The sequence below is a fragment of the Pelodiscus sinensis genome, chromosome 24, assembly GCF_052426305.1.
Source record: "Pelodiscus sinensis isolate ZL-2025 chromosome 24, ASM5242630v1, whole genome shotgun sequence".
NCBI classification, from domain to species: domain Eukaryota; kingdom Metazoa; phylum Chordata; order Testudines; family Trionychidae; genus Pelodiscus; species Pelodiscus sinensis.
Window position 1 is genome coordinate 8,794,984 of NC_143075.1, and position 239,326 is coordinate 9,034,309.

Below are 239,326 nucleotides of genomic sequence, written 5' to 3' on the forward strand. Positions count from 1 at the left end.
TCGGACGGCAACGGCGATGGTGGGGAGTGATTGATCGCTCACTGATCCATCTGGCCTCAGATTCGCTGTCGGATAGAACATATCGTTTTCACAAAGCACCATTAGCTCATAACTCACACTATTTCATGGATGGGAGATAACCTTTGCCAGGAAATGCCATCCCATCCCTGCCCAGAGCATTACAAATTGCCATCTCCCCAGGGGCATCGTTTAGTCACTGGATTGACAGCTAACTAAACTTAATTATGAAGCAGATTAAGGCCGGGGAAGTTGTCAGACTCTGCCTTTAAATCTGATGAGCTTGGAGGCTGGAAGCAGGCAGGCACCCCTTTTCCTCTTTGCATTGGGGGATGATTAACAACAATGGTGGCAGCAACTGGCACAGCGATTCAGCAAGCAGCAGGGCATGAAATCGCATCTCCTGGAGGCGGGGAGCCAAGCACATGGGCAAAAGGAGGAGGAATGCCTTCTAAAAGGCAGGCCCTACAGGGCCGGTGGGCACACGTTCAGGTTTTAATCTCCTTTGCTGCGGAGGTCAGTTTCAGCTTTTGGCTGGTGCAATCCAAGGGGATGCTCTGTGAAGTGGGGGGCAGAAGCGTAACACCCCCAAGGTGGAGCTCAAATCCTGAGCTGGTACCAATGATACTAGCCAGGCGGCGGGGGTGGGGTGAGGTCGGAGGGGTAGGTGGAAGAACCTTTCAGCTTTGCAAGCAGGAGGCCACTTCTGACTGTGGAAGGTTACATTCATCATGTGGCTAGACACAAAGAGCACGTCTACACGTACAGGGCTGCTGGGCCACCGCTGCAGCGCATCTGGGGACGGGAGAGCTCTCCCATCGGCACAAACCCGCCTCGAGTGGCGGTAGTTATGTGGGGACGCGCGCCTGCCAGCCCAGCACTGTGCACGCTGGTGCTTACGTCAGTGTCATTTGTCATTCGGGGACGGTGTTTTCACCCCCTGAACGGCCCACTATGCCGACATCAGCTGTCAGGTAGACTCAGTGGAGACACCGGATAAGTCTCATTATAAGCCGCTGTAATCCACTACCCCTTCTTTGCCCTACGACTGCAGGGGTCGTAATTGTCCATTTTGCCTTATATGGTCTCTTGCAACAAGTGTCAACTTCTTGTGCTTAACAATCCCACCTGGTACTTGACTGTGATGCTTTGAGCATCCTTCCCAGATGGAGCGCCAAGAAGTTCATCTCTCTCACCAACAGAAGTTGGCCCAGCAATTATTGCCCACCTTGTGTGTCTCATATCCTGGGACCAAGATGGCTACAGAAACACTGCAAAAGCTTTTTTTAGTTGGGATTTTTCTGGGTGAGGCTAAAAAGTCACCGAGCCACGGGCTACGTCAGGCTATTGATACTGTTTTTGATCTACCACCTAACCATGGCAGGGAGGGAGGGAAGTGGACAAGAGACCCAAGCGTGACGCTCCAGAGATCTCAGAAACCCAAGGCACAGTCACGAGCAGCTGGCTAACAAGGCCTGCAAAGCCCAGATGTGCACAGCTACAATGAAGTTAACTGCTGCATGTGGGGATGGCGCAGGTGAGGTTTGGAGCTAGGAATGTTGCAGAGCTGTGCAGGGTGCAGCCCCAGAGAAGACAGAATTCCTGTGCTTCAGTGTAAGCCACATGGATCTGAACACGTACCACCCACAGGCCTGGTTACAGCAGGGGACGGGGAGGCAGGACTGAGGGGTTCTCTTTCCAGTCTGGGAATAAAAAAATAGTACTATGTAGCACTTTAAAGACTAACAAGATGGTTATTGGTTTATTAGAGATGATATCATTAGCTCAGACATTCACCTCCACCCCCATCCTTCTTCTGTTCTGAAATTTGATTTGTCTTTTTCATATGTGTTCATTTTTTTTTATTGTATCCTTTGGTATATATGGTCATGCCAATTTTTTTCCACTATTTGATCAGAGGAAGTGGGTCTGGCCCACGAAAGCTCATCACCTAATAAACCATCTTGTTAGTCTTTAAAGTGCTACATAGTCCTGTTTTTTGTTTCAGCAAGACCAGACTAACACGGCTCCATTTCTATCACAGTCTGGGAATACACCTTCACTGCAGGGAAGCAGCAGTATTACACCCCCACCACCACCACATCCAGATATCAGTCTCAATGTAAAATCTAGCAGAGGTGAACCTGTTTTCACCCCAGATAGCTAGTCAAGGTCAACCCCAGGTGGGCGGTATGAAGTTGACATAAGCTTTCTACATGGAGGTAAAAGCCGCCAGCGCCCGGTCTCCATTAGGCCTTTACCTCAAGAGCGCTGGGTGCAAGCAATGCACCCACCCGTGTAGTGGAAACCAACCCACTGGTACTCCTGGGTTCAGTGCCTGGTGGAAGCCACCTCGCTTTACTGGGTGCAAAGCGATTTCAGAGGGAGAAAAAAAATGACTTCATTAGCGAAGGGCAAAGAATCGCTGATCCCCCCCCCCCCATAAAAAGAAACAAAAGGTTACTACCATCAGCCTCTCTTCGGTTTCGCTGGCGAGCCGCCCGTCCCCACCCCCCACATGCACACAACCAGGTGCAGGGTCCCGCAGAAGGCAGAGAGCCACTGACTACAGAGTCAAATTTCACATTGTTTTATTAGAACAAAAACCATTGGCTCTATCTTGACAGACGTTTGCCCCGCCCCTTTCCTGCTCTTCTCAGATGCTCCATTTCCAGTTCAATTATTTGGGCAATTTACAAAAATAATGATCACAAGACCTAAAAGTTAGACACGGAGCCTGGAGTCCCACTTAACTCCCCAGACCGCCCACAGAGAAGCCACTGGAGCCCAGTGGCTGTAGCACATGGCAGGAAATACAGTTAGTGAGGGCACTAATGGAGACCGCTGCTTACGCCCCAGAGACACTGCAGCGATTCAAGTAGCAACCGGCTGCTTTCCAGGGCATGGAACCTTTGTCACTCAGGTGGAAATTCTGTGCAGCAGAACCCCAGGGGAAAGCTACGGACGCCTCCAATTAATAGCAGTCACTTAAAGGCCGTTTCTAAGTCCACTCATTTGGCAGCAAAGAACTAATAATTGGGGCAAAGCCTCACCTAAACTGGCTGTCAGCACCAGCGAGCAGCTGGGCCTGGGATGCCACCAGTCCTCCAAATCCACTCCCCCCAATCTAACTGCTTTTAACTGGGCTCCACCTCTCCCTGCAAAATGACCAGTTGGGGTGGGGGCGGGGGGAATGTAACCGTCACCAGTTTTGGCTCCACTAGGAAGTAACAGAGGGTGGCCAGTGGGGGGAGCCGCATGGAACACACGGTTTCACGCAGTTACGTGGCGCGCTCTATTTATTGGTGTCAGCGGAAAACAAGAAAGGCTAGAAAGGGATGAACGGACGGAGAGCACGGTAGGAAGCACAGCACTTCTAGGAACCACGGGCTCCATCTCTGCCATAGCAGGCCAAGCGGTGAACTACCCAGCTGTGCCCCAGCCCTTCCCTCTCTCAGCCTATGGAAGAAAAATGTGATGAGGAAAAACTAGAGTGGGAAGAGACTAGTGAGCTGGTGCTGCCCGAATACATCCACAGCTTGTAGGGACTGAGCAGTCCCCGTGCGGAAAGAGAACGATGGGCCGTGTTTGTTTCTAGGGATGCCAAAGGAAGTGGGCTCCGTTGACAAGGGAAAAGGCGGATCCCCCCCCCCATGCTGCCAGGGCTGTAACACCTGAAAGGCACGCAGTGGCTGTTCACATTGTTAAAGGGTCAAAGGTTAAGACAACGGTGCTGAGGCAGAGTGGGATCCAGACTAGGGATATGAAGGAGTCGTTGACTAGTTGATTAACCGATAAGCCTGGACTTATTGGTTAATCTAGTCGACCACTCACACTCCCCCCTTGCTGCATTAAAAGACAGCTCTCCTCAGCACCGGCTCCGTGGCGCTGTCTGCCGCTCCCCGCACGGCTGCCACTACTGTAGGGGAGGGGGAAAGGGGAGGCTGACGGGAAACAGCCTCAGCCTGTGCTGAACCCTGGCTCACCACGGGCAAAGGCTGCTTTGCAGGCGCGGCCGCGTCCGTGGTGGGTCCCACCTCACTGTGGTCAGGGGCTACTGCCACCCTGCGCTGCTGCCTCTGTATCCGCGAGAGGAGCTTCCCTCACGTACCGGCTCGGAGAGAGAGGCAGCAGCAGCGCAGGGTGGCAGGGGGCTCCCCAGAGTGGGGCCGGAGTGCGCTGGCTGCCAGCCCTGCCCCAAGGACGATCGACTAATGGCTAAGAATTCAGGCGGTTAGCCGACTATTCAGTTAACCGACAGCTAATAACACCCCTTGGGGCCTTTCCGCAAGGGAGGCAGGTCACAGCTGGTGCATTCCCCATCAGTAGATCTCAAAGCACTCTCCAAAGCAGGGTGAGGACCATTCCCTGCACCACTCCCATTGCACAGTCAGGGAGGCCAGAGACAGGAAGTCTGATTTTCGGAGAAGCCGAGCATGCCCAGTGAGAGCTGCACGACTTCCGACCGCCGGGACCCCCGGGCATGTGGAATTTGCCTGTGATCTCAGCAGGGCAGGTGGAGAGCCTGGACTAGCACCTACATCACCCCACACCCAGCCTCACGTGCAGCCCAGCAGCCCCGACTCAGACACACTGCGGGGGGGGGGGGGTAGTAAGGGTAGGGGTAGGAATGTCGAGTAACAAGATGCCACAGTCAGTATTCCCCGTCTGACCTCTGGTATCAGCTCTACCCCTTGGGCAGCTCAGTCTCTACTCTGCCCTCCCTACACCCTGAGCTTGGCCCTGCAGGGCACCTTGGGACCACCCCTGCCAACCTCAACCGCAGGGCATGTAATAAAACCGGCCCCTTGCCAAGGCAAAAGGAGCTGCCCCCTTCTTGGGTAATTACACCGGTCGCAGGGCTAGCGCTGCACGAGGGAGAGGCCTTCAGCTTCCCTGGCGCCCAAAACTGACAAAGCCACGTCCCCACCGGTGTTTGGCCCCATGATCAAAGCGCCAGGACCCTGCCGGAGATGCAGGAGAGGACACTTTGTAAGCACACACAGCACAACACAGTCCGGCACCTACTCCTCCCTCCCCCCTGCCCCAGCCGCCATCACCTCCCTTCCCAAGGCAGCAATGAGACCGGACGGACGGCGCTTGCCCACTTCATTCTCAGCCTGAAATGTGTCAGCTGTTCCAGCAGGGGCACCCCTTTAAGGGGGACAAAGCCCATTGGCCAGAGGAGCATGGGGCGCGCAGGCCCTATGCTCCCCTGGCCAGAGCTGTGTGAACTCCCTCACTCCTCGGCACAAAGCAGCACCTGCCCGCTAGCCCACAGCACCGGCAGCCTTGCAACAGGCAACTTGTGTCCCAGAGGACTTGCTGGGCAGCTGCTGGGGGAGCAGCGGGGAAGCTGCCTGCAGAAGCACTGACAGGCACCTCCCGGGAGAGACGCTGCCAGGCCAGCTGGCTCTCTGCCCGGACCTTAGCAAGAGGAGCCACGTACTGCTGCACGGGACCCTGCAGCTGCACCGGCCTCCCACAAACAGCCGTGCCTGAAGCTGGGCTTTTCCCAGGCAGACAGTCTCTCACGCCAGACCTGGGATCTAGGGTCTCGGGGCAGCTGTCGCGAGTGCGAGGATGGCTCAAGCCGAGAGGATCTGCAGCCACGAAGGCTGGTGCCTTCATGTTGCCATGAGCTGCCTGTTTCAAGTCCCCACGAGGCCAGTCTCGGCGGCGTCAGCCCAGTCGCCTCATCCCTGCCACTCACACGTATTTCTCATGCCCGCAGCGAGAGGGACCGGCGGAGCGCTGTCTGGTCCTCAGCAAGGCGCTCCAGGGCACAGGAGGCGTCAGGCCAACACTGCCGTGCGATGCCAGCATGGAGGGGAACCTGGAGTTCAAACCCAGGTCAGCTCCAAACCAGAGGCTGTGTCTGGCCAGCCTGCCCTCTCACTCCCAATCAGGGAGCTTGGCTCCCTGGCCCCGTCACAGGCATGCTTGTCAAATGGCAGCCTGGCAACTCCCATTGCTGCCCACGCCATGAAAAGGCACGAGAGCTGCCATGGCATACGTGTACCTAGTGAACAGCACTGGGACGGGGCCAGAGGGCAGACATCCCCAGAGCACGGAGAGCAACCAGGCCAGCTAACCCCCATGCCTGGAGAGCAAGCCAGGCCTGGAAGGTGGGCTGCTGTAGGGTACAAGTTCTGTCTAATCCTTTGCCAGTGGAGCTGGTGCTTTTTATGCCCCGGCCACCTGTCTGCTAGGACCCACTGACTCCGAGAGTCCTCTGTGGACAGAATCATGTGGAAGCAAAATCCATATATAAGCCTTTACTGCTCCCTGACCGGCCAGGGTAGCAAGAGGCTGGATGGGCACCGCAAACCTGGCATCTCCTGGGACACGTCCTGTGCAACACGAACGTAGCCCCGGTCGCGGGGAAACAGTCAACCCTATAGCATGAGGATTCTGGCCGAGGCAGAAGGCTGGGGCTGCTCCACTCGCTGGAAACCACAAGCCAGCAATGCTCTGGGACAGGCAGCAGCCCCGCAGCTGTGTCCAGCCACCAGCGGCGAGACACCTGGCCTGGAGCCCAGGCAGAACGGGAGGGAAGCCACCAGCATCAGTGACTTCTCCCTTCCCTGGTGGAGAGCCGGGGCTTCCCTCACACTGAGCACAAGTAACGGGGGAAGCCCCCAAGGAGGGATTCATTTTCCCTGCAAACATCACAGCCCCTGCGGAGGCCTGTCTGTTACCCCACCCAGCCCAGCAGGGCAGGCAGCAAAACCGCAGCACTCTCAGCTGCGGGCGTTTCTCCCAGAGACAGGGCCCAAGCACCAGCAGGAGCCTGCTTGGACCTGTCCCAGCCTCACCCCACGCAGCCAGGGGGCCAGGAGAGGATGGGGAGTCTGGGGGCATTCGCAGCAGAGGATGCTGGGGCAAGACCTGGAGGTGGCAGGGATGTCAAATCCTGTTTAATCAGGGAACAGGTTAAATGTAACTGATTAAGCAGGACTCCATGGGGAGGGGGCCACTCAGTAGCCTCTCACCCTCCTGCCAGGGTGATGCTTCCTGTGTAACCAGTAACCCATTCACATCCCTAGAAGGTGGTGAGTGAATGAAACACCCCCCCGCCCTCAGCAGGCATGGCTAGTGCCAGGCATCCTCATAGCCTGGCTGCTGGCTGGCACAAGGGGTCTAGTGGCACCCAGAGGGGGCTGACTTGGATGCTCTCTGGGGACAAGCCAGAGGCTAGCTGCGAGGTAGGAGGCTCCTTCAGTGGGGCAGCTTCACTCTGCTTTAAAAGACATTTATTTCCGGTGCTCCCTAAAAGTATAAAATTGAGAGGGCAGGGCAGGGCCGGGGCAGCTCCTGCCTCTGCTCGGCTGGCACCGTTGGGCACCCATCTCCATCACATGATTCCACCAACCCGGCCGGCCAACACGTGCGCCCGGCTGAGCCCAGGGGCAGCATCTCAGACGGCTGGCCCCACGGGGAGAGGCATCCGGCGGCTCTTGCCCGCCTCCTGGCTCGCTTCCTTGCCCTCGGTCTTCAGCCACTCCATCTTCTGCTGGTGCTGCTGCACGGCATCCGTCACACGGGCGTCGATCATGGCCTCGGTGAGGATGCCGTCCGAGGACGCATAGGCGGCAGCCTATCGGGGGAAGAGAAGGCCAATGGGTTAGGAATGGAAGGCCCTTGGCGGCACTGGGGTGACCTCCTCCTGCCCCCCGGAGCCACGCAAGAGCTGCCAGAGCGTCTGTTCCCTGGGTTCCTGAGCCCCCTGGCACAGGGCCTTGTCTATCTTGCTAGCCAGTAGGGCAAACCAGCTGAGCTGCTCTCAGCGTGAGTACCTGGAAGCACAGTAAGATTCCCAAGGGCTAAAAGCATGTTTATCTGCCTGCACCCGGGGGCAGAAATCAAAGAAAATCCACCCCAGGGACTAGGCTGGGCTGATTTCAATTTTTTTCCACCTTAGACAGATCAGAGGCAGCCTCCCTGGTCTCAGCCCTCACCCAAAGGGCTGGCATCTCTTGCACAGAGATCTTCCTGCCTGTCTGGCAGGGGTTTGAGTGAAATCACGGTTAACATACATCCCAGCCCCCTCTCTGCCTCCAGCATTGGAGCAGCCGACTTCAAAAAAAATCGCTTTATAATGGCTCAGGTTTCACTTGCTTCACACTGGTGATGCTGTAACCCCAATGGCTCTCCAGTTACGCACAGAATCTCCCTGAAAAACGGAGTCTAGACCAAAGCCCCGATCTTCTAGAGAAGCAATCACGAAGCGCAACCTGACCTGAGCTTTGTGGTGGTAAAAGGAAAAACTCTTCCAGGGCTTCTCTCCGCATCCCAGAGCGGCAGGGAACGAGACAGACACTATTTCACTCGCAGATGCCTCCCTTCGCTTTTAAAAAAGGTGCTTCCACCTGGGAATCACTGCCATGGACAAACAATCTAAAAGCGCTGGGCCGCGGAGAGGGGAAGCCCGCTGAACGCGCACACGTGCACACCCCTTTGATTTAGATATTGGCATAGAAAGTACGCTTAAGTTTGCAGATGATACGAAGCTGGGAGGGGTTGCGACTGCTCTGGAGAATAGGGTCATAATTCAAAATGATCGGGACAAATTGGAGAAATGGTCTGAGGTAAACAGGATGAAGTCTATTAAAGTGCTCCACTTAGGAAGGAACAATCAGTTTCACACATACAGAATGGGAAGCGACCGTCTAGGAAGGAGTACTGCAGAAAGGGATCTAGGGGTTATAGTGGACCACAAGCTGAATGAGTCAAGAGTGTGATGCTGTAGCAAAAAAAGCAAACATGACTCTGGGACGCATTAACAGGAGTGTTGAGAGCAAGACACGAGAAGTCATTCTTCCGCTCTACTCTGCGCTGGTTAAGCCTCAGTTGGAGTATTGTGTCCAGTTCTGGGCACTGCATTTCAAGAAAGATGTGGAGAAATTGGAGAGTGTCCAGAGAAGAGTAACAAGAATGATGAAAGGTCTAGAGAACATGACCTATGAAGGAAGGATGAAAGAAGTGGGCATGTTTAGTTTGGAAAAGAAGATTGAGGGGGGACATGATAGCAGTTTTCAGGTATCTAAAAGGGTGTCATAAGGAGGAGGGAGAAAACTTGTTTATCTTGGCCTCTGAGGATAGAACAAGCAGCAACGGGCTTAAACTACAGCAAGGGAGGTTTAGGTTGGACATTAGGAAAAAGTTCCTACCTATCAGGGTGGTTAAACACTGGAATAAATTGCCCAGGGAGGTTGTGGAATCCCCATCTCTGGAGATATTTAAGAGCAGGTTAGATAAATGTCTGTCAGGGATGGTCTAGACAGTATTTGGTCCTGCCATGGGGGCAGGGGACTGGACTCGATGACCTCTCAAGGTCCCTTCCAGTCCTAGTATTCTATGATTCTACGATTCTAAAATGCTACAGCTGCAAAAACCTAAGACCCATAAAAGAATTTAAGCCTGATTATAAACCCACATTGCTCTCCCCACCCAGGGTGGGACAGAGGGCTCCAGATGGCTTGTGCCTCAGAATTGAGAGGCTTAAGGCATCCCAAGGCAATGGCCACCCCTCGTCTCCTGCTAATGAAAGGTGCTAGACCAGGGAGGGCAACAAAAATGAAGGCAGTTTGCCAGGGTTAGCTCCTGGCAGGTCACTGGTGCAGGACACCACTTTCTGCAGCTCTCATTGGCCGGGAACAGCGAGCTGTGGACAATGGGAGCTGCGAGCAGGTAAATACACCAGTGGTGGCCCAGCAGGGGTGCACCCTGGCAAACAGCATCCAGCCTGCCGGCGGGTATTTCCCAATACTGAGCTAGACAGACCGCCCTAGAGACTGCCAACTTGTGCGCCCACAGATCAGGTGCAGCGTGGTAAGGCAAGCCCCCCGCCTGGCTATTGTGCTCTCAGTGCCGAGCAGAGAACCTCAGGTGGGAGCTGCCTGATGGGACGTCAGGGGGAGACGCTCCCCTTGAGTGGGCAAGTTCCAGGCAAATTGTTTTTTGAGTGTGAAGAGAGCACTGCCAGAGCCATCAGCAGCTACACAAGGGTTGCAGGCTGCTGGTGGCAGGCGCTGGAGCAGCTGCTGGTGTATTCAAGATGGGATCACCTCCTAGTGCTTTTAAAACCCTTCCTCCTTGAAAAGAAAGGAGTGAAAGAAACAGGAGTGGAAGTCACGGGGCGGAAGAAAGAGCTGAAGGAGCAAATGGAGTTCAAGAGGAGAGGAGAGATTCTAGCCCCTCATCCAGACAAAGGACTGACTAAAGGTTAGTGCAGTGAACTGGAAGCTCAGGTCCCCCGGGTGCCCTTAGTAGCTCTATCACCGACTCACTATGCGGACTAGGCAAATTGCCGCCTCTTTGTACCTCAGTGTTCCCATCTGTAAAATGGGGTAAGTCCATGTGCCTGATGCGGCCTTCTGGAGATCAATGCTTCTGTGGCACTGATGGCATTCCACTAGCGCTAAGCCTTACTGCAGCCTTTCAGAAGAGCCAACAGAGGGGTCAGCCAATGTTCACGCCAATCTTTTCCATCCCTGTGCGGAATACATTTTATGCGCACTGAGGTATGTGTGACTGTGCACCCTCGGAACAAACACAAACCTAGCGGTGAGCTCTTTACTAATCAGCTGGTGCCCATTCGACTTTCTCCTGCACAGCCACACAAGCACTCAGATTACAGGGAACTAAGTGTCCGCCTGTCCTGGCCTCCTTTCAATGAACAACTGACCTCAAGTGAAAGATCCCCCTTTCCCTGCATCCCCACCGGAGTGAGCTCCTATGCTGAGCAGTCACCCACGAGCCTGCTTCCTCTGTGGCCTCAAGCCACGCACATACTAATTCCTGCCCAGCTCATAAAAGTGCGGCGGGTCACCAAGCCGTACGCCCCCCTGCGGGTTTTATCAGATTTGAATACAAATCTGATAAAACTGTTCTGTGCTGGAAGGAGCGTAATGCACTTCCTAGTCATTAGTGACTTCAAAAGCAACCAGCAGCAGACTGGGACGGGGCGCACAGATCAACCGTTTGGGGGGATGCAGGACCCAAGAGGAATGGTCCCACCAGAAGTGCTGCCCAGCTGTCCTTTGTGGTAAGGGCGGTCATACTGGTTTCTCACACCAGACTCTAGTTCCTCGCCTTCCACGCTAACTGCAAACGTGTCTCGACCTCCACCGCTGCGCTTCTTTGCTCCCCTCTCCCATCTGCAAAACCTGGACAGCACTTTCTGCTCTGAGCATGGCACTGGGAGTGAGCATCATGCTCAGCACCATGCAGGATGGGCCCCCTATTGGCACCCAGTACTCCCCCCATGCCGAGAAGAGTCCTTGACTCCTTGGCCAGCACATGCCAACGCCATCTCCCCAGCAGCCTGGTGGCACGGCTTCCCCATGAAGCCGACGCGTCTGGCTGAATTACAGGAGAAGCTTTTCAAGGCGGAGCCCACATCTTGCATCCATAAAGCACTGGGCACAAGCACCTGGCTCCATAAATCATTAATGAGAGTCCACTGCTGAGGCTGCCAGGCGGGTTCGCAGCTGTGAAATGTAACGTAATGGCTTCTTGCTCCCCCAGGTCCTTATGCAGACAGACAGCAAACCAGACCGAGAGGGGGAGGCCACATGGCGCCATAGCAGCAGAGTAAGGGGACGGCCGACAGAGGGAGGCTTCACATGTTCATCTGATCTACGCTTCCTCATAGCAGGACCAGAAAGCCGGTCTCTCCTAGTTGTGAGGTGCAAGGTTCCCAACTGGGTCCTGGCCCCCCTCCCGCCCATGCTTGGTCCCCCCTTCTTCCTCAGACAGCTGGCCAGCTAGCAAGGGGAGGAAGGGCTCTCTGGCCACAGCATGGCCCTCCCCTGGACATGCAGACAGTAGTGTCTGAATCCAAAGGGGCAGCGTGCTCAGGCCACCACAAGGGGAGTCACTGAGGCACAACCTTGCAAATTTCTGCACTTGCCCCCAGGCAAAGATTGTGTGGCAAAAGAGGGCAGTCAGAGTGGAGGTGTATTGCCTTTTGGCTGCAATGGGCATCTGAATACAGCTTCTCCTCTCAAAGCCACGGGGACATCTGGGCTCGGGCCTCCCTCCTCAAAGGCACAGACCCGGGAAGGGAAACTGATGTCAGTGAGGTCAGGACACCTGCTCCCCCAGCCTATCTTCCTCCATCAGAGGAGCTGCTTGATTCCTTTGCAGCCCAGCTCTCAAGCCCAAGCTGTAACTGCTTTAAAGCCTCCTAGAGAGAGATCGGCCACAGCAGGCAAGAGGGCTCACTGCTTGCAGTGCGTGTAAGAGCCCCAGCGGGCCCTGGCAGAGCAGTTCTGCTCCATCCCTGGTCACCTCTTTGGACTTTAGGAAGCCTGGAAGGAAGATTCCTGCCTCCAGAAGGCGCTGGTGGTGGTTGCCTAGGAGATGAGGCCTGCTCCATTCTATTACCACCGTGGTCACTGATGCACCTGGGCTAACCCTGTCCAGCCTCCCTGCCTCACTTGCCCACCTTGGAACGGGGTAAATTCCCCTCTCACGGGGGCGCTTGTGCACCTTCACATTAACAAACAGCCTCACGACGCTTGGCTGAGAAGTGCCCAAGGAAGAAGTCATGAAAGGACAGCGTCTCGGGCCTGCCCTGCATTTACTCTCCTAAGTCAAGCATTTCCATCGGGCGGGAGGCTCCGTGCTGCACACCGACACTGCAGGCCTCATTCTGCAACACACTGGCAAGGGAGCCCAGGCATTCCTCAATCACCAGCCAGCCCCTCACGAATACTCACGAGCAGCCTGGGTGGTGAAAAAGCTGCAGGGTGAGTTTGAACATCCCTTTTTCCACAGGTGGGTAACCCTGCCAGCGCCGTGCCCCCAAACCTGCTGGTTTTCTCAGGGGGCAGCCCTGCAGTTGGGACGATGCAGCAGTTTAAAATGGGGGCAAGCGCTTCCCTGTGACGTGCATGCCCCCCATGATGAACAGACAGGAGGCATTCGCTCCTTCCCTGCCCCTGCACAGCCCATCCGTCCCATTGTGAAAGCTTCAGCAATGCTGTGCAGTTCACGCTCCACTGATTTTCTCAATGACTTTCTATAAATAGAAAGCCCAGGGCTGTAGCTATCAAGGAAGCAAATAGGGAAGCGGCTATCCCTTCTGGGAGCAGCTTGGATGGTAAAAGCTGTGCCGTGCGTCATTTATATTCATACTTTGCTCTTCTGTGCGGACATATTTTAACCCAATTTTCTCTAACGCGACTTTGCAAGCTTGGGAACGTGGACCCAGACGTGGAACAATTTGGAGGCAAAGTGAAATTGTTGGGGAGCTTGGTTAGGAGGCAGAGCATAAACCCCTTACGAATTACCTAACCAATTCTCCCCAACCCCCTTCTTCGAGCAGGGGAAAGACTGGTAAGCTCAGCTGACAAGCTCTGATCTGGATGCGTTTACTAGAGATGGTGCGGTGTAGGACAGCCTGCCTGGTAACAAATCTCACCTCAAACACCCTTCAGCTCAAATCACTTCCCAAACATGAATTCTCATGACACACTGCGAGGCAGGCATTCTGCAGATGAGATGCAGACTGGGTAAGGTCACACAAGTCTTTGGCAAAGAAGGGAACACATAGATTCTCTATTTCTAACTGTTAGGCAACTTTAGCAATGGGACAGAATCCGCACTGTGGGAATTCTCTCTCAGTGAGGTTCTGGGAATCTCCCCTAGGTTAGAGGATGGGAGCTGGATCAATAAAAACTCATTTGCTAATATTCCAGAGCAGCAACATGTCAATAAGCTGCAATTCAAGATGCAGAAATCAGAAGTTTGCAGAGTACTGGAAATATCTTGGAAGGAAAGACTCACTAGGGGAAGTGAATTTAATCTTCTGCCGTAGCCATAAGGGTCAGTTAGGTAGAAGAAAAAGCCATCTGGGACTCGGGGAAGCCAGTGATGATTATCTGTAAAAGAGGGCCTATGCCCATATGGGTTTCTAGCATGCAGGCTGTTACAGGCAAATTGCACAGAGATGTAGTTTCCCAGTGCGAGACACTGGACATGCTGGCTTTTTTGCACCTTAATGTTTGCGTGAGGAAAACAGGTCTTGGCAAGTGAGCCAAAGTAAAAGTAACTGACCATGACCCACAAGTCAGTTTATGAGAGAATCAACTTAAAATCCTGTTTACGATGGGATTAAAACCGTACTCGCGGCAACGGCTATCCTGATGTAGGCAGGAAGTTAGGGTCGGGGGGCAATGTTGTTTCCACAGCACACGAATGCACACTGATGCGAGTTACTGCAGGCTAAGCGACACAGTGGATCCGTGCCCCTGCCTTTCACTGCAAACCGTCATTCACCTCCCTACTAGGACAGGAGCAAACTAAGTTGGATAGTTTCTTATCCCAGCCCTGGCCGGACGTTCATGCCCGTCTCAGAACCACCAGAGTTGGGTAGGACTGGTAGCCCCAAGGCTCGATGTTTATTAGGCTAACGAGCACTAGTGATGGGTCAGGACCTAGATAAGCAGGTGAGAGGGGGTGGCTGCTGGCTAAGATCAAGATGCAGCAGCAGAGCGGAGGGACCTGTGGCCCGGGGAACAGCAGGCAGCTCTGCAGCTCATGCAGGACATGCGCTGACACCACAGTGCACGTAGAGATGAAGGAGAGCACATGCATGGAGGAAGAGCATGGGCTGGGGCCATTTATGCTGCTGCAGCACAAAGCCTGCACTGCATAGCACCCACCAGCAGTACCCTGACAATTCGCGAACACCAATTTCACCCAAAGCCCAATGCCTTTTTGAGAGCTTGGTAATAGATGTGTTCTCTGCCTGCATTTCTCCCAGGGCGGCTGCTGATTTGGGGAGGCAGTGGGGAGGTGGAGAACAGAATCAGACAGCAGATAGTGCCGTGTCTGGTGTTTCATGGCTGATTTGTTCAGGTACAACTAGGGGGGAAATTAGTATGGAAATCAGATGCAATGTGGGCCTGGCCTGCTCGGAGCAGCGAGAGGACAGACCTCACGGAACGCAGCAGCATTTTGTGTGGCTCCAGCCTGCCATTTCATGCCTGCAGCATTCGCTGCTCCGGCCAGACACTACGCATGGTTTTGTTCAGTTTGAGACACATGGAAGGAGGTTTAATGATTACAGACAGCAACACTGCAAACGACTGGTGGAGAAAAAAGCTAATTAAAGAAAATAGATACATGAATCTGAGACAAATTAAGTGACAGGCATGTTGCAATTAAGCCCGCTCTTTGGGGATTAACTTAGAGTCACGTTGAGGGCAGAATGCAAAATAGCCCAAAACAAAAGACAGATGAAATGCAGCCAGTGAGCATTTTGTTCTAGCATTCAGAACTGACAATTTTCACTGGGGCTCTACGCTAAAATCTTCATTGCAATAGGTCAATTTCCCTCTTAAATTAATCGAGTCTGCAGGCATATTAGATTCTAGGAGCTGTTCTGACGAGCCCAACTTGAGAAGACTTGGAAGCTTAAATACCTCAAGCGATAATTGCTGCAAGGCTGCTTTGAGGATGCTGAAAGAGCACCAGCCTCGCGGCGTCTGCTGGTTACCAGCTTTAAGGCACAGCTATGACTAGAAAGCCAGGAGATAGACACGACACCCTGGCATTACAACATTACCACCCCCCCATCACAGCTGCTCTGCTCAGAAATTAGGAAGAAAATCCAAGTTTTCCCTAACGATCAGCACTGTGACCACAAAAAAATACTACTTTGAGAGAGCTGGAGGGGACCTGGAACTGAACGATCATCCATACAGCCCCAATTCTGAAGATTTTGGATCCTCACCATAATAATTCTGCAGCATGAAGCAGCTGGCTGCTTTCTGGCTATTCTACTACTGCAGGACCCATAGGCATCTCAGGCCGGGGAGTTAAAGATTATGTTCCCTCAGCTTCCAGAGTAAAGCTAATCACAGGTGAATAAAATAAAGACTTGTTGGTGTTCAAAAAGACAATAACCGCTCCCCCCAAAAAAACACCAGGTAGCCACATTTTTGTTCTTTGTTTTAGGTGTTATAGGTTCAGCATCTCTCCCTTGGCTTTGTGTATTTATAACAAAGAATTCAGGATTCGTATGAGCAACTGTGCCGAGTGTATGATGGGCTGTAACCAATATTCCTGCTAATTTTTTCCATCCACGTGAAGAATAAATGTTATGTGCATGTGCAGAGGTGCATCACCAGTTGAAGCCACATGCTGGCTGTGAGTGCTCTGCTAATCAGCTGGGCAGTATTGGAATCTCTCCTGGGCAACCCCCCAAGCATTCCACTTAGAGAACACTGGTTGCAATATGGGGAAAAAGCAGCAATATCTCCCTGTACTAGAGACCTCCCTAAATGGTCTGGATTAAGGGTGTTTAGTTTCTACTAACTTATGTAGAACCACAAGGGAAAGGGAAGTGCAATCAAGAAACAAGCTGCTTGCCCACAAAAGGCAGGCAAGACAAAGTTTGTGACCTGACATCTTACCTAGATGCCATGGTTTGGGTTAGGACAGTGGTCCCCAACGCAGTGCCCGCGGGCGCCATGGCGCCTGCTGGGCCATTTATGTGCGCCCGTGCAGCAATCTGGACTGGCGCCGCCCCTGGGCGCGCTGCAGGTGCCAGCCCCAGGCACATAGGCAGCCCCTGCCCCGGGGTCGCAGCACATGCCGGTGCTGGCCCTGACCCCAGGTGCGCAGCACATGCTGGTGCCGGCCCTGGGCGTGCGGCACCTGGGCGGTCCCTGCCCGGCGTCGCAGCACATGCTGGTGCCGGCCCTGGGTGCACGGTGCATGCTTGGCCCCGCCCCCAGGCACGTGGCCCATGAGCGGCCCCGCCCCTGGACACACGGCGTGTGAGCGGCCCTGCCCCCAGGCGCCTGGCAGCCCCAAAACATTGGGGACCACTGAGTTAGGACATATTTTCTGCAGGACTGAAACTTGATTTATTACTATGTGTCAATACACAAAGCAAAATCCTTCACTTCTGGGAAACGGTATTTTCCCAGCCACAAAGGGAGTCCATCGCAAACTCCACTTAAGGAATAAAGGATGGAAGGGGACGTCATTCCTGGGAATTAATGAAGCCTGGACGAGTTGGTGGCTTGATGAACTGCATTAGCTGCCTGGTACCAACGTACTTCACCTGCATCTACAGTGCAGAGAAAGTTGACTTGAGCAGGTTGTAACTGGCTTATAGGATTCAGGGCATTAGGAGCTGTGGTCCAATCCTGGAGCAACATGCTAGGTGCTGTATAAATAGTTGGGAAGTTGACACTACTTGCTTTCTTCTTAATGTTATGCAAGAAATCTAGTAACAGTACTCTTACCAAGCACTCTGGCAAAACAGGGTAACAAAAAGCTCTGAACACTCACAACCAGCACAGTGACTATTTAATTCTTCCTCAGCACACACGTGTGTGGAAGAAAACAAGTTTCCTTTTTTTAACTTTAGGTCATAGTGTAGGGGAGACTTTTAGTACTTTTGAAGAGGCTGAAATCCCTGTCTAGACAGCGTAATGTGAGGCTGTGTAAGTGCCCCTTCATCCAACCAGATGCAATGCTCCAGGTATTTGCTTCGGCCAACTAGTGCTCTAAGGACACGAATGATGAGTAGTGCCAATTCTGTGGAAGGATTTCTGAAACACAAGGGATCTCCACTAGGATTAGCTCATTTCAGCTACATCTCCCACATCCAGTGTGGATGGGGTTCTGTTCCAGGTAGGAACTGCTCATTCTGTTGTTCCTCCTCTACCTGCATAAACAATGCTTTGCAGAAGGAACCAGGTTTGGGAGGATTTATCAGCAAAATAGCAAATGGACTTGTTAGCTCTTCCCCTGTGACAAACTAGTACAGAAACTACCCCCCAATTCCAGCTCAAACTCTCTCCCTTTTCACCAAACACTCGGCTGGCTTGTAAAAATTCAAATATCCCAGGGCCGCAGCAGCTTTGCAAAATTTAACTCCTAGGCCAAGCAAGCACTTGCGAGGTGAAAAAAACACCGTTCGCTCCTTCATTATGCAAAGGGCAAGCGAGTACACGGCATGCTCAGGCTGAGACGTTCATGGGACGCTTGCGAGATTGCTCTGCAAATGTGTCTAAGAGGAGCGCAGGCAGCCCTTCTAAAACGACCTTGAATTCACTTGGCTGGGGGGAGGGGATGGGGGAAGAGGAGGTGAAATTCAACGTGAGGAGCTGCTTTCCAGCCGAGGGGGCAAGGGGAAAGGAGAAGGATGTTGCTGTGGCTGCTAGATTTCAGCCTTCAACCTCGGAAAGGAAACCTAACTGAGGCACTGTGTAAAGCTTCCTAAAGAGCTCCTAAGAGCAAGCTGCACATGACAAAGAGCCCCCCAGTCCTTTTTAATGGAATGACCAGCATAGTTCCCACTAAGGTGCGTAGCTGTGCACAAAAAGTTCTTCCCTGTCCACTTCCTCTGGATAGCCGCACGGCAGGAGGCTGCTCCAGCCTGGTGAGGGAGCTGCTGTGGCGGGGAGCCAAGACTTGGCGCAGCTGTGCGGTGGGGGAGAGAAGGCAGCCTACCCTGTTCTGGTGGCCGGGACTGCCATGTGGCAAGGGGGGCCAGGAATGGGACCTGCCGCATGGTGGGGGGTTGTGTGTTCATGTCCGCTCCAGAGGCCAGGAACAGGACATGCTGCATGATTGGGGGGAAGGTGGGGATGTCTGCTCCATGCTGCATGGCAGGGGAATGGGAGAAGTTCTGCTCCAGCAGCTGGGGAGAGGGGGGGGGGAAGAGGGAGGGGAGGGAGTGTGTGTGTGTGTGAGAGTGAGAATTGGGTGCCACGGCAGCATGCATCCAAACCAGCACACATGACCTCAATATTGGTGCACAAGCCTAAGCTCACTCTGCTCATGGTTGGAAAATCTTAGAGGGAACACTGATGACCAGCCATAGTACTGATCACTCATTTTTCAGGGGTGGAGGGGAAGGGAAAGAATTCTTCAGTAATTTAGATGTTACTGGGTAGAATGAAAGCTCCTGGCAGCTAGTGAAGTAATGCCAGCACCCAGCTTCCACATATCATTTAGCGCTACGACTGATCGGAAGCCGATTGCCGAAACGGTGCAGTTGTGGTGATGGGCAGGAAAGCCATGGTGTTCTCAGTTACCCCTTTCCCTACATGGCTGGCTGAGGATCATCTGAGGCAATACACAGGAAAGAATCCAAGCCTTACTGCTCTACAGCCATCTGGGTTCTCTCTGAAAAGCATTTTCTGTCTCTCCACTGCTGACTGGTCCTTGACCAGGGCTCTATGGACTCTGCAGTGTGAGGGCCCTAGAGTTGGCTGCTGAATCAACCCATTGCTGCAGAACTGTGCTTCACAATTTGTTTTATTTTTTAAAGCATTTCAAGCCAGCCCAAACAACCACGACAAAAAACTCTAGATATCCTGAAACAGGTCGGGGAGATGTGAACTGCCCCGTTCATATCCATAGGATTTTACTTCTGAAGTCTTGCAATGATGTTACCACTGCAGAAATATTGAGCTGATGTGCTGGTCCTATAAGGCTGGATCAACTCCCAGGCCTTTCTGAGTGCCCAAAGTCTCAACCTATCTCCTGCCCAATTGCCAAACCAATTCTAGCTTTCTCTCCGTTTCCAATTCAGACTTCTCCAGCGCCATTCTGCATCAACTGGACAAAAGTCTCCAGGGAGATCAAAACTGCAAGTGCAGAGACAGCAATAAATAAATAAATTTACTATCACATGGGACACTGCTCTGGTGGTATTGATCACCACACTTGGGGCCTTCAAAATCTCAATCTCTCATTCAAACGTAGCAGACATGGGTTCAGCTTGCTGCAACGTGCTGCAAAAGCCAAGGTCCTTGCCACAAAACTTGGGGCCTTATTTTGCTGTGATCTGGGCCCTTCTCCAAAAATGCCAGCAAGCGAGACAAGAGTCAAATTCTTTGGCAGAATAAACCATGTCTTTCCGCTGCCCCTGTCTCTCACGCAGACCTATTCTGCTAAGCAAGGCAACTGACAAACTAGATTTGATCTGGTTTTGCAACACTTGGCTGGATTTTTAAAACCGGTCGCTGAGTTACAAGATCATTCTGGAAACTCACCTCCTCTTTATGGGAAACCGAGCAGATGACCGGTCAGAAAAGACGCTTTTAAAACTCAAAGCTGCACTTTCCAGTCCTAGACACGAATGTCTAGAAGAATTGTTTATATGAGAACTGACTACCAAAGGGATTTTTTAAAAAATTTCTTCTGGTCTGTTCAATGCATGAATACTCTGAGGAAAACATACACAACATTCCATGGCTTAAACTCAGAGAAATCACATTCTGCTGTACTTTATACATGCTACAAAAGCCAAGAGCTCTGGCCTTGAAATAAGTTCAGTTTTGGTGTACAATATTTTGGAGTCTAAGTCACACAGACTCTTGATGGAAAGTGTTAAGTTTATATCACTAACGGTTTAAATCGCATTGGTTAGACCTGTGAATTTCCCACTATTCCAGTTCATTATTCAGGAGAGAATTTGTGGCAGGTACAGCATTAAATTCTTCTTCTCACATCTTGTGAAATTATAGTTTAGGCAGGTCACAAAGTAAAGGCAAAAATTCTACTGGCCTGTCTTTTGATGTAGGTTAGATGTAAAAATCAGACATAAGCTTCCAATGACCTGCTCAACTAGCAAATGTATAAACACGTGGAGGTTGATTTTCAAAGCTGCATGCACAATTGCTAGTTACAATACTGCATCTGCTGCCAAAAACTGGGTAACTGGGCATGCGGATGGACTGCAGCTGTGCATGTGAATATGCAATTTATATGTACAACTGTAGGAATTTCAAGCGCCATTCTAAACATGCAATTATGTGCACTTCTGAAAAATCAGGCACCACGTCTCTGCCACCATGGTCATTAGCACGAAGTTGTAACACACACAGTTAAACAGGCTGGCTAATTCCTAAGGAACACGCTGCTGAAAGGAAAGTGACTTCAATGTCTGACTTCATATTTAAACGACCAGCTGTTTCCTGATCGCGTCCATAGCGTGTAACAAGATTGTATACAACACGTCTTCTGGAAACAATTCCATGGTGCAATTGCAGCAGAGCTCGGATATGGAGAAGATACTTGGTCTGATATTTTAAAAGATTAAGCAGCAGAAGAGAGTAAGCAGCATCCCAAACAGAAAACAGTCTGTAACGGCTCTGGTGGCTGCAGAACAGAAGGCAGGACTTGGGAGCATGCGGAAATCTACAGCTGTAGGAAGGTTATAGGAGCAGAGAGGAAACACCTCAGGCGAACACCATTAAGATTAGTTACATTGGCATGCACTAGAAGCCAAGCATTATCCCAATTGAAGGGAAAACTTTGCAATTGCTTTATTCCTGCACGGCGATGTGAAACTGTAGCAGCAGCCGCCGCCAACTACTGTTGAATTAGCCTCATAACACCGACTTGCAGCTCCCAAAGCCATCCAATCAGCTAGATTCGGGAACTGCCCTCTCTGGGGATTTCCAAAGAGAATGACATAGGGCCAGGGAGGCTAGAGCTCACGGCTTGTAACAGTCAGCCACCATGCGTCCCAATCCAGACACTGGGGGCTGATTTGGGAGCGAAAATAGCTTCAATTGGAATAGCAGCATCAGGTCAATCAGCAGGCTCCACACTCCAAGCGTATTAAGCAAATTGCCAGTTTACTGCAAATTGTTATTCACTCAGTAGAAAGGATCACGTTGCCATTTCTGCACAAAGTCATTGTTGGTAATTTGCGATGGAGTGAGGCAATGCTAATTGACTCCCATGTTTAGAGGGAGATGGGTGTTGTCCCTTTCAAATGCAGCATCCGCAGCCTGCACCTTTGCTTGCCTCCCCAGAAGCAGGAGGGCGGCAGATTTTAGATTTTGCAGCACAAGAAGCGAGAGCGAATAGGCTCACCTTTGTGCACTCATGCCAGTAACAGGCAACACAGCAGAGCCAGAAGTAAGAAACCATGGGCCCATGAAAATGTAAAATACAGGCAGTCCCCGGGTTACGTACAAGATAGGGACTGTAGGTTTGTTCTTAAGTTGAATCTGTATGTAAGTCGGAACTGGCGTCCAGATTCAGCCGCTGCTGAAACTGATCAGTTTCAACAGCGGCTGAATCTGGACGCCAGTTCTGACTTACATACAGATTCAACTTAAGAACCCCAGGCATCCCCAAGTCAGCTGCTGCTGAAACTGATCAGCGGCTGATTCCAGGAAGCCCGGGGCACGGGCTTCCTGTAGTCAGCCACTGGTCAGTTTCAGCAGCGGCTGACTTGGGGACGCCTGGGGCAGAACAGCTGGGGTGCTGCTGGGTTGGTCCAGTAGCGCCACCGCTCCTCGGCGCTACTGGACCAACCCAGCAGCACCCAAGCTGCTCTGCCCCAGGCGTCCTGATTCAGCCGCTGCTGAAACTGACCAGCAGCGGCTGAATCAGGACGCCTGGGGCAGAGCAGCTGGGGTGCTGCCGGGTTGGTCCAGTAGCGCCCAGAGCGGCGCTACGGGACCAACCGGCAGCGCCCCAGCTGCTGTACCACAGGTGTCCGGAGCAAAGCCGCGGAGCACGGGGGCAGCGGGACAGCCCAGATGCGCCGTGGCTGTCCTGCTGCCTGCGTGCTCCGCCACTTTGCTCTGCTTTGCTCCCCGTCCCCCTGGTCTGCAGACCAGGGGGACGGGGAGAAAAGCGGCGGAGCACGCGGGCAGCGGACAGCCCAGACGCGTCTGGGCTGTCCTCTGCCCGCGTGTTCCGCCGCTTTGCTTCCTCTCCCTGGTCTGCTGGAGACCAGGGAGAGGGAGGGCGCCGTTCGTAACTGCGGATCCAACGTAAGTCAGATCCGCATAACTTGGGGACTGCCTGTACTGCTATGGAAAGGAGTGCCCTAAGTTATACTGGCCACTAGCTATCCTATGGGTTCTCTTGTGGCCTTCTAAACTCCTGGGCATCTGAACATACATACTTAAACCTTTATTTCTGATGCAATGCTCAGTGGTACCCTTTTCCTCACCTACAGCACATGCCTTTGAATTTCCATCATTAATACCACAGTACAACTCACGAAGTGAAGTATCTGAGCAACCCTGCATTATCCCGAGAGCTTTCTGTATGAATTATTTCACAAGGCAGGAGGCTGAACAGATGCCCTGGGCATTAAATAAAAGTCAAGGGACAGAATGGTGTAGCTCCATTGAAGTTAAATAGATTTACATCAGGTGAGAATCTGGCTCATTCCACATCTACCTTATTTCCTTTTAAAATAAAACCCATTAGACGAAGTTGTGAAAAGGGAAGAAGGTGTTCATTTCAGCTGCTTTTTTGCCAAGCTATTAGAAAAGCAGTTTTTGAAACATGAGCTTTTGCAGACAGGCAGCCTCATCTACCTGTGAACTTCAGCAAGTCTGAAATTCTGACATGCAATTAATATAGCAGGAAGCTCCTGATAAATTACCAGTTTGGGGAGGCAGAGAATTCTGGGAAGATTTCCCAGGAGATGGTCAAAAGCCCAATAGGTTGAGCAAAGGTTCAAGTTCTGCAGAGATGCAGGAGAACGCAGTATGAGGCTTGCTGGATACAGACTGAGCAAAGGATGGAATCAGGGGTCAAGGGAAAGAAGAGATTTATTTCCCAACTTCCAAGATTAGAATAGCCGTAGGGTGTCAGACCAATGGTCTGTCTAGCCCAAGATCCTATTTTCTGACAGTGGCCAATGCCAGGTGCCCTAGAGGAAACGAACAGAACAGGGAATCAAGTGATCCCTCCTTGGTCATCCATTCCCAGCTTCAGGCTAACAAAAGCTAGGAATACCATAACTGCCCATCCTGGCTAACAGCCAATGATGGACTTATCCTCACTGAACTTTCCTAGTTTTTTTTTTTTTAAACTACATGTAATTTCAGAGTTGTAGACTCTTCTTTAGTAACTTTAAATCTGTACCTGGCATATTGACTTTTAAAGGGTCCATCTCTGCTCTTGGCCATAACATCGTAAATTCTGAGTACTCCATCGAAGTCGTAATGGATTCACACTTCAGCTACTGTGCAGAATTTAGCTAGAGGAGTCTGCTCAATCATCTATGCCTCAGCGCATCTAACCAAGCCCAAGATGTCACAGGCTTATTATTGGTAACAGCAATTGCGTTACAGACCATCAGCCAGAGACCAACGCTGCACAAGAAAATACACAGTTCCAACCCTGATTTTCAGCAACTCGGTAACGTTTATTTACGTGCAAACCAACAGGTGTGAATTCTGCGCTCTGCTTTGGGGCACTTGCTGTAAAAAAGCAACAGACTTTCTGCTCTGACCACTGTAATGTACAACCCAACAGAAGGTGACAGGAGCTGCATTCAGAGCACTTATGGGCAACAGGCTCTCTGCCATCACCCCGGCATATGCCAGTGTGGCTGCTGAAGAATTAAGCTTTAATGAGAGAAACAATTCGGCAAGGCCTCCTTTCGTGCACGCAAAGCGAGAAGAGGGAATCAAGCTGAAGTCAAACCACTGTGGGGTTGTTCTTTTCATCAGCCACAAATGTAATCCGTGTCGTAGCTACGTATGCCCAAGCATGTGTGAACGTGCACCCCTCACAGAAACAGGGCGCTCTGCTAATAAGCTGGGCAGCATTTAAATCACTCCTGAGCACACAGATTACAGGGAACCCTGGTTCTAAGGGAAGTGCTGTCATCCACAAAGCATTTTGCTATCTTTGTGAGCCACCAAAAACTGACAGCAAAGCTACTTTTCACATCTCACAACCCCAGAGGCCCCCTGCCCTTACTACCTGAGCCCTCACAGCCTGAGGCAGCAATGCCAGAACAAGACACCATCACTTGCCCGATAGCGACTGACATTTTCAGATTTTTAACGACTTAGAAATCCACTAGCAGAGCCCAAAGCTGGCTCCCTATTACATGTCTTCAAGAAGTAAGACACCCCCAAATCCTAGATCACAACCACTCCCTCCATACCGCGTCACAACATTCTAGTATTTGGGGCCGAAGCTGCTTGAATTGTGCAGTATTCACTTTGCTTTCTGAATAGCCACCAAACATTAGGCTTGCAGTCTCTGCCTGGGAACCTGTTTTCTGACTGGTGTGTACGACAGAATGAAACTCAGACCTGACATAAGGTTGTAATTACAGTCAAGTCTCAGCATCTGCTTCCACCAGGTCTGACTCTGGCTCATCACTGTTTGGGCCATTTGTCATGCCTGGCAATCCTCCCCCTCCCCACCTCACACAGTGCAGTCTATTGAAGCCAGTGTCTGGCCAGCTCTGCACTTCTGGGCCCTGGCCCTGCTCTGTCTGGAGACTGGCTTGCTTTGTCCCTTGCCTTTTTGCCCACAACGAAGCATGAACAAGACTGGTTACCGCTCCCATCAGCTCACTGACCATTTTCCACCAGGCTCTGGTAGCCCTCCTTTCGGAATCATTGTTCTCCAAGTCAAGCATTGAAAGGCCAACTGCGGGTCACCCAGAGCACAGCAAGAGGGATTAAAACGCCACGTGGAAAAGCAAAAGCTGACTATCGAGGTGGGCATGGCTGATTGTAAGTGTTCCTTCTGCTCTTATAAAAGAAAAGCCACCCACGAACGCCAGTCGTCAGCTTACCTGCCACGCCACAGCTAGCTGGGAGATCTCTCGGCCAGACATGCCCTCTGTCAGCTTGGCAATCTCAGAACACTTTTTCCCGTAGTCAAACTGGGCCAGCTTTAGACGCCTACAAGCAGAAGCACAAGGATCAGTTTCCATTCAGGAACATCGCGAGACAAAAACAGGAATGTGAGATTTTGAGAAGTGCTCTGGCCTCCATTTAGGTGGATGGAAACAAAGTGAGGCCAACGCAGGTGCCATACGTTCGCATGCTCTCAAGGGAGCATTTACATACAGGCGCCAGGAGCTGGAATAGCACACGGACCACAGCTAGGCACAGCTATCTGTGGTGGGCTCCTAAAGGTTCCTGACCAGATTTAGACTCCTGCTGAGAAGGTTAATTAGGCCCCTGGCATCTCGAATGGAGGCAGAGGCGTCCCGCCACAAAGGTGCCGGGAACTGGTTGAAAATAATGGAGAAGTATGGCTGCTACGCTGGTTAACCATCACTATTCAAGCAATTTTATCTGCCAGCAGCAGTTCGCTTTTGGAAATTAGGAAACAAAGGATCAAACTGGCCCCCCAGTGTAATCTTGATGGTCACAGCTGGTTGTCAGCTCTTCTCTCATTAATTCGTGCCCCCCCTCTAGCTGGTGAAATTTCCACTTCTCTTCATGAGGTCTATGCCAAATGTTCCAGAGTTTCATAAGCACTAAGAAAAAAAAAGAGGGATTTGTCAGGAGGCTGCATCTCTATCCCATTTGTGGCCTGGGGACCTGAAGGACAAGACAGCGGAAGGCAAAGCTCACAGCTTACACGTAGCCCGAGCAGAGGGCTGGGAATCAAGAGACCGGGATTCTACCCCCAGCTCTGCTGACGGCATCCCGTGTGAGGGACTCCCTCTGAGCCCCAATATATCCCACTCTGCAGCATGTTGGCTCCCACCCCCACGCTGGTGGTAAGAAGGACAAAGGGGGAGATTCTGAGATAAGCTGTCAAGAGTAAGGCAGCGTGAAACTCTGAATGAGACTGAATGAGGAGTGTTCTGGAAGCAAGTTGTTGTTTGGCTCTTAGGTATTCTAGGGGCATGGCATGCAAACCACAATGTGGGTTTTTCACACAAGGGAGTCTGGACTTCGTGAGTCCCCCAGCAACTGAGAAGTGGTCAAACCCACAAAAGCCACAGTTTCATGAGGTATAAATATTTGGCTAGCAAATGAGGACTGGGATAAGCTTCCTAAAGGGGCACACACTTGAAACTGTAAGCAATCAGGAAATTTCTCTGCCTTCACTTTTGCCTCATCTCCCTTCTTTAATAGTCTCCTGACTGTTCCCCCTCCTCCCAGAGATGCTTATTCTGGGGGGCGGGGGAGAAGAAACAGGGAGAACCACTGACAGACTGGGATATGTCCCAAGCTGACCGAAACATGAATCCATTATCACCACAGCACTTACAACCCAGTGACGAACCCCAATATACTAGGTGCTGCACAAACAAAACAAAGGTCACTGCCCCAAGGAGCTTACAATCTAAATAGAAGACATGACAGATGGCCACAGACTCTGGCCACAGGCTCAGGCCATGTCTCCACTTACCGGAGGATGGACACTCCGGCGATTGATCTTTCAAGGTTTTTTTTATTTAGCAGGTCTAATAACGACCCAGTAAATCGAATGCTATGATGCCCCCATTGACTGTAGTACTACTTGCTGTCATGAGAAGAATTTCTCCTGTTGGCCTCCTGTGGGGGCCTCCCCCAGAAAAAAAAAAAAAAAAAAAAAAAAAAAAAAAAAAAAAAACAATGCAAGGTACATCGACTTCAGCCATGCAATTCACGTAGCTGGAGTTGTGCATGTTGCATCAATTTTCTCCACCAGGGTAGACCTGGCTTGACAGACAGTGGAGTACGAGGAAATTCCTTCCCCAGTGGCCTAATTACTGCCAAGAGTCCAGTCACCAAGGTATTGGGGGCCCAGTTATCACCTTCCCCAAATTCTACTCAAGAGCAGGGGATGCTCTTGAATGACGAAGAAGAAAAGCTCAGAGTCACTCTGCAGCAAACGTTCTCCTGAAGCCCTGAGAAATCCACCTTCTGATCACAAGGCGCAACTGGCTGTGAGGGCAACTTTGGCCTCCCCAGTGATGATAATCAACAAAGAGCTTTTCTCTGACTCGGGGACCAAACCCTCAGTGACCCCACTGCTCTGAGATGGGATACTTACTGTTTCCCCTCTGTGGCAGGCTTCAAGACGTGCTTATCAAAATACATCCTAACCAGTCGCTCCCGCTCTTCTAGCTGCGGTAGGTCAAAGTTCACCATTTCATCGATTCGGTCGTTGATGGCCCAATCAAACTGCTCTGGCTGGTTACTTGCTAAAACAAGCATAAACCTGGTGAGAAGAGAAGAAGGGAGAGTAGTGAGAAAGACCCCCATGGGTGTGGCTGCAATACGCCGACTCATGACTGCTGTGGCCTGGAGATCTGCACACTGCAGAGTCCACATGATGCTTGGTCCTACAATTCCTCATGTAACTTTGCAGTCGTAGCAACATGTACCCAGATCCTATTGCAGCATGACATAGTACATGGGTTAGAATGTGCAACATGCACATGTTACACAAGACATTCATCTTTTCCCACTTTCTAATCCTCCAGCGAAGGCCTGCTCGGTGTGGCCATTGCTTCGACTGCGACAGATGTGGGCTGGAAAGAGGCTTGGAACACCAGCACAGAAGCAGCTGGCTAGAGCGTGAGAGCCAACAAATAGACCAGCACCGATATCACCCATACTAGCTGAAGAGACTGGCCCAGAGGCTGGCAAGAGGACAGATTCTCTCACACCTCAAGGTCACTGGTTCACACTCACTCCAGAGAGCTGGATGAAAGCTCTTACCCTCTAGCAGCAGTCTGGTATCTTAAATGAAACAAGATTGGGGGGAGGGAGAAAAGAGGCTCACAAAAAACTTGCTGCACAGAGAGAACCTTTGCTGGCTCTTTCAGTGGAAACACCAAAGACTGGTCAGAACCATCTTCCTTTAGGATAGCAATAGGCAACGTAAGCTAGTGAGTGGGCTGCATGACTGACCCTCCATCTCAGGGGGCTTCAAAATTGTCATAACCAAGGCAGTGTCCTGGAACAGGGTCATTTTGCTCACTGTGCTTGCGTGCCTAGAATTTGCAGGGGGTGCCGATGGAACCGTAGCAGCGCTTTGACTGGATGCAGAGGGAGCGCCCAGCTCTCACAGTCAATGCTATGTACAGAACCTCACTTCATGTACCCTGGCTTTACGTGTGCATCACTTCAGTAATGCTGATAGGGGGAAAAACCAAACAGTCCAAAATCAGTGGAATTTAGTAACCCTGCATGTGGGCACCAGTAAACAAAAGTTTTCACGAGCCACATATACAACCCATGCTACATATACAAGCCATATACAAGCCAGCCCCATGCTCGGAGGAGACTCCCCAGTGATGGCACAGTTGTGGCTGCACCCGCTTTGTGACAGGACTATTTGGGTCCCTGCGGTTCAGAAGCAGCTGTTTGCAGGCACATTAATTCCTCTGGAAAGATGGAAACATTTAGCAGCAGGGAGCCTGCAAGTGGCAGGGAAATTGCTTTTGATTTAAACCTGGATAACACCAGGCATTTCCTTCAGCGCGAACATGCAGGGAGAGCCCAGCCTTTGAAGCACACTGGCAAGCGCACCTAAGAGAAGGTGGTGTTCAAGATCGGGCAGGCCAAGGGAAGCCGACCTGACCTCCCATTGCTCCAGCAGCTACCCACCCCTGCCCTCTCGCTCCCTGCCTGGTGTCTTCCCAATTTGCATTTTGAAACCGCCTGCTTTTTCGCTTTGTAACGATGCACTCTCCGCATGCCAATTTTACTTTAATGAAATTAATTGATGTGACTGGCTTAATGGTGCTGGTTAATTTGAAATGGGCTTGTAACAGCAGCTTTCGGAATATCAACACTCTTTGCCATTTGTTTAAATCCAGGCCTGCCAGAGGCCATGTTCTTTGCATTTATTTGCAACGATAGCTTGTCTGGCCCCAAAGTTGCACTGGCATGAACCTATTTCATCTGCTGAGCCATGGGGGACACACAGACGGGCTTTCCTAGACAGAGGGCTTTCCTCGGGCAGGGGAAAGATTAAGTGAGACACCTTGATAGAAGGGATCTGAGAAAGTCTCTTGGAGATGTTGGGCACCTGTTATTAACACTCTGATTTCCTGGTACATCCTCTGGGGAAGCTAAGGTCAGTTGTATAAAACTGAACACTCAGAGGCAGTTCCTGCTAAGTAACAGAACTCTCCGGGTCCCACTGATGCTGGTTTCTTTACATGGACCATCAGAGTCACATCCCAAAATTCCCATCTATGGCTAGCATGGAGGATTTGACAACTAAAAAAGCTGCACTGAGAATCTCTCAATTAAGCCATGTACAAAATCCAGGAAGGGTTGGTTAGTTTTCCTAGAATGGCTCACTGCAGGAGTCATGGGCAAGTTACGTACCCATCAAAATGAAGAACTGATCATTTGGATTGGAGCACGGGACCAGCAAACCCAGGAACAAGCTTCTCCAGAGCTCTGCCCAATGCACCTCAAAAAGGGAGCTCAAGCGCCCAGGCTGTTTCCGGATCGCTGTGTGACTGACTCTGCCCACTTCTATATTTACCCACACATCGAGGCTCTGGGATCTTCTGGCTTCCGATTTAGCAGGTCTAGTAAGGACCTGCTAAATCGAATGCTGAGGGTGCCCCCCTTTGGGCACGGATACTCCTACTCCTCATGAGGTATAAGAGAATTGACGGGAGCGGTTCTCCCATCAACCTCCAGTTGTGGGCATGGTGTCAAAGTTTGAAACAAGGTACGTTGACTCCAGCTACACAATTAACACAGCTGGATTTGCACATCTTAATTCAAAGTTATCTTCTAGTGTAGACCTGGCCTGTGATGCTAGGCTTCAGTTTACCCTTGAAATATAGAGCCATAAGGTTTACTCCTTGGGAGGAAAGACAGAAAATAATTGCAATAAACCTTGAGCTGCAACACACTATTATTCCTGAGTCCTGGGGCTTCTTCTGGACAAAACTCCCTAGCTGCTGCTCTATTGTTTTGGCAAGACATAGGGCAAACAACAGCCTTTAAGATACCTGATGATTAGACATTATACAGCTTTACCCTTTAAATCTTTGCTGTGTTGTCTTAACACACCACAACGCTCACTCAGAACGTGTAGCATTTGTTCTACACCGCTGGGAAATACTGAAGTAGCACTGCTTAATTCTTAGCATTGCTAGAACTTTTCCAAGTGCTTCAGAAAATGAGACCAAGAATCCCCATCCCCATTGTACTGCAGGGGAAACCAAGGCACAGGAATTCAGCGTGCCAGGAAGAGACTCCAGAATGTGTGTCTCACGTTTCAGTGCCCCCTATGTAGTTGGCCACATTCCCACCCTATTAAAACACCTGAAAAGTTTAAGGGGGATCAATGTACCTAAACCATACACTTTGCAGGCTATAGCTCTCATCCCTGCTAAGGAGAGTCCAGTGGGTGCCTCGGAGGAAAATCCCTTAGCTAACTGTCCTGAGCAGTCAGACTATTACCATGACAATGTGCACTGTCTATGTCCTTCATTACATTTTAATCACTGGGCAGCTGACCTCCTGGCACTCTCAAAGGAGATGGCTATTTTTGATTTGGCTCATGTATAAAAGGAGAAATTTAATTATCAAGCAGATTTGGCAAAGAACCAAGTAATACGACTAAGGGAGGAAAAATCACCTTTATGTGACCATTATGATCAGCGGGAAATGAATCCCATTAGGTGAAAGAGTGCTCTCCAAATGGGAAATGCTGACTGTACAGAAGCAGGGCAGAAGGTGAAAGACAGCCAGTCTAATTCACATGCACGCATCTTTGACAAGAACACCCCACAATAACCTGCATTTGGGGACACACGTGACTGGCTCAGAGAATAGCTCTAAGTGTATTTACAATAGAGAGGACAAATATATGCAATCCACTTGACAGCTTGTTCACAAGTGAGACCAGGGCCAGCTTTAGGCACGAGAGATGGCTCGCTCTGAGGCACATGGTCAGAGGGGACACTAGAACAGGATGAGAGCTGCAAGTCAGATGCCAGGATGTCCTGTCAAAAGGGTTCAAACTAGGGATGTTAAATATTGACTAACTGACTAATCAAATAGTCAATGCAAAATTCATCTACTATTCAATTAGTCGATAGGGCACCTCCGCCTCTGAAGTGTAACAGCCACCCAAAGCCTGTTGCTATACTTCAAAGGTGTGAAAGTCACATGGAGCACAGGGTCAGCTGGGGACTCCCCCGCTGACTCTGGGCTCCGTGCAGCACTGCTGCTTTGAAACACCGCGAGGAGCCTGACCCCAGGCTCCCCATGGCACTTCAAAGAGATAGTGCTGCATGGAGCCCGGGGTCAACGGGGGAGTCCCTGGCTGATCCCGGGCTCCATGCAGTGCTGCTGCTTTGAAATGGCATGTGCAACCTGGGGACACCCCAGCTGGCCCCGTGTTCCTTGAGACATTTCAAAGCGGCAGTGCTGCTTGGAGCCCACGGTCTGGCCCCAGGCTTCATGCAGTGCCGCCGCTTTGAAGTACCCCATCCTCTTTCCCCTCCTCCTTGTGATGCAGGCAGCAAGGTGGGGAGAGAGGGGGGAGACTAGTTGACTAGCCTCCTGACTATCTGATAAGCATTTGCTTATCGGATAGCTGACTAGTCCTTCACATCCCTAGTTCAAACACACATCTGAGTGCCACTCAACCTCATGGTGAGCCTACCACTTTAAGTAACACTGATGTCCAAGAAGTCAGACTCCGCTGGCTTAGCAGAAATGCTAACTGCTCAAGGAGAAAGTTTGTGTTTATGCTTCCTTCAAGGCGATCTACAGACCCATATACCACCTCTAACTAAGGATTTTAAGATGCGGGTAATTGGGTAATCGTGTAGTCAATACAATTTGACTAGGCTTATCGGGTAGTAGACTATTTGATTACTCTTTTATATCCCTACCCATATCAATTAAGGTCGTACAACGCACCTCAAACACTAGAATAGAGCTATATGCCGTATCTGCATGTATAAGGACTACTAGATCTGTTGTACCACATATTCGAACGAGATCTGTACAAGCTCCCTTCAAACACTTTCTGGGGCACCCAAAGAGCCTCCAAGTTTGACAATTTGGAGTCTCCACCCTGCACGACACTTAGGAGCTTATTTTCTGGCTTCAAGGAAAGAGAAGCAGGTGACCACATTTACATATTACTTTTAAGAAGTCAGTCACTCAGTTTGCTCATCAGACTTTTGTATTTGATGGAAGAGCTCAAAGGTCTAACTCCCAATGACCCTCTTCACTTGCATACCCTTTCACCAGGCAAAAAAGGACGTAGTGACTTTTGCCTGCTTTTTGCAGCACTGGAGTTGCTGTACTCCAGAGAATGGGTTCTTACTTGTTGCTGTGCTGTCCTGTCCTGTGCAGAAATGCGTTCAGTGTCGCTCTCAGGTCTTCACTGATTTTCTCCTGCAGAGATACATTTCAGAGACTGGTCAGTCACCCTTGGGCTGCAACCTTTCCAAATACTAATAGTCATTTTTGTGTTTGTATGGTAGTTGCCTAGAGACCTTGCACAAAGCCAGGGCCCCTTAGATGAGGCACTGTGTACACACTAAGTGTGCCTGCTCTGAAGAGCTTGCAAGCTACATATTCAAGAGAGTGGGAAGGGAAAAAACACAGAAGTGAAAGTTACCAAGCACACCAGTGGCAAAGGCAGGAAAAGAACCCAGCTCTCTTGGCTCCCAGTACAGTGCGCTAGCCACTGGATCATGCTGCCTCTGGCTATCTAATGTACTTAAGGGAAGCTGTCATTTTCTATCTAGGTACTTGAAAGGAAGGGGAATAAATAGCTGCAGTAAGCAAAGGATTCCCTTGCATTGTATGAACATGATTTCTCCAGAGCTGGTTATAAAAAAACCTTTAACTGGTTCACTTGGATGCTGAGTGCTGGGCCTCAGAGCAATGCGCAGCATGGGAATTTGTTCAACAGGCAAAAAGAAATTTGTGGCTTTTTTGGTGAAACTTTGTTACTGCTGTGGAAAGCAACTCAGATTTTACAGAAGCCCAAGCCAGCCACTGGCCAGGGTAACACACACCTGCAGGGGCACGGCAGTGAAATGTGGGATCATGTTTCCTCTGCCTCCTGTTATTTTAATTACTTATTTTCTTTCCTATCCCCAGCCACCTACAAGACTTCCAATACACAGTTCATGCTACCCCTCCATTTCCCATGTCAATTTCGAGTGAGGTTGCACCAGGCAGTTGCAAGAGGGCAATTTCTCCTCTTCAAGTCACTAGATTACATAAAGAGTAGGGCACCTGGCAGTATTAATCATTTTTGCCTGGTGAAACTAACTAATCCGGTTAATCATGAAGGCTGCTTGCTGAGTGACTGACCCCCACCACACACAGATGGAGCTGCATGGAAAGTACTCACTGTCGCCCTCTTCCGTAGGAAGGCGTCTGCTTCATCCACAAACAGCAAGAGGCTGTGAAGGGAAAAAAAGCTAAAACAAGCAGAAACACAGGGAAACAAATACAAGGCAAGAGGGCCAATGACCTACAGTCCCCTAACTGGCTAAGGATACCTCCCCCTTAGACCTGATCAGCTGAGGTGTCTAAGTGGACACTCCACTGGTGTATATGGGGAGTGGCTGCTGGTGGGGTCCCACAGACTTGGAAATTGTAGCCCAATGGTCAGAAATCACCTTAATTGGGAACTTTCAGGGCACAGGGCAAAGCTCTTCTCTTTTCTCCAGCTGTCTGAAACAGGAGGGAGCATGGAATAGCTACAGGGAGTCTGAGGCTTTGAATTGCATGGTTTAATGGAAGTGGATAATCCTAAATTGTACTGCTGCACTTGAGTTATGTTCAAGTAATTAAGTAGGGTAGGTGCTCCTAGCGTTTGTATACATCTAAGTAAACGAACAGCTCGAGGTACTAGGCAGACATCCAAGAACCCAACAGGCTGCGGCTGCTGTTATTTCACCAATGTGATTTTCAGATCACTGCCATGGAATGAAAATTTCCCCCACTAACTGGTGGTATTTTCCCCATATCTTCTCTTTGTTAGCTTAATTGTTTTTGAATACACAGATGGAAATAATGGTTTTATTACTTATGTATTTGTTTCTCCAGGTAAAGTCAATGAATAATTCAGAAAATAAATGCTTTGGTAACACAAAGTTTCTGGTCCCTGCAGGAGACAGAGGGTAAAGAGAGGAGACCAGTATATTATATTCCTATCTAACACAGAGAATAGATGTTGTTTCAAGTGATCCAAGTGCCTTATTTAAAAAAACCCTTTTACTGAACTCCAGCGCTCCTGAAAATATTCTCAGCTACTCCTTCCCAATGGCACAGTTTGAGTTGCCTTTGCCCCTGCCTCCAAATATTGGCAACTTAACTGCTCAATGTCAACTCTGAAAGACAATACGTCCTTGATGGAAGCAGGTTAGAAGCTTGCGCACACTGCTCCTAGAACGTGAATGTATATACCCATGGCCTTTGCCGTTTACTATTTCTGGGATGGAGCCTTGAGATGTAGCAAGTGTGTATGTTCAAATTCCAAACCAACCAGTGCTGTGAAGTGTGGCAGTCTGCTGGGGAGTCTGGTTTAGAGGAGGGAACCTCACCTCTCTTTCCCTTGCCCTCCCCAACAACCTGCCCAGAAAAGAGCCTGCCTACTGAGGACACCCTGTCTGGAGTAGGAAAGTGATCCAAACCAACGGAAAGCAGGCTGGGGTTCCTCCAGCACACCCTCAGGTGGCCATTTTCTGGCACATCTAATGCTAGTCCCTTTCCCTACAAACTGCATGCCCTCCCCTTTACAGCCTCCATTCAGGGAAGTTTATTTTGCTAGCTTTAAATATCGACTTTGGGGGGGAAATTAAAACATTTTGGTGAGGAACACAGCAGAGTATCAGTATGGACATGGCACGAAAGTGTCTGTCTGAACCAATCGCAGTGCACATCAGTCACCAATTAGCTTTCTCCACGCAAGGCTTACACTCTGCAAAATAGCACAGCAGCAAAATAAGACTGCTCCCAGGCCGCGATTGGATTTTAATATGCCGGGAGAGGGCATAGGTGCACAGAGGGATAGCGGCTTCATGCCTGGCTGCCACTCGCACAAAGCAATGCACATCCCCGCAGACAGACTGGCAAGGTGCGCTCTCAAGACTCAAAAGTGGGGATTTAGCATCAATGAAAGAACCACTCCAGACTATTTGTTGTAAAAGGGATTTTGGAAAGACAGACTGTGACACAAACTGATCAAGAAGGCACCATGTGGTGAAATGGATTTCCCTCCTTCCTCCTCTCCTTGTTACAAATATCAGGAACAGAATTCCCTGTTTTTGATGGAAGCTCATTGGCAAAAGAACCAGACAAGCAGGGAGATCATGACACCACAACAGCCTGTAACTTGATAAACAGAAAGGGGAGGGAATTACTAGATTCTCTAACAGAGGTGGGGACCACTGACCCACAGGGGAAAAAAAATTTAATCTGGGGCCACATGCAAGTGAGAAGCAAAACATAACCCTCAGTGACTTGGCCTCCTCAAGTGAGAAAGAGAAAAAACCCCTAAGAAACAGGAAAAAAATAAATTCCCTTTACACCCATCAAGCTCCAGTCCCAGGGGTAGAGGAGGAGGCATCAAGGCTCAGGGTTTATGGCCTACAGCTGGATTAACTCTTCTGGTGGCTTGAGGCTAGTAGATCATGGGGCCCCCAGGCCAAAAACAAGGAGTAGAGGGTGCAGGAGGGGACTGCCCAGGAGTGGTTCGGGGGGAGGGTGTGGGGTCTGGGCAGGAGGGAGGGTGCAGGAATGGGCTGAGGGTGAGGGATCTAGGCGGGAGTGGTGCACAGGTAGCTCCACGCAGTTTTGCGGGATCCAGGGGAGTGATGATTAGCCAATGGGAGTGATGGGGGCAGTGCCTGCAGGGAGCGCTTCCCTACATTGTGCAGAAGGGATGCCAATTAGACAATTAACCGATAAGCCTAGGCTAATCTGTTGACTAGTCACATTACCCTCTGCATCAGAGTCAGCAAGGGGGGGGGGAGCAGGAGCCAGCGCTGGGGGGAGCCATCTTAAAGCAGATTCCCCCAGCACTGGCTCCGCAGTGCCAGCTGCCCTCCACCTTCCAAGCTGCTGCCTCTATCAGAGTCAGCAGCAGCAGGACGGGGGAAGTAGAAGCCTCCATGAAACAGCCCCTGTCTGTGGGGGGGGTCCGAGCTTCCCGCAGACAGAGGCTGCTCTGCATCTCCTCTGTCAGCAGCAAGCTCAGGACCCCACAGACAAGGGCTGCATGTTGCTACCTATCAGAGGCAGCAGGGCGGCAGGCAGATGGTCTATATGGGGAGCTGTTTTTTAAACTGGCTCCCCTCGCAGACTGGCTCCTGCTTGCAACCCCGCAGCATGGTGTGGCAGAGGGCTCCCCGGGAGTGGTGGCAGAGTGCATTGGCTGCCAGCCCCGCCCTTGGGAACTACAGAATAGTCAAGCAACCAATAAGAATTCATGGAGTTACTCAACTATCCTATTACTTGACATCTACCATCCCTAGCGTGCAGGGCCACTTCCTCCCCCTCCCGGCAGAGTCCACAGGCCAGATGCTGCCCATGGCTTGCCTTGATTGGGCCTGAGGCTCTAGCAACGGCGCCAGTTCACCCCTCTGTGGTAGGGGAAGCTCTGCGGGCCGTAGGTTCCCCACCCCTGCTCTAAAACCTGGACATGGCTCAATTTTTGTTAACATTTAATTGCAACCACTGACACTCTTAGGAGAAAAGCTCTTGGATTCACCCCTCCCACTTCTTCACCCAGGAACAGAGGTCTCAGTCCAGTTCTCTGTTCCTCTAGGAAGACTGTCCAGATAGGCCTGGCATCCCGGAGAAGCCTCAGGTAACAAGCAAACTGAATATTATTCTTTCTGACTGAGGGGGTCGGGAGGGGAGGGCTCCTTTAGCCCTTTATACCTCGTTAAGCAGCAGCAGGGGGCTCCTCCGTGCAGGTCACTATTAAAAGGTACGATTTGGGACGGCTGAAGGAACACCTGGTCCGTTAAGAGTTTCCACTCAGTCCCAGAAGCACCTGTAGGTACCTAAGTGACCTGGGATCCTGTGCTCACTGAAGCTACTGCTGCCTCAGCTTTGCTGGAAGTAGGGCCCAAGCCAGTCAGCCTAAAGCTTATGAGGGTACATCCACTGAGACTGAAGTACAGACATACTGTTGCTAAAGGCTTGGGCACTACACACTCCCATTCCACTAGGTCCCCCGTGCAAGATAAAGGATCTAGGCAAAGCTCAGATGCCAGTGGCATTCCTACTTACCCTCTCCTACTCGTGTTAGCCCAGTCAAAGACCTTGTGCATGGCAGTAACTCCTTCCCGCCCCATGGGGGCGACATCGCCACCTGTCATGATGGCATAATCCATGCCGGAATGCATGGCTAATTTCTGGAAAACAGAAAGAAGGAAGAGCAAAGAGGTTGTGAGTGGTGATTGAAATGTTCTCTCTCTACTGCATAGTACAGAGCAAGGCGGCGCAAGAGTGTTAAATTACTGACATCATCCATGGCTTGGGACATGTCAGAGCCTCTCCACCTCATTTGCCCACCTGTGAAATTCTGGGAATACCTTCCTCAACTGGGTAAAGGGAATATTAATGCTAGTAAATTGCTCTGCTGATCAAAAAGGAAAGTCCGAGTAGTACTAAACGCTGCTCTCAATCACAGGGGGCACGAGCAGAGTATTTTCAGGAAAAGGACGGAAGGCAGAATGGATAGCCATGAGGGCAGACTTAGGAGATCCAAATTCACACATTTTAAAACACAGAAGGGACTAATTCTAATCCTAAAGTCTGACTTCCTACACAGCACAGGCCAGAGATCACCTAGTCACTTCTGCATTAAGTCCAGACCTTCTGCTTCAGCTGGAGCACATATCTTAGAAAGACATCCCATCTTGATTTAAAGCCCATGTGAGTTCCAATGGTTATTACCCTGCCTGTTAAAATGTTCACTTGACTTGTAGCCTAAATATATCTAGCTTCAGCCGCCAAACCAGGGATCTTGTTGTACCTTTGCCTGCTAGATCAGAGCCATAAAACACATCTTCTCACTTAGTATTTGCACATCTTGGTCAAGTCATCTCTCTCTCTCAGTGAAACTACAGTTGTAAAGAAGCTTTTCCAAAAGTCAAATAATTCTCAGAGCAATTCTGAATCCTTTCCAATCTGATATCCTCTTCCCGTCCCCCCGTTTGTTTGTTTTTTAAGAACCGGACACCAGAAGGTCAATGTCAGGCAACTCATTTAACCTTTCTATGCCTCAGTTCCCCACCTTCTCATTGCCTTTTGTGTCCCCTTCTCTGCATTGTTTGTTTAGACTGTAAAGGCTTCAGGGCAGAGACTCTTCCTTTCCTGCCTGGGCAACATAATGGAGCCCTAATTTCAACTAGTTCTTTTGGGGTTAGAGTGATATAATCCATGAGGGATGAAGCTCTGCACTTCTCTGTTTGCTGGTGGAGTTATAAACCTGGATTACTGACGACTATTTAATTTAGTCTGAAGGCTAAAGAAGTTATGGAACTTTCCTTTCCCTTTTGTAGGCTGTCTTCAATGCCTGACAAGTCCCTCGCCTGGTGTCATGAAGAAACCTTTGGAGTGGGTCAGGAATTTATGCCACAAGCCTGGAAGTGAGGGGAAAATCTGCGGTGGTTTTGCTAAATCACAGAATGCTAGCCCAACCCCCAGGCAGGCTGGAAGCCTGTGTTGATGGAGCAGGTCGGAAGTGACATGGAACCAGAGAACCAGGAGAGTCTCCCTTCACCCCCCAAGCTTTGGAGCTGTAGGCTAAGAGCAGAAGGGGCCATCATGACCCTCTAAACCCGACCTGCATATTGCAGGCCAGAGAACCTCGCTCATCCACACCTGAGGTAAACCCCTAAGCTCTGGCTGAGTTACTGAAGGGCTCAACCCATGATTTCAAGACCATGACATTAATTCCCAAATTTCCTCAATACGGGAGGCTGATAGGGGATTAGCCTGCAACTGCCCATGCCCAAAAGCAACAGAGGGGCTTAGTCAATTGTTCAGTCTGTCCCCAACACACAAGGACTCTGTCACAAGATACATGCACATGTGACCACCCGTTCCACACAGACCCTCTGGGTTCAGCTGAGTGTAGGGAAAGAGCATACCAGGACAGCGCCTCTCCCTCCCCCACGCCCCATATCAGGAGGTGGTGGCAAAGAGCAGCTTGAGGGAGCCCAGCCTGGAGCAGGCTGAATTAAGGAAAGAGCTCAAATAGCCAGCCCAGTTCTTTGCCACCCCGTTCTGCTGAGTCAGCCGAAGGAAGTTACCTGAAGGAGCAAGTGAACAAGGCAGCTCATGCAGGGAAGTGACAGCCACAGCCACCGACACCATTAACACCTTCCCATCTCCAGTGAAACAGGCTTAGCTGTACCGGCCAATTAATTGCTGGGCAGCAGGAAGCAGGGGAAAAAAGCTTTGCTTTGTCCATTAAAATCACCCAGCTCCCGCTGCTAATATTGAAAGTGTTCTGAATCAGGTTGACAGTGCTGGGAGCTCAGAGCCACATCTGCGGCATTGACATCCTGCCACCCCACACAGCTACTTAGCAGATTGTTGACCCACAGAGCCCTACATTGCATGAGGCAGAAAATCCAGTCACGTTGCTCCGTGCTGCCATCTTTTGTTGTTTGCGGAAGAGTGAGCTCGTGGAACTGCTGTGTTCTGGTAAAACCGGTCTGAACACTGATGCTGGGATACAAGTCAGTGGTTTCCAACCTCTTTCCCAGCGGATGGGTGGCCACATGACAAAAGCCACCCACAACCGGCCAATGATCAGACGGGCTAGGGAAACACACACAGTGGCCCCTAGAGGACAGGACTGAAGAAGATCAATGGAGCAGCATGAGCAAGAGTTCATAGCTGCTGCTTCAGCTTTACCTGTTCTGTGGAGAGTGGACATCCACGTCCAGGGCTAATACCTCACGCTTCACCTCGGAAAGGATAGCCAACTTCACTGACAAGTACTATGCCATTCTTGTTGGGAAGAAATGACCCAAATTACAGGACACAACTAGAAGACTGATTTCATACCTTAAGAATTGTATCCAAAGAGGAGAAAAACCCTGGACATTTCAAGAAAGCACAAGGGGGGCTCCGAATTCCCAGGATGGTGTCTCCCAGCGTAGAAGTGCTACCCGAAAGAGCACCGTACACACTTGCTCAGAGGAGGGGGACAGGAGGGCATAATGGAGATGTGAACATCAAGATGGTGCAGATTTCTCTCCCCAACTCCCATTCATGGGACCATAGGAGTGTAGTAAGATGAGGGCCTGAATCAGAAGCCCACATATTACAGGCCAGATATGAGGCTAATACGAAGCGGAGTGAAGCTGTGAGCAAGAGGCAGGTCCTGCTCACAGAAGTTGGCAAGAACACGGCCAACATTACAGAAACACTCAGACCTCAGAGATACTAGGCACAGGCCTTCAGCACATTCCAGAAGGGTCATAACAGAACACCTAGTAAAGGAATATCTTGCTACTACCACACTCCCCACAGAGAACAGGAACGTACTGACCCAGGTTCAGGACAGGGTCCAAGCTGACAGCACGACAGACAGGGATCAAACCCCTGTGTACAAAGTAATGGGTGTATCTTGGTAACGTAAGAGAGTGGCAACCTGATACATGAGGAGTGATGTGTAACTTGTTTGTGCCTGTGTATAAAAATGTACCCCAAAGAGTTGTCTTTGTCCAACTGAAGGGGCAGTGTCACATTCCTGGCACTGGGTTGGGCCACTGTCAGAGGGTACATATGCGCAGTGGTTCAGTGGAGTCTACTGACAACTATTATTGTACTTCCTTTGACAATAAACCTGGCCTGGTGCCATTGATCCGTATCTGATTTTGTAAGTTTTGGGGGCTCTCACAGAGTCTGCTGTGTTGACCTGCGCAAAGTCAACACGACATACAAGAGGTGCACACACGCACACAGACGGTTTTCATAACTGATGGAGCAGGAGACCTGTTAGGACCCCCTGACTACCACGAGGAGCTTGAGATGGCAAGAGATCTACAAGAACAGGGCTTATTTCCTTAGAGGAGATCACAACTGATGCTTTCCCTCCCATCGAGTTGTTAAATAACATGCTGGTAGGCCTATGTCCCCTTATACTAGAGGTGTGTTTGGTCCACACTTGTTCTGAGAGATTCTGACGGCTGATCCATCGCTAGACTTTACAACCAATGAAGTTGAGATAAGCAGATGAATTCTAACAGCAGCTAGTTTCCTACGGCACTGGCAGCATCTCCTTTTGTTATTTGGGAAGGTTTATAACTCCCATGCTGCAGCTCCACTGCTCAGCAGTTATTCGCCCATATTTTAGTTATAGCACCCATGTGCCCAATGCTACCGCCTAAAGACAAAAGAACAAGTCTAAGCACGCAGGGTCTTTGGATCCAGGTGCTGGGGAATTCTGGCTGGCAGCAAGGTGTGGATTCAGTGCCACACAACCCCACCACGGTTAATCACGAGTGACAGTCAATCCAAACAGTCATAATGGACTATCTGGTGGTGTCACAGGCTAAGGAAAAGAAGGCTCCTGCTGTGATAATGTCGTCTTTCACTACAACTAAATGTAATGTTTGTGAAATGTATTCTCTCAGGAACACTCGAAAGCTTTTATTTTTACAGACACCCGTTCGGCAATGGTGGAGACAGTCAAGCCCTAGCAGTGTATCAACTCCAAACCTGAGAGCTCATCTCAAGAGATAAGATGCTAGTTCAGTCTCCGACTCATACAACTGGCTTGGTGACTGGATGCTCTAAATGCAAGAATTTAGGAACAGTCAATGAAACACAAAGGTGACAAAAAACTGAAAAGGAATGACATTTCCACAGCATGAAGCACCTGTGGAACTCACTGGCACAAGAGCGTAGCAGGATTCAGAAAGGACTGGATGTTTATATGCAGGGCTCACCAAGCTGCCGTGAGGTTCTGTACACTGCGCATGCACAGACCGCGCTGCGCAGCTGTGCCGGCTTGTAATCTACTCGCCATGGGAGAGTAGATTATATTAATTGTCGAGCCCTGTTTATATGGATATGAATATCCTGATCTAGAACATTTAAAAAAGAGTTTGGAAGGGATCTAAACCCTCCTGCATCAGGGAGACCAAAATGAGGAGGATGCTGGAGCACATGACTTATGAGGAGAGGCTGAGGGATTTGGGCTTATTTAGACTGCAGAAGAGTGAGGGGAGATTTGATAGCAGCCTTCAACTATCTGAAGGGGGGTTCCAAGAGGATGGAGAGAGGCTGTTCTCAGTGGTGACAAATGACAGAACGAGGAGCAATGGTCTTTAGTTGCAGTGGGGGAGGTTTAGGTTGCATATTAGGAAAAACTATTTCACTGTGAGGGTGGTGAAACACTGGGATGGGTTACCTTGCGAGGTGGTGGAATCTCCATCCCTAGAGGTTTTTAAGTCCCGGCTTCACAAAGCCCGGATTGGGATGCCTTAGTTGGGACTGGTCCTGCTTTTAGCAGAGGTTTGGATTAGATGATCTTCTGAGGTCTCTTCCAACCCTATGATTCAATAAGTTTATAAGCCAACAACTACCAGGGTTGGGAGAAAGATTTCCCTGGGGCTTTGAGAGCAAAAGTGAAATCCATTATCTAAATTAAAGAGGCCTTTCCACCTATCAGAGCTGCTGTGAGATAGCTGGGTGCTGTTTGGTGTGAAGGTCAAGAATAACAGGGTTCCCGCAAAAACAAACAAACAAACAAACAAAAAAAAAACCCAAATCTCCCACCCACCACACTAGATGAGATAATAAGATAGGTAGATGGAAGATAAGTTCATCAATGGCTATTAGCCAGAATGGGCAGGGATGGCGTCCCTCATCTGTCAGAGCCTGGGAATGACAAACAGAGAACGGATCACTGGATTTTCCTGTTCTGTTCATACCCCCAGGGGCACTGCCATTGGCCACTGTTGGCAGACAGGATACTGGGCTAGACAGACCTTTGGTCTGACCCACTATGGCCATTTTTATGTGCATTAGAATAAACGCCGGACAAAATGAAACACATTGACAGGGCAGACAGAACAATTTCTACTTATCCAGCCCTCCTGCTCCCAACCCCATGAGTTAATAAGCAACAGGATAGCCCCGATGATGAGTCAAACATGATTAACAGAGGTGGAAATGAGAAACCAGGGCTGGCATTGGCATTTCACAAGTCATGCCTGCCAAGTGGCACGCACAGACTGTTTCATGCTATCAGCCAATCCAGAGGGAACAGTTTCTCTCTCTATGCTGAACTCTAGAATCCAAATCATTGGACTGTCTAACCCGGAGCAGAAAGTCAAGTGCTGTAAAGTGAATGTCCCTTCTTCCTCCTTCAGTGTCCCAGTCCCCTACTACACACACACACCCCTCAAAGCGTGGCAAAACTACAGCAGTTGCTTGCAGGCCAGAGAGGCATAGTTATAACACTGTAGGATATACCTTAAAAATCCACAACAGCTGGGCTGTTAGAATCTTGGCAGAGTCTTACCTTCGCAAAGAGTGTCTTCCCAGTACCTGGGGGGCCGTACATAAGGATATTCCTGTACAAACTTTTGTTCTTTTTTGTATTTCTTGTTGCTATGGCGATGTCTCTCACACGTTCCTCCAGCTTGGGCTGCAAGAGGAGAAAAGTTGAGGTTGAGAAATCAGATACTCAGAACTGTACACATCGCATAATGGTATAAGCAGATGGCCATAGGGCTGTATGCAAAGACCAGGGTTGGAGTCTTAGGTATGATGAGTTTTTAGCCTGAATTCCTGCAGCTTATTGGCTTGGACTTAAGTAGTTTCTCTTCCTGCTTTAGGATTTATTGTATTTCAAAGTTCTAATTACTTCAAACTCAAGCCACAGCCAATAAGCAAAGCTTTAGCTAATAAGGATACTTTCTTGCATGGATAATGGACATGAACCTTTCAGAATCCAGGCTACTATGACATGTAGAACTCAGACCAAATATACTGTCACATTAACATGTTGACTAAGGAGAAAATCATATTGACAGAAGTGCTGACCCAAGACTTCCAACTGCTCCGTACAGAGGGATCAAAGGTTAGCAAGGTGTTTAATGTGGCCCATGCTGAACACAGAAGCTTCTTTACATCTGGGTTGCCCCAAGAGTGCTATGTTTCCTGTACTACTGAACTCTAACAATTTAAAATAAAAGCCAGGAGGGAACCTTTGATAGTTAGACACCAAGAAAGTCACTTAAGATTCTGTGCAGACAGATAGCAAAAGCCAATACTCACACTGAGAACCACTCCTTCAAGGGCATCTTGAGCCTTGCTGGTAAGACGCTTGCCAACCTGAGAAAGAGAAGATTAGTTACCAATTCAGCCACCTGCCCGAAGAATCCAGTCACAGTGCAAAAGCAAGCTAGCTTAGATCATGATAAAAATAATAGGCAGAGAGATGTCAGTATGTCTAAGCAGTCCAGTTGCTTATCACTCCCCAGAGAATGGACTGGAAACTGTCAACTGAGACAGCATCCCCTGTCCTGTTTATCTGATAAAAAAATTATGCAAATATAAGCATTCCCAGTGAGTGTGGGGTTACCAGCCTCACACTGCCAGACCTTGATGGTATTTACCGTGATGGGATGCTTGAGTGCTTCTAGCACAGTAATGCGCGAAGTCTCTCTCACCAGGGAGGGCTTGCCCAGACGAGCTTCTATATACCGCCCTGCAACTCCTGTAGCATTCTTGGCAGTGTAAATCCCCACTGCTAGCAGGGTCAGACCAGCCACCTGAGAAGAGAGGAGGATTCTGATCAATCTCCTTTGCAAACCATGCTAGAAGAATGACAATCTGGAGTCTGCAGCCATCTCCTATTGGCAGGTCATAGTCGAGGCTTTAGGGAGGCCTTGTCTACCTACATGCTGGTCAAAGGGTGTTAAAGCACAGATCTGTCCAACTCACACTGTAAACTGAACAGCGTTATAATGGAGGAAGAGACAAAATGTATTTTATTTCCTAGTTGGTTAATTACATTTTTGAACAATGAAACTGACAGTCAAATGTATTTTCAAGCTGCATTAATTGCTAAATCTGTTTATCTTTGTATATTCTCTGAATGGTACCGGGGTGATTTGATTTATATTTACATGCTAGTGTACAGCAAGTAACGTGTGCCTCTAATAACTACCAATATAAAGAAGGGACTTTTCAGTGGAAATGTACTTTTACTGTTCCCTCCTTTCAGTTAATGGACAAAGCATCCTCCACCATCAGAAGATCGCCAGTTACCAAACTATGTCAAATCTTGTCATGTAGTTTTAACTGAAAAACAAGCACCCAAAAGAGAAAACAAAATAGTTTCCATAAAGGGTGCGGTGATGTTCTCAGACCACCAGTAGGGTTTGCAGACAGCGCAGCAGTGTTAGAAACACTCAAGAGAAGAAACAGACCTGTCCTCTTTCATTGTCCAAAGCCAGTGAACGTGCCCTTCATTTCTTGCATGCAACACCTAACATGCTTCTGAGAATGGTACAGCACCCAGTTTTAATGATTCCGAATGTTACTTGCAATGCATGAGTATTTAAAAAAATTTGAGCATGTTCCTTTAAATATTTAGAAGGATTTCCATATACAAGCAACTCTAAGCATAGCTGTGAAATTCAGAGTAAATTCGAGAACGATGGGAGACTCAAGCTGGCAGTAACTTTCCAGGCCAAAGGAGCAGTCAAGGCCAGGTGCAAAGCTCTGCTCTTTCGCAGAGGGCTTCTCAGGAAAAGGGACCTACAGTAGAAAGTTTGGTTAAAAGAAACAAAACATGGTTAAAGAGAAGAGAATATGTGCTAGTGGCGTGAGGGCACCTTGGTCAGCTGGAAAACACCACAACGCACAGCCAGCCTGTGGGACTCCTTGCCAGAGGATGTTTTGAAGGCCAGGACTATAACAGGACTCAAAAAAACCCTAGATAAATTCATGTAAAGTAGGTCCATCAATGGCTATTAGCCTGTTTGTCAGAAGCTGGGAATAGGCGACAGGAGATGGATTATTTGAGGATTCCTTGTTCTGTTCATTCCCACTGGGCACCTAGCATTGGCCACTGTCAGAAGACAGGAGACTGGGCTAGGTGGACCTTTGGTCTGACCCAGTGTGGCTATTCTTATGTTCCTAAAAAGCCTCGATTTGTGTTAAGGTGCTTTAATATTTCAGCACTTTAGCTAAAATGCCACTGGATACACACTCCAAAGAATCCGAAGGAGGCCAGGTCACATCAGCACACCACACTCTGCTGTTGGTCTGACTGGCACTGCTTTGCTGGCAACTGCAGAGCACTATGGGCGAAGAGGACAGTTTCCGGAAGCTCAGACTGAGTTTTCCAAAAGTACATTAGAACTAAAGCCACCGATTTTCTAGTTCAGAAAAGTCCCATTTAAGGAAACACAGGGGAAAAGGCTAAGTGCCCCCCAATCTTCTCTGCTGCTTAGCAACCCCCAGCCACACCTGGGCCATCAAGCACCATGCTGGTCCCTCATGTGAACAGGATTACCAAGAGTGGCTGCCAAGAGAAAACCTGCCAGGGAAGGAAGCAGATACAGCTTGAAATCACACCACCAGCAGGTAAGCATGAACCTGCCAAATTTACTGTCACTTTGCCACAATTCTAAATCATTGCATGCTGAACTAGGGATGTTAAATTTAGTTTCATCAACTAGTCGATAAGCGGGGCAGCCACAGCACGGTTAGCTCCCAGCCCCCAGGAGCTAACCCCACTGTGGCTCTGCCTTTTAAATGTATTGAGAGTCAGCAAGCTCTTAATACATTTAAAAAGCAGAGAGGCAGCATCCTGGGACTGGGTGCAACCTGGGAATCAGCTGATTCCCAGCTCACATCTGGTCCCCCCTATCCCTCTGCCTCCCACAGAGAGGGTGCTGGAAAGAACGGGCTTTTAATCTGGCTCCCTCCAGCACGGGCTCCTGCTCCTCCCCCTCTGCCTCTGATAGAGGCAACAAGAGGGGGAGCGATTAGTCGAGGGACTAGCCGCTTACATCCCTATGCTGAACCAAGTCCTGGCTATGGTTGCAGGCTTAGCTTGTGCTCCTCTCCTTTGTGACCCCCTACTAAATGATTTTGGGATGGTCACCAAAATATCCTTCCCTTCCCCTCCTTCCACTCCCTTCCTTTCAAGGGTGAGGCGGGGGAAGTCTCCTTATACTTAGATGCAGAGGTACTCTGCTTTAGCAATCAAGCTGCTAGAGTTTGCTGTGCACATTTTTAACCCCCATCTTTGTAATGACCAGCAAACTACTGTGATAGTGAGAGCGCAGGAGGCTCTGCATTTTACCTTTAATCCCAATCCCTGTTGGCAGCAGTACAGGGAGGCATGAGGGGGCCCAACAGGATGGAGATGTGGTGCCTGCTTCACCCTCCCCACCTGTCAACCAGTTCCTCTTCCAACCAAAGTGAGCTTTATTTGCTCTAAATGAAACTAGGTTTAATTTGGATTAAACTGCCCCCACCAGAAATGCTGCCAGAAAGAAATCTGCACTCAGTAAGGTGAGCTATCCATAGGCCATTTAAACACCATCCGCACTTGCTTTGATAAGCAGCCTGTAAATAAGCTTCCTGCAACAGCCTTTTCCGTGTCCAGCTGAACTCCTCAAACCATTAACTGCCACATGGATTGAGCGCAGAGAAACCCCCCACTAGTCACAGTGCAGCAGAATGCTTTGAACAGGAACAAACACCACATTCCAAACACCACAGGAGCCAATATAGGGAGAGGCAGGAGGTTGGGGGCTGTGTGGCAGAAAGCGAATCCTATTTTTAGCTTTTAAAGTGTCCTTAAATTATTCACTTATGGAACAATCTGGGGAAGAGTGTCACAACCCCGGAGTGTGCCCGGAGCATTCATGCACAAGGGAACAATGATCTTCTAGCCAGCAGAATCCTGCGCTGTTTTAACAAACTACGGTTCTAAGCTTTTGTATGAGCCTCTTTAAAAAGGCCTGACTTTCAGGAAATGCTGAGCCATGGGCAGTCTGAAAATCTGGCCCCTTTAAAATGACGCAAGTCAGGCACCCAAAATAAAGCCGCTTGTGTGTCTGTGGGTCAAGATTTTCAAATCACTTTGCCCACCACTGATATGCAGCTACCTCGAGGTGGAGCCTGGCAGGTATACATCAGTGTACGGTAACATGAAACAAGAGTGTAGGAGGTGAACAACGTATCCAACCAAAACTGCATGGGAATTTCAGGAAGGCAGAAATAGCTGCCATGAAATAACCACAAGACTAATAATCCTTCTGCCCGCCAATAATTTCAGGGCTGAACCTTTTCAAACCAACCCATATCAAACGGAGCATTTCCCCTAGGGCAAACTTTGGCTCAGAGCCCTCTAGATTATGGAAGCATTATTATACCATTGGGGTGAGTTATTTTTAAGCCTCTTCTGTACAAGCATTTAACCTTGTGCTCTATGGGTGGTTCCCCTGCCCCAAAGACAGTCCTTGTTGGGACAAAGATGCTCAGACAAATGTCTGAATTCTGCTTGCTAGTGAGGGCTAAGGGCAGATGAAAATACACAAGAAATTCACCACCTGTCAAAACAAGGGCAGAGATAGCAATAAACTATGGCAGGAGATACCACCAGTTCAGAAAAAAAGGCTCTTGCTACAACTTTTACACTAAGTGGCCCATAAATGCCACAAGTAAATAACTTTGAGGATTTACAATCAATGGTGTCTCAGAGCCCTTCTGGTATCGAATCAGATTATTAAGGGCATCTGAGCAGACTGGCCAATAAAGAGGGTTATAAAAACAGAGACACAGAGTTCATCAGGGAGATGGTAAAAATTATGTCCTGACATGGACAGGTGTGTTGTGCGCGGCATCCCTTTGGAGAGAACCACAAGATTTTGCTCAGAGGCTACTGAAGTAGATAAAGAGGGAGGAGGGGCTTGGAGGAACCTCATTTTGCACTGTTGTTCTTCTGTTGGCCCAATGATCAGAGAACTTTTTAGGCCCAAAACATAAGCTCTGTGGCTACCTGACTACATGGATTCATTCACTGACAGCCCTTTAGATTTGCACTCTAGTCCTATCACAATCAACATAGCAGAGCTCCCAATATAAAGTGCAAGGCACACTCATCTACTGTTCAGTAGCATGGACCTACATCCACATCAATATGTAGTACTGCACATCCGTGAGCTGCGAATATACTTGCCACCAGCACAGTTCAGTCTAATGAACCCTTATAAACATACTCCGTCACACACACAGTACTGTAATACCATGCACTAGGAAGCAGTATTAGCATCTCACTATTCAAACAGAATACTGTAACATTTCTTGGAAGGGGTAATATATACATGAAGAGGGCTGAAAACCAATACAGTATCACCGTGGTTATCCAACAGTGTGTGGGGGAGGAGGGACCGAATTGCCTGTGTGGCTTTAGAGAATCATGACAGTTTCTACTGTGATTAACAGGCATTGGGAACTCTTGGTATTACAGGGTTGTTCACCTAGGACTCCAATGCTGCTCTTAGTGAAAAGGACAGGAAGCTCTGAATATTATTCCTAGCTGACTAAGTGCCTATTCACTTTTTCATATCAAAGACTGTAAAATGAATAATAAATGGAGCTTGGCTACACTCCATTTATCTTTGGTATCGAGGATTTCTGTGAAAATGCATCCAAAATGAATGTGAGAGACCTCCTAGGGTGATTCACAGCAGCACTACCTCTCATGACCCAAGGGCACCTGCCCATTACAGTCTCACCAGGACACTTTTCAGAAGTACAGGGATATGGGGATGGCTAGTCTGAGGGAAGGTCTACACCAAGTTACGCAACTGCAGCTACGTGAATAGCATAGCTGAAGTTAATGCATTTAGACCCATGTACCAACAGGAGACAGTCTCACATTGACTCCCCTTGCACGTCTCTGAGGTGGTGTACCAGACTCGATGGGAGAGTGATTGATGGTCTATTTTTTATGTCTATATTAGACTCCATAAATCGACTGCTGCTGGATGGATCGCTGGCCCAGTGGTGAAGACAAGCCCTGAGTGTGTTCCAGCAGAAGCATTACACCCAGAGAAACTCTGGTTCAGGCTGCGGTACAGTGCCTCTGAGCTCTGTTTCACCAGCATCCAAGGGCTGCACTCATTCCCTCTGCAAGTGTCAGTCTAGATCAAAGAATATCTCCCCTCATTCTAGACAGGAGAGACATGCCCACAACTAACACTGCTCCTCTGAGGAACTGTCTGTAAATATCGGGTGTGCTCTCAACACTGAAAACTCAGGGGCCCTGCAGCTCAATTCATTGGATTCTGCTAAAATGCCAGTGGAAGACAGTTCACAGTGGTGGTTCATCCGCAAGTCCCCACTAACAGCCCTACAATAGCTGAAATTGAAATTTTCACTGGCATTCTAAGCATCAGATTCATTTCAGCCTGACCAGCCCAGTTTGCACTGAGACCAATTCGAGTTAGCTGCCTGTTGTTGCTGGGACATTCACCTCGCTGACTTCAGTGGTAGTTTGGCTGAAATAAAAAGGCTGAGGTGAAGCTGAGACTGAACAGAATGTAGCTCTACATTCGACCTCCACAGACCCTTACTAGAATGGGGCCATTACGGCATTTACGGCAGGCGGCAGTGGTAGGGGGAATAACTGTCCTTGGTCATGAATGTGGAGAAGTTAAAATTCTCCTTCTGCGGGCTATTCCCATATTTAATTTAAGCAGCCAATTAAAAAGAACAGGCTTGATCAAAGCAGGCATGGAAATAGGAGGGAGATTTATTGCCTGATAATAGTTCAAATAAATCCCCTCCCACCTTCCCTGAAAAGAACATGAAACAGGCAAATATGATCAGCTGAAGCAGTGCATGGAATTAGAGAATGCATCATCATAATGCATATGGAGACAACCATTTCAGAGCGCACAGTACCCGAGCATGGACATGTTACAGCCAGGCATGAGTAGGTAGGGCTAACGGTAAAGGTGGCCCTGGGAATTGCAACCATCAGCCTGGGGTCCCGCAGAGGTGGGGTGTGAGCTGCATTTTAAAAAGGAATAATGAACAGAAGATGAGCAGATAGCTGATAGGATGGCAGTAACGGCTCAGCCTCCAGCTGCTAACAGGGACTGGCAGTGACTACACCTGGCTGCAGGTGGGGGATGAACAGAGCGAGATCAAGCACAGCAGCAAGAAAACAGCCACCCAAAACTAGCTTTAACACTGTACCAACCTTTGAAATTATCTTCCCAATGTTAAAAACTACAGTTCTCAGAAAGCATTGGGCACAGAATATCCCCATCAATAAGTTGAGCAGAAAGACCTGAAACTTCCCCTCTGGTTACAGCTGGTGTCCAATTCAACAACCCTGCAGTAAACTTGTACTAAACTAAGCAACCCTGCTGGCAGCTTCTTTGCATTAGCTGCCTGTCAGACAGAGTAAGGCAAGCTGCCTTTCTGACAACACGAAAGGCATTCTGGGAATTTGCTAAGACTAATGCTTCAAAGTGGGAAGGATTAGAACAGCAGGACTTCAAACAAGTCTTCAATGTGAATGGGCACTACATCTCCAGGAGCAAGGGGGAGAGTGCTTGACTTCCAAAACTCTCGATTAGGGCCACGCTGTTTGGCACATTCCCTTGTCATGTAAGACCCAACACTTGCTCTGCCCCCAAACTCCATCTGCCAAGACAAAATCATGGGGAAGATCTTGCCCACTGAAAATCATATTCCCTGTTCATTACAACATCTGGAAATCCTACCACCTTATACACTTTGGGTACATCTAGACTACATGCCTCTGGCGACAGAGGCATGTAGATTAGGCTACCCGGCATAGGAAAATGAAGCGGCAATTTAAATAATCGCCGCTTCATTTAAATTTAAATGGCTGCCACGCTGAGCCGATCAGCTGTTTGTCGGCTCAGCGTGGTAGTCTGGACACTTTGCAGTCGACATCTAAGGAATTTGTCAACCTCCCAGGTAAACCTCATCCCAGGAGACATACCTGAGAGATTGACAAATGCCTTTGATGTCGACCGCAGAGCGTCCAGACTACTGCGCTGAGACGACAAACAGCTGATCGGCTCAACGCAACAGCCATTTAAATTTAATGAAGCAGCGATTATTTAAATCGCCGCTTCATTTTCCTATGCCGGGTAGCCTAATCTACATGCCTCTGTCGCCAGAGGCATGTAGTCTAGACGTACCCTTTGGGCCGCCAATGCTGAGCCTTGAAAAGGGATCACTCCAAGGCATCTAAAGGCTGCCAATTTAAGAGTTAAACTTTAATTAAGAATTCTGAACCAGATTATGTGTTTTAGCACTCCTATCCCCGTCAGACCTCAAAGACCTCTGCACAGATAGATACTGTCCCTATTTAATGGAAACAGACGTTGTAGTCGGAAGAGCACCTGAATTATAACCCCTTGTATTAAGAGGCCTGGAATGAGGCAGGAGCTGCTCAGACTCTGGGAGGAACAGGGCTCAAATTGCAGAATACACACTCCTAAGTGCTCATCTCAGAGCACTCACGCAAACACATCCCAATATCAAATAATACAAGCACATCCTGACCTCAAGGACAGTGCAAACATTCCCCCAAGTATAAGAGGAGCACACTGAGACAGTCAGGATGATGTAATAGAGGTGAATTTTGATTGAACCAAAATGACCAATGTGATCAGTGATAACTAGCCACGTCAGGGGGCTGTAACTATGTCAGAGGGCAGTACTAACTTGTTTGTATCCGGGTATAAAGGTATCTCTCTGCCTAGCCTAGAAAGGAATGGAAAGTCCCACTGGTCCATTGTTTTGGGCATACATATGTTAGTGGTCCAGCACAGTCTGCGGGATACTAGTACCGTGCTTTGTCAACAATAAACCTGGCCGGATGCCTCTGCCCCTTAACGAAACTTGTGGTCATTGGGCAGTTCACACAAGGCCTGCCGTGCCAGCTGTCTGCGCTGGGCTGGGGTGACACACAGAGGGAACCTACACACAGAGCCAAACATCTCTCAACACCCAACCACAGACATTAACATGGACTCAGTGGCAGAAATAGAAACTAGGTCTCAAGAGTTTCCTGATCTATGCACTAGGCAACAATGTGGCGCTACACGTTGGATCTGCCTTTTTCTTTCTAAACTACTACAGTGCACTCCTAGTTAAGAGAGACTTTGAAGGCTCATCTCTCCAGAGGGCTGGCTGCTCTTCATCCGGCTGAGGTAGTAAAGTTAGTGCCATTGAGAAGAGGAAGAGGGAGAAAGCATGCTCATACATGGAGAGACAGTAATGGCTCCATGAGATTTTTTGTAAAGGCTGAGGTTTGTTCCTGGTGACAATTCCCTTCCCTAGTAATATATTTAACTAGGGGTTGTCACCTGCCTATGCATATAATCTGTGAAGTACTTGGGGATAGAAGGTATTATGCAGGCAAATTAATCACCACTACATTACATACTTTAAGAACAGCTGACTTTAATGTAAAGGCACACAAACTAACAGCAAATGTTTTAAAAGTTATATCAGAAGCAGAAAACCTGCCAAACAAGGAGTGGGGTTGCTGAAGAAGCAGTCAGTTAATGAAAACAAGGCTGCTGCAGAAAACCTGACGGATGCAAAGAATTCATTTTTCACTGCAGTGGATGTGAGGGAGATTCCTGCACCTGTTTCATTCTCTTTAGGTGACAAATCTGAGGAACTGTTCCAGACCAAGGCATTAGAGGAGTATTTGGGATAAAATGAACAGTAACAAGTCACCAAGACCAGAAGATACTCAGCCCCCCAGTTTGGGAACCGATGCTCTGAACCATCTGGCACTGGCCACTATTGGAAGACTGGGTGCTAGGCAAGGTGATCTGACCCAGGACAGCCATTCTGATGTTCTTAAAAGTTTGCAAAGAAAGATTTTTGGGGAAGAGGCCAGTTTTGCAACACTCCAGAAAGACTTGAACTCTGTGCCCCAGAACCTAACAGCACAGTTTTACAGAAGGGATGTGAAGGTTTAAAGGTTAACCCTCATGCTTAATGGGTGAGGCTTACCAGTTATGGTTAACCAGTGGGGGCTGGAGCAGCTTCCCACCTGCTGCAGGAAGGGGACTGTTCCAGCCTTATAGGGCTCACCACAGACAGGGGCTGCTGGAGCAGTCTGTCTGTGGTGGGCCTGGGCACCACACTGGCAGGGGCTGCTCCCATCAGGACATCAGAGCAGCCCCTGCCTATAGGGTGTCCTGGACAGCTGGAGCAGCCCCTATCCATGGTGAGCCTGGGCGCTCTGCCTGCGGGCGGGGAGGGGGAGGAGAAGGAAGCTACTCCAACCCCCCCCCCCCCTCGCTACTCACCTCCCTTTAATCGGTTAACTGGTTAGCCAATTAAATGGGATTTTACATCCCTAGTTTACAGAGTCATTAGCTTAATGTTTAATTTACAGCCCGATGCTGGCGATTCAAACCAAAGCAGCTCCAGTTAGAGGGGGCAAAGAGCAGGATGCAGCAATTGCTTTTAGAGCCAGCAAACTGAGTATTTCTCTCAAAGTGAATGACAAGGTCAAACCAAGGGCTCAAGGGCAAATAGAATATGAACATCATTTAATTTTAGTCACTCTAAGTGTGCAGTAACAGGCCTGGAGGGCTCAAAATAACCTCAGATTCATAAAATAGCAGGAAGGCCTCAGCATTCAATTCATCTCAATTTACAGATATGTTGGAAGGAATCCACAAGGGAAGACAAAAAAAATCCCTTCCCTTTTCCAGCAGCCCCTCTGTAAAGAGACTACCCACAATCAATATCCAGCCCATAACATGCTATCTCAGGCAAAGACCTTCTGCTTTGATACATGGCAATTAAGAACTGGGTCAAGCCACTATTCTAGGCTGCAAAAATTAAAAAAGGATCTGCCAGAGAGCTATTAGACTTGCATTTTACTAATATACACTTGCAGGTTATGGAAAAGCCATGAAAAAAACAAGGAGTCCTGTGGCACCTTAAAGACTAACAGAGTGATTGGGGATCAGCTTTCATGGGTAGAGACCCACGCTGTCTGATGTAGAGACAGACTAGCACGGCTACCCCTCTGATATTCATCCCCATGGTATCCAAAGCTTCACAAAGGCCCGAGTAAGTGACAACCCCAAAACAAATCTTGCTCTTTTGAACCTGCAGGGAAAATGATCACTCTGAAAATACCCTGCATCAATCGAGTAGAACTACTGGGATTACACATAAGGAGGGGGAGGTGACCAGTAGGCCTCAGAACACAGGGCTAAGTTATGGGAAACCCTGAGACAGAAAATAGGCTGGGTTAAAAGAAACAATTAGACTGACTCCCCAAATCTTGCCACCAAAGATTTTCACATGGCAGAAAATCCAGGTGAGAGCTTGGGAGGGAATAAAAAGTTTAGCTTAAAACTCCCAAGTTCACAACAAAAGAGCATGTTATCTTGCACAAAGGCTGCAATAAAGCAGAGATCTCTGGATCAGGAATTTGTGGAGCTAAAAGCACCAGACAGCAAGTTTCAAAATGATCTGGCGGCTCCCGAGGTCTCCGGTGCGGCCCACATTCTACAAAAGGATTCACTCAAAGCATGTCTTGCTGTCACTGTAAAGGCTGCACAATATGCTCTTTTTACCAGCCCACATAGGAGCCTCAGTGTGTAAAACTGGAGGGTGGAGCAGACGGTGGAAATGGCTTTCAAGCAAGGTATCCATTTTAACAAGCTGGGCTTCTAAAAATATCTCCTCAAAAAACTATGAAATCGGGAGGTGTTGCTGAGTTGGTAAGATTCTAAGAGGAAAACTTCCAGCAACACAAACAGGCTGGCCTGCGTTCATGCTGCGTGACTGACACTGTGAAGCTTTGAGCCACAATTTATTTCAGCAAATGAACTGGGACTTCAAGCACATGTCAGGCTTGCTGCTCTGGGAGGGAAAGGAAAATATGGACTCAAGAAGTTTTTGTAAAGCTTCATTCAAGAGGTGATAAATTAAGTAGGAATGTCTGCAACAGGTGACTCCACTAATTTTGTTTCAAGGTCAACTTTAGCATGAGCAAAATCCTTAGCATACACAGGGGGGCACTCTGAACAGAAGAGCCCAGGGACTTGAGTCCTTCCAGACTCCCCCCACCAGTTCCCACATGAAAAGTGCCCCATAAGTATCACCCCACCCTCCACCTCAATGGTTTTGTGCTAAAACTGTTCAGCACATGTATACAATGTGATGGAGTGAGGATTGGATTCAATGAGTTCACTTCATGATGCTGCATATGAGTTCTACTGTCCTGTGGTAACCATGTATATGTGCCTCAGTTTCCCTGGGCACTGTACTAATACGCAGAAAGGGATAGAAATTCCCAATGAGAGAGGCTGCCCCAGCCCCAGCACGGACGCAATGGCAAGGCTTTCTGCAACCTGAGGCTCAGAGGGGTGTGTGACCAGGTGACTCCTTCTGCCCAGGAAGCTGGACAAAGGTCGGAGCTGGAGGTGGAGCTGCCTGCAGGTGGAGATGGGCTACTAGGCAGGGGAGTGGATCTGGCTGGCTGGGGGAGCAGAGATGGGAAGGCAGGGCCCTTGGCTCTGAACCCCCTCTCCCCAAGATGACTTGTACTGACTTTCTGGTTCTAGTGCTAACAAGTCTGTTCTATGCTGTATCTTTGTGAACTAATAAACCTTCTGTTCTACCTGCAGGCTGAGAGCCACATCTGACTGCGGATGGGGGTGCAGGGCCTGTTGGCTCCCCCACTCCATGGGGACATCCTATGCTGCTACTTTCTGGGGAGAAAGTCAAATGGTTGTGCATCCTTCAGCGTAGCCATACAGGACAAAAAGCAGGGCCTTCCTGACCTAGCCTTGCCGTTGCATTTACTTAGGCAGCAGAAAGATTGTGACATCAGTACACCGGGAAGCTCACTGTCGAGACTATCTTCCGACATGGTGAAAGCCATGACTCGCTTCCAGGCCTCGTGGGGTCCTCTACAGCAACCTCACTGGACAGTTTAACTGTGGCACTGATGACAGCCCTCTCCAGTCCTCTTCAGCAGAAAGAAGCATGGCAGACAGGCAAGATCTTGATAGCAAGGAGGAGGAGTAAGTCGTGTAAGGCAAGCTGGACGTCAGAGTGAGGGAGAATGAAGAATGTCTTGCAGCGGCCTTAAAAACCTGTAGCTTAAAATAGCAAATTGAAACCAGCTTTTGTGCTGTATCTCCCATTATTCCCAAAGATGCCGAGTCTCCCCGTAGGAGGTTCCCAAAAAGAAACTGGAAGGGAGGCAGCATCTTCAGCAAGCAGACTTGGTGCTCCTGAGCTAGTGATGAGCTAGGCAGCAAAGTGCATGACTGATGTCTTCTCAGTTTGTTATGGAACTAGGTCAGTGACTCAACTCACTCACGAGGTACTTGGAGAACTGACTAACCCAACAGATTTGCACTTTGGAGGAAGGAGGGAGAAAGAAAGAATGAAGAGCCTTTGAGTCTGGAACTCAGCGTACAGAGGCAGATCTCAATGATCATTAGGGTAGGTCTGCCCGTTAGAGAGAGCATGGCAAATATCCCACTACCGCTCTTCCCCTCATCACCAACCAAAATCAAACCACCCCTCTGATCCCATGCCACAGCTTTCATGCAGATGATGAGAACAGCTGCAGAAGATGGTCTGAAACCCGGGCAGCTGCTGACGTACCAAACTAGGGATGTAAGCGGCTAATCAAAAGCTTATCCGATAGTCGACTAGTCACCCCCACCCTTGCTGCTTCTATCAGAGGCAGCAAGGGGGGGAGAACAGGAGCCAGTGATGGGAAGCCAGCTTAAAAGCCGGTTCCCCCCAGCACCATCTCTGCGGGGGGGCAGGGGAGTAGCAGGGAACCAAGTGCAAGCCAGGAATCAGCTTTGATTCCTAGCTCATGCCCAGTCCCAGACTCTGCAGGCTCTTAATACATTTAAAAAGCAGAGACGTAGCAGGTTTAGCTATCTGGGCTGGGAGCTAAACCCCCTGCAGCTCCTCCACTTATTGACTAATCAGTGGAAAAATCCATCGACTAGTTATATTTAACATCCCTATACCAAATAAAACTTTAACCGACAATCCAAATGCGCAAGTGCCGGGCTTTTCCTCCACATGGCATTTAATGGCAGCTCCAAAATACAGCCACACCTGCTGTGGAAGATGCACATACTCGCTCCATCGATGGAAAGTCAGAAAATGATCAAACTGTGACCGTGGGGTGGTGCTAACTGTCAGGCGAGCATCATGCAACAGTGCTCAACCTAGAGGGGTCGCAGTCATTCACACGACTACCCCTTCTGTTTCAGACTGGGTAAGAGAGCTTAAGATGCAATGATTGTCACACCAATGTTGTCACCGAGGTGGGGGGAGTCACCGGGCCCTGCACACACCCCCATCCGCAGCCAAATGTGACTTAGCCAACAGGTAGGACGGAAAGTCTATTAGTCCACAGAGATACGCTGTAGAACAGGCTTGTTGGCACAGGAACCAGAAGCAGTGAGTAGAATCCATCTTGGGCCCCTCCCTGTATCCCAAGCCAGCTGAGACTCATTCACACCTCCCAGTAGTCCACCCCAGCCCTGTCTCCCAGCCATTGTCCAGCTTCATGGGCACAAGGTGCCACCTGATTGCACCCTCTCTCAGGCACAAGTTACAGAAAGCATCAGCCATCGTGCACGCGCAGGAGGCTGCCACTCTGAAATTCCCATCACCATTTAGCTATTGGTGCGATGCCCAAGGAAAATGAGGCACACACCCGGACAGTAGAAATCAGATGCAACGTGCCAAGCGAACAAAGCAAATTCCATCCCTAGTTCGTCACAATTGCCATCACTGTTCCACACGCATCATATCAAATAAAAAGGGTTTGTCTACACTGGAAGTGAAGGCTCATAGCATGGGCAGGCACACCCAGACCCATCTTCATCTAGCTTGCACTGCTAACAGTAGTGTAGATGTGGCAGCATAGGCATCAACACGGGCCAGCAAGCCACGTATGTACCCAGGCTCCTGGCTGACTTGTACGTTGCTTGCCCAGATCTGTCCCCCGGCCACAATGCTATTGTTACCTGTGTTAAACAGATGGAAGCTAGCCTGGGAACACCTATTCACACCTTGATTACACTCACTTGCAGCATCGACATGACCTTTGTTTGTCCACACGCTCTGAGGACTGTATGAAATAGAGGGATAAAGTAGAAGAGAGTTGAGGCCTACGGGCAAGGTACGGATGAGTTTTTGGATGGACAGCAGTCCTATATAACTGGTGAATGAATATAAAACTGTCCCTGTGGCTAAAGCATAACACCAGCATAATTTATAAATCTCTCTCTCTCATAAATAAGTATCACATTTTGAAAACCTACAATGAAAATGGGGAAAAAACCCACAGGTAGATAAACACATAAAGGCAAGTTTTCAGCCAAATCTAACAGGACCTCAAAAATGGTTTCTGAGGTCCAGCTACTAAATGCTGGTATCTTCCAGATCTTAGCTCATACAAAGCAATATGCATTAGAAAAGATGTTGGCAAAAGCTGAAGCTGTCCAATGTGAGCTTTTCACAAAGTTCATAATGTATTGAAGCACACAAACCAGGTTTAAAGCAATGTTTGGATAAATTTGAGACAAAATTCTAAGGTAAAGGGGTTGGGTATAGTGCACGAGACCAGATAGGCAATGAAATGCAAAGAGTAATTGTCACCATAGCAAGACACACCTAACAAGATTGCTAGTCTGAAAGGGTCATTTAAATGCTAGTGCCAACAAACTTGGAAAAGGAACTAAGTAATTAAGCACTAATCCAAACCCTAACCCTGTAGTGTCCAACATGTTAGCCACTAGCCACATGTGGCTATTTGGTCCGAGTGTGGCTAGTTCACTACTTACTGGCTTCAGAACTGGTTGAACACCACGGACCTAACCCCAGTTCCTAGCAGTTTTTTCTTGAAACTGCAAGCTCATTTAGTGAAGTTATTACATAGCATCAAGCATGCTGTAATATCTAGGCACACCAGAAAAATTGGGGAACATTAACTTAGGATTTCTTTTCTATGCAAACTACCTTTGCATGGCAGACATAAGGGCAATATTCATAGGAAAATGGCGCCACCTAGTCAGTCATTTGAGCAGATACACTCAGGATATAGCCTAGGTGTCCTTGGGAAATTAAATCCGCAGATTTCTTACACAATAAGCTGCAAATGCAGATTTCAAGGATGCAACACCAAAGGCTCAATCCTGCCTTTTGGTGCACTGCATACATCAACACTGATCTTGTAAGTCCAGTCATTGTGTGACCTGTAGATGATTTTCCAAGATAATCAGTAGCAATGTGTGACATACAAGAGGTTAGAAATGAACCCAATCTGCTTCATAAAATCCCTGTGCAGAAACATGCAGTTTCTTAAAACGTGTCTCAGCAGATTTTCAGCCCAGGATCTACCAAAAGGGTCTGCAGTGCCATGTGGGATTAGACGGAAATATATCAGAAGACAGAAATCTACTGCTCACCGGAGCATGACGCACATCCTTATGTTTTCAGCTCGACTCTTACAGCTAGATCAACAAAAGAATCAAGTGCTTCTTTTATTTTTAAAATTAAAGAATCATCTGAGTTAAAAGAACAAACACCTGAATTTTTAAATCTTTGCCCTGGGATTTAAAATTAAAATGTTTGCCCCCTGGCTAAAAGTTTATTGCCAATTTAAAACCTAGTGTTTTTCTCCTCCCAACAATCACGTAATAAAACCACTGCAATTGAACTGCGCTATAATGGAAGCTGTGACAATTTAGTATTGTTCTGCTACCAGTACCGCTGTCATAAAGCTACCTCTGGGTAAACATTACTGCATTTAGGTGGTTCTTTACCATTGCCAGTTATGCCATCTAGTGTTACAATATAGAACTAGGCCTGTGTATTGTAGGGACTGAAGTGATGTGCGATAGCCACTATGCTGTAAGCAGACGAGGCTGGAAAAATAAAAATTCAAATGTCTCTTTTGTTCAATTTTCCTTCCTCTAAATTAAGTTTTTCTGATTCTCCTTTTGCAAATCAAAGCAGGGACTTGCAGCCTGACATCAGAACTTTCATCTGTCCCAGCAAACTATTGCAGCTGACAGCAGCACAGCCGGATCCAATCAAGTTACTGTAGGAACGAATGCCGATTATATAAATCCACCAAAACCTGGCTGCACACTTCACTGTCTACGTTCCATCTTCAAGTTCTTGCTAAGAGGCTAGTTTGCTAGATACCAAGTGCACACATAAGGTGCAAGAATTCAGACAGATGGAAGAAGCCCAAGTCTTGCTAGCATCTAAGGCAGCAGAATTTGTGCATGCACTACATGATACTTCACTTGAGTCTTGCTGGATATACAGCTTGGTTTAATAGAAGAGTTTGTTTTATAGAACCAAATACAAATTGTCATGGAAAAGCCAAAAAAATCAATTCTAAAAGCTGAAGCTTCCTATGTTATTCTCCAGGGAGGGTTAGACATGTACCCTATGGGGTCTGTGAGTCCTGACCCAAAGACACAGGTTTTTGGATTAAGCCATGATTCAGTATCACACTGCATCAGATTTTATAAAACCAACAGACAGAGGTGCAGACATGAAAAACTTACAGGTCAGTGCAAAAAAATCAGTATGTATTTTTTCATGAGGAGATTGGTAGCAAAAATAATGGAGCTAAGAAAGAGAAGACACAAAGATTAACTGTTAGCAGGTATTTACCTGCATAATTCATATTTGTACTGTACAATGCACAAGAAACCCTCCCTAATAAACAGCTTATTCACCCAAAAAGCTGCATATGACTGTCACCCTCAGCTCAATAAGACAAGACCCACTGCACCTCTAGTGATCAATACTTGGCATACATATGCTGATTACCCTTCCAAAGTGCTGTATGAACCTCAATTAAGGGGAAGAAAATGAAGGACAATATATTTAGGCTGTATCAATGGTTTTGAATACAGAACTAGTTGAAAGAGGAGATGCGTCCTAAAGCTGTCAAATCACTGACAACCAGAAAGGGCAGCATTTTCTTTCCTTTGTCATTTTAGTTTTTCAAGCTAGATCCATCCTATCTTTGGACCGTTTTTAAAAACAAAACAAAAAACCCACCACCACCCACCCACCACGCCACAAGTAGAAACTCCCTTCACTCCGAAACCCCCTTTTGGATCTTTGTCCAGAGTAGAGTAAAGAGGGTATAAAGCTCAACTTGTTCCCCCTTTTGCAGGTACACAAATGCATCTTTCCTTCACACCCTCAAAGAGTCACTTCCAACGTTATTGCAGTGCCACCGTCAAGACACCAAAACAGACTCTTCCGTTTCCTAAACATGAGAACGGAAAAGGGAGAACAGGCTGGAATTCTTAAAATCAACACGTTTGTTTTCAAGCTCTCTACTGAGCAAAGGTTAAAGAGCGTGGGATTACCCCACAGGAAGACATTTCCAAGTGCATCTTCCTGAGCTCTCACGGGGTTTTTGCATTGGGTGGGAGCAGCGTACCATCCAAGGTCAGGGAGTCTGTGACCAAGGGGAAATTTAAGCAGAAACCTTTAGAGGCAAAGTGTTTGGGTTTTTTTGTTTTTGGTTTTTTTTTTTAAGTCTCTTGTGGGCCTCCAACTTCTGCACTTAAAGTGCCAGAGTGGGGAACAGCCTTGACACATGCAGAAAGTAAATAGGAAAAGTTGCCATTTGTCTCCTCTTGTAATAATTGAAACCTTACATGTTAACTGGAACAAAAAAAAAAAAAAAAAAAACAGGACTATGTAGCACTTTAAAGACTAACAAGATGTTTTTTTAGGTGATGAGCTTTCGTGGGCCAGACCCACTTCCTCAGATCAAAATAGTGGAAGAAAATTGGCACGACCATATATACCAAAGGATACAATCAAAAAAATGAACAAATATGAAAAGGACAAATCAAATTTCAGAACAGAAGGGTGATGAGGGGGGAGGTAAATGTCTGTGAATTAATGATATTAGAGGTGATAATTGGGGAAGCTATTTTTGTAATGGGTAAGATAATTAGGGTCCTTGTTAAGACCTAGGTGTAAAGTGTCAAATTAAAGCTTGAATGACAGTTCAGAGGATAGTGATAGAAATGGAGCCGTGTTAGTCTGGTGTAGCTGAAACAAAATACAGGACTCTGTAGCACTTTAAAGACTAACAAGATGGTTTATTAGGTGATGCGCTTTTGTGGGCCAAAGCTCGTGGTCTGGTGTTAAAAGGTCTTTGAAGCAGGATGCAGGTAATCAGGAGGCAGACTGGCAGACAGAAACATGGTGTTACAGACACCATCAAAGTATCTTGGAAAGTCAACTCTTTTTTTTAACATTACCATAGAAAAGGTGAAAACACACAAATTCAGGTTTGAAAATAACTGTTTATCTTCTAGAAGTTATGTCCACTGCTTACCGTGGCTGTAACTTTATCCCAGTCTGTTACAAAGGCACGAAATCCTTCTCCAAACAATGTACCTGCTGTCCTGCAGAAAGAAAGCAGCAATGTAAGCTGAGACATTAGGGTATATGGCAGGAAAGAGGGAAGGATTTTAAGTTTTAAGGACAGAATTACAAGCATTTTACAAGATTACTCCAGTTTCCCTGATTACTTTCTTAAGAACTATTCAAAACTAAAAGAGTTCATTCAGGAATCCAAACATGCAGGGCAAGTATATGTATAACAACTAGAAGATTTACCTGGCAGTGTTCCCATACGAATCGTGTGGAGGTAAGGGGAGCTTAAGGCCCTATGCCAAAGGGTGCCTGGTGGGTGGAAGGCTTGGGGCTGGTGAAGTCCCAGATGGGGAGGGCGCCCCCCGCCAGCCCCCCTTTCACTTGTCTGGTGATTCTGTCTCTTTTCTGTAGGATTTTATGAGAAGCAATCCTATTTCAGGCACATCCCATTTTCCTTGCACAACCAAACCCTACCTTTGCTTTCAGTTATGATAAAAGGAAGCTGCGTATCTAATTTGGTGGTCCTAGTTCTTAACGTTTAGGAGGAGTTCTTGAACAAACAAACATGTAGACAGACAAACAAATATGGAGCAGATTGCCTGGTGTATCTAGGATTAAATCCAGAAGAGTTTCCAGACCAAAGCTAATATGTTTATTTTTTACTCATTTCATTAGAGTTGAATGGTAATAAAATTTCATAGTTACTTTGCCATTCTTAAAAAAAAAAAAAAAAACACACCACGAGGAGTCCAGTGGCACCTTACAGACTAACATTTATTTGGGCATAAGCTTTCGTGGGCAAAAACCTACTTCTTTAGATGCACAGGACTCCTTGTCCGTTTTGCAGACACAGACTAACACCCCTCTGATATTTGCCATTCTAGACACCATCCAGCCAAGAATCTCAACGGACTTTATAAAAATCAAAACCAACACCCTCATGAGAAGTAAATTTTACTTTTGTTTTGTAGTTGGGGAAAACAGCCTCAGAAATTAGGGTGAAACCTCTTTTCAGTAGAGCCAAAGAGCATTGCCAAAGATTTCCACAGAGCCAGGATTTCACCCCAAAATGACCAGGTTAGTCATGCAGTCTGTTAGGGTATGTCTACACTACAGCGCTAATTCGAACTAACTTAGTTCGAATTAGCTTAGTTCAAATTAACTAACGGATCCAGACTAAAAAACTAGTTCGAATTAGCGTTTTGCTAATTCGAACTAGCATGTCCACACAGAGTGGACCCTAACCAGGGTTAAGGATGGCCGGAAGCAGTGCCGGCAGGGCATCAGATGAGGACTTAAGAGCGTGGAGCTGCTGCCTCAGGCTAGCCGAGGGCTGAGCTTAAAGGGACCCGACCCCCACACCGGACAGACAGTTCTCTGGGGTGTCCCGCTTGCAAAGCAGTCCTGGCTTGGAGTGCCCTGAGTGCCCACACTGGGCACATCACAGCACTCGGCCATCAGACCGGCTGCACTTGCCGCAGGCTGCCATCTGGGGAGAGGAGGCAATTGGGGGGCTGCAGGAGAGCTTCCACCCCCAGAAGCCCGCAGAGCCAGCCCAGTCCTCCCCATCGGGGGCGCGTACCCCATTCCTCCCTCACCTCCTTCCACTTACCCTTCCCTAGCCCCCATTCCTTATGTACAAAATAAAGAAAACGTGTGGTCAAAAATAGAATCTCTCTTCATTGAACAAAACTCGGGGAGACTGGGAAAAGGAGGTGGGAGAGGGGAAGAGAGAGGCTGGGAGAGGGGAGGGCAACTACAATGATCAGAGATTTGGAAGAGGTCCCATAGGAAGAGAGGCTAAAGAGACTGGGACTTTTCAGTTTAGAAAAGAGGTGACTGAGGGGAGATATGATAGAGGTCTATAAAAGCATGAGTGGGGTGGAGAGGGTGCATCAAGAAAAGTTCTTCATTAGTTCCCATAATAGGAGGACTAGAGGACACCAAAGGAAAGGAATGGGTAGCAGGCTTCAAACTAGTAACAGAAAGTTGTTCTTCACAAAGCAAAGAGTCAACCTGTGGAACTCCTTGCTGCAAGAGGCTGTGAAGGTTAGAACTAGAACAGAGTTTAAAGAGAAGTGAGAGAAAGTGATGGAGGTTGGGTCCATGGAGTGGTATTAGCCAGGGGGTAGGAGTGGTGTCCCTGCCCAAAGTTTGTGGAAGGCTGGAGAGGGATGGCACGAGCCAAATGGCTTTGTCACTGTCTTCGGTCCATCCCCTCCAGGGTTCCTAGGGTTGGCCGCTGTCGGCAGACAGGCTACTGGGCTAGACGGACCTTTGGTCTGACCCAGTACAGCCATTGTAAGCTCAGGGCTCAGGGTCGGGGGTCTCAGTGGACCACCTTGATTTTCATGCACACCTGCTCCTGGGTGGCCAGGCTGGCAGCTCTCCTGCCCTAGACAGCTCCTTTCCTGTGCCTAGTGCGGAGGTCGTGGACGAGGTCCATGATGTCCACACTAGACCAGGCGGGTGCCCGCCTCTTGTGGTCCCGGGCAAGCTCCCGGGAGCTGCCAGCCTGGTCCCGGGAAGAGGGGGAGGGCTGGGGGGCATCGGGTGGCTGGCTCGAGCCGTGCTAGGTGCAGGGTCTGCTAGCTGGGTGCTGGCAGGCTTGCACCTGGCATGGGCACCCTAGCCTGCCCGTGCCCCTTTAAGGGGTCTGGGGCCGGGAGGGGGGCAGTAGAGTTTCCCTGGTGTTGGCCAGAGTGGCCACCAGGGAAAGCTGGGGAGGGCTAGCCTCCCACTAGTTCGAATTAAGGGGCTACACACCCCTTAATTCAAACTAGTAAGTTCGAACTAGGCTTAGTCCTCATAGAATGAGGTTTACCTAGTTCGAACTAAGCGCTCCGCTAGTTCGAATTAAGTTCGAACTAGCCGAGTGCTAGTGTAGCGCCTATCAAAGTTAATTCGAACTAACGTCCCTTAGTTCTAATTAACTTTGTAGTGTAGACATACCCTCCGAGACTCAGACTAGAATGCAAGCTTCCTGGGACCCAATACATGGCTCTAATCACTAGAGAATAGTTCCCCTTTCCACTACACTATCAATCCCAAGCACACAGAGAAAGAGCAATAGCTATTTTTAATACACCATTCTGGGTGGGGAATGAGGGAATGCCAGCAATAACTCTCGTTTCCTTTAAGCTTGTGGAAAGGCACCAAAGATTTCTATAAACCCCGTTTGAGGTGGGTAGTTGGAGGCAGCAGCAAGCTGACCAACTCCCTGCAGCTGGTTTGCACGTACTTGAGGGAATCTAACACTGTCTGGCGATGCTCAGCAGCTTTCAGGCGGATCTGCTCCCGAATGAGGTCGGCATTCTCACGCTCAGCCTTTGCGCGGGCACGGACTTCCGCTTCGATACGCAGCATCTCATTCTTATGCCGCAGCTCCATCTCCCGCTCCACAGTGGCTTTAGAAGAAACAAGAGGGTCGGAAATTACTCTAGGCATTATCCCAAAACCCAGCTTTGGGGAAAGGGATAAATATCGGCTTTGCTGCACGTCAGATGGGTGCGACCTGACGCTAGGTTTCAGTGGTGACTGGCCTCCACAAGAGGAAGCAAATCAATATAACGGCTTGAAAGCCAAGCCTAAGAATCCTCCCTCTTTTGAACAAGGAGATGGTCATCTCTGTAATATTTAGGCGGGACTGTACTAAGGATCATCATTCCATTCAGGGAACATGCTACCAAGAGAACACACTAAACTCCTTTGTGGAGAGCAGAGCAACGAAAATAACGAGGGCGAACGTGGCATCAGAGAACAATAAGAAAACTCTACTTAGACTGGTGGAGTTTGGATGCCTGAGGGGGGCATCCGTTGCACAAAGGGAAGGGTGCACACGCCCAGGGTGTGCAACTAGGAATAATGGAGTGAAAGCAAAGAATCAATGTAAGCAAAAAACTTACCCAAATGCAAAAATGACTAGACTATGGACAGGGCTGGCAGAATGCCCTTTTTTCCTAATTTCAAAATTGAATATTTTATTTTTAATACTCAATTAGCTATTTTTATTTTCATAGCTATTGGAAATTAAGGGGCAAGGAAGCTAGGGCAGAGCTGACAGCAAGGCAACCGGAGTCTCCGTACACAGTAGAGAAGCCCAAGACACACATGGGAAAGGTGCAGGGAAGGCTTTGGTCCTGGCAGTGTGGAGCAAAGACCCTGTCCAGGACTGTGAGAATGACAAACCCTGGCACGGGGGAGGCCACTGTGGGGCTGAATAGCACTGGAAGCGTCTGCCTACCTGCTGTCATGGGAGTGAGGGCACAGGCAGCGCCAGTGATGGCACAGAGGGATCCCTGACCTGCTGCAGGGCTACTGACGTCCAGCCCTGTAGGTACAAGGGGGAGGCCACACACCCAACAATGGTCACCAACTGATTTTTTTTGTGTGCTGATTTCAGCATGTTACCTGAAATCAACACTGGCCAACAGTTATCCACAGGGATGTAAGCGACTAATTGACTATCCAGTAGCAAAGCTTACTGCATAGTCGACACTCTAGTCGACTAGTTGCTTCCCCCCTTGCGGCCTCTATCACAAAGAGGCAGCGGGGGGGGGGGGGGGGGGGGGGGGGAGGGAAGAGAAGCAGGTGCTGGGGGGGGGGGGGGGGGAAGGGCGGCGTTCCAACTTTGAAATCTACTCCACATGGCATTTTAAACTTTGAATGTACAAGAGTCCCCCTTGTACATTTCAAAGAGGAAGCACCCCATGGAGCCTGGAGTGAGCAGGACTCCCTGCTGGCCCAAGGCTCCATGCGGTGTTTCAATCTTTGAAATTCACAAGAGTCCCCACTGGGACTCTTGTACATTTCAAAGACGAACCCGCTAGTCCTTATCGAATAATTGAAAAGTTGATGGAAATCCCATCCACTGTTCGATTAGTTAATTCATCAAAATTTAGCATCCCTTATTTTCAATTCAAATCGAATCCTACCATCCCTAATTCTGAAACAAATCTCCTAACGAGGCCCATCGAGATACTTAAAATAGGAGACAAAACACTAGAGGATACATTAGAGGGGAGATACAGTGCTCCAGGGAAGCAAAGGGAACCGGATGACTTTACAGATCCTTTCCACCACTGATTTCTGAGAGAAAGCCAGTGCACAAGCAGGACAGGCAAACAAGATACTTAAAATCAACACTGGATTTCAAGTATTAATGCCCAGTGAAGTCCTAGCCAAACACCATATTGATCTCAATGGTTCCTGATTACATCCTGAGGATGGGAAAGCTGGTGGTGCTACAATATTACTAGAAGATTTACCCGGTTTTGCTCAGGTCCTTAATACAATTAATTTTTTTTTTTTTAAAGTAAAATGAAATCGTACATGTTTCATTTCAATCACTGCTCTGGGGTGGGGCTGGGGAGGAGGAGTTGACTAGGCAGGCTGCCCCTAGGAGAGAGGACTACCCCAGCCCTCTCACTGCAGCAGCTTGGAGCCAGGGGAGAAGCGCCTCTCTATGGCCACTGCAGCTCCAGCAGGCATGGCTGGGGGAGGGGTGTGTTCCCCCCCGACTGGGGCAGGTCCAGATTCATCTGCCCCCCGCGCTCCCCAGCCAGAGCGAGGAATGCAGCCAACTGTTCACTTTCCCTTTGCTCCCTAACGAAGGGGAAAGCCAACAATTTTCCTGCATGAATGTGGGAGACAGGGAGGAGAAAGCTTCAGACCCTTTTGCCTTCTCCTACAGGCAACTGGGGGAATGGGAGGCTCAAGCCATTTCAGACAGGTGATGGGGTCCCCCGGCCAGCTCCTTTCACCTGCCTGGTCATTTTCACTTTGCTTCTCAGAAAACCACAGAAATCTCATTCCAGGCACATCCCATTTTCCTGGTATAATCAAACACTGCCCTTGCTTTAAGTTATGGTATAAGGAAACTGTACACCGAATCTGGTGGTCCTAGTTCTTATAGTTTAGGAAGAGTTCTTGAACAAACACACAGATTCTCTCAAATACATACTAGACTAGACCAGTGTTTCTCAATCAGTGGTACGGATATCCTTAGGGGTATGCGAGACATCTAGGGGGTATGTCAACAACTGAAATTTGGAGAAAATTGAATTGGTTTTAATTTTTATAGCACTGTATTATTTTTGTACTTTTTACACCCAAAAATTTCACCACCAGCCTGGCTACAATTAAGTTGTTTAAACAAATGTGTTGCAATGGTAGGAAAAATTGTGTATGTCTGAAAACTGTAGGTACTGGGGGTATTTATAATCAGGGCTCGCCAAGTGGCGGCGAGCCCCACTCGCCAGCCACGCGGTTCTGCGTTCTGCACATGTGCAGATCGTTCTGCGCTGGCTCTTCCGGGTTGTAATCTACTCGCCATGAGCAAGTAGATTACATTATTTGTCAAGCCCTGTTTATAATTATTATTATTTTGAAAAAGGAGTACTTTATAAAAAAGGTTGAGAATCACTGTAATACACCAACCTTTCTTGGTCTAGTCCAGTGTTCAGCCACTGGAGGCCACAGTCGAGTGTTTCATTTAAACAAATGTTCTCTATAGTCAAGTTTAGCCTTTCCCAGAAAGGAGCTGCAGACACAAGTAACTCTAAGGCAGTGGTTCCCAAACTTTTCGGCATCACGCCTCCGTTTTGATCTTTGAAAAACCCTCATCCCCTCCCCCGCCTCCAAATAGCAGCAAAACTTGAGCAAAAAAAGAACTGACTGGGGCAGCAAAACTTGATTGGAGGGTGGGGAGGAGGCTGGGTCACCTTGCACCCACCCTGGAATTTCTTCACGCCCCCCCGATTTGGAAACCCATGCTCTAAGGGCTTATCTAGAGGTTTCCATAGTTCACAGCGAGGTGGGATGCAAATCTACCCTGCACTGTCTGCGCAGACACTGCCAACAAGCCTTTACAGTGCCATAAGTGCACTTTGATCTACTCTGCTTTGAAACAGGAGTGGATCAAAATGCACTAGGGAACTGTTCATGTTTGTTAGCAGGGTACACAAGGACAGTTAGCTTGCAGTAGGCTAGTGAAGGTCGAGTAACATCTCAGCTTGTTGTGAACTACACATTCATGTAGACAAACCTGAAAACTAGCCATGATCTAGCTGCTACTTACAGACACTGCATTTTGAACCTTTGGATGACATACCAGCGAGTACGTACTTGCACTCCAAATGCAGTTCAGTGTTTGCTCCGCAGAGCCAATTAAATCCCAACCCCAAAGGGAAAACTGAAATTTAACGTTACCTCGCCTCATTGCTTCCTGCTTCTGCACAGATTCTTCCTGCTTCCTCAAGTTCTCCTCATTAAGGAGTTGCTACAAAGAAGAGATCACAACAAAAGAAGATTTAGGTTGTGAGAAAAGGCAAAACAGAAAAATGGAAAACTGTTTGTAGTTTTCACACACACTAGCTGTTTTAAGGTCACCAATCAACCTAAAACACATGCAGACCAAAACATTACAAACATTCTGGGGAAAGAAAAAAAACAAAACAATCCTTAGAATTAAATATGTTCTTCCTATGAACCCACCACCCCATCACCAAGACTCATATTCAGGATCTCATGTTCTCCCAGCTATTTCTTGCTTCTTTGCGATATTTGCTGTCAGTTTCTTTTGCGTCACACTGAAGCCTGCTAGGCTGGGAATGCAAAAACCCTGAGGCTGTGCAAAAAAATGAAGCCCTCGCATCATAGTGGTGAATAGCATCAGTCACTAGGTCATGAGGATTGAGCATCATTGCTCCAGGTGAAGTTAATATGGATCATCTAGGCTCTCAGCAGTTTTATAAGACAAAATATCTTACCTGCTGTCGCAGCTGCTCTTCGTAGCGCTGTCTTGCCAGCTTGTCCTGATATTGGGCCCTCTTCAAAAAAGAAAAGAGAAAATGCACAAACATTAAGGTTATTCTTGTATCCCTGCTCAAATCAGTAACGAGGCTTGGAGAAAACAAAGTGAAGAAGATCAGCATCTGAAAAACAACACTGCCAAGGTGTGAGACAGTCAGTCCTAGACCAGTGGCAAAAAAAGCTGAAGGTGTATGGCAGCGGGGATTTGAAGTTATGATAAATGAAAATACAGGGCTAGTGACGAATGCTTCAAAGCATCTGGAAATCTTTGCTTTTCCCATGGATAAAGCACGTTCTCAGCAAATGGCAAGGATGTTGTACCTTAACGTCAGTCTGTCAGCAATAAGAATAAAAGCTGAACTGCATTTTCCCAATTGCAGCATCACATGAACGGTTATAACCCCTCATGTACCCCATCAAAAAGTACAGCAGCCAATTAATAACCCAGAATTTGATTTTTCTTTTCAAGATGGTAACTTCCTGAGTTCTTTCTACGGGGTTAAATTCCGGAAAACTTGAGAAGCAGGGAAAATTAGAGGCAACCTGAGGTGGCACTCCAAGTAACTTTGGATTCATTTCATTGTCCAGACTACAGACATGCTATATAAGCCAACAGTTTTCAATTCTTCTCTTACCATGATGTGTACATAGAATCCTAGAACTCGAAGGGACCTTGAGAGGTCATTGAGTCCAGTCTCCTGCCCTCATAAGGACCAAGCACTATCCAGATCATCCCTGATAGGTGTCTATCCAACCTCCTCTTAAATATCTCCACTGATGGAGATTCTACAATCTTCCTAGGCATTTTATTCCAGTGCTTAACCACTCTAACTGGAAGTTTCTCCTAATGTCCAACCTAAACCTCCCTTGCTGCAAGTTAAGCCCGTTGTTTTTTGTCCTGGGGTACATGCAAGCTACAATGCACCCCAGAACTTTTACACCATGTACTGCAGCACTTAAAGATGATTCAAAGGCAGAGCCTAGTAACTGGTATAATTTACTTGATTCTCCAGGATGTCTGAGAGACTGCTACAAATGGTGAGGCAAACCAGCATCAATGGAATGCCAGAACTGGGGAATGAGGCAGATTCAATTGGGGATGCACTCCCCTTAAGGACAGCAACCCCCAGGTGGAGAACAACTGTTGTAACTGCAGAAGCCTATCATGGTGTTTTGCTAGCTGGAATGGGAAACAAGCCAGCCATCAGATCTGCTGGCTTCCCCCAGTTTCCTTACCGCTTGATGCTGTCTGGTTTCTTCATTTAGCGTTTTTCTTCTCTCCTCTGCTTGTACTCGGATCTGGTCATTCTTTAGCTGCTCAATGGCCGCTTCATATTCCTATGAAAAAGACGTCAGCTGAACACAAAAGCCTCTAGAAGGCTACAAACTATGACATTCTTCAGAATAGTCCTTCTAGTAAGTTTCTGTTCCTTGGTGGGGTGATCTTTCGAAAAGAAGGATGTAGATTAGGCAGATTGAAAGTGCAAATGAATCACGGATTTAAATATTCCGTGCTTCATTTGCATATTCATGTCCGATCATTGTTTTGAAAAAGGGTATTTCAAATGTGAAACCACAGTCTAGCTGCTGTTCTTTTGAAAACAAACAAACAAACAAAAAAAAACCCCTTTTTCGAAAGATCCAGTACTCATTTTTTCAGGAGTACAGGATCTTTTGAAAAAGGGGTTTTATCCCCCCTGAAAGAACCGCATCTAGACTCTGGTTTCAATTTCGAAATACCCTTTTTCGAAACAGCGATCGGACGTGAATACGCAAACGAAGCACAGGATACTTAAATCCACGCTTCATTTGCTCTTTCGATCAGGCTCATTTACATCCCTCTTTTGAAAGAGGGATGTAGTCTAGCCGAGCCCGGAGTTAAGATGCCTGGTCTTTTCTGATTTTGCATTTTGCAAAATGTCACATGCACATGCCATATTGAGGTGACCAGATGCCCCATTTTTAAAGGGACAGTCCCATATTTAAACCCTCCTGCAAGGGACCCTTTTTCTTAAAAATGGGCAAATTGTGGGGTAGTTTGTTTCTCTTCTCCCATCAGTACTGATGGGTCCTACTGCTGAGCAGATCCTTGCTTGTCAGGCTGGCCACCCATCAACGGTGAGTTTGGGAAGGGGTGGAGAGGTGTTGAGTGGCAAGGCTGGTGGTCAGGCAAAGCTGCGACATGCATGGCCGGCGCGACTCCTTACTGGTCCGACAGTGCAGTCCCTGCTGCGAGCAGACTCTTGGCCAGAAGGCTCATGCCCACAGGCTATTTGCTTGGGTGGCTGGTTACGCGTTGCCTCAGCTGCCCACTCATCAACCCTGTACATGCTCTCCCTCTCACTGTCCCCTTCCTGATGTATCCCTCACCCATGCCCCCATACCAATGCTCCAGTGGAGTAGGTCTGCTCCCAGTGCTGCATGGTGAACCAGCCCCAGGTTGGATCATTCAAGCTCATCAACAGCCTGGGTGTCAGGCTCCCTCCTTCCCCCGCTGACTCTTGTTGGGCTGGTGCTTGGGGAAAGCTCAGCCCCTTCAGCCAGGAAGCTGGCAAAGCTCCACACAGCATTGGCACAAAAATGTCACTCTGCCGTTAGCCAAGCTCTGGAATGGCAAGAAGGAAGCCCTTTCCAGCCTATTCGCACCAAAACCCTGCATAGCAAATGCTGCATAGCACCCCCTCTGACTCTCTCCCTGCAATGATGCTTAGCACCCTCTTCACGCTCTGTCCCACCAGAGCCATCTCTCTGGCCCGGTTCGCTGAAGCCTCTGCAGTCAAGTTCCCTGGTGCACAATGCATCCTAGGGTTTATCCCCCTCCTGCCCCGCTGTAGGCAGGGGACAGGAGGCAGCTGGGTTATGTCAGTGGCCAGCAGCAGCATGGATGTATTAACCGCCTTTCTACACTGTACAAGCAGGAAGGGGAAAGACGCTTCTAGCCACAGGGAAGCAGTGAGGGAGGGTGGAGGAGGGAAAAGATGACCTCTGCAAAATACAAGCTAGGTCATCCCTACTCTCTGCCCCCCCAGGCTGGAAGCAGATCCCATCCCCTCCCTTCCACACATTTAAGTATCTGTCACATTTTGGCATGAACTCTGACAGAAATTTGAATGGGGGGAGGGCCCTGTGCGCCCCCCGTGTTACCCATGAACAGGGTTCGACAAATAATACAATCTACTCGCCACGGACGAGTAGATTGTAACCTGGAAGAGCCGGGTTCGGGCGATCTGCGCATGTGCAGATCGCCGGACAGTGCAGCTGGTGAGCAGGGCTCGCCGCTGTTCGGCGAGCCCTGCCCATGACGACCCCAGAGCCAGGTACCAGGAGAAGTGAGTCCCTCTCAGGGGTCCAGCCAGGCATGGTGGGTGGGGAGCACTGGGCGGGGGGCGGTTGGGGCAAGTCAGTCAGCCCTATCCCCATGTGAGAGGTGTAAAAGTGTGTGAGCCCACATCACCGCTGCCTGTGCAAACCTTTAAAAATAAGAAGGTAAACAAAGAGACCCAAGCGACACAGGATTTCTTTTTAATAGGGGCTCAGTCAACTTGATGTTAATTTGTGTTTGTACTGCATAGTTCTGAATGCTTGATTGCCACTGACTTGAATATGAGTAATTTTACCAGGTGTCCTGTATTCAGCATAGAGGAATATGGTTACCCTAACCATACTTGAGGCTCAGATACCACAAATGAGGCACTGAGAAAATATATGTATCTATTGCCATTGTGGCTAAATGAAACTCTGGGGACTACCACACCAGCCACAAAATACCACAAGTTCTTAACATGGACACAAACCCTGTAAAAGAGCAGAAGTTAGTCCAGCTGCAACGCTGCATTTCCAGACTCTTTTTTAAAAATAAATGATAAGTAATGAAAATGCTGGGAAAAGCAGTGTGCTAAAAGTGAATTTCTCCGTACAAGTAGTAGTGAAACGATCCTAAGCAGATTGCTAGACAATTGATGGCCAAACTCATCCAAGGATATGAGGAGAGATGTAGCAGGCATGAATCTGATCCCAAGGCTTAACGTACCTTAACTTTGGACTGCTGCTCCAGTTGCAATGTCTGTTCCTGCAGCTGAGCAAGATTAAGAGCCTCTTTTGCATGGCCTGAAATAATAATGTTGTTTAAGAACTTGTTCCTGTAGAACTTGATCCTATTTTTCTAAGCAAACAGCGCTCGTGAAAGATGTCATTTTTGGCTCTAGAAACTCAGCTCTTTACCCACAAAACTTACAGTCCAGGCACTAGTCACATGATGCCAAGTCAAAAGGGCAGTGAGTAATTGTTTGATGTAATCATGTGTAATAGCTGCCTGAAAGCAGCTAACAGATGCAACTATTTTTGAAGCACAGGCAGGGAATCTAAAGCCCAGGGATCAAATCCGGCCCTGAGGCTCCCCTCCACCATTGAGGAGCCTGCACTGGCACTCAGCCCCATGGCCCTCCTGCAACTCCCCATGTGGGGCTAGAGAGCCAGCTTCCCACTGTGGGGGAGTCCCATGCCTTGCAGGCTGGAGTTGTACTGCCTATCCCTTCCCCATGCTGGCACAGCAAAGCGCTGACTGGAGGCTTTTGCCCCTATTGCTCCAACTGCCTGTGTTTGTGGTCAATAGGAGCAGCAGGAGACAGTGCCTGTGACACAGAGCAATGTGTGTCCCCAGATAGCTGCATTGGGTAAGTACATCATCATCCAAACCCTGCACCTTCACTTACCCAGACCCCCTCATCCCCAGCCCACTCCTGCACTCTCTCTCCCACCCAGACCCCACACCCAAGAATGCTTCCTGGCAAACCCCTCCACACACTGAACCCCTCATTTTTGGCCCAGCCCCACCCTAGAGCCCATGGGCCCCCACAAAATCCATAGCCTGGGCCCCCTTAGTGGGGAATGTCTTTCTGCTTCTCAGTTGGGGGCCGCATCAATGGGTTTTTTTTTTTTTTTTGGTGTGTGCTTGCTTCTCACTTGTGTGGCCCAGGACTGATTTTTCTTGCAGTCAGTGGCCCCCTATCCAAAAACGGTTTCTGACCCCTGCTTTAAAGAAACTACCGAGAGTTTAAAGCTTTCAAGAAATGTGTTTTGTGTGTTATGTTCTTCAAAACTGTTGAGTCCCCTCACTTCAGGCCAGGAACCTTCATCACCCTCAAATACTCCCCACTCTTTTACTCCCCAAAAGAAAGGAATATTTAAGTGCTCAAAAATGTATGCATTATAATTTGGTAATTTACTCTTTATCATAATGAGACTCTGAACCAAATGTATGAATAGAAGCGGGGGGAGGGCTGGACACAGGAGACAGAGTCAGTCACTTCTAGGTCACAAATCTGAAACCGATGCAGGTCAAAGGTCGCACAAAGTTATTAGCAGCAAATGGCAGGTAGCTTGTGTAAATTCATTGGCGGGGAGGGAGAGGGGTTCAGCCCAACTTTCAATAAACCAGCTTCCATCAACAGAACTCTCGTGAACCCCAACGGTCACAAAGCACGGGCAGGGTCACCAGGACAGGGCTGCTGCCCCGTCACAGAAAAGGTCTCGCCAAGGCAAGGGGACACATGAACTGGGCGACCCTGCGAAGCGGCCAGCGCGGTGCCAGCCTCGGGCCCAGACTCAGAGGCTCCGGAGCGGCGAGTTTTAGGCTGTCGCCGGTAGCGCGCGATGGGCACCATGACGCCAAGTCACCTCGCCCCCCCCCCTCCCCGCGGCCATCAGGACCCGTGTTAATGCGGGACCAGCTGGGGCCTGGCGTTTGGGCAACTGACGTTCAGAATAAAGTCAGCTCCACGCTGCACCCGTCACCAGCACCCGCCTCAGGGCAGCAGCCTGCGGCCCAGCGCCTCCCCCCCAACCTGGCCGGGAGTCCCCAGCCGGGCGCCCGCCCCCGGGCCCAGGCATCAGCCCCCGGCCAGCGAGACCCCGGCCCTGCCATGCGGCATTACCCTGGTAACCATCAGCCCCCCCGCGCCTCAACCCCAAGTACCCCCCCCCGACTCACGGGACGCCTCCAGCTCCCGGGCCGCCTTGGCCGCCCGCTCCAGCCCGGTGGGGTCAAAGTTGCTCCATTTGTCCTTGGGCGTGTGCCGGTCCCCGGCCCCGTCGCCCGCTGCGGGGCCCCCGGCGGAGGGAGGGGGCGGCAGGGCCAGGCCTGCCCCGCCCGGCCCCGCGTCCCCCGTCGCGGGGGGAGAGCCCCGGTTCAGCCCGAACAGCCACGACATGGTGCCCGCGCCACCGCCGCCGGGAGCCAGCCACACGCGGAGCCGCCGCCGCTTCCGCCGCGCAGGCGCGGCGCCGCCCTCCCTGCGTCCATTGGAGCAGAGCAAACGGGCCGCACCACGGCGTGGAACTTCGGATTGGCTACGCTGGGAATGACCTCAGCACGTCCCTCGAGGAGGCCCCGCCTCGGTCACGGGATCCCCTTCCCGACTTCCGATTGGTTCGATGCTGGAGCGGGACGCTACGCGCCGGCTGGGAGGAGTCATCCGATTGGTTAGCGAGGTCGCCGAGGGGGCGGGACTTCGAGTTCAGGATGGGAGGGGAGAAGGGACAAACGGGAAGGAAGCAGGCCGGCGCTTCCCCCTAGCAACGAGAGTGTTGGGGGGCGTCGCTAAGGAGGGAAAGCAGCCGGTTCCGGACATGGCGGAGAAGGCGCTGGGGGTGCGGGGCCGCGGAGCCCGCATTAGGTACCGGGGCGGGGCTGAGAACTGGGGGAGTGACCTGCCGGCGGGAAGGGGTAGGAATCCCACGGGAGCGAACCCCCCGGAGGCAGGGCGAGGAGCCCCAGCGCGGGGGGAGGGGAGCAGGAGCCCTAGGGAGGGACGCCCCTCGATCAGGAACCCTGGGGAAGAGCTACCCCCCCCAAGAGATGGTGGACCCCCTCCCCCCGGGAGGCGATACTGACCTCCCAAAGAAAAGGGGCAGGAACTTCAGGGGAGAGAGCCCAGCAGGCAAAGGGGGGGGGGATCAGCCCCAAGGAAACGACCCCCAGAGGGATGAGGATATGAACCCTGTTGTGAGAGCTTCAGGGCTCTCCTGCTTTATAATGTCCTTCTCTAGCTCCTTCTAAGCCAGGTGCTCGGAGTGCTTTGCATGCATTAATGAATTCATTCTTACACATGCTTCACAGAACAAATGCTAGGTACAAATGACAAAGCTGGTGCAGAGAGGAAAGGTGATTTGGCCAAGATCACACAGCAGCTCAGTGGCACAGCATTGGATCTAGGCAGCTGGCTTTCCCACCCTCTGCTCTGATGGTTCCACACATCATATTATACCATATTCACACATTTGAGGAATTAATGAAAATTGATTTGCAGCGATTGTTTCCAGCAATGCCATTGCTTCCCAAGAGACAGTGGAGAATGTTAAATTAATTTATCCTGAAACAGTCAATCTCTTTATAAAAGAGAAATAAATGGTTCTGCAGAATGTCCGTTTATTTATGACAACAAAAGGTAAAGAGAAAGATATATGAATAATGATAAGGGTTTCTTTTGCCAGATAAACCAATGGTGGTTTTACTCCAGAAGGACTGGAAAAGACAGCCTAGATCTAGTGACCAAATGAAATGTTTCAGAGGAACGAAAAACTCACGAATAAAGCACCTGCTGATCAGCTCATACCTGTAAATATTTAGAGCATAGAAACTAAAACCATGAAGAAAAACAAACTTTCTAGGTTCAGAGTGATCCAGACTCTGCTCTCAAATAATCAGCTCTTCAACATTTCAACTCCACTGACTTATTAAATTCCTAGTAATTTACTTTGATATAAATGAAAGGAAACAATTCATGTCTGCTTCTGTCTTTCAGTTTCCACAATAACCATGTACTTCAGAGCCGAGACACCATGGGAGGCTGCTATTGCTGGAGCCTGTGTTAGACATAATTCACAGCTGAATAGAGACTATTATGCTTAGTTAGACTACAGTGGACATTTCCACCAGTTTCAAGAGTAACACAAATACATACAACACCTGTTATTCAATTTTAAAAAACCACTCAACACTAAAATGTTGTTTTTTCTTTAAAGAGAGAAGCCAAACAAATTCTTTAGCAGCACCCAGAAAACTACTGCTACTCACCACCAAAACCTGAGAGGGCTGGAAAAGAGCCAGATACTGCACAGCAACGAGGAAGAAACTTCATTATTTAAAAAACAAATTGGTAGGATATAAGATAAATCACGATAAAGTCATCTCTTTGACAGTGGGGGCTCTCTTTTTACACATTATATCTTATCTGGAAAAGACTCTGGGCCCTATTCAGGTTTCAAGTTCATGTAAATCAGTACATTGAAACCAATGGAATCAACCAGTTCCAGTGAATCACATCAGGATAAGGACCACTTTATTTAAGCTATAAAAGATTGATGTTCAAGGGATCTCTGTTGTGTTTATATGTATTTATCATAAACATACAAAATACAGATCTTTTAAATCCAAAATGAGAGCAAATATGTTTTACCAAAGGATTTAAAAATTGTGTTAAGTATTAACTCACTTAAGCCTGTTCTATATTTTATATCAAGAATAATGATGGGGCTTTTTTACAGGAAGCAGTGCTGTGGAGTGTGGTCTAAACATCAGGACTGATGAAGCTATACTGTCTAGGGCTAACAAACTTGGCTGTTTTCATAGGGTTGCCAGACGGTTTCACCAAAAGTACGGGACCCTTTCCCCTCCCACTCCACCCCCCCCCAAAAAAAAAAGGGCCGGGAACATTTTGTTGAGGGAGGAAAAAAAACCAAACATCCTGCCTAGCTGCCAAAAATGCAGTTGCAGCCCCTTTAATTGCTCCCCTGCTACTCCGTGTTTCCGTCAAGCACCAAGCCAGGAAAAGCAGAAAATACCGGATATTTTATATGTCTGGTATTTTTTCGATGTATTTACCGGACAGAAGGTGCAAATACCAGACTGTCCGGTTCAGTACCGGACACCTGGCAACCTTAGTATTTCATAGGCCCTGATCCTGCAAATACTTACTACTGGGCCTACTGCTTATACCCTAGTACTTCCCTGGAGATCATGGCACCTTTCTCAGTAGTGAACACTATAGTCAGTAGTCAGTTTTCACAGGGTTCATCCCACAGCACATGAAGTGCTCTGAGATCCTTTGGCATGAAAATCCCTAAGAGCTGTAAAGTTATTGGGCCATATTCTATGCCACAATTATAATGATATGGATAGTGCTTTAAAAGGGGGATAATCCCAAAATACCAATAGTAATCCTCAAAATGACTCTCTCATATCCAGGTTGTTCTATGGTCAGTTCTCATATTTTCAATACTTACCCTGATTGTCTTTTGTTTGCAGCACATTATACAACACCCACACCATACTAGTAGAACTGTGTACCACACAATATGTATAGTACATAGAATAATTCTATCCCTGTGGGGCTGTGAAGCTTAGTTTGTGAAGTGCTGTGAGATTCTTTGACAGAAGTACCTATACTATCACTGGAAAAACTTAAAAAACAACGAGTAGTCTGGCAGCATGTTAAAGACTAACAAAACATGTAGGTGGTATCATGAGCTTTGGTGGGCACAACCCACTTCTACTACCACTGTTATTTCTGCACTGTGCTAATATCGGCTGATAATATACAGCAATCTACTGGTATAATTAATAGCATTTCCTAAATACATATTTTTTTCCCACCTAGAAACTAGCTTGTCTCCATATATAGAGGCGAGTCCCACCATTGATGACTTAGAAGAAAGTTTGCGGAAACTTAAAGTTCAGGTGGACAGCTTAGCTTCAAGTCTGAGTTTTGACCCTGATCAAGACTATGCCATAGAGTCTGGCACAACAGTCAACTCAAGCACCTTCAATTTTATGTGGCCAAGAGTTAATAATGGGTCCTATGGAGAGGCAGACATTGGAGATTCACCGACACAATCTGCAGAGTCAGCGTGGTTTCTGAACCCAAGACATTTAGTCAAGCCACTGGGAGAATATCCGGCACTAACAAGCTTAGGCCTTCCAACATTCTCCACATCATCGGTCAACCGTGTGCCAGGGCTCCTGGGGAGTGAGATTGCAAGTCGGAACTATTTGCCATCACTGGATCTTGCACATACAGAATCTTTCCCAGTGAAGCTCGGTGCTCCTCATGTGATTGGAGTCAGGTCGTTGTTGCCCCCTAAAATCCCAGTGCGGGATCGCTCTCCTGAGAGGGTCACGTCTACCTTAGACAGAGGCAGATCCCTCTCCTTTGATCGTTCTGGGACCAACCGATCCCGTTCATTCTCTCCAGCTCCCAAAAGAACCCGCTGGCTAAGATCTCGCTCACAGTCACCTAGACCCATCTGGAGACCAAATTCTGCTAAGGCAAATGCCTGTGCCCAGCCTCCACCAAACTTTGGCAGGTCCAGATACAGCAGAAAGAAAACGGCTTCAACCAGACAATCACGATCCAGAATATACAAACCAGGAGCCCTGGCTGCCAGGTCCTGTACTCCAGCCAGGATGAATACAAGGGGAACAGTGAACTATTCTTGGAGCCCTTATAGTCTGCCCTCCACTGCCGTATCCTCACCAACAGCTCAGGAGATTAACGAAAGGTAAGAACAGGCTTGCGGGGAGATTCAAGCTTTCCATGAGTTCTTCCTGTCAGCATTAGTCTAGCACATCTTACTAGATAACTGTCAAATGTGACTTTGGTCCATATTCCACACTGGTTTGTCCAAATAGTGAACCAAACACAAGAAAATACATCTTATTCCCAGGCTACATTTTAATTTGTTACCTTAGGGCTTCATCCAGAGTCTTTCCATTAGACTTTAAATGGATTTGGACTCAGTTCCAGGAGTGTTTACTTTAAAACAAATAACCTAAGTCAGGATTTTACTGTAGCTTTTAATGTAACATTGCCTCTGTAGCCTTTTTTAATGAAAGTGAATTTAGTCATGTTGTATTACACTATTGTGGGTTTGGCTCTGGTGACTACAGTTTAAAGCTCAAAAGAGCAGAAGTCACCTCTTCTACTTGCTTTGGATTTAGTCTCTAGCTACACATAAAGGCCAAGATTAGTGACCACACATATATTCACAAGTACAAGGTCTTGTCTGTGTTACAAGTTTTATTAAAGGTACAGTTAAAGTTAGTTATCCATGTGTATAAAAATTCCATAAAAACTACGCACAAAGATAGAAACAGAATCATATTCACCTCTTGAATGATATTCTTATGGTCTGGTGGATGGCTTGCCTATGGAGCATCCATAGAGGGATGGCGCCTCCTGGAGTTTCCTTTAGGGAACTCATTTTAGCCAGTCTAGGAGTCCTAATTTATCCTGTGATTCTGACTCCACCTACACACTTTCCTTATTTGTATTGTATCCCCTAAGAATATTGAAGCACCTCATTTTTCATAGGTTGTTTGTAGCTCTTTTATTCCCATTAGCATTGATGCACAAAGTGCAGCCTGTGGTTAGGGCCTGTCTTAGAACATTGTGACTACCAGAGATCTTGTAGTTAAAAATTACTTTTACGGTTAATTTTTAACAATACCACCCATTTGTACATTTTTTTCCATAATCTTGTGGCATGAGACACTTTTTGATCATATACATTAAGCATATTTTCAGCCTAGTGTGGACTAGTGGACTAGTGTGGCTAAGCAGACACTTTACAGGCATCAGCCTATGGATCTTGCATTTCAGATTTACTTACATACCTAACGCATACTTATCATTTCTAAATACTAGGGCTGTCAATCCTTGTTCACTTATGTGATTAACTCATAAAATTAATGATTAAAAATTAAGTGGTGATTAATCACAGTTTTAATCACTATGCATTCAGTGCTGTAATTAAAATTAATATTTGAAAAAGTAAAAAATACAAAAATAAATTTCAATTAGTATTCTATTTTAACAAAGTGTATTCTGCTCACTTTACATTATTTTAGTACAAATATTTGCACTGTAAAAATGATTAATAAATAGTATTTTTCAATTCATTTCATACAAGTGCTGTAGTGCAGACTTTTTATCGTGAAAGTGCAATTTACAACTGTAGATTTTTTTTTTTGGTTACATAACTGCACTCAAAACTGAAACAATGTAAAACTTCAGCATCTACAAGTCCATTCTGTCCTACTTTTTGTTCAGCCAATTGCTAAGACAAACAAGTTTGTTTACATTTACAGGAGATAATGCTTCCTACTTCTTGTTTACAGTGTCACCTGAAAGTGAGAACCCCCAATCACATGGCACTTTTTAAGCTAGCATTCCAAGGTACAGGTTGGACCTCCAAAACATGTTTCTGGACCAGGGAGTCCTGACTGGGAGCCCCAGTGACAAAAGGGCTGGTGGCCCCGATAGCTCAGTCAGGGCTGTAGCAGCCCCGGTAGCAGCTATGGCAGCCCTAGTAGCGGAGGTGGGGCATGGACGCGGCAACTGCTTCAGTCCCAATAACGGGGCTGGGGCTGGGGATACACAGCTGTAGGAGCCCCGGTAGTGGCGGCAGGGTCGTGGATGCAGGAGCCGCTTCAGCCCAGGTAATGGGGCTAGGGCTGGGTATACACAACCATGGCAGCCCAGGTAGCGGGGCTGGGGATATGGCAGTCCGGGCTGCCGGGGCCACAGCAGCATGGCTGCCCAGCAGGGGGACATGGCCAGGGCTGGCAGTGAGTAGGGAAGGCAGGCTGGGGGGCCAGTAGTAGAGGACCTCCCCATGTCCAGCAAATTCCCTCATTCAGGATCGGTCAGGTCCTGAGGGTGCCGGATCAGAGAGGTCTAACCTGTATTTATGTGATAGACATTCTAAATTTTCATATGTTCCTTCATGTTTTAACCATGATTCTAGAAGACATACTTCCATGCTGATGATGCATTCATTAAAATTGTGACTAAATTCCATGGGGAAGAATTGTATGTCTCATGCTCGGTTTTACCTGTATTTGGCCGTATATGCTATGTTATAGCAGTCTCGGAAGATGACCCGGCCCACGTTCGTTTTAAGAATACTTTTTCACTACAGATTTTACAAAACTCAAAGAATGTACCAATGTAAGATTTCTAAAAATACCTATGGCACTTGACCGAAGATTTAAGAATCTGATGTGCCTTCCAAAGTCTGGGAGGGACGAGATGTGGAGCATGCTTTCAGAAGTCTTAAAAAGAGCAACACGCTGATGTGGAAACTACAGAATCCAAACCACCAAAAAAGAAAATCAAACTTCTGCTGGTCACATGTGACTTTGATGATGAAAATGATCTGCTTTGGATCATTATCTAGCAGAACCCATCATCAGCATGGATGCATGGCCTCTGGAATAGTGGTGGAAGCATGAAGGGACATGAATCTTTATCTCATGTGGTACATAAATATATTGCGATGCTGGCTATAACAGTGCCATGCGAATTCCTGTTCTCACTTTCAGGTGACACTAAACAAGAAGCAGGCAGCATTATCTCCTGCAAATATTTGTCTGAGCAATTGGTTGAACAAGAAGTAGGACAGAGTGGAGTTGTAGGCTGTAACATTTTACTGTGTTTTATTTTTGAATGCAGTTATTTTTGTATAATTCTACAGTTAAGTTCAACTTTCATGTTAAAGAGATTGCACTGCATTACTTGTATTAGGTGAATTGTAAAGGACTTTCTTTTGTTTTTTACAGTCCAGATATTTGTAATAAAAAAAAAAAATAGAGTGAGTGCTGTACACTTTGTATTCCATGTTGTGGCTGAAATCAATATATTTGAAAATGTAGAAAACATCCAAAAACATTTAAATAAATGGTATTCTATTCTTTAACACTGTGAGTAAATGTGTAATCAATCAAAATTAATTTTTTCATTACACAATCAATTTTTTATCATTTGACAGCTTTACTAAATACTGATCACTCTTATACATCTGTAATCCTACAATTTAAATCTGTTTAGCACAGAATGGTTTTATGTAACATGATCCTGTCACCAATGTCATTGGAGGTGCTAACTATTGTGGCAGGGTAACCCCACTTCTGGATCCCAGCACCCTACTCAGTCCTTAATCTGGCAGTCTCAGTACTACGCTATTAGCCCTTGGCAGGGTTTGAGCTCTTGTCCCTCAGCTAGAAAGGGCATTGCCCCGGGTCAGCACTGTAAAAACAGTGCTCTCCAGCTCTAAGCTGGATTCTCAGGCTGCCAGGAGAAGGGGGGCCTGAAACCAATGTTTGGAGCTCCCCCCTCTGCTGTCTCTGGCAATGTTGCGGTTACCTTTCTCAATTTGTCTGGTTCTCTCCCTGTATGCTTTGGTCTCCTCACTCTGCTTCCTCCCCCTCCTTGTGGGGGTGGGGGGTGGGGGGCTTCCTTTTAAAAGGCTCTAAGACAGCATCAAGTGAGATCACCTGGCTGTAATTGATTTACAGCAGCCCTATCTCCTCTGCTCCTGATTAATCAGGGCTGTTGCTGCCTCTTAGAGCTGCTTTTCTCTCTATCTATTGTAGTCCTCCATCCTGACCCTGTCATGCTATTGTTTTAAGAAAAGTGGGTTAACAAATGATTACCTGTGTTATAGGGCAGTCATCCTCACGTTGTCTTGTGCTTTAGAGCTGTATTAGTATACAAAGTCCTATGGTGTGTGTGAGCCAAGATTGCTTTATATATAACAGACTTTACACAGAATCCTGGAAATGAAAAGTTAAAGCTAGTGATAACATTTTTTACTTCTTCTCTCAGACACAGCTCTCTGCTTGAACTAATAGCGCACAATACAACACACCTTTAACTCTGTCCAATAGGGATGTCAGTCTTGCAGCACTCTGTTCCGCATCACCATATACAGCCAGATGTCCCCTACCACTTTATCTGGAAAATCACGTGTGTTGTGGGTGAGGGGGCTAGAACTAGAGATGTGAATATTTACCCTGTTATCCAGTAAGCCTCACCCTTAATGGTAATTACGGTTAACCGATGGGGGCTGGAGCAGGCCCCCCACCCACTGTGGATCGGGGGCTGCTCCTGCCCTGCAGAGCCTACCCGGGTGGGGCCAGCTGGTGTCACCATAAGCCCTTCAAAAATCTATTTAGGTGCTCAAAAATTGTACAACTAAACTCACTATTCACTTTGGGCCACAGTTTATAAAATGCCGTGAATTCCCCAGCCAAGAGATGTTCTAGAAATGCAAGGGCTTGCTCTTGTTGGTCAATCAGGTTTTTGCAGACTCTTGCCGAAGGTGCTGTTGGGAGGTCCCTGATCGAAATGTCCCCGTATCAGAAGGAGCTGACTCGACTCAGGCTGGAGCGCCTGCGTGTGGAGGAGGAATGGTTATTAGAACTAAAGAGGCAGCAAGAACTGGAGCGAACTCGGGGTCCAAAGCCAAAATGGTAAGTGCAAATCCTGAACCTTGTGGGTAGTCCAGATGGGTAGGCTGCCCGCTGGGGTTCTCCAAGGGAAAAAGAACCCAGGTCAGATTAAAACTCCATGGCTGCTACTGCATATACAGTGTGGTAGGGAAATAACTTCCCAATTCCCTAGAGTGCTTCAGAAATATTATCATCCCTCTCTGAAATCAAGCCAGTTTTCTCAGGACGTAGGTTTCTGACCTTTATCTCTGCAGGACCCCATATTATGAGCCAAAATGGATCTGTGCATGCACGCACATTTTGTGAGTGCAGATTGGCACTAGGCACTGAAAATGTAAGAGCTACTATTCAACCAGCAGAGGGAGCAAAAGCTAACCAACAAACTCAGAAACCTGAAAAAAATACCAAATAGTCCTGCAGCACCTTAGAGACAGCAAAAAAATGTAGATGGTGTCATGAGCTTTTGTGGGCACAGCCCACTTCTTCAGATGAAGTATTGATGATGCTAATGGAAGTAGCCGTCTCCTCTTGTGCTCCATGAGAGATGGGGCGGAGGAGAGGGGCTCATGGGAGGAGGAAATCAGCATTTGCTAAAGAGTAAAGCTGTAGTGTTAGTGTCTGTAAAGTGGGAGAGTGTTCTGTTAATGTAATGGGAAGTATAGAATCATAGAATACTAGAACTGAAAGGGACCTCGAGAGGTCATCAAGTCTAGTTCCCTGCTCTCATGGCAGAACCAAGCACTGTCTAAATCATCCCTGATAGATGTCTATCCAACCTGCTCTTAAATATCTCCAATGATGGAGATTCCACAACTTCCGTAGGCAATTTATTCCAGTGCTTAACCACCCTGAGAGTTAGGAAGTTTCTCCTAATGTCTATCTTAAACCTCCCTTGCTGCAGTTTAGAGCCCATAAACCAGTCTGTACACGCACAATTACAATTACAGAAGTACTCCAGGACCTCAGCCTTGTTAGTACGTGGACAGATAGTGAGAAATATTTTATGACTGAGTCTCTTAAAGAGCATTTCCCAGACTGAGGGTCACTTGGTCCTGTATGTCCATTAGTGACCTGTGAGGGCTCTGTACCATCCTTCTGAATTGGGCCCTACCCTGGGCAGGTAGTAGCACATTGAGGCTTCCTGTAGACTTAATGAACTTCCTTTCCTCCAGTGTCATGTACAGATCTGTCTCATCACAAGAGGATGATGGAACAGAGTACCATGTGCATCCCACCAGGAAGTCATAGGACATCCAAGAGAGAAAGGCAGGGCTCTGGAGAGGCAAGATTCTCTGCACACAGATATTTGGGGTTGAGGTTAGTTCTTTTTCAGGTCCAGGCATCCGATAGGTTTGTGTGTTGGGTGGAAATTCACAAATACAAAGGTAATGAATGCAGCTTTTTCATGGCTTCCACACTAGCCCAGCTCAGATGGGCGTTTGGAAGATTTAGAGCTCGAAGGAAGAGTCCAGAGGACAAGGGATGATTGGGGGAAAAAAACCACTGATGTGGTACCAAAGCCCTGTGCCTTTTATTGTTAGTCCCCTCTCAGGGACTGTCCAGTACTGTTGTTTCTCTTTTCCAGGTATGAGATGAAGAACTCCCAGTTTCATTATGAAGCCCACAAGAATAATGAGTTACTGAGGAGCAGCCAGGACTTGCAGTCTGTGTATAACTATAGGCAGGAACTGGCATCAGTGTCCAAGGAATTCCAACAGCATCTGAAACCTGCTCACCTGCACTCTCTCTAATAACAAAAACACATGGGAAGAGCTCGAACTAACCTGTACTGGAAGCAGATGCAAGCAGAGACTCCAGCTTGTGAATTCTGGGATGTCCATGTGCTGCGGTTAATGAACAGGAAACAAGATGGTAGAAAGGGGAATTCTTTGGATCCAGTTGCCAAAGGGCCAGTCCCACCCCGATGCATCTTCATTGCCTTCTGCACTGAATTTGGTTCATTATTGTAAATAACAAATCACAAATTCTATTCATATCTGTGCTCCAGGCCAGCAGAAAATCGTGCTGGCTCTCTGCACAGCAGGGGGCAGGGGACTTTTACCTACGAGGAATGATCCCTAATCAACTTACTTGCAGCATAAAGAGCCTTTTAATGAAGTGTTGGGAAAGGCAGAAAGGAAAAGTGAAGGGTCTCAAACCATAGAAAGGTTGGTCTATAATGAGGACATCAGACACAGACCTAAAGCCCTTGCTGTCAGATCCTGCAGCTTGGGAGGATGAAAAACACAGAATATGGCATTGATTGGCTCGGACATGTTAATAAATAACAGAATGGCATTTGTTCAGCGTTTCCACTGACTGTATCCTTTTTTTCAACACTTGCTTCCATCAAAGTGCAGTTTAAGAACGAGTCCCCGCTCTTCATTTTTTTCTTTAATCCCTTCTGTAATTAACTGCTGGCAAGTAAAGTATTCCAAAACCAGCCAGTTGCCCAGGGACAGCGGCAAACAAAAAGCGAACTGCTTCCTACAGCAACTTATAAATGTTAGCATTTTGGTGCTACTTGATCCCAAGATGCAATGGAAACAGTTCTGGAAACCAAATAAAAGGCAGGCTGGCGCGTTAGTTTGTTTTGAAGATTTTAGCCTGCAGCATCCATTAGTTACACAATTTACAAGCAACCAGTCCCGGGATGATCCGTCTCCATTCTCAAAACAGTATAATTAATTCTGCTTTAATAACTTTCTAATTAACATTTTAAATCCTCCATCAGGGGCATTAGAATATACTGATTGTTTTAATAACACTATCACCAGTTGTCATTGCAAGCAATGGGCTTGAGTATAGGCCTTGGTTTGGAGCACTTCAGCTATCCAGCATAGATAATCTATTTGCTACACTAAAGGCAAAATAGTCTGAGAGGGGAGCTGGGACTAGGGACTCATTTCACAAGTCCAGAAGGGCCCAAATAAAGAAGAAAATTAAAAATGTCTTTTCTCTCCCAGCTCATTTATGTCTGACAAACAGATTGGCATTATCCTCTACTGGAGAGATCAATAGTTGCTGTAGTTGTTTACCTCTCCTGGGGAAGCTACTGCACTAACCTGCCAGTCTCACACTGGGAGAAAGTAACAGAATTACTGAGAATATGGGTACTTCTTTAAAATCCATTCCAGTTCATTTACAGTTGTATTGATCTGCAGTGTATAGGACAGAAAGATACCATGTTAGGCAACAGATCACCCCCCCTTTTCCCATCAGTACCCTTAGATAAATTGAAATGTTTAAAATTACATTTCCTTCTCATTGTTTATACTGGCTTAGCTTTTGCATTTCGGTGCAAGCTTGAAGTGAACCCAGTCGGTTTCACTTGCTTCTCGTGTATTAGCAGGATGCTACTGTGCGTGGGTTGTAAATATCACTGGGAGGTTGGAGTTTAAATAAATAAAACTTTTAACTGAAATAAAACTCCTAACAGTTGTATTAGGTTTTATTAAATTTCCTCCTCCTCCTCCCCCCCTAAAACCACTCCAAAACCTAAACAGTGGGCTATGCTTCCTGACCCCCCCCCCCACCTCTAAAGCAGTAAGAGCTGCACTAGAAAATGAACACCCTTACATGATAGACAGTCCAGTGGCCAGAGCACAGGACTGAACATGAGTAGTGCTTGTTTCTTTTCCCAAGTCTGCTACTGACTTGTTGCGTGAACCTGGACATGTCATTTTGTCCCTCAGTTTTCTTATTTCTAAAATGGGGATCATGAGAGTTACCTTTGTAAAGTGCTTTGAGATCAGTAGATAAAGAGGACGATATAGGGCCTAGGTATTATTGCCATGTGGTTGTGCGATGAATTTGTGACTAGAATTTAAGCTATAGGGATTTGTACTATACCTATGTAAGGTTTTTCTGACTGAAAGATGGCAAAACTCCCATGACTTCAGTGGAAGCCAGGATTTCACCCTGTGTGTTGTGGTAGCATGAGCAAATGATCACTGTTAACATATTCTGCATAGTACACATAGGCCAACTCTTTTCAAATGCCTAAATAGGGATTTAGGAGTTTAACTTTAGGCAGCTGTGTTTAAAAAATGTGACTCATTATGTCTTTGTTCAGAAGTGGTTCTTTCATCTCACTAGTTTGTTCTTCCCTTTCATGTGATTGTTTTCTCTTGGGATGACTGTTGTGTAGAAATTCTGTATAAATGAGAAACCTGGATGATTAATAAACTATTGCAGACTCTACCTCATGAATAACCAACATTCCAAAGGTCTGGATTTTGCTGATTCTAGGAACATGAATGAAATGAGGCAGCAAACAGCCCATCTCACAACAACTTGGGGATTTTTAAAAGACACTAAGGGATTTGGGAATTCCACTTAGGAATGTAATAGCATAGTCGATTAACGGAGAAGCAAAAGCTTATAGACTACATGCATTGCCCTCTATTCCTACCCCCCGAACCAATACATTTTTTAGCAGGCTGGCCAACAGCCCCGCTCAGTTCTGGCTCATGCTGGGTCCAAGACCTACCCCTGCTGTGGCTCTGCGTTTAAAGTGTATTAGGAGCCGGGTGGGCAGGCAGCCCGACTTAGTTCCAGTTCGGGCTGGGTTTGGGAGTTCAGACTCCTCCCTGACGGGCTGCTGCCACCCTGCACTGCTGCCTCTTTATCAGAGGCAGCAGTATAGGGCGACAAGCAGCTGGTCTACAAGGGGAGCGGGTTTTTAAACTGGGTCCCCTCACAGACTAACTCCCACCTGGCACCCCACGCTGCTGCTGGCCCCGCCCCTGGGGACTATAGACGAGCCGACTAACTGATAAGAATTCATGAGGTTGCTCGACTATTCAACTAACCAATATTTAACATCCCTAATTCCACTCCCATTGAATTCCCATGGAATATGAGAGCTCAAATGCTCCTGAAACCTTTGCAGTCCCATCCAGCTCACATACACTGTTCTCTGTTCCAAAGAATCGTAACATTTATGGCTTACACTAAATCACCTAACGTGCAAATGTGGTCACAAGTGACCAGCAACATTCAGCTGTAGTCTACACCCATTTACCCCTGTGCATCTCCTGTAGCTGCATTCACTTAACATAGATTTTTGCCCTGTTTACTCCAAATCCAACATTCACAGCATGGAACTCAAAGCCAGAATTTTCTTCCTACCAACATGGGAAACTGAATGCAGGATTGGAAAAAATCAAGTGCTGTCCCTTCTGCTTTGTAATAAACCAGTGGTATCAGAAGGGGGACGGGTGGGCCCTTTTTAGGTAAGTGATGGTGGATTATAATTTACATGCAGAGTCAAAGGAGTACTGTATTTACTGCTAGAGAAAATGTGGTTGCAGTGTGCATTGAATTAAAGAAGATTCTCTTCTCATATGTTCAGCTGAGCCTAAGGTTCTCCCTGCAAGCTTTACGAGCCCAAGAAATTTTCTCTTCTCCTTTTCCCCTGCAGTTGCTGCTGTTGCATTGGATTGAGCCCATTTTCTCCCAGGGCTGTGCTGTCCATTTGCAAACAATGGTGTCTCCCTTCCCCCCCCCCCCCCCCATCCTCTGCAATCATGCAGTTTGGTGGTGATAAAGGAGAGGAAGCTCCCCCAAGGCAGAAGCCACTTGTTCGGCAGCACTCTCATTTTCAGGGCAACTGCAAATGTTGGTTACCTGCTGCTCTGGTTCCTCAGGAGATTTTAAAGGCTGGGATTTAATAAACTTCTTCATGGCAGAGTGCTGGAAACAAGCCATCCAGCCCCCTCTGGCTGCAGCGCAGGTAGCTGCTTCCCCATCAGCATGCAGAAACATTGACTTCAGCTTATGGCAAGGACTCGCAGTGCTGCAGGAGAGTGCACCCGGGAAAAGGGAAGCCCTGAACAAAACTCCATTGCTCTCGGGAGCCTTTCATTCCTCACGTTGTCAGAGCACTTTCCTGGCAGGCTGAATGCTTCTCCTCGGGCCTGGGGAAACTGGCCTAGCTTTTATACCCCACAGAGCCATATCCATGACAAACACCCTCCCACAGCCCCTTAAAGCGCCATTGAAGTCAAAAGTGCAATTTATCCCAGCTTAGTACTGACTTCAGTAGCCCTCTGGGCACCTGCAGCTCTGAGCAAACAGGGCCTCCCTGCTGCTTGGACCCAATTGCTCAACCACATAAGCCAGAGTGCAGCTTCATGCTGGAGTATGTTTGAGCCTGGGCTGTTGCAGAAAGAAGCTGCAAGCAGAATTCTTCACCCTGGAACAGCAGCAAGGCTTGTTATGAGTTAGGAGAACAAAACCAAACAGAGCTAAACTCTGCAGCTGGGGCCAAATACACGGGCTTTTCCAGCAGAGAACTGCTAAGGGCAGCTAGCCCAGCATAGGTAACAAGGGAACTAGATTGGAAGGGTTACACTCCCTTTCCCAATGAAGCAAGTACCTGACTGGCAGGCAATATTCTGAAGACTTACTATGCCTCCACCAAGGTAGGCTGGGGAACCTGTGCCAGGTCCCACCAGTGGTCCCAGCTAGTGCAGGCGCCAGCACCAGGGACTTCAGAGGAAGGTGGAAGGACCCCCGAATGGGCACTAGTGGACTAGCCTGCTCGTAGCAGAAGTTCCTTTCCAACCTCCTCAGAAGCTTGGCTGACACCCTAAAACCACAAGGATTTCATTCCCAAGTGTTTAAGTTTCAACTACTGCAACCCACCCAGCCTGGCTGAATGTTTGAGGTTCACAGGCACTGCTGTCACGATCCTATCTGCTAAGGCCCATTTTTTATGATTGCAAAAGGCATTTACTTTCCTGCTTTTTTTAAAGCCATGTACATTCCTGGAGGCATTATTCCAAGAACAGAACACTGGCTCATTCACATTTGCCTTTTAAATCTACACCTAAACTGTACACAGGCTGTGTCACGGAAGTTAAAATAAAGCCAAAGATGTCACAAAGGACAATGGGGAAAAAAACTTAAGACCTGTAGCGTGCTTTATAACCTACCCTTGTGGCAGTGACAGAAATAGTCAACATTATTGTGAATCTTATCTAGGTATTTCTAATACACCAGCATGCGAGAAATCCTGCTAAAAAACCATTCATCTTGGGGATATAAAACACACACAAATCCTACAATTGCAAAGGAAAGGAGCCAGATTCTTAGCTGCTATAAATCAGAAACTCCACTGATGCGATTTTGATTTACAGCAACTGAGGATTCTCAAACAACATGAGCTTGGCTATGATACATGTTGGACACATATTTTAATGGTACTTTTTATTCAGTTCTATATATTCCTTAACCAATGTATATAAAGAGAGTCTCCCTAAAACTGTACACTTTGAGTATCTCCTTCATCAATTCTTGCCACAGCCACTGACCATGGTGGCATGTGAACAATTATATAGAGTCACTTATAATTAAAACGAATACCAGGTTTTCCGCAAGCGCCTCTCATCAGAGCAAAAATTACCTTTAGCAGCTTTGCCAGCAGGAAAGAATCATTCCAACTCAACAGATCTTGTGTTGTATATTGAATTTACTGTCTTCAAAAGGACACATTACAATAGAGGGAAGGCAATCCTAATGTATAGTAAGTTATGCCAGGGAGTTATGCAGTATTAACCAATCTTCATCTTACAGCAAAAACTAGCAAGATGCTTGTATATCTTATTGTGTGAAAGATTCAGAAGGCTGCATCTTGCCCTTAATGTTAATGTTAGTCAAATACACACACACCTCCACAAAGAGAGTACAGGCTCTGGAAGCTACCTGGCAGGGGTCAAGGGATGACTGTCATCTTTGGTCATGGGGACTGCCCCATGTACGCCACCTAATCAGAGGGCCATATATTACATCCAATCAAGACAACGACAACGCTCCCGGATGGTGCAGAATCAGGCCCACGGTGAGCTTGCAGGCTTTAGCACATGGCTTCCCAGACACAGGGGATGGCTACTAAAATGCTTCACATGCAGGGTAAATAAGCAATGGACACTGAACAGAGCACACGCTTCTAGGGGAATACATGCGTGTTGGTGCTGTGCCCTCGCTCCCCGAGCAGTATGTACATTTCCTTCACTCCCATGCCCTGGCGGGGGGAACTGCACCTCCCAAATGGCATTTTCATTAGGTACTAAAAAGATCCGCAGCCTCATTTCCACATACGCACTTTCCCATCCCGAGAAGGCAGCAGGGCCCAGCCTGGGGGGGCGAGAGGACAGCTAAGCAGTGCGCCTCCCGCAGCCATCTCCTTTACATGCAGGGCAGCCGCAGTACGAAAAAGTTCTCGATGTGACTAGGATGGTGGGGGAAGGCTCCTGATGATGGTCTAGGGGAGTGCGAACAGGCAGGTTCTGAGAGGTTCCCCATATTGCTCTGCTGATGGGACTCCAACCCACTCAATGGGACGTGTCTCAGGACATGAGAGTAAATTAATCTCCCGTCTCCAGGTCATTCTGGGTCTTCCACCTGCGGAGCCCAGCTAGCCCAACCATGTTGTGTGTGTGTGTGAGAGACCGACCTGAGCTGGCCTTACTGTGCCTCTTACACACCACTTGATCCCCACAGAAGGCAGAAAAGGGTGTAACCTGGTACCAGCAGTAGGGGTGAGGGGAAGAGCAGGATTTGCTGAAATCTCTTCATTTCTGAGCAGACTTGGGGTGTGTGGGCGTGTGGGAGGGGGAGGGGGGAATTTAGTATCCCTGTAACTGACAGATTGAAGCAGTGTTGATAAGACAAGTCCTGTGCAAGCTTCCTTCACACAGTTCTGCCTGTGCACGTTCACCGTGACCTGGAACAACCCTGCCACTCCATTCCTGGGAGTTAATCAGACCAAGACTGCCAGTCTTCTGAGAGAGTCACAGCCCTAAGGTGTGACCAGGCTGTGGTTATTAAACACCCCAGGGCACTTCATTAGAGTCAGGGAGTTGACATGTCCTGGCCAAACTCTAGATGGGTTCTTGCCTCTCGTTGTCCCTCTTCTCCCCAAGCGATTCTTCTAGCTGGATTGTCCCTGCATGTTCTAAGTGCCTTTATCGTCGTCGTCGTCTTCCCACATCAGAAGGGGCTGCATTGCAGGTATGGATGACAGGAGCCCTGTTGTGAGGCTTGTTGAACATCATGGGACGTTTGGGTGGAAGGCTCTATTCGTTAGGTGAATTGACTCTTTGTAGTCATGCTAGTCCCTAAATCTGCCTCCTAGATCCACTGACTCATAGGCCACAATTCACCCTGGTCCAGTAGCTTCAGTGGAGTTATACCACAGAGCTAAGTTTGGCTCCCGGACTCTTGTGATCAGTGCAAGACCGGTGCACTTACTGTAAGGTGTCGGGAAGGGATTTATTCTCTGCAAAAGCCCCAACAAGACAGCGAATAAATAACAAAAGAGGAAGCAAACAACAGTAAAGATTTCCCACTTGGCCCTTCTGTCGCTATTTTTCAGGGGAAGGAGTACAGGAAAGGGTAACGCAGAAGGAAGCACAATTTTTAACCTGCTCCCATTGCATGGCTGGAATCCATCCGCCCGTCTTCTTGCTCCAGCCAGCCAAGCTATTTTCTAAGCTGGGGGTGGCACGTAGCAGTTCAGGAGCTTAGAGGGAATCACACACATCAAGGGGAAATGCAGGATGGGAGCCGATCTGCAAGGTCTCCCCATTCTTCCTTGTCCAGTCCTGTCCCCTCGTGTGAAAGGGAACGGCTCAGTCCAGCGTCCCTCACGCTCTCTGTCTGTGCTTGTATCCTTGTGCTTCTGTCCCTGGAAAGGGCATACAGGACAAAGGTCAGAGCGGCCTGTCTGAGCCTCTCAGGAGAGCCCTCGCCTCTCACGCCACAGCTCCACCATCACTCAGGCCTTTACCGGTGGGGGGTGGGTGGGAATTTCTTTCTACCCTCTCCCTGGCCTTGCCTAGCCGGGCAGAGTCCAAACTCTGACCTTTCCTCTGTCCACACAGCACAGCGCTTCTCCCAGCCTGCCCCTTCTCCTCTCTCAACTTCCGCCACTTCTTCCCCATCACGCCCCCACCCCCAGCCATTCAACTTGGATCCGCTTCCTTTCCTGTCACGCACAGCATCACCTCCTCTTTGAATCTCGCTGCTGCCACCAGAGGTGACTTACAGCAGCACTTGGGGGGTGCCCCCACGTGGCCCCTCCCTGCCCCTCTGGGTGGTCACGCTACAGCCCTCCCCCTGCAGGCACCAGTCTCCCCTGGCTGCTGCTCTCCCCCCTGGACCACGTCGGTTTTCACCTTCCAAGCTCCTCTCAACTCAGCCTCTCCCTGTGACTCTGCTCTGGAGAGTCGTCACCACCCATGACTTCCCCCTGGCGCCAGCTCTGCCAGCGCACCCGCTGCTTCTCCCATAGAGGCATCCCTGGACTTTCTCCCGCCCTGCTGCTGCCTCCCCGCTGGCTTCTCTTCCGTCAAGGCAGGGGGACCACAGGCAGCTGGGTGAGGTCAAAGCAGCCAATCGGATGTTCAAGCCATCCTGTCCCCCGCTCCCCGCACAAGAGCATTGTAACGGCAGTGAAAGCTGGCTCCATTGCTGACTTCAAGGGCTCTGGATGGGGCTCGCTAAGAACAGAAGGAGGATTCTGGGATCAACATGTCAGCAGCCTCCGATTTGGGCACCTCCATTTTTATGGGACTCCCCTCCTCAAAGGAGCCGGATTCTCAGAGTGAGGAGCACGCGCCTCGGAAAAGCCGGGCAAAGCCACGCTGGTTACCTCTGAAAGGCCTCAGCGCTGTCGCAGCACTCAGTGCCCACAGGCAGGGAGCCCAACGCACCGTTAAAACAGAGCTCCCCCGCCTGGGAGCCAGAGCGAATCCGCCTCCCGGCCCACAGCGCTTCTCACACGGAGTCCGGTGTAAACCGGATCGAAAGAGGAGACATCTCCCCAGGGCCCCCTCCTGCACATCCCAAGCCAGAATCCTGCCCAACCAGCCCCCTGGGATGCAGCGTCTGACTTTCACAGGTGCTGAGGTTCTGCAACGGGGCAGGATCCGAGCACCTCGAAATCAGACTACTTCTGCCCCGGGCTCCAAATACGCTGTCATGCCAGAGTAGCCAGTGCCACTAGAGGCAGGTGGGCCGGGCGTTTGGGCTTGCTCTTCCTCTTGGGTTCATTATGCAGGGGCACCAGTGGCCAGCATGGCACTTCCTCCTCCCCTCACAAAGCCCTTCCCCCCGGCACTGCCCTCTCGCCGACTCACCAGGCTGCATGTGCACCATGCGGCACAGCCCCTTCCCCGGCTGGCTCCTGTACACGGGCTTCACGCACACTTTGTTGGCAGTGCCCGAGGCCAGGTCAGTCAGCAGCACGCTGTGGATCTGCGGCGAGACGCTGAGGAGCGAGGAGGGGCCCGTCTGCCGCCGGCACCTCACTCGGTAGCCGAGGACTGGCCCGTCGGCGGAGTCCCAGGAGGCCTTCAGGGTGTTGGGGCCCATGTCCTCGAAGCGCAGATGCCTCACCCTGGAGATCTCTGGCCAGGGGGTGGGAGGAAGAGCAGGTTAGAGGAGCCCAGCCACTCAGGGTCATCCCTCCTTCCGGGCCCATTTCTGGCACCGGGAAGGGGTGGAGTTGACAGCTCTTGAGCAGTAGCTGGACTCCCTTTGCATGGCTCCCCATGCCCTGCGGGGGGGCCTCCTCCAGGCAGGAGGGGATGGTTCCCTTTCCAGGGCCCATTCAGTCCTCAGCCTCCGCTCTGACACGGACACAAAGCAGTCTGGGCAACACGGACCCCCGCCCACGCAAACCGGCCCCAAGTCAGCTCCCTGCCACTGCTCACTCCGGATCCATTTGGGGTAAATCTGGCCGGATTTCGCCAACTCTGACCAGCTACATTCCCTTTGCGGGTGCCCCCGACACAAGACACCCTCTTCATGAGCTTCCAGCCCAGTTACTCCCACCACACTGGTGTGGGAGTTTTGGCCAAGTGCCTGAGGGGGCTCATGCCCTCCATCCCTCCGGGCTCCAAGACACAGGCCACAGGGAAGGAGAGGACAACAGCATCGGCCTTGGGGTCTCTGGCATCTACCAAGCCAGTGCTGCTTGTGATGCTCCGGGGGGCTTGACTCCGTAAGGGGCCACGGGGCGATTTGTCACAAACCTACTGTTGAATTTTCACCAGTCCTATGTGCTGTCGCCCTGCCATATTCTATGGCTCTCGCTCTTCGTTCCCTGCACCGGCCCCCTGCCACACCCTACCTCAGGCCCCTGCTAGCTGGGCTGGCCGACCTGCTCTCTTGCTGGAGTCCTTTCACCGAGGCGCCCCCTTGCAGAGGGGCGTTGGCTTTGTTTGCACAGGCGATGGGTGGGAGAAGGGTTTCCCCCACAGTGTCTGCTTTGGCCAACGAGGCGGCCATGTTCTGGAGGGACCCCAGGTTGCCACTTTGATGACAGAGCGCAGGTAACACGACCAGCCTCTGTTCCGTTCAACCCCGTGCCAGGGGATGGTGGTTTGCTGCCAGAACAGGGTCCCGCTCACTTACCTGCCTGTGTACAAGCTTTGGCCGACAGGGCTTTCTCCTTCCCCGATTTGTAGATGGCTGTCACCGTCACCAAGTAGGTGGTGTTGGGCGCCAGGTTCTCCACGACCGTGCTGTTGTGTGTCCCGTCCACTTCCAGCAGCTGGGCCGAATTGCCCGGCAGTGGCCCGTACAGGACTTGGTAGCTCCCCACGCTGTCCGGCGTGGGGGCCCAGCTCACGCGGAAGCTGTGTGGCCTGGACTCCGAGATGAGAACCCGAGCCGGGCTGATTTCCTCTGCAGGGAGGAGGGGAAGGAAGGCGTAGGTTGGCGGGACTCACGGCAGCAGAGCTGTCTGCATCCAGAGCAGCTTAAATAAGTCAAGGGCCTATTTGCCGTCTTGGAGGTGGAAGCCACTAGAGTCCGGGGAGGGAGGGGCGGTTCCCTAGTCAGACACGTCAACGCAACCCAACCCTGCTCTAACTCAAAAGGCTTCCCCAGGGTATTAGCTTGCTGCATGGCCAGCCCTTCGCCCTCAAATGGGTCAGCTTCTGCTCACAGCTCCTGGACGCAAGCAGGCCTGTTGACAATGTCACCCTGTAGTGGTCACTGAGTCCACGTCACGTCACGGCTAGGGCCGCCGGTTTCAAACGTTTTTCCTCATGACCCAGTTGAAGAAAATGGTTGGTGCCGACGACCCAGTGTAATTGTGTCTTTTGACCAGAGTGAGGGCTTTGGAGTGGGACCAGGAGGGGGGTGATGAGGTGGCGGGGGGGAAGAAGGCTCCATCTGGGTGTGCAGGCTCTGGGGTGGGGTGGGGTGGGGTGGGGTAGGAGGAGGGGCATAATGGGAGGTTCCAGGCTGGGGGAAGGAAGGGTTCCGGGTGTGAGAGGAAGCTCTGGGGTGGGGGTGGGTTTCGGGGAGGGTGCAGGCTCTGGGGTGGGCTGGAGATGAGGCGTTTGGAGGGTAGGAAGGGCTCTGTGGTTGGAGAGGCTCAGGGCTGGGGCAGGAGGCTGGTGCTCAGGGTGTGGGCATGGGCTGTCCTCGGCCAGCTCCCAGGGAGCAGTGCAGCACCCTGTGGAGGATGAGAAGCCTGCTATGGCCTTAGGTCAGACACTGGAGTTTTAGATCCGGCAGGAGCGGCAATGCCAGGTTCCTTCCCCACTAACACCCTGCATCCCAGGGGGTGCTGCTACACATGCACGGGTTGTCACACTGTGAGAGCCAGAAAGTACATGCTGGGAGAGCGGGTTTATGGAGCTCTTTCCACCTGCGTGTGCTTTGCTTCTCTTGACCTTGCCGGGATCCGCCGATTGGCAGTGGTTAAGCCAGGGAGACCAAGACAAGTTCCAGTTGCCCACTAAATTCTGGGTTTTTTTCCTAGATACATAAGAACGGCCACACTGGGCCAGACCAATGGTCCATCTAGCCCAGCATTCTGTCTCCTACAGTGAACAGAACTGGATGGACGGGATCATCCTCCAATCTTCCCCTCCAAATCTGCAGAGATTTTAAGCCAGAAGACATAAGGGGGCTGCCTAATCCTGCATAATCCAGACCAGAAAATGCCACCGAGTGATTCCTGCAGATCACACCCCTGCCGCATGGCTGAGCTAGAGGGCCTCTCTCAAAGCCATGCCTCGGCTGTCAGGTCTGGGCAGAGACCTGCGCTGCCTGTCGCGTGCAGAATTGTCCTACCTTCCAGCGTGGTGACCCGGGTGGTCTGCGGAGGGATATAGTGCACGTTGGACTCTGGAATGAGCACGACCTCATAGGTGGTTTCTGGCGAGAGATTGCTCAGGAGGAGACTGGTGTGATCTCCAGACACTTGCTTCACCAACTTCCTCCCCGGGTCGTCCGTGGGGGCATATTCCAGCACGTAGTAGCCGATGTCGTTGGAGAGGAGCCTGGGCCAGGTCAGACGGAAGCTGCTGGAGGTAATGTCCACGGCACGGAGCCGCTTGGCTCGGATAACATCTGGTGGGAAAAAACAGCAAGAAGTGCTCACTGGAGGATCCTGCTGTGAGCAGAGACATCGCTATGCCCGTGAAAACAGCTCCCTCCCTTCACGTCGGCAGCAGCCGCCTCATGAGGCAGGTGAGCATTTATCACCCCCAAATAGCGGGGGTTCGCCTCTCACACAAGGAGCACTAGACACCTCAGTGCTAACTCTACACAAGGCTCAGCTCACCCCCTGTTGCAATGCAGCCACTTCTGGGGTGGAACAGGGCAGCTGTTTAGCTGCTCACAGCAACACAGTGCAGCAGGCGAGAACCAGGCTGCCATGAACCAATCCCTTTTTTAAAGATTCTGGAGCACAACAATGCCTTTCCCCCAAAGCAAGTGCAAACAGCAGGGAGGTCTGGGCATGTGGGGATGCAGGGGAAACACTGGAGAATCAAGTCTGAAGAACACCCCATTATACCCTTTGTCATCCTCAGAGCACCAGGGCCAGGCTTGTAAAGCGAGTGCATCTCTCTCCAACAACCACCAGATGGCAGCAGAAACCACACCCCAAAAACTGGCACAGGGCTCAGCTGTGGGGCCAGGCCTGCACTGAGGCCAAACGGGCACGATGGGGACACCTGTCCCACTGGGGCTGTGCTCAGAACCGCCCCCATTCCCGCCCCAAGCTCCTGACCGGAGGAGTGCGGGTCGAGGAGTTAATGGGGGAATTGGAGTGAGATGGGATCATGCTGGGGGTGGGGGGAGAGGGGGATTGGAGTAGTTTTTTTCTTCTCACTTATGCAGTTCCCCGTTGAGGCTATTGTCTACACTCGTGGATTCTTGCTCGAGTAATATGCAAATGAGGCTAAGCATGGAATATTGTCAAGCCTCATTTTTTTTCAGAAGAGGCTCTTGCGCAAGAAGGAGCATCTACACTGCCCCTTCTTGCACAAGAAAAACCCTCTTGCACAATGCCGTTCTTCCTGAAAAGTAATAGGTGTAATGGCATTGCACAAGAGGGTTTTTCTTGCGCAAGAAGGGGCAGTGTAGATGCTCCTTCTTACGCAAGAGTCTCTTCTGAAAAAATGGTGGCTCATTAGGTATGCAAATGAGGCTCAGCAATATTCCACGCTTAGCCTCATTTGCATATTACTTGTGCAAGAAGCCGCAAGTGTAGACATAGCCTGATAGTTCTCCACCCCTGCCATACATAAAGAAAACATTGAAACCTTTTGTGGGATATAAATTAATATTTGACTTCATTTAAAATAAAGTTTGATAAACTAACATAAGAAAGTTAAAACGTGTAATCTGTTTAATGATTTACCATTCTCCCTAGCTGCAGCACTAGCAAAATGGCTCAGGCATAATTATGTAATTAACAGTGAGTTTCCATTAGCAACTGGAAGTCTGCGGAAAGGTTTGCACGGAGCCAGGTGTTCCACAGACCAAAAAGTTTGAGAACCACTGCGCTAGAGAGCACAATGCTGCCCAGGCTCCGGGGGCAGCCGAGGGGAGAGGAAAATACACGTGTGGGGGGCTCCCCCTACCCCAAAGCCATGTTGGCTCCTGGCAGAAAGGTAAAGGCACCATGGACCAGATCCCCAGGGGATGCCACTCCCAGAAGGGTGGGACACCCATGAGTCACCCACCCATTCCTGCCTGGGTCATTTCCTTGAAACCCCCCAGCCACCCTGACCCCACCCCGTGCTGGCAGTCCAGCATTACGCCCCCCACAAGACTGGAGCCAATGCCAGCTTCCTGGGGGTGGGGGGGAAGCCCTGAGGCTCCATGCCACATCCAGGGAAAACGTGCACTGCTCCTCCCCTCCCCACAAGAAAAGTCAGAGCAGAGCCCAGGAAACCAAGAGCCCCCCCCCCCAAGGAGAGCAGCACAGCCCAGGGCCGGAGGGTTAAATCTCAGTGCGCCACTTCGGAAAGGTTGCCGACCCCGATCTAGCCCCTTACCTCAGAGGCCAGCCTCATCTGAAATGGCAACCCAGCATGGGGCGGGGGGGGGGGGGGGGTGGATCTGCTGTCCTCCCTGCAGCCCTAGTACTCTCAGGCATTGCGGCCTCCCCAGCTCTGCCCTGTCTCAGGAAGCCTCCAGCTTCCCTAGCAACTAGGTCCCTCCAACTCCACAGCTGGAGCAAGAATGAGTGTTCTCCTGCTGCCAGGAGCCCTCTTTTATACAGCCCCAGCTGGGACCTAATTGGCCGTATCTGCCTCAGCTGCTTCTCCACGCTCTCAGCCCTCTGCCAGGACTGGGTTTTAACCCCTATGGGGCCAGTGCGGGGCAGACGCCCCATCACAGTGTCTCATGGATCAGAACGGGGCCCGCAGTCGGGATCGGGCCCCATCATGCCAGGGCTGCACAGACGCAAGCCTCCCCAGGAAGCCAGGCTCTGTAGCAGGTTTGCCCCGTATTCTGCCTGGGTGCGTGACTCCCCTTGATTTGCTTTCCGATCCCTGTAGCTCCTATGCCACCCCCAGACAGGAGTCTGGGTTTGCCCCTGGATACCTGAAGCTGCTGTGGGCTTGGCTCAGGCCCTAGAGAAGGAGTTGAAGAATGTCAAGTCATCCTGCCCTCTTCTTAGAGCGGCTGGGGGGGCCCGCTTTCCAGAGCTAGCCTCCTTCTAAACCAGAGAGCAGTGATGCCCTTCTGCCCTGGCCACTCAGGGTTCCCCTTCTCCAGCGGGGGTTTATCTAGGCATTACAGCCAACATCCAGGAGCGGCAGTGTGGCCTGTATCACAGAGGAGCCGGCCAAAGCAGATCTTGGGTGGGAAATGGGGATTTCCATGAGTGAGAAAATACAAACTTTCCCCTGCCTAGTGGTTAGAGGAGGTGACCCCTGTGGGTTCTGTTCCCAGTGCTCAGGGGAGGATGACCTGATGGTTAGAGCAGGCGATTGGAAGCCGGGACTCCTTGGTCCAGTCTCCAGCTCCAGGGGAAAGTGACATGTACGGAGGCTGTGAGGCTTCCTTTGCCAGGGTTGGAAAGAAGAGCTCTGAGTCCCTTTGAGGGAGCTGCCAGGGAAGCAAAGGGCTCTCTTGACGCACTGCTACAGCATCTTCCATCTCCAGCTAGAAACGCTTCACACACATCCCTGTCCAACACAGACAGGTGGGGGCACTGAGGCACCAAGCAGTGACGTGACCTCCCGAAGAGCACACAGCAAATCCTCAACAGAGCTGGGAACAGTGCCCAGATCTCAGGCCCCCATGTGACCCAGAAGCCCAGCCTTACCCTCCCTTAAAGAGCTGGTATCCCAGGCCAGCTCCCATGTGCTCTAGAAAACAGCCTCAGTTTCCCCTTCCAGCTGTTTATGGGCACTCCCTGCTGGGTAGGAACATTCCACATTCCATGCCCTCACTTCCCCTCTTCAAACCAGCAGCACCCAGCGCCCCTCCCTGGTTCCCACAGTGCTGTGCAATAACTCCCCCACCCCACTGGCCCTTGCAGTGTGATTCCTAAGGGCACAAGGCACAAAGGCCCAGCTCACTTTGAAACTTGGAGGTGCTGGAATGAACGTCTACCCTGCCAAAGGCCAAACGCACCGGGAAAGGAAACAAAGCACCTCTGAGAAGAGCCCAGGGGTGTTGTGTGAGAACCGGGTGGGGCAAACTACACCCCTGCCCTGTCTTACATCAGCTGGGCATCTGGCCCGTGGAATGCTGACAATATCAAGCCCCAAGCCCTGCTGCACAGCTGGAACAGCCTTGGCCAGAAAGCACAGCCACTAAACCACAGAGAGAACATCAGAACGGCCACACTGGGTCAGAGCAAAGGTCCATCGAGCCCAGTGTCCTGTCTGCCGACAATGGCAGCTACCCCAGAAGGAATGAACAGAACAGGGAATCATTCACCCATTCCCAGCTTCTGACAAACAGAAGTTAGGGACACCAGCCCTGCCCATCCTGGCTAATAGCCATTGATGAACCTACCCTCTGTGAATTTATCTAGGGTTTTTTTTAACCCTGTTAAAGTCCTGGCCTTCACAACATCCTCTGGCAAGGAGTTCCACAGGTTGACTGTTGCTGTGTGAAGAAATACTTCATTTTGTTCATTTTAAATCTGCATCCTTACTTCCCCCGTTGCCTAGGAACCCCTCTGTCCCACCCCCAGGCTATGAGGGGGCACTCTCAGGCTGGCCAGCCTCTGAGCAGTGACCAGTTCATGGAGGTGCAAGACAGCCCCATGCGAAGGCTGCCCCTCTGCCCATGGCTGGTATCTTAGGTGCATGACTGAATAGCTGACCAAGACACTGCTTTGCCATAACCGTCACACTAGGTGTCTCATGGATCAGATCCGGACCCACAGTCAGGATTGCTATAGCCACTGGATCCCCCTTTGTCCGCATGCTTGTTGACTCCCTCAAAGAACTCGAGTAGATTGGTGAGGCATGACTTCCCTTTACAGAAACCATGGGCACTTTTCCCCAGCAAATTATGTTCATCTTTGTGTCTGACAATTCTGTTCTTTACTATAGTTTCAACCAATTTGCCCGGTACCGACGTTAGACTTGCCAGTCTGTAATTGCCAGGATCACCTCGAGAGCCCTTTTTAAATATTGGCATCACATTCGCTCCCCTCCAGTCATGAGGAACAGAAACTGATTTAAAGGATAGGTTACAAACCAATGAGGCATTCCGCAATTTCACACTTGAGTTCTTGCAGAACTCCTAGGTGAAAGCCATCTGGTCCCGGGGACTTGTTACTGTTTCATTATCAATTTGTTCCAAAACCTCCTCTAGTGACACTTCAGTCTGGGACAATTCCTCAGATTTGACCTCTAAAAAGAGCGGCACAGGTTTGTGAATCTCTTTAAATGATGATACAGGGCACGTGGCTCGTTTGATTCAGCACCACACGAGTTTCCAATCTACGACTAACGTTAGATTCGTGGGATGTTGTTCCCTAGGCATACATCATGGCTGATGCTTGCCAGTCACCAGTGATGACCACACATGCCTCCATCCAGGACCTGACTTTCTCTCTGTGTCTTTTTGCGGCTCAGGTAGGATTGGACACAGGTGAGCATCTTTCACAGCCACGGGCTTGCTGGAAATGGCTTGAATCTCAGAGAACCCAGGGCAAAGGTGGCAGGAAAGTGGCTGCTCTTTCATCTCCTGCAATGGAAATATTATTCGCAGCGCAGTCTGCTGGACTGGGGCCCAGATCTCAGTTCTGCTGCTGGCTTGTGGGCTGACCTCAGGCAAACCACTTCTCCACTCCAAGCCTCAGTTTCACCAGCCAGTAGTTGTCCATTTTACCAGACAAAAAGCCAGTTAGAACAGCCTGAATTCTGCCTCTCAAGGGTGGGGCCTCGCACCTGCCAGGCACGGTGGGTGTTATTCTTTATCAGAAGGGGCGTCATGTTCCTGGACAACACCATGTATGCAGGACGCGGACACGGAGCTTTTGCCGCAGGCTGCGGGAGCTGAGACGTGCGGCTCTCCCTGTGCTGGAACCAGATGCAGTTTCTGTTGCTACTGGGCATGTAGGATCCTGCAGCAGAGCAGGTGCCAAAGCATGTCAGTTTCGACAGAGCAGTCACCCATCAGACGTGAGCAGGGAGGGATCGCTCGCTAAGGTAGCCCTGCATGTCACCGGAAAAGAATTCTCTGATCACATCACAGGTGAAGAAAGCCAGATTCTCTTCCCCGACTCCCTTGATAATAGGTGGGTGTGTAACCCACACACCTGCTGGGTGTGGTTCCCTGTCCTGTGTAAGGCACTGAGACCATGTACAGCGAGAAAGAGAGTTTGCTCAGCAGCCTTAGCTCAGCCCCAGCTGGCTGATAGCACAAGTTGTAAAGACTCATGCACTAAACTCCCGAGATGTCAGGTTTGTTCCTGCCTGTTGGCATTACCCAGGGATTCTCACCATTTTAAGCTAACACTAGCAGCCTAATCACAGAGGTGGTGGTGTACATGGTGGTGTACAAGCAGTGTGGACGTTTTCTTTTTGCGCCAAAACCCCTTTTTCTGCCAGATCAGTATACTCGGATCTTGCGGAAAAAGGGGGTTTTGCACAAAAAGAAAATGTCCACACTGCTTGTTTTTGTGCAAAAACCCCAGCACAAAAAGAGATGGGCAGAAAATATGCAAATTAGATTGTGACTCATGCAAATGAGTCCCTCATTAGCATATTTTTTGCTGAGAAAACTCGCAGTGTAGACATAGCCGGAGAGTGACGCACTGGAAGGCAGGAAGGTTACACTCTAGGCCCAGGCATTGCGGGAGTGGACCCTGATCCAGGCGGTCCAGGCTCTTTCAATGCCACTGTCTCTAGAAGCAGCCTCATCGCCTGCGTTATGTGGCTCAGCTGTTTTCCCACAATCTTTGTTGTTGTCCCTGCACCTGTCAATTGCAGGTATTTCCCTGGTGCCGGTGGCGGGCTGTAAGGGTTCGAGCTGGCAAAAGGAGCAGGATCAATAGCCTAGCGAACTTTAACCCTTTCTATCTCAGTGGTGGAAGCACAGCATGGAAAGCATTCTGCACACTTGCTCTGTCAGCCGGAGCAGAGCATGGACAAGGGGCTGACAGATTTAGCTTGGTCAGTTCAAGCAAGAAAAGGAACATCGGTGCGAATTTACAGCAGTGAGGGGCAGTTGAGAGGGGCTGCCCAAAACCTCACCAATCCTGGAGAAGGTGGTGGGGAGGAAGTAACTCCAGGGGAAACAAAAGTTGCACTGGTCAGTCTCCTTGCACAGCCTGAGTCTCCTCTTGCTTACAGTTTTCTTTTTGCACGGGGACAACTCCGCTGACTTCAACAGGGCTACTCCTGATTGGCACCAGAGCAAGCTGGACCAGAACCAGACCCACACTCCGTGGTACCACTTGCATTCACTGACCTTCCCGGCACCCCTCACTGCAGGTCAGTTGCTATCATCATAACCATTGTATCAGTGGGGAAACTGAGGCAGAAAGCTGCTGTCACTTGGCCACTGAGAGAGACCATGGCAGAGGCAGGATTAGAAGCCAGGAAGCGGGAGCCTGCATGTGCCCCAAAGATAAATCTACTCCCTTTCTCTCGCTCCCTCGCAACAATGGCTTTCATGTTGGCTTGGATCTAAAATTCTGGCATGAATCCCAGACCAAACAGCTTACCGGGTGTATTCGTTGCCTGCTTAGATCTCGCAGCAAATCTTTAAAAACCAAGATGATGCTTCTGACGCTCATGCGTCTCGTTGCAGAGGTGTGGCCCCTTTAATTTCCTCTGGTGGTGGGTTGTTCCCATGCTCTTGTTCACACCTAAGGCCACTGAGATCCACCCTGGGGGCTATAGCAATGAGCCGGGATGATACCGAGCCCCTTCCTGGACCCGGGTGGAGGGAGGAGCCGGGCCAAGCTCATTACAAAGCTCGTTTGTCTATCTATAAAAGGCCTTTTAACTCACTATCTCGTTGCAAGAGATGAGGACAGGATACACATGATGATAATGCCAGTGCCAGGCCTTTTCCCATGCTGCCCACTGGCTTGGCACAGCCTCCGGGCACTGCATGCCAGCTGCCCTCCCTTCTCTCCTTTGGCACATGGCTTTGTGCCCGCACAGCCCGGCACCCGCTGCTCTGGGGAAGAGAATGCAAAGGGGGCTGCACTGGGCCCACCTGTCGCAAGGTTATGATGATAATTGGTCTTTTTCTTCAAGACCCAGCTCCCAGAGTCATAGGTGTCAGGGAGAATCCTGGAATCATCAAAAAGCCCTGACTGGAGCTCACAGATGCAGGCAAAGCTAGGCCTGAGTGCGGGGCAGAGGCGTACATGCCGGAGGGCAAAGGCAAAAGAACAGAGCATGTATTCTTGTTGGCAAGCTGGTGTCACGCCAGCTTGTGGAGAGGCCTGACTTAGGGATGCTTTCCGCTTGGAGCTGGGGATGACACCGCCCAGCTTCGGGGGAGCTGAAGTGGCCCATTTGCCAGCGGGACTTTGTCCAGCTCTTTGCACATTCCGGCCACTGCTGTGGTAGACATGGCACATGCTCCCCGATCCCCCACCCGGAAACCCCAGCTCGTCCCACAGCAACACTGCAGACGCGGTGGGTTTTCTGTTCTGATGTCTGAACTTGCCATCCTTAGACTATGTCTACAGTGTATCCCTCTTGCGCAAAAGCCTATGCAAATAAAGTGCGGATTAGCATATCACCACGTTTCATTTGCATAATTAATTAGGGGCCATTTTTGCGCAAGAGGCTTTTGCGCAAAAAGGAGCTGTGTAGACAGCTCTTGCGCAAGAGCTGTTCTTCCTCATTTTTTCAGGAAGAACGGTTCTTGCGCAAGAGGGGGCTTTTGCGCAAAAAGGAGACATCTGTACAGCTCCTTTTTGTGCAAGAGCCTCTTGTGCAAAAACGGCCCCATATTAATTATGCAAATGAAGCGCGGTGATATTCTACTCTGTGCTGCATTTGCATAAGCTTTTGCGGAAGAAGGGTGCAGTATAGACGTAGCCTTGGTTTTCTAACAATGGGAAAAGTGACCCAGGGTTTTGCAACGTGCTATAAGCAGACTGCCCAGGGCAAGGATGTCTAGCAGAAGGTGGCTGGCGCAGGCCTCACTGCTTTTCTTGGATGACAAAACTGCAGTGTCAATAGGAGATGGTGGAAAGGGTTAAGGATACTCAGCACCAGGCTCTAACCTGTCTCCCCACAGCAGGCGCCATGCAGGGAAGGCAAAACATCCTTTCCAAGAGAGTCCGTCCCCGCCGCTCCAGAAAGCGGACGGAACGCCGCGCAGGGCCGGAGGCACTTGCGAAGCTTTCCAAAGAAACTCTGGCATACGAGGCGCTTTGGGCAAGGGCCCAGGTTCGCAGCGGCAGGCAACACCCAGGAATGCTACTGAAGCGCTGCGTGGAGGACGAGCGCCGTAGGGAACGACGTTCAAATGAGCAGGAGACGTTCTGCTTTGCTGCCAGCAGGCTGCTTTGCTTCGGGAAGTCTGTCTCCAGCGCTGCGCCCGGGGCTTTCGGCCAACTGGTCTCTCCCCCGAGCACTTTTCAAAGTCCGGCCATGACTAACCCACCTTTGCTTTTCCACTCTTGCCAGTCCCTCCTATTCCACTGCCACAACCCGGTGGGCAGCAAACTGGCTTGCCACAGGCTAACGTGGCCTTGCCTGGCCAGGGTTTTCCTCCAAGGCCTGCACTAGCCAAACTGTGCTACACATCACTCCCCTTGGCTGCCTTCGTTCAGCACGTTACCACGCTGCACTTCAAAAGCAAAACCCCAGGTCACATTTTCCACTGCTGGAATCCTGCTCGTAACCACATTTCATAATGATTATTAAGTGCGCAGCCTGCCAGGCGGCCTCAGGGCTGGACTTTGAGCCTTCAGTGGATACGCATAGCCAGGCTAGGTTCCCATCGTGATCACGCTCCTGTGTTTCGATGGGATGCCACTGAGCCATTCGACATGTTTGTTACAAACGTCTGGAAAATGTTCACCGTCCATTTAGAGATCACATGCACCCAAGGTAATTTGCGGTTGAGTTTTACAGAATCTCTTCCTGCTTTATGGCTTCCAGCTGCTTTACAGACATCAACTAAGCAATCTCCTAAGGCAGGCCAGTGTTACCCCTGTTTTACAGCGAGAGGGAAACTAAGTCAGAGAAGTTAAGTGACTTACCCCATGTCATAGCGGGAGTCAGTGGTGGAGCTGGGCTACAACTTGGAAAATCCCAGCTCACACTAAAGCCTGCCACTCAAGAGCTTTCACCACCACCTAGCTAGATCCCATAATGCTTGTCACTACTGTAGCTTGGATAGATCATGCTTATATATTAAAGAGAAAACTGCTACATCAGGGTTACAGGGCATCTTCTTGGCAGGGATTTACTAGGGTGCCTAAGAGAATTAGGCACCAATCTCATGTTTGAAAGGGATTTGGGCACCTGCTCTGGAGAGTCCTAACCTTTATTTCCCACAGCTAAGCCTCCTGCTCTGCCGAGTTCCCTGGGTAACCATTAACCCATGGAAACAGAAGGAAAGTTCTTGGCTTGGGTGGATTTTCATGCCTGGCTTGAATTCCAGGGAGGCTACTGACCTGCCTTGGTGATGACTCATGGGTTTCAAAGGAGTCCAGACAACTCCTGTCTGAGCTCTCCTCGCTTCTTCCCTACCAACAGGTCACTGCAATACCAACGCCGCCCACTGCCACCAGCCCTCCGGAGGGCACGGACTCTGGTTTGTTTCCATTGGCGCATGCAGGGGAACGTTCCAGCTGCAAGACCTTGTGGTATCTTCTCCAAGGGGAAGGCAAGAATCTGTCTCCCCTCCACCTCCAGCGTCCTCAAGTCCTGGGGTCCCCAGGTCAATGCCCCACAAAGCCAGGCGAGGGACCCGAAAGCCAGGGAAGAATGTCAGTCTAGGAGGCTTTCCTCTCCCACCAGCTCCTCAGAGGAAGGGCCTTGCTGCCTCCATATTCAAAGCAGCCCCAAGCATGGAGGCCAGATCTCTAAAGGTCTTTAGGCACCTAAAAATGGAGGCCTGCACTTGGCGGGATTTCCACAAGAAGCAGGTTAAGCCCCTAACTCCCATTGGTTTGGTGCCTCACCAGTTTAGGCCCTTCCAAAAATTCCCCTCAGCCCCTAGCTGAACAGTGAGGTGCCGAAATGCCGTGGAAAATCTGGTCGTTGTCATGGCAACCCACTCCGCATGGCACTCTGCCTGGGAGGCCGGGCCTTATATAGAGGTCGAGGAACCTGCCACAGCCCCGACTAGCAGAGCTGGGACTTTTACCTCAGGCAGTAGAGGCCCCTGCTATAAGAGACGGAGGGCCCAGAGTCAGTCCCTGCTGCTGCTGAACCCACCCGATTGCGGCACGTTCCATCACCCCTCGACAGATATCTGCTTCGGGTACCTAGGTGGGCCATGTCAGCAAGTGAGGGCAAAATACGAGTGGACCTGCCTTTTGCCCATCCCCAAACTGAGTATTCTCAGAGGCTCTGCAAAATCTGACCACCTGCCGCATTTCGGTAAAATGGCTGAGCCCAATGGTCTCCAAACCATGGGGTGCTCCCCCAGGAGGGGTCAGAGGAATGTTTTGGGGGACATAGCTGGGAGGGAGTAGCATCCAGACCCGCTTTGTCCCCAGCTTTGCCATGGCCCCTGCTCCCAGCCTACGATCCTGAGGCTCCATTCCTAGCCCCGAACCCGCCCCACTCCTGGCCCCTGGGCTGGGGTGTGAATAAGGGTAAGGGGAGGTGTGATTGTGAAAAGTCTGGGGACCATTAGTTCAGCCCTTCACCGTTCTTTGTGGGATTGGGGGAGCGGTTCTTGTGATGCCCACCAGCAGAGAACTTGGAGGAAATACTTGGGAGTCTCATGAGATTCCCAGACCTGGCTTTGCAGGCCAGAGGCCTCCACAGAAGAAGTCCCTGAACTCTTGGGGCACCTCCCCACACTGAGGGTCTGCCTACCATCCCCCCATCCCCGCTAGCAGGGGGCATCACTAACGAACAGCTCTCCCCAGCACCCCGGCCAGCGCACCGTACCTATGATGGCGTCCCTCAGTTCCTTGGTGATGATGGGCAGGTCATCCACATCCACAAAGTGCAGGTGCTTCTCCGGAGGCTGGCTGGCCGCGGCCGAAAGCTGCAGGTAGTTCCCCCGCCCGGTACTGACGATGAAGACTGTGACCCCCATGTCCTTCAGCAGCTGCATGGGCTGGGAGATCTCATCCGTGGAGAAGCCGTCCGTCACCCACACCAGCACCTTGGGCACATCAGGCCGGGCACCAGCTTCGTCGGTGAAGAACTTCTCCTTGGCATAGGAGAGGGCTTTGCCAGTGTTGGTGTCCCCCATCAGCTGCTGCGTGTCCCGGATAGCCTGCTGCACTGCCCCAGTAGACAAATACCGGTCGAAGGGGAACTCCATGGTGGGCGTCGTGCTGATGTGGATGATGCTGGTCTGGACATCGCTGGGGCTAAAGGTGAAAGGTCGCAGGAGGTCCCTGATGAACTCCTTGACTCTAGAGAACTCGTAGTAGGAGACGCTCCCAGAGCTGTCCAGCAGGAAGAGGAGGTCCCCCTCTGAGTCTGGAATGAAGGGCTGGAGACCTGGCAACAAGAGACAGAGAGGAGGTGATGGAGGGGATGTGACCCAAGCTCATCCCCTGCCACAGGAGTCTGGTAGCAGCGCATTTGCTTATCTTCCTTGGCCACATCCTGAGGTCCCCGGGCAGGCGCTCCAAGGGGAATGAGGAGCTCAGGATCGGGCCCTTGTTTATAGGTTTTCCTCTGGTTCCCCTCTGGGCACCGCCCCTGATGCTCAGTTGCCAGCCTGGGCAGGTCATTTCACCCCTTTGCGCCTCCCTCTCCCGGCCTGCTCAGCGGCATTCGTTGTGCTTGTCTGCCCCATCCCCTGGCCGCGGAGCCGAATTTCTGCAGAGCAGGTCAAGTGCCGCGGTGGGGGGGGAAGGGGGAATGCAAAGCAGTAAGACCCACCGACCTGGGGAAAGGCCGCTTTGGCAGTTTGGACACCCTGGGTGAGAAAGGACAGGCCGAAGTGGGCAGTTCACAAACGGGAGAGGGGAGGGTTCATGACAACCAGGCTCACGCCGGAGACCCATCGCAGGGCGCTGGCACTACCCGCACAGCCCTGGGCCTGCAGCATAAGAGGTTACACTTGGGGCCTCACTGTAAGCCAGGGAGGGGGAACCTTTTTTGGGTGGGTGGGAGGCCACTGACCAACAAAAAGGTCTGTCGGGGGCCACACACAAGCGAGAAGCCAAAAAACCCACCTCACAGACTTTCCAGCAATTGGGGCAGGAAAGATAATTTATAAAACATATTTATAAATCAATATACTATACATTTTCAGTAAATTTCTACCCCTCCCCACCCCAGCCCCCGCCATTGCTTTCCTGTGTCTGTGATACATTTAATGCGCTGTGCCGATATACACCAGTTCAGAATCTGGTTCTGAATGGATAATATCGTATCTTGGCCCTGCCATGAGGGCCGGGCCTGGACTCGCTGACCTCTCAAGGTCCCTTCCAGTTCTGTGATTCTATGACATGGTCCCGACTGAGAAACAGACGGACCCTCCCCACATCCCCCTCACACAGCACAGCCTGGGGGGGGACGGACAGGAGAGTAGACTTTGTGGGGGAAACGCTTTTCTGCGCCATCCGGGGAGAGAGGGGGTGGCAGTGAGCAGAGCCACTTCCTCCCCCACCAGGCAGAGCCCATGGATGCAATCTGGCTCCGGCTTCCCTGACTCCAGCCCACGAGGCTCAGGGCTCCTCTTCCTACAACAGGAGCCCTGTGGGGAGAGCTGCGGGGGTGGGGAGGAGGTGTGGGACTGGAGCGCCAACGCAGGCTCCCCAGTGCTCGGGGGGGGAGGGGGGGAGGGGGGGGAGAAGCCCAGAGCCTTGGGGGCTGGATCCAGACAAGCTAGGGGGCCGGATCTGGCTCCCGGGCCTTAGGTTCCCCACCCCGGTCAGCGAAGGTGCGGCTCCATAGCATGCAAAAGGCTGTGCTGCAGCACCACTCCCGTGACCAGCGCCTTCTGCAGAAGGGTTAAAATCAAGCAGGCGGCTGCTGTAAATAGCATCCTGGGCCACCCAGACACAGCGCTGCCGAGCGCCTCTCGCCCGCCTGCTCCTGGCAAAGGCCCACGCGCCACTGCACCCTGGCCTGGCCTCCGGGAGCGGCGTCCTTCTACGGGCATGTTCTGCACGGCCCCCAGGGCACAGATCAGCCGGCCCCGCTAGACTCAGGCCGCCCAGTGCGGCTCCGGTGGCCAAGGAGCCAGGCTCGTGCTGCGCCGGCTGTTTCTCTGCTCCCAGAGACTCCTTGCCAAGTTCCTTTTAAAGTCACATTTTGCAAAGGAACACAGGCGAGGGGGGAGGGGGGAGAAGCCCGCTGCTCCGGGCATAACCCTGGCACCCGCTGAACGCGGTGCTGGGCAGACACACGGGCAGACACAGTCCCTACGTCAAAGAGCTCCTGGCAGTAGCCAGACAGACACGGGACGGGAGAGGAGGGAGGGCCAGAGAGCCTTGTAAACGTCTCACAGTAGGTCACTGACAGCGCCAGGAATAGAGCCCTAACCATTGGGCCACACTGCCCCCAGTGTAACAAGAAAGGGAAAAATGCTCAGCAGTCCTGTCAGATGAGCACAGGCAGCAGGCATTTGGCATGCAGGCTGTGTCTGACCTCACTGTCTGGGGCCCGGACCCCATCCTTCCCACAAGGGGGCCCAAAGCACCTGGAGATGGTGGGAGCGTTCCACCCATGCCAGTCCGGAGACAGGACCCCGTGCTGTTCTGCAGCTGCGGGACAGGGGCGTTATGGGGCTATTTCATTTAACTTTGGTTCCTCTGCATCCGGCGATCTCCAAGCACTTTGCAGATGCTCTCACCCACGCCATCCCGTGTGACTGATGGAGGCCCAGAGAGGGGCCGTGACTTGCCCAGGGTCAAGCCAGAAAGCGGTGGCAGAGCCAGAAGTCAAACCCCAGCAGCATCCTAGCTGCCGATCTCCTGCTCCCTCCCTTCGAGCTATGCAATCCGTTTGCTCCCACATTGCGCAGCAGGCTGGCCGATTCCTGGCCTGTTCTCACAGGCCTAGCCTAGCCCTCCCTGAGCTTGCTGCATTCCCCCCGCCTGGAGCTGGCACGGGGCTGGGCCCCAGGAGGCTGTGAAACAGCCATGCCAGCCAGACCTACTGTCTTAGCCTCCGGCAGAGCAAGCTCTGGAACCAGAAGCAAACAGCTGGTAAGAAACAGGCAGAGTCCCGGCTAAGGGAATGGGCCTCTGATTTCCCGGGGCGGAGGAAATAAAGCCCATCTTTCCAGGGGAGGGAGGGGGAATAGACAATGAAATAACGAGGTGGAAGACGCTGCCGCTTCTAGATCCCCAGGGGAGGCAGCTGGAGGCACTTGGCTGGGGTTCAAGGCTTGCGGTCAGGGTTGCAACCAGATTCTGTCCCCGGTGGGTGTCTGAGCACCGCGATTTGCACGGGGGATAACAGCAACGTCTGCTCCTAGTGGCAGAGACGGAGGCAGGTCTCTTTCGGTTGCAGTTCATTCTCCATAAGGTGGAGGGACTGATTCTTTCGACACCCAACTGCAATGGGCTCCAGTCCTTGCCTGCAACAGATTTAAATGCTGCCCAGCTGATTAGCAGAGCGCCCACAGCCGTCAGTGTGTGTTTCCACTGGTGGTGCACATCTGCGCATGCCTTGGTGCACATGACAAAATTTATTCTGCACAGGGATGGGGAAAATTCTGCACAAGGATGGGAACATTGTTAACAGCCCTTCCCTTGGCTCTCCCACTGTCTCCCTTTGCCTTGGGGCCAGTAAGACTTTCTGCTCCCACCCGCTCCTGCTCCCTTCACCTCGCCCTCAGTCTGGAGGACAGATCGTGCATGGCGAGATAACGGTCACAGCCCCCCCTCTGCACTTGCAATTGTATTTCTGACCCTCCCCACTACAGCCAGGGCAGTACTGCAGGCGGGAGCCAGGGGGGAGATCTGGCATTTAACGCCGCAGGAGTTGGGGTTCTCAAAAGCCAGCAGGGTGCGTGCTCCCAACTCACCGTCACCTGGGAGGATACACTCCGACTGAGCCCGCCAGGGTCCCAGGCTGATGTGTTCTCTTCCGAGACTGCAGGAGGTGCTCTGCAGATGCTCCCAAGTTTACAGACTTTAGAGATGGGTCAGCCCTCCACAGCCCCGCCCCGAGCTTTAGGGACGTGCGGATCTGGAGCCAACCTTGGTGACTTGATACAAAGCGCCTGCCAGGGCCACCAGCCCCAGAGCTTGGAGACCCTTCTTGGCTACCCTTGGGCAAAACTCAGCTCAGTGAGCCGCCCCTCCAGCCACGTCCCATCAGGTCTGAGCTCACCAGACAAAGCTAGGTTGTAAGAGGTACTGGTCATTCAATAGGTGACTCTTCCCTCTGGGGCAGTCCTGAGCCCATGGGGCCAGTGTAGCGCTGAACAGTACCTTGCAGTACGTCTTCCAGAGGAGATGTACAATGAAGATCCAGACCATTTGTGGTTGTTAACAAAACCCTGGCCCAGCTTGTGAAAGTCGGCGCATCCTCCCGAAGGAGCAAGGACCATGCAGGTGTCTCTCAGAACTATGCTCACTTCATGCCTGACTAAATCTCTCATCATCTTGGCTTGGTCCTTGCAGAATCAAGATGGCTTTGCCAAGTTCCAGCATTGTCAACCTGTGGAACTCCTTGCCAGAGGATGTTGCGAAGACTTGGGACTTTAACAGGGTTCAGAAAAGAGCTAGCTCATTCATGGAGGTTAGGTCCATCAATGGCTATTAGCCAGGATGGGTAGGAATGTTGTCCCTAGCCTGTGTTTGTCAGAGGCTAGAAATGGGTGACAGGAGAGGGAACACCTGATGATTCCCTGTTCTGTTCATTCCCTCTGGGGCACTGCCATTGGCCACTGTCGGAAGACAGGATAATGGGCAAAATGGACCTGTGGTTCTTATGTTTCTTTTTTTTCCCATCCAAGTGACCTAAATTCCCCTGACAGTTTCAGCTATGCTAGTGATTATTCACGTCTCCTACAGACTGCTGTGTGGTACCGCTGCACTCTTCACCCCAGCGGTGTCTACGTTTCGGCGCCTGATGGGCGCGCCGTGTTTCAACAGCCCCATCGCTCCGGGAGAGCCTCCAGGAAGGACGGAAGCATTGTTGCTATTCACATCAGAGTTAATCAGAGCGCTGGAGGGAAGCGGAGGAGGGAAGAGGATAGGAGGGAGAATCTGCTGCGATAACATTTCTCTCTGCCTCATTTGTGCACGGCTGCGGGGCTGGGCTCAGAACTTAATAAATTCTTCAGCCTCCTTCTTGCACAAACCGCTGAGGCTGCTGGCGGAATCCTTCGGGGACTGAAAATGCCAAGCAGGTGGAAGATGGACTGAAAAGGCTACGGCTGGGGGGTGGGGAGCTCCCCCACATTACACTGTGCTGGCCTGTCTTCTCTGGACACCCAGGCCCTCAGCTGACTGCAGGTCAGAAGAGAAATGAGGCTAGTAACCAGAGTCCAGCCCCTAGCAGCAGTGTTCCCTGTAAGCTGAGCATATGGGCGGACAGCCAGGAGAGAGTCAGGTGCCAACCAGCTGATTAGCAGAGCGCCACAGCAGGCAATATGTGTGACTACTGATGGTGCACATCTGCACATGCCTTGGTGCATGGAACAAAATTTATTCCATGCACAGATGGAAAAAAAAATTAGAGGGACACTACCTAGCAGTGCTGTGAGCCCCAAGAGTTCAAACAGCCATCGCAAGGCCTCCAAAAGCCACGCGGCTGCCTTAGTGAGCAGGAGAGGCCTTTTTTAAGTAAGAAGGTTTTAGTTCTTTTTATTGCTTTTTTGGTTTTTTGAGCCGGGGGGGCAGAGAGGAAATCACATTTTCCACTCCCCCCCATTTTTCCATGCATGAAAGTGGAGAGTCTCATGAAATCACAGGACTCCAGGAGGTGGAGCTTTAAGTATTGCCAGGTTTGGGATGAGATCCTGAACCGGGCATTGACCAGACCAATTCCTGGGGTTGCAGGGGCAGGCGGGAGAGTTCTGCGTGGCAAGGATGAGGTGCATTGCGAGCACAGCCCGGGAGCAGCAGGGCAGGGGCACTGCCAGTCTGTGGGGAGACCATGACGAGGACACCAGGGCAGGCTGCATGGCACAGGTGACTTGTGGTAGCACTTGGGGAGTGTGCCGCCTCGCTATGCCCCTGCCAACATTTGGATTGCTGCCTGGGATGCCCCTGCCCCTCTGGGCGGCTCTCCCTGCGCCCCCTCCCCTGCAGGCAAGCACCAGGTGCCCCATTGCAGAGCTGTGTGTGTAGCCAGGACTGGGACTGGAGCGGGTGCCGGGGCACAGGAGGGAGGAGACGGGGACCAGGAATAGAAAGGCAGGAAGAGGTGGGGGCCTAGTGGGAGCCCAGAACTTTGAAGTGGTGGGGGGGGAGGGAATGGATTCAGCCCAGCAACTTTCCCCCTCATTGACAGCCCTGAAACAAAGCCCGCCCAGAGGAGAAGGGGGGGTCACGGGACAGATGGGAATCCACTCCCTCGGCTTTGCTCCAAGCGCAATCGCTGACCCCGCCCAGGAGCCTGGGAAGCCCATGCACAGCACGGAGCAGTGAGCCAAAACCACCAGGCAGGAGACATGCAGGTAGGAAATGTCCCAAGAAAGAACTGTGGGAAGATGGCACGAGCACCTCCCACCCTGAGCCGGCTGCCGAGGGAGCCAGGAGCCTGCGCCGTGTGGGGACGGGACTAGCTGAAAGGGGAATCGTCGCTTAGTGTGGGTCTCTGAGAGGTGGGGGTGCAAGCCGGGAAGGTCCGGAAGCTGCACAGTTTGGGAAATGTAAAGCTGCACTAGACAATGCATTGATGGGTGTCCGTGTCCCCATCCTCCCCGCACAGAATCAGAACTACCCAACTGTGTGTCTTAGACCCCGCAACCGCTGAACCTAATGGGGATTCTCCTTTAGCCAGTGGCAGGGGATGCTTTGGAAGCAGGAGGGTCTATATTCTACCCCTCTGGCCCAATGAGTCCCAAGTGGGCCCGCTGCACGCAAAGTGGAAATACATTTGTGACCCCATACGTGTAAGTGCGCTGCCAGGGGAAAACCTGTGGGGAGCAGGCCCCCGGCCCTGGTTGGCCTTGCCCATCCTGAATGTCTCTGATGTTTTTAAAGCTCCTGGGGGGGGGTGTCAGTCTCTGCCCACGGCTGCTGGGTTAGCACCACCCTGCGCAGCCCTTTGCACCGAGATAGGCTGGCGCAGGACTAGGAGCCCTGACTGCCTATGAGGTTCCCCTGCTAGGTGCAAGCCCTTTGTTCATCGGCTTAGGTGCAGTCTGAGCCCCTAAATCCCGGCCCACCAAGGCCCACGTGCGGGATGCACCATGTGACCGAGACCCACCCACTCTGGGGGATTCTCTCCCTTCCGCACTACTAGCTCGTCCTAGCACCTCGACGTCACCGGTCTCTACACCCGCGGGAAGCACCTGGTAACAAAGCAAGGGCGAGACGCAGGAGTCTTGGGGCCAAAAACGAGGGGCAGCCGAGCAGTGTGGACACAAACCCGGGAGCCCTTTGGACCCACTTTCCCTCCTGAGCCCGGCCCTCGCTGCATCCCCTCCTGTGTTTCACTCTGGCATTGGCACGCCCCGATTCGCCTCCCCCCCGCCAGTATGCGCTGCTGCGGCTTGGCACACCTCCCAGAGTCGTTGGCGCTGCCCTGTGGGGAGGGGGTGGGGGGAGACTGCCTCTTGCCCACAGATTCTTCTTCAGGGAGCAGTCAGGTGTCTTCGCCCCCCCAGGGAACATCCCGGGCCAGGCCAAGGAGAACGAGGGACCTGAGCCCGAGTCATGAGGAGGCAGAAACTGCCCGGCACTAGCCCCAGCCATTGTGTCTGTCAAGGCCGGAGGCAGGCGTGTTGGAGCATGAGCCTGCAATGGTGGCGGGGGAGAGGGGTGGTGGTGTTCGGAGCATGTGTGTGTGTAATGGGGATGCAGAGTACGCTCCACGTCATGGGGCTCTGGTGCTCCGGGCATGTGCACAGGCCGGTAGGCACCAGCAGGCCCAGGCACGTTGGGGCCAGTGTCTTGGGAATGTCAGAACTTGTGTGAGCAGGGGGCCGGAGCCGTGCGGTGGCGGTGGGCACGTGCGAGGGTGTGTGGCATTGTGGGTGCTATTGCTGAAGTCTGGACACCAGCTGCAACCCCCCAGGGCACCCCCGGCCCTGAGTCACTGGCTCGCCTGCTGTTTGCACGGCTTCCGGGGGAAGCAGCGCCCGGTTGCACGAGGCCAGCAGCCAGCTCGCTCGTGAACCGCTCCCGTGTGTGACGGGCTGGGGAAGGGGTGGCGTAGTCGGCCCAGCACACCCTGGCCCGGCAGCAGAAGTCACCTAAATCTTCCTCATTACAATCCCGCCCAGCAAGGGGGAGCATTGAAGTCAGAGGGCGGCGACTCCATGGGAGATGCCCAGAAGAGGTGCTCCCAGAGCCTGTGTTCATCACAGCCGCCTCGGCACGACCCAGCCTGACACAGAAACACACCTGCCGGCACCGCAGCACGACCGACCCATCCACTGGGCAAACCGAAAACCTCTCCGTTGCTTTGACATTTTAACATCAAGAGAAGGGGCAGACCAGTGGCAGGGCACTAATTCAGTACAATGAGACAACGCCTCCCATCCAAGTGCTCTCCAGAAGGGGTAAGCATTATTGTCTCCATTTGACAGAGGGGGAAACTGAGGCAGTGACTTTCCTGAGGTCACCCATCAGGTCAAGGGTGAGAAGCGAGGTCTCAACTGTCTAGCCTTAGCTCAGTGGGTCAGAGTGCCTGGCCACCACATGAGTGCCCGTAACAGGCATCAGACCAAGAAATGGCATGGGGGGAGGAGGGGTCGCTATTTGTTTGCAAAACTTGCACAGCGGCAGCACAAGTGTTGATCCTGACCTCAGTTCAGAGGTTCTCCGTGACCCTGTCAAGCCATCCATGGCCAGTCTGCTGGCTAGGGGGTTGTGGCTGGCAGGTCAGGCCGAGCACTTGGCTGCACAGTTGCCATCTCCTAGCATGAAGACATCCGTCTCCCCATCTCCTCCCCTCCCCCATCCAACCCCGAGGGTATCACTTGTTTCCTGCATGTTGCAACAAACAGCTGCAAGAGCTCCTGGCTCTGTCCAGTTCTGGATGGCCTGGGACTGGGGGTGGCCAAAGGAGTCTCCTCCTCCGTGGTAAACAAGATCGTGCACAGCTGAGCTCCCTGCAGAGCGGGGAATCCACCATGAGGCAGAAGGCACCCAGGAAAAGCCCAGCCCTGCCAGCCTTACTGAGTCACCCCGCACTCAGGAACAGCCCTGACTCAAACCCCACAGAGCAGCCCCTCCCAGGAGGAAACTATCAAAGGGGGGATGTGAGCCAGCATCCCACCAAACCTCAGAGGATGCCACCCCACACTGAAAGGCCAGCTGGACCCATCCTGCCTTGCTGCAAATGGGTATGTTGATTGGCTGGCACTCTAGGAAGTCCCCTGCCCCCATGGCAGGACCAAATACTGTCTAGACCATCCCTGACAGACATTTATCTAACCTGCTCTTAAATATCTCCAGAGATGGGGATTCCACAACCTCCCTGGGCAATTTATTCCAGTGTTTGACTACCCTGACAGGTAGGAACTTTTTCCTAATGTCCAACCTAAACCTCCCTTGCTGTAGTTTAAGCCCGTTGCTGCTTGTTCTATCCTCAGAGGCCAAGATGGACAAGTTTTCTCCCTCCTCCTTATGACACCCTTTTAGATACCTGAAAACTGCTATCATGTCCCCCCTCAATCTTCTCTTTTTCCAAATTAAACAATCCCAATTCTTTCAGCCTTCCTTCATAGGTCATGTTCTCTAGACCTTTAATCATTCTTGTTGCTCTTCTCTGGATCCTCTCCAATTTCTCCACATCTTTCTTGAAATGCAGTGCCCAGAACTGGACACAATACTCCAACTGAGGCCTAACCAGCGCAGAGTAAAGCGGAAGAATGACTTCTTGTGTCTTGCTCACAACACTCCTGTTAATGCATCCCAGAATCATGTTTGCTTTTTTTTGCAACAGCATCGCACTGCTGACTCATATTCAGCTTGTGGTCCACTATAACCCCTAGATCCCTTTCTGCCGTACTCCTTCCTAGACAGTCGCTTCCCATTCCGTATGTGTGAAACTGATTGTTCCTTCCTAAGTGGAGCACTTTGCATTTGTCTTTATTAAACTTCATCCTGTTTACCTTGGACCATTTCTCCAATTTGTCCAGATCATTTTAAATTTTGACCCTATTCTCCAGAGCAGTCGCAACCCCTCCCAGCTTGGTATCATCTGCAAACTTAATAAGTGTACTTTGTATGCCAATATCTAAATCGTTGATGAAGATATTGAACAGAGCCGATCCCAAAACAGACCCCTAAGGAACCCCACTTATTATACCTTTCCAGCTAGATTGTGAACCATTAATAATCACTCTCTGAGTACACTAGGTGGTGCATATCTGCAAATGCTTCAGTGCACGTAAAATTTAATCTGCACATGTAGGGAAAAATTAAAGGGAACTAAATTAAAGGCAGGTCTTTGGAAACAAAAGACAGAGCCACTAGACCGCTGTGCCATGCACCCGTCTCGCCCTCTCGATGGCTGTTCTGCATTGCAACGCACATGCCAGCCAAGCCAGGTGCCAGCTACATGACTGGAAGCTGCTGAAATGGAGCTCACAAAGCCCACCCCCTCCCTCTTGCCCGTCACTTTTGCTTGTCTTTCTCTGGGAGAAAGTGGCCGGGCAAAGCTTTCCTCCTGCCTGAACTGAGCTCTCAAAGGGCAATGCCGGCCTACACTCCCCCGCCTCAGTCACCAGTCTCTTAATTATGCCTTGGCCTCCAGCCCTGCCTCCCCACACCCTTCACCGATTTGTTATGAGAGGGGAAAACCCGGAGTGCACAGGAGTTGCTGCAGAAAGCAGGCGTGGTGCTCAGTGCTGTCCCAGCTGGAACAGACAGAAGGGGAAGGACCCACCCTGGGGCAAAGGCATCAAACATCTCCCAAGAGGGGACATTTACCACCAACCCAGCCCAGAGGGGTTCCTCTGGAGAGCCCCACGGGCCAGAGCGAGGAGAGTCTGCGACAGGTGAGAGAAACCAGGCTGCGGGGGAGGCAGCGGGTGTAGGGCCGTGGTTCTCAAAGTCTGGTCTGTGGACCCACTACTGGTCCGTGACCGTCTTGCAGCTCGGCTGTGGGCTCGGGGCTTGCCCTAGGGAGGAGCCTGTGCTAGCGCTCCAGGGTCGTGTTCGCCCCACATGTGTGGGCCACACATGAAGTTGCAGTGACAGGCAGTGGCTCAGAGCACTGCCCCCTCCCTCCCACAGGAACCTGCCCTGGAGGCTTTCCTTGATGCTCCCATTGGCCGGAATCATGGCCAATGGGAGCAGTGGGAGTATGGCGCCTGGGGGCAGCAGGAGGCATAGAGCCACCTAAGTTCCCCCCCATCCCTCTTATGCCCTGACCCCGCACTCCCACTGCCCTTAGGCACCCTCTTTCCGAGACCCCATCCCACCCTGCTCCTGCATCTTCCCTCCTGTCCAGACCTCGCACGCTGACCCGCACCCCACCTTCCTCCCAGATCCCCCACTCCCACTCACCTCCTGCACCCTCCCTCCCACCCAGGCCTCCTACCCTCAACCAACTCCTGCACCCAAACTCCTGGCCAGACCCCCCATCCTCAACCTGCTCCTGCCCTCATTTTGTCAGCATGGGTGGTTGGCTGGTGGTCTGCAGAAAGGTCTGCACTGAGTGGGATGGGCTGTGGGCCAAAATGTTTGAGAGCCACCGGTGTAGGGGCAAAGCACAAACCTCTCCAAATGAGGGACGCTCACACAAGCCAAAGACCAAACCTGCCCTACAAGGGAAGCCAGGAGCTGTCAGTATGGACCAAATACAGGCCGCAAACTGAGAAATAGCTCTGCAGCCCAGCCGCTTTGACGGCGACAGCAGCGTGGCTGCCCCGCGTGATCGTGTGCTGATACTTGGTGCTTTGCATCAGGCCCCAGCTCCAGGAGTCCTGTGATTAGGAGAGACCCTCAGCTCCCAGTTACACTAATAATAAAAGTTTCGACCCTCACGGGAAGGGAGGAAAGCGTGAAAACGTGACCCGATGGCACCCTGTCTGGCTGGGCTTTCTCTGCATGGCAAGTCCCTTGCTGAGGCCAATGGAGCAGGAGGGACCCTGTGCAAAGCGCACATGGACAATGGCTTCCTGTGGCATAGGCCAGGTCAGTGACCTTCATTTCTCTTATCATGCCCTGCCTACTGCCCACGCTCAGGATTTGGGGGTGGCATTTAATCTGCTACAATCCCCAGGTCTCCAGTGCTAGCTGCCCCCAGAGCTAGCTGCAGCAAGCGGCCAGGTCTCTGCGCCATGACGAAGCTCCGCTTCACCGTGTCCAGGCAATACTCTCTTGGCGATGCTCCCGCCACAACACAGAGGCTGACGCGAGCAGGGCTTGCAGCAGCGGCAGTTCAGAACGTCACGGTTTTCCAACCCCATCCAAGCACCATTCTCCTCTGGGAGTTGGTGTTAAAATCACTGCTACTCCCCAGGCCCAGCCTGGTGTTGGCTGCTGTTTCCTGCCTTCCTGCACCCCGATGGAGCCATATCATCCGGGCAGCAGACAGACAGCGCCCCAAAGCCACACATGGCACTGGTGCGAATCACAATGCAGGTGCAAAATGCAACCTCTGCCCCAGGGGTTTGCGTGGGAGTAAAGGCAGCACATGGGAGAAAGCAGGGCTCTCAGGGCACGTCTACGCAGCAGGGCAAAAGTCGCATTAAGAGACGTAACTTCAGCGACGTCAATTGCATAGCTGAAGTCACAGTAGAAGTACTAGAGGACACCAAATGAAATTAATGGGTAGCAGGTTTAAAACTAATAAAAGAAAGTTCTTCTTCACACAGTGTGTAGTCAACCTGTGGAACTCCTTGCCAGAGGAGGCTGTGAAGGCTAGGACTATAACAGAGTTAAAGAGAAGCTAGATAATTTCTTGGAAGCTAGGTCCATAAAAGGCTATTAGTCAGGGGATAGAAATGGTGTCCCTGGCCTCTGTTTGTCAGAGGCTGGAGAGGGATGGCAGGAGACAAATCGCTTGATCATTGTCTTGGGTCCACCCTCTCTGGGGCACCTGGTGCTGGCCACTGTCTGCAGACAGGCTACTGGGCTAGATGGACCTTTGGTCTGACCCAGTACGGCCGTTCTTAAGTTCTTATGCTTAATTCGGCCTTTGGCAGGAAGTCAAAGGAAGAGAACTCTCCCTCCGACTGCCCTTACCCCTCGCGAAATGAGGACCACGGGAGTCGGAGTCAGAAGTCCTTCAGCTCGACAGTGTTTCCACCTAACGGGCTGGCTGCGTAGCCGTGCGCTTTGTCATTTTGAACGAACGCTGCAGTGTAGACGTGCCCTGAGTGTTCTCCTTCCTAAGGCTGGTTCGGTTGCCACTGGTGGAACTTGAGAAAAAGCAGCTCAGGTGGAACTCACGCCCACAGTAACGCGGGGGAAACGCTGGGTCGGCACGGGTGCCAAGGAGAGAAGAACCTGCCCCTAAGGACGAAGCTAGCGCTGCCTTCCTGTCTTGGCGACCGCTCTCTGAGGACGACGGCTGCTGAATTAACGCGCTGACACTGTGCTCAGAAATGCCACTGGCTACCCAGCAACGTCCTTGCAATTAACCAAGAAGCTGCACACAAGTAGCAAGTGCGAGCGCCAGGGAGAACCGGGGATGTGTGGACTCAACTTTCTTATCTCCTGCTTAGTCCGTCATCCCCGCCCACCACACGCCGTCTGCCATATACTTGAGAGAGTTTGTCTGTCTGTGGGTCTTTCTGCCTGCTGTGTGTCTGTCTGTCCCCAGGTTGCGCCTGTTGCTGCGGCCATGGAGAGGCACTTCTCACCTGGCCCCAAGTTGCTATGGGGAGAGAGGGCTGGGGTTGCCCTCCCTCTCCAGGGCAGCCTGCATCCTGGACCCCTCCTCCCCAGCCTCACCCCCAGAGCAACAATTGAAATGAAGAAAACCAAAACCAAACTGAATCTCAGCGGGGCAGCCTGTTAATCTGTAACTTTTAAAAAATGAACTGAGTTAAGGACCTGAGCAAGGGCAAGTAAATCTTCAAGTAAATCAAAATAGGCCGCACCTGAGAGCCCATCCAACACACAACCCGGTGGTTTTCTCCAGCACATTTCATGCAAAACTTTAGCGGCACCTCTGCTAAGCCCCGGCTGGGAGTCAGACAGCACCAAAGAGCGACACCGTCTGAGTAGGAAAACAATCCTACTCAGTAGGAAAACAGCCGCTGCCGGTCACTGGGGAGCTGTAAAACTAAAGCAAAGAACCTGAGATTGCGGCTTGTAAAACTTTGCTTCTTGCCTCAGCCACATTCGCGTGATAAGGCGAGGCTGGCTCCTTACATTCCCTCTTCAAGGCAACCCCTCTCTCGTAGGCCAGGCTGGAGAAGTGCCTGTCCGTTTCCAGGGCTGGTCACATGAATAAGAATAATCATTTCTGCTCAGGTGGGTATTGGAAACTGCTGGCTTAGCATCAGGTGCAATGATGCATTGATGCCTGTTGGGCACCACAAGCTAGTAAATCATGTTACTTGGGGCAGATCCCTGCCCCCTTGCACCGAGCGGTACTTCACTCTGCAATGTGTGAACAGCAAGCCTGGGCAAGTGGTGCCTGCAGGGAAAGGTGGTATAGGGTGGGCCACCCTGACAGTGTTCCCTCTAATGTTTTCCATCCATGTGTGGAATAAATTGTGTGATGTGCACTGAGGCATGTGTGGATGTGCACCACCAGGAGAAGCACATGCTTCCGGCCGTGGGTGATCTGCTAATCAGCTGGGTGGTACTTGAATCTCTCCGGGGCGGTTGTCCAAGCACTTGTCTTACGGGGAATGCTGTGCCCAGAGGGGCAGGGAGGGGCATACGGGAGCACCCCATTTAGCAATTAACATTTTGGCAGGAGAATGAAGGGGCAGGGCACCTCCCAAGTGCTGCCAGGAGTCACCTAGGGCAGCAAGGTACTAACTCAGCTTGAATAAAGGTGGCAGAATCTACCCCTTCAGGGAGGGCTGGGAACCTTTTTTGGGTTGGGGACCACTGACCCACCCAAAAATCTGTTGGGGGCCAGCTGCACACAAGTGACAAGCAAAAAAAACCCTTCACTAGATTTTGTACACGACATCCCCAAGGTGGGGCAGGAGTGCCAGCACAGGCTCCCCAATGCTGGAGAGGGGTGCGGGGGACTGAGCCTCAGGGTCTGGATCCAGGCAAGCCGGGGGGCTGGATCTGGCCCCTGGGCCTTAAGTTCCCCACCCCCTCCATAAGGCTTCTAACTATAGCTACTCAGGAATTTTCTGACTTTTTTTTTTTTGTCATAAGCTGCCAGTTCCTTAAAAACTGGAACACGTTTGTGGGCAAGGGTCAGTCCCGACACATTTATTGGTTTCAAAAACACGGAGGAAGCTATTGCAACATTGACATTTTTTCATTAAAAAAAACCCCTCAATCCTTTGGGTACAAAATGCCTCTTTGTTTCACAATATAAGCTAAATAGAGTAAAACATATAGAAAAGTCACAATCACAAGGAAACATTTCAAAACCATCCACATGAAACCTTTGGACAGAGCCAAACTGAGGGTTGGTTTTTTTCTGGACTGTGAATTCACAAAGGTGTTCAAGTTTCTTTTTCTGATTTGGGACAGGAACATTTTTAGGACCATCACATTTTCCCAGGACCAAAAAACTTTCCCACAAAACTGTCCTCTCCTCCAGTCCCTGCATGACTCCCCTGGCAGGACAGGCTGAGAATCTGTTACTTGGACAGGACTGAAAATTCACAACTCCTCTCATAACGTCTTGAGCCCCAGGTGTGGATGCTACCCTATTATGCAGTGAAAATCCTCCTGCAGCTACTGCTGTTACAACAGGCAAAGCCTAGAATTTTAATAACAGAATCACAGAACAGTAGGACTGAAAGGGACCTTGAGAGTCCGGTCCCCTGTCCTCATGGCAGGACCAAGCACCATCTACATCATCCCTGATAGGTGTCTATCTAACCTACTCTTAAATATCTCCACTGATGGAGATTCTACAACCTCCCTGGGCAATTTAGTCCAGTGTTTAACCACCCTGACAGGTAGAAAGGTTCTCCTACTGTCCGACCTAAACCTCCCTTGCTGCAGTTTAAGCCCTCAGAGGACAAGGGGAACAATTTTTCCTCCCTCCTTGTGACCCCCTTTTAGGTACTTGACAAGTGTTCTGGTCTCCCCTCTTTCCCCTACCTCGGAACACATGAAGAATAAACCAGACCCCGTCAACTTAACTATCACTCCGCCTGAAAACTTTGTTTACCCGCGCCTGGCCCAAGTTGCTACGGAGACCTCAGTGTCCCTCGGTGTTAACTCTGCGACCCCACCTCGCTTGTCAGTTTCACGCTCGCGTCCCCCAGCTGTTTACCGCGGGGTCTTTCACACCGGGGCAGGGGAAACGCGGCGCCGAAGCCCCACTCGCCAGCCGGCGGACCCAGGGCAGCGGTGGCACCTGAGCCCGCTGCTGCAGCGGAGTCGATTCTCCGGGGTGCTGGACCAAAGGACCAGACCGGACCCCCTGTCCCTGGGCCCGTGGGAGGAAGTTTGCCCCCGGCCCCCCGGAGAAGAGCGGGGGCGGGCGGCCACTCACCTTTCCCGGGGATACTCTGCTCCAGCGCCACGTGCAGCCACAGAGCCAGCGGCAGCGCCGTCCGGGCGAGCATGGCCAGCGAGCGCCCCGAACTCCCCGCGCCCGGAGCTGTGCAGGCGGCTGGGCGGCTGGGGATCGCTCATATTCCAGGGACGGACCCTGCCTCCCCGCGCCTGGCCTGGGTGCCCGGTCCAGAGAGGCTCCTGCGGACTCCGGAGACAAGGCCCCTCCCTTCCCGACTCAGAAACCCTCCCCGGCGGGAGGGGCTGGGGGAGCAGCCCGAGCCACCCCCCCGCCTCGGCTGCCGCCTCCGGAGCGGGGAGTGGGTGGCAGGCGGGGTTTGGCTGCAGCGGGGCCGATCGCACCCCCGGGGGGGTCTCGGCCCCCGGCACACCCTGGCGCCCAGCCCAGGAAGAGCCGAGCCTGCTGCCCGGAGCCGGAGAAGGGGGAACGGGCACCTATCCCCTCCCCCAGAACTCCCCCCCTCCCGCGATACTGGAGCAGGCAGGACCAAGATCCCTCCCGGGGCGCTCGGTCCCCTCTGGCCTGAACTCAGCAGCGTCCCGCAGTCCAGCGCGCCCCCTACAGGGCTTTGCAGCTGCCCCCCACGACCGTCGGGGAGCCACCTCTGGGGAGGGCAGTGGCAGCGGGCGGGCAGCGCACCAGGCTTCCCACGTGGGGCTGATCCAGCTGCTACCCCTCCCGCCGTGGAGTTGCAGGAGGGGAAAGGCTTTGCTGGGGCCGGGGCACAAAGTGTCTCCTTGAACTGCTGTGGCAAAGGGCCTGCAGGAAAGGGGGGCCCAGCAGAGGCAGCCCCGTGTTGTCCTACGGGAGGGAAGGAGAATTTTGGCCCAGGGATCTGGCTCAGGAGACCGGGTTACATTTCTGGCTCTTCCACGGATTTCCTTTGTGACCTTGGGCATGTCACATTGTCCCTCCCAGCCTCAGTTCCCCATCAGTGAAATGGAGATCAGCCTTCCTGTGTATCCATCTCCTCTAGCCGCAGTCTCTTGGGGGAAGGGTCTTCTCCCCAGGGGCCCTTTAGGGAGGGTGGGGGGCTGAAGCTCTCCCCGCCCTTAGTCCTATGGGGACATTGCTGGCTGTCCCCCTTCCTCAGGGAGCAGGGGATAGTTCAGTTTGCTGCATTCGTCCCTGGCTGGGGGGCACAGCAGGCAGACAGACCTTGACCTGCCCCAGCCCCGGCGATGCCTGCTGCAGCTGCAGTGGCCACGGAGAAACGCTTCTCACCTGGCCTCAAGCTGCGGCAGTGAGTGAGGGCTGGAGTTGCTCTCTCTCCCCAGGGCAGCCTGCCTAGCGAAGCCCTTCTTCCCAGCCCTGCCCTAGAGCAATGACTGAAATGAAGGAAAACAAAAATGAATTAAGGACCCCAACTCGGTCCTGCACCACCCCAGCTGCTCTGCTGGTTCATCCTGATGGCGCATTTTTCAGTGCAATCCAAACATAAAGCACAGGACGCAAAGCCAGGGGAGAGCTCTGTTCCACACAATTCCTCTGGCCCCCAGTGTGACCAGCACATGGCATCTGTACTGCAAGCCTGAGCCAAAAAGTTACTAATGGAGAGAAAGTGGAAAATCACACTTGATTGCTACATGCCAGCCGAGTGCCCCTCCATTTGATAAGGGGGATAATTGGAATGAGAGAGGACACAAAAATTTCAGGAGATGAAACTTTTGATGCAGGGGGCTCTCTGAAAGTTGTGAGCAAAGTTTCCCCCCGAACCAATTCTGGGACTCCCCTCCGGGGAATCTCAGGAAAGTGACAAGAGTTACAGGCTGTGCGGAGTGGAAAGAAATTTAGATTCAAACTCCTCAATGAAATGGAAAGTCAGGAGGGCCCCAGCAACTTAGGGTCAGCATGGAGACCTGTGGAGTCAAGCAGCTAGTTTTATTGTCTGGGCTTCATGGTGCAAATGTGACCCCACCTTACGCATGCCCTTGCACCAACTCAGTACCAAATTGCAGAGGGAGAGAGTTTTGCATCTGTGCTGTCCGATTCTCTGTCCCTCCTCTGGTAACACTATATCAATGAGTCAGTCTCACGCCCTGATTGATTCCCACGGGCAGGAACAGTCATTATGCCAGAGCCTGGTGAATGGGAAGGTTCCAAACCAGCTGTTCTCACTCCAGTCATCTGGCATTTGTAAGGCCCTGCCCGTAGTGGTGGCACCTGCCCTGTGGGGGGAATCATGGCCAAACCTGATTGCTGCTCACTGGTTTCCCAGCCGATGTGGGCAGGACTGTTCAATCTGAGATCACAGATCCCAGGGGCTGCTGGCCCGGATAAAGGCTGCAAGCCTGAGTCCCAGGTTAGACTATCGGCCTTATTCAATGGCCAGTGACTCCCATGTGCTTTGGATCCAGCACCATGGTGCAGAGCTGTGCTAGAGATAATCCAGAACAGCAGCTGCCTGTAACTCCCACTGACGTGAAGAGGAGCCCCTCGGAAACGCACCTCTGACAATTGGCCATCTGTCTATTACACTGTTGGGGGAGGGGAAGCTTGTCACTACAGGGGAAAATGGGGGGAGGGGATATCAGTTACTGGGATTGGTACCCAAGATGACTGTTCAAGGTGGCCAGGTTGGGGTCTATGCAAGGATGCTGAGGCAGGAGTCCCCAGGAGCACAGGTATGGGATAGGCCTGGCCCTGGGTTTACCAGTGTGGGCACTCCGTTTCCAGTGCTGCAGTTCCCAGCATTCACCTGCACGGGATGTAAACCAGCCCAGAAGTTCAAGGAGAGGGATCATTTCCTTCCATCACTCCCTCCCCACGCACGACTTCCCAGAGAACTGTTACTGCTTTTGGAGTCATTTCCTTCCAAGGGACAATGACTAGTCCCATTCAGCCCTGCACCACCCCGGCATGCAAAGGTATCAATCCATGTCTTCCCAGGAGCCCTGCTCTAGGGAAGCAGGAGAAAGCAGATTGAGAAAGTATTAAATCTTACCCTATTTTATTTTAAAATTCTGCTGGAGGGGCCAGATTCTTATCTCACCAAAACTGGTGTCGATCCAGAGTAGCTCCACTAGCCTTGAAGGAATTAGGGCCACATTCTGCTCTGAATTACTAAATCCAGAGTGACTCCATCAAAACGAGTGTAGTTACTCCGCATGTAATTAGATCAGGGTTGGGTTGTAGGTGTCTGAATATGGAACAATCCAGATCTGGAGGGTTAGTCTGAGCTTTGAGAACAGTGATAATCCTGTCTAATTCATGCCCCAATTACTGTCAGGTTCTAACTTGGGCTGCTAACTCTCTTGCACTGAAATTACAAACTCATTCAAGAAGAACTAGCCTTCTTAAAAAATGATGCTTTTTAATGGAGTGGTATTGAGTGCTGTTCGAAAGTGCTCCATCCCAGAGGCAGTTGCATTTCGGTGCTGCATGAAGCAACTCCAAAGTATGGCCATCCCAATCCTGCACACACACACGCAGGGTGCCTAATTTTGGGAACATGAGAAGTCTGCCAGCAGGATTGGGACTGTACACTGGGAAGTTCTTTAAGTTTATTTTTGTTATAATTGGTGTTTATTCTTGTAAGTCGCCTCTAGCGGAAGGATGTCAAAGCTCTTCTGTGGAGCAAGATGCAGGAAGTCCTTCCCTTGGAGAGGAAATGCAGCCACTCCTCTGCTCTGGCACCATGCTACACACCACTGGTTCATGGACACAAAACCTGGCTTCCCCATTACACAGCCGGGGCGCTTCGTTGGGCACACAGCGGGCAGTTACCCAAAGTGGCAGATGCCAGGGCCCTGGTGCTAGTTAGCCCCCTGACTCTGATGAAAGGCGCCAAGGGGTCTTTAATGGGACCACACGCTGGGGACATTGGATGGAAAGACAACAACTCAGACTGCTCACGTTGGGGCATTAATTGGACCCCATCTCAAGGGATGGTAGGAAGCAGCGACCCGTCAGCGCTGTGCACTGCAGCATCTGGGTTCTCCTGGGAGAGCTCCCAGTCAAGTGGTAACCAGACCTGCCCCTGCCCCCTGGCTTGCTGATCTGCTGGCGCTGTGCTCTTCTTAGGGTGACGCCTACTTAGTGAAAGGTCCCTGCCTGGTGGAAAGTGGCAACGCTCCATGGACATAAAAGAGCTACAGTGGATTTAGGCTGTCACGGCTCACAGGTCAAGCCCACACTTGGCCCCTCAGTCCCTGGGCAGGGACCCCTCTCTCCAGTGCGGCAGCCCCTTCTCGGGGAGCCCACTCTGGCACAGCGGCAGTGAGATGGCCCTTTCGCAGGGAGTCCACTCCAGTGCGGCGACCCTCTCTTGGGGGGCCCACTCACACCTGGGGGGTCTGCCCCTCTGCCTCCGAGACGGCGCCTCTCAGGGTCTTCCGCCCGCCTGCCTCCGCCGTGAGCCCCCTCGCGGGGTCCACTCCCTCTGGAGCCCCGGGGCCTCCACTCCCAGACGGAATAGTGCAGCCCTGTTCTCAGCCCAGAGCGACTCTCGGCCAGCACCAAACAGGAGGGTTTATTGAGCTTTGAACGCAGCAAAGGATCCCTCAGGCCGGTGGGCCTGGCCTCCCTCAGCCCCGCACGTCTGAGTCTCCCCTGCAGCCAGGTGAGCCCTGCCTGCTCTGCTCCCTGACCCGATCCCAGCAGAGCCTCCGATACCCTGAGCAACAGCCCCTCCCCTGCCCAGAGTCTTCTCTCCAGGTAGTCAGGGTCGCCCGGGCCCCTCCCTTCTCTGGCCAATGTTCTCCTCACACTGGAACCAGATGGGCCGGTCACCGAGGTCTCCCCTCTGCAGCCCATTGTCTGTCATGTGGCCGGAACCCTTGTGTCCTCTGGGCGGGGTCGGCCGGTCACCAGGGCACCAGACATCAGGGCTCCCGTTCTGTGCTGTTCTCTGCAACAACAAACTCCCTCTCCCCTGGTCACATGAAACCAGTAACATCCTGGGTACTGAGTGCCCCCCTCTGCATGCAGCCCCCCCCCCCCCGAATACCCTAAACTCCCCACTTCCTCACACATGCCTGGCCCTATGTTTCTAGCTCTCCATTAACTGCCCGGTCTAACTCATGCCATCTCAGGGCTCAAGTCAGCTCCTACTTTTCTTTGGTCCTGAATACAATGTACAAAAATAGTGACCTTGTCTCCCTTGGTTTTCCAAATGTGTCAGGCAACTGGAGCTCACACGGCGAGTGGAGGTGAAGGGAGAGAGCTCTCTGTAAGGTCACGCAGCCAGGCATGGGGCTGTCAGATGTGTAATTGGCTTTGAGTGGTGTGGCTCTGTCTGAGCAAAGCCTGCATGGGTTACGGGCCCCGTCTTCCTCCCAGCGGTTGCTTCGCCAACCCGTCTGAGCCGCCTGGATCCCAGCGCCTGCCCACCGCGGAAGCCCCAGGGGAGCCAGCTGTCATGTCGCACAGAGAAGTCAGGTGAATCATGCAAACCAAAGTGACTTGTGGATCTTGGGAGTGTGAGGAGCCTGGAAAGAAAGGAAACAACGGTCCTTTGTGTTCTCTTGGCTGGCAACAATGCTCCCCCGCGCCGGCCTGAGAGCGCACAGCATTACAATGAAGCTACAGTTCCGCCCCCCCGCCCCCGGGTGTCAGGACAGATCCGCCGGGCAAAGGGATCCACCATGGGCATCTTAGACAGAACGCAGCAGGTAAACCCTGGAGAGCCAATCCGCCTTGTGCGCAGGCCCCTCCTCCCCACCCTCACGGCCAAGGCTCTTCCAGCTGCTGCAGCCCCCAGACAGGGGTTGGGTCAGAGAAGGGGGTGGGAGGGGGGTCAGGTCTATAGGGAGTCAGGGTATCACAGTGTAAGTTAAAGCCGTCCAGAGGCTCTGCCACCGGCCAACATAGGCCATGCCAGGCACTGGAGCACAAGGACTGCCAAGGTGGCCAAAAGCCAGCATAACTCCCGCGCCAGGACCAGGCTGGAGAATTTAAGGGGCTGGGGCCTCAGTGCAGTTTTTCTGGGTAAACTCCTGGGTACCAAGACCTTCCTGCACATAGGCAGCAGGTGAAGGCACAGCTGGGGAAGGCAGCAGAAGCCCCGCCTCTTCCACCCAAAAGCCACACCCCTTCCCCGAGACCACGCCCCTTCACAACCTTTCCCATCACCCCCAACTAAGCCCCATCCAACCCCAGCTGCGGGATGGGGCTGCTGCGTGGGGCCCCAGCCCCTCCCTGGTGGCTGGACAGTGTAGGCAATTTGGGGAAGGCCTCCCGTGTTCCTTCAGTGGCTCTGCCCAGCGTGGTCAGAGGCTGGGCCCAAAGGCTGTGGTGGCGCAGGGAGCGGACGGTAACCCCGCTCGGCCGGGACATCCCTCCCCCGCTGTGTGGTCGGTCTCCACAGTGCAGCGCGTCAGTAAAGGAGGAGGAGGCTGGCTGCTCGGAGGTGCCCTCCCCACAGGGCCGGGACCCCACAGCAGGCGCTCAGCAATCGTCTCCCGTCTGGCCAGAAAATTTCAACCCGGACCCTGAGATTCCTTTCCAGCAGTGCAAAGGTTAAGCATCTGTGGCCCACTCAGAGCTGGCCTAGAGGAACGCCAGAGAGTGCCAGTCCCTGGTGTGGCCTGATGAAATCCGATGGGAAGCCAAGGCAAAGCTGATGGGTTAGCGGGAGGGGGCCGCGTCAGACGGGCAGGCTGGAGCACAGAGCGAAGGGACATGGACGGTGGAGCCGGATTTAGGATCCAATGGAAAAGTCGCTGGGGGTGTAAACCAGCATAGCTCTCTGAAGTCAGTGGGGCGGAGGAGTGGGCCGCCTGTCTCCCGAGTCTCAGGCCTGGCCTGGGTCTAACTTCATAGGCCCGTAGCGTTTTCAAGCCACATTTTGTTCTATCCTGTAAGCTCGGTTCATGTTCTAGCTCAGGCTGTGTCTACACTGGGCCACTTATTCTGGAAAAGCAGCCGCTTTTCCGGAATAAGCTGCGAGCTGGCTACACTGGCCCCTTGAATTTCCGGAAAAGCACCGACGATCTACTGTAAGAAATCAGCCGCTTTTCCGGAAAAACTATGCTGCTCCCGCTCGGGCAAAAGTCCTTTTTCTGGAAAACTGTTCCGGAAAAGGGCCAGTGTAGACAGCACAGTAGTCTTTTCCAGAAAAAAGTCCCGATCACGAAAATGACGATCAGGGCTTTTTTCCGGAAAAGTGCGTCTACATTGGCCACGGACGCTTTTCCGGAAAAAGGGCTTTTCCGGAAAAGCATCCTGCCAATGTAGACGCTCTTTTTCCGGAAATACTTATAATGGAAAACTTTTCCGTTTTAAGCATTTCTGGAAATTCATGCCAGTGTAGACGTAGCCTCAGTGTGTCTCAACCTTTTTTTGCTCATGGCCCCCTTCTGAGCCTCTGTGTCCCCCCCTCATAGCCACTGTTAGTTGGAAAAAAAGGTCCAAATTTTACCTAATGTTCTGTTTTTTCCATGTGGCCTCCTAGAGGTAGGGTGTGGCCCCTGGGGAGCCATATGGCCCACGGTTGAGAACCACTGTTCTAGCTCTCTCGGATGCCGTGGACCATGCTTGAGCTCAGCAGCTATTGCTGCCGCCATCCAGAAGAGCCTTTGCTTTGCCGGGAAGAAAAAAGCAATTTCCATCTGCGAACCTGCCCCTTCCAGGCCCTATAGAAAGAGCCTCCCTCCCACCCCAGCTAAAGAGCCGTCATATTTTCCAAAGTCATTAGGCTCAAAAGAGCATCACAGCGTGTGCTGGGAAATGTGTACGTTGGCTCAGCCGTGGGAGAGCTCGCGCCGCGCCCTCGCCAGTATAAAAGGGTGGTTGCTTGCGATCCGTGTTTTGCATGAGGTTAGATAGTTGCAGCTTGAGCTGGGACATATGAGCAAGCTACTTAGGGAGGAGGCAATGAAAGGAACCTCTGACTGCAATTGGGGTTTATGGCCAGAGCAAGTCATGTGGCTGATAAGGAGCCCAGCAAACTGTCGAGTGCCGTAAATAGCTTCCAAAAGCCAGAGTTTAACTCGTCTGCTGGAGTGCCAGCCCCTCACCCCTCCAGGCCTTCGGCTCAGCCCTCTCCTCAGGCGCCTGGATCTCTGCCTCTGGGGAAGGGCCAGGCTCCTACCCTGAAAAGGAGGGTACAGAGTGGGGCAAGGGGGCGAATAATTTTCACATGGAGGCCACTTCATGAATTTTGGTATGTGGTCACAGGCCAGCTGCCGGCCCCCTGGGAGAGGCAAGGCCTTGGGTGGAAGGAGTGGGGGTGGGGGCTACGAGTATGTGAGTGTGACAGGGAGACACTGTGTATGAGCAACACTTTGAGACACAGAGTGAGTGTGTGCGGCACAGAGACAGGCGAGTGTGTGTGACAGTGACTGTGTGTGCGGTACAGAGACAGGCGAGTATGTGTGACAGTGACTGTGTGTGCGGTACAGAGACAGGCGAGTGTGTGTGACAGTGACTGTGTGCGCGGAACAGAGACAGGCGAGTGTGTGTGACAGTGACTGTGTGTGCGGTACAGAGACAGGCGAGTGTGTGTGACAGTGACTGTGTGTACGCGGTACAGAGACAGGCGAGTGTGTGTGACAGTGACTGTGTGTGCGGTACAGAGACAGGCGAGTGTGTGTGACAGTGACTGTGTGTGCGGAACAGAGACAGGCGAGTGTGTGTGACAGTGACTGTGTGTGCGGTACAGAGACAGGCGAGTGTGTGTGACAGTGACTGTGTGTACACGGTACAGAGACAGGCGAGTGTGTGTGACAGTGACTGTGTGCGCGGAACAGAGACAGGTGAGTGTGTGTGACAGTGACTGTGGGTGGCAGCACAGGGACAGCGTGGCATAGACTGGGGGAGTGTGACGGTGACCCAGAAAGTGTGTCTGTGCTGGCTTCTGCTGGGTAGGTTTCTGAGAGGAGCCTTGCGCTGTCTCTTTAAGACAGGGAAAGCTGCCCTGCTCTGTTGTCTGTCCCTGCCCCCTGCTCTGTAGAGATGGGGTCTGGGCGGCAAAGGAGAGGGGAAGTATGTGTGTGGGAAAGAGACAGAGCCCACAAACACTGAAACTTAGGAACAGGGTGCTCCCTTTTATGACAGGCCCTCCTCTGAGTCACTCACCATCCACGCTTCAGACTGGAGCAGCTCCGCTGTGTGTCCCCCTCTCCCTGGTCCCTGCTGTGCAGAGATGGGGTGCAGGGGTAGGGGGACACCCTGACTTGAGCCCTACCCTCTCCCCTCCACCTTCCCCCACCCCTCCCTGCTCTGCACAGCTAGTAGGAGAATGCTGGGAGCAGCTGGGCTGCAGGATGGAGCATGGTGGGGGAAGGGCAGCTGAACACTGTGGGTGTGTCTAGACTACAGGGTTTTGTCGACAAAACAATACCTGCGTCTATACTGCCGCTGAGTTCTGCTGACATAACGTCGACAGAACTCAGCAGTTTTGTCGATGGCTGTAAACCTCATTCTACGAGGAATAACGCCTTTTATCGACAGACTTCTGTCGACAGAAGGCATTATTGCATCTACACTGTCCTTTGCGTCTGCACTCTCCTGTCGACAAAGCGGCTTGCTGTGTCGACAGAACTGGCTGCCGTCTAGACGCTCTTTGTCGACAGAAGCTTTGTCGACAGTATCTGTCCACAAAGCCTCTGTCGACAAAAGCCTGTCATCTAGACGTACCCTTAATGAATTTTGCTATGTGGTCACGGGGAGGGCAGGGGAGGGCCTGGAGTTGAAGGGACGGGGCTGGGGCTAGCTTCCCACCAGAGTTGTCTAGGGCTGGAGGCTTTGAATTAAAAACACAGAAAAGGGCTGCTGGCTCCTGGCCCCCCAGCCCTTCCACTACTGGATTGCCTGGGAGCTGCCTGGGGTTGCTGTGACTATTTAAAAGGCGTGCGGCTCCAGCCCTTGCCAGGGTAGTGCTGCAGCCAGGAACCATTTAAATAGCCTGAGCCACTGCCTGGAAATTCTGTGTCCCAGGCAGCAGGATGTAAATAGAAAGCGGCCAGAGGCAGTCCGGGGCCCGGATCAAAGTGTTAGATGGGCTGGATCAGGCCCCCGGGCTGCATCTTGTCCAGCCCCGGTCAAGACGGAAAGGAAAGAGGCCAGGCCAGCTGTTTAGCTGGTGTGAGCTGGCATTGTTCCATAGAAGTCAATACAACGACACCGATTTCTAGCCGCTGAGAATCTGGCTTGTGCAGTGGAACACCTGGGTCATTTGCATAATGTATCCCACTGCTTATTCCATCCTTTTGCAAACTCCCCGGCAGGAGGTGGAGTCGTCCCGACACGGACAGGCCTTGCTCAGCAAAGCCCCTGGTTTCAAATCACCGATCTACAAGCCAGGAACGTAGGCTCAGTCCTGGGAAAATCGGACCCACGTGCATAGACGGCTCCCAGGGCTCCGAGTGCAGCGCTCTGTCTCCAATCCAGACCATGCATCAGGACGGGAGACAGCAGACTGTATCGCTATGGGTCGGGGAGGGGTGAACTGTGATTTAAAGCTATAATGTCTCTATTGTGCTCAAGCTGCCTGGCCTGTTGCCACTGGTAGCCCCTGTTTTTCCTTTACATTTGCAAAAGGCATTTGCATCCCTTAAAAAGACTCCCCAGAGAGCCCTTTGGCGTGGGCTGGGACGGTGCAGCCTGGGGTTATTTATGATCCCCTGCAGCTATACATGCTTCTTTGGCTGTTGTTAAAGGCTAGTGACGTGTGATTTCACTGCAGGCGTGAAGGGACAACGGGGCCTCGTGGGCTCTCTGCGTTGGCCAACTTTATCATGTGCCTGGGTAGCTAATCAGGCCCCAGACCTGCCACTCCCTGGCGGGGACGACCGAGTCTTTAAAGACACACGGACGCACGCAGGGATTTCCCTTTCCGCCTGGGGGTTTCAAATAAAGTGCTTTAAAGCTCTCGGAGCCAATAGAGATGCTGGGAGCTGGCGAGACAGCTGCGCTCCGCCTAGCTGCCAGCTACTGACGAAGAGCTGGCTTCAAGCCACACAACGTGGCCCTGCCTACGGAGGACCCCAACGCCTGTGAGGGGCTTGAGCCCAGGTCTTGGGTCTGTCTAATTGTAAACACCACCGAGGTCAACGTTCAGGAGACTTCGGAGCCCAGGCTTGGGGGCGGGGGTGTCTCGGAGGGGACATTGCCGCTGTCGTTCCGGGGTGTGGTCGCAGCGTGTGTAGCCGTGACGGCTCCAGCTTTCCTCTGGCTAGCCCGGCGACCAGAGCTGTGACCGTACACCGGCTTCGTGGGGGGCTCGCTGCCCCAGCATGCACCTGGGTGGGCTGGCACAGCACCCAAGGCCCAAGCTGCTGCCACTTCGCGGCTCTGAGACCCGCCAGAAGTAGGGAGGAGCTAGCTCAGGTCTGGCTGCTGCGGTTGCAATGAAAACATCCCCTCTACGAGCAGGCCAGGGGCTCCCGGGCCAAGCCCCTTGTGTCTCTATTTACACCAGTGCAACGGGAGCGTTAGGTGCTCTTACTGGTGTCAGAGGGGTGACAGACTGGAAGGGGTGTGGCCTCAGGTGGAAGGGGTGGGGCCTGAGCCAGAAGGGGCAGGGCAGCCAGCCAGTAGCAGTGCCCGGAGCACAACCCCCCCCAGGCAGCCCTTGGAACTGCTTGAAGCGGGCTGCACGGCATTCTAGTGGCGATTTAACGGGCACAGGGCTCCAGCCGCCACCCCCCTTGTGGTCGTGCCCGTGGGCCCCAGCGGCAACTGCCCACCCCCCACCCCGCTGGCAGGCCTGGCTGGTGTGAGCGAGCCGGGAATTCGGAGTTGCTGGCGTTCTACCACATGCATAAATCGCTGTCCATGCTGCAAAGCTGGGGCGAGCCGGACGCAGGACAGGGTCGAATTCTCCACTTGCTTAGCCTGGTCTTCTGCGCTGGGGGCGGGGGGAGAGGAGTCCATTGACCTGTGGTTCCCAGCCGGTGGTGTAGACGCACCCTGTGTGACAGAGGCTCTCTGGCTTTTCCATGGGCACTGCGCTCCCAGTGTCACTGTGGTGCCGCCCTTCGTGCACAAGCAGGGACCGGCCTTTTGCTTCGGCGTGGGAACATCCGCTCTCTGCAGCCTGGTGGTTCTGCTGTGGGGTAGCGGCAGGGGTCAGCGTGCTCCCGAGTCCTGACGCTGCACTTCCCCTTGACCCGCAAGTGCTTGAGGGCAGGGACCAGCGTTGCTCTGGGTTTGTACAGCACAATATCCTGGCCCACGACAGCAGTGCCTGGGTGCTCCCGCCACACAACACAAACATAATCCTGCAGGGCCAGATTCTCAGCCGGTGGAAAGAGGCCGGGCTCCATGGAAGCTCGTGGACCTGCATCTCTTTGCCCCAGCAGAGCATTTGGCCCACCAGGCATGGGAATTAGCACAATGGGGCTGTTTTGCCCCATATAGGTTGCAGAGCTGGGCAGCACTGACAGGTTAGCCAGGGAGACTAACGCCACGAGTAGTCCTCGGCGGCGCCTGGCTTCTGCCTCTCCTCAGGCGGGACAGGAATAGACCCACGTCTCCCCGACCGGCGGCGCTTCCCATTAGCTCCGCTCCGGCCTCTCTGCACGCAGCAGGCTGAGTGAATAGCTGCTGTGGTGTCCCAGTGGATCAGAGCCCTCCCGTTCCCCACGGCCAATGCTAGCTGGGGGATCTGCACGGATCGGTGTAGGCCGGGGCACGCCGGCGGTCAGCCAGCCTCCGCTTCCCTGCATCAGCCCCGCTTCCTTGGCCCCACTGACGCTGGTCCTGGGGGAAGAGGAAGCCATTGTGTAAAATGACTGTCCTGTATCGATGCTGCATGGCCGTCCCCCGGTGCTGGGACCCCAGCCAGGCCCCCAAAGTCACGAGCTGGGCTCCATGCTCACCACAGCTGACAATAACAAATGAGCAGGGCTGTCCCTAGTGGGGTGAAGGCCCGGGACACCCCCCACTCCCGGCTTCACTTCTGCCCCGCCTCTTCCCACAAGTCCCCTCTCCAGGGGAGCCGAGCAGGCTGGGTCTGGGTCTCTCCACTTCCCGCTGCTGCCACTGAGTGTGGGGAAGGCCTGACCTCTGCTGCCAATCCCAGCCCCTCCCCCCCCCCCGCTAGTCTCCTGGGATGACCTGGGCCTTGAGGGGCCCCCCAAAGCATGGGGCCCGGAGGGTTGCCCCAAAGCATCCAATGGATTCTTTAAATGAAATGGGGGGGGGTCTTTTTATTTAAATTCTGGCTGTGGAACTTTCAGGGGGTCACGTTCTCCAGCTTTTTGCCTGCGGCCCCGAAGACTAGAAAGTCCCTGAATTCCCTGGGCCTAGGTCTCCCCCCAGGGAGAACGGCTCTAGCGTTTCACAAGCCGTCACCACAGGCCGGGCGGCCGTCTAGGCCCCAGCCCAACTGGGTGGAAGGCTGCGTCTTGCTGAAATAGCTTGTGTTGGCACAATGCATCCAGCCACGTGTAGGCTGGGATTAACAAGGGAGTCGGGCAGCCCACTGCTACTGCAGTCAATGGGCCCCTTGGCAAGTCTTGCCTTTCAGCTTCAGTTCCATCTCCTACAGAACCTGGGCCTTTTGGAAAGGAGGGAACCCCTTTGCTGGTCCCGGGAAATCCGGTGACCTCGCTCCCCCTCCCCCCCCCCGCTCGTTATTTCGTGCTCGGAGGCTGGTCTGAGGGCAGAAAGGGGTGACCCGCAGGGGAGAGAATCATTTTACAACCGCAGCTCTGCGCATCGGCCCGTCCCGGTCATAACTGCAGCACTGCAGGACGTCCCGTAGTCGTGTCACCCAGATGGAAGCAAACCCTTTCCCCAGCCACACAAAGGAATGGTTGCTATCGGCTTCTCCCAAGGAAGAAGGAAAATACTGTGCATGTCAGGAGTGTCTATCTTCAAAGGACCTCGGAGAATTTGATACACACTTGTTAAAATTCGATGTAGCCCCATATTATCTGCATAATGATGGGGAAACTGAGGCGTGGAAAGGGCATCCATCTGTCCTAGGACACACAGGAAAGCTGGGGCACAGGAAGGAACTGACCTCAGAAGTCCCGACTCCCCGTCCCCTAGACTAACTCACCAGGCAAAGCAACACTTCTCTCTACCATGCCACACAGCACAGGTCAAACCTCTCTAGTCCGGCACCCTTGGGATCTGACCCGTGCCAAACCAGAGAATTTGCTGGACAGGAGGTCAGTATTGTCTAGCAGCGTTACCAACACTTCTGTGGCTTCCTGGGCTGTCAGGGTGCATCTACACTTCAGGGCTTAACTCGAAATAAGCTATGCAAATTGAGCGACGGATCTTATTTCAAAATAGCTTACTTCGAAATAGGGAGCATCTACACAGCACTTATTTCAAAACAGAGCACTCTTCCTCCGACTTCTCTTACTCCTCGCACAATGAGAGCTACAGGAGTTGGAGTAAGACGTCCTCCAGTTTGACAGTATTTTGACACTATTTCGGACTAAGTTATTTCCGAATAGTATCGCAGTGTAGACGCACCCTCAAAGACCTTTAGGAGTAAATTAGAGCTAAATAACAGCACAGAACACTGAGAGCCAGGACTGGTAGCTGTAAACAAACTTATGGGACCATAGGAAACTTGGCCCCACCATGCTAAGTGGACATCCAGTACAGCCGGTCCCCAAGTTACGAACGGTCAATTTACAATCGTTCGCATTTACGACCAAACATCCCATTAAGCGGTCGTAGATGCCCCTGAGTTACAAACGCGACCCGCGCTTACGCACAGCATGGGCACAATGTAACTCAATGGGGTCCGACTTACGAACATTTCAAGTTACGGCCATTCGTAACTTGGGGACCATCTGTAATTAAAATCATGTCAAACCACGGATGTTGCCAGACAGAGAGGTTCAACGTGTAATCCAATTGCCCCACTCTTACGCACAGCAAAGAGGATAAGCCCCTGACCGTCCATACATACTGCCCACAGAAGATTTCCCCGCATATCTCACAAGCTGGCCTGCAACATGCATTGCCTTTAGTCTACAGAAGATTGGCTCTGGCTCAACAGACCTAATTCACTTTTAACTTTAATTCCCTTCCTACACAACCACAGCAGCGTGCCTTGTCAGGCACACTGGGTACCATGGTTTCGGCAAGCTTCAGCAAGCGTCGTTCCAGCGTAAGGAGTTGGAAACTGGCCCAGCCAACAAATAGTTTGGGCTGCAAAGGGAAAAGGACACAGTGCATGGCGTGTTTATCTTGAAATGTGCCCCTCTCGGCCCTTAGGAGAAGGCCAGCACAAGATCCCAGCAATTACGACTCATCCTGCAGCACTCGGTTGGGAATATTCAGAACTCCACATGCACAAGGATCCGGACTGACACTAGTTTCTCATGGTTTTACCGTTTAACTGACAGCCGCATCTGGCCCCTGGTGGTTATGGAAGGTTTCCCGTGTGAAATCAAGGTGCAGTAACATCAGTGCCAAAAATGAGCTCCTAGCCTTCATTCCCCTGGGTTTTGCAGCATTATTAAGTTTCTCAGTTAAGGCCCAGAGTCCAGATTCTGGTCTCAGTTATACCAGTGTGAATCAGGGGTAGCGCCTACAATGTTAACTGCAATCTGTGTCTGACCTCTTCCTGGTGTCAAGTGAGCATTAAATCTGAACTCTAGTCTTTACAGAGAGCTCTTCTGTGGGAAATTTGGCTTTTCCTTGCCACTTTTTTTCTGTTCTGTTGGGAAAGCCCCAAACGCAATGGCTTGGAAAGGCCAAATTAAAACACACCTCATGGGGATTTGATTTCCTGAGCAAGTCAGGGACCCGGTCACCGGAGACACAGGAATTTCCCTGTGAACAAATGAGGTCTCCCTCCGTTCAAGGTTATTCTCCTCGTGACGCACGGAGAGGAAGCGTTATTGCAAGTGGTGTCGCATGCACAAGCACGTGTGTGAGAGGAGAGGTTGTTAGTGGGAGGGGTGAGAGCACGGTGTGTGCCGAACAGTGTGTGTGTGTGTTCATGTGTGACATGCAGCTCTTTAGCAGGGAGGGAGAGATGTGTGGGTCTGTGCAACTGTGTGACATTTGCCATGTGCAGCGGGAGGGGACAGGTGTGGTTCTGTGACAGTCCTGGTCTGCTCCAAACGCACCCCCCTCCCCCGTTAGCTAAACGGCAAATGTAGCTGTGACGGGAGGGGCTACCTGGCCTGAATGCTGACCTATCCAAGATGCTAGGCAGGGACTCAGGGAGCTAGCCCTTGCCACCGTGGTTGCACTCTATTTTGTAGCATGCTAGTGCGGGTAGGTGCTTGAGCTGGAGCTTGCAACTGCCACCAAGGTTCCCTCTAATCTTTTCCACCCATGTGTGGAATGAATTTTTTATGTGCACCCAGGCATGTGGGAATGTGCACCACCAACAGGAGCACAAACCTAGCTGGGGGCTCTCTGCTAATCAGCTGTGCAGCATTTGAATCTCCCCTGAGCAGCTGCACGAGTGCCCGGCTTACAGGGAACACTGCCGGCAGCTCCAAGGGGAGACATTTGCTTAGTGGTGCGGAGCTGCTCGGTCTGTGTGTAGTGAATTGCTATGGACAGAGAGCATCCCAGCCATGCAGCGGAGCTCCTGGGTTTTGCAGAAGGCAGACAGTGTCCCATTTTGCAGGAGGCTGGATCAGCTGACCCTGGCGGTCCCCTCTAACCCCACAGTTCTTAGGCTCTCTGGTCCCTCCAGAGGCAGGCAGCCTGGGCGGGGGGCAGCAGGGATAACTAGCTATGAATCTGCTCTCTGACCCTGAAAACAAAATGCCCTTTGAAATCTCCCCCTGAAGATTTGGAACAGTCACTACTCACCCCGGAGGCCAGAAAGGGCCAGCTGGGGGCAGACCACGCAGCCTAGAACCTGCCGGCCACGCCGGCATTCCATCGGCTTGTGCTTTCTGCAAGAACAACAAAGAAGCCACCGCGCAGCCCCAGGCAGCGACCTGCCCCCGCCCCTAGCCTCGGGGCTTGGAGACAAACACAGGACACGGCTGGGGATTTCTGCGCCAAGAGCCTCCCTTTGATCCCAGCCCTGCTCCTTTGGGGGTTCCATTCTGCTTTCTTCTCCCCTGCGATGCGGCGGCTGGAGAGGCTCCAGTCTGGGCACCCGCAGGGCGATTTTGCTCTTCTGACTGCACTGGGGCTTTGTGTTTCTTGTTCCGCCCTTTGTTTTCTGGCAAGGTGGGGATGGGGAAACAGCAGGAGAGGAGGCTAGAGCGGGTCAAGGCGTGCAGCAGGTGTCCGGGATGGGGAAATGTGCAGCCTCTCGCACGGAGTTCACTGTGCATTTGCCACCACCAGGGCACTGCACAATCGGGGGAAACCAGCCTCCCCTGGAGGTTACAGTACAAAGCAGCAAGGTGAGGGCACCCTCCTCTCATGTCTGACCCTGCACCTGCCGGCTTCTGGCCTGCGGAGAAGTCGTGAGAGTCTCTAGCAAGGATTGGCTCCTTTCCTACAGCCCCTGCGGCCAGCGCAAGAGCCTTCTCCTCTGCATATCCTGCACTCGCAAGTACCTGGCAGGACTCTTTCGGCCTCATGCCAGTGTAACCCCAGCATTCAGCTGGCCTCCTGCTTCTGCTCCCGGGGCCTGCACGTTGCTGCTTCTGACTCCTCTGGCTCAGGAGGTCTCCTCCGTGCAAGGTGGTTCGCCTCACGACACGCCGAAAGGACACTGTGGTAAGTGGTCTGGGCCCGTGAGCACGAGAGGAGCGATTGTTAGGAGGGGAGAGAGCATGGTGCGTGCAGAGCAGAGTGTGTGTATGTGTGTATGTGAGATGCAATGGTTTAGCTGGGAGGCAGAGATGTGTGCGTCTGCACAATGGTGTAACATTTGCAGGGTGTGACGGGGCCCTGCAACCCCACACTAAAGCCCCCGCGGCAAGTGCCCTATTCGGGCGGCAGGGAGGCGCACACTGGCATTGTGCTGGGTGTACGCACGCCACGGACCAGCTGGTAGCCTCAGGCACGGCGGCTGCGGCACGGACACTGCGGGAGGGGCGGAGCTAGCCGATGACATCAGCATGACGTCCCCCTCCGGCGCCGGACACGGCGGGAGTTTTAAATACCGGCCCCGAGCTGTGTAGAGGAGGAGGATGTGGCGGGAAGACAAATGCCGGAGATCGGAGCCTTCGACCCTGGAGGACGGGCGAGGACACGAACTTGCGGCTGCGGGAGGCAGGACATTGCAGACACCCATGGAGCAATGGGGTCCAGAAGGCCGTCCGGAGCGACGAGCGGCTGGCCCGCGGAGGGCCGGGTAAGCCAGCAGCAGGGGAGGGGAACAGAGAGGAAGTAGCCCAGGGCGAGGTCATATAAGAACCCCGCAGATTGGCAGGTTTCAGCGGACGCCCCTGTCAGCCGGACCAGGACCAAAACCAGTCCATGTCCTTTAGGGCCCTGGGCTGGGACCTGGGAGTGAGGGTGGGCCTGGGCCCCCCTCTCCCCTCACCACCCCCTCCCACTCCCGGAGTCGCTAAGAAGGATACGCCCGAGAGAGGGACTAAGGGGCGTTTCGGACACGTGTCGCCGGGGATCGGCGGTAAAGGTGCGTCACAGGGGGTGACGATAAGGGTGCAGAACAAGAGGGCACCAGACTATTCCGTCCGCGCTCGGACGCCCCGGGGTAGAGCCCAGGCTGTGTGGGCGCTGTCGGAGGACAGCGGCCCGAATAGAACAGCGCCGCCGCCGTCGGAGCCAATTCCCCAAAATCGGCGACGGGCGACGCTGTAGGGGGAGTCCGAAGCCCTACACGGGGCAGGGAGTTACACCGCGGCGCTTCTGTGACATTCCTGATCTGCTCCAAACGTGCTCCCGTAAAGTGTTTTGAGATGGGCGGGGGCGGGGTAGTTTTCATGCCTGGGCCCCTCCATAGGGTAGGGCCAGTGGCTGGAACACAGGCCAGGGCTTGTCAGACGTGGGTGAGACCTTGAGCAAATCATTTAATCTGCCCCGGGCTTCGATAGCTGGGGACACGTCCGGGGAGGTGCCGTGAAGCTAGCACCGGGGAGGTTCCCGGCTTCTGCAGTGACAAGGCCAGCTACTTGGCCAGTCACATGCACCACTGAGGGGCCACTCCAGCATGGCAGGGGACCCTGATGTGCCAGAAAGCAGCACCCCTGAGCTGAACTGGGCCGGTCTCAGCTGCGGCTGCTCCTGGTCTCTTTCAGATGCTGCATTTTTATCGCAAGAGGGCCAGGCCCAAGTGAGTCTAGGCTGGGATTTGCACGCCAGAGACATGCACTAGGCGCCTAACTCCCTTGGCCGCCTCAGAAAAGCTCTGCTTTAATAAATGCCTCTTGGTTCTTCCTCTCCCACTCTGCATTCAGTCCTGGGGTCTAAACTGGAGTCGTAGCTCGTTCCCAGGGGGAAGCAGGAGGCACTGCGCAGCGGGAGACAAGCCCTGCTCACGAAGGAGCAGCTGGAACGGTGCCTGCCCTGCCAGGTGTGCTGGATTTTTAGACCCTCATCTAATACTTGCCCTGCTCAACTGGGCTCCTGACCCGCCGGGAGTTTGGTGTGTGAGGAAACACTGACGACTGTGCCCGGCGCGCTCATTGCACGCCCGTCCAGAGGAAACAGGAAGGAGAAATTCCAAAGCCATTCCAAACGCGTGCTCCTACCAGGCCAGGCTGGACGGTCCTGTCCTGCACTGGGCGGGTGGAGAGGTTGGACACCAGCTCCCTAGTCGTGGTCTAGATAAGTCTGGGAGCAGGATCCGCCTTTAGCCGGGTGAGTGACTGCGCTCTGCTAGTGGTCTCCCTGCTCTAGCGCAGCCTCTGGGTGGGTTCGCTCTCCCCAGGAGGGCGTGGCGAGCCGTAAAGGCAGCCCGGGACCGATGGGAACATGGCTCTGCAGCCGGTGTGGCTCAGCAAAGAGCCAGCATCTGTCAGCTGCTGAGAACCAGAGCGGGAGCAGGCTCCAAGATCGGGGTTCCCAGCACTAAGGGGCAAACCCCTGGGACATCTGGGATGGTCCTGGCCTGCTGGCAGAGTGTTCCTGGAGCACCCTGACAGGTATCCCAGGGCAGCTACCTGCAAAAGGGACAATCCCGAGGCCACCTGGCCACACGTTCCTGGCCTTTCCCCTTCTGGGTCCTCAGCCCTTGGAGCTTTCCCTTGAGTGACGGGTCCAAACGGTGCCATAACCCAAAAGCAAACTCAGCCCAAAGCTGCTGGGCTCTGCCACCTGGAGCCATAACCGGACCCCTGATCTGGGCCAGACAGGACAGGAAGCTCCCTGGAGAGCCGGGCCCCATCTCCCTGCAATCTCCATCCAGCCTCCCACGCCACCTGGGTTTCAGTTCTGGAGCAGCTTTCACGTCAGGTTCCCTCACCTGGCCCCTGTGCCCACGGAGAGACATGCTTGGGCGGGCACCGACCCCGCAGCCCAGGAACAAAGCTCTCTTTCCACTTTAATCCCAGCGCGGCGCCAGCTGGCAGCGAGTGGGAGGGAGCAGGGGAGAGGCCTCTCCGCCCCAGACAGGCTCTGTGTTATCCAGCCAAGGTCACTGTGGCCTCGCTCTGTGCATCTCCGTGGCTTGTGATCTTTTTTCTCAGGCTGATTGGGGTCGGGATCGCGGCCCTCCTCTTACGGCCTGGAGACTCGCTGGTCCATGACTCCTCCACTGGGTCACGTGCACGGAGAAGCTGCTGCTGCTAACGTGAAACATGTCCATGGCAGATCAGCAAGGCAGGGCTCCCCTACCACTCCCTGGGGTCCCGAGCTGAGCTGCGGAGCTCAGGGCAGTGGAGTGGGAATGCGGATGGAAGATAGAATCTATGGGGGAGCTGGAAAAAAATTGAGGAATGCCCTTTGGAGCTCTGTGGTCTCCTTTTCGGGATATAAGGCTTCAAGGTCAATGCTCGGTCTCAATTCCCCACTACACAGGAAATGGTAGGAACCTGACTTGCAAAGTACAGCGCTTTCATCCGCCATGCTGTCTAAACTAATGATGCTGTGCGGATTGACCCTCTCTAGTCCGGCACTCTCTGGTCCGGCAACCTCCATTGTCCAGCAAGATTTGAGTTCGCTAGATCTCTACTTATCATGGCTGTGGCCAAGTTTCCCATCAGGGGCGGATATAGGGCAGGGCGAGCGGGACGGCCGCCCTGGGCCCTGCGCTTCAAGAAGCCGCACGCATGCGCCGTGGCAAAGGGGGACCCCGCGAAATTGTGCTGCCCTGGGCCCTGCAAAATGGTCATCTGCCCCTGTTTCCCATAAAGTTTGTTTACAGCCACCAGGCCTGGCTCTCAGTGTTCTGTGCTGTTATCTAGATCTAAATTACCCCTACATGTCTTCTAACGGCCCAGTAAGCAGCGGAAGTGTTGGTCATGTTGCCAGACAATATTGACCTCCTGTGGTCCAGCAAATTCTCTGGTTGCCACCGGACAGGTCCCGAGGTTGCTGGGCTAGGGAGATTCAACCTGTATTTTTTTGTCCAGACAGACAGAATATGGGCAGAGATTGGCTTGGATCAGAATGCTAGAGCCAAACCCACCGCCTGCCCAGAACATTTGGATCAGGGCCTGGGTGGTTCCAGTCCCTCCTGGCTCATGGCTGCTAAATTCACCCCCCTTATCGATCACATGGTTCCTGGCGCTGCTGGGAGCACAGCCGAACTGGGAGGAAGGTTGTAGCTGAGGAGACAGCCAAGCTTTCAGAGCTAGGACAGGGAGGAGGGCAAAGCTTGGGGAGTCGTGTTATTCCAGGCGCACAACATTCCCCAGCCACCAGTGCAGGAGGAAGAGGCTTCCGGCTCTGGAGTGGGCATTAGGTGACGGGAGGGCCATCTGCAGTTGTCAGAGGCTCAGTGACGTTGGACAGATCGTGACTGTAGCCTATAGGGCTACCCTGCTTGCTTGCCTGTAGATATGTAAATTTGGTATTTCCTTGTGGCTTTGATTATGTGTTTATTATAATAAGTTACAGGCGGTTTAAATTGGCATTTTGGCTGTAACACAAGGGACTTACAGACCACATCCTGTATGCTGAGCGAAGTCAAAGCTATCATACACATGCCTGGGGCCTTTAACCCAGATAGTAAAGTCAATGCGCATATATTAGGGACCGTTCATCTAGGAAAAGCAGCCGTCCATGGCATAGGGGCTGCCAAGAATACCCTCAAACTTAGCAGCTCCATTGTTACTTGCAAAAACCCTGAAATAAACAGCTAAGTCCAGACTGAATAACCCAGTAGGACAGAAATAATCAGGGCTTGACAAATAATACAATCTACTCGCCACGGGCAATTAGATTGTAACCTGGAAGAGCCGGGTTCGGGCAAGCTGCACATGCGCAGATCGCCAGACAGCGTGGCTGGTGAGCGGGGCTCGCCGCGGTTCGGCGAGCCCTGGAAATAATGAATGTCATAGGCAACCACAAAAGGCCCATGGTAACCAATTCATGAACATGATGAGAAGCTGAGATCAGTGATATATTGTCCCATAGGGAAAAAGACACTGTACCATTAGCAAAGCGAGGAAATACAAATGAGGAGAAAAGGAAACATCCCTTACCGAATATGCATCAAACATAACAATATCAGCATAATGCCGCCTAGCGGTGGGCAGGCAAAGAAGCTGCCATCCTTGGGAGGTGCTCAGCGAGGGAAAGACGAAGGCGATGAAGAAGATGATGGCTAACACCTTAGGTTGTTCTAGAAGGAATGGTGTGACTATGTGGTGGGGAAATACAGATCTACTTTCCCGATCTGGCTTATGAAGCTGGGGAGTTTGTGACTGTGCTAAGTTTATTAAGAAACCACATTTGCTAATATACAGGAGTCTCGATAGCGTGCGTGTAGCAGCTGTGCAGATCAGAGTTCCCAATCACAGAAGGATTCAATACCAGGCCTGGGCTTGGGACAAAAGATCTGTCAACCCTGAAGGCGGTGCCTGGAATTAATACACAATCTAAGATCAAGCAACATGACCTCGCTGGAGAATGTCCCCCTGTGAAAGGGGAATGATCGGTCCTGCTTGCCCACCCGCCAGGACAGGAAGAAATTAAATGTTGCACCGTGCGCTGCCACATTGTATGTCTCCCTCTAGCGGCTGGCCCCACAGTTAACAAGAACCTGTTACTTTTACTAACGGCGAATGGAGTTTACTCCTTTCGCCCAGTGGTGGGCAATCTGCTGGTTTCCATCCCCGTTGTTTCTTCCCTACTGATATTACTAAAGCAACACGCTTGCAAAGCAAGGGGCAGGTGACGGGAGGTGCGGGCTGACTGCACACAGCACTGACTGGGTGAGCCGGGCGCTCCCTCTGCAGCCAATCCAAGTGTCGCTACAGATCAATCCGCATCCCCCACAAATTCTAGGTATTCAAGTGCAATTAAGCAAAACTCCCCTATCCCAGGAGACCGCTTCAGTTACAGCAATCTTGTGGCCCAGTGGGATCACGAGGGCCACTCCTGCGATCTACTCTCTAGCCACGTTGCCTATCATTGCTTTAGCCCAGCTGGTACTTGCTCTTTTGGGGCTGTAGCTTTCAGGTTTGATACACTGCTCCCCCCTCTCCTGCATGCAGATGTATGGCCGTGTCTGTTAAACTACTTAAAGCTACGGAAAGAACGTGTTATTATTGAAGCATGGTTCTTGTTATAGATGAGAATAAGCTACACAACTCAGAGCTGGATGTGGCTCCAAATTTCCTTTTGATTGGGAGGGAGGAGGCATGGGGAGTTATTTCTTCCCAAGATGGGTAGAAATGAGGCTGGGGAAGATGTTGGGGGGAGGGGAGACTTTGAGAATTTCAGGATCACGTCTAGGAAATCCTGTACAAAAACAACCTCCTGGAAGGCACGAGGAAGCCAGCAGGTTCTGCTGGGAAGCGTTATCGCTGATGGCTATCGGTTTGGCCTCCCAGTTCCCGCTAGCTTCATTCTCCCCCCACGCTGTGGTAGGGAAATAGTTGCAATTCCTACGGCCCAGAAAGAAAGTGCAGGCGTGCTGCGTAAGAAGGAACACAGAACAATTCCCGTCTCTTCTGAGAAGAAGGGACTTTTGTTCTGCAGCTTGGCCTCGCAATGTTTGGCTTTAAATGAAAAGAACGAAGACAGCACCAGCAACAAAGAAATCTCCCCCCTCCCCCCAAAGAAGTGACGCAGCGAGGGAGAAAACAGACAACAGTACACCCCGACAAATGAGCTCTTTCTGCAGAGACCCAGCAAGCTCACAGAGGTTTGCATCCTTTCGTCAAAGCATCTACAAAGCATTTGCTGCCTGCCTCAGGAGGGAGTGCAATTGGATCGCCTATGGGGTGGGGGGGCTGTTTATTTGCTGTAAATATTTATCCAAGTCCCTCTGCAAAGTGCCATGTTTTCCTGGAACCGGTTGGGGCTAACGTCTGTCATGGCTCAGCTGTCTGGGAGGCAGCCATTCGCCCTGCCAGCAGGCCGGGGAGAGGGAACGAAGGATGGTCACAAATCACAGCATAACAGGCGGGGGCAGCTTTGCAGGCCCCGGTGAAAGGGCAGAGAAGAGCTATTTATGCCTTCCCTGTTCAGCAGCTCCCGGAGCTGATGTACCCCCTGCCCTCAACCTGGCGCAGGCTAAGGCACCCCGGAGTTGTGGCCCGATTTGTGACCCTGCTTTGGAGATGCCTGACGGGCCTCTGCCCAGGTGCAGAGTTGCTCAGAGCTTAGTGTGACAAAGTCCCTCCTCTGCCTGCTTTCAGGCGGGCTGCTCACCTCACAAGCTCCCAGCAGCTCTTCTTTTAGACACTTCCTCTAGGCTAGTGGTGCTCAACCTTTTGTAATTCGCGACCCCCACGGATATTTTTGGTTGAGCAAAACAAAAAACAAAAAAACCTGGGATTTTTGTTGAGCAAAAAAACCAACCAACCAACCAACCAACCAACCAAAAAAAAAAACCCCCCATGCCAGCTGGAACATTTTGTTGTGGCCCCTTTAATTTCAAGTGCCGGTCTGCTCCCCTGTCACTCCTCGCCCCTGCTGCACACATGTCGGACGCCAGGAAGGAAAACAAAATGGCGGCCAGCCCGGTGCCGCGACCCCCCAAGAAGACAGCCGTGACCCCCTCGGGTTGCGCACCCCTGCTCTAGGGAACAAGCTTGCTGTTTGTGGCACCACCCTCGTCATTAGCCAGTGTGGGGAACTGGCGATTCCAGTGATACAGTGTCCAGGTGATTCAGGGACAGGCCAGACCCTTTTCCAAATTAGTCCTTCCCCTATGATGAGTCCCACTGTTGGGATCAACTCTCCCGGGGTGAATAGGGAGTTGGGGATGAGCCCCGGACCTGCTCTCCACTCCGGGTTCCAACCCACAGACCTTGTGACAGCAGCTGTCGGCAGGGGCGGCAGGTTTGTATATTTTTTGGTGGTACCCCATTAGCCACACGCCTTGGCACTGTTAACCACGCCCCGACCCCCATTAGCCACACCCCCTGGCCCTGTTAACCTCACCTCCTGACCCCCATAAACCAGGCCTCTGGAGGTAACACGCTCGGGGCAAGATGGACACATGACCAGAAGTAAAAGGTGTCATGTCACCCCTCTCGAAGGACTTTTCCCACCATCCTTCTACCAACAGGGATTAGTTTGGCCCCCACCAAACTCCCCTCATGCAACTATCCTGCAATTGCATTAACCCAATGTGTGTGACATTAACTCAGCCTTAGAGGGAACACTTCTCCCAGCCTCTCTGCCCCTATGTCTATACTTGCGGCTTCTTGCGCAAGTACAGCTGTTCTTGCGCAAGAACCCACAGAGCATCCACACTGCCAGCCTGCTCTTGCGCAAGGAAATGTACAGTATGGTGTGATAAGAGAGGGAGTCTTGCGCAAGAGCTACGCTCTTTTCTAACAGGTATAAGCTCTCTTGTGCAAGAGGGCAGTGTGGATGCTCGGCAGGGATTTCTTGCGCAAGAAACCCCGATGGCTAAAATGGCTATTGGAGCTTTCTTGCGCAAGAGAGCATCCACACTGCCATGGATGCTCTTGCGCAAAAGCACAGCTCGTACATGTGTACCCAAGCTCCAGGTGTCCCGATTCATCTGTCTCCCTTGATTCCGGAAGCTTTTTCATTGACTCCAGGTCTCTCAATCGGCCTGTCTGCCTAAACCGAGTCTGGCCAGTTCCTGAGTGCTCTGAATTTGCCCTTTTTACCTTACCCAGAGAAAGGAGACCTATTTAATACGTGCCGCTGATTACTGTCCTGTAGCCATCTCGCCTGACCCTGTCACAATAGGTCTGCCCTGGCCGGCCCCCTCAGATACCAGCTCTGGCCTCTCCTTCCCTGCCAGCCTGCCCTGCCAAGGCGGCTGCAGACAGCACCGATCCTCACCCTGCGGGAGGGGCATCCTGGTGACTGCCCTCTGGCCTGACTGCGGCAAAGAGGCCAGAGCACAATGAGCAAGGGCTGGGATTTTCCAGAGCTTTCGGCATCAGCCCTGTTCTGCTCCCACAGGCGTCAAGGGAAGGGGTTTTTACAGCTGACGTCAAAGGGAGCAGAGCGCGGGCAGCGTTGGAAAGCCCTGCTCCCGCTGAGAGCTCTTTGTGTTAGTGCCCTAGTAGAACTGCTCAGAACACTGTAATGGAGGGGGAGGGGTTGGTCCAACGAGCGCTGATTTGTCAAAACCAAGGTTGGGCGATATGCGGCCCATGAGCCAGATGCGGTTTGCTGGTGTTAGCTCCAGAAGGCCGCTGGCTCTATATTTACCCTCACCTCTGCAGGTACGGCCGCTCACAACTCTCATTGGCCGTGGATTGCCATTCTCAGCCAATAGGAGCTGCCGGAAGCGGGGTCCTGGTCTGTGCCACTTCCCACAGATCCCATTGGCTGGGAACGGCAATCTGCAGCCAATGGGAGCTGAGAGCAGCGGTACCTGCAGAAGCGCAGGTAAAGAACATGTTTGGCAGCCTGCCAGAACTGGGGCTAACCTGGTGAACTGTGTCCAGCTGGTGGGCTCCTTATTGCCCACCCCTGGTCAAAACCAAACCCCCCTTCCCAGTGGCTGTGGGTTGGCCCAATTGCCAAGTGGAAAAATAGAAGTGCTGAAAATTTTTTGAAATTGGCCAGTTGTTTCATTTCCAAATTTCTCAATAATAACAATTTAAAACTGTCCTGGTTTTCCAGTGGAAAGTGACTCTTCGTTTCGAAAGTTGAGCTAATTACAGTAAAACAGGTCAAAGCAAAAAGGTCAAAATCGAAATGGAACGTTCCAGTGCCAATGACAATAAATAATTAACACAGCAGGTGGCCAGGTCACAAAGAGATTCCGCATCGCCAGAGAATCGCAGCCTGGCAGCAGCGTGCGTGTGCTGCAGAGTTGGCTCAAGGGAGCCTTAGGGCTAAGCAGGGCTAAAGTCGTCAATGGCGTAGCTGAAGTCGAAGTAGCTTAACTCGGCTCAGGGGCGGACGAGAGTTTTGCGGAGCCCACGGCAGCACAAATTTGTGGGGCTCCCCATTGGAGACAAAATAGAAAAAAGGCGTCAAATGTGCAAATCGAAGGCTATTTTTCATATTAAATGTGAATTGGGTAAATTTGATAGAAACTTAATTTAGTTGGATAATATTTATTTTAATTATATTGTAATTCATTCTTAAACACAATTCTGCATTAATAATTAAACATTTTCATTTGTATTTAGGTCTACTATAGCTGTCTAGCTCTTTTGGCAGCACATTCTTCAATTATGTCTGTAAAGTCCATTTCTTTACACAGGTCGTTTTCAATCGATATAATCGAAAGACTTACAAAACGCTCCTGGCTCACAGTCGATTCTCTTTGGCTGCCCATGACTGGTATTTGCCAGGCAGCGTTGTGTGTTCCGCAGCCAGGCAGCATTGGGACTTGCGGGGGCCAGGTGGAGTGTGGGTGTTGAGACTTGGAGGGGAGCAGGGGGCGTGTGGGTGTTGGGGTTTGGGGGTAGGCAGCATTGGGTGTTGGAGCTTGGGGGGGCAGGCAGCGTTCGGTGTTGGGGAGAGGCAGCATGTGGCTGTTGGGACTTGGGGAGCCAGGCAGTATTAGGTGTTGGGATTTGGGGGGAGACAGGCACTGTGTGGGTGCTGGGAATTGCGGAGGCAGGCAGCATGTGGGTGCTGGGACTTGGGGGGGCAGGCAGCGTGTGGGTACTCAGGTTGGGGGGCAGGCAGGGTGTGGCTACGTGGAGGATGGCGCACAGATGGGCCATAGGGAGGACCAGCGGGCAGGGGTATCTGACTCATCAGACAGGCCAAAATGACCATTTCAGCCTCTCGTACAGCTCCTGGCTGGGCAGGGGCAGCTGGCAACTCCCCCTGCTCCCAGGGACGTGTGTGTGTGTGGGGGGGGGGGGCGCTGTCTGTGGAGCTGGATCGCGCTGCGCCCACGAGTGGGGGGAGGTGGGGACTGGCGAGAGGAGACGGGGTCTCCCTGGAGGGCGGGTTGCTCTGCCCCCGGGCGCGGCGGGAAAGGGTTCTGGGCTCCCCCGGGGGGAGATACCACGCCACCCCCAGCCTCTCTCTGGGCGGGGCAGGAGGGTGGAGCAGCGGGATACCCGCGTGCCATGGGCAGGTGTTGCCCTTCACCTTCATGGTAACGAGCTGCTGTCGTGCGCATGCCACGGGCTAACGGAGACACTCGTGGACTTGCAGCAAAAGGCAGCAGTGGAGGCGGCTCCTGTAGGTAAGGGCAGCAGCGGCAGATACACGGCAGGGCAAGCGGGGCTGGCGCGGGGCCTATTGAAGCGCGGGGCCCGGGGCAGCCGCCCCGCTCGCCCTGCCCTATATCCGCCGCTGACTCAGCTTTAGGCGCTGTCTACACCACAGGAAGTCGAAGGAAAGGCGCTCTCCCTTCCACTTCCCTTACTCCTCGTACGATGAGACTTACAGGAGTCGGAGTGAGAAGTCCTCCCGCTCGACATTATTTTGAAATAACGGCTTGCATTGTAGACACGCTGTTATTTCGGAATAATGTCAGCTGTGTAGATGTACCCACAGAGCTCCGTGCCGGAAGTGGCTGGTCGATACCGATCGCTGGGGAGCCGCACAGAGCGAGTGGAATGCGGTACGCTCTCCCTGGCTCTGCAGCGCCATGCACGGGGCCGAGAGGAAGGGACGGGGATGCTGGCTGGCGACAGTCTCACAAGTTGGGCTGGTAGCAAGCCAGAGAGGTCACTCTGGAAGCAACTCGCACCCTCCCCAGCTGATCATTCCTTTCTGTGGCCAGCTGTGGGTCACTGAGACTCTTTGCAGGGGACCAGGCATGAGCAGGAATCTGAACTTGTTCTTTCGAGCACAGTCAGGGTTGGGGCTTGATTGCCCTGGGCACCCGGCGACTCTGTCCCCGCTCCCAGGAATTTATCACTGGAGGCATCAACCCTGCAGTGTTACGGGCAGGCTTAACTTCAGGCTTGTCTGGCTTGTCTTCCGACCCTCAGATCCGGCACACGCTCAGGCGTGTGTGTCCTATTTGCAGGACTAGGGGGGTTGGGAGCCGAGACAGGCCTGTGATTGGCCCAGTCACATGTAGCAGATTCCTATCAGCTTGTTGCTTTTTTTCATCCCCAGCCCTAACTCTAACAGGAGTTGATTTTTAAGCCAGGTCTGTTTGTGGCGGGTGGGTTTTAACGCCTCCCACTGAGCTTTCTTTTCTAGATGCAAACCCTGCCTAGCAGGGCTGATGGGGGGTGGGGAGCTAGTGGGTGGGGTAGGGGTAGGTATGAACTGTGGTAAAGCAGGATGCTTCGCGGCTCCATCCCCTCCCAGCTACTTAGTGCAGGGGGAGAGTCCAGTGATAGGGCCAATCTCTGGGGCATTTCAAACCTCTTCCTGGGTCCGTGCAATAGCTGGAAGGGCCCCGAGCCTGTAGAGACCAAGCGGGGACCGGCGGGAGCAGACGGGTTCCATCTCTCCCCGGCAGATCTCAGCACGGGGGCAAGGAAGAGAGCGTGAGAACGGAGAGGCACAGCCGCACCGCCGCTCCAGCTGCGTTTGCACAGCTCTGGCCGGGAACCAAAGGGGCTGCTCGGCTCCCCCGGGAGAGCCATAAAAAGAGACGTTCCTCTCTTTTCGGCAAGGGGGGGCAGCCAAAAGGGCAGCCCCTTGTGGACTCGCGCACAGAGACGCTTCCCCCTGGATGCTCTTGTCGCTGACAGGAAATGGCAGAACCCACTACAAAGCTCCCGGCAGCGCCACCGAGCCAGGCCCAGGGGGATCGCTCAGCAGGTGTGCATGGAGCTACCCCCGTGTCATGGAGAGGAATCCAAGCCCTGTCCCGGGCCGAGCCAGCGCGGAGCCCAGCATGCAGGACCCTGCCCATGTGACGCCTCAGCCCCCGCCCAGTGCAAGGACCATTTGTGGCTGCATCCGGTAGGCCGGGCAGAGAGATTTTCCACACAGGCAGCAAGGATGAGCAGAGCTGAGTGAATGGGCTCATCTCCAGGGGTCAGGGTCCCTGGACCCAGGGCTGTGACGGGCGGCTGCTTTGCACCTGGGCTGTGTCTAGACTGGCCAGTTTTTCTGGAAAATCAGCCGCTTTTCCGGAAAAACTTGCCAGCTGTCTACACTGGCCGCTTGAATTTCCGCAAAAGCACTGACTTTCTACTGTAAGAAATCAGTGCTTCTTGCGGAAATACTATGCTGCTCCTGTTCGGGCAAAAGTCCCTTTTGCGCAAAACTTTTGCGCAAGAGGGCCAGTGTAGACAGCTCAGATTTGTTTTGCACAAAAAAGCCCCAATGGCGAGAATGGCGGTTGGGACTTTTTTGCGCAAAAGCGCGTCTAGATTGGCACGGACGCTCTTCCACAAAAAGTGCTTTTGCGGAAAAGCATCCTGCCAATCTAGACGCTCTTTTCCGCAAATGCTTTTAACGGAAAACTTTTCCGTTAAAAGCATTTCCGGAAAATCATGCCAGTCACGTAGCCCTGGGGAAGAAGGGCTATTGGCAGTTCCTATTGCTGGTGACGGAAGCATCCCTGCCTCCTAGTCATGGACCAGTCCGTACCCTGTTCTCCTCCCTGGGCACCTACAGCTTTAACTCTTTCAGTGCCTGACTGCTTGGCTCCCCCATGCAGCCTAAGCCTGCAATTCAGACACCGGGGGTGGGAGGTGATGGGGCTGGGTTCAGTATCTTATAAAGAGAGAGGCCCATTGTGAAATTCAGAGTTGGTGCTGGGTTGGGCTTCCAAATACCCTGCAATGGTGAGGGATGGCTGGATCTGGGGGACGAGCATTGTGAGGGGGTCAATTTGGGTCCATCTCTAAAGTCACCCCCCAAAATGTCTCACAAAACACATTCTTGCCTTGCACTGATGGGGCCAAAGGCTGGAGTCCCCCTGCACTACTGCATGGGGGACTGCTGCTATAAAGGCACCTGTTAATACAGGGGGAAACTCCCTTTGCTGCCAGGCCATGGGGGTTTTCTCCCTTCCGGGGGCTCAGAGCCACTGCCAGATCGGACGGGGACTCCAGCACGTACAGTGAGACAAGACTGAACTGCTCAGTGGGTGTTGATTAGACGCCTTCTCTTTCACCCCCCGAAAAGCACAGAGAAGCCCTGACAAAATCTTCGCTCTGCTATCAGAAGGAGCTAATTGCCATGAAACACCCACTGGCTGTTAATTACAGGGGCCTGCCCTGGTTAATTGCACTGCAGTTCTGGGGAATGCGAACCACGTTCCATCCCCAGCGAAGGTGCAGGGGAAGAAGTGACAAGTTGCACTTTGCAGCCACAGGTCCTTGGCAGAAACGTGGTGAAACGCCCCAGCTTGCGTGGGCTGTGCAGCCCAGTGCAGTCAGAGGGGAGGACGGCGACGCTGACATTTGAGGGTGTGAGCCAGAGCCAGCCGCATTCAAGTCGCAGCCCCTGCTGTTCTCAGAACCGCCCCGGGTGGCAAGGGGGCGGGGGATGCTCCACATACTCCAGAGCCAGCCCAACCCTTGGCTTTAGGAAGGACTCAGACTTGCCATGTCAGACAGTGGTGCTGGAACACTATGTGAGGTGGGGGTGCTGAGCTGTGAGATGCGCCGGTTGTCTCAAAACCATTGAATTTACCATTTAATAAAGAAAACTGGGAAGTTAGTCTCTATCAGAAGAGAAGAGCAAATTCCAAAGGCCATTAAGCCTCATCCTTAGGTCCCAATGTGGTTTGCAAGCGGGGCGGGGGGGGAGGGGGGAGGGAGAGGCATGAGTCATTATGCTCATTTCACAGATGGGGAAACCGAGGTACAGATGTGCCTGAGTTTGCAATGCTGCAGATGGGGGCTCGTGGGGCTAGCCACGTTGCTGTGATGCTGCCAGGGAAGCAGAGCAGAGGACATATATAGAGAGGCAGAAATAAACACCTCCCTCCCCGATAGAGTCAGCCCCAAAGCTTTCTATACGTTTTATGTTTTTCTGCCCAGTGAAACAGCGAAAAGCTTTTGCGAACGTCAGGCTTGTGGTAGGTGCGGAGCTGCTGGCTCTGCCTGCCCTATGATACGGCAGAGATCACACCTTCCGCTCCTCTCGCTCATCTTGTGGAGGACGTTTGACAGGCGCTGTTTAGCAGATCGCTCCCACGCAGGGGCTGTTGCTGCTTCTGCTCTCTCCTCTGCATTCGGGTGCCTGTCAAGGAGGCGGTGCGTGTGGCGTTGTGTTATTGCCACGCCGTGTGGGAGGCATGGAAGGGAAGCAATTACAGCCTCTTCTCTTTGCTGCCACGGCCCCGTGTGATTGGCAGGACTCCGCTGGCTTTTCCTTAGGTGTAGATGCCAGCAGGAAGGTGATGGAGAGGTGACACCGGGAGGCAAAGGAGAACCTAGAAAATCAGGGAGGAAACTGAGCTTTTCATTTGGGGGAGATGGAAAAAAAGAGTCTCTGTTTGCAGATGGTGCCCAAAGAATTCACCAAAACATGCATCACTGGGGATGGGTGGGTACAGGCCAAGGGGCATTTCACTCCTTGCCCAGAATTCCCAAGTGCTTGTCCAGGTTTGTCCAAGGCATAAACTTGACATTGTCCTTGCTGTCTAGTTGTAAAGCTGTTCCATCCAGATCAGATCCCAGAGTTTAGCTAGATGACAGAGACACCAGACTGTTATTACTGTAATGGTGTCTGGCACAGTCGCAATTGGTGTCTCTGTAAAGGTGTAAGGCACAGTTTCAATTGCTGTTTCCTGTAATGGTGCATGGCACAGTTGTATTTGGTGTCTCTGTAACGGCATGCGGCACAGTCGTAATCGGTGTCTCTGTAAAATAGTGTATGGCACAGTCGCAACTGGTGTCTTTGTAAGGGTGTTCAGTACAGTCGCAATGATGTGTTTCTTGTAACCATGTAAGGTCCAGGCACAAATGGTGTTCGCCTTGCAGTGGTGTCATGCACAGCTGCAATGGGTGTCTCTGATAACAGTGTACGGTACAGTTGCAGTGAGATGTGCCGTGTGATGTAATGGATGGTTGCTTGGGTTGTCCCTTCTAATGGTGCAATGCTGTGTCCCGGCTGCTGAGGACCCTAGCAACTCTGGTGGAATGGGTCAGTAGAGCACAAGCTACTGTGCTGCATGATGTGGCAGCTACAGCTTGTTTCCTAACCCAGCGCTGGACCTGCACCTGGGAGCTTGTCTGAACTGCAGTCCTGTTAGACTGTACAACCATCCAGCCTGTTCCTGGGGGTGGGACAGCAGCCACTAGGGGGGAGGGAGATTTCAGGGTGTGCTCATCTGCCAGGGATGCCTGCAGGCTCCATTCTCCAGCTACATTTAATGGGAGCGAGGTACAGCTCGGACCCTGGTGGGGGAACGATAGACCACCAGCAGGAAGCAGCCGTGTGTATGTGTTCCTGTCACACTGCGCCCTGCGCGCGGGGGATTTACAGATGGGGCCTAAGGCCAGTCAGCACCTCACACTTGGAGACCTCTCTGCCCTTCTCCAAAGGGGACGCCCGAATGGCCCCTTTCTCCAGCACTGGAATCAATTCCTCGGTCCCGCCGGTGTCCCCTCCGAGCCGCCGCACTGCCTGGGGGACGTGCCTTCTGCATTGACTTCCAATTAGCCCCTGGCTTGGGCTGGAGCGTGAGTTCCTGCTAACGACAGCCAAACCCGCTGCCGAGGCTCTCCGGTCTGCTCACCACAGGGGATGAAGAGGAGGCGGGTGCCCGCCGAGGATCATGCGCTGCACATGTTCTCTTCCCACCTGTGGGACAGCGGGCCCGATCCTCCTCTCGCCGAGGGTGCACCAGCAGGCGTAACGCCACTGGAATCAATGGCGCCCCCCCGTAGAGAACTGCTGGAGCAAGAGGAGATGCACCCACTCCAGCCATCGATAGGGTAAGAATGTAAATACAAGGAACCGCCCCCCCCAGGAGTGTATTTCGAGACGGAAAGAGGGAGTTTGCTGTAGTGTCTCACATCCGCTCCACACACGTTGGCTTGGGGTCACATCCACAGCCTGAGCGCTCCCCCCCAGCACTGCTGTTGATGGCTTGGCCTGAGGAGGGCTGTCAACGTTTGGTAGGGCACGGCAGGTGCCATCTGTCAGTGGCAGGGAGGGGCTTTGCAGACCATCCCCTGATGCTTGGCAGACGCTTTCCCGCGGCTGCCAAATGACGAGTTCCACTCTGGAGCCGGCCTCTGCCAAGAGAGATCCCAGCGAATCCAGTGCGGGGCTCCGACGATGCCGGGCAGTGACATCAGCCGGAGACTCAGCGGGACACCAGCAGCCTGCCCTCTGCCGGGCTCTAGTGGGGACCCACATTCCTAGCTTGAAGAACTGAGAGGGGCAAAGGTCAGGGGAGCTTGAGCACAAACGCCTGCGTTGGCCGGAGTGGAGAACATGCTGCCAAACGCGATGGGTGTGCACGGCCCTGTACAGACACAGAGGCCAGGTCTGGCCTGTGTATGCGGGGAAGGAGCAGGGAGGGGATCCTAGGAGAGGCAGGCGTGTCCAGAAGGGGAGCAGCTGCAGGGAGGGGTAGCAGGAAGATGGGGCCTAGCCAAAGCGGAGGTGGGGGGGGGACTCAGAATTTTTGCCTGTGGCCTGGGGCTTTAGGCCTGGAGGCTTCAGAGCTGTCTGCTCTTTGCCCACCGCCCCAACGGGAAGTATCAAACTCTGGTGGATTATGTCAGATCTTGCTGGGTTTTATGGGGATTAGGCTGCTCCTGGGAGCAAAGTAGATTTGAATGTGAAATGCCAGGACTGCCCTGGGATCGCATTGCCACCCACGCCCTCCATTCATTCCCCCTCCTCTCCAGCCTGCCACCCGTGGTCCCTGCTTTCCTCCCGCTCTACGGTGCCACCCCTCTCCCACGCTCAGCCTTGTCGCTGTTCGCCTTCCACCAGCTGAAGCCCCTCCACAGGCCCTCTTCTGTAGTGCCCCAGGGGTAACACCCCGTCGGGGGCTTCTCCCACTGCCTGCCGCAGCCTCCCCCGGCCAGCAGCAAACGCCCGTTGCGTAACCTCGGCAATTTCCTCTCCAGAGTCAGCGCCTGAAGGGACAGCTCACGGTTTTCATGTCTTTGTTTTTGATTTGGACTTTTGACCCTTGTCCCATGGGTTTCCATGTCTCCTCATGGCTGCCAGACCTTTCCTCGTGTCCCCAGCCAGCCAGCACCCTGTGTCCCTCGCTGTGACCCAGCCAAATGAGTCATCCGCAGACTCCGGGGCAGTAAACACAGAGCCTGGTGCTGTCACATGGCGCAGTCCTGCCTCGTCCCTGTTGACGGGCAGTGATTGGGAATCTAGCCTGGCTGGGGAATAAGTCCGTCCATCTCCCAAAATCAGCCCTCACAGGCTGGGTCCTGAGGCATCGCGCCAAAGTCAGACTGTGGGAGTTAGGGGCAGGTTGCGGCTCCATAGCGGGTAGGAGCTGGGGAAACTGCTGCCCACAAACAAGTCTTGGATGCCCATGATTTCTCTTGAAAATGGGGATCCCTTCCCTCACTTCTCCCCCCCCCCCCCCCCGTCCTCTTTAACCAGTGCTGGGGGAACTTCTAAGTGTTTGGGGCTCAGCTTCGGCCCAAACCCAGCTGCTGCTTCTGAGAGGCGCCTGAACCTCCCAGAGCCCCTGAACTCACGAAGACGATGGACTCGTTGGGATTCCTGCTGTTTCCTTTCAGGCTGGGAGCTGCACGCAAACATCCTGCTTCATGCTATTTTATTTAGCACCTCCATTTCCGGTTCCAGCTGGAATCCAGATGTGCGGAAGCAGCCGCAGAATCACGAAATCATGGGAACGGGGAGGGTGGTCAGTTCGGGCCTGGGTTCATGTTACGGGCAAGCATTTCATCTGACATGGCATCTCACCTGGTTCGCTTCCTGCTAGCAATAATGTGCGCTCTACAGCAACGGCTGGTGGAGAGTTTGGCTCCCCTTGTTGCAAATACTAGGGACCTAGCACCGTTTCACTGATGGATGGGGATTTTTTTGTTTGTTTCTGAGAACCACATTATTACCCTGGGTTTGGTTTTATAATATTCCTGTCACATCCCTGACTCCACCGCTCAGCCCATGCAAGCTACCTGCAGCAGTGCTCCCAGTAAACTGAGCACTTGGGCAGCCTCTCAGGACAGAGTTGAATGCTGCCCAGCTGATTAGCAGAGCATCCATACCCAGCAGCATGTGTGTCTCCTGGTGGTGCACATCTACACATGCCTCAGTGCACCTAACAAAATTTAATCCACACACGGATGGAAAAAATCTGCGGGAACACTGGTTAGCAGACTTTTTATTATAACATGGATAAGTCCTTGTTTAGCTTCTGGGTTTATCTGCTGGTGAGTTTTTCTGAGGGTTGGTCCCAGTTCCTTGATTTCCTGTTTCCCTATAATCCTTCTAAGGTAGCAATTCAGGGACACTTTGTGCATCGTAATTACTTCAGTGCTGGCGTGAAGGGTAAAATGCATCTGTGGTGCTGGACCTAGAACTTGTGTCTCCTCCCTAAAGTGCCACTGTTCAGTGGTAAGTAGACACTTCAAACATCTCGGCTAATTTTCATTGCAGCAGATGGCAGCAGGCTAAGTGCGGAGTAATAATAACAAGGGCTATTTAGCTCTGTAGCCATATGCATTTCATGCCTGGCTTGGCTGAGGCCAGCGATGACACAGAACAGGCTGCAAGCTGAAATTCATCTCTATTAACAAAGGAGGGAACGGAGTTTGTCGCCTCGGCTTCACAGGGCCACCATCCTGGATGTTCTGCCCAGAGGGAGACAGTGGCATGAAGAACTAATTAGTACTCGTTAGCTAGAAGAGCGTAGTCCAGAATTTGCACCATTTCAAAGGCGGAAAATACCCCAAAAGCCTATTCAAGGGAGTGCTTCGAGCCAGCTCGGTGGATGGTCGGAGGGCCGCCAGGAGGGATTAGTGGTTGTAAATGGCAAGGCAGCATTAAAACAGTGCGATTTGGTGGCAGAATTGGCGTTTTTGCTTCTTGAAGCCTGAATCCAAACAACGGTCAGGTCCCAAGTGAAATGAGCGAGGTGCCCTCTACCCACTCCTAACCAGCGGCTTGTGCAGAGCCGGCCCACAACATTTTGGCACCTAAGGCGGGGAGCTCAAATGATGCCCCCCTTCTTGCTTGGGCCAAAACTTTGAAAGTTCTCTTGTGCCCTCCTTCCTCCAGCACAGTGCTCCACCATCTCTGTGCATCTAGAGCAGAGAGAATAGATATGCACCAGAAGCAGACACAATTCTCTACACTCTGGGTCCTAGTGGCGCCCCCCCACCCAAAGTCTGGCACCTGTGGCGGCCACCTCAGTTCACCTCATGGTAGGGCTGGCCCTGGGCTTGTGCCCATCACCAAGACAGCCCCTCTGGTTCCCCACCGTTTGCAGTCTCGGCTCAGGAAAGGCCTAGCAGGAGGAGGGGTGCAAGATGGACTGACCGGGAGACGAACTCAGTGGCTGCCCACATTATGCTAAACCCATCTCCTGAGCCCCCAGAAAGCAAATGGCCCTTCCTCATTCCATCCATCGTCTGTTCCAATCTGCAGCCTGACACGTCCCGGCTGAACAGATGTCGAGGGGGTCATGCCCGCAGTGCCAGAAACATTCCCTGGTGCTCGGACGGGAGAATGTAGAAAGAAATTAGCTCTGAGCACTGTGCAAAGATGGGACGCTGTTCTCATCCACTGTCTGCATTCCAGAGCAGCTGCTGCTCACCACAGATGCATCCATCCGGGCTGCGGGATGTGGTCCTTCAGCAAGACATCCAACACGTCTGGAGGTTTCTTATGCTCCCAAATGGCTGCCATGGATTTCCTTGTCACGAGATGTGTCATGATGTCACTCCTGGAGCCCTTCCCGCTGCTTGGCTCGCCTATGGCCACAATAGGGAAAACAGATTCCTCGCCTCCGTGACTCTTTCTCTGAAAGTGAGTTCTCCTACAATTTTCTACAGGACAGCTGGCTGTATGCTGCCAGCTGGTCATGCCAGACCTGTTTCCTGAAGGTGTCCAGTGCTGACGATACCTCTCTGTATGTGCACGACTTAATGAGATTGATTCACTCTCTCCGGGTGGGAGACTGCATCACCAGCATATCCCATCATCCCTGACAGATGCTATGTGCATATCTCCATCTCCAGCTGCTGAACAATGCTGAATTGAGCTCTGCATTAAAAGGAGGTGTGAGGGGTGATACATAAGAACGGCCATATTGGGTCAGACCAAAGGTCCATCTAGCCCAGTCTCCTGTCTGCTGACAGTGGCCAAGGCCAGATGCCCCAGAGGGAGCAAACAGAACAGGGAATCATCTAGCAATCCCACCCCTGTTACCCATTCCCAGCTTCTGGCAAACAGTAGCTAGGGACATCGTTCCTGCCCATCCTGGGTAATAGCCATTGATGGACCTAACCTTCATGAATTTATCTAGCTCTTCTTTGAACCCTGTTAACGTCCTGGTCTTCACAACATCCTCTGGCAAGGAGTTCCACAGGTTGACTGTGCGCTGTATGAAGAAAAACTTCCTTTTGTTTGTTTTAAACCTGCTACCTATTCATTTCATTTGGTGACCACTAGTTTTTATGTTATGGGAACAAGTAAATACCTTTTTCTTATTCACATTCTCTATGCCTGATTTTATAGACCTCAGTCATGTCCTTAATATGGTACATATAAAATCCAGCCAAATATTGACGTAGGGGGAATAGCTCTACCAAAGTCAACTGTTCTTCAGCAGTCTGGCCCCTAAGGGTTGAAGTGGTTTCAGCATCCACCTTGGGACAACCATCATTTTGCAGATATCTACACCACCCCATGTCTGGTGTGTGTATGTATCGTATGTGATTAAGGAAAGCCAAAGAGAAAGTGACTAATAGGAAGATCCCAAACTGCAGGCAGCATGGTGTGGAAGCCAGCAGTGTGTGCGGATCATTAAGGGCTCTTAACTTGGCAACACACTGAATATATAGTGGCTTGGAACCATCCCTTTCACAGGCCAACGCAAGCCCAGGAAATCTCTTTAGCTGTGTCCTGGTGAATGGTGTAGACGTACATTAGAGAATGGTGTGGGTGCTTCGTGGGCCTCACACTGTTGTCACAGGGATGCAGTGTATCACCACAGATACCTCTGGGTGTACCCCTGACCGTCATTGGTGTATGTGGGGTACAGGAGAGCTGGCATCAGGCTCCGTGATGTTCAGGGGAGAACGGAAAGACGAGATGAGAGCAACCCAATAGCCTGGAGCTGTGCGGCGTCGGGGGAAGCCAGGCAGGGAAGAACACAGGATTTTGTCTTTTTCAACGGGGACGATGTTCTAATGACAAACAGCCAGGCTACAAATGGGGGCACCAGAGTGGGAGGCTGCATTAATCTGCCTCCATTCCAGCCTCACTCCTGGGAACCAGCAGAGGCCCAAGCCTCACAGCCGCGTGGGGTGTTTGACACCGAGTGTAGGGGGAAGAGCTGACCCGCGCGCTGTGTCCCTAGGGCATCAGAGAGGGGCTAGTTCCAACCTGTTCTGAGGCAGTCGCCACTCTAGTGGCTATAGCGAACTAACCACACTCAAATAGCCACATGTGGCTAGTGGCTAGTGTGTTGGACACCACGGGGCTAGACAGTCTGGGGTCTAAGCCCTGGTTCACCAGTTCTGAGCCAGCCTCTGCAGGGTGGGACGGGATCCAGGAGCAAAGAGAAGCAGGACAGAGGTTTTCCATGAGTGAGAATTACTGGAAAGGAAAAATGCCCGTTGGCTGCCAAGCCGGACTTTGTGCCAGGCGTATGGGATATTTTATAGTCCCGTCTGTTCCAGCCACCTGTCTCCATTTCCTCTCTCGCTCCGCTGATCTTCTGCCCTGTCCCCTACTAGCCTGCTACTGCCGGCCCTTTGTGCAGGACTCTGGCAAACCAGCAGGGGGCCGTTCCAGACACGCACTCGAATCTCAGATTTGGTCCCATTTTCCTGTTTATAACCAATTGCCCATGAAACGTTCCAGGTGAACGTGTGGAAAAAGCCACCGTGCCAACACTCACGGCCAAATCTGGCCTCCCTGAGACACGCCAGCCAGCTAACTGGAGAGGGCTCTCTCACAACGCGAGCGCTGCGGGCTGGGAGCAAAACTTCTGGGGTCCAGTCCCACAACAGCCTGAAAATGGGTTTTGATGGAAAAATTACCTTGTTTGGGGGTGGAGAAACAGGGTTTTTGTTTGGAAATTTCCACTCGCGCAACCAAAAAAAAAAAAACCCTGAAAAAATTAACCCCAACCCAATTGTTTAAAGTTTTGATTATTTCAGTCAGAAAAAACCCAGAATATTTCTGGAGGGGAAAAAAACCCCCTAGGATTTTGCCATGGAAAATACAGGCCATTTTTCTAACTAGACATAAAAATTACCAGTTCAGCCACTACCTCCCTCGGGTACCTTGGGAAAATCCACGTAACCTCTCTGTGCTCCACGCTTCTTACCCAGCACGGGGAATAACAGGAGTCCCAGGAGGACTCATTCCTCTGGGCAATCTGCTTTGAGATCCGTGGGTGAAAGGGGGTAGAGAAGCACAAAACACAGGCGAGGCCCTGTGTCAGCTCTTCCCTCCACCTCAGCAGACCCTCCGGCAAGTGACAGCCCTGCGCATTATACTGCTCATTCCTCACGCACATTTGCAGAACCCTGAACACATACAAAGCACTTTCCAAGGCCGTGACCGCTATTAACACAGCACGTTTGTCTTGCCACGTCTCTGCTATATCGATACCGTAGAGCTGGGCACGGGTGGCTGGTAGAAGCCCAGCTAGGGAAAGCAAGCCCCAACCCCGCCCCTTCAGCCCGAGGCCCACCCCTGGAGCCAAGCCCCGCCCACCCCCAGCCCGCTGGAGGGCTCAGGCTGCTGCGCCAAGGCCCCAGCCTTTCCAGTTGCCTGGGGGGGCCGGGCTGCCACACCACGGCCACAGCCCTCTCTGGTGGCTGGGGCGTGTAGGCAATTTTGGGAAGGCTGTGTCTTCCCTTGTCTACATTACCAGGTGCCCATGGAGCTGGGCCTGGTTCCTGGGGATGGGAACAGTGCCCCCCTGTCCCAAATATCTGGACAGATCATCTTTCCATCTCCCAAGGATGAGTGTGGCCATGTCTGTGTTGGCCAGGAAGAGCGCTGCCGAGCTCAACCAAGCGCTCTCCTCTTGTCCAAAGGGAAGAGCCCCTGGCTCTGGTCCTGCTCGCCTTAGGGCATGTCTCAGCAGGAGGTGCTGTGACACAAGTTGGGACTCTGGGGAAGACATGCTGGGTCCTCTTCGCTTGGGGCTACTCGCTCCTTTAGCGCGGCAGCCGCTTGGGAGGGGAGGGAGCAGTGCCAACAGCAGCAAGAGGCAACCTTGTTCTTTGCCTTGGGCTCTGAGTACAGGGGGTCCCTGTTATAAGTCGCCTCGATGTTCGTCGTTTCGCGTATATGTCATCAACTAATTAAGGAAACTAAAATCATTATACGTCTCACAGATCCGCACTTATGGCCTTTTTCAAGAGACCCAAAGCCAGCAATGTAGGCTGGGTGAGTTTAATTAAAAAAATGTGGCTCCTCCTGGTGCTGCTTACGGCCGGGCCGCTCAGAGCACGCACTCCAGGGCCTAGGGGGAGCAGTGTGTGGTGGTAGCGGCGGCAGCTCCGGGACCTAGGCATTAGGTCAGAGTCGGGGGGAGGCTCGGGCTGGGGGTGCCTGGCTCGAGGGGAGGGGGATTGGATAAGAGCAGGGGGGGATGCCTGGCTCTGGAGGAGGGGAGGGGGATTGAGCAGGGGGCTGGGGGTGAACTGTATGTGTTGGGAACGTATCTCAAGCTAATTACATTATTCCTCATGGGTATTAATTCCTCTTTACAAGTTGTTTCGCTGTAAATTGCATTATTTAGGAATGTAACCTGGACGTATAGCGGGGACCCCCAGTAGTGTCAATGTGTTAGGCAAAGAAGCTCTCTGGAAAGGGGGAATTGGTATCAGGCTGAGATCCTTAGAAGCAGGGGTTGCCCAGCATGCTGATTGCCCACCTCTGTTCCAGGGCACCTCATGCACGCGAATCAAATTACTCACAGAAAAACCCCACGCACCCTATCACTGGTTTCTCTTCCACGGGGAAGACAACTTACCAAGCCATGCCCATGGGCAACCCAGGGCCGCCTGGTGTGAGAATGGGCCACTGGCCCAAGCAGAGGAGGGCGGTAGCCAGTTTCAAATGCAGACACAGTGGTGCATTGGACAGCCCAGCCTTTGGGTTCCCAGCCTCTGTCTCTGCTGTTGCTCTAGGCCTCAGCCACTTTCTCCTTCAAACTTCACCCACTGCATCCATGCCACTAGTAGCCATAAGGAGACAACCAGGCCGAGCTCCCTGACAGACCGTTCAGCTGAACACGACAGACTCGGGGCAGCTGCCTTTCGAGTGGGCGGGTTGGAGCACAGGTCAATGTCGTTGGCCTTCCCTTGGGACCGGCGGCTCTCTTGGACGGTTGTGCGTTCAGCCCACGAAAGCCCCGAACCCGCACTTCGCCCAGCTTTCAGACATGAGTAGCCTGTGGGATGCAGGAGCTGGGAGAGGGTGAGGGGTCTCCACAAGCAGAGGCCAGCAGCTGTAAGACATCTGGTTTCCAGCTTTCAGACCTGGATCAAAGAAAGTAGCAGAGCAATGAGGAGATATCAGTTAGCTAGTACAGGCAGTCCCCGGGTTACGTACAAGATAGGGACTGTAGGTTTGTTCTTAAGTCGACTCTGTATGTAAGTCGGAACTGACGTCCAGATTCAGCCGGTGCTGAAACTGATCAGTTTCAACAGCGGCTGAATCTGGACGCCAGTTCTGACTTACATACAGATTCAACTTAAGAACCCCAGGCATCCCCAAGTCAGCTGCTGCTGAAACTGATCAGCGGCTGATTCCAGGAGGAATGGTCAGTTTCACTGGTCAGTTTCAGCAGCGGCTGACTTGGGGACTCCTGGGGCAGAGCAGCTGGGGTGCTGCTGGATTGGTCCAGTAGCGCCGCCGCTCCTCGGCGCTACTGGACCAACCCAGCAGCACCCAAGCTGCTCTGCCCCAGGCGTCCTGATTCCTCCGCTGCTGAAACTGACCAGCAGTGGCTGAATCAGGACGCCTGGGGCAGAGCAGCGGCGCTACGTGACCATCCGGCAGTGCCCCAGCTGCTGTACCACAGGCATCCGTAGCAAAGCCGCGGAGCACGGGGGCAGCGGGACAGCCCAGACGCGCCGTGGCTATCCTGCTGCCCTCGGGCTCCGCGGCTGTGCTCTGCTTTGCTCCCCGTCCCCCTGGTCTGCAGACCAGGGGGACGGGGAGTAAAGCGGCGGAACACGCGGGCAGCGGACAGCCCAGATGTGTCTGGGCTGTCCGCTGCCCGCATGCTCCGCCGCTTTGCTTCCTCTCCCTGGTCTGCTGGAGACCAGGGAGAGGGCCCCGTTCGTAACTGCGGATCCAACGTAAGTCGGATCCGCGTAACTCGGGGACTGCCTGTACAATGGGCCCGATTCTTTCCCGCTGTAACTCCACTCCTGCCAATGGAAATGGACTGGGAAGGTATTGGGCCCAGTACCTCTTGCAAAATGTGCCACTCCTCTCCCTTGGCCTTAGCATTAAACCTTAGTCCTTCCCATCAGCATGAGACAGCATGAGCTAGCCGGCAGGCCATGGGGCTGGGCCCGGGGAAGTCTACATTCTACTCCTGGCTCTGTCCCTGACCGGCTACAGGAGCTGAGCAAGTTGCTTTCTGCTTCTGTTCCTTCCTCCCACCCATTGTCTGTCCTGTGTATTTAGCTGGTGAGCTCTTTGGGGCAGGGACTGTCTCTCACTAGGTGTGTGCACAGGCCTAGTGCAAGGGGGCCCTGATCTCAGCAGAGGCATTCCTGGAATCCCCCTTTCGCCCCACGAGTACAGGACGCAGGTAATACAATAGCAGAGCACAGGAACGTGCCAGCCAGTGTGGGGGAGCCATTCACAAGGGGATCGGAAATGCTTCCTCTTTTGTAATTAACAAAAGGAAAAGTTGGAGTAACTGGGCAAAGGAAGGACCTCGCTTCCCCCGCTGGCAGTCCCAGACTGGGAAGGGAGGGGATGTGGGAGGATGGGCAAAGGGGCTTTCTGGCTTCCAACAGCTGCAGGCTTGCGTGTATTTCCCCCTCTTTCTATTTTTACCATGGCCTGTTTGTTCCGTGGCCAGACTTGATTTCCTTAGCTAGACAGCGTGTGCTTGGGAAACAATGTAAGTGGTGACATCTGAAAGCTGGGAGGCAAAGCCAGACTGAGTTCCCATTTCCTGTGGGCTGAGTCCATCTCTTCTGCTGCTTTTGCTTCTTATCTCATGCCCAGGTGTAGGCAGATCCCTGCCAACCTTGGCATGGCCCATCCTGCCGGCAGCTCCTCTGCCCACCCTGGCTATCCAGGCAGATTCAAGGAAGAATCTCTTTCCCCGCCCTCCCACCGCCAGTGGTGGCTAGCCCAGGCCAAAGCCTGTAGAATCACATCTACCCTGCTACTGTGCACTTAGTGCTAGCTAGTGGCAGGGGGGGACCAGTGCCTGTGTGGGGGAAGGGCAGAGTGAGGGCAGCTGGCTTCAGCAATGTTACAGAGCATGGGCGGCAGGTGTGCTAGACAGGGGAAGGCATTGCCTTTCCAAACCACCAATCAGGCCCCACCCATTCTCTGTAGGCGTACTGGGGCAGAGTGTTGCAGCCCCTGAGTCCCCGCTCTCCCTGTGCTCCGGACCGGGGAGGCTGAGGCCGTGTGCCACTGGGGAAGCCGGGGCCACGTGCTGCCCCACCTCTTGTGATAGGGGTGGAGCCTGGGCAAAAGGGGCATGGTTGGGGGGCAGGGTTGAGGCTTCCTTTCCCCAGCCCTATCTTCACCCACCACCCATTTTACAGCGCACGCTCAGTACAAGCCAAGCTGCAAATCTAGGGAGTGTGTGACCAGTGTTCCCTGGAAATCATGTGGTTGGGCAGCTGCTCAGGAGAGATTCAGATGCCACCCAGCTAATAAGCAGAGCGCCCACAGCTAGGTTTTGTGTTTCACCTGGTGGTGCACATTCACACATGCCTTGGTGCCCATAAATTTGATTCCGCACACAGATGGAAAAGATTAGAGAGAACATTGGACATGCCCTCACATGTCCCCTCCCCCAAGTCACCTCGTCCTTACAGTGTAGACATACCCAAGAGGAGATGGACAGAGCATTGCGTACAGACGTCCTCTACTAAGCGGCTGACACTGTGGGCCGAATTAACAAGGGATGTATAAGCACGTGCCAGTGTGGAGCTAGGGCTGGGTGCTGGGAGGGAACTTGTAGATACATGCAAGAGCCCCAGAGCTTCCAGCTTCTCCCTTTAAATATCTGATGCCATCAGAGCACTGTGTGAGCTGTGGTTCGAAAGCCCCCGTTTTTCCCAGCGGTAACTGGGTACTTGCTGAGACACCTTGATCCACAGGAGCAAAAAACCCTCTATCCCGCCTGCCTCCGAAAGTCACCTTCAGTGTCGTCCGAGGAAGGAGCCGGGCCGGCCAGAGCCGGTGGGAAATTCTCGACAGGCTTCACTTGTAATCAGTTCACATGGCTTCCTGCCCTGGGGAAGTGGGAGATTTGCTGAGCCACTTCACCAGGCTGCGGATATTTACCCCCCGCCCCCGTGAAATAAGAGTCTGCAGGGCCCCGTGCAGTGGAGCTGAGCGCAGCATTACACGCATTGCAGCCAGCTGAGGGACAGCATGGCCCGGCGCGTCCGCTCAGCATTTCTCCACTCATCTGGTGCCTGCGACTGGCAGGGAGCAGCAAGCATTTCTCCATGAGCGGCCCTGCTGGGCTCCACCCTTGGCCAGGAGTGGCCAATCACCAGGGCTGTTTGGTGGCCCAGGCAGAATGAGTCTGTGGTCTCCAGCCCCAGCTGGACCACCCTCCTGCAGCAGGCCACAGAGGAATGGGCATGCCTGACTCAGTTTCCCCTTTCAGATGACCCAGTAACTCTGTACAAGGCTTCTCCTCTAGTCCATCAGCAGAGTTTTTTACCAGACCATCACTCAAAGCAGAGCACACAGTAGTTCTTGACACCAGTGTTCCCTCTAATCTTTTCCATCCACGTGTGGATTTTTTTCCACCCGTGTGCAGAATAAATTTTGTTCTATGCAGGGAGGTGTGTGTGTGTGAATGTGCACCACCAGGCAAAACACAAACCGAGTGGTGGGTGCTCTTCTAGTCAGTTGGGCGACACCGGAATCTCCCCTGAGGGGCTGCCCAAGCGCACGGCTTCTGGGGAGCATGGCTTGGGACTGTTCATTTAGAGCTGGCTGGTGAACAAAGACTTCTGTGGTAAACTCTGGCATTTCAACAGCTGGTTTCATGCTCTGTCGGAGCAGAGGCCGGGGGGGATTTTTCATGGAACAACAAGAGAACTCTCCATCCCAGCACAATAGCCTAGTGGTTAGTGCTCCCAGCTGGGACATGAGAGATGCAGGATCCAGTCTTTGGTGGACACTGACAGAGCTGGCACTTGGACCTGGCTTTCCCCACTCTGGAGTGGGGGGGGGTGGGGCTCTCTTTTGTCAAAACTGAGACACTTCTGTGAAAAGTTTTAGTTTTGAGGAACTGTCATTTTTCATGGAAACCCCCCTCCCCTCCCCTCCCCTTCCCTCCCTTCCCTTCTCCTCCCTAACGCTGGTTACAAGGAACCAAACAATTCCTTTGCAGGCCTCTCCCCCCGATCCCCCGTCCAGGCTGTGCTAAGAGGCAGAAGAGAGCCCCTCCGCCCGGGAAGCTTATATTTTTCACAAGCACCTCAGTGACTTAGGAGCTTAGGTCCCACTGACTTTCAATGAGACACGGGCTCCTAAGTCACTTACCCACCTCCGTGCTGCACAGAATCCCTTAAAGGGCCCCTGTGAAGCCTTCAGCAAAGTTTTGGCTGGCAAACAAGTTACAAGACCCCGAATCCCAGGGGAGATTAACATTCCGTCCCATCTTAAGAGCTACCCAGTGCCACCAAGAGCTCGCTCTCACTGCCCGTCTGAACTGGAATGTGTATTAAACGGCTCCTTCCCAGGCCTTCGCTTGGACCAGAGCGAGTCTGCAAGGGGCAGGAATACAGAGGGCCTTGTGTCTCTACAGCTGTAGCACTGTATATCCCGAAAGGCCCACTGCAAACAGCAGAGAGCATACAGAGCAGGGGTGGGCAATAATTTTTGCAGGGGGCCACTTCACGAATTGCAGGTAGTGGTGGCGGGCTGGCTCTGCTCCTGGAAAGGCGGGGCCTCGAGCGGATGGGGCAGAGCCTTGGGCAGAAGAGGTGGCACTGAGGGCTGCCTGGGGGAGGCGTGGCCTAGCCCCACCCCCATCTCTTCCACTGAGGCCACGCCCCTTCGATCTCTGGGCCCTTTAAATCTCCACCAGAGCCACCGTGCAGTGCACTCCAGGCAGCACTGAGGGCTGCCTGGGGGAGGCGTGGCCTAGCCCCACCCCCGCCTCTTCCACTGAGGCCACGCCCCTTCTAAGGGTGTGGAGCAGGGGTCTGGCCAGGCTGTTGGCCGGGCTGGAGTCATAGCATGGCTACAGGGGTTTACACAGGAGGCTGGCAGGTGCCCACGCTTACGGAGGTCAGGGCTGGGTGGTTAGCAAGCTTCTAGAGACACGGCACGATTGGAAGTGAAGTGTTGCAAGGGACTGGACTACAACCTTAGCTGAATGTCAGCAGGGTCAATGCATTAGATGGCTGGAAGAGCACGCAGGCCGACCATGACTCAGGTGAATGAAGTAAGAGCTCATCAGCCAGCTTGCTAGGAGATTTCATCTTCATCGCCAGCACCCTCTACTGGCATGGATCCGCCCGTCTATGGCGTTTAATGGTGATCCAAGAGGATCCACTTCCAGCTGCCTCAAACTGTTGCCACCTGCACCCGAGCTTGGGTGCAGGCCAAAATGGCATGTGAACACTCTCGATAGGGAAATCAATAAAAAAACCTCGAGTGATATTTTCAGAGCAATATCTGTGCCTCCTGCTTTCTTGTGGCTCATCCAGGCCGGAGTCTAGGCCTGTTGCTGAGCATGGGTCTCTGTGAACTGGAGCGGAAGATGATTTTAGACAAGACAAAAGCATTGTCAACACAGAGAAACTGTGATCAAGGGGTTAGGCATTTCAGCCGTTCGGGGGTTCACATTGCTGGTCAAATGTCAACCTTCCTGTACGGAAGTTTGAAAGACACCGTCCTTCCCTCGTTTCCATCTGACCTAACCGAATGACATCTCTATGAAAGCTTTTCTGCTATCTGAGCACCAGAGACCCAGCTGCAACCAGAAAGTGATAACTGAATGTACTTCTGCTGCTGGCTGGAACTCAGAAGTTCAGAAGAAAAAAAAAACCAGAAGTCACCCGCAAACTAAACATGATCTAAACATTTTTGAACTTCCAGATTTGGAATCAAGTTTCGGATGAAGAGTCAGGTTGCATCTTATTTTATCTGAAGACCTTTTATCCATCCCTGCTTAAAAATTGACTAAGAAACTCTGGGAGGCATGTTCAGACGCTGTCAAAAGAGAGACAGAAAGAAAAATTATATTTTGCATGTCTGTGGCACCGTCTGTCCCAAGATCTTACGCTGATTCACCAACAATCCTTAATTTGAGCAAACACACTGAAAACCATATTCCAAGGATATTTGTGCATGTTGTGAATTAAATCTTGGATTTCCGTTGTTCTCCTGATGGGCTCATTTGATTGATGAAATTCACCCTGGTGCCTCAATATGGGGCTGACGTGGTCTTTATGACCATTATTATTATTGAATATAGTGATATTTATTTACACGGTGGTAGCACGTAGGAGTCCGAGTCATGGGATCCCATTGAGCAAGATACAAACCGAACATAATGGAGGTGAATTTCACCGAGGATGCAGAACGTGTAACTATAACCAAAAACCTGATTCTCAAAGCCACCTTTCTCCATTCGGGGAGCAGCAGCAAGAGCACGTGTCCAATCAAAGGGATTGCCTTTGGAATATCATACGCCAGCAATCGGAGGGCACCAAAGACCATTGCCTGCATCCTTTATTTGACTTTTGCGCATGACTTCGGCACTCACAAGAGGAAGAACCAGCGCCGCTGAGCCGGGCCAGGCCCAGGGCCAGGACACACTGTGCAAGCATCCTGCTGAGCTCACATTGGCCCCTACTCAGCTGCGGCCCATGTCCTTCCCCTGGCCGCCTGTCTGAGATTCCCAGCTGAGCTGCCTAGGCCAGTGGTTTTGTCTTGTGAGAGGGCAAGTTGCAAAGCTTGAGAGATTTCCCTCCTCCCCTGCCCGCCCGCCTGCTCAACTCACTGTGCTTCGAGCTGCTCAGCCTTGGTCACCCGCTGACGACTCCTTGCTGATGACCATTGCAGAAACACGCGGCCCTGTCAGGATTTGCTCCTTTCCGCTTGTCGCCGCTCAGTTCAGCCATCTCTTCCCACCGCCGCAGGGACGTTACTCGCTTCAGTGGCTCTGCTAGAATTCACGAGCCTGCCTCTCCCGGCTGCCTGACTCCGACTGCAGCAAATTGAAATGACAAACCTTGGCATCCCAAGGTTGCACCGTGCCAAGGCACCCTTGGGCTGGAGGCCGAAGCTGCTGTAGGAAAGGAGCGCCAAGGCCCTGAGAACGGAGGCAGGATCCCTGCCCACTTGTTCCGTGTTGGTGATCTTGGATAAAATCTCTGGCCTAAAAGCTCAGGCCTAATCTTTTATCCAAGATTCCATGTTGGTGATCTTGGATAAAAGTTTGGCCCATGCTCCCTCGCTTGGGCCAAAAATTTGAAAGGTCTCAATTCTCTGGGTCCTAGTGATGCGCCCCCCCCCTCCACAGTCTGGCACCTACAAAGAGGCACTCTACAACAGCCCCCACCCCTGAGCTTGTGGCTTGCAGTGTTACCTAGGGGTCAGAACAGTGACCTTGGCGTCAGACTTGCTCACCTCTATTGTTGGCTGGCTTCAGCTTTGGGCACCTCACAGCGCCGTTCCGTGCCTCGGTTTCTCCGGCAGTGAGATGATAACAATGAAGGCAACTATCGCGAGGAGTATTTGCGTTTGTATTGCTTTTGACCCTTGCACAGTCCTTCGAGGCCCTCGCTAAATGCAAGGGACTGTCACTTCAATGAGAGCGGGAAATGGCTGGCGTCCGGGGCTGTATGAATTGAAAAGCGCCCTGGGATCTCTCGCGGTTAATTGGGGAGCAGCAGAGACTGGCGACAGGGGCTCTGCTCTGCAAACCCCTGGAAGGACTCTGCTGTCAGCCCTGCAGCATCTCTTCCTCAGGCTGCACAGGTCGGAGTGGCAGGGGTGGGCAGGAGCCAGCGCCAGGATGGGACTCCCAGGGGATTCCCACCTACCTCCCCTGCCACATGAAGGCTGGGTGAGCTGGGTTTGCGAATCACCGCATGTTTCATAAAACAGCGGGGGGGGGGGCCTTGAATGGAGACCTGCCCCCCGCCTGACTTCACAGCCTCATGCGCTGCACCCGAACCAGCAGCGTTCCCTCTGGGATCGGTGAATCACAGCCCGAGCGTCTGGGCTGGTCCCGCACATTATCCTTGGTAACAGCTGCTTTGCTCTGGCTGGGAAGTCAGAGCCTGTGGCCGCATCGCCGTGGGCCAGCGTGTCCCCAGAACACCGCAGCAGCACCAGCGTGCTGGAATGACCCAGGGCCTTTGTTTCTAAGATGAGGCAGGGGGAAGGGGAGATCTAAACTGGGGGCAAAGGAGGGACCCACAGATCTTCCAGGAGAACGGAGCTTGCCAGTGTTGAAAAGCCCCTTTGGAAACCTTAGTCTACTCTCGGGACCTCTCAGAGACCCTGTTCTTAGCCTGCTGGGGAGAGCGATCATCCCCCGGAGCAAAACCACCTCCTCAGGGAACCCCTCAGACCCTCCTCGGGCCAAGCGCGCAGACCAGCTGGCGCCTGGGCTCACTAGATGGCATCCTGGGCTGCATGCCGTTCTCTGAAGTGCTGCAACACATGTTCGACAGCAGGTACATGGGGCTGCATTGATGTAGCTAATCCAGAGTCATTCATCACCCCCGGGGAGCTCTCAAAACATTACCGATAAATCCCCAACCAAACCTCCGCGGCCCCACCAGAAAATCTCTCCAAGGCGAGAGAGGCCTGGGGGTGGGCAGAGACAGAGAGATCTGGCTCTTTGGACAGTTCTTCCCCACCTGGGACATATATTTCCCCCTGGATAATTTCTCACTTTGAATGAGACGTACCAGGTCCCCCCGCCCCCAGAGTCTGCTGTGAGGCGGAGGCTGGTGAGCCTGGCCACAGATTCCCCCATCTTTGTCTCTGTTCGCAGCAGAGACCAGCTTCTGCTCCTGCAAACCACCAGCACTTGGCCCTACCTCCAGAGCTCCTGCTGGCTTTGCCTCTCCCACCTGCTGAGTATTTTCTTAGCAATAAAGTGCCCCGTACGGGCAGGTGGGTGCGGTCTTGGGGCTCAGGACAGGAAGCTGTTACCAGCAAAGGCTCACTGGTAAACTAAATTTAGTGTGGGGCCAAAGAGCTGGAAAATACCTTTGTCCCAGAAGGTGGTCTGACCTGGAAACCACCGTATCTATCACCGGCGGATTTCTCCAGTCCAAAATAAACACAGACACAAATGTCAAATTTAAAAGATATATTGAATACAACAGATAACGACATACAGAGTAACCCCAGAATGCAACACTGCATAAACTAACCCCTCATCCCAGAAGTGATAGAAGATAGCACAGTATAAAAAGGAGAAACACTATACTCAGTGGCTGTGTCTACATTGGCTGCGGGAGGGGGCGGGGGGACGACTCACCCACACATCCGGTAGATCCCAGTGATTCATGTAGCTCCCAGGGGAGCGATGGTTGACAGGCTTTCCATGTGGACAATTGCCAGCTGGTTCTGGCCCTTGGTCTCCCTGGCACAGCAGCTGCACTGGAGCCTTGCAAGTGTAAGCAGGGGCTGAACTAGTGCTTGCAATCAGCCAGCAGCTCTGGGGGTGGGGATGCTCACTCAAATTGTTTAGCCTTGCAAGATAAGTAACTGTTGATATGTAAATACAGTTCATGCCGGGATGGGGAAGGAATCTGGGGTGTGGTTAGAATCATAGAATCATAGAATCATAGGACTGGAAGGGACCTCGAGAGGTCATCGAGTCCAGCCCCCCGCCCTCAAGGCAGGATCAAGCTCCGTCTACACCATCCCTGACAGATGTCTATCTAACCTGTTCTTAAATATCTCCAGAGAGGGAGATTCCACCACCTCCCTTGGCAATTTATTCCAATATTTGACCACCCTGACAGTTAGGAATTTTTTCCTAATGTCCAATCTAAACCTCCCTTGCTGCACTTTAAGCCCATTACTCCTTGTCCTGTCCTCAGAAACCAAGAGGAACAAATTTTCGCCTTCCTCCTTGTGACACCCTTTTAGATATTTGAAAGCCGCTATCATGTCCCCCCTTAATCTTCTTTTTTCCAAACTAAACAAGCCCAGTTCATGAAGCCTGGCTTCATAGGTCATGTTCTCTAAACCTTTAATCATTCTTGTCGCTCTTCTCTGTACCCTTTCCAATTTCTCCACATCTTTCTTGAAATGTGGCGCCCAGAACTGGACACAGTACTCCAGCTGAGGCCTAACTAGTGCAGAGTAGAGCGGCAGAATGACTTCACGAGTCATTAAATCCAATTATGTAAATCCAATTCAGCCAGGGCTGAGGGAGGATCAGTTGTTAGAATGGAATGTGAGGTCACAAATCATGCTACCCCTAAATGTGGGAACTGTAAAATATGACACCAGGGCTTGCAGGAGAGACACCATCATTGTAAGAGGTCTAAGATGAATAAGCCTCCCCCTTCCAGAGTTGAGTGAACAGAGTTGGGGGTAGGGGAGGAGAAGGGGCTTGAGCCAGCCTGCTTCATGCCTACCAGGTGTGAGCTGTAAGAGTGGTTAAAAGACAGGAAACAAAGGGTAGGAATAAATGGTAATTTTCAGATTGGAGAGGGGTAACTAGTGGTGTACCCCAAGGGTCAGTCCTGGGACCAATCCTTTTCAACTTATTCATAAGTGATCTGGAGAAAGGGGTAAGCAGTTAGGTGGTAAAGTTTGCAGATGATACCAAACTGTTTAGGATCGTCAAGACAGAAGCAGACTGTGAGGGACTCCAAGAAGATCTCACCAAACTGAGTGATTGGGCAACAAAATGGCAAATGAAATTTAATGTGGATAAATGTAAAGTAATGCACATCGGGAAAAATAACCCCAACTATACGTACAGTATGATGGGGGCTAATTTGGCTACGACAAATCAGGAAAGGGATCTTGGAGTTATCGTGGACAGTTCTCTGAAAACTTCCACGCAGTGTGCAGCGGCGGTCAAAAAGACAAATAGGATGCTGGGAATTATTAAGAAAGGGATAGAAAATAAGACCCAGAATATCTTACTGCCCCTGTATAAAACTATGGTACGCCCACATCTTGAATACTGTGTACAGATGTGGTCTCCTCACCTCAAAAAAGATATTTTGGCCTTAGAAAGGGTTCAGAAAAGGGCAACTAAAATGATTAGGGGTTTGGAACGGGTCCCATATGAGGAGAGGTTAAAGCGACTGGGACTTTTCAGTTTAGAAAAGAGGAGACTGAGGGGGGATATTGTAGAGGTCTATAAAATCATGAGTGGTGTGGAGAGGGCTGATAAAGAAAATTTATTTATTAGTTCCCATAATAGAAGAACTAGAGGACACCAAATGAAATTAATGGGTAGCAGGTTTAAAACTAATAAAAGAAAGTTCTTCACACAGCGTGTAGTCAACCTGTGGAACTCCTTGCCAGAGGAGGCTGTGAAGGCTAGGACTATAATAGAGTTTAAAAAGAAGCTGGATAAATTCACGGAGGTTAGGTCCATAAAAGGCTATTAGCCAGGGGATAAAATGGTGTCCTTGACCTCTGTTTGTCAGAGGCTGGAGAGGGATGGCAGGAGACAAATCGCTTGATAATTGTCTTCAGTCCACCCTCTCTGGGGCACCTGGTGCTGGCCACTGTCGGTAGACAGGATACTGGGCTAGATGGACCTTTGGTCTGACCCAGTACGGCCGTTCTTATGTTCTTATGTTCTTAGTGGTTCAACCTGCCTCTTTCCCCCTTGTTCTAAGGACAGACCTAAAGCAGACTCCATCAGGAGACTTTTTGCTAGTCCAGTGGAAGCTGGAGACTTTTGCAAGCCTAGATGGTAGCTAAAGAGTTGAAATCACTAAGGGTACGTCTAAACTACATGGCTCTGTCGACGGAGCCATGTAGATTAGTGTACTCAAAAAAGGGAAATGAAGCGGCGATTTAAATAATCGCCACTTCATTTGCATAAAAATGGCTGCCGCACTGTGCCGATCAGCTGTTTGGCGGCACAGCACGGTAGTCTGGACGCTCCGCGGTCCTCATTCCACGAGGCATAACGGGGTGGTCGACAAGGGCTTCCCTTGTCGACCACGGAGCATCCAGACTACCGCGCTGTGCCGCCAAACAGCTGATCAGCACAGTGCGGCAGCCATTTTGATGTAAATGAAGCGGTGATTATTTAAATCGCCGCTTCATTTCCCTGTGTCTAGAAAACTCATCTACATGGCTCCATCAACAGAGCCATGTAGTCTAGACATACACTAAGAGCTGAAATCACTGGTTTGGCCTGGAGCCAGACTCATTGCAGCCAGCAAGATTGCTGGCGGGAGCGACTGACAGGTGGCCAGTAGGAGCGGTGGTAGGCAGCTGGCGGGTGCAATCAGCGGGCAGCTGGTCGGAGCAACGGCAGGCGGCCAGCGGAGTGGCTGGTGGGAACGGGCAGCGCAAGCAGACCATAGGAGCAGCACAAAGGTGGCACGGCCTCAGGCTCCATGAGTGGAGTCGTCAGGGTGATGTGTCAGGGTCCGCACTGACTGGACAGAGCTGCAAGTGGGGCGTTGGAAGTGGGGTACGGAGGAAGTTTGGGTAGGTGAATGGAACCCTTACCTTGTTGGACTAATGAGCCTGAGGGACAACGGACATTGCTCAATCCATTTGAGCTGGGACGGTTACTGGGGCGGGAGGGGGAAGGAACTGTTTGTGGTATTTTTCCGAGCTAATGCCATGTGACTTCTCCATCTTTCATTCAAAGTTTCTTTTCCACACTCAGACTCTGTGCGTGCGCGTGGGGACGCATCGCCTCTCAGAGGCACCCAGGGGTGTGTGAGTTTCCCAGGCTACTGGGTGGGGGCTCGAGCCGGTTCTGTGTGAGATGGATGAAAGGGGACCCCTAGATATTGAACTCGGCCCTGGCTGCTGCAGGCACTACCTGGCAGAAGGATTACACAAGCAAGGCCTCTTGCCAGCTGTGGCCGACCTCCAGTTCCCTCTAGGGCTGGCCCATCCCCTCTGGTGATTTGCTGCAGGGCTCTTCCCCCTCTCTGTTCACTCCTCTCCTTCCTCCCCCACGTACCCAGCATCTACAGTGAAGCCTCACAACCCCCTGGCAGGCAGACTAGTATCCTTACCTCCATCGCACAAGCGGAGAAATCGAGGCATAGAGCCCCTCCCCACCCTTTTTTGGGGGGCAACATTTTCAACTGCATTAGCTCCAGGTTAGGTACCTGAGAAAACATCCTGAGGCACCTGTGACGTAGTTGGAGTATCAGGCTGCTTTCTATGCTGGCTCTGTGGTAACCCCCACTGGCTGCTGTTGGTACCACAGCCCAGCAAAACGGGATGAGTCACTATGCAAAGAGGGTCTCTCAACCTGTCTGACCAGCTACCCCCAAGGGAGAGAAACAAAGGAAGGTGGAATGCCGGCCCTGTCTGGGGGGCAGGGCTGGAAGAGAGTTAGTTAGTTTCTGTCTGGGATCATGGAGGAAGCAGCCTAAGCAACAGGCTGGGGTTTAGAAGCCCAGACCCCCCCATATCAAGGGGGGCTGAGGCATCCTAGGCTTGCCCTGTAACCAGATTACATCTGTGCTGTGCTGTATCCTGGAGAAGCAATAAACTCCCTCTATTCTACTGGCTGGTGGAGTCTGTTCGTGCCGCTACGGGGTGCAGGAGGCGGGGGAACCCCAACGCGTCATCACAGCACCTCAGCCCCTCCCCTGTGCCGTTACCCTTCTCCCTCAAAGGCCTCGTCACTAATGGCACCTCCCGCTGCCTGCCGGACGGATGGTCTCTTGACGTGGGAAGACGTCCTCTTCCTTCAGCTTCTTTTTGCCCCAGCTTTTGGCTTGCTCCTGCGTAGCCAGATGGCTGGATGGGGGTCAGCTGGGTGGCTCTGTCAGCGACTTGCTAAGCTGCAGACTTCGCTGCTTCTGCGAGTTACCAGGAGCCAGGAGTGACCTCTTCAAACCTGGGAGAGAGATTCAGCCATCCAGAATTCCTCTCATCGGGCCACTGAGCGTTCAACATTATGAGTCTGGTTCTTTTTATGGGCTCCTGCCCTTCTGCCACTAACAACCTTTGGAAAGACCCATTCCATGGAATGCCTGGCCAGCGGGATGGACGCACAAACAAAACGCTGCACACACGGATCCTGATGCTCCATGCATTGCATGGACAGAAGCACCAGCAGTTTGGGAGTTTTTTTTAAATCCAACAAAGAAACTTGATATCTTATTTGGGGTTAACTCTAGGATGGAAGACAGGGAATTCTGACTCGGATCATTTTGCCTGTGAAATGGACTCAGTCTCCAAATAAATAATATCTATTGTTCAGACAATACCTGCCACAGCCTCCTATGCTCTGTGAAAATTGGCTTATGAATATGCATAACTGGAAGATGCTTTATGCAAAACAGGCCATGTAGCCAATCGTTCACATCCCCTGAACGTGCAGATTCTATTTTTGTGCATATTCCGTTCTTGTATGGGAAGTTAGAAATATTAAGCGGGCACCTGTTTCATGAGTCCAGGTATTCTAGTAAAAGCCATTAGTGATATATAAGGAACTCGATGGCTGGGTGATCAAGTCAACACCTGTGAATGGTTTTGTTTTTCTTGCGAGCCCAAACTGTGGTTGGTCCTACCCACACATGTGGCCAAGCCTCCTGAGGCGGAAAGCCATTTTGGATCTGATACTTTTCCATGCAAGGTGAGAAAAATTTGAACTGAACATAAAGAATTCCCAGATAGAAAGGGGAAGAACCAAACAATCAGTGGCCAGATGCCAGGAGACACCCCCTCCTCCACTTATCACCCAAGATACCTGCTGGAAACATGTAAGACTGAATGGAGAAAGGACTGGGCCCGAGATAGGAGGCTGCCTGGCTTGTGAAAGAGATGAGTAGAACAACCGTTAAGGTCAGAATTTGCATGTAACAAATTTCTTAGTGTATTAGGATTAGCTGGCATGTTTTCGTGTATTTCAGCATAGTAACTTATTTTGATCTGTCTGTTTTCACTTGAAATCACTTAAATCCTGCTTTTTATACTTAATAAAAATTCTTTTATCATGAAACCCGGTGTAAATAATTGTTACTGGGAAGGGGGCAACCTCTGTGCATCTCGCTCTTTCTTTGATAAAGAGGGTAAACTTATAAGCTTTCTCTGTGTAAAACTTGTATACAGAGTAAGAGGGATTTATCTGGGGGTTTGGTCTTCTTTGGGGGCTGTGTTCTTGGGGGCTGTGTCTGGCCTTACAGCTGAGCCCTCCCAGGCTATGTCTACACTACCAGGTTATTTCAAAATAAATGATTCAAAATAACAACTCCTAAAAGAACTATTTTGAAATAAGCATATTCCTCTTCACGAGCAGGAGTTATTTTGAAATAACAAGCCCGGTAGTATGAACGCTCACCTTGTGATTTCGAAATAATTCCCCGGTGTAGACGTGCCCCCAGAGCTGGTTCAGTGTCTGTGTTGCTCTGCTGGGGGGCTGTTACCTCAATTCTGTGCCTTGTCTCAGGGAGACCAGAACTTCTGGCCCAGCAGGACGGGGTAGTGGGGTGCTGCAGAGGGCAAGTAGGTGGGTTCAGTGGTGTGACCACACCGGGTGACAACCCCAAAGGGACCTCTGTGATCCAACCCATCACAATATCCTAGATGTACTTAGTGCCAGAAAGATCTAAAATGCTTTATACACTGTCCATGCTGGCCATTAGCAAATGCAGCCACCTCTGGGGCAGAACACAACTGCTATTTAGCAACTCGCAGCAACACTGCGTCACAGTCCTGGAGAGCTGGTGAGGCGGAATCCCATATCCAGATGAAACTATGGAATGGTTCGGGAAGGACAGCTGGGCAAACATAAATTCAGTTGCTGGGGGCTGGCCAAGAAGACAGACACACTTGTATGGAGCTTGTGGCTCGCTCCGGTTTGCTGCTGGGATTTCCAAGCCTGTTTCGTAGGCTGTGTTTTAATGACATGGGATGGAAGGATCGGCTCTCTTCAGCGAGAGAGATTGGTGAGCGCAGCAATCCATCTTACATCTCTCCTTCAATATGAAATCGCCTCAGCAATATCAGAGACACTTCCCCATCTCCATGAATGCACGGACCCCTGTTTCTAAAACCCCGGCTGTTGACAGCTGCTTCTCCAAGACTGTTTCCTTTGCTGCGTGTCTATGATCGACAGCTACATCTCTTACATTGAATTTTCTTGTTAATGCGCTCTGCCTGGGGCTGTCACTCAAAACTACACCTCCACTCTCCTCCGTTGCCTGGCTGTTGAGGAAACAAACAGAAAGCAACCTGTGGGAAAGGTGACCCCGGTTAGAAATGCAGCGCAGCAAACCCCAAGCATTCCAAGAGTATGAGCCAAGCCCTAAACCACAGGAGATTATTCTTTCATAAGAATGGGGAGTTCTTTGCCTTTGCCTTCTGGTGTCTGAGCCTTTCAGGCTCACTCAGGTCACATCTTCAGGCGTTTCTCCATAACCACACGTGCGAGACATGTCCCAGTTTGTTGTAACTAGAAGCTGGGATGATCGGGTGTTCACATGACTCCAGGAGCTGGGGCTTTAAGAAAACCACCTGCTATCATGAGATGCACCACACGCCCAGGAGACTTGGCCTCCGCAAGGTTCAGATTTCTCTCTAGGCATGTACCAGACTGATGAACTGTGGGCCTGATCCAGATGAGCTATGGGCCTGATCCGGCCCTTTTTGACTCTCACCATAAGAGCAGGATTGAGCCTCTAAGTCTGCTCTAAAACCCATTGAATGAGAGCCGTCCTATTGCCTTCCCTGAGCTGTGGAGAGTGTGGAACTTCGGACAAGATCTGGCTTGAAATTAACCACCGGAGTCTCATTAGGGAGGGAAAAAGCTCCCCCTCCCTCCTGGCCCCGAAAACTCCTGCAGGAGGATCAGAAACATTTCCACTCCTGCACGGTCGTTGGAGGTTGCACAATGGTCTCTTCCCACTCACCACTGAAATGCAGCCCCCTCTGGGGTGACACACGGCAGCTGCTTCACAGCAAGATTCCGTAGTGATTTGGAACAATACACTCAGGAAAACACCGACTCCAATCGGAGTATAAATGTAACGGCGTATAGATGTAACAGGACTGTTAGGAATGGGGCTGTCATGCCAAGATTAACAAAACTGACCTTTCCGGAAATATACTTGGAGAGCACTTCCGCTAGCCTTCCTGTGAGACAAGGGAGTGCTGCTGCAGGTGCGTCTACCAGGGCTGGCCCGAGGGTTTCTAGTGCCCTAGGCGAACTGTCAGTGTCGGAGAGGTGGTTGTGCAGTCTAATCTAGAATTCTTCCATCCACCCTGTATCTATCCTGAGGTTAGGTTCAGTGTTCCCTATAAGCCAGGTGCTTGTGATGGCGCTCAGGAGACATTCCCCTGCCACCCAGCTGATTAGCAGAGCACCCACGGCTAGGTGTGTGTTAGTGGTGCACATTCGCACATATCTCAGTGCACACAGAGAAAATATTCCACACATGGATGAAAAAAATGAGAGGGAACCTTAGGTTGACTTAATTACATCACAAAGGGTGCAAACCTCTTCACAGCCTGCAGCTGCGTGGCTACGTTTCCGGTGTGGATCCATCCTGTGGTGGTTGGCTACCTCTGAAGAAGCACACCTGTGCTTCTTTGTGCAATACAGGTTGACTGGTTAATGAGAGTCTGTAAAGATTCCTCTTCACTATTTCTCGTTAACACTGTTAGGGTATGTCTACACTACCACCCTAGTTCGAACTAGGGTGGTTAATGTAGGCAACTGAAGTTGCAAATGAAGCCCGGGATTTGAATTTCCCGGGCTTCATTTGCATCTTGCCGGGCGCCGCCATTTTTAAATCCCCACTAGTTTGGACTCCGTGCCTGCGGCTACACGCGGCACAGAGTAGGTAGTTCGGATTAGGCTTCCTATTCCGAACTACCGGTACACCTCGTTCCACAAGGAGTAACGGTAGTTCGGAATAGGAAGCCTAATCCGAACTACCTACTCCGTGCCGTGTGTACCGTGGGCACGGAGTCCGAACTAGCGGGCATTTAAAAATGGCGGTGCCCGGCAAGATGCAAATGAAGCCCGGGAAATTCAAATCCCAGGCTTCATTTGCAACTTCGGATGCCTACATTAACCACCCTAGTTCGAACTAGGGTGGTAGTGTAGACATACCCTAATAGAATTAGGTGATTAAAAGTGACTCATAATAAGGCCTTTGTTATTGAGGGCCCCCCCCCCAATAATAATCATGGTCCTTCTCCTGGCTCATACCCTGGGACCCTGGAAAGTCCTTTCCCCTGCAGTTTGAAATGGACAGTGATCCTAGGAGCCCGGGTTAATAGGAATAATATTTCTATAAGGCCTAGGAAACCCCTCGGAGACTCAGGCCCCGTGGCGCCAGACCTAAGTGTTGTACTGACACTGGAGCGGCCTCAGGCATCGGTGGCACCTTGGTCTTTCCTGTTCTGTGCCCGTGGATCACAATTTAGTCCCCTGAGAATTGACATGTGTTAGTCTCACTTTGGTTTTGGTGCTAAAACAAATAGGGTATGTCTACACTTGCAGCCTAATTCAAAATAGGGCTGCAAATGTAGGCATTCGAAATTGCAAATCAAGCCCGGGATCTAAATATCCCGCGCTTGATTTGCATGTTCCCGGCCAGGTGCCGTTTTTTTTTTTTTTAATTGACAAGCCCAGAATAACTGCCCGTGTCTACATGCGGCAGTGAAAGGGGCATTCGAAATAAAGCCTTAGTTTGAAATACCTGTTATTCCTCCTGCAATGTAGACACGGGCAGTTATTCCGGGCCTGTCAATTAAAAAAATGGCGCCCGGCCGGGAACATGCAAATCAAGGGTGGGATATTTAGATCCTGGGCTTGATTTGCAATTTCGGATGCCTACGTTTGCAGCCCTATTTCGAATAAGGCTGCAAGTGTAGACATACCCGCAGTGTGTGAGACTCAGGTGGGCGTTGATCCAACCCTCCCTCCTGGCTTTTACACTAGGCAGCGAGGACACACAACCAGAGATGGCCCCTGCCTTGAAGGCTTCCCAGTCTAATTTCTCCTTAGACCAGCCAGCCACTCTCGCGTTGCCAGCACAGCATGGGTCCCGATTCTTTTCTGTCACTTACTAGCCTATACTCAGGGCTTCAGCTCTGGAAGATGCTTTTAAACCCGTGGGGCTGAAGCTTCCCTGGGAAATACTTGATGAGAATATAAGCCAGCGATGGGCGACCGAGGCTAGAGAGTGGGTCGCATGAGTGGCCTCTTTCAGTGGGCCGCAAGACTGTCAGAACCAAGACAGTCTCCTGGGGTAGGGCAGTTTCGCTAATTGCACTAATTTGCGGGGGGTGCCGACTGCACCGTAGCAGCTCTTGGACTGGCTGCAGAGGGAGCATACAGCTCTCCCAGTCAGTGTTGCGTGCAATCAGCACCCTCCTCCCTGCACAGGCCCTGGTTTCCGCAGTACTAGTAGGAAAAAACCCGACATGGACGGAAACCAGCGGAGTCGTGGGCAACAGTAAACAAAATGTCTCGTGGGCCACGCAGAGAACCCCGTTGGGCTGCAGGCAGCGCAGCCTCTGCTTTAAGCTCGGCCTATACTGATGTGCGATGCTACTGAGCAGCTGCTGAGTTTTGTTGCAGAGGTGTCTGCATTGCAGTGGTGGGTGGCGTGATTCGAGTGGACAGCTTCCGGCTCGGTTTGTTACCCACGTAAAAACTTGGGGAGGCAGAGAACGAAGTAACCACACCTTTGAAAACCTCCTTTTACACGGAGAAGGGGGATGCTGTAAGGAGGCGACTGACGGATACAGAATCCAATTACCATATTGCCGAGCTGCTTATCCACATTAGGGAACTGCGGCCGGCATGTCTGCTTAGGAGTTTTGGTTGTTTCATTAGTTTTAATCAAGTGTACAAATATGTCCGCAACGCTGCAATAAACGCTCACAGGCGACTCGGCTCTGCAAAGAGGGGGGAGTGGAAAAAAGGGGCAGGGGAGATCACCCCTAAAGCCATTCAAATTACAGTTAAGCACTTGGCAGCATAAAGAAAGAGCCAAAGCAATTGCCCAGTCCGTGTCTTTGGAATTATATTACAGCGTAGATCCCTGCCACATTATCATAAAATAACGGCTCAGGGACAGTGTAGGGAGCACAGGGTTAATCTGCCCATGATGGTGTTGAATGCAACCACCAGTCTCATAAGAGCCATTTGCAAGAGGCTCATGATTTCATTACAATGAAACGGCCACCTCCTGAGAGATGCGGAAGCATCGGCAGCCCCTCTCCCCCGCCCCGAATCTTTTGGTGTGGGAGCTACATGAACAACAGCAAATGAGGTGTTGGCATCTCTGAGGGTTTGGCTCTGGTAGCTGATTCAGGGTTGGTTTGTAGCTGATTCAGGGTTGGCTCCCAAATCAAGGGAGGCAGATTGAAGGTCACCTTAGTAACCGCATTGGGGTAACAGTTACCCCCAGAACAATGCTAAATGTGAAGTATTGAACCCGCTATCGGGACCCGGGCTGGAACCAGATGCTCCTTCAGTCCATCCGCGGAAGGGTCCAGGTGTTCAGATAGGTGGGATCTGGTTCTGAGCCATCTCTGCTGTTGGTCAGCGAAGCCAGAAACACCGGCTTTGTCAAGCTGAACCTAGTCTCATCCCTGCTTGCCAAGAACGGCTGCCCGGGGGAGGGGGATCCTTCCACAGAGCAGCCGGGCGACCGCTCACCCAGAAGGTTCACATGTAATTTCATCCTGCAGCAGACTCCATTGCGAGCCTGCAGCTGGCCTCTCCGGAGGGGAAGCCGTGGGGCTTCTGGTGAGGGTTGCCATTGACTTCAGTGGAACCAGGAGTTCAGCTTTGCTCGGACTCGGCTGGTTTATTTGCACAGCTTTCGATTGGAGGAGCCGTCGCCCCAGGAACCAGCAGTTAAGGGAATCGACTGGCCAAAACACACACTGCTCTCTCCTCCAACCCACACTGGCTGAGGGGACCAGTTTAAACATTTCAGCTGGAATTTCCCCTAAACTAACAGGCTGCAGGAGCCAAAGGCGGGAGACAAATGTATTGTTTATCCAGCTCCATAGGCTCCTCTGGCCTGGGTTTCCTTGCGTTTTGTACAGCCTCTGCCTTGCTTGGGGCCCAACCCTCGTCTCGTTTACGCGGCTGTAACAGCCCAGGCACCAACAGGCTCATCGCGGATTTACACCAGGGCCTGAGCACAATGCGATCCTTCGTTCCGGATTGCCTGAGGCTTACTCATCACTAGCCACTGCCTCCATGTCAGACATGTCAGCCTGGCTCCTTAAAGATCTCTTACACAGAGCGGGGCTCCTTGTTTGCTACACATGGGGCAGCATGAAGCCTCCTTTGCATAATTCTAAATCCATCCTGATATAAGGTTTCTAGAAAGGTTTTGCATTAGTACGGCATTACAGTCGCCCCCCAGAGACGGAGGGGGCCTTGTCGTGCTGATCATAGACAGTTGTAATAGGTGTAACCCACACACTTGCTCGGTGTGGTTCACTGGCCCATCTTGTGGCACTTCGACCACTTACAGCGAGAGAGTGAGTTTGCTTTATAGCCTTAGCCGAGAACCAGCTGGCTTTTAGCTCAAGCTGTAAAGACTCCTGCTCCAGAGGTCCCAGGTTCCGTTCTGCCTGTCGGCATTACACAATCATCTGATATGAATGAAAATTAAAAGCTTTCCTGCCCGGGCCCGTCTCTCTGGCTACATCTACCCTGCAGAGCTATTTCAGGGTACCTCTGGTACCCTCTGGTACCCTGAAATAGCTATTCTGCATTGTTTGAGCAAGCCCATTATTTCGAAATAAAACGGGCTTGCTATGCCGCCGTCCCAGTAAACCTCATTCCACGAGGAGTAAGGGACATTTCAGAATAGCGCTCTATTTCAAAACTTGGCGCTATGTAGACAGCGCCAAATTTCAAAATAAGCTATTTAGAAATTAACTCGAAATAAGCTATGCAATTGCGTATATTGCGTAGCTTATTTTGAGCTCTGGGTGCACTTTAGACGCACCCTCTGAGAGTCTGTCTCTCCATTAGGCCACGTCTACACTAGGGAACTACTCTGAAATATCTAAAATCGATTTAATAACTCCCAAAATAACAAAATCAAAACAGGGTGTCCTCACTATGGGGAAGCCTCGAAATAAGTCCGAGGCAGGCTCCGTTAACACAGGCGCACTATCCCGACTTAGAGCCCCAGGAAGCACTGGGGAGTAAATAGATCGAATGACTATGGGGAGTCGTTATTTCGGAGGAGCAGCACCAGAGCATCCGTATTGCTGCTTGTGACAGACCCGCAAGGGTCCACACTGCTGGGGGGGGAGCTCTGCCACCCCCACCCCTCCCCCCACATGGCGGGAAAGGCAAGCCAGCACCGCAGCTGGCTGGAACAGCCCCGGCTTCCGCCTTGGCAGGGCTTGGGACAAGCGGGGAAGTGGCGCAGCCCCGTCACCCGGGAGGTTGGGCCAAGCCATGCCGGCGCTCCCCGGTGTGAGGCTGGGGGAGCGTACAAGCCGGCAGATGCCGGGAGACGAAGGGGGCGAGGCCTCCGTCACGCCGCCCAATGCCCTGACACGGGACCATGCCGAGGGGGCGGGGCCCCGTCACGCGGCATCCACCCCCAGGCTGCTTGAAAAGCGGCAGAGCCAGAGGCGAAGGGGGCACGCTCGGAGGAGGCGGCCCCGTTCTGGAAACAGCGCGGGACCCGCGGGCCACCGGATCGCCCAGGAGGACCAGAGCTGGACCAAGTGGGGGTGAGGCCTTGCAACGGTTCCACGGGACCGAGTACCCGAGAGGGGGGAAGGAAGCAGCCCGGGACGGTGCTCCTCTGGCGCCCGTGGGCGGATGGGTTTCGGGAATAACTCCTGTCCGCCGTGCAAAGGGAGCGCCGCACCCTGCGCTTAGGGCCCCGGGCTGGGACCTGGAGGAGAGGGTGGGCCCGGGTCCCTCTTCCCCCACCTGCTCCTCTCCCCAGGGTTTGTGGCCCACCAGTAAGCCAGAACCCCGACCCAGATCCTATATTCGTGCTCAGAACCCCACCCAGAGAGGGCTAGACTTCAGGGCTGGGGAACCCTGCTTAACCCCTCCCCCAGGGGAACTCACGGGTTCGCTGAACCCCTCCTCCCGACCCAGGGGAGGGAGATTGCACCCGGGGAACCTGTCCCAAGAGGTCAGGGACCCAAAGACCAGACTCAAGGCAGGCGGTGGGTCTGCTGAATCCCCCTCCCAGGGGTCAATTTCAATAACTATTTTGAAATTAGCGTTATTCCCCGAGGAAAGCAGGAGTGCAGATTTCAAAATAAGCAGCCCGTTACTTCAAAACAACAGACTTGGTCGTGTAGACGCTCCCCTTATAAATTTGACCTAAAGGGGGTTACTTTGAAATAACTCCCTGGTGTAGACCAGGGCTGTTAGTGCATGGTGGGAAATGCACAGGGACAGCCAGTGATGATTTCATTATTCCACTGATGAACAGTTATGTTATTGGCCAGCATGGGTGAGGCTGGCTCTTTCTAACCCTTTCTGGGCACTTCCTTGGACATAACATTGCGTTTCTTCCCAATTTTTGCCTTTCCTCACACATCATCCCTGGAATTCATTGGTCCCCTGACTTGTTCCGAATCGAAAATGAACACAGAGCTTTCTCTTCTAGACAGCGTCCTGTGCTAGCAGCGGGCCTAGCTGTGTTCAAAGGAGTTGGCTCGTCGGGCATGCCAACACAGTGCGAAGGCGAGTGGGAGAGCCAGGCAGCAAAGGGAGCACAGAAGAAGAAAACATTTGGCACCAGATTGTTTTTTAAAAAGCGTTCCGCACCCACAAATGGGATCAGTAGGATTTTCAGCCATGCTGGGTCTATAGGAAGCATCCACCCTTTGAAAAGTGCCGAGCTAGTTCCAGATTCGGTCACTGGAACCTGCAGGATGTTGAGCTCTGTTGAAAGTCTAGGGACCAGACACACCGTGGTTAACGACTCTCCTTTTGCAGGTTATTGGGAAGAAGGACTGGATCAAAACAGGAGGTAGCTTTCCCTTTAAGATGACAGTTTTTAAAAAATATGTCCAAGATTTTCAAAATTAGGAGCCTAAAGTGAAGCTTCTAAATCCACATCTAAGCGCCGTAACACATCACTTGGTTTTCAAATGGGCTGATCACCCAATAAGTTCTATCAGCTGGAGACTTTTTAAAATCATGCCACTTATTCATTATTCCAGAAATCCCAGAAGGCCCCAAGAGCAGGTCCCCACTGCCCGCACCAGAGAGCAAGGCTAGAGCTACAACACAGTTAAAGTAGGCATACATTGTGTTGCCCAGGGGTGTGAATTAGCCACTCCCAAGTTACATTGTTTAGGCTTAAAGCCTCTGCACTAGGGAGTTTACAGTGGCACAGCCGCATTGCTATTGTAACCACAGCCCAAGAGACAATTTTCTGCTCCAAAGAGTTCACAGACTAGGTGTATTTGTGGAGGGGGGAGAGTTGGGACAAAGGCACGTGAAGATGAAGTAACTTGCCCAAGGTTATATGGTAAGTCAGTAGCAGAACTGGGACCAGAAGTCAAATCTCGACTAGGCCTCAACTAATGTTCCTTCTAATTTTTCCATCCGTGTGTAGATTAAATTTTGTTATGTGCACCAAGACACGGGCAGATGTGTACCACCAGAAGAAACAAAACACCTAGCTGTGGGTGCTCTGCTAATCAGCTGGGTGGCCTTTGAATCTCTCCTGGGTGGCTGCCCAAGTATTCAGCTTAGAGGAAACAATGGCTCCCACCCTATCCAGTAGGCTGCATTGCCTCTGGAGGGGCCTACGTGTGGATTCCAGGGCCTGGAGTTAGGCTTTGCAAATCTTCTCTATGGAATTGAATAGTCCTCGCCACCTTTTAGCAGCCCCCATTTAAATACTCACTTTGAAGGGGACCATATCCCAGGAAAACCCAGTTCAGCGGAGGAGAGGACATGCGCTTCCCATGGCAGCCCGGAAATCTTTGCAAAGCAGCCTTCAGCCCTGGCTGACTCTCTGGGGACACTCACAGAGGAGTCAATCTGGATTCCAACCACGACGTGTTTAAACTGTTCGACGCAGCTCCCTGGAATTGTTCTTCCAGCTGCTCACTTAATAGGCTCATTGAACGCTCGTTTCAGGTGGAGCAGGGGGATTGAACACAGAAGGAAGAAGGACATGGGGAAGCGGGGGCTTTTCCGGCCACATCTCACGTGAAGAGTATGTGATGTTCAGAACAAAGGGGCACACACAGCAGCTGGCAAAAGCAGCCGTCTCATTGCGATTTGATGTAAAGCACGTGACTAGTTAGTATTATTATTGGTTTTTTTAAATGCGCAAGGTCAAGGATCCTTCGTGACAGCTGCTGTACAAACACAAGCGCCCGTGCCTGCCTTGACTAGTTTACAGTCCTGGGGCCGGAGTCATCGAAACACTCACGCACATGCTGTGAACTTGTGTCCCATTAATTTCGGTGAGGCCCATGCTCAAGAGACACTGTAGGACAAATCCCAGACAGGCAGAGTGGGAGAAAGGCATTTTTTCTCTCCCCCCATTTTGCAGCTGGAGAAAAGGGCCCCCGAGATGAGGCAACTTACCCAGTGCCATGCTTGGAGTCTAGGCACAGCCAGAAGTTCAGCCCAGATCTCTTGGCTCCTACTCCTGAGTGTGGGATTTCACCCAGTGGTACCGGGCATTCCCTCCACGGCACCCGCCCTGCTTTGCAAGTCACATTGTCCTTGCTCACGCCAGCTTCCCATTTCATTTCCGACAGTGCCGACTATCACAAACTGCAGAATGCCGGCCCGGCTGGCAACTTAGGGTATGTCTACACTACAGCGCTAATTCGAACTAACAGATCCAGACTAAAAAACTAGTTCGAATTAGCGTTTTGCTAATTCAAACTAGCATGTCCACAGTAAGTGGACCCTGAACCGGGGTTAAGGATGGCTGGAAGCAGTGCCGGCAGGGCATCAGATGAGGACTTAGAGCGTGGAGCTGCTGCCTCAGGCTAGCCGAGGGCTGTGCTTAAAGGGACCCGACCCCCACCGCGGACAGACAGTTCTCAGGGGTGCCCCGCTTGCAAAGCAATCCTGGCTTGGAGTGCCCTGAGTGCCCACACTGGGCACATCACAGCACTTGGCCATCAGACCGGCTACACTTGCCGCAGGCTGCCATCTGGGGAGAGGGGGCAATTGGGGGGCTGCAGGAGAGCTTCCACCCCCAGAAGCCCGCAGAGCCAGCCCAGTCCTCCCCATCGGGGGCTCGTACCCCATTCCTCCCTCACTTCCTTCCACTTACCCTTCCCTAGCCCCCCTTCCTGATATACAAAATAAAGAAAACGTGTGGTCAAAAATAGAATCTCTCTTTATTGAACAAAACTCGGGGAGACTGGGAAAAGGAGGTGGGAGAGGGGAAGAGAGAAGGTGGGAGAGGGGAGGGCAACTAAAATGATCAGAGGTTTGGAAGAGGTCCCATATGAAGAGAGGCTAAAGAGACTGGGACTTTTCAGTTTAGAAAAGAGGAGACTGAGGGGGGATAGGATAGAGGTCTATAAAAGCATGAGTGGGGTGGAGAGGGTGCATAAAGAAAAGTTCTTCATTAGTTCCCATAATAGAAGGACTAGAGGACACCAAAGGAAAGGAATGGGTAGCAGGCTTCAGACTAGTAACAGAAAGTTGTTCTTCACAAAGCAAAGAGTCAACCTGTGGAACTCCTTGCTGCAGGAGGCTGTGAAGGCTAGAACTAGAACAGAGTTTAAAGAGAAGTGAGATCAAGTCATGGAGGTTGGGTCCATGGAGTGGTATTAGCCAGAGGGTAGGAGTGGTGTCCCTGCCCAAAGTTTGTGGAAGGCTGGAGTGGGATGGCACGAGACAAATGGCTTGGTCACTGTCTTTGGTCCATCCCCTCCAGGGTCCCTTGGGTTGGCCGCTGTCGGCAGACAGGCTACTGGGCTAGATGGACCTTTGGTCTGACCCAGGACGGCCATTGTAAGCTCAGGGCCCAGGGTCGGGGGTCTCAGTGGACCACCTTGATTTTCATGCAAACCTGCTCCTGGGTGGCCAGGCTGGCAGCTCTCCTGCCCTAGCCGGCCACTTTCCTGTGCCTAGTGCGGAGGTCGTGGACGAGGTCCCGGGCAAGCTCCTGGGAGCCGCCAGCCTGGTCCCGGGAAGAGGGGGAGGGCTGGGGGGCATCGAGTGGCTGGCTCGAGCCGTGCCAGGTGCAGGGTCTGCTGGCTGGGTGCTGGCAGGCTTACACTTGGCACGGGCATTGTAGCCAGCCCGTGCCCCTTTAAGGGGGCCGGGGCCGGGAGGGGGGCAGACGAGTTTCCCTGGTGTTGGCCAGAGTGGCCACCAGGGAAAGCTGGGGAGGGCTAGCCTCCCACTAGTTCGAATTAAGGGGCTACACAGCCCTTAATTCGAACTAGTAAGTTCGAACTAGGCTTAGTCCTCGTACAATGAGGTTTACCTAGTTCGAACTAAGCACTCCGCTAGTTCGAATTAAGTTCGAACTAGCGGAGCGCTAGTGTAGCGCCTATCAAAGTTAATTCGAACTAACGTCCGCTAGTTCGAATTAACTTTGAAGTGTAGACATACCCTTAGAGGCTAAACTCCACTTTCGGTTGCACTGGCATAACTCCCCTATGTGGTGACTCATTCGTTGCAGATTGACATACGAGGGTAGGGGATGTCCCGGAGACAGAGTTTGGCCGGACACGCCCTTGCTGTCGCAGAAATCAGTCCCCTATATCTCGACTAGCCACGGCGGCCTGGCGCACTGTGAGCTCTCTGCTCTTGGAGGTAGGAGCATCCCAGTCTGCTTTGTCACCTCTGCCCACCGGATAATTCATTGTGAATTCATCTGCAGAGGTACAGGCCAGAGCCACGGGTGTACTCCAGCAGCGTGGTGCTGCTCTGGAGATGCACAACCAGATGCACACATGAAACTGTGAGATCAAACCCACAAACCAGCCCAAAGCCTCAGTCCGGACGCTGTGTGGCACTCTGTCGCCCACTAGTGGTGGTGGAGAGAAATACATGGACGAGTCTGCCATAGGCTTATGTATGGCTGCGTTGCAAAAAAAACCTCCGTGTCTGGCCCAGACCAGCTGACTGGGATTGGATGAAGGGGCTGTTTAAATTGCAGTGTAGACGTTCTGGACAAGGTCCCGAGCTCTGTGATGCTCCCACCCTGTCGAGCTTGGCACCAGACCGTGCCGAGAAGCTGACACTGCAATTAAACAGCCTCTTAGCCTGAGCTCTGTGAGCCTGAGCCAGCTGGCATGGGACTAGCACAGGTGTCTAATGGCACTGCAGACATATCCGAAGAGATCTGGCTTGCGGGCGGTAGCTGCTTCACGGTCCCCTGATCAGTTCGTGCTGGCGACTTGCCCCCAGCGCTCGGCATTACAGTTACCTTTGATCACTCCCCTTCCCTTCTTGGCAAAAGCACCATCAATGCCAAACCGCCCGAACGAGACCGTTCCACGGCACTCTCCATGCAACCAGGTCATCGGAACGGAGAGGAGATGGCAGGATCTCACTTGTGCCTCCTCCAGTGTGCTCAGCTTTGGGGTAGGATTGCAGCCGGGGCGGGAGGGGGGAAGAAAGCCTAGATGAAACAATGAAGAGGAAAGGCAGCAGCACAGAGTAATAAGAGCTGCAGCTAGGCCGGCTTTGGGCCCTTTTCCTCTGCTCCAACCACAGTTGTCATTTCAAGTGTTTGGAAAGCACATGTCGGCCGGAATACAGCCCAGCGTGGCTGCCTGAAAACCCCAAGGGTCCTCCAGAGAAGGAAATTTCCGGACCACATCCAGAAAGGATGGTGTCATCTTCACACAGCGCTCCCACTGCCTGGCAATGCTGAGCACATCTCGACCTGATGCGGAAACCAGAGCAGCCACTTCATTCTCATCCCATTATCCAAAGCAGGCTCTTTCGTCTCCCACGCCAGCACCCTATTAACAGGAGAGGGACGCATGGGCCCAAGCTGGCTTCTCAATAAATGGAAACACTCCACCCCCTCTCCCCCATCAACAGTGTTTTCAATAGAGCCCTGAATAGAGCCACTGGAGTTCACACAACAGATGAGACGTCTGTCTGATTTCTTTGAGAAAAGTATAGCTGTCAAGGGGGAAAAAAAAGGCTGGTTCTCAAAATCTGCACCCAAGACAGACTCCCAGGGACAAGCGATGTCTCATGCAGAGCAGAGACGTGGCATCCTTCTCAGTCGATGCTTCGAAGCATAACCTAACCTGGTACAGCCAGGCAGGTAAGCAGAGGTGACAGCCTGTCCAGCCTTAATCCATGACAGATACGGAAACATACATCGTTACTGTGCCGTTTAACTCAGCCTGCATACAGGACTGGATTAAGTCCTCTGGGGGCTTGGGGCAGCTGGATTTTGTGGGGCCCCTAGGCTCTGGGCAGGGCAAAAAATTAAGGATCAGTGTGCGGGAGGAGGCGGATTGAGACAGGAAGGTGGGAGTAGTGCAGGAGGGGGTGAGGGATCTGACTCGGGATGGCGGCTCTGAGGTAGGGCTGAGGATGAGGCTGGGGTAGGGATGCGCTTACCTAAAGCAGCTCCCATTTGGTGATGGCAGGGAACAGGTGGCCCTGCAGCAGGCACCACCCCCACAGCAGGCACCGCCCCCATTGTCTGGGAATTGTGACCAATGAAAGCTGAGGGGGCGGAGCCTGCAGGTGAGGACGAGACCGGAACAGAGCTTCCCTGTGTGGTGCTCATCCAGCGACACAGCCTTGGGGCGAGGGGGTAGGAGGAACCGCAGCGCACAGAGCCACGTCCCGCCTTGGCCAGGCAGACCGGCCTGGGCCGCAGCCCCTAAAGCCCCTTTCTTAATCTGGCCCCACCTCCATGACCGTGGCCCTTCACGTGGTCTTGTAAAGTTTAGGGGTTTTAGAGAGACGCTGTCTCTTTTTCTGGGTGGCCGTGTCTCTCTCTCTCTGTCTGTCTCTCCCTCTTCCGGCCTCTGGCTCAGTCCCTCTCTCTCCATCCCTTGCCTCATCCCCTTCTGCCCACCGCTGGGCTCTCTCTTTCATTCTCTATTGTGAACACGTGGCAGCGTTCTGGGTGGCAATGTGAACGACTCAGAGCTGAATGAGGGGGTGGCTCTTTGCGGGGCTCTTCACCTTGAGACAGGCTGGTTTCCTTGCCGGCAGATTGCAGCAACGGGTGGCAGAGGAGACCGTGAGCCAAAAGGGAAGCAAAGCCATTTTGAGAGCCTGTGGGCGAGACACGTCTGGTCTCTCTGGAGAACAAAAGTGTCGGATGAGGAGAATGCGGCGTGGTTCGAGGGCTCAGGGTGGGAGGGGGTAACGAGGTCTGTGAGCCTTTCCCCCGTGGCGGGGTGGTGGCCACGCAGCCCACACAGACCTGGAGTATGGGTGCTCAAAGCCACTGAAAATCAGAGCCACAGAATCCACTGGCACCTTGCTCCGCCTGAACTCCAAGGGAGCTTTGCCTTTGACGACCAGGGCAGCAGAGCCAAGCCTGCAGGTAGAACTGCCTTCATGCCTTTGGGACCGTGACTTGGGACAGGTGGCAAGTTCTCTGTATAGCCCCCTCCCCCTGCCCATGGAGGCTGTTCCATTGACCAAAATGCATCCTACAATTATGTGACCCATGTGCAAAGTCCCCCCGGACCGGCAATGGATTGACCCTCCAGACATGCCCTACCAGGCTCCATGAAAGGAATGCACCATGGGGGCAGGGACTGGACTCGATGACCTCTCGAGGTCCCTCCCCAGTCTAATGTTCTATGATTCTATGGGAGAAGACACATTCTGAGGCCTGGGACGTGTAACTCCCAGTCCAGCTTGGTGTACCTGCTGTGTGCATGCACCTCCCCCCAGCTGCAGGATGGATAAAATTAACTCTCTACACTAGACACCAGCCAGATCTCTGGGCTATAGGGATCAGAGACGGGGCCTTGCAGCTCATTGTGGAGAGCATTTGCCCACAAGCAGGCAGAGCTCAGTGGAATAGTACAGAGGAGGCTCTGATGCCGGTTCTATTCCCCAAACAGAAAATTCTCTTCCCAAGTGAACATGGGAATCTGCTGCCTGACACCTGTGCACATGCAAAGATGCATGCAGGGAGATTAGGGATGTGGCCTATTTATTTATTTGTGATTTCCCTGCAGTTTCTGCTGTCCACCTGTAGATCCATCTCTGTATTAATCATTAATGTCTGTATTGTCTCTGTAGTAATCATAACTCTCTGTATTAATCATTCTCTCATTAAAGTTTTTAACTTTGTATCAAGTTTTGTAGAAACTTTGTATCTTATAGAATAGTCCCTAAAATAAGTAAGGTAAAGAGAATGCCTTTTGTACCCCCTTTTGCATACTGGATCACCCTGTTGAGTGAAAGAGGCGTGAATGGATAAGAGGAAAGGCGAGCACATCCGGGCAGTTGCAGCAGTTGGAGAGGGGATGGAAGCCAGATCCAAAACCAATGAGACCTTTCAATGGGCCCACGTAACAGACGATTGGACCTATGGATGGCCTGGGGAGTCATCAGCAAGTGCCTGCTTTTGGAAGTCCCCTCTTTGAAGGGGAATGCGGCAGCGTTGAGACATCACCCAGAAGAAGGTGCCACAGAGGACTAACTGCGTCTGCATATGATGACTCTCACAGATTTTGCATATGCATAAGATGAGAGGTTTGCATGAGAGATTTGCATGAGAGGAGCAGCTACTCTAAATCAAAGGTATCTTGCAGGGGGGACCCCAGGTTTCATCTTGTCAAAATGTCAAAATGGGAGCACTGATCTGGCTCCGGCTCTACCTCTTCCCCACCTAACTCACCTGGCCAGTGCAGTTAGGGGGAGCAACTATAGGTAACAACAACAGGACAGCATGTGCTTGAGTGTGAGAGTGCAGTATATCACAGGCACGTGATCAGTGTTGATTGCTATATGTATTACCGATAAATGTGGCGTTTTGCCTAATCCCCTGGATTATCCCATGCAGTCCTTTAAGTACAACACGCCCTTGTCTTTAAAGCAGTGCCCATTGGCACCAGCCACGGGGCTTCCTATTTCTAAGCCCCATCCCCTCCACTTTGAACGGCCGGAGCTGGGAAGTGAACCTGAGACAGACCGTAGGCCTGGCTTTCCCATTTTCTCTGCAATAAACACAAAGCCGCCGGGATGCTGGTGTGGGTTTGATTTATATTTGCAGGGAGCACACCGAACGGATCCCTTGGGCTGAGGCTGCATTCGTCGCTACCAATTACCTGGTGATTAGATGAAAGCTCAGCCTAACGAGATGCTGATTAGCCTTGGAAATGAGACGCTTGTGTTAGCAGGGACAAGTGGAGGCCAGGGAACTGGATGCAATTTCCTCTTCCCGGGCAGAGGGCTGGAGGCTGGTGGTTAGCCACAGCTGGAGCACGGCTGGCTCGGACATGTGGTCCCAGGAGAGAACCCACAGCCCTTCTCCTTCGGAGAGCTCGAGGCTGCCGTTCCGGCGAGAAGGAGGAGTGTTTCTGGCTTCCTGCTCCATTTGTGCCTTGGCTCCTGGGCTCCCAGTGTGCTTCTCTGTTAAATCTTCCCTTGCGTAGCTCCCAAAGGCTCCCAGTCCAAACCACAAGCTGGCACCACCATGCCCCCTGCAGCCAACCTGCCAACGATGACCGTGCCTGTGCCCAGTGGCTGTTGCTCATGGCAAGGGGGCTTTGCGTGAAGACACCGTCTTGGTCAGGGCTCGGTCAGCTCATGCCTCAGAGCCTGCCCCTGCCAAGCTGTAAGGGTGACAATCACTGAGGGGCTGCTTGCCTGAACTCACTGCTCCCCCCCTTGCCAGGGTAGGGGCACAGGGCAGGGGGTGGAGGTGTAGGGGGGTGCAGGGCTCAGGGCAGAGGGCTAGGGATCTGGGGGCTCAGGGGAGGGGATGGGGGCTGCAGGAGTGAAGGCAGGGGGCTTGGAGTGTGGGGGCTCAGGGCAGGAGGCTGGGGGTATCTGTGGGTAGAGTGGAGTGCAGGGGGAGGGGCTCAGGGATGGAGCAGTCCTGGCTGGTGACCCTGCCCTGTGCTGCTCCTGTTCCCGGCCAAATGGGAGCTGTGTGAGCAGTGCCCATAGACACAGGAAGGGACTAGGGGGAGGGTGGTTCTGCAGCACCCCCAGGCCCCTCACCCAGTGGCTGGTGGCCCAGCTGCAATGGATTCAGCCAAAGGGACAAGGATCTTTCTGGGGGGCGGAATCGACTCCTTGGCTTCCTTTCCGCCCTGGCTGCAACCCCCACCAGCCGTCAGACCTGTACAAGTTTGCACTGGGCCTGAAAAATTATGCTTGGGTCCTGCCTGCCTCCCTCTAAAGCATCAGGTTCTGGTTATTGTCAGAGACGGAGCCCTGGACTGGACTGAGCCAGGTCCAATCCTGACAGGCTGTTTGCACTTAGCTCACAAACACCCAGAGTCCAAAAATGGTTCATGCAAAGTATTTCACAGCCCTGGGCTACATAGCAGAGCGGTGTGCCGGCCCATTCCCTGGGGGTGTCGGGGGGTGGGTGATTCTGTGGAATGTCAGTGTTGCTTGATGCTCCAGTTAATGCTCAATTAATGCACAAGCCCATGGAATTAAGTCCTAGGCATGAATTGGTCTCAAACGAGCTTTGCTTGGTTCCTGGCCTCACAATGACAGACGTGGGAATAAATCACCATTAGTCCAGGCTGTTTCACCCAGTCATTCGGGGGAAGTTGTCAGAACCAGGCGGATACTTCATTTGATGATTTTGTGTGGCACAAGGGGACGAGTCTCTCCACAGAGGCACAGTGCTTCCAGCGCACACTGTACCACACGGACAGGGCTGGCTCGAGCCATTCCTGTGCCCCGGGCAGCGGGCGCGCAACGCATGTGCAGCTCCGCCCCTGGGTGCACGGCGCATGCATGGCCCTGGCCCCATGCGCCCTGCGCACCTTACAGCTGCAGTTGGGCTCGCGGTGCCCCCCATAGGTTGGCGCCCCGGGGAGTTGCCCGGCTAGCTCCCCCCTTAATCCGGCCTAGAGAACATGAGCTATGAGGGAAGACTGAAAGAGTCTGGGTTAGTTTAGTCTGAGAGAAGACTGAGGGGGGGACATGATAACAGCTTTCAAGTACCGAAAAGGGTGTTACAAAGAGAAGGGAGAAAAAATATTCTCCTTAATCTCTGAGGATAGGCCAAGAAGTAATGGGCTTGAACTGCACAAGGGAGGTTTAGGTTGGACATTAGGAAAAACTTCCTACCTGTCAGGGTGGTTAAGCACGGAATAAATTGCCTGGGGGGGTTGTGGAATCTCCGTCATTGGAGAGACTTAAGAGCATGGTAGACAGACACCTGTCAGGGACAGTCTGCTCTAGATAGTGCTTGGCCCTGGCAGGAAGGCAGGACTGGACTTGATGAACTGGAAGGGATCCCCAGCGTTCTATGGTTCTATGATTATCATCCATTCCTTCTGCAGTAAGAACAATTTTCCCATGTCAGGTAATCCCACCCACTACGGATCCTTGGTCTTCAGCTTTAAAAACATAAGCCCAGGGACCATTGCAAGTGGTGTGCTGCGGGTGGAGCAAGGCAAGTGGGAATCCTGCCTTGGGCTCCCCGCAACATCTGTGGGCCAGATCTGGTGGCTTGGTGGGCTGGATTTGGCCCGCAGGCTGGATTTAACCCAGATCGGACCTAAATTAGGCTTGACTAGCAGAGTGATCACCCCATCTCCAACCTGCTCAGGGATGAATGTGACCAGAGAAGAAGGAATCAGCTGGTCTATTAAACCTGCGTGACCCTGTTTGACACTGTGATGGATGAGCTACCATTGAGGGACAGCCTGGTTATTTTCACCCTTCTCTTCTGGGCTGACATTGCCCTGCAATGATTTGTGTTGATATGAGCAGAGTCGCCAGGCGTTTATGTGGCTGAGTTTGCAACTGTCTTGTTGCTTTGGTTTCGTGCATTCAGAGTTCTGGAACTGGACCCTTCACTAAGAAACACAAACAGCTTCATCACCCGCATCCCGAGGAAGCACCTTTCAGGGGACGCCTTCCAAACTCTTGTCCTGGCCCTTCCCTGCAAGAGATGGGATTGCACGTGACAAGTTTTTCCTCTGCCAGGAAATGGCAGGAGCGTTTAGTACTTTGTACGGCAGGAGAACGCACGTAAGGACTACGAGTCTAAGCCAAAGCCCGTTGAAATGAATAGAGACAACCTCTATTTCAATAGGCTGCGGATCAAGCCTTTAAAGGCCAAACCAGATGCCTGGCCTGTTCTCATGTAAATCATAGGAATTTCACATACAGAACAGGCTCAGGGTGGAAAGTTTCTGTCTGGAAAGTTACCCAGACAGTTTGGATCCAGGGTTCCAATATGGTCCATTACAAGTGGAGAGACCTTTAGGTAAATTCACATCTGACTAAATGAAGATAGGGATTGTGAGCCAGGCCTTTTCATTCCCAAGCTGTTTATGTCTGGCCCGGGGTTTGGTCCTCTTTGGTGCCAGACCTTTGAAAGACAATCTCCATTCTGGCGTAGACACTGAATTCTCCTTGTGCTTTGTTTCTTCTCCCTGTTCTGTGCTTCCCTGGAGAGTCCCCTTGTATCTGTCCCAACCTGTCAGAGTTCCTGGCCCTGGTGTCAGTGCTCCGCAGGGAATGGCCAAAGGAGAATATCTTGTGTGAGACCTCCCAGGTAAACATCCCAGGTAAACATCCCAGGTAAATATCTTGTGTGAGACCTCCCAGGTAAACTTCATCCCAGGAGGCATACCTGGGAGGTCGACAAATGCCTTTGATGTCGACCGCGGAGCGTCCAGACGACCGCGCTGAGCCAACAAACAGCTGATCGGCTCAGCGCGGCAGCCATTTAAATTTAAATGAAGCGGCGATTATTTAAATCGCCGCTTCATTTTCCTATGCTGGGTAGCCTAATCTACATGCCTCTGTCACCAGTAGCCAGGAATCATATAGGGCCCCGAACAATATATGAGTGGACCCCACCCTTGCATGAACTGCTATTATAGTCAACAAACATCCACAGACATGGAGTAGTGGCAGTCTCAACACCTTCGATTACAAAGTGTTCAGGGCCAGGACTCTCTCTTCCTGGCTTTGTGCAGCACCTGGTGCAACGAGGCCCTGATCCTCACTGGGGGTATGTCTACACTACCCCGCTAGTTCGAACTAGCGGGGTAATGTATGCATACCGCACTTGCTAATGAAGCCCGGGATTTGAATTTCCCGGGCTTCATTAGCATAAGCGGGGAGCCGCCATTTTTAAATCCCCGCTGCTTCGAACCCCGTGTAGCGCGGCTACACGGGGCTCGAACTAGGTAGTTCGGACTAGGGTGCCTATTCCGAACTACCGGTACACCTCGTTTCACGAGGAGTACCGGTAGTTCGGAATAGGACCCTAGTCCGAACTACCTAGTTCGAGCCCCGTGTAGCCGCGCTACACGGGGTTCGAAGCAGCGGGGATTTAAAAATGGCGGCTCCCCGCTTATGCTAATGAAGCCCGGGAAATTCAAATCCCGGGCTTCATTAGCAAGTGCGGTATGCATACATTACCCCGCTAGTTCGAACTAGCGGGGTAGTGTAGACATACCCTGGGACTGTTAGCTGTTATCATCACACACACAACAAACAACACTACCTGGGGACAGTGCACCTAAGCCAACAATCATTCGCTTCCTCCAGCTGCTTTGCAGTTTCCTCCACCCAATTTAAAAATCTAGGAACTGAGCCTCTCTGAAAGTTGTGTACAAATAATAAAAAAGAGAGAGAGAGATCATCATTGTTCCAAGGAAACCTTTGTTCCCCACTTGAGACCGGACACCTGATAGATCAGGGGAGACAATCCTCCTGCAGAGCTGAGGAAGCCCTAATGAATATGCATTTTCCTAGAATTATCCAGGGACAAGTCATTTCCATCAACAACCCAGCTGGTTTCTCTGGCCTTCTCTTGGAAGCGGAAAGCTTAGCTCAGCATAATGCAAAACCTTGAACTAAAAAGTGGCCAAGCCTATAAAAGTCACATTTCTCAAATTTATTCGTCCTGCTGAAGGTCATCCTGCAGTTCTTCTGGTCATGTTTACGGAGAAGGCGGTACAAATGAATCTGATTAAGCTGTGTCACTGGGTTTAATCATGCTGAGACTAAGGTTGGTCATTTGCAATGGCCACAAGGCTTCTCCGCAGAGGTTTGGCTGCCCTGGGCATCTCAGAACAGACTATGCCAAGTTGTCTGGGTCTCTGCTTGGCTCACTTGCTGGACAGCCACGGCAGTGATTTGGTGGCCTGCCAAGAACAGGTTTGTTAAAGCACCTTGATTACCATTGTAACTGACCTGTCACTCACGATTGGAGCTAATAGCTGCCCCAGATTCCACCGCCACCCAGAATTTATCAAGGCTATTTACAGGTCTTGGGGATGCACTCATAGGCGTGGGATATGGCAGGAGCAGAAGAGATCTCCCAGCCCTGGGCTCCATTCCCAACCTTCTGCCCTGGCACATGGGTGAAAAAACAAGGAGTCGGAGGTGTCAGCGAAACACCATCACATCAAAACACACCGGAGGAAGTTTGATTCAGAGTTGTATTCAGAGAGTCCCTAATGCTGCAGGGGGGATGTTCCAAGTGGCGTGGCACTGGAAAGCTCTGATGCCACGGAGGGTCAATGGAAGCACTCTTAGACTAGTGCTAAGCCCGCTTGAATATCCTACTGGACATGGCTCCACCTTTTTACAGCCCACTTCCTCCTGCTGTCACAAGTCCTCATCCCACAGGAACAAAGAGTCACCAAATAAGATTAATAGGTGGCAGGTTGAAAACAAACAAAAGGAAGTATTTCTTCATGCAACACACAGTCAACCTGTGGAACTCCTTGCCAGAGGATGTCATAAAGACCAGAACTTTAACAGGGTTCAAAAAAGAACTAGATATATTCTGAGAGGGTAGGTCCACCAGTGGCTATTACCCAAGATGGGTGCAGTTGGTGTCCCTTGCCTCTGTTTGTCAGAAGCTGGGAATGGACGACAGGCAGCAGAGCCAATAGCCTTCCCGGGGGCAGCTGGGCTCTGTACTCCTGGAAGGGGCAGGACTGGAGGTGGAGGAGGAGGGCCTCCAGCCCTTAGCGGTGCCTGCAGTGCATGGCATGGCATTCCGGCAGCAATCTAAAGGGCTTTAGTCGCTGCTGCTGCTCCTTTGGCAGTGGCGACGGTCAGAGCCCCGGGCCCCTTTGAATCACTAGACTCCAGCCAACTGCTCCCTTTGCCCCCCACCTGTCAGTGCCAGGCGAAGGGGTCACGTGATGATTCCCTGTTCTGTTCACTCCCTCGGGGCAGACAGGGCACTGGGTTGGATGGGCCTTTGCTCTGAGCCGCTGCGGCCATTCTGGTGTTCCTACAGAAATGGGCAGCAGCCGGCAGATGGTGCCGGGTCACATTCTGCCCAGGCGAGTGGTGTTCCAGCCCCTGGTTCAAGCCCGAGATGGACAAAGGCAAAGGGCGGGTTGCTGAAGCCAATTCCCGTAAGTGGCTGCTCTGCCATGTTTGCAGTCAGCTCCTGCCACTCTGCCTTCTTGTACGGAGTGGTGCCGCTGCAGGGTAAGGAATGGCTCATCGCTGCCCACGCAGGGCCCAGGAGCAATCAGTGTCACCCTTCCCCTTCCCCGCCCCCCGGAGGTTTTTGTTTTTCTTTGTCAGAACAGGTGGCCTCTGACAGAGCCGCTCGTGAGCCGCATTGTTTGGCGCAGATCAGAGGCCAACACCTCCCCGAGGGGGCTATGACCCTCGGTCTTGAACCCAGCTGGGGTGTTCTCAGCCCCCCATCCATTACCGGGGGGGACCCAACCAGGCCCCCCTCCCAAGGTCAGCTTAGGAGGAGCCTCGTGCCAGTGAAGACGGAAGGGCCTGGCCTGGAGCCCACACTCAAGTTGGCCGGCGGGCGGTGAAGAGACGGTGAGGTCTTGGCAGAGCGGCTCCGTTGAGAGCGTGGGTGGGGGTGGAGCTGCTGGGGGCGGATGTGATGCATTAAACACCCGTTGCCAGCGCAGTTCCCACCCGCGCTGCCACTAAGCAGCTCTTTGATGGTCTATGAAGGATGAGAAATAAAGAACAGCCTCCCCTGTGCTCCTTCCAGCACAGGCTAAAAGAATCACTCTTGGCTCTTACCCACTGCCGGCCAGCCGCTCTCACAACAGGGCCGGGTAAGTATCCGAATGCCCATTGGCCAGTGACGGATGCAAAAGCACAAGGTCCCCCTGCCAGGCCGGCCAGAGCGCTCAGGTCTGGATGGGGTCCCTACTCCTGGCTCCTGGACTGCGGCGAGCCCAGCGTCTCCGGCGGGTTCACTCTGGGGCTGTTCACTCTAGACCCCTTTGTGGTGATGGGCTTTGCAGCTGGGAAGGTGAAAGCTGCCAAGTGCCTCTTGTGGGCCCATTGAACGGGTGGCCCCGCGGAAATCACACGCCTGCAAGTTGAAACTTCCGGGGCCTGGCAGTTTAGACGCAACATAAGCCCCTGAATGCTCGCTGGCCCTCCCCAACATGGATCAACGGGTCGATGGAAACTGGAGCGACCTTCTCTGAGGTCAGCTCTCCCCTGGTTGATTTCTGAAGTGCTGGGCGGGAGGAGCCGGGGGGGGGGGCACTCCAGCAACACTTCCTCTGCCTTTGCATACTAGCCTTCTCCCAGCCCCGCTGCGGTCCAGCTGCCTAGAACTGATTTCCCGGGGTTCTTTGTCAGGCCTGAGGCTTCCAGATGGAGATGCAAGAGGGCATCATGTGCAGAAGGGGAGGAGGGTTAGAATCCAGGAGTGTGCACACAAAGGGGCCACAACCACAAACTACTCAGGGTCTGCAAAGTGGAAGCTCGGCTGCATCCTCCAGGTCAGTCACTGCACCTGGGGAGACAAGAGACTGCTCTGGAGCGTGACAAAGGGCTTGTTGAAATGGACAATTTGACTCTGGCGAGCTGGGGTGTCCGTGTACCCCACATTCGCCGACTGTGGGCTGTTTGTGTCGCCTTGCTGGTCTCTGAGCTAGGTGGGGTCCAAAGAGAGCTAGATCCAAATATGCCAACTAGCTGTTAATGATGCACCCAGATAACTAGATGGTGGCAGAAGTGTGCGTGGGAAGAGGGGTAGATTCATGCCCCAGTTTGCTGTAATCTAATGGTTTTAGTAGACAAGTCCCTGGTAGGTGCAGTCAGGCAGTTGTACTTTATGCATAAGCATTTATGAAGGAAAACCTGGCCTGTAGAAATGATCACAGTTTGCTCCAGTCCTGGTTCTGCCACTGATGGCTGCAACCTTAAGCAAATCACTTAATCTGCCCAAATTTTCTCTTCTTTCTCCTTGAAAAGTGACACTGACACTTACCTTCTTTTTCCCAGCAGTGGGGCTGCTAGTTAATACCTGACAATGTAAATTGTTGTGTAAAACTACTCCTTCTCACTTCAGGTCCTGAAGGCTAATGCCTGTATAATCCCATGTGTCTCAGCAGAGCTGCTCCTGATTAGCATAAATGAAATCAGAATCAAACCTGGAGTGACCCAGCTTTCACTGGGAGAAGAGCAAGAAAATGGGACCATTTTTGCCATCAGCACTTCAGTTTGATTAAAAGACTCTTTCTCTTGCTTAAATTTGGGCTTTATTCATTTTTTTTATTTGCCTGGAAACCAGCATGAATCTCAACAACTACAGGAAAGAAGGGAAAACAAATAAATCATTACGTCAACTAACAGGAGAGCAAGCAAGATGTCTCGATAACTAGAAATAGCAGAAACGTGAGAGGTTTCCAGTGTGTCACAATAACGTATAAGCCCACTTCTGATACACGCCCGCTACAGTGCATGGGCAGAAACCGCATCAGATTGTTTGCTACTAATTACACAAAGATTTTTATCCTGGTTATTTTTAATTACGTTCTTATTCCATTGTGATGCTCCATGAAGCACTGTCAGTTGCCTGGGTGCAGTCCAAGAAATAAAATATAGACCATCTTTCAGAGCTTCTCCTCTACCAGACACAGGGCAAACAGGAGGGTCTGTCTAGGTTCTGCCCTGCAGCGGTCACTAAGGGCATGTCTACACTAGGAAACTGTCGAAAGAGCTAAATTTGACTTAACTCCCAATTTTACAAAGTCAAAATAGCGTGTCCACACTACCGGGAAGCCTCAAAATTAGTCCGAGGCAGGCTCCATTCATGTGGACACGCTACCTCGACTTAGAGCTCCAGGAAGAACTGGGGAGTAACTAGTTTGAATGACTCTGGGGAGTCGATATTTCAAAATAGCAGCACCGGGGTGTCCACACCACCGCTATTTCGAAATAGCTCTTTCAAAATTAATGTTATTCCCGAGGAAAGCAGGAGCACGGATTTCGAAATAAGCAGGCTTGGTCATGTGGACACTCCGCTTATTCATTTGACCTAAGGGGGGTTATTTTGAAATAAAGCTCTAGTGTAGACCTGGTCTGAGAGATCCTAATGCCAGCCAGCCCACAGGCTGGAACGAATGGGCTGTATTCAGAGGCAGAGGCCACATGCTGAAGGTTCTGCTGGTGAACCATGAAGAGGCCAGCTACATATTTGCTCAGTCCTTGGGCTGGCAGGGGGAGTGAGTCTTTATGGGCATTTGAGTGAGGAGGGGAGCGGCTTGTGAGCAGAGCAGACAGGGTGCTCCACACTGGAAGAGGCTATGGGAGAAATGGACAAGCAGGGACATGGATGGTGAGCTCTTGGGCAGAGCAGGACACAGGGTGAGAGATAAAGCACTGGGAGATCTTGGCCACATACCCATGAAAACTTCTGCGAGGACTCAAATGATCACAAGTGGCCAGGATCCGAGCAGTGCCTCTCCCCCTGCAGATGCCCCCTGCAGCAGCACGGCCGGAGGAATAGCGCAGCAGTCCCAGTGCTAAGCGAAGACTCCCCACTCCGGCTCTGCAGCAAGAGCACAGCGTCTTGCCACCCCCACTGGCTCCATCAGAAGTCTTGGGTGAGATTTTCAAAAAATAGGAGCCAAGAGTGAGGCTCCCGGGGAAGCGGCAGCCCAGCCAGTGACCCCCGGGGCGTTCACAGGGAGCAGGCTTGAAAATAAAACATAGGTGCAGGGAGCCTACCTATGGATCTTGGAGCCTAGCTTTGGGTTCATACTTTTCAATAACTCAGTCATTCCCTCTGCGTATTGATCCAGGCAGACGCTGCTTAGCTTGGCCAGTGCCAGATGCCAGAGGATCTTCCAGAAGCAAACCTTGAAAAAGGTCCCGGGGAAGTAATAAAACCCATTTACTGGAGAAACTGTTTTTCGTAGCCCTGGCAATCGCACAGCATGGTGTTATTTGCTGAGTAACCCATGAAGTATCCATCCCAGCTGTTGTTTTTCTCCCAAGCTATTGCTTCTGCTCTGCTTTGTAAACATCAGGGTGCTATTTCTCTTCCCTGGCCAGAGACCCACTCCTCTCTTGTGTAAACACGGCCAAATAGCTGGCCAGTGCCCCGAGCTCTGGGAAGATCTGATTTACACCTACATCTAGGACTTACATTTATATCTACAGGAGGAAAAGCCCATTTCTGAAGGACGTTAGGAGAATGTGGCCATATGCACCAAGTTTGAGGTCATGCACAGAAAGAGTTTCTGGGGCTATTTATTCCCTGCTCCCACATGTAAGTCCCACTGGGTTAGATATGTTTTTTCCCACTTTCTATCCCCCGTTTGCTTCTGTTGGCCCTTGCCTTTGCAAGGGAGAGAATCTGCAGCTATGCTGCATTGCACAAAATCACTGCCTATAAATCTTGCCCCGAGAAAATGGCTGACATGATTAAAAGCGAGGCTCTCGCCTATCTCCAGCGGATTGGCTGCAAGACTGTCAGGCTCAGCGAGGCGGAACGTCTGCCAGGGTCTGGGTGGTGGGGTTTTTGTTTTGTTTTGCTTTTAATAAACGCTTTGAAATTCATGCCGCAAACGAAACCCAGTGAAACGCCAGAGAATTTGTCAAAACACAAGACAATATTGTCGAGCGGGAAGTGAGGCCCTCTTTACAATAGTCATGAACAATTGTCCCCTTGCTTCCCAGCCTACTCAGCAATATATTTGACAAAGCGATATTCAGAGCACGAAAGGAAAACAACAAGGGAGCGAAACCTGTTGGAGAAGGTTTGTTTGTGGTGGCTTTGAACTGCCCTTCTACTTCTTGCATTGAGAGGGGTGACAGAAGGAGCCGATTGAATTTAGCTTGCAAACTTATTCTCTCTTTCTATAAATTTTGTTCCCCAAAAGGGACAGTGGGTGCCAGCTCCCTTGTGCCAGGATCAGAGCCATGGTTTGATCCCCAGGTTCTAGCAAAAGTACATTGGTAGAATGTGTCAGCTTTTAAGAGACATGGGCTTTTTCTCCTGAGGTCTGTAATTTGGGAACTGTTGGGTCAAATTACCTCAAATTTGGGTCATTGTGACCTCAGACTTGGGTCCCGATGAGGCACCCCACATTTCAAAGCAAGCTGAGTAACTATGCAGGTTTTAGGCCACTTAGAAAAGTTGAGCTTTAAACAGAAAGTTGGTGTAAGCCTTAACTATAGTAGATCTGGTGGTCTCCTATAATCTATAGCACAAATAGGTCCCTTTACGGAGCACCTTATAGTCTTAAATGCATTTGTCTTCACAGCCTGCCTGTCAGTCAAGACAGTGCTGTCATCACCATTTGGGAGATGGGAAACTGAGGCACGGAATGGCTAAGTGACTTGGCCAGGGTCACACAGGGGATCGCAGGAACTGAACATAGATCCCACTACACCCAATCCTTTGACCAGCTTTTGTCTGTTGTTGCAAGCATCAGATGGTATCTTATATTGAAAGGAAAAACAAAGCTGGTTCACTGCTACACTGCCACGCTGCTACTCTCCACTGAGTGCCTCTGAGCAAGAGGATGAGTGAAATCCAGTCACATTGGTCTGGCAGCCCCAAGAAGAATGCTCTAGTGCCATCTACCTCGCATCCGCGGTGTGACATGCGGTAGCTAATGCACTGGGAATGCCTCTTTCTATCTGCTCTGTGAATGGGGTGTTGCCTAGTGGTTAGCGCGGGAGACAGTGTCACAGGGTTCCTGGAATCTGTTTTTGCAGGTAGATGGTTGAAATGGCCTTTTACGCCCATTGGCAGTGCTTGCCCATGGGGGACCCTCCACAGGAATATCGCCCTCAACATAAAATAAAAAGCGAATGGAGGCCTCTCTCTCCTCCTTGAGTTGCTTGGTGCCCTAAGCAGTTGTTGAATTTACTTAGGCCTAGCACCGGCTCTGTCCCGTCTCTAATTTCTTGCCCTCGCTGAGTACCAGGGTTTCAGCGAGAGGTTGAAAGTGACCTCATCTGCTTCATGCCATTGCTGCTGGTTTCCACAGCCAGGGATGAATTTTGCCACCCTCTTGGCCCACAGAGCTGTTCTGCCGCTGGGATAAGAAGTTTGAGCAACGGGGAAACAGGGAGAGGGAAACCCTCGTGTCCCTGTTCCTCAGAGCTGCCTCTCAAGCTGGTGGTAGACAGAGCAAAGGAACACGTCGGTCAAGTTCCTCTTCTAGCGAGAGGGCAGGAACGGCCTGTCCCTGTGAAAAATACTGCAGTATTCCAGACCAATCCTTCACCTAAATACTGCAGGAGTTACCCCGCCTAAGGTGAGTTCAATATGGTGAGCTAGTCCTGTAGAATCCTGCAGTATTTTCCCCTCTTGGCCCATCCCATGGCACAAGGCCCCGGCCCCCACTGCTCACAAGGGCTCTGCCATGCTTTGTGGGTATCTCCCCGGAGCTGGGCCGACGGCCATTTGCCTCCAGATGGACCTGAATCCAAGTGGCAAATGCCAGCAGAGTCTTGCAATCGAGTTGTTACGGAAAGCTGCATCGCCATGGCAACTGAGCCGTGTCTCACCCAACCTGGGGTGCAGGGCTCCTTTGAGTTGAGAGGCAAGCACTGGCGCGGATTCCATTAAGCCTGGCTCATGAGCATGTCGCTGATTATGCCCTGACAAAATACATCAAAGCCACTTAGGGGTAGTGCAGGCACTTGATAGTAAATAAGGAAGGAGCCAGTGAGCTAAATACTAATGGCTGGTAACCATAGTTACCTTCCCTTAGCCTGGCTCACCATTCTGAGACAGTCAAGGGGACCCGATAGGTCCGTGGGAGCATTTTCTTATTTCTTAAAATAAATCAACTGGGCTAACTTTGGACCTATACTGTCGTGACCTGGCGCCGCTCCGTTTCCACTGAAGGCACGTCTCAGACATCCATCACCATCACCTTCTTGTAAACAGGATAACCCCATTGGAGAGCTAGGGATTTGTGTTTGGGCTTGTACACTAATAGAGCCCTGCTAGCATGCACGAATAACTGTCTGGCCACCTACTGCCAGGTATTCATTGCCGTCACCCTTGTCGTGACTTCCTTTGACTGGACAGTCTCTACGACAAAGGACAAATGGACACAAATCAGACATCAGAAATGGTAACACACAGAAACCTGAAGGGGAACATTTTAACCTGCCTGGACACTCAGTTGTGGATTTTAAAGTCACCATTCATTTACCAAGGAATTTCACCAGCCGGTGGCAGAGTGCGGAATTGGTATTCATCTGCTCAGTTGACACTGTTTTCCTGGGCTTGAACAAAGACATTAACTGGATGTCATATTATAAAGCCAGTCTCCCCTGTCTCTAACACTGCATTTTTACCTCAAAAGCTATGTATGGAACACTTCCAGCCAACTTAATTAGCCTCATTAGAACCAGTCCTACAGCTGACAGGCACGTTTTTTCTCTGTTATAAATAACTTGGCTTCTGTTATTTCTACTCCAGCTCATCATCTGAGAAAGTGAGTTTTGCCCACAAAAGCTCATTATACTATATATTTTTGTTTGTCTTAAGGTGCCACAGGACCACTCGTTGTTTTTTACTTCAGTGGCTTTGAATCAGGTCTCTAGTTCTTTGTGAGACCATGACTGCTGTGCTAGTTAAATTACTGAGACCCTGAGTTTGGGGCAGACATGTTCCAACTGGTTGGGCACAGTAGCAAAATCTCGTCCTACATTACAAGGTCCAGTCAGTCCAGTAGGCATGGGTAGTGCCTTGCGAACCTGTCTATCCTTGTCATTCTTGGCTGGGAACTTGACCCGGTGTAATGGAATTTGCAAGCAGTTGTGAATCAGGAGTGACTGAATTTTAATCTTGGCCCCAATGCTGTCTTACTGTGTCACCTTGGGCAAGTCATTTAACCTCTCTGCAGCTCAGTTTTCCTACCTGTAAAACAGGGATCAGATTGATCTCTCTTACATGGGCCTCAGGGGGATATTAGCTAATATTGGTACAGACCTTTGAAGATGTAAAGGGCTAAGTCTCATTATAAAGGTCTGTGGTGCTCAACTTTATTGCTTACGTTACAAGAATTAATACAGTGAACAAAGCAGACTTGAAAAGAAGAAGCTATCTTGGTTTTTTCCACTCCCTCAGTAGCTGTCAACACCTGGATATAGCCTTTTCATAAACATCCATTTGTCTGTGAGCAAAATCTAATCCAAAGAGGGAGCATGGAATTTGCAAGAATAATAAAATCAAGGGACATTGCTGGATAAAAAATTTACTGAGAAACAAAGCAGCCTTATTTTTGCTCTTATAGCAACACCTGAGACAAACAAAAGTGAACGTCGGTTTAAGTCTCAATTACTTTGTGGGATTTGTGTGTATATACACGTCTGTTTCATTTTTGCAATGTGCGTGGCCTGGACAATGACCTAAGACTGGGAAATGTCACTTTTGTTTCTAGTCACTTTCAGGTTTTCCTGCATTATCCCAATCCTACAATTGTGGGGCTTCCTGTATTTCCAAGGAAATTGCACATTTCAAAAGGGATAGCTGATTTTTTTTTCTAAAGGACAAACAGCGCTCTTTTAGCCAATCTCCTATCCCCTTGCAGAAAAAACAACTTTCAGGATGAGTCTACACTGCAGCATTTTTCTGGAAAAACGGCCATTTTTTCAGAAAAACAATACTTGTGTCCACACTGCCATTATGTTCTTTCAACAGAAAGTTGAAAGAATGGAGGGTTTTTTCCAGTGATGGTAAGCCTCATTCTACGAGGAAGAAGCCTTTTTCCGAAAAAGCTTTTTCGGAAAAAGGCGTGTGTGGACACAGAAGAGGGAGTTATTTCAAAAGAAGAGGCCTCCAGGAAATAACACAGGTGCCCTGGTGGCCACTCTGTCCAGACTAATCACAACTTAAATGCAAGATAGCGTGCACATTGATTGGACGCGCTTTCGAAAAAGCACATCACATTTTCATTGTGCTTTTGCTGTGTGGACACTCTCTTTTGAAATAAGCTTTTCCAGAAGATCTCTTCTGGAAAAGCTTCTTCCGAAAGAAGCTTGCAGCCTAGACGTAGCCTCAGGGGCTAAAATTAATTCCACAATATCCATTGAAGGAACTAGAATCCTGTTTTTATGGAAAAAGGGCCTGATCCAAAGCTCATTGAAGTCAGTGGGAGCTTTCACAATCACTTCAATAGTCTTTGGATCAGGCCCATATAATCACAAGCAAGGGGAGCAAAAATACAGAACAGACAGGAGATATGAGAGTGGAATCATTTCGGGGGGGAGGGGGGAAGCGTTCCATGGTGCGTCAGTGTCAGTCACTCCAATACTATGACTTTGAATGACAGCACACATTTTAATGTTGCAGGGAAATTAAACTCCTGCCCTAGCTGCCTACATTGGGCTTACAAAAGTGGTTAAAAAGAGCCCCACCAGAAACATTTCTTTCTCCTCATTTGCAGGGCTGGTGTGACTACCTGTGGGGTCCCGTTTGAATATGTAGCGCAAGACCAGGGCCTAGTTATGTGTGTATGAGTGTGTATTTATGTGTATAAATATTTATATGTGCGTGTATATATGTGTGTATATATTTATATTTATACCAGGTGGCGCAAAAAAAAAAAAGTTGAAGAAAACAAATCCAAATTCACTATAGAACTTTAACTAAAACTATGTTACGCCACATTAACACACTCAACATTGTCAAAACAGCCATTAGCCCACTGGGCGTGACACATCAGCACCTCTCTATATTTTACATTGCATTGAGCTCATTACTGCTTCGTTATGGCGCTCGGTTTAAAATGGACGTAAAGTCTTTCAACCTTATTTGTCTATGTCGTCGGGAACGTGCTACTTCTGCCCCACAAATGGATGGACTGAGGTATTTTGGATATGATTTGAACTGTTAATCATTGCAGTTTTCATAAGTAGTAAAATAACTTGTCTGTATCTCCAGGACATGAGAACAGAGCGGGGTCGTGTGCGGGGGAACCGACAGCACACGCCTCACGCCGGCCCTGCTGCTTTGCACCTCGCCAGGCAGCATGCTGCTCTGGAGCCACGGCAGTGCCCAGGGAATGACAGCGTACAGAATGAGGACGCCCTGCCGCAGTGTTCGCAGAGAAGGCAGCCAGTACTGAGCTGAGTACAAGCAGCCAGTCTCCGTCTCTGCCAGACACGTCTGCCTGGGGATGCTGGGGGCTGACAAGTGCTTTTAGGGCCTGGTCCGAAGCCTGCTGGAGTTAGCTGGAGTCACTAAGTCTGTAGGGAGAGATTTCCAACAGCTCTCTGGGGCTACGTCTACACCGCGTGTTTTTTTTTTGTTAGAAGATATGCAAATGAAGCACTCATTTGCATATCTCACACTCTCATTTGCATATCCTCTTCCGATCCTTTTTGTGGAAGAGGTTTTTGCGATAAAAAGCCCTGTGTAGATGGGGCCATTTCTTGGGGGAAAAATCCCTTTTGCGCAAGAGCCTGTACACCTCATTTTTTGAGGAATAAGGGCTCTTGCGCAAAAGGGATTTTTTTCTGACAAATGGCCCCGTCTACACAGGGCTTTTTACGCAAAAACCTCTTCCACAAAAAGGATCGGAAGAGGATATGCAAATGAGAGTGCTAGATATGCAAATGACCACTCCATTTGCATATCTTCTGCCAAAAAAAACATGCAGTTTAGACATAGCCTGAGTTGACCCAACCCTGCTCCCAGTGAAGTCAATGGGAAAAGTCTATCACAGCCCCTAACTCAGAAGCCCAGAGTCCTGGGCGTGTCAGTCCCACTTCCATAGGAATTGCTCATGCTGCAAGTAGTGATAGCGCTTCGCTTGCATGCCAGGAAGAGTCTTCCTTGACGTGGATGAGCCCCCTCCAAGCATGAGAGGGGATTTCAAGCCTTCAGGGCCTAGTCAGTCATGGGCCTTTCTGCTGGGACTGCTGCAAAAGAGGCCAGCTGGTGTAGACTGTGGCCATGGTTTTATGAGGGGACGTTTTTCCCACTAAGGCCTGGGCAGCGACTCTCCCCCATGGCTTTCTTCAAATGCCATTAGGCCACAACCTGTAGTTTAAAGTTTCTTCGTGCATAACCTGAACCTAAGCCCCCTTCTGTCAATGGAGAGACCCGGAGGGGCTTTGGCTCAGATCCAGAGAGACTCAGGCCATGTCTATACTAAAGGAGTATCGACGCTTTGGAGGTTGATCTTCTGGCATTTGATTTAGCAGGTCTGGTAAGGACCCGCTAAATCAAAGGCTGAAGGTGCTCCTGTCGACTCCAGAACTCCTCAGTCATGAGGAGTAAGGAAAGCTAATGGGAGAGTTTCTCCCATTGACCTCCCATTGTGGGGCCACTCCAGAAAAATCGATGCAAGATATGTCAACCCCCAGCTATGCAATTCACATAGCTGGAGCTGTGTATCTTGCATCATTTTTCTCTGCCAGTATAGACCTGGCTTCAAAGGTTTTGTGCATGTTTTCCTGGTTCTCTTGTGCCCAGTGCCACAGAAGCAGCCTGTCTCCTTCCATCACACTCAGCCAGCGAGGCGGGGGCAGTCTGGTGGGAGCGCACCAGGCAGTGACTCAGTTTCCCTGGGGTGGGGAGTAAGCAGGGATGCACAGCATTGGCCAGGAGATGGTACCAAGAAGTTGGGCAGGTCGTAAAGAAAGTCTCTTTGCTGGCTCGGATGGCTGGGTGCTTGGGAGGGAATTGCTCCACCTCCGTTGTCTTTGGTTTCCAGGAGAGGCCCAGGCTGGTGAATCCCCTTATGGCATTGTGATGGGCTTTGACACCCTGTGTGAAATGACCTGGGTGCAGCTCCGTCCTATTCCAACCAACAACCTGGTTCACAGCCTCAGCCGGGAGGCCAAGGGCGAACCAGTCCGTGGGCTAAGCTCTCACTCCCCGCCCTGCTGCTCTCTGCACTGGACCTAGTAAGCAGTGGTGATGAAAAGTGGCTGTGATGGGCTTGACAGCTCTCATCAACCTCCATGCTCCCAAGCAGAAAACAACCATGTCTGCAGTTCATCTTCACTCCGGCCATTCATCTCTGGTACGTGGTGTGCTGCAGTCAGCGCAGTTCCTATTGGTTCGATGTGGATCTGCTGCCTAAGAGATTTATGACCCAGCTCTCTGAAGCATCGCTGGGTTGGTACTTCACACACAATGTTAAAAGTGGTTGTCACTTCCTAGCTAGTGCCTTTCATTTGTTAAATGTCTTTAACCCGTCCCTCAGATAACACCTGTGAAACACCGACGGACTCACTGTCCACATTTTACAGATGGGGTAGCTCAGGTACCAAGTGATTTGCCAAAGCACACACAGATCAACAAAGGGATTTAGGTGCATAAATATCTCTGAAGGTCTGTGTCTCAGTTTCCTCATCCCTCAGTTTCCCCATCCGTAAATGTGGACAATAGAATTTCCCTGCCTCACGGGGATGTCAACCTATGGAACTCCTTGCCAGAGGATGTTGTGAAGACCAGGACTTTAACAGGGTTCAAAAAAGAACTAGATAAATTCATGGAGAATAGGTCCGTCTATTGCTATAAGCCAGAATAGGCAGGAATGGTGTCCTTAGCCTCTGTTTTTCAAGGCTGGGAACAGGCAACAGGGGATGGATCGTTTTCTGTTCATTCCCTCTGGGGCACCTGGCATTGGTCACTGTCGGCAGACAGGATATTGGGCTAGATGGACCTTTGGTCTGACCCAGTGTAGCCGTCCTTTGTTCTCATGTTCCTATGTTCTAATGCATTGAACAGCAGAGAAATAGTTAAATAACGACAGCGATGGGACCATCAATAGACAGCTAAACACTGACCCAGCTGGAAACGGAAGCCAGAAGAAGTTTGGACTCCCAGCGCAGCTGCGCTAAGCATTGCATTGCAGTGCACAGGGAACGTCTTCTTTCTGCATTTTAAAGGAACTGTTACAGCACTTCAATTGTCTGCTCTGCAGACATTTTTCCTGAAAACTCCAAGGCTGTTTACATTTAAGTGACCTGCTTTTTATGGCTTTGAAATGGTGTGAAGGTGCTTACAGATTTCTCCTGGTCGTGGGCCTTGTGAATAATGGTGCTAGTGAAAAATTGTATAATCAACCTGGATGCTGTTGCAATAGCCCTTAAATGGATTGTAATTCCTGGCTCTGACACAGAACATTTCATCAGTAGAGCTCAAAGTGCTTGACAAAGGAGGTCAGTAGTTTTGTTCCCATTTTACAGATGAAAAAACAGAGACAGAGTGGTGACGTGACTTGCCTGTGATCACCCAGCTGGCTAGTGGAAGAGCTAGAAATAAAATCTAGGACTCAGTCCAGTATACTATCCAGAAGGCAACAACACTCTCAGTTTATTTGTAGTGCAGTAGCATCTCACAATCCCACTTTTCAACCAGGAGCCTCATCACAGAATCTTGGAAACACAGGACTGGAAAAGACCTTGCAAGGTCATGTAGTCCAGTCCCCTGCACTCCTGGCAGGATTAAGTATTACTAGACCATCCCTGACAAATGTGCGTCTAACCTGCTCTTAAAAATCCCCAATGATGGAGATTCCACAGCTTTCCTAGGCAACATATTCCACCCTTATCCACGAAAGCTCATGATACCATCTACATGTTTTGTTAGTCTATAAAGTGCTACCAGACCTTTTGTTGTTTATTCCACCCTGTTAGGAAGTTTTTCCTAATATCCAACCTAAATCTCCCTGCCAGCAATTTAAGCCCATTGCTTCTTGTCCTATCCACAGAGGTTAAGGAGAATAATTTTTCTTTCTCCTGCTTATAACAACATTTTATGTACTTGAAGACTGTTATGTTCCCTTTCTCAGTCTTCTCTTCTCCAGATTAAACAAACCCATTTTTTCAATCGTTCCTCATAGCTCTTGTTTTCTAGACCTTTAATAATTTTTGTTGCTCTTCTCTGGACTTTCTCCAATTTGTCCACCTCTTTCTTGAACTGTGGTGCCCAGAACTGGACACAATGTGATAGGTGCCGTACAAACACAAAACAAAGGAACAGACCCCGCCCCAGGAAGTTTACAGTCTTAAACTGTTATGCGTATAAGAAGCACATGGGATCTTTTTCAGGGGAGCAGGCAATATGTTGTGTTTATTGAAAATACAACATGAAAAGCAGCATATGCATTCACACACACATGTGCTGCAGATACCCATATAGTTACTTGTTTGTCATAGCTCAAGTCAATCTAGTAGCCAGTTAGATTGAACATGAGTGAGGATCTGAGCTCTGTCCATCGTGATCTTATGCTCCAAGGCCTTGCAGGGCTGAACCCAGAGAGCCATGGCAAAAGTACCCCATTTTCATGCAGGCTGTCCTTGCTGTAAGTCCAAGATATGTTCCAAAAATCTTGGACTTATAGCGAAACAATTTAAAGTGGGGAATTTTTTCCCCTGCATCTGATTTCCATTTGCACAAATGGGGTGTGTGTGTTGTGCGTGACTTAAGAGCGGGGAATGGTAGAACTTATCACACATCAATTCCTACAAGCATCAACAACTTTAGTGTGGAACGGATGTATACCGGGGTGACTTATAGCGGGGATGCCCTGAACTTGTGAGTTCCCATTTGAGTCTATGGGTTTTGCAACATCATGCTGCAATCATTCATCCTTAAATGATGCTAATCTTGGAGTTTTCCAGTTGTGCTCTTTATATCTTGTTTGTCATCTCATTCTTGGTGGTGTCTGCCTGTCTCTGAGGTTTGTCAATTCTGCTAATGTGTATCTAGCGTCCGGTACCGTGGATGCTTCCTGGTTGTCTTCAAGTTTCTCACTTCTCCTTGAACATCTGGGCATTCGTGATAAGCATTTGCGGTGGCTTTCACACATATCCTTAAGAATACACAAATCGTCTACTCACACCAAACAATTTTACAGAGAATTTCAGACAGGATTACATTTTAGAAAGGATTGTAACTTAGTTTGCAACTTAGTTTGCAATGCAGACAAGAAGCACAACTCAATTAGTAATGCTAGCAAGAAGAAAGACCTTATAGTAAACATTGTAATAAAACCATGTCCTAAGATAAAGAAATGCCCTTCCTGCTAATCATGAAGGCTACGTCTACACTGGCCCCATAAAATGGAATAGTCATGCAAAGCAGATAAGTCAGAATAGGGAAATCCGCGGGGGATTTAAATATCCCCCGCGGATTTAAATAAACATGTCCGCCACTTTTTTTCCGGCTTGGGGAGAAGCCGGAAAAAAGCGTTTAGACTGGCGCGATCCTCCAGAATAAATCCCTTTTCCGGAGGATCTCTTATTCCTACCTGAAAGGGTAACCAGGCTGGCAGCTCTCCTGCCCTAGCTGGCCATTTTCCTGTGCCTAGTGCAGAGGTCATGGACGAGGTGCACGATGTCCGCACTAGACCAGGTGGGTGCCCGCCTCTTGCGGTCCTGGGCAAGCTCCTGGGAGCCACCAGCCTGGTCCCGGGAAGAGGAGGAGGGCTGGGGGGCATCGGGTGGCTGGCTCGAGCCGTGCCAGGTGCAGGGTCTGCTAGCTGGGTGCTGGCAGGCTTGCACCTGGCACGGGCACCGTAGCCAGCCCGTGCCCCTTTAAGGGGTCCGGGGCCGGGAGGGGGGCAATAGAGTTTCCCTGGTGTTGGCTAGAGTGGCCACCAGGGAAAGCTGGGGAGGGCTAGCCTCCCACTAGTTCGAATTAAGGGGCTACACACCCCTTAATCGAACTAGGCTTAGTCCTCGTAGAATGAGGTTTACCTAGTTCGAACTAAGCGCTCCGCTAGTTCGAATTAAGTTCGAACTAGCGGAGCGCTAGTGTAGCGCCTATCAAAGTTAATTTGAACTAACGTCCATTAGTTCGAATTAACTTTGTAGTGTAGACATACCCTGGGCTCTTAGGAGGCATTTAGGGCTAAATTAGTGCTAAATAACAGCACAGAACACTGAGAGCTAGGACTGGTGGTAGTAAAACTTTGCGGGACCATGGGAAACTTGGCCACACCCATGATAAGTGGACATCCGACTAACGAAAATCATGCTAGACCACAGATGTTGCTGGACCAGAGAGTGCCAGACTAGAGAGATTCAACTTGTATCATTATTATACTTATATTCTTAAACCAGCACTAACATATAGAAAAAAAACAACAAATGGTCTGGTAGCACTTTTCAGACTAACAAAGAAGTGGGCTGTGCCCATGAAAGCTCATGATCCCATCTACATGTTTCGTTAGTCTATAAAGTGCTACCAGACCATTTGTTGTTTTTTTCTGTAACAGATTAACCCCCTGAAGCTACTGACATACAGGTTGGACCTCCCTGATCCGGCACCCTTGGGAACTGACTAGATTTTTCCAGACCAGAGGAGGCCAACTCTGGCTGCTCTGCTGATGGACTCTGGGCTCTCTCGGAGTCCACCAACAGACCCCACTGGGCTCCCCACCCAGCTCTCTTGCCAGCTGGTCTGCTCCCCTCCTATCCCAGGGCTGTGGGGGACACTGGAGCTCATTGGCTCCAGGCTGCTGGGACTCCGCTGCCCCATGGTTTTTGGGACTTTGCACTTCCAAGGCCTCCAGATCTCTGCTTCTGGCGGAGGGGCTCTGGGGCTGCTGGGTCTCCACTGCCCTAGACCTGGGGGCTCAGTGGCTCCAGGGCTGCACTAGAGGAGGCAGCCAGAGTGCCACACCTCAGGGACAACTGGAGATTCGCTGCCCTAAGACGGCTGGGGCTCAGCAGCTTCAGGGCCGTTGGGTTCCACTGCCCCGGGGCTGCTGGGGTCACCAGAGCTTCTAGGTCTCTTCTGCCCCCAGGTTGCTTGAGTTCCGTGGCTCTGGGGTTGCCGGGTTCCACAAACCCACGGGCGCTGGAGCTGCCAGGGCTCTGCTACCCTGGGCCGCTCCTCTGCAGCCAGCCCTGCGACACGGGGCTTCTGGCTCCCTGCCTGACGCTGGGCTCCCTGGGCTCTCTGGTCCATGTATGTTGCCGGACCAGAGAGTCCTGGGCCACAGAGGTTCAATCTGTGCTACATTTTGGCTACAAATAATGTCCAAGTGTTCTCAAGACCCCAGTCAGGAGCATCCAGTGCTGGCCCTGGCTCGCCCACTATCACCCCACTCAGGGTAATTGTTTCTGACTTCAGTGGAATCATTCCTGATTTATATTAGCACCAGGAGAATCCAACGCACCCTGGCTACGAGGGCGTGCGATTTATTTCACTTAACAACGGGCCTCCCGTGCTGCAGGAGATTGCGTATCGATTCTGATGGATTCATTTCCCCGCTGATATTAAAACTCTCTATAAAATAAAACCATAAATTAAATCAGCATCGTTTTTATGAACAGGGCTATTTGACAAGTGACGGCTCATTTCTTCTGCCTCACGAATGGTAGCCAGGGCCCGCCAGGTTACTTTCCACCTAACTAGGTTAAAGAATATTGTTTTATAAATCCAATTTGATTAAGTGACAGGCGAGCAATTGTCTCAGTAGCGCCTATGAAATATCCCTAACTCAGTGAGCATGTGTTAGCTGCAGTCATTGATCACGTACCTGTCTCAGTCACGGGGCCAGGGAACACACTAGAGAAGAAAACGTTAAAGAAGGGCACTTTAGAGAACAAAGCTCACTAGTGTCTGAAAACACACAGGTGCTCTGAGGATCCAGGAGCTGACCCTGTTTCCTTGCCAACACTGATGGCTCTGATCCTGACTCAGTTACTTAGGGCCCATGCTTGCTTTCGGAAAGGGGTAACTAAAGCCACCTTTGCCAACCCCATATTGGGAAGCTCTCCAGAGCCCTTGGGGTAAATTAGTAAGTGTACCACATGGTGCACAATGTTAGTGTCCAGGGATGTAACATTCCCTGCCATGCAAAGCAATTTCCTTTTGTTCTTCCAGTTAGTAACTCTTTGCTGCCTCACTGTGTCTAGCAGCACTTGCTCCGTTAGTGATCAGTCTATGTGTGCACGGGGAGACTACAGGGACACAGTGGGCAGAGAGGCAATGCTGACAGGCTTCAAATTCCTGATAGAATGGTGGCCAGCAGGGAATTCATGAGGAAACAAGCCATTAATGTCTTGCATGCGTTAGGGTACGTCTACACTGCACGCTTATTTCGAAATAAGCCATTCCGGAAGAAATATTCCAAAATAGTTTATATCAAAATAGCACGTCTACACTACAGGGAAGCTTCAAAATGGCTACGTCTACTCTTCAGGCTTCTTGCATTAAAAGTTTTTTGTGGAAGAGATCTTCCGCAAACATGTCTTGCGCAAGAGCACGTCCACACTACAGACTGCATTGACGCTCTCTCGAAAGAAAGCTCTGATTGCTATTCACAGAACAGCCACCAGGGCACCTGTGCTTTTTTTGTTGGGCTCCTTTTGCACAAAACCCACCCTGCTGCCCGTCCACACACACCTTTTTGTACAAGAACTCTGGCGCAAAAAGGAGTTATTCCTCGTAGAAAGAGGATTAACCTACACCACAAAAACCCCTCTGTTCTTTTGATTTACTGTGAATTTTCTTGCACAAAAATGCACTCGAAGTGTGGATGCTCCACAGGTTTTTGTGCAAAAATGGTCATTTTTGCACAAAAACCCTGCAGTGTAGATATAGCCAATTAGTCCGAGGCAGGCTTCCCTCATGTGGACACGCTACCTCGATTTAGAGCTCCAGGAGGCACAGGGGAGTAATTGGTTTGAATGGCCCTAGGGAGGAGCTATTGCAAAATAGCAGCAGTGGAGCGTATCCACACTACCGCTATTTCAAAATAGCTATTTCAGAATAGGCGTTATTCCTCATGGAATTAGGTTTACAGAAGTTGGAATGAGCCATCTGTTATTTCAAATTTATTTCAAAATAATGGAATGGCTGTGCAGACGCTCGCATTGTTATTTCAAAATAACGTCTTATTTCGAAATAACTGTGCTGTGTAAACGCACCGTGGATGATGTTTCATGTACTGCATGCTGGATAATAACAAGAGAGGACTCCATGTTTCTAAAACTAAACTGACTCTGTGAAGAGAACGGCTTACAGAGATGATGCAACTGCTGGCGGCATTCCAGCCATGTGCACGCAGACTAGCTTCAGGGTATCTCCTCCAAACTCATCCCTCCTGCAACCTGTGCTCCTCACTCCAAGTTCCGTGCCAGTTGCTACAGACGTGTTTAATACAGTCAAGAGCCAGTCTGCAAGAAAGTGCTGATGACAGATCCCCAATCTTGTTTCTCTGGGAATGCGTAATAATAGGAACGAGAACACTGGAAGATGGGCTATAGCACACAGAACAGTTATGCTTCTTCCAGGCTGGATCCTGTGTTTAAACTAGAGACAGGCCAGAAATGGAAAATTCAACTCCAGATCTGGATTTTAGACAGCCCAGATTTCAGGACCACATGGGTTAGCTTGAGTCCTTTCCCTTCCCTGCTGCTTCAGGGACTGGTCTGTCCAGATGGTGTCAGCAAACTCTTTGCTGGTGTGCCCAAGAGTCCCAGAGGATCCTCACTGGAGTTACTCAGTTAGGGTGAATTGGAACTAATGGGACAGTCAATCCCCAACACTGGTGGATATTCCGTTAGGTAGATGTAGGGGTCTGTAACACCTTATTGGTTATCCAGAAGCCAAAAACACAGTTGCCTTAAAGCAACTGAGTCTTAGGCCTTCACCCAGACAACCAAGTCAGATGTGATGAGGGTTACTGCAAATCATATTCATCATATAAGAAAATTCTCCCAGTCCCAAAGGATCTGACTCATTACCTCCCAAGTTAATGAATATTCCAGATCTTTCCCAAATGCATGCTTAAAGCCAGTTCTTCTTAACTAAATGAAAAATTATTTAAAAAAAGAAAGTGGAGTGTGTTTGTTAAAAGAGCCGTATGCATAGGGACAGGAGCGCAGTTCTGAGACCAGATTCATAGTGCAGCTGGTGAGCTTTGTAGTTCAAATTGTTCTCTCAGAATTCATTATAGTCCGGTGTAAATTGTAGTCCAAATTTCAGGGTGATCCTGATAGGGCTGGAGATTTTGGTCTCATGCCTTAAGCATCCTTTGCATGGCACATCATGCAGATCTGAGATAAAGGGTCAGGACCCGGGGGTTTTATACAGTTCCAGGCCGTCTCATGACAGCTCAGAGTCCTTCTGTGCACAATAAGCAATCATGGAGACAAGCGGATCTGTTTCCTAAGTATCACTGGTAATTAGCAACCTAGATTAACATAAGGCAATTGCCCATTTTCTACCTTTCACAGGTGGTTTGCTCTCTTCTTCAAAGATAGATGGATACAGTATAGACAGGAACCATTTGGTTGCATGGTTCAGCTCTCACACACAAAACACAAACATTATGAATTTGGGTCATTTATGTTGCGGGATGCTTAACCCTTTCTGGCCACGTGTCATAGCTGGATATGCATCTGAGCGATTCACCAGGGACCATCTGCTTCAAAGCAACATTTCCATTTGGCCATTTGCTGGCCTTTTATCCCACCCCCAGAGAGAGGGACGTCAATCAGAAACCAGAGCAGGGAAAAGCCATGGAAGCCTACAGTAGAAATACCACTTCACTTACTTCAAAGAGGAAGGAAGGAGTTGGGATATTTCACAATAGATTTTACTTAAACTCTTCCCAGGCTAGTGATAGAAATGTAGCCGTACCATCTTGTTAGTCTTTAAAGTGCTACATAGTCCTGCATTTGGTTTCTTCCCAGGCTAGTGATGCTGGAAATCACTGTCAACATGCAACAAGAAAAAAGGAAAAGAGGAGACTGCTGGCCAGGTGGCTTCCCCACCTCTCCTAAATTCACTCCAGATCCACCCATCAATGGTGCTACACAGGGTAGGGTTTTCCTGGGGTCGTCTGTGGGACCCCTACTGGCCATCACCATGTTCTGTGATTTTGGAAAACAGCCCAGACTGCAGCCGGGACCTTGCTAGGTCTGGTGTGTCTGGGTGCATTTAGGAAACACGGTTATTTGGGACCCTTGTTGTTTCTTCATAATGTTTTTTGCCATGTAAACAGCAAATAGGCACACTAGTGGGCTACACACATGTTTCCCATGCCCTGGGAACAAAGCCTGTATGCAAAAGCAGCACAACTCCAGCCATTGTGCTCTGCTGGGGTTAAGGGACAGCAAAGGTCCCCTCTTGTTGCTCCAGGGAGCCTAAGCATATAGTAAGGACAGCTGATCCTGGGAGTCTGGAAACAAACAGGCTACTATGCAAGGACAGGGCATCTCTAGTTCAAAGGAAACAGGCTGAAAGTGATTCTCCCTCCAGCCACTCCTGGTAATGCACAGACTACATTGTGACGCACATTACAGACACCTTCCAAACTCCTGCTGTGTGCCCCCCCCCCCTTGGAAAGCAATGGGCAAGGACCAAAGCACACAGCTGTGGATGCTCCCTCTCCCCATCGTGACACCTGTCTCTAGAATACTGAGGCAAATGGCGACACCCCAATTGACCTTATTGACTGGCGACACCCCAATAGTCCTTATGAAAGAAACTCCACCCCCAATCAAGGGGCTTGCACTGGGTGCAAGTCGAAGCAGGATTTGGTGCTGTGGGGGGGGGGGGTTTCGTTCAGAAACAGCAAGATGTCCGGCAGCACCTTAAAGACGAACCATTTCATGAAAGTGTGAGCTTTCATGAGTAGCACCCCGTTAGTCCGCAGGAATTGGGGAGAAAAAGCTTCCTGCTGTAGTTCGGCAGGGTGTTTCATTCAGGGAGGCAGGAGACTCTTACGAGTTGTCGTCAGAAACACGCAGCCTTGTGCCACGTAGCCAGGGTTTACTTATTCTCTAAGGGTACGTCTAAACTACATGCCTCCGTCGACGGAGGCATGTAGATTAGACAGATCGGCAGAGGGAAATGAAGCCACGATTAAAATAATCGCGGCTTCATTTAAATTTAAATGGCTGCCCCGCTCTGCCGATCAGCTGTTTGTCGGCAGATCGGGGCAGTCTGGACGCGCCGCGTCGACAAAGAAGCCTTTCTTGATCGGCACAGGTATGCCTTGTGAAACCAGGTTTAACTGTGCCGATCAAGAAAGGCTTCTTTGTCAACACGGCACGTCCAGACTGCCCCGATCTGCCGACAAACAGCTGATCGGCAGAGCCGGGCAGCCATTTAAATTTAAATGAAGCCACGATTATTTTAATCGCGGCTTCATTTCCCTCTGCCGATCTGTCTAATCTACATGACTCCGTCGACGGAGGCATGTAGTCTAGACACACCCTAAGGGCTGCATTCCAAAGCTGTGTTGCAAGACTCCTGGGACCAGCAGAGTGAGGCCTTACAAGTGGCGTAATGAGGCAAATTTGAACTTGCTGCACATGCAGATGTCCTGAGAGCACCTGGAGGGGTGTGAATTGCTCTTGGCTGCTTCACTGGCATGTGGGCGTAAGAGTCCCTTAGGGCCAGATGCAAAACCACAACGGGAGGCCATGTGCTGAGGGCAGGCCTAGAGCCGCTAGACCCTGCAAACAGCAGGGAGTTCTGAAACGTGCACCCACCACCTAGCAGGAAAGCTTTTAGTTGCCCCTTTCAGCGCAAACCACTGCAGTGGTTTTCCAGCTCTGGGTCATGACCCCAAACTGGGTAGTGGAATGTCGGGCACTGGGTCTCATTGCTGCCAGGGGGTCAGGTGAGCAGGAGGGGTGCTAAGGTAGGTACCTGGCTGTCCTGACACCGCAGACTGTGCTGCACCACAGAAGTGGCTGGCTACAGGCCCGGCTCCTAGGTGGGGGTGGAGGGAAGAGCGCACAGGGCTCCGCGCACTGCCCCTGCCCTGAGCACTAGCTCTGCACTCCCACTGGCTAGAACCTGCTGCTGGCTGCTTCTGGAACACAGCATGGTCTGCGGTGCCGGGAGAGGCAGGAAGCCGCCCTAGCCCCCCCCGCTGCAGCACTGACCGGAAGCCACTGAAGACAAGCCCCTTCTGCCCCAGCCTCGCCCCAAAGCCAGAGCCCCTCCTACACTTCAAAGCTCTCCTCAGCCCCACCCTGGAGCCCAGACTCTGGTTATGTTGGGTGCCGGGTATCAACAATTTTCTTCAACTGGGTCAAGAGAAAAAAAGTTTGAAAGCTGCTGCCCTACAGAGCCTGGAGTCTGCCGCTGAAGATACGTGGTGCGCAGAGCGGCGGCGACCCAGCAATAGCTGCAATGGGTTTGGATAGATGCAGAATGATGAGCCACTCGCTCCACAGTCTTTTTGCTAGTCCCTGGCACCTTCTCATGGTGCAGATTCTCTTCCATCTGCAACGCCTGCTTCCCACCCCCCCAACCAAATTCTATACCCTTTTAGCCCTTTCTTCCCCAGGGTTGACGCTGTGGGTCTAAGCACCCACAGAACGGAGGGCAGCTTTTCTTCTCTTCCCATCCTTCGCTGCCATTTAATTCTGTTCCACACTCTGGACCAGTTCTCGATGCACCCAAGAGAACAGAAGAGGCAATAAGCCTGCAGGTGCTAACCCATTGATCGGGTACCATCTGCGCTAGATTGCCCAGTTTCTCAGTGGGTGTTTTGATCAGCTCAGGTGTCCTGGAAATGCCAGAGCCGGCCTATCTCTGCTGATGCAATTAGGCCTGGATTACAGGCTTATCCCAGAGCTGCCAGATTTACACTCAGCTGCCTGCAGCAATCTTGCCCTGACAGATCAGGTCCAGGAGCCAGCGAGTTCTGCTGTGTGTGTCTGTTTGGATTCAGGCACATGAATTGGAAGCTGGGTTAATAGCTATGATATCGGAGTCCGTGCTGGGTAGAGGGGTCAGAGTTACGGAGGCAACCTGCCTAGGCATTGGTTTAATGCCGCTGCCAGGGAGGGAGGGAAAGGCTGGTGGAATGACTCAGTGGAGGAAATACAGAAGCAGCCAGCAGGGTCTTTCCCTGTAGAAATAATGCTCAGAACAGGAAAGCAAAACTAGCAAGAGGGAAAGCAGAAAATCCCCCCCCCCCCTTCTGCCAGGAGTTCCTCTATTCTCTCTCCCCAGCTGAGGAGCATAAACTCCCCATGGACCTGCCCTTCTCTGCTATATAAACAGCCCCTCCGCCTGCCCTTCCCCTGAGCAAGAGGTAGCTGAACTGAGATTAACCTTTGTCCTCCTAGGACCCAGCCACCTCGGTGGTGAGGAGAAGCAGCACTGAGCACTGGCTCGCTCAGGAATGATTCAGATTGGTCCAGTGTCCCGTCTCTAACCGGGGCCAGTCCTAGCGGTTTCAGAGGATGCTCAAGAAGCCCTGCGGGAGGCAGCTATGGGATAACCTGAGCATAGAGAAAGTTTCTTCCTGACCCTCAGTAGTTAGACAGGATCATGCCCTGGAGCCTGAGGGTTGGTAGCCCTTCTACAACTCTTTTTTAAATTTTAATGTGTAATATTTACTATTCTAACGCTGGTTCTTCCTCTTTTCCATGTGAATGTCCAATTCCACTTTGAATCTTGCTGAGCTCTTGTCCTCAGTGAACTGCACAAGCCAAGGGCAAGAAAAAGTACTTCCCTTTCTCCTCTCCATTTCATTGAATGTCCCCTTGTTTTCATGCTACCAGACAGGGCTGAATGGAAAATCATGATCCACCTTCTTGATCCCATTCACTATGGCTCCGTCTACACTGGCAGCTTCTTGCACAAGAACAGTTTTGCGGAAGAGTTCTTGCACAAAAAGTCTTCCACAACAGTGCGTCCACACTGGCATGTGCTTTTGCGCAAGAGCATCCATGGCAGTGTGGACGCTCTCTTGCACAAGAAAGCTCTGATGGCCACTTTAACCATAGGGGCTTCTTGTGCAAGACATTCATGTTGCCTGTCTACCCTGCCCTCTTGGGGAAGAGCTCTTGCGCAAGAGGGTTTATTTCTTCCACTATTTGATCTGAGGAAGTGGGTCTGGCCCATGAAAGCTCATCATCTAATAAACCATCTTGTTAGTCTTTAAAGTGCTACATAGTCCTGTTTTTTTTCAGCTACACCAGACTAACACGGCTACATTTCTATCACTATTCCTTGTGGGGAGAGGAATAACTTTTCCGGAAGAAGCCCTGTTTTACAACTCTAAAATGTAAATTTACTTGCACACGAACGCGCGAGCAGTGTAGACAGCAGGCAAGTTTTTACGCAAGGGCTGTTCTTGCGCAAGAAGCTGCCAGTGCAGACATAGCCTATGTGAACGATTATGCCGAAAGCTGCTCTTGGCTGGGCCTCTGTTCCAAAATCAATTGCAAAGGCTGAGCCAAGCAGCCTTTCAGACTCCACAGAAGGAAAAATGAAGCCTCCACATGTACTAGAGACAGCTACAAACAATGGAGGGACCAGGCCAGGCACATGGCAGGTCACAGCTAAGGGTTGCCCTGATAGCCCAGACAGAGGGGCGAGGCTATGTAGAGTGAGCCCCAGATGACCCATTTTTAAGGGGACAGTTCTGTATATAAGCCCTCCTTCTGGTGTTCTGATTTGTTCTTAAAAACAGGCAAATAGTCCCATATTTCCGGTCTCCCCCATGTCAGGACTGGTGGGTCCTACTTCTGGCTGGATCTCTGCTTGCCAGCTGCCCACCCACTTACAGTGATGGGTGGGGTACTGGGGGGAGGGGTTGCGAGGCTGGTGGTGAAGCATAGCTGCAATGTGTGGGTCCGGCCTCTGCTCCTGCTGGTCCATCAGAGCAGCCCTCACTGTGTGAAGGCTGTCAGACAGCAGGTCCCTGCCCTCCAGCACAGGCTGTGCATAGGCTTTCACCAAAAATCCCCCAAAAAACTTGGTTGAGCAAAAAAAAAAAAAAAAACCCAAAGAGAACAAAGGTTGCTGCACCTTTAAGAATATCCCCGCACTCCTCACTTCCTCCCACCCACGCCATACACGGCAGGGGAACAATGGTTTTTTTAACCGGACGGGGGCTAGAAATAACAGACTGTCGGGGCGAAAACCGGACAGCTGGCAACCCTAGCTGGGCGCTGCAACCGGCTGTAGCTGGGAAGTGCGGACAGGCCCCAGGCCACAGACAGTTACGTGTCACCACTGCAGCCCACCAATCAGCTTTCACATGGTTCCCCTCTCGCTGTCCTCTCCCTGCTTTGCCCTTTCATCCCTCACTCCCAGCCCCTCTGCTCCTCCATATCCCCCTGGGCGGGGGGCAGCCCATTCCAGCTCTGTGCAGAGAACCAGCCCCTGCTTGAAGCGCTCAGTCTAGCCGGCTGGCTCCTTCCTTCCCCCACTGCCTCTGGCTGGGCTGGCCCCCCAGGGAAGTCCAAGACCCTTTGGCCCCTGCATGTGCCAAAGCCCCGCACTGTTCTGTCAGGGGAGAGTTTCTCTGCCCCGCAGCTAAGCTCCACAGAGGCAGGGGAAACCCCGATCCTGCAGGCTCCGCTGCAGGGGCTTAACACCCTCTTCCCCTACCCCTGCCCTGGATCCTGTCCCCAGGGAGTGCAGGGCTGCCCCGTCCACTAGGCACCCTCTCCTCTCTGGCCGGGTTCGCTGGCGCCCTGCAGCCATGTTCCCTGGGCATCCTCAGGGCTTAACCCCTTCCTGCCCATGCTGTCGCCAGGGACAGGAGGCGGCTGGGTTATGTCGGTGGCCAGAAGCAGCCTGAAGGGGTGAGCTGCCTTTAGACACAGTGTGGGCAGGACAAGCTGCTTCCGGCCACAGGAGAGTGGGGGGAGGGGCCTGCGTGCCCCTGCAAGTGATGCTTCCCAGGAGGGGTGGGTCCTCCCAAAAGTTACCCGGTAGGGAGGGTTGGGTCATTGGTCGCTCCCCCACGTGAGAGAGGAACATGGGAGTGTGAAGGTGTCGCCTCGCCTGTGTGTATCCTAAAGCCCTAAATATAACCAGGTAAATAAAGAGAATCCAACGGTTTCTTTTCAACTGAGCCTCGATCAACTTGATGTTAATTTGACTCTTTGTCCTGCGTGGGACTGCCATTGAACTCGCTTGAATACGAGTCATGTTACCTGTTTACCAGCATAGGGGAAATATGGTCACCCGAAGGATATGGGCTCCGCGGCTGGTGTGTGTTAGAAGCAGAAAGCCAGAGAAAGGCATCAGAAAGCCGGGAGAAATGGTTCTGAGTGACCCCGAGAGGAAGTGGAGAGAAGGCGTTTCTTGGGCACAGAGATCACTGGGGTGGCAGACATGCGGGTCTGAGCAAGGAAACTGCCTGAGGTTGGTTGTCCCTACTGTGTTCAGGGCAACAGGACTTTGGGTGCACCTTGGGTAAATAAACTAGAACAGACCTGCCTGAGAGCATCAATTTCTCATCCTATAATGGAAGCCACTCTACAAGTCCCCCGCTTTGGCTATCGTCTGGGGCCAAAGGAGCAACAATTAAAGACGGTCAAAGAAAACTGAATTTCTGATGGACCCATACTCCTTCGGAAGACAGTTCAATTGGAATCAAACCACTTTTACCGATCTCATGTTTGGGGAAAAAACAGGGGGAAGCAATTTGACATTTTCTGAATGAACCCTTTGGATTGTTTGTTTTGCCACAATTTTCATGTCAAATTTGTACAACTGTTGTGTGACACACACAACAAAACAGACAAACGAGAGCACACAACCCTTCCTCTGGCCCAGAGCAGATCTTTTAGGGGAGTTTGCCTTCGCGGAGAATGGTGGAAGCTAAAAACCTCACACCACTTCACAGAACAGACCTTGCTAGCCTCTAGCAACAGGACTTCGAGCACATCCTCTTGGTCTCCGAAGATCGGCAGTGACCTGGCTTCACCTGGTGGTTGCTCCAGGCGCCTTCCCGCTCTTCTGCAGTGTGCTCCTCAGGCAGGACTGGGCCGCGTTGCTGCTCTCTGCTGACCACACGCAATTGTGGAATAACAATGGCCCTGGCCTACTGATGTCCAATGTCCAGCTACCACCCCCTCTGCTTCCCCCGGTCTCTCTGCCCCCATGTCATCTCTGTGGAGGGCCTCAGAGCCTCGCACCCTGAGAATGAAAACCAAACCCAGGGCAAATAGATCCATTAGTCTTTAATATACAGCGAGGGGCCCCAATGGCCCGGTCACGTTACAACGGGCATCGCACACACACCGCCTGTACCGCCGGTGCTCGGACAGCGAACAAAGAGCAGGCCCCAGGTTGGAGCTGCCAGCGGGGGATTTATTTACACAGCAGCAACTGCAACGGTGACATTGGACAACAGCGACTGGGGATGCCCAGTTTCCAGGGGTCAGCGTCAGCTAGCTCAGAAGGGCTCTCCTCAGGCCTGGGCCAAAGCCAAGGGGAGACTCATCTTGGGGATGTGGGGCAATGAACCACCAGGCCCCAGATTAGTTCTACCATAAGGGGAGGATGGGAAGCTAGGCTGGAGTTCTTGCTTCAGTAGGTTCAGCCCTCCCACCCATCACACCCGCCCCCAAAACAAGCCCCTTGAAACTGCAGGTGAAAGAGGCTGGCCTGAGAGCCCTGGCAATTGAC

At 51.4% G+C, this 239,326-nt stretch overlaps 3 protein-coding genes across 6 annotated transcripts; 1 reads left to right on the forward strand and 2 right to left on the reverse strand.

Moving 5' to 3' along the window:
- Positions 1-2,592: 2,592 nt before the first annotated feature.
- LOC102462273 (ATPase family AAA domain containing 3A) lies at positions 2,593-78,315 on the reverse strand. Its single transcript, XM_075906421.2, has 16 exons — positions 77,998-78,315; positions 76,039-76,115; positions 73,245-73,346; positions 71,966-72,025; positions 71,406-71,475; positions 67,438-67,603; positions 64,156-64,225; positions 45,344-45,499; positions 45,003-45,059; positions 44,245-44,370; positions 37,983-38,107; positions 34,090-34,141; positions 33,049-33,119; positions 27,781-27,948; positions 25,577-25,685; positions 2,593-7,618 (listed from the first exon to the last, which is right to left on the reverse strand). The coding sequence occupies exons 1-16, from the start codon at positions 78,215-78,217 to the stop codon at positions 7,439-7,441; spliced, it is 1,809 nt and encodes a 602-aa protein (XP_075762536.1). The 5' UTR covers positions 78,218-78,315; the 3' UTR covers positions 2,593-7,438.
- Positions 78,316-78,518: 203 nt separating this feature from the next.
- On the forward strand, positions 78,519-90,726 carry LOC102451115 (uncharacterized). 3 transcript variants are annotated; one of them, XM_075906423.2, is made up of 6 exons: positions 78,533-78,682; positions 79,500-79,623; positions 80,031-80,164; positions 81,665-82,565; positions 87,145-87,318; positions 88,883-90,726. In XM_075906423.2, the coding sequence occupies exons 2-6, from the start codon at positions 79,508-79,510 to the stop codon at positions 89,046-89,048; spliced, it is 1,491 nt and encodes a 496-aa protein (XP_075762538.2). In that variant the 5' UTR covers positions 78,533-78,682; positions 79,500-79,507; the 3' UTR covers positions 89,049-90,726. The 3 variants fall into 3 exon arrangements, with proteins under 3 accessions (XP_006124723.3, XP_075762538.2, XP_025041241.3); XM_006124661.4 differs by lacking the exon at positions 79,500-79,623 and having other exon boundaries at positions 78,519-78,682; XM_025185456.3 differs by lacking the exon at positions 78,533-78,682 and having other exon boundaries at positions 78,696-79,623.
- Positions 90,727-94,754: 4,028 nt separating this feature from the next.
- On the reverse strand, positions 94,755-130,349 carry VWA1 (von Willebrand factor A domain containing 1). 2 transcript variants are annotated; one of them, XM_006124662.5, is made up of 6 exons: positions 129,888-130,345; positions 113,136-113,699; positions 101,398-101,676; positions 99,724-99,996; positions 98,445-98,714; positions 94,755-96,991 (listed from the first exon to the last, which is right to left on the reverse strand). In XM_006124662.5, the coding sequence occupies exons 1-6, from the start codon at positions 129,958-129,960 to the stop codon at positions 96,951-96,953; spliced, it is 1,500 nt and encodes a 499-aa protein (XP_006124724.2). In that variant the 5' UTR covers positions 129,961-130,345; the 3' UTR covers positions 94,755-96,950. The 2 variants fall into 2 exon arrangements, with proteins under 2 accessions (XP_006124724.2, XP_075762537.1); XM_075906422.2 differs by lacking the exon at positions 98,445-98,714 and having other exon boundaries at positions 129,888-130,349.
- Positions 130,350-239,326: the final 108,977 nt, after the last annotated feature.

Excerpts from the sequence above, each read along its gene's own strand:
- LOC102462273 (XM_075906421.2), bottom strand. The coding sequence starts at position 78,217 with ATGTCGTGGCTGTTCGGGCTGAACCGGGGCTCTCCCCCCGCGACGGGG. Across the intron at positions 76,116-77,997 it reads CCGGGAGCTGGAGGCGTCCC|GCCATGCAAAAGAGGCTCTT; the intron begins GTGAGTCGGGGG and ends TTATTATTTCAG. Across the intron at positions 71,476-71,965 it reads AAGAGCAGCTGCGACAGCAG|CAACTCCTTAATGAGGAGAA; the intron begins GTAAGATATTTT and ends TCTTCTTTGTAG.
- LOC102451115 (XM_075906423.2), top strand. The coding sequence starts at position 79,508 with ATGGTGGTTTTACTCCAGAAGGACTGGAAAAGACAGCCTAGATCTAGT. Across the intron at positions 79,624-80,030 it reads CTGCTGATCAGCTCATACCT|AGAGAAGCCAAACAAATTCT; the intron begins GTAAATATTTAG and ends TTTTCTTTAAAG. Across the intron at positions 80,165-81,664 it reads ATTATTTAAAAAACAAATTG|AAACTAGCTTGTCTCCATAT; the intron begins GTAGGATATAAG and ends TTTCCCACCTAG.
- VWA1 (XM_006124662.5), bottom strand. The coding sequence starts at position 129,960 with ATGCTCGCCCGGACGGCGCTGCCGCTGGCTCTGTGGCTGCACGTGGCG. Across the intron at positions 99,997-101,397 it reads CCGGGTCACCACGCTGGAAG|AGGAAATCAGCCCGGCTCGG; the intron begins GTAGGACAATTC and ends TCCTCCCTGCAG. Across the intron at positions 98,715-99,723 it reads CAAAGCTTGTACACAGGCAG|AGATCTCCAGGGTGAGGCAT; the intron begins GTAAGTGAGCGG and ends CCCCCTGGCCAG.